General features: G+C 44.1%; 4 protein-coding genes across 10 annotated transcripts in view; 1 reads left to right on the forward strand and 3 right to left on the reverse strand.

The window, feature by feature from the left end:
- Window positions 1-24,262, reverse strand: part of LOC116503867 (peregrin) — a 31,852-nt gene extending 7,590 nt beyond the window's left edge. For 3 of the 5 annotated variants that reach the window (XM_032210552.1, XM_032210551.1, XM_032210550.1), the window contains exons 1-9: window positions 24,176-24,262; window positions 20,073-20,688; window positions 17,673-18,632; window positions 13,153-13,351; window positions 12,158-12,292; window positions 10,580-10,726; window positions 6,769-7,075; window positions 4,718-5,023; window positions 1,908-2,192 (exon numbers count right to left, since the gene is read on the reverse strand). In XM_032210552.1, the coding sequence (XP_032066443.1) occupies window positions 1,908-2,192; window positions 4,718-5,023; window positions 6,769-7,075; window positions 10,580-10,726; window positions 12,158-12,292; window positions 13,153-13,351; window positions 17,673-18,632; window positions 20,073-20,674 (2,941 nt within the window). In that variant the 5' untranslated portion in view covers window positions 20,675-20,688; window positions 24,176-24,262. The remainder of the gene's footprint in view (window positions 1-1,907; window positions 2,193-4,717; window positions 5,024-6,768; window positions 7,076-10,579; window positions 10,727-12,157; window positions 12,293-13,152; window positions 13,352-17,672; window positions 18,633-20,072; window positions 20,689-24,175) is intronic. The other 2 variants (XM_032210553.1, XM_032210554.1) reach the window with 2 other exon arrangements.
- A 15,363-nt stretch (window positions 24,263-39,625) lies between these two features.
- CPNE9 (copine family member 9) lies at window positions 39,626-112,806 on the reverse strand. Its single transcript, XM_032239128.1, is given in 22 exon segments — window positions 39,626-39,778; window positions 43,162-43,235; window positions 44,101-44,158; window positions 44,826-44,928; window positions 46,478-46,605; window positions 48,295-48,476; window positions 49,510-49,556; window positions 49,900-49,961; window positions 50,716-50,764; window positions 55,056-55,136; window positions 57,977-58,018; window positions 59,613-59,717; window positions 61,804-61,888; window positions 61,891-61,906; window positions 64,409-64,472; window positions 69,048-69,124; window positions 72,169-72,173; window positions 73,019-73,056; window positions 73,255-73,358; window positions 74,801-74,847; window positions 90,249-90,289; window positions 112,730-112,806. Coding segments are annotated over 22 exon segments (1,638 nt in total).
- Window positions 112,807-116,584: 3,778 nt separating this feature from the next.
- On the reverse strand, window positions 116,585-236,484 carry MTMR14 (myotubularin related protein 14). Of its 3 annotated transcripts, none has more exons than XM_032210239.1 (19): window positions 236,206-236,484; window positions 234,038-234,186; window positions 223,175-223,283; window positions 220,160-220,235; window positions 219,332-219,392; window positions 216,571-216,693; window positions 215,757-215,830; window positions 211,807-211,877; window positions 209,936-210,010; window positions 198,169-198,235; window positions 195,818-195,903; window positions 194,994-195,070; window positions 194,080-194,116; window positions 190,963-191,033; window positions 188,466-188,512; window positions 185,048-185,180; window positions 176,113-176,289; window positions 135,864-136,007; window positions 116,585-117,033 (listed from the first exon to the last, which is right to left on the reverse strand). In XM_032210239.1, exons 1-19 carry the CDS (start codon window positions 236,467-236,469, stop codon window positions 116,856-116,858), a joined length of 2,019 nt encoding a protein of 672 aa, XP_032066130.1. In that variant the 5' UTR covers window positions 236,470-236,484; the 3' UTR covers window positions 116,585-116,855. The 3 variants fall into 3 exon arrangements, with proteins under 3 accessions (XP_032066130.1, XP_032066129.1, XP_032066131.1); XM_032210238.1 differs by having other exon boundaries at window positions 188,466-188,515; XM_032210240.1 differs by lacking the exon at window positions 135,864-136,007 and having other exon boundaries at window positions 188,466-188,515.
- Window positions 236,485-261,668: 25,184 nt separating this feature from the next.
- LHFPL4 (LHFPL tetraspan subfamily member 4) overlaps window positions 261,669-288,358 on the forward strand; it is a 72,282-nt gene continuing 45,592 nt past the window's right edge. The window contains exon 1 of the mRNA XM_032208670.1: window positions 261,669-262,603. Within this exon, the coding sequence (XP_032064561.1) occupies window positions 262,198-262,603 (406 nt within the window). The 5' untranslated portion in view covers window positions 261,669-262,197. The remainder of the gene's footprint in view (window positions 262,604-288,358) is intronic.

Below are 288,358 nucleotides of genomic sequence, written 5' to 3' on the forward strand. Positions count from 1 at the left end.
CCCAAGCCATCATTACTCTCCGATAAACATGTTCAAGCTGCTTCCGCATGATTGACTCCTAGTGGGGCCAAGCACTGGACTTCCATTGTAGGCTCAATATGGAATCCCCACAGACTGCCTCCAACTCAGGCAGGGAAGACTTAGCATTTTTAAATATGTTTCAACACTGCATGTACATTTTTTAAAAAAAGCATTAGTGAAATCAAGGGAAGTGGGCTGCAGCCTTACATCAGAATAACATGTTTGTCCACAGACATATGAAGGTACTAGCTGGATACCCGTGCTCTGCTACGAAACTATGTGAACAGGCTTGATAAATCGACACTTACAGCTTGAAAATTAATTAGTAGTTATGATTGGCCTCTCCTTTACCCTTCTCTCCCTCAGGCTTGCCCCACAGAAGGAGAAGCCTCTCCTTTCCAATCCCACTCCTCTCCATCAGGCTGGTCCCATTGATCCTATCCTTTCCCCTTCTCTCCCATAGGCTTACCCCACAGAAGCTTCTCCTATCCTATCCCCTTCTCTCCGTCAGGAATGCTCCACAGAAGCCTCTCCTCTCGTATCCCCTTCTCTCCCTCAGGCTTACCCCTCTCCTGTCCTAACCACTTCTCTCCCTCAAAGTGTGTTAATAATAATATAAGAAATACTAATGATCTGATGGTCATTTTGAAAAATCCTTTCTTAGCGAGCACCTAGAAGCCAAGAGGAACATATGTGCCAAATATCAAGTTTGTAGGCTTTACAATTCTGGAGATTTTGTGATAGCGCATGAGTGGCATTTTGCTTATATATCTATATATCTATATTATATCTATATTATATCTATCTATATTATATCTATATTATATCTATATTATATCTATATTATATCTATATTATATCTATATTATATCTATATTATATCTATATTATATTATTATATTATATTTATATATATATATAGAGAGAGATTTTATATATATAGCTATAGATATAGATAGATGATAGATAGATAGATAGATAGATAGATAAGATTCATTAGTTCATTAAATTCCTCTCTAATTTATTGCTCAAATTATCTATAAAATGAGAGGCAAGAAAAAGGCGGCATTTAATTACTCCCATTGAGAGCTCTGGCTGAGACTAAGAGAGCTGTAGTCATCATGTCTGGAGGGGTGTCAGATTAGGGGAAGGCTTAGATTGTATAAGCATATAGAATGTATCCATAGAAGATGCTACTCCTAGGTTCCCAATATGGATTTTTTTAAAGAAAAAAAGTTTGAACTGTGACAGGGTTCATAAATCATGATGATTAGTCTGATTTAGACCTACCAAGTTGTATAAACACAGACATTTGGACTTATTCAGTAAAACACGATTCAATAAGCCATGCTAATGTGATACACAAAGTAAACATTTATCTATCGGCTGTACACTGAGCTCATTTATATGACGGCCCTTTTCCTTCACAGTGACGTTTTGAATTAAAACAATAAATATTTATCCAGTTGCCTTTATCAGTACTGCACCTTTAAAGTCAGATCCTCTGCAGATTTACTCTCATTAAGAGCCACTACATTCCCAGAGAAGGGAAGTTTTTACAGGAAACCAAACACCTCTTCCTTCATAAGAGCCGGGGTGGTGCAGTGATTAGAGTGCAGTACGGCAGGCTACTTCTGCTGACTGCCAGCTACCAGCAATTCAGCTGTTCGATTCTTACTGGCTCAAGGTTGACTCAGCCTTCCATCCTTCCATGGCTGGTAAAATGAGGACCCAGTTTGTTGGGGCAACGTGCTGATTCTGTAAACCGCTTAGAGAGGACTGTAGAGTACTGCGAAGCAGGGTATAAGCCTAAGTGCTAAGTGCTATAATGCACATAAGGTAGAACCAAGGTCCGGCACTCAAGGTTTCCCAGCAGCTTCACTCACCAATCGGAGCATCCTCCACCGATTTGTCGCTGTCGCTGTCGGAGCTGGAACTGGGGCGTGGGCTCCTCACCCGCTTACGCTGCCGCTGGGATCCCATGATCGGGAGCTGAGGCGGCCCCACGGGGCTGTTCCCGTGACCTGCAGCCAGCTGACTGTCACGATTCTTGGGGGGGCGCCCAGGACGCTTTGGGGGCACGGCGGTTTTGGGATTCTTCTTGGAGAAGAGCACCGATGTTCTCCTGCCGACTTCGTGTGCTGGGGTGGAGGAGGAATTGGGGCCAAGGCCTGGAATGAGGTGGAGGCTTTGGTTTAGAGGAACAACTTGAGCACTCTGGGGCCAGGAGCCTTCTTCCAGAGACAAGGGCAGGTGGTCCTTGGTTAACCGTAGCAATTGGGATCATTATTATTGTTGTTAAGTGAATCAACAAGGGTCATTAAGCAGGAACATCACATGGTCACCATTTACAACCACCTGCCGGCTTTCCCACTGGTCTGGCTTGTTGGAAGCCAGGAAAAAAAGTTGCAAATGATAACCACTTGACTGTGAGATGCTGCTATAACCAGAACTCTCAGGACTGGACGTAAGTACCACTCATTCAGTGCCACCACAAGTGCAAATGGTCACTGAATGAGTAGTCATTAACCAAGGACACTGTAAGTTGAACAGTTGATTTTTAAGAGGGTGTTCAACCTTTCCGCTAAGGCGCACCGGCCAGCTGGTCTTCAGGTTTCCGGCTTTCTGGTGCTCCAGTGTGCTTAAAGATCAGCTGGCCGGGGCACATGTGCGTGCTGGAAACCAAAAGAGCAGCTGTCAACGATGCATGTGCCCACAGAGAGGGCTCTGTGTGCCACCTCTGGCACGCATGTCATAGGTTCACCATCACAGCTCTAGATCCATCAAGTGCCTTCTTAACAACACTGTGATATAATTAATAGACTTGATCTGGGGAAATCTCCATTCAGCTGTGATGCACCTTGCGTAACATTAGACTAAACGTCATCTTTCAGGACTGGGCTATGGACAAATCACTTCATGCTGCTTGGGTTTTCTTAAAGGACAAGCAAAGAGCCGAGAGACAGAATTGGAAGACCTCTGGAAGATGCCATTCTAACATCAGACAAGCATGGCTGACCAGCTTCTGCTAAAGTAGTTTGCAGAAGGAAAACGTTCTGCAATTGCTGAGGCAGACTTTTCCAAGCGTTGGTTCAGTGGCCTTGCCCTAACCTAGGAATATTGTCCCATCTTCTGGAAGTGGCACAAAGCCTTCTCTGCATCCAGGAAACAACATGTTTTAAACCGTTTCCCCCCCCCCCCCCATTATATGTTCGTTATGTGTCTTTTTTTCTCTTTTTTGTAAGCCGCCCGGAGTCCTTCGGGATTGGGCGGCATATAAATTTTATAAATTAAAGAAATAATAAATGTTAGGCTTTTTTTGTGAAAACAAGGTTACTGATTCCAAAAGGTTCTCTTTCAAAAATTAGGCAAGCTTTAGTGACAGCTGTCTTCCCGTGTGTAACTCAGCAGAGTAATAAGGGCTGGATGAGAGGAGCTTCTGTATACGTTCAGGAAGATGGGCCCCAGGGACAGTGAAAAGCTAAGGAAAAAGGCAGGAGAAATACTGATTCCTCTGAAGAAAAGGGATCTCGGCATCTTCTAACCCTTCCATTTCATTGTTATCTGGGGAACGATGGGAAATGTAGTTCAACGCGTTTAAGGAAGAGAGAATCTGTAGCTCAGGGATGAACTGTGAAGTTCTTGGAGCTCTCTGATTTTGATCGTTTGCTTGCAGACATTTCACTACCCAGCTAGCTAACAGTGTCAATACGCTGATGACGTTACGCAGTTGGGTAACAAAATGCCTGGAGGGGAACAACCAAGCTCAGGGAGCTCCAAGGACTTTCACGTATGAAAGATGCCACGTTGGAGAAAACCCAGCTAGGCTAATTCCCCATGGAGATTCTCAGTCATCCAGGTCACGGTTGCTCCGAAGGCATTTTTTTCAAACGGCAACTTGGACTTCCTTTCTTTTTTTCCCCCTTGAAGGATGTTTCGCTTCTCAACCAAGAAGTTTCTTCAGCACAGGGGTGTCAAACTTGATTTCATTGAGGGCCACATCAGGGCTGTGTTGGATCTCAGGGAACCGAGGTGGGAGTGGTCAGCTCAACGTCACTCATATCGGGGACGCTGTGGTGGTCCGAGCTTTCTGCCAGCTAAAACGGCCTCCTGCAGCTCTCTGTCAGCAAAAAACAGAGCTGGGGGGGGGGGGGGCATGCATCGCACACCTAGGCCCCGTTTTGGGGCACAACGGCCTCCTGCAGCCCTCTGCCAGTGAAAAGGGAGCCCAGGGTACTCACATATGACCCTTCTGAGGTTTGTTTTTGCTGGCAGAGGGCTGCAGGAGGTTGTTGCAGCCGAAAATTGAGCCCCGGGGAGGGGGGCGCAGGCAGTCTCACAAGCTCCATTTTCACTGGCAGAGGCACTGCAAGCTGACCCTTCTCTGTTTCCAGGGCAGCCTCGCAGGCCAGATCTAAGCACTCTGTGGGCCGGAGTTTGACACCCCTGTTTCAGCAGAACTGAAGAAGCTTCTTGGGATGAAAAGTGAAACGTCTTCATGAAACAAAAACAAAACAAAACAAAAAGCAAAGGAAGTCCAAGCTGCCTTTTGAAAAAACACCTCCGGGGGAAACTAGGCTAATGTGGCAGGACTCTTGCATTCCCAAGAGATGCCCCTGCAAGCTTCCAGAGAGAAGGAATGCCCCAATTCGGCACAGGGACAAGCAGCTCCAGGCTTGCTAGCCTCACCACCAACCTTTGCTGGTTTCTTGGCTGCTGCTCTCCTCAGCGGCGCTGTCGGTTTGAGGGTCCTTCTCGCAGGGGTTATGGGTCGGCAGAATGATGTGTGGCAAGTGGCCGTGCCCATCCCTCCCTGTCTCCCGCTGGTGTGCCAGCTTGCGCCGCAAGGCGGTGATCTCCTTCTTGATCATCTTGATTTGCCGGCAGCGGCTCACGCTTTGCTTCCCGGCGCTCACCTCGGGCAGACGCTCGAGCAGGAGGTTCAGCTGGTCTTCCAGAGGCAGGTGCTTTTGGTTTTCTGACAGCAGCAGCCGCTCCTCATCTGGGGGGAAAAGGAAACATCTGCTTTTACGAAATCTTTGTTTCGTTTTGTCTTAAAAGCGCCCAAAGTCACTTGACTGTGAGATGGGCAGCATATAAATTTAATGCAGAGGTGAATTCAATTAATGTTTTTCCTTTAAATGTATTAAATGTGTAGACCGCCCAACTCACACGTGGTGGCTTTCAGATTCTTAATACAGGTAGTCCTCGACTTAACAACCATTCTATCAGTGACCGTTCAAAGTAACCAATCCAAATTCACGATCCAAATTCGGACCCTTGGCATCTGGCTAGAATTTATGATATTTGCAGTGCCCCAGGATCACGTGATCAGCTTTTGCAATCTTCTGACAAGCAAAGTCAACGGGGAAATCAGATTCATTTAACAACCCTGTAACTTATTTAATAACTGCAGTGATTCACTTAACAACTGGTGCAAGAAAGTTCATAAAATGGGGGCAAAATTCATGTAACAACCATCTCGCTTAACAACAGACATTTTGGTCTCAATTGTAGTCATAGATCGAGGACTTAAAAGATCCTGAGTTCAGCTAAAGGACAAACCATTCCTTCTCCTGGTCCTTCTCATGGCGGAACGGCCTCTCAGAACCTCCACTCTGGAGGCACAGCTAAGATGCAGAGCAATCGTGGCTGTCCAGAGATTGCTAAATCACAATTACCAGCTGTCTCAGCCAACAAGTCTAGCATCGAAGAATCCTGGAGTTGTAATTCAACCACATGTGGAAGAGGATAGTATTCTGACCTCAAGGTTTGAGTATAAAAACACTGTAGCTTTCCTTTCTAATCAAGGAGAGAAGCAACTTAGAACTAAGGAGGAATTTCCTGACAGTTAAAACAATTAATCAATGGAACAATTTGCCTCCAGAAGTTGTGAATGCTCCATTAGTGGAGGCTTTTAAGAAGATGTTGGATAACCATTTGTCTGAAGTGGTGTAGGGTTTCCTGCCTAAGCAGGGGGTTGGACTAGAAGGCCTCCAAGGTCCCATCCAACTTTTTATTCTGTATTCTGTAACTTAATTAGCTTTAGTGAGTTACCTTTTATCGGTTTATCTCATAATGGTCTTGCTTCCCACAACCTATGCTCATTCCTATTTCTTCCAGTGTTATCAAAATTTCTTAAACAGCTTCCAAACCACTTGTTTTGCTAGTGTTTCTCTTTATTTCTTAGATTTTTATATAAACGTGCAGAGGGGAGGAAAAGATCCATGATAATCTATAATAAACTAAAATAGTTTGGCCATTTATGGATTCAGAATTCAAAACAAGTCTGGACTGAGTTTGGATCGGGATCATTTGAATGATCATCATCCTAGCAAGCAAGCAAATGAACAAGCCCAGAAAACATCCATTAAGAAGAACATTATTACATTCTCCATCTTTTGCATTGATTGGCCAAGGCAGATAAGGAAGCATTGGTTTAAAATGGATTACGATGAATGCACCCACAGGGCAATAAATTGCCACACTAATTTTTTTTGCCTGGGCTAATTCTCTCCCCCAATGTTCTCTGCTCTTTCATCCCTAAATGTTTCCCTTCCGCCTGACATTTTATTGGAACTGAATTTCAGGCAGAAGGGTTCTAAGCTTCCTTTTCATATATCTCTTACTCCAATGCATGGCAGTATTACATCTACATGCTCTTCTGCTCTAATACGCTGGAGCAGGATTTTTGGCCGTACTGTTGCTCCAGAAGGGCCCTGCCCACCTGTGAGAATGAATACTAACCGTTCTCGGTGCTTCGCAGAGGAGCCTCCTCCCCAGCCATGGGGAAGTGCATGCCGGTCTCAAAGTCAATGCCCATCTTCTCAGCTTGCCGGCGTGCTTGTCGCAGCACTGCACCCCCTTGTTCCCGCAACCGAACAGCTGCCCGGTAGAAGATGGTGTCTTTGGCATTGTACTTCAAGCAGTTGCTGACTATCAGGTTGAAGTCCTCCTCAAACTCATCCAGGTTCAGGTAGCGATAGGCCTCCAGCTTCTGCTTCATTGTGTAGAAGTCCATTGGTTTCTTGATGTGGTCCAGGTAATCTGGGACCTGCAGTGGACAAAAGAGCAGGGAGGCTAAGAGGCTGGGATCCCACCTCTGGGGCAGTCCTGCTCCAAGAAAAGAAGAGGTTAGAGCAGCCTTCAAAATGGCTTCAAAGCTCTTGCCCAATCTGGAGCAATGTCCCCACGTAGAAGGGGTACTGCCGTTCCCTGTGGGCACATAAGACACGACGCAACAGGCAGTCAAGAAACACACCCAAGAGCAAGCAAAAATCATTTAAAAAAAAATATCTTGAAAGGACTGCTTGTTTTTCAGGGAATAATGCAGCACGTCAGAGAGAAATAGGCAGGCTCATTTTTGGATGTCAGTGGATTAAGACGCTGAGCTTGTTGATCAGAAAGGTCAGCAGTTTGGCAGTTTGAATCCCTAGCGTCATGTAACGGAGTGAGCTCCCGTTACTTGTCCCAGCTTCTGCCAACCTAGCAGTTCGAAAGCACATAAAAGTGCAAGTAGAAAAATAGGGACCACCTTTGGTGGGAAGGTGACAGTGTTCCATGCACCTTCGGTGTTTAGTCATGCCGGCCACATGACCACAGAGACGTCTTTGGACAGCGCTGGCTCTTTGGCTTTGAAACGGAGATGAGCACCGTCCCCTAGAGTTGAGAACGACTAGCACATATGTGCGAGGGGAACCTTTATCTTTACCTTAAAAACTAGCTACTTAGGGTTGACCATCCTTAATCCACCTGGAAACAGAAGTTCTCAATTTTTTTCCATTCTTCATAATCTAGAGGTCCGCCTATTCTGGCTCTGATTTCTCAGTCTCAACGCACAGCTCGTTCAATTACTGGGTGCTCTCCAAATCTTATGCATGCTGACTTTTTCCCCCAGCGAAAGGACAGAGAGGTAAACTGGACATTTTAAAATCAATGGTTGCTACAGCAAGGGGGGGGGGGAACCATCCTCTTTTAAAAAAAAAAAAATGATGTTACACAGTGGGTTTCCTCACTCCAACCAACAGAAGGAATGATCTAACTCTGAACCAATGGTTCATTTTGACGGATTCTGTAAAGAGATGGTGTCTTTTGAAATTCTATTGTATTTTGATTTGCGGGTTTTTAATATGTTGAAATGAGGGGGATTGCTTCATTTACTGTATTTTTAGACAAAGGAAAAAAAAAGAGTCTTCTCTTCTTAATTCTTTATCGTAAATAGCAAAACGGTCCTTCAATAAAAAATTCTCCTAAATAAAGCAGGTGAAAGGAGATTATTACCAAATCCATGGGCTGTAATTAGATTCTCAGATATTTCAGGGAAAACATTGGTATCAGCTAAAAGTTAATACTGTACAGACTTATTGCAACAAGGTGCTCAGAGATTCCCCGCCATGGGAAAAGCAATCCCCTTGACTTCGTCACCTGTAAGTTATGACCCAGCAATTAAAAAAACGAGAGAGATAATTGATCCACCTAAAGCAATTTGATGATTAGCCTACCATCACCAGCCATGCAGGAGGAGCTTGCTTACCTGAGCCTGGGGAATAGCTGTGCAAAGCCTGCTGCTTGAATGAAGCAGCCACCTCCAACTCCCATTAAATACAATAGTTGCCATGGTTAGGAATGGCAGAGGCTGAAGGCATTTGAACTAGGGAAGGCTGGAGAACAGTCTCAAGATTACAATAGCAATAGCACTAAGCTATATAACTTAGACTTATATACCCCTTCACAGTGCTTTACAGCCTTCTTTTAAAGGGTTTACAGAGTCAGCCTATTGTCCCAACAATCTGGGTCTTCATTTTACCCACCTCGGAAGGATGGAAGGCTGAGTCAACCTTGATTCTGGTGAGATTCAAACTGCCAAATTGCAGTCAGCTGGCAGTCAGCAGAAGAGCCTGTAGTGCTGCACTCTAACCACTGTGCCACCATGGGTCATAAGAATGTAATTGGAAAAGTTCTGAGAGCTGATGGCATTCCAGGGGGAGGGGGGGCTCAATCATTTATTAGCAAATTAGGCAGCCATTCATTGATTACTGCCTATGGTAGGTGGGAGACTATTGGCTGATCCCCAACACCTAAGCAGGAACAGACCTGTCTATCACTTGGATGGGAGACTAGCAGGAAATCCCCAGGCTACAGACTAGACTGGGAAGTCACATCTTGAAAGAAATCAAAGGTAAGACCCATTCTGGTAGAGAGATATACCCTGAGGATGGGCTCTAGTATGAGTCCAAAAGCTCAGAAGACTAAACCCCTGGTCCCAGTGACCAACCCCCATTGGATCCTGCAACATTATCCTGGGACAGGTATATTTGCTTTCATTCGTAAGCCACTTTTAAGCTGTTGTCAAGGAACCTGTATGGATGGGACCATATGATCTAGCAGGAGATGAATTTGGGGAAGCTTTTGCTTTTAACAGGGTCCGAAAAGGAAGCAGAATAGCCATACTAGGTCATATATAAATTCCACCTGAGGGAAATAGGAAAGTAGAAGAAAACAGCTTTTTCTGGCTGGACTATACAGCACAGATTAGCAGATTTACCCTGCTCATAAGGAAGACTGGCTTCTAGAGCAACTTGAAGGTCAACCAGGCTTGGGACAACCAATGTCAGTCTATCCAGAGTTACCCAATCTAGGGAGGCATGAATATCGGGATACTCAAGGAGGAGCCACAGTACTTCTGCTCCTTCACAGAACCTTCCCTCTCCATTCTCAGCCTTCCACTGCGATTACTGATGACCCCAGAAACATCACCTTACACCTAAACTCCAACTGAAATACCAGCTTCATAATACCATAACCAGAACCAAAGCGATATCCAAACCAGTGTCTGGGTGGCATGGTGATGGAAGTGATGGAAATGAACCCAAAAGAGCCAGGTTAAAAAAAAAAAGCCCACCTTTAGTCCAGTTAGTTCTGAGAGAGACTTCTAGGCCAATCGCTGACTCCTGGCCCAGGCTACCTAACGGGGATGTTCTTGAAGGACAAAACATGGATGAGGGAACATTGTCTACGCTGCCTTGATCTCCTGGAGAAAAGTTTTTAAAAAGTAAATAAATAAGAAACCAAGACAGGGAGCCCTGAATGGTGCTTTCGTTCTGACAACAGGGCCCAAGCTAGAATCAATGGTCATCCACTGATGCCAGGATTGAGAACGGGGGCTAAGAGGAAGAGCACTTGAGGGATCTACTGCTCATGCACATGCCATGTATGAGGTGAAACATACAACTTGGAATAGAAATGCATACTAAAAAACCACTTGAGCCCAAGCATTCTCTTCCAGGACCATGAGAAAATCCACATTATGATTGCACAATCAAACAAGGAGCAGCGATTTAACGTTTTAGGCCAACAGGCCCAATTCTCTAAGGTTTCTCACATTCCGTATTGGGACCTGGATGCTACTAGCCGGCGTGGCACGCGTAACTGCTTGGGCCTAGCCACGAGGGTGTGCGGAGTATCTTGAACAGAGAATAGGACCAGCAAGCCGCAAGTCCAGCCCCTCGGCCGGATGGGAACAGAGCAAAAGATAAATTGGGGGTGGGGGGGTTCTTACTTCGTAGAGTTCTGTTACCTCAGACAGCGGGACCGGCTGGCTGAAGATGTTGCCCGTGTCCTTCTCCTGGAGCTGCTCGAGGGTCCGGCGCAGGAGGATGAGGAACGGAGTCAGCTGCACCTCCAGGGCCACTTGCTGGATTTTAATCTGGAAGAGAAGTGGAAGGTGCTACTGAGCACGTGGCGGCCAAACCACGTTGGTTTGCCGTTGTTACCTTGGGGGCCTCTGAATCACCGTGGGGGTTAGAAAGCAGGAGGGCCCAAAAGGGAGGCCGAGCTCAAAGGGCACAAGCAGCATCTGGTCTTACGTTAGCAAATCCGTTATCGGTTTCACTCTCAGCTTCCATCCCTGAGACCTGTGCCCACAAACCTGATAAATACCCGTGTTTCCCCGAAAATAAGACTGGGTCTTATATTAATTTTTGCTCCTAAAGACGCGTTATAGGGCTCGTTTTTCAGGTGATGTCTTATTTTCAGGGAAATACGGCACTAAATGCATCTGTCTGGCTGAGGATCTTAACTGGGACTTATTTTGTGGGGGTAGGTCTTATATTACAAGCACCCTGAAAAATCATGCTGGGATTTGCTTCTCGGTTGGGTCTTGTTTTCGGGGAAAGGGTGCAATCTCTAACCCAATACAAAGCCAGGTTCAAACTTTCTAACTGCAGGGGGTGGGGGTTTTTTTGTATCAACTGGCTGCTCTCTATTTATATAGGGAGGTAACATGCCCCAAAGCCTTCTTGTCACCCTTAGTGACCTGAGTGCTTATAAGCCCCTCAGAGGTGCTCCCGAGCACCTGAGATGATGAGCTGCAAGGACATTATCAGTCTAATAAACAAGCTGGCTTTTGGGCAGCTTGCCTGATACGACTGAGCTTGTTTTTGTGAAACCCCCAAGTGAACCTGCGCTGAGCCTCAGGGACACTGGCTGAACGCCACTCCCCAAGGAAAGGCAAAGTTGTAGTATGCACAGCCCAGAGCAGGCTTTGTTTGCATCATGGAAAACAGCCCGGCAGCAGGTAGAGAACGAACACCTTCTAGGTAGCAACAGCACTCAGACTTACATAGCACCCTACAGTGCCTTTCAGCCCTCTCTAAGCGGTTTACAGAGTCAGCACGTTGCCCCCAACAATCTGGGTCCTCGTTTTACCGACCTTGGAAGGAGGGAAGGCTGAGTCAACCTTGAGCTGGTCAGGATTGAACTCCTGGCTGTGGGTAGAGTTTGCCTGCAATACTGCATTCTAACCACTGCGCCACCACGGCTCTAAATGCAAATCAGATGGCCCCCTTCTCCCCCCCAAAAGCAAACCCTTCTTTGTGGTTGAAATCATTGGCTTCTGCAGTTTCCTTTATCCTCCCAGGGACACGTCATGCCTTTCTCTGTCAGTGTCATCCTCCAATTAAAAAAGGCCTAGAGTGCAAAAAATCCGCCATCTCCTTTCCTTTAAAAGCCTCCAATCGCAGGTATTCTTGGGAGCATCCTACTACCCCTTCCCCCCCTCCCGCCATCCCCAAAGTCATTCAGAGGAGAACTCCCATGCCTTCCCCCCCACCCCAACTCCCTTCCCTGGCACAGTTACCGTCTCTCTCTTGAGCTTCTCCCGCTTGCGAATTAACTCCACCAGCAAGCGCGCTCGTTCCAGGTCGTGGCGGAGGCGCTGCCAGGACTTCAGCTGCTCTTTCAAGGCCCAGTTCTTATCCTCTGTGTTATCTCGCTGCAGGAACATCAGAGTCTATGAGAGGAAGGGGCATCCCTGCCAAATGCCAGGCTGCCGTTGCTTGTAGAACAGCAGCAAATCAGCTCCTGCCAGAGTTGCTGCCAGGAGCCAAAAGGAAGTGGAGCATGGCAAAAGCCACAGCCGTGTCGGGTGGAATGTGGCAGGCCCACTTTCGGGAAACTGTTCGCTTTCTCCCTCCCTCCCTTGTCGCAGAGGAAGGAAGGAAAGTGCAAAGGCACTAACAACTTGACATCAAGTTACCCTGCCGGGTTCACTAACTACCATTGAGCAGCAACTACCGTACGGTATTCAGGATCTCAGAGGAAGTGGGCCTCCCGTTCCATGATTCTCTAGGAGGAGATGCCAAGACTGAACATGGGGCTTCCTACCTGCAAAATACAAGTCCTTGGCAGCTAATCCCCCAGCTCACCTTGCTTTGAAAGCTGAAATTTTCCTCCCTCCATAGGAACTGGGAAGCCTTGTCAAACAAGGCTCATGACGGTTCCCAAGCCAGCCCACGTGGCTGCAACCCATCCAGCACGGAGAAACCGATGGATAAACTGAGCCGTTGGGCGAGGCTGCTGGATGGGCCACTCTTGGGAATGGCTGGAAAACTGAAAGCGAGTCGGGCCTCGGTCACGCTACGCTCTTTCCTGTGTGACTGTTTTTATCTCGTGGATACATTTTAGCTGCGGTTATGAGTTGGGGAGCCATACCAGTTGGTTAAGTCAATAAACGTAAGCCTTTGCTCTCGGCCATGTGCACCCAGTGGTAGCAAGGGCTCTTCCACAGCAGGGACATATACACCCGTGCCCTTTTCATCCACCCTTGCCCGAAAACTCAAGTGAAAGCCGTACCTGCTCAGTCTTGGCCACTGGAGGAGGAGGAGCCGGCCTTCCTTGTTCACAGTTCCTATGTGACTGCAAGTGCGTTTGGAGCCGCCGCAACAAGGGGACTCCATTGCGGGATTGCCTCTTCAGAGTCCAATAACTGTGCAACCTCTGCATGAACTGACTCTTTCGCTGAAGGGTCAAGCGGTTGGTGATCTTACTAAGCCTGCAGGGGAAGAAGAGTGGGGTCAGATAGGAGATATCACAAAAGGCCAGAATCCTACCAGACTGTTGAGAAAGGATGCTGCAGCGGCGCTGGTCAGGGGCAGTAGATAAAACAGAAGGATTCAAATTCTGCATTCAACCAGAATAATCTTAATGTCAGGTCTGCCATCTTCAGCATTCTTCGCTTCGCTGGCATCCTGCCTTAAAACGCAGGAAGGGGTAGAGGTAGGAGGGGGGAATGACAGGGTGACAGGAAGCAGAGCAGCCAATCCAGAGCAGACTGGCTGATCAAGGACAAAGCTGTGAGAGCTCCACCAAAGAGGCGGCAAACCTCAAAGCCATTCCCAAAACACCTGATTCAAATTTCCTTGGACCCTGATGGGACTGGTCAAGGGGGGAGGGAGGACCAGGGAAGAGGGGAAAATGCAGGCTTTGCGCGGGAATATTCAGATCCAGCTTTGCTTATGCTGTAACCACTTCATTTTTTTTTTAGTAAAAGTAAACCTTTCACTTCCAAAAATTGGACTCGAGAGTCTTTCTTTCATAAAAGTTCAAGTCGGGACAAGCTTAACACTTAGAACTACAAAGGCAACTTTCAGCACTCAGCTTGATGGACCGAACAAGAGCAAAAAAGGCTAATGAGTAATTCCAAAATCCGTTGGGTGAAGACTGAAGGTATTGTTGTCAACTACATCATTCCCCGGATCGTAACAGGTTTTTTTTTTTTTTTTTTTTTTAGAATTTTTATTAGAATTTGTAGGCCGCCCTTTTCCCTGAGGGGACTCAGGGCGGCTCACACAAAAACTGGGAAGGGGGAATACAGACATTAGGACAAACATGTAATAAAATAGCAAGCAACATACATTCATCATTCGGGAGGGGTAACTATCCTATCCCCAGGCCTGACGGGCGAGCCAGTTCTTCAAGGCTATGCGGAAGGCTTGGACGGTTGGGTTGGGAAAGATCGCACAGTGAAACATCTAAGCTGTTGAAATATCACTTCTGCTAAACTTTCACATGTCCTGCTTCACAATCACCCTCTTAGGTACTATTAGAGTCAAAAATCTACTGACGATTTCAGTGAAACCAAGTTTAAGCTTTTAATTGTTTTATCTTTTTTTAAAGATAAGACTACCAGTCATTTAATAGTGATATGGGCAACATACAAATACAATAACAGACAGACAGACAGACAGACAGACAGATAGATAGATAGATAGATAGATAGATAGATAGATAGATACATACATACATACATACATACATAAATACATACATACATACATACATACATACATCTATACATCTATATTCTTAAGTAAGGGTTCATCTGGAATTAGAAGACAGGACAAAACCTGTCCAACAAGTTTGTCTCACACGTACTTTTCCTAAGTAAGGTGTAACTAATACCATCCAAGGTACCAACATTAAAATTTGGTTGCAGAGACTAAGAAGGATGAGAGGAAAATAAAATAATTGGGTGCTGATGGTGGCAGCTACAGTTCAACTAACACTCAATTTGACATAGTTTCAAATATCTCCTCGGTTTCATTTCAGCAAGTTACCAACTCTCAGATTAATTCTACTTGCAGCTGCTGCTTACTTCCTGTCCTGGAACAAGTCACAAATCCCTTCCAGTGAACAATGCCAACAGCTACTAGTCACAGCAACACAACCATTTGCCCAAGGAAAAGCATTATAGCAGTATGAAATGCTGTATGTGCTGATTGCCTAATCTTTAAGCTACAGAGGAAGGAGCGCTTAGTGAAAACCTGGTTTTATTAACCCTGGAAGGATTGATTTAAACAGGGCGACAGTATATGAGTTGTGAGGAATACATTGGGGGGGGGAATTCACATGACAATGATCAGAACAAAGAGGAACAGAAATCGTAACCATTTGCTGCCACCTAGTGCTCATTTGGGTTTTTACAACTTAGCTACAGTAAGCCCTATTTTAAAGCACTTTTAAAGCAAAGCCACAAACACTGAAAAACTACAGGATCACCAGGAATCTGAAGTATAGTTAGTCCTCAACTTATGACCACAAACAGCCCAACATTTCTGTTGCTAAGTGAGACAGCTGTTAAGTGAGTCTTGCCCCATTTTACAACTTTGCTTGCCACAGTTGTTAATTGAAATCGCTGCAGTTGTTAAGTTAGTATCCCGGTTGTTAAGTGAATCTGGCTTTCCCCTTGCTTGTCAGAAAGTAGCAAAAGGAGGATCCCATGACCTTGGGACACAGCAATGGTTATAAATATGAATCGGTTGCTGAGTGGCTAAATTTTGATTACCTGATCATGGGGACGCTGCAAAGGTCATAACTGTGAAAAACGATCACGAGTCAACTTTTTCAGTGCCAACGTAACTTTGAACAGTCACTAAGCGAACTGTTGAAACTCGAGGACTACCTGTATAAAAAGTACCCTCCAAAATGTGCAGCTCATAGCATTCTCAATCTATGCAAAACAGCTCTACAAGGAAGAGGAAGCCTTCGGGAAAATGAGGTGCCATTGGTACAGGCAATGCCCATTCACCCAGGGGTGCGAGTCTTCGGTACATGCACGCGGAATTGAAAGGAGGCTACATAGGACATCTGGAGCCACAACCTGTTCAGGTGAACCGATACGAACCAGCTGAATACTACCTCTGCATTCACCTCACTTTCAGTCCTTCTCCCCAACACCAGTTAGGATGATAACAGTGGGAGGGAAGCATGTAGACAGGAGGAGAGGCCAAACCAGATACATCTGGGCTGCTTTCTTATAAGAATTTCGTGGGGAGGGAAGTGCCAAATTAAAGAACAAGGTCAAAAGATTCTAGAAAGCAACTCTGTTTAGCACTGCTGCCAAACTGATTGTGCAAGCAGCGGCTTTGGGTTCTCAGTCCATTAATACATTTCTCAAGAGATCTGAAAGCAACTCCAATTCTGCTTTAAAGAGGACGTCGGATGCGTGGAGTCCACAACGTACAACCATTTGCTTAATGACTGTTTTAAGTTACAACAGTGCTGGGGGGAAAAATGACTTATAATTGGTCCTCACATTTATGACCATTGCCGCGTCCCTATAGTCACATGATCAAAATTCAGGTGCTTGGCAAACAGCATATATTTAAAAACTTTGCACCATCCCACAGTCGCATAATTGCCGACTTTCCAAACCATCGTCTGACAACACACTCAATGAGGAAGCCAGAGTCACTTAACAGTGCAGGTAGTCCTCAATTTACAACAGTTCATTTAGTGACAGTTCAAAGTGACAACGGTGCTGAAAAAAGTGACTTATGACCATTGCAACATCCCAATGGTCAGCTGATAAAAATACAGGCTGTTGGCAACTGACTCACATTTATGACGGTTGCGGGGTCCCTGGGTCATGTGATCCCCTTTTGCAACCTTCTGATGAGCAAAATCAATGGGGAAGCCAGTTTCACTTAACAACTTCATAACTAACTTCACAACTACAGTGATTCACTTAGGAACTGTGGCAAGAAAGGTCGTAAAATGGGGCAAAACTCACTTAACGACAGCCATTTGGAGCTCAATTGTGGTTGTAAGCCGAGGACTACCTGTATATGATTCACTTAAGAATAAGAGCAAAAAAGCTTGCGAAATCAGATTGCAGAACTCATAGTCACCACCATGATGGTGATTCCAATCCCAATTGTGGTTGTAAATCAAGGACCATCTGTTTATTTCCTGCATCTGAAATGATTGCTTAGAAGAAGAATGAACAAACCCTTCCAAATGCTATTTTCCACACTAACAAAACAAAAATATGTTATCTTACTGGAAAGCCAAGCAGAGAAGAAATCCAAAATATTCTACATAATGAATTTCACCAAACACAGCCCCCAAGGAGCATAGCAGCTATACCTTCAGACAGATATACAGGTATATTCAAAGATTACAAGGGGGGAAAGGAACAGTTCAAATTCACGCTTAGCTGCAACGGTTTCCGAATGATGCTGGTCAACCTCTCTTATTGTAACTAAATATGTACAAATGTTATCACTATTTAAAATGCTACCAAATGTATCTCTACTTGGAGGGGGCTATTTTATATGTTCATAAAATGTGCATCTTACTTTATTTTAAGGAACCCTGCTGGTGTAACTGGTGCAACTGCAGACAAAGACAGTTCTTACATGCATTCCTGATTAGCTGACCAAAACGTAAGATCCCTCTGAATCTAGCTCTTCTCAGTTTCAGAAAATCCCCAATGGTAATCTCATTGTTACAAACAAGGCGGCACTCCAATGGCTCTATTTACATAGTTGACATGTGTCAAATAAAGAAGCTGAGAATGACAGCTGCCGTACCTGTGGGGAGGTATACAGGGCACTGACACCACCGGGGCAGCTGCTCTCTTTTCAGCCAGAATTTTCCTTGCCTTCTTCATTTTGATCCGGGATTTAGCCTTGGCCCTTTTCACCTTCTCTGAGCTCCAGCTTTTCCCATCCTCTTCTTCCTCCTCTTCTTCTTCCTCCCCTTCGCTATGGGAGAGGGCAGGCAAGCGTCGCATTGAGCCGGGCGGCGTGTGGATGTCACAGTAAGCTGTCTTCCGGACACTAAACGAAGTGCCATTGGCCCCCGTTTCTCGGACAGGCTCCATTTTCATGTAGAGCCCAGCCTGCTGAGCACAGGTAACGTGGAAGGCTGTGTAGCAGTTAGCTTTGTGGCACTGTATGCAGGCCCCAGAGCCTCGCTGCTTGCAGATGTAACAGGTCAGCTTCCAGCGGGCTGGTGGGATGTGTTCTATGCTGTCTATGGGCTCCAGGAACACCGTGTTCGCAAAACAGACCTCGGGGATCCAGAGGGCACACACCACATGGGCCCAACGACCATCGTCCGTCTGTTTGAAGGCGCCGCCTTTGTTTGGACACAGTGCGCAGTCCACAGCCCTGGAAGGCGACTGCAAGCAGCGGCGGCACAGCCACTGGCCTTCTGGGATGTAAGGGACCCCATAGCATTCCTGGTGCACAGCCAAGTTACACATGTCACAAAAAAGGATGACGTTGCTATTCTGACATTCCCCGTCGTTGCAAATGCAACAGACGGCATCCTCGTCTACCAAGGCATTTGGGTCACCTTTGTTGTGACTCTCAAAATAGGATTCCTTCTCTAGCCGGTCCATTAGATATTCAAAGATCTCCTGAGGAATTGGGCTGACACCTTCTGTCTTCCGACGTTCATTCATAATGTCCAACCAGATGTAATCTTCCTCATCCATGTCGTACTCAACCTCCTCATCCAGCTCTTCTGCTGACTTCTCAATGTATCTAAAAGGAGAGAGAGAGAGAAAGTGCAAGGCTGAGGAAAATGGGAGTCTTAGAAGGTTTACAGAGCTGCTATCTATTACTGAGCATCCTTACACTTACTTTAAGCGGTCTGAAAGGGTTACCATCACTTCACTGCCCTGCTCCAGTAAGTTCTAACTCGGCCTGGTTCCCTTCAGGTTTTCTGGATTTCATTTCCCAGAATCCTAATAGTTAAAAGTCCAATAGCGGTGCCAGAGAGTCTCTAGTCAAGTTGGCCAAGGGTCAGTTATTGCTTCCTCTGATTGCAGAACCATAATAATGAACCCCACATCTAGTTGTACTTTATCTCTGCCCTACACCCATCTAACCTGGAGAAGGTTCTAATGATGGGAAAGGTGGAAGGAGACAGAAGGAGAAGAAAACTAACAGCAACGTGGAGGGACTCAGTGGCAATGGACAGAAGTTAGGTTAAGTTAGGTTCAGATTATTATGGAGAAAAATCTATTTACGTGGCCACCAAGAGTCAACACCAACTTGATGACAATCCATCCATCCATCCATCCATCCATCCACACACACACACACACACACTGCCATTAGAAGTCACAGTGATATAACAAAGCACAAATGATACAAATCATGTAATTTGTGTCAGTATGTCATGGTGCAAATGCCAAAAAATGTGCCTTTTGCTTCATTTATCCCACAAAGTCACGACCTGTGTGATGTATATGTGTATCTCACTTTTTTCTTCCTTAGAAAGAAAAAGCCATGTCATAATAGGAAACCTTTAAACCTAAGATCTCCTGCTACTGAAGCTGAATGGAACAGGCTTAACAGTGTTGTTACAATTGGGGGAAGGAGACACAATGTATCAGTTTCATTCTGTACCAGATACTTTTCTAAATCAAAACAAGAGAGGGAAGGGAATGGAGAATATCTGTTTTTTGTGACCTTCAGACAACAAAGCCAACTTTGGGGAAGTCAAATTCACTTTAGCAACAGTGTTACCAACTTAACAACTGCAGGGATTCACTCAACAACTGTGATATAAGAAAGATCGTAAAACAGGGCAAAACTCCATTAAGTAACAACTATCTCACTCAGCAGCAGAAATTTTGGCCTCCACTGTTGTCTTAAGTCGAGGACTACCTGTATCGCAATGGAGTCACTTACCAAAAAGAAAGACCCTTCTTTCTGTCCCCCCTTCTGTCTTCTTACTGCCCCCCCCCCTGAAAACAGATTACCTTGGTCTCCAAACCGGAACAAAGTGCAGTGAATTCAATTCAATTCATTAGATTTATAGGCCGCCCAATCCCAGAGGCCACCTTATGAGAGGGAAACACATCCTGGAGGAGCCCTCCTCTCCCTACCTGAGGCTCCAGATTAAAGGATCCTCTGCCCCTCCCACTCAAGCTCTCTGAGCCACGGGACTCTGCTTGCGGTGAACTGACTTATTACCTGTAATAAGAAGTGGGGCGAGGTGGGGCATCGGGGGTATCCTGGTCCAGCTCTCGGTACACAGCCTCGGGAAGCTTAGGTGTGTTGCCAGCTGAGGCACTGTGGTGATGGTGGTGGTGGTTGGAATCCTTGCGTTTCTCCTTGTTCTTGTGCTTTCCGGCTTTGGGAGCCACCGAGGGCGTTTCCGTGTTCTCCTTGTTGCTGTTGTTCTCCGGGGCCTCCTCGGGAGTCTCATCATCCTCGGACACCACATCCAAGTTATCGAAAATGCTGATGCGATGCACGCGGCCATGCAGATCCACCTCTACCATGCGCTGAGCTTGCGCGTAAGTCATAACGTCCCGCCCTGGGGACTGCGAAGTCTCGGAGGGGCTGGGCGACTGCTTGTTGGTTGCGCGGCCGTGCCGGCCTTTCTTTTTGTGCTTGCGCAGAGGGGTGTTTTGGGGTGGCGGTGGATTGTCATGGTCGTAGTGGTAGAGATGGTACTCGATGCCACTGTAGCTCTTGTAGATTTTGCGGCAGGTGTCCACAGGACATTCGTAGGGTGGCTTGGTTGCCCGCAGGTTGTGGCAGAAAGTCTTCACGTCAAAGTCCACCCCCATGGTGTCCCTTGGCTCTGTAGGGAAGGAGCAGGAATGGTTAGGTTTACCATATTAGCCATTCACCAACACCCAGGTGCAAAGTGCACAGGCTTTACCAATGCTCCTGAATTCCTAGGACGGAAACTGTTTAACCCCAATTGATTAAGCAGAGCTGAAATCAGAAAGGCAAATGGAGACCTGGATGATCCAGAAGATCAACTGGTCAAACAACTGGATCAGAACAAGTATTGCAGCCATGTTGTAAATATGACGGGTATATCTTTGCATGTCTTTTAAAACAAGTATTATTTGTCACCTATTTCTTCCGAATTATTGCTAAATTTTGCACATTGATAGTAGCACTATCAGGAGACATCTTTAATTACAATCAATCCTTACCACCTGCTGTGTGTTCACCAACAAAATTCATTGTCCCGCGTACGCAGGGACCAGAAGGACCTACCTGCCAATCTGCTTCTTTTCTCCTTTAAAAAATAATCTACATTTTCAACAAAATTCTCCTTGTATCTTCTTGCCTTACTTGAATAGTTGCAGATCCTACTGTACACCAGTCTCATAGTGTCAATTTACACAGCACAGTGAAGATATGTTAATAATTGCGGTCAACACACAAGTGTGGCCTGAGATATGCAAAAGAAATGCAACAATCCCTCACATCCAAACAAGAATATCCTGCTACAGTCTGTCAAATTTCCAAGTTGAGGGTTTATATATCTTTATTAAGAAAATGTATACAACCGCCCCACTCACTGACTCTGGATGAGTCATATTGTTTTGAGTTGCTATCACACTTTATCAGTGCAATTGTGATATGTGGAAGGATTGTTTTGAACACTAAGTCCTGTGTTTTCTTTCTGCTTCAGATAAGGATGCTAATTTCTAAGCCTGGAATGTTGCTGCCGCTACATTACAGTTTATACTGGAAATAAATTCTCGGAGCTGTAGAATTCAGCACATCTTGAAAACAATACTGGGTAGAAATCTGTACTAAACAATTAGTATCAAGTGGCACCACTTTGTTAAACTGATTGTTTTGCTGATTGCAAAAAAACTAAGCAGGTCTGGACCTGGTCGGTATTTGTATGGGAGACCATAGTGGATCATAGAGCTGTAGATTGAGATGGGAAGTCAAGAAACATTTTTAGAAGGCAACGGTAAATCAGTTCTGTGTTTCCCCCCCCCCCCACAAAAAAAAACCCCAAACCCCAACCCCTTCTATCTGGACATATTTATGAGGTCGCCAGGAGTTAAACTCTACTCAAAGGAGATTTTATTTTTAACCATCAATCAAAGATGCGAAAAGGATACAAGTTTGAAAATAATCCCATTCTCAGTTGCATAAGGAAGATTATCCACATGCTATTTGTACTGAATTAAACTACATTATAGGAAATGATTCCAGGAAAGATTTCCCCAGTGCAGACCTGTTTTAGAGGAAGCATTTCATTTGCCTTTCTTTTCAAAAGTAAATTCTTCTATTTGTTTTTATGCTGAAGCTTTACTGGCTTTATTGAGACAGCTGAAGCTAACACTCTTATATTATTAACGATGTTCTTCTCTGTCTTTTTAATTCCAAGCCTCTGGGAGACTCTGGGACACTCGGATCATGTTCCCAAGTGAGGAGGAAGGAAAGAGGCTCCCAGCCCAGTCCCAAGCATACCTTGCTTTCTCACACACCTTTCTTCATCCGGCAGGGAGCCATTTGGCTAGGCAGGGAACAGGAATTAAGGAGGATGCATGGAAGGAGGATGGGGAGGATGAATCAATCACTTCACAATTCTGTTATAACTACCAATACCCAGCCTGGAGCAAACCCAATGGGCACTTAAAAGGGGACAGATAGTACCAGTGGGCATTTAAAAGGGGAGAGGTAGTACTAGTGTTATTCTGATGGTAACTTAGCACCCTTGCCATGCCACCCCATTACCTTGAGAAGAAATCCCACTAATCTCATCTTGCTGATTCCTGTCCTGTCAAGGAAGGGAACTGACTGAAGACAATCTGTCAGCATGCTAAGGAGGATTCCCCTTTACTGACACTTCTTGCTAATCCCATGTTTTCCCTCTTGCCTCTAAGAATGATGAACTCACTGTAGTGGAAATGGCTCCCCCATCGCATGGTTAACCACAGCTATGCACAAGGCAGAAAGAAAGGGAGAAGGGGGGAAAATATGGGAAGGTGAAGTGGAGGAATGCCAAAAGTTGTACTACTTCTGACAGTTCAATCTTTCTCCGCAATCTCGCTACCAGCAGGGGGAAAAATGACAGTTAAGACAGAGGATGTCGGGTATCGCTCCCGGCGGCTGGGATAAACAGGAGAAAATATTAAAGAGAGTGCAAAGAATGACAAGCACCCTCTCTGCCTATGCCAGTTCACACACCGCCTTCCTAATACCCGCAGCACCTCTCTTTTGGCACCTGAGCTCAAGTTAAAAAGAAAAACCTTCCACTGTCTTCCCATCCCCATACTCTACCTGCAGCTCTTAAGGAGGGAAGGACAACTGACAGAAAAGGGAGCTGTCAAAACTCAGGCTCAGTTTTGTTTTGGTTTTGTTTTCCAATTCAAGAGAAATCATGGGGGGGGGGGATATACCAGAGAGGAAAAAGACAGGAACAAGAGCTTGCAGGAGAAAGAGAAAGAGAAAGAGGGAGAGACCATTCCTTCTTTTAAGCGCGTTTGCAGCCACCCCTGTTGCACATCTGTGCTAAGAAGTTTTTTGGGGGGGTGTCAACAGCAGAGTTTTCCCCAACCGGCGGCCTTTCACGCGTGACTCCCCCAAAAAACGGAAGGGAGAAAGGTAAAAAGTTTCGAGGTCCGGTCCATCTTAAAACAGGCAAGCTTGGCTTGAGCGGTAAGCGGACGGCATCCATCGCGCGCACCCCTGACTTCCCAAACGGGCGGCTGATCCCACCGCCGCCCCGGAGATGCTACCTCTCCCCCCCCCGCTTATCACCTGCCACTCCCCCCAAAGGCCTGAAAGGGGGGGGGCGCAATGTGGGAGCGCAGAGGGTTTCCCCACCGCAGGCTGCTTTCCTACCAACCTCGCTCGCCCCATATTGTGAAGCGGACGAAGCTCCAGATTTTTGGGGAGGGAAGGGAGGAGAAAGACCGGGGGGAGGGGAGAGAGAGAGAGAAAGGCTGTCACGCTAACCCCGTAGCGGCCCGCCGCCTCCCCGCCTCCCGCGGGAACCCCCCCCCCCCTGCCATGCACGTGCGGCGGCCGAGCGGGGCTCCTGGGGAGGGAGACCCGCGCCAGCCTCCCCGCCACCTGCCGCCGCGACCTCTCTTAACGGGCGGCCCGCTTCATTCCACCCGCCCCGCCTCTCCCGCGCAGCCTCCGGGCGGTGGCGGGAGGGAGGAGGCCCCTGCCTGTCCCTTTCCGGGAAGGGAAGAAACTGCTGCTTTCGGGGGTCCCCTTCCCCGAGGCCGTGTCGCTCCCGCCGCCCGACGGCGCCTCGCCCAGCCAGCCTCCCAACCCCTCGGCGCGCGCGGATCTCTCACCGAGCTCGGCTCAAGCCCCGGCCCGGTTGAGGCGCGGCGGCTGCAGAGCGACTCCAGCGGCGGAGGGGCCCATCGGCCCAACCCGGCCCGGACAATGGAGGTGAAAAAGGCTCCGGCGGCGGCGGCGGCAGGAGAAGCGGCGGCGGCGGCAGCGGCGGCGGCGGCTCCTGCGCGGGGAGGCCGCTGGGTAAAGCGGCGCCCTGGCAACCGCACTTTCGCCACGAGAAACGGCTGGGCCCGACGCCCGGCTCTTCAAACACCCCCCCCCAACCCCCAATCCCACCGCCACCGCCCTAATCCCGGCCTCGGTTTGGCGGCCTCGCTTCGACAAAAGCCTCTTGGAGTCACACACACCCCGTGGGCGAGGAAGCGCCCCGCCGAGAGAGCAAAGCGGCCGGGCCGTCAGGGGCGAATCTGCCGCCGCGGATCGCCAGGCTTTGCGCGCTGGCTGGGGAGCCGGGAAAGGGGCGCTTGCCGAGTCCTCGCGGGCTGGAGTTCTGCCCGGTGCCGGGAGTCACGTTGTTGGAGTGGAAGCCTTGAGGAGGAAGAGGAGGAGGAGGAGGGTGGTAATTGGGTTCCAGAGTGGCCGGGGAGCTTCTCCCTCGAGAAGTCGTTTGTGTGTGTCTGTGTGTGTGTGTGCGCGCGCGTGTGTGTAGGTCTGTTGCCAGTTTGTCTGTGCATGTGTGTATGGAGGTCGGTTGCCAGTTTGTGTGTATGTGTAGGTCGGTTGCCAGTTTGTGTGTATGAGGTCCGTTGTCAGTTTGTGTGTATGGAGGTCCGTTGCCAGTTTGTGTGTATGTGTAGGTCGGTTGCCGGTTTGTGTGTATGAGGTCCGTTGCCAGTTTGTGTGTATGGAGGTCCGTTGTCGGTTTGTGTGTATGAGGTCCGTTGCCAGTTTGTGTGTATGGAGGTCCGTTGCCAGTTTGTGAGTATGGACGTCGGTTGCCAGTTTGTATGTGTGGAGGTCGGTTGCTAGTTTGTGTGTTTGTGTGGAGGTAGTTTATTTTTGGATCACACTCATTAAAGTGGTATTTGACTTCCAGAGAAAGAAGGAGAAAAAAGAAAAGAAAACCCGCTTTGATGCATGCCTTGAGTGCCTTCAAAGCATTTCGTATTCATTCGGCTGTCATGTATTATCCTGTCATGCATAGAAATATAAGATTTCCTCGGTCAGAACATTGAGTTTACAGAATTGTGAGAAGTCGGGGAGGGTGGTATTTACCCAAGTTGGTTCTGTTAAGTGCAGTAAAATATAATAGTAAATTTTGGGGATGGGGGCAGAATGATACAAACTAGTGTTACTAGCGTCCCTGTTCTCCAAACAGTTTAGAGATGTTTCTACTTGAATAGGTATTTACTTGGCAGAAAACCGAGATGACCTTTAAGTTGGACCACACCCTCCAACTTTAATGAAGGCCTGACTTAAAGGCATAATTAATACCTGTAGGTTACATAATATTGTGAACTTCACAAGAAATCAAAAGAGAGAATAGTGAGAAGCAGATAGTCTATGTTGCTTTCTAATATAATGCAGGTAGGTAGGAATGGTTTGTCAAGTGATTAAGTGCCCAGGCAGTTGCTTCTTTTGGATCCAGAGACAATGAACACCCCAGTAAACAAAGGGATTTTAAGCTTTATTGTTAGCTCAAGCAAAAAGATTTAAAAGCATAACAAAAAGCATACATACTAAGCAAGATAACAGCTAACTTCTCTTACAGGCTGCCAGGAGCTCCTTAATAACAATAGCAGAGGTAGCCCAACGACAGCCAATTTTCACAGTACCTAAAATGTTGGTTCCCTGCATAGGTTCTTCATTAATAACAAACCCACAGTTTTTATCAAAACCTGACACCATGACTTCCTGGTCCTGCTATGTTAAGGAGACTGCAAGCCGTGAATTTAACTGAATGGCACCTGACTGGGATGGGAATTGAGAGTCAGACTTTTTGGTGGGTGAGGGGAAGCTTTGAAGATATATGGAAATAATCCTTCCATCCATCCCTTCTCCTTTATTCAGCAAGCTCGAATGAAAAGCAAGCAGACTAGCTAGCCCAGAATGAATGCGAAACTTCTAGACTTTTCTTAATATGAAGGTAAAATCAAAATATGTCACTAAACAGGTTGGAATAACCGGGGTCTTCCATATTATCACTACAATGTAATGATCCAAGGGATAGCTTTTTGAAAGCAGTTGTGGAGTCCCCTGATCTACAAGGCACAGTTACCACATGAAATCTGGGCCACAGCTTGTAGACTTGCAGGAAGATGTGGAAAACATTGGAGGGAAAGTTAACTTGCTCATGCTTCAAAGACTGCCTTATATTTGCTGCCAAGATTAGTCCTTCCAAAGCAGTGCCTCTCAACCTTGGCAACTTGAAGATGTGTGAACTTGAGTTTGCAGAATTCCCCGGGAAACCTGACTGTGTGAAGTCCTGAAGTCTATATTTCTTCCGAGCCGCCACAGTTGAGAAAAACTGCTCCAAAATATTGCAAATAAGGTGGGTTTTTAGTTTATTCTGTTCATGCAGCAAGAGATGATACCTTCTCAAGGATACCTGTTTGTGGAGTGCCAGTCCTATGAAAGCCTTTTAAAAGTTGAAAGACAAAAAATGTTAGATCAAACAGTATTTTAGTTCCCATTATTCTGCAAGAATGAGAATGAAATCTCCAAGTGTTATAATGATGCACTTGAAATTGTAACACTAACTGGTTTTTAAGTTGCATATTTTATTTTATTAAATCAGTCAATGCATATCATTTAATTTTTGTATTGTCCTTTTTTTAAAGTATACATTGATTAGAGCAGGGGTATCAAACTCAAGGCCCTGGGGCTGGATCTGGCCCATGGGGTGCTTAGATCTGGCCGGCGGGGCCACCCTAGAAACAGGACTGGCCCACAGTGCCTCTGCCAGCAAAAATGGAGGTCATGCTTCATTTTCGGCTGTGACAGCCTCCTGCCACCCTCTGCCAATGAAAACGGAGCTCATGGGGGACCATGTGCAGCTCCCCTGAGCTCTGTTTCTACTGGCAGAAGGCGGCAGAAGGCCATCGCAGCTGAAAATGGAGTTCTGTAGCTCGTTTTCGCTGGCAGAGTGATTGGGCCACCACAGAAGCCACATGAGTGATGTCAAGCTAGCCTTGCCCACCCTGGTCACGCCCACGCTGCCCTCCCCCAAGGTCAAAGAACCCTGATGTGGCCCTGAATGAAATTGAGTTTGATACCCCTAGATTACAGGAACAAATGCTAAGAAAAATAAAAGTCACATATTAATCCTGTTATTTGAAGAAATCTAAGATATTCTAGGTTCTCCAGTGTTATTTTTCAAATTAAATCTTGGCTTATAATTTGTTGTATATTTAAAACATCAATACTACATGAATGATAACTTGACCTTCTATGAAAATTTGTTTCACATGGCTGTAGGGATGCTGTAATGGTTGGAAGCACTAAAAGTTAACTAACTTTTTTCAGCACCATTATAACTTCAAATGAATGATTGTAAGAGTATGAGGTCTTCTGTGCATCCAGACTTTGTCAAATAGATATATAATTAACCCTTTGTGCTTTTGTTAGACTTACCAAGGTTAATTCTGAGTTTGGAGGATACTGATACTGTTACAATTTGGCATGAACCAAATTGTTTCTGTGATTCTGAAATGGATAGTAGCAGTCCATATTATTTGTTGCGTAGTTTTGGTCTCATGATGAAGTTTAAGAGCATGGTGGCTCACATGGTTACAACCCCTGGGTTTGTCAATCAACAAGCCCACATTCAAGACCTGAGTGATGCTGCATGATGGGGAGAGTTTCCATCATTTGCTCCACTTCTGACACAAATATGAATGTAGTGATGAAACAGGGTCTGTCACACCTGGACCATCACATTTGTAGCTTATAGTTATTAGTTAAAGGTAAAGGTTCCCCTCGCACATATCTGCTAGTTGTTCCCGACTCTAGGGGGCAGTGCTCATCTCCGTTTCAAAGCCAACGAGCCAGCGCTGTCCGAAGACATCTCCGTGGTCATGTAACCAGCATTACTAAACACCGAAGGCGCACAGAACATTGTTACTTTCCCACCAGAGGTGGTCCCTATTTTTCTACTTGCATTTCTACATGCTTTCGAACTGCTTGTTTGGCAGAAGATGGGACAAGTAATTGGAGCTCACCCCGTTACGCTAGGGAATCAAACCGCCGAACTGGTGACCATTCTGATCAACAAGCTCAGCATCTTAGCCACTAAGCCCCTTTTATATAGTTATTATTCTGTACCAATTGTCATGTACCATGCCATTTAATTCCATGATATATACTCAGTGTACTTGTGGGTGATTACCGTGACAGGAATATGGTATGGCATTGAAGATCTTTCAGGGATAAGTATGAATTATTACATTACCCAACCGTAGTCCCATTAAAAAAGGCAGTAACTACCATCTCTTTTAAAATCCACTTTTAAATGTATTGGGAACAAAGCTTCCAAAAGATGGCACTGTGACTTTAGCCATCCCTAGTAACATTTTGCAGCTACAGCTGGGAATTGGAGAAGGCTCCCCAAAGCAAGAACAGGGCAATTGCACCTTGGTTTTCTGTTGCTGGCTTTTAATTAACACAACATCTTTGGAGACTTTTCAAGCAAAAGTCATTACACACCGGAGATTTACTGAAACAGCTACTAAGGAAACATCTCTCTGACATAAGCAGTGCAAGGAATGAAACTTGCTGGGATGACAGATCATCATTTCCACTGTGAAGTTGTTGTGAATGGAATCCAGGGTATAAATAAAGGTACCAAGAAAGGAGAATATTTGTAGCTCAGGCTTGAAATAAGGGTCCTTGGTGCTCTCTGAACTTGCTTGTTGTCTTGCAGATGTTTCATTACCCAAACTAGGTAACATCGCTAACATCTGGACCATGCTGGCTCAGGAGTTCTGGGAATTGAAGCCAACAGTTCATAAAGTTACTATAAAGTTGCCCACCCTGCTGTAGGTTGATTGCAAGCAAGCAATAGTGTCGTGCTGTGAAATTAGGCTGAAGCTGCCATAACTAAAGATGAAGCAAATTCAAATACATAGAGGACAAAAAAAATCAGGAATCTTATCTAAAAGATCCTTTGGGTGAAGTAAATAAGAAGAAAACAAGTCCTTAAGAAAAGAAAGGGGGAAAACAACCCAGAACTAATTAAGCTTCTTGAATGAGAAGCGAAACTTCTTCAAGGAAAAAAAAACAATCCAGATGATGGTATCACCACCCACCATCACCACATGCATCAGTTTACTCTTACTTGAACTGAACCACATTTGCCGTTTGGTTGACCATTCACTCCAAAGAGGTTTTTCCTCAGCTCTTCACAATCACATCATTTTTACTACTGTGAATAACATGATATTGGCCAGTCCAAGACAAGATCATTTTTGAACCAGTTAAAAAGCACCACCAGTCCCAGCACAGATCCTTAACGATCACATCTTCCTACCTTTTGTCAAGAATGCTGCCCGTTTGTTCTACTCTCTGCCCTCTGGTTTTTAATCAATTGGTGTTATGCCTTTGGAGAGCCTGTTTGGTGTTGTGATTATGGCATCGTGCCAGGAGATCGGGAGTCCTACTTTAGACATGAAGCATGCTGGGTGACCTTGGCCTAGTCTCCCTCTCTCAGCCCTAAGAGGCAGGACAAAGCACTTCCAAAAACCTTGCCAATAAAACTGCAGGGATCTGTCCAGGCAATGGCCAGGAGACAACACTGACTCGAAGGCAGGTGGGGAAAGAATACATCTTTTGGGGAACTCTTGTGTTGTCAAGGTGTAACAAGTTACCATACAAATGGTGTTTTTCTCCTCCCTCTGCCTCTGAGATTGAAACGAAGATTAGATCTTTATAGTACTGAGCAGGTGGCTTCTGAATTGAGATTATGGCATCGTTTTTTAGGGCGGATTAAGGCTCACTGGTGCCCTAAGCACTGACAAATATTGGTGCCCCCCTCCTTTGTACATACTGTACAAACCTTCATTTTTTTCTTTCTTTCTCAACTTTATGGTTCCCCCTTTGGGCCTGGTGCCCTAAACATGTGCTTAGTCTGCTTAATGGTTAATACCCCACTGTATCCAAGCTCTGATTTCGGCATTTGTGTTTTGCTACTCTATTTCTCCTATAATGTTGTCTTCGATAGGGGATTTAATGCTTCTCGGATGTGAAATGACCCATTTCAGTCCATTTCAGTTTGCTGATGCACAGTCTTGACTTCGCTGCTCCAACAATAGCAGCTTTGCCTCAGTTTGGGTCTTCTGACACGACAAGTATGCAATGTGTACATATATTGGCAGCACTGAACCTTCTAGTTGTCTCGGACACATCAGCAACATGATTTCAGTGTTAATCCCGCCATGTCACAAATATCAGTGGTACTCGTACTTGCTCCCTTCTCTTCCACTGTCCCTTCTTGGATACCTTCTGACTTGGAAGGCTCATCTTCTCCTACATGATAGTCCTTGACATCCAAGAGTTTGTTGAGTGACCGTTCGAAGCAGGGATGGGTTCCTGCCAGTTCTAATCTCTTCTATAGAAGAGGTCCCACAAATCTACAGTGCAATTTAGAACCGGTTCCAGCTCCCTCCCCCCACCCGTCCGCACATCATTAAGATGAAAAGTGAGAGGAGGAATTCTGGGAGTTGAAGTCCACAAGTCTTAAAGCTGTCAAGTTTGAACACCTGTTTTTTTTTCTAAAGGTTTAGGGGTGCAAGGGTCTTGTGACTTGACAGCTTTAAGACTTGCGTGCTTCAATGCCAGAGTTCCTGAGCCAACATTTTGGTTGCTAAGCAAGAGCGTTGTTAAGTGAGTTTCACCACATTTTACAAGCTGGCCATACCCACCCAGTCACATAACTGCCAAGCCACTCCCACCCAGTCACATGGCCAGCAAGCCACTCCTACAAAGCAGGCCACACCTACAGAAGAGGTTCTAAAAAGTTTTGAAACCCACCACTGGTTCGAAGTTACAACAGCACTGAAAAAAAGTGATTGTTTTTCACACTGTTACCCTATGGTCAGTGATCAAAATTTAGATGCTTGGCCACATATTTATGATGGTTTTAGTGTCCCAGGGTCATGGGATCATGTTTTGCGACCTTCTGACAAGCAAGGTCAATGGGAGAGCCAAGTTCACTTAACAACCGTGTCACTAATTTAACAAGTACAGTGATTCACTTAGCAACTGTGGCAAGGTAGGTCGTAAAATGGGGCAAAACTCACTTAACAAATGTCTCACATAGCAACAGAAATCGGGGGCTCAATTGTGGTCATAAGTTGAGAACTACCTGCATCATATTGACATTGCCCTGGTTCTCAATGGGCAGAATATTGGACTGGGTCACCATTCCAAAAAACAGTACAAGTAGTCCTCAACGTACGACCACAATTGAACCCAAAAGTTCTCTCGCTAAGCAAGACAGATATCAAGTGATGCGCCCCATTTTTTTTGCTTCAGTTGTTAAGCGAAACACTGTGTTAAGTAAATCGTGCAGTTGTTAATCTAGCTTCCCCGACTGACTTGGCTTGTCAGAATCCGGCTGGAAAAGTGGCAAATGGTGTTGACATGCCAGTTGCCAAGTGCCCACATTCTGATCACATGATCATGGGGATGCTGCAACGGTCGTAAGTGTGAAAAATGGTTAGGTCATTTTTTTTCCAGTGCTGTTGTAACTTGGAATGGTCATTAAACAAATGGTGGTAAGTCAAGGGGTATCTAAATAGACATAGCAATAGCAGTTAGACTTATATACCGCTTCATAGGGCTTTCAGCCCTCTCTAAGCGGTTTACAGAGTCAGCATATCACCCCCACAGTCTGGGTCCTCATTTCACCCACCTTGGAAGGATGGAAGGCTGAGTCAACCTTGAGCCGGTGAGATTTGAACCGCTGAACTGCAGATAACAGTCAGCTGAAGTGGCCTGCAGTACTGCACCCTAACCACTGCGCCACCTCGGCTCTTTACCGAGGACATGTTTTTATAAACTAGATATTTATGTTGTGGATTTTGTGAATTCTTGTACTCTGTCTCAGTATTTCTCAACCTCAGCAACTTGAAGATGTGTGAACTTCAACTCCCAGAATTCCCTCTCCTGCCGGCTGGGGAATTCTAGGAGTTGGAAGTCCACATATCTTCAAGTCACTAAAGTTGAGAAACACTGCTCTGTCTCAAAGTTGGACATATAATTTGACAAAAGAGAGCTGAGATAAAAGAGCTTCCTCTAAGTTTGGATAGATTTGTTAAATATATCTTGCAGGAAGAAATACAAGAATGCTGAGTTGAAGTAGATCACTCCTTTGTTAATTAGACCACATAATGCTTCCTGATTTTGGTAGCTGTGTGGTACACATGAGCATACAGCACAGATGGCACAGATTTTATCCTGCTATTGCAAAGACCTGTTTGTTCCTTATAAACTAGCTTGGGACACTCCATTAAGCAGCATTAGCTTACAATCACTGCAATATATACTTGGCTTAAAGTTATTTATCCATTTTCTTTAATAGTGACCTCATTCTCCCAACTATTATCTGCTTCTTTTTTTTCCTGCATTCTCCATTGTTATATAAGGCATTCACTGTTCCAACACTGATTATGATTCAGGAATTTGAGCACAGAGCAAACGTTGAACACATTTGGTTAGAGAAAAGCGGAGAAGAAATATAAAAGACATGATGGTAGATATGTTAAAAATTGGCATACAAGGCAGAAGATCTGGATAATAGCCCAAGGGACATCCTACAGAGCAGTAGGATATGTGAAAAGGATCTGAGTATACTTGTGGATCACAAGGTGAACCATAAGCCAATGGGATGAGGCTGCCCTGCCCCAAAAAAGAAAATGCAGGTAGTCCTTGACGTATGACCACAATTGAGGCTAGAACTTCTGTTGCTAAGTGAGATACTTGTTAATTTTGCCCCATTGTATGACTTTCCTTGCCACAGTTGTTAAGTGAATCACTGCAGTTGTTAACCTAGTAACATGCTTATTAAGAGGACCTGACTTCCCATTGACTTTGCTTGTCAGAAGGTCACAAAAGATGATTAGATGACCTCTCCCAGACACTACAAACTGTCATAAATATGAGTCAGTTACCAAGCATCTGAATTTTGATCAAACAAACATGGGGCTCTTGCTGTGGTCATAAGTGTGAAAAAGGATCATAAGTCACTTTTTTCAGTGCTGTTGTATCTTTGAACTGTCATTAAATGAACTTTTGTAATTTGAGGAATTTACTGGTTTTGATTCTCATTTTATTAAATATGAATTATTAATACTGGTACAACTTTAATTCCATCTCCCACCTCCAACTTGCTCTCACATTAATATTACAACAGTAAATTGTTCATCCTACAGTAGATGGATTGGAGGGCCAGGGAAATATGCCAGGGAAGACTTGAGAAACAGGGACAAGAGGTGGAGGAAAATAAATGAGAAGGCAAATAAGAGACTTAATCCCCAGATCCCCTGCCTGCCCATCAGCTGTGTGTTCTGACCGAGGCTTCCCCAAATCACGAAGCAGACTCTTTGTCCAGTCAAAAAAACCCCTTTTATTAAGTTACTGTGAATTCTGCTCATTCACATCCAGCAAAGTCTTTCAAGGGTGAATTTACAGTCACAGATCTTATCTAGCTTGGAAGCTACTAGGCCGATATCTTCAAAACTTGACAAGGAGTCTCAGATTGTCACAAACCAATTAAGTGAACTAATTGTCTCCTGCAAACTCCACTCCCCTTTTGCTCCTCTTTTATTTGCTCTGGGAGGGGCCATTCACGATCCACCTGTGGCATTACTCCCAAGTCGCCCCCTGTTCTTTAGCTGTTCCCTTCGTCTGGCACATGCGCACACTGGGAACAGGCTCCAGCTGTTTGTCTGCCTCACTGATGCCTAACTCTGAAGGTAGCTGATAACTGCATATGGCTCTGGCCCCCTCTCGGCCTCCGACACAGAGCCCTCATCAGAGCCTTCCCCAGATTCCAGGACTGGCCCATGTTCCTCCCCAACCTCCTCATCATCCGAGTCTGCTGCCAGCTCCACTGGCCACTGGTGGGCCACAACCCTGTGTGCTGCCCCGAAACCAGCAATTGCTTACCTGCTCTAAGGTAACCCAGGAACTGAGGCCCTTCCTCTACATTAACTGGAGCTCTTTGGACAAAAATGACAAAGTAGTGTTCAAGTTAAGATTGAGACAGAAGCAGAGCTTTGTCCTCCTCCTGCTCCTAGCGAATGAGCTGAGGCAAACATCCTGCCAGATGCTTCTGTGGTAGTGCCAGGAAAGCTGTGCTCTCCTTTCAGGAAAAAAAAGAACTAAAGTAGGCCACCCACCCCGCAGAAGCGAGAATTCCCCCCCCCCCAGCTGCTTGCTAGTTTCAAGCAATTGAACCTCACAGGCCATGTGCTAAATAGTTATCCCTACTGGAGTGTTCTCGGGACTGGAAAACAGGACTGGTTTGTTTTTTTTAAAGCAGCTTGTGTGTCCAAAACCTCACTGTTTCTCCCAAGCTTTTAACCAGCTGAAATTGTCATTCTGGACCTGAGCTGGAAAAGAAGGTATACACAGAGAGAGAGAGTGAGAGATAGAGATAGAGAGAGAGAGAGAGGGAGGGAGGGAGAGAGGGAGAGGGAGGGAGGGAGGGGGAGGGACGGAGGGAGAGAGGGACGGAGGGGGGAGGGGGGAGGGAGAGGGGGGAGGGGGAGGGGGAGAGAGAGAGAGAGAGGGAGAGAGAGAGAGAGAGAGAGAGAGAACGGTCCTTTTATGAATGGTGGACTTCAACTCCCAGAATTCCATGGTCCTTTTATGACTTGTAGACTTCAACTCCCAGAATTCCATGGTCCTTTTCATCTGGGAGTTGAAGTCCACAAGTCATAAAAGGACCATGGAATTCTGGGAGTTGAAGTCCACAAGTTGAAGTCCACAAGTCATAAAAGGACCGTGGTTCCCCACTGCTGACTCTGTAGCAATCTCTGAACAGATAAAAAGAAAGTATGTGGGAAGAATGGGGGGGGAGGGGGGTTTGACAGAGAATAGAGAAAAAAATAGTAGTTCTCATGATTGGCATTCCAACAGACCTTTCCCAGGGTGCTTACAAACCAGTTCTGAAGTTATGATGGCTAAATCCCTTCCTCTCGTCACGTGACCGCATGTTGGGCTTCAGCATTTATGGCCGTTTGCAGTGTCCTGCAGTCATGTGATGGTTTAAGTCAGTTTTGCCAAAAAAAATGGCCTTTAAAATGGCCAGAGGGGAACCATTGGTTTATTTTGCAACCGTGGAATTCACTTCACGACTGGTGCTCATTTGACAACTGCGTTTTTTTGCTTACTGATCTCTGCAGCAAAGGTTATAACATCCAGTCATTTGGGTGACTTGTTTTAAAATCGCTACAACTTATCATCGTGATGGGCATTACAGACGTAAGTTGAGGACTACCTTTATTCCTTGCCCACAACTCAGCAACTTAGAACTAAGGAGAAATTTCCTGACAGTTCGAACAATTAATCAGTGGAACAACTTGCCTCCATAAGTTGTGAATGCTCCAACACTGGAAGTGTTATTGACCTGGCTATTTGAGAGACCGCCTTCTGCCAATTACCTCCCTCCGTCCCATCAGATCGCATAGACTAGGCCTCCTCCGAATTCCATCCGCCAGTCAGTGCCGACTGGCGACTACGCGGAGGAGAGCCTTCTCAGTTGCAGCTCCGACGCTATGGAACAATCTCCCCGTGGAGATCCGCACCCTCACCACCGTCCAGGCCTTCCGCACAGCCCTCAAGATCTGGCTATCCCGTCAGGCCTGGGGATAAGACTTTACTCTCGCCCCTCCCGAATGTTGAGTGAATGTTGTGTTTTACCGCTAATTATTTTTACTCACATTTTCTTTTTGTGTTTTGTCCTGCACTCCCCTCCCCTATTATTGTAAGCCGCCCTGAGTCCCCTCAGGGAAAAGGGCGGCCTATAAATGTTTAATAAAAGTAAAAAAAAAAAAAAACTTTCTAAGAATATGTTGGACAACCATTTGTCTGAAGTCAAAGGTGGTATTCAGCCAGTTCTGACAGGTTCTGGAGAACCGGTAGCAAAAAATTTGAGTAGTTCGGAGAACCGGCAAATAGGCCACCCCAAATGCCTCCCAGCCTATCTTCTTTTTTTGCCCTGAACAAGAGAACGGAGCTGGAAAGCAGGTTAATTGGGTGGAGAGGGAATGGGGATTTTGCAGTAACCTTCCCCCAGGAGTGAGGAGGGAATGGGGATTTTACAATATCCTTCCCCTGCCATGCCCAAAAAGCCACACTAACAGAACCAGTAGTAAAAAAAAAAATTAACCCCACCAATGTCTAAAGTGGTGTAGAGGTTTCCTGCCTAACCGGGGTGGTGGTGGTGTTGGACTAGAAGACCTCCAAGATCCCTTCCAACTCTGTTATTCTATTTTATTCTAACTCTGATCCCAGTCTCGCTAAGCTGACCACTTCATATTAGGGTAGAAGTAGAAACCAAATGAAGATACTAGACTGAATTATAACCGCTAGAGACAAGGCGGTCAAAATGTGAAGTCTGTTTAACTCCTTTTATGGATTTTGATGAGCAATTTCAAATGTTCCTCTCCTGAACCTTTTGCTAACCTAAGAATTTATTACTTGGATTTTATTCACCCAAATTCCTGTTAACTGTGCTTGTTGGAAAATCCCAAATGTTCCCTCTCTTTTCGACCTTTCAAATAATTTCTCCTCCACGGTCTCCCTTCTATCCTATCCAAACATATTTCAGATCATAGCCTTTTTCTAAGATGTTGACATTGGATCTTCTCCAGTGGTGGGTTTCAAATTTTTTTAGAACCTCTTCTGTAGGTGTGGCCTGCTCTGTGGGAGTGGTTTGCCAGCCATGTGACTGGGTGGGCGTGGCCAACTTGTAAAATGTAGTGAAACTCACTTAACAACGCTCTTGCTTAGCAACCAAAATGTTGGCTCAGAAACTGGTCTTTGAAGCACGCAAATCTTAAAGCTGTCAAGTTACAAGACCTTTGCACCCCTAACCCTTTAGAATCTCCCCCCAGGGGTGTTCAAACTTGGCAGCTTTAAGACTTGTGGACTTCAACTCCCAGAATTCCTCCTCTCGCTCTTCATCTTGATGATGTGTGGACAGGCAGGGGGAGGGAGATGGAACCGTTTCTAAACGGCACTGTAGATTTGTGGAACCTCTTCTATAGAAGAGGTTAGAACTAGCAGGAACCCACCCCTGATCTTCTCCCTGAGGAAATGCACCCATCGATGGAAAAAGTCCCCACCTTCTGCTAAAAAAAGAAAGAAAAAAGAAAGCGTCAACCTGAGTTAAAACTGGTAAGGAAAAAAAGCAAGGAAATTTCTGTGCCAGGTACTAGTGTAAATTTATGTTAGCTTTCCCTTGTTTTAATTCCATGTTGTAACTTCTTGTCCAGAAGTATCCTCATCCCACATATTCTCAGACTCGCAATGCATGTGGCTGCAGCAGACTGGCAATTTGCAATGAATAAAATATGTCTGAAAACTTACCGCTGTGTTAAATGTAAGTAGGGTTGGGCAGAGAGATCCTCTCTCTTGAACACATCCTCCCCCCCTAGTCTGGGAAGCCTAGAGATAGTGACCGGGACTGACCAAACAGAACTGAATAACAGAGTTGGAAGGGACCTCGGAGGTCTTCTAGTCCAACCCCCCCGCCCCCGTTCGAGAAGGAGACCCTATGCCATTCCAGACAAATGGTTGTCCAGTCTCTTCTTAAAAGCCTCCACCCAGTGTGGGGAGCGCCCACCTCTTCTGGAGGCAAGGTTCTACTGTTTAATTGTACTCCCTCTTAGGAAATTTCTAGGCTTAGAAATTAGTTCTAGGCTGCTTCTCTCCTTGATTGGTTTCCATCCATTGTTTCTTGTCATGCTTTCTGGTGCTTTGGAGAATAGGTTGACACACACACACACACACACACACACACGGCTCTCTTCCTTGTGGCAAAACATTGGAACACTGCTAACGTGTCACTCTTTGTCCTTCTTTTCACTAGACTAGACCAGGCGTCTGTAACTTTAAACATTCAAAGAGCCATTGGAACCAGTTTCCCACAGGAAAAAAAAACACACTGGGAGCCACAAAACTTGGATGGGCGTGGCCAACTTGACGTCAGTCTCAATCACGTGACTCTTTCCCTCCCTCTCTCTTTCTGTCTCTTGTCTCTCTTTCCCTCCCCCCTCTCACTCTTTCCCTCTCTTTCCTTCCCTCTCTATCTCTTTCCCTCCCTCTTTCTCCCTCCCTCTTTCTCTCCCGCTGGGGCGGGAGGCAAGGAACCTCTGAACTGGTGCTGGGTATTGGGAATCTGACCTCTGGAAGCCGACGAGCGCAGTAGCAGTGCACCGAAGATCAGCTGGTCGTCGAAGAGCCGAAGGGGGAAGGGGGGCATCATACCACTGGTGGCTCTGCAGGAAAAACAACTGACATTTGGGAGGCGAGAGAGAGCCAACAACGATGCTGATGTTGCCTGTGGCAAGTGGGGCAGTGTCGCATTGTGGCTCTGCATCGTAATGGGCTCCGGGAGGAGAGGACCCTGTCTCCCCCATTGTGAAGCGTGCTAAATTTCACTTTGTTGTGCAAGACGCTGATAGCGTAGCGGGCAGGCCATGGAGGCAGCAACAGCAAATATACCACAACGGAGGTGGAATGCTGTTTCGGCAAGTGCAGGGGCGCTTCGCTCCCACACTAAGGCTCCGGCCAACACCACGACAGGGCGACAGCTCTTTCATCCCTCTGCCGCGACAGGGAGCCGCAGCAGAGGGACGAAAGAGCCACATGCGGCTCTGGAGCCGCGGGTTGCAGTCACCCGGACTAGACGTACCCAATTCCTGCAACTGTTCTTCATATGTTTTAGCCTCCAGTCCCTTAATAATGTTTATTGCGCTTTTCGGCACTCTTTCCAGAGTAAAATAGAATAAAATAGCCATATGAGAATATAAGAAAAGATAATAACATAATAATAAGATTGCCATATGAGAACCTGGGACCAAGGAATACTTTATTGTCAATAACCAGGCAGAAAGAGGGCTGCATGGCACCTTATTAAACAAACTGGTCTGGAAGCAAACACAGCTCCAGGATTCCCAGCGCGCTTCGTCTTCTTCTGAACTTCCTCTTTTGAGGCTCTTGCTGTTTTATGAACCTGGAATCATCTCCTTGAGATCCTGGGTGGAGCCAGGCTTTTTGTGCTGGTGTCTCATCTGGGGTGTGTGAAGCATGGCATTCCTATCCTGCCCACTTCCCGATTAGTGAACTTCCTGTCCCTCCCCCCCACCCGCCCTGAACTAGCCAGTTCTGAATGAAAGAAAGGGAAAGCGCCCCTCTCGCCTAGGTGGAAAGCATCTTCCCAGTCCCAGCTGGAGCAGAATGATCTGCATTGGCTTCAGGCTGTGGAGAAGACAGAGCTACTGTGGTCTAGCAGAAAGAGGCTTGATGTCCCGGGTCTTCATGTATGAAAGCAGCTGCTCTGGGATTTCGGCTAGGACATCTTTCGCCAGGCGTGCCATGCTTAAAATGTGGTTGCCGGAATGGTCTACGTAGTCTCGGAAGGGCACAAACTACAACAGCAGGAAAGACACAAAAAGGCAGCGGGTGCTGAATTAGATTCCCAAGTCCGGTGCAATCTTCTTGGCTATCGATAGCAACAGAAGAAGGAAAATTTTGTATTTCCCAACTCAGTTTACACGAGAGCTGAATCGTGACCCGACAAAAGCACTAACGTAATAAGCACGCCGACAACACCGCGGCGCTAAAACCGCGATGTCAAAAGCGCGCCGACAACAGCGTGCCGACAGAAGCGCGATTTAATTTAAGGTAAGGTTTACGGTTATGTTTAGGGTTAGGTTTAGGGTTAGGTTTAGGGTTAGGTTTAGGGGTAGGTTTAGGGTTACGTTACAGCGCGCTTCTGTCGGCGCGCTTTTGTCGGCGCGCTTTAGGGCTAATTTGTCGCTCATTCGTCGCGCGGTTTTGTCACCGCGCTTTAGTCACCGTGCTTTAGTCAGGCGCGCTTTTGTTGTGCGCGCATTTGTGGTGGAACCGAGCTGAATACCCACCCATACTGTACAGCAATATCATTTAGGTTTATATACCGCCCCATAGCACTTTATAGCAGTTTATAATGTAGGAACATTATTTACATATTGCCCCTAACAATCTGGGTCTTCATTTTACTGACCTCGGAAGGATGGATGGCTGAGTCAACCTTGAGCCAGTGAGAATTGAATTCCTGGCAGTGGGCAGAATTAGAATCGAACTCTAGACTGTGGGCAGAGTTTGCCTGCAATACCGCACTTTAACCACGGCACCACCAGTACCCATTTCTGTTGCCCTAGAAATATGTAGATCCACTCTATCCGTCATATTGCCAATATTTTAATTTTCTTTTCTTATGCCCATTAGCAATTCAGGTCTATAAAACTAACACTGAGATTGATCATAGCTCATCTGCAGGTTTATAAATTTTGCAAGAAAGCTAAGATGCTCAAATAAGTACGGTATTTTCCAGACTTAATTCTTTTTTAATTCCTAAATCGCAGCCATGAACAGCAACTAAAATCCTGCTACTTCTCTTGGAAACATGAACTTTGCACACTATCCTTTGCACTGCAAGGATAAGTTAATACTGTAAAATCATATCAAAATAAGTACCGTATTTTAGGCTGACAATCTAATCTGGATGAGAAAGTAAGGGTTGATAGCAATAGCAATGCCACTTAGACTTATATACTGCTTTACAGTCTGTACAGCTCTCTCTAAGCGGATGTCCAGTCCTCTAGGTCATGAAGGGGTACCTTGATCAGTACACAGTGTTGTATAAGGCCGCAAACACATATGACAATCATGGCAAACATTTTCATGTTAGCATGTAGAGAAGTGCTGATGGAAATGCAAGAGAAAATATGGTGTTGGTTAGGACAAGCAAAGCACACTCCTTCCAAAAACACCTTCTCATGGACTTGTGACGCAATAGACCCTGGCTGTTCAACCAATAAGACACTTAGAAGTTTAAGAAATTTTGATAACACTGGAAGAAATAGGAGTGAGCATAGGTCGTGGCACGACAAAACCGTGCTCGACTAAGCCGCGCCCGATTAAACCGCGTTGCTGACGTCATCAACAGGGCGACAACAGCGAGCGCGGAGAAAGAAGGGTGCTTTAAATAGCGCTTTGAAAGCAAGCCGATTGAACTTAAGGTAAGGGTTAGGTTTAGGGTTAGGTTTAGGATTAGGTTTAGGGGGGTTAGGTTTAGGTTTAATTTTAGGTTTAGCATTTACAGCGTGCTTCTGTCTCCGCGCTGTTGGCGCCCTGTTGATGACATCAGCTACACGGTTTCGTCGAGCGCGGTTTAGTCGAACGCGGTTTTGTGGTGGAACCAGCATAGGTTGCCGGGAGAAAGACCATTATGAGATAAACCGATAAAAGATAACTCGCTAAAAGTAATTAAGTTAAGAATACAGAATAACAGAAGGAAGGGATCTTGGAGATCTTCTAGTCCAACCCCCTGCTCAAGCAGGAGACCCTATGCCATTTCAGACAAGTGGCTGTCCAGTTTCTTCTGAAAAACCTCCAGTGGTGGAACACCCACAGCTTCTGAAGGCAAGTCTTTCCATTGATTGATTCTTCTAGCTGTCAGGAAATTTCCTCCTTATTTCCAGGTTGCTTCTCTTCTTGATTAATTTCCATCCACTGTTTCTTGTTCTGCCCTCTGGTTCTTTGGAAAATAGATTGGCTTCCTCTTTGTGGCAGCCCCCCAAATATTGCAAGACTGGTCTCATGTCATCTCAGTCCTTCTCTTTTTTTAACATCATTGTCTTGGTAATTATACCCATTACCTCATAGAAACCTCCCCCCTCCCAATATCCCACCACACTAATCAGTTATCTTGCTCTATCCAAATATGTATATATTGTAATTTATCCGCCTACCTACCCCTGCCCTATCCTGTCCTTTATTTCCTGCTTTCTAGCTCATCACAATCGTGTGGCACAGCTGATTTCCCACCCGCCTTGCTGTTTTACTAACTGTTGCCGACCTGGAAGGCGCATATACATATACACATACATGTGTGTGTGTGTGTGTTTCTGTGATTCTATAGCTTTTGTGATTATTGATTCTGTACTTCTGGATTCTGAGTTCTGATTCTGGCTTTTACTGCAATGGGTAAGTTTCTTATATAAATGAATCCTGCTGAATTACCATATTTTTGGAGTATAAGACGCACCTTTTTCCCTCAAAAAAGAGGCTGAAAATCTGGAGGTGGTATTCAGCCAGTTTGGACCGGTTTGGCTGAACCGGTAGCTCTGATGATCAGCTGGCTCCGCCTACCTACCCCTGCCCTATCCTGTCCTTTATTTCCTGCTTTCTAGCTCATCACAATCGTGTGGCACAGCTGATTTCCCACCCACCCCTCGCTGTTTTACTAACTGTTGCCGACCTGGAAGAAAAGCAGCTGAGCTTCTAAATGCTCCATTTTCAGCACTGTGCACAAGTGCTTTAGCTGCATGTGTGGGCAAAGCGCTTTCTCACCGAACCGGTTGTTAAACCGGCAGCATCCCAACCACTGTTATAGGGGTGTTTATATCTGCCCTCTTTCATTTCACTTTCACTCCCTCTGGTACCCTATGAAACCATCCATATTTCACGAGAATGATGTGCTGTTTTAAACAATTTTTTTTTTGGGGGGGGGGGAATTTCCCCTGTAAAAGTAGATCAGAGTGAACATCCTCTGTTCCTAACAAAAGGCTCCATGATCAGCATGGGGAAGGCTCTCTCAGGGGATAGTTTTTGCAAAACTCTTGATGATCATCAGTTAGAAATCCTAGCACCTCACTCCTTGCATAGATTGACGCTGTTAAGAGAAACAAGTCGGGAACAGGACAATTCATCACAGAAACCTTCCTTTGGCTCATTCTAACCAGCCAGATTCTCAAAGAAGAGTTACCTGTACAATGTCTCTCTCAGCATAACGGCCCCTGGAGGAGACCCGTACTTCATCTCCATCCAGCTCTTCCATAGCTGATGATAACAAAAAACAAACAAACACAAGATCTTAACGTTTGTTGCCATCTTCCAGGAGAACTATTACTATACTGACACTGCTTGACACAGCTGGAGAATAAATCTTAAGGTCCTTAATTCTGCATTTTGCTCTAGCTTTGCAGAGGATAGGATAGAATAATAGAGTGGAGTGGAGTGGAGTGGAGTGAAATGGAGTAGAGTAGAGAAGTTCAGAGTAGAGTAGTGTAGAGTAGAGTAGAATGGAATAGCAGAGTTGGAAGGGACCTTGGAGGTCTTCTAGTCTAACCCCCTGCTTAGGCAGGAAACCCTATACCAGTGATGGCGAACCTTTTTGGCACCGAGTGCCAAAAAGGTCACGCAGAAACATCGCGTATGCACATGAGTGCTCGTTGGGACTGTGCTCTGGGAAAAGCCAAACTTCCAGGTTCTAGCGGGCAAGCGCACACTGGTTATCGGCACTGCTGCATGCGCGAAGGACAGCTGATCATTGTGCGTGCATGTGCACCAGAAACGTGGAAGACAAACAGGTAAGGCCTGCGCGACATGGCTTCGTGTGCCACTTTGGGCACATGTGCCATAGGTTCGCCATCACGGCCCTACACCGTTTCAGACGGACAATTGTCCAACCTCTTCTTAAAGACTTCCAGTGTTGGAGCATTCACAACTTCTGGAGGCGAGCTGTTCCACTGATTAATTGTTCTATGAGGTTTTGCTTATGGATGCATCCAGCCAAGGATTGGGATGCCAGTCTTGATGTCTTGCCAACCTGCACTCCCCTCAAAACATCCAATCCACTCATTGAATTTCTCAGACTCAATTCCCCGATCACTCACAATTCATCTGAATGAGAAACGACACTTACCCCCAAACTCAGCAGGGCCCACTCCCACGATGATGACAGACATGGGCAAGGAAGAAGCCTGCAGAATAGAAGGTTTATTGTCTCAACTGCACAGGAAATAAACCACAGCTTTCCAAAGTTTTGGAACTTCTTCCCCCTTCTCGTGTGCCAAATGCTGGTAAAATCGAGGTAGGGGAAGACTCTGCTGGTAGTCTTTGACTTATGAACCCAAAATTTCCGAGGTTAAGCGAGACAGTTGTTAACCAGTTTTGCCCCGTTTTACAGCTTTTCTTGCCACCGTTGTTAAGTGAATCACCGTTAGTAACACAATTGTTAAGTGAATCCGGCTTCCCCATTGGCTTTGTTTGTCAGAAGGTCACAAAAAGAGATCACCCAACCCCAGGACACTGCAACCGTCATAAATATGAGCCGCTTGCCAAATATCCCCATTTTGATCACATGGCCATGGAGATGCTGCAATGGTCATAAGTGTGAAAATGGTTGTAAGTCGAGGACTCCTTGTACCTTAAGTCATCTATGGGCATCTTTCTTGATATCCACACACCCACACCCACCCACACACAATTGATGACAGCACACTGTCCCTTATATATTTTTCTGTGTGCGGGTGGCTCACACAGACTATTTAATGGGGATTGAGGGCTTTGGATGATGCTTTTATACCCCAAACCTTGGACTTTATTCCATTTCTTATTGCCCGGTGAGATACACCAAGGCCGACTCACACTGACAATGGCTTCTTTAGTCTGCAGCATGTCGGAAATCACTCCATCGGTGATGATGAGAAGAACATAATACTGGGAGCCATCAGTGACCTGGGCAGCCAAACTGGGAAACAGAGAGAGAGAGGGGGGAGGGAGGGAGGGAGAGAGGGGGAGAGAGAGGGGAAAGAGGGAGAGAGAGGGAGAGAGAGAGAGAGAGTGAGTGAGTGAGTGACGGAAAATTCTGATTTCAGCACTTTTGCTTCCCACGGCCTCCTTCAAAGTCCTGTCCACTGTTCCCTTGTCAAAAAAAATTGCAACCGCTACCTTGGGAGTAAGCTAAGAAAATGGGAAGCTGACTTCAGCTTTATTCAGAATCAGATTTGATACCTGTCAATCCACCTGACATCAGCTCTCTGCATTTGGACGCCTTCCACCTCTTCTTTTGCAGGTTGGATCTGGGTAATCCTGCAGGCAAGGCATAAGCTCTTCCCGCTGGGCCACCCTTCCTTCCTTCTTTCCTTGCTCTTTCTTTCACCTTCTTTACCGCTGCACATATCTTGCATGGGCCGCTGCCTTAATAGGTCAAGCAATGAAGATTGCAGTTGCCCGAGACACATACTGGATTATTTTGGCTCCCCGAAGCCTTGGCTGAGAGTGGCCTACTTGATTCTTTCATTTCATTTATTTATTTATTCATATCCCACCTTCATTATTTTTACAAACAACTCAAGGCGGCAAACACATCCAGTAATGGTATGCTATTCTCTTCACTACCGGTTTGGTAGCGGGAGCGCACCTGGTCAAAACGTGCATGCGCAGAAGGTCTGTGATGACATCACGGTGGATGGGCGGAGCCTCGTGCCGCCACCACTACCGGTTCACCCAAACTGGTGCGAACCGGCAGCATACCACTTCTGAACACATCCAACGCACGTTCCTCCTCCTATTTCCCCCCAAATAACAACCCCTCTGGGGGTGAGTTGGGCTGTGAGAGAGGGACGGGCCCAAGGATCACCCAGCTGGCTTTCATAGTTAAGGCAGAACTTGAACTCACAGTCTCCCACTTTCAAGCTTGGCGCCTTAACCACTACACCAAATCACTCTTCAAGGTTTCTGAGAGACAAGAAGACCAACAGGTGGCTTTCTGTTGTGGCCTGTCAGCCGCCGGTCCCTCCAGCAGCCCAATCAAAGGAGGAGGAAGAGGCGTGGGAGTCGGTATCAGCATCAAGGCAACCTGAGAGCTCCGAGGGGGAAGAGGGAGTGGAGTTGGCAGACAGAGGCTGAGCCTGGGCCGTCTGTCAGCCCTCAGGTGGAGAGTCAATAGCTCCCAGGTCTGGAGGTGGATGATGAGGAAGAAGAACAACAATTGGGTCCAATGCCTGACATTTGGATGCATAGAGGCAAAGGAGAGGAGAGCAGTGGAAATCTATGGGCTGGTCCTTGGGACGGAAGAGGCACTACTGCTAGCGAAGCCCCACCCTAGCTCTGGGGATATAAGGCAGAGGGCGGAGATCAATAGTAGACAACTATTTATCTTCCAGCCAGCCGGCTTGTTAGCCTGCGGTGAGAAAGAAACTTTTTGCCGGAGCTGCCGGCACTCCTAATTAAAAGAATATTTGAGTTAACTTCAGAAGGTTTGACTCCGAACACTTCCTCGTCTCCTCCCTGCTCACCAGGCCACCTGGTTGATGACAGGTGCAAAGTTGGTGGGTCCGTAGAGCTGCACGGTCCGTAGGCTTTGGAAGTAGGATTCCAATACTCCTTCGATGCCCTCGCAGTTGGGATTGTCTGGGTTATTGTTCTAGGGAGACAATGGCAGAGCTCAGCAATCTGGGCAGGGCAGACAGGAGAGACTCTTCACTGAACACGCAAAGGGCTCTAGAGCTGGGAATTCTGGGAGGGATAAAGAACACTGTGTTGGGGTAGTCAATCCTTAAGCACTGATGGCATTACCTAGTTTGGTAATGCAACGTCTGCAAGAAAACCACGGAGCTCAGAGAGTACCAAGGATCCCACACTGTCAGACTTCTCCGACGCGGGAGAATTGGAACTTTGGGTTTTCCTAGTGAAAGACTCATAGAAGTCTACCGGAGAAATGCTTTTGATTGTTTTAGCTGGTCTGCATAAGCCGAAGCATTAGTTAAATGTGTAAGCGGCTATGGGTTTGTAGACCATGATTGATTGTATAATCTAATCAGTGGTGGGATTCAAATAATTTAACAACCGGTTCTCTGCCCTAATGACCAGCTGGGTAGGCGTGGCTCGGTGGTCATGTGACTGGGTGTGGCCAACTCAACGTTACTCACATTGATGGGCATTTCACCTTAGCTGTAACAATGTAATAAGAGTTAACTGGAAAGGCAGTTTCTGTAAGCAGGGCAATAAAGATTAGGCTAGAAACAACACCAGAATGTTTCCTTCCTGCCTTCCTTACAGGATTAGCCCTGTAAAGTGGAAAAAACAAAATAAGATTTCTTCCAACAACCGGTTCTCCGAACTGCTTAGAAAGTTAACAACCAGTTCTCCCGAATAGTTGTGAACTGGCTGAATCCCACCACTGAATCTAATCCATAAACATTAAAGGGCAAGTGAGTGGGAATGTCCATGATGTGTGTGTGTGTGTGCATGTGCGGGCATAAGTTGAGGTCAGCAGTGATTGCCCAGTCAAGTGTCCAGCCCTTTGTAACACGTGCTGTGAGTATAACACGAGTAAAAAATGAGACAGGTCTTGGATTGACCTGTTTGTGTCCACCAACGTGATCTTTTTTTGACCCAACCTTGAGATGCCCCTGACGTATCCCTCACAATGATAACATTTTAGAAAAGAAATATTAAAAGATATAGAACTTTGGAACCACATTCTCTGAATTGGAAACCTTTCTTATTAACTTCTAATCAATGATGTATGGCTATGATAATTTATTCAGTGGTAAAGGAATGTTAAAAGCCCTTTCTATCTCTAGCGCTATTTCTAATGTCACCATCATGAGGTAATACAATTTAATATTATAATAGAATTTTAAATAAACTATTCAAAGATTTCCCCTGTCCAGGTGCGACTAACTTAAGAAGGTGCTCATCTCCGATTCTCAGCCGAGGGAGCCTGCGTGGTCTGAAAGATGCTTCTGTCCTCCTGGGGCCAGCATGAAAATACGGAATGCAGTAATTTCCCCACCAAAGTGGTACCTATTTATCTACTCGCATTTGCATGCTTTCGAATGGCTAGGTGGGCAGGAGCTGGGGCAAGGAACAGGAGCTCACCCTGTTGTGTAATACTTGGGTCTCAAACTCGGGTTGTCGGGGCTTTCCAGCTGACAAGCTCAGTGCCTTAACCTTTGAGCCATCACACTACCCCCCCCCCACACCCCTATTCTTTCAGATCCATTCAGATCCATTCAGATGAAGATGCCAGGGATGGGACTTGAGAGTTGCACGTGTACTGGCAGGCATTATGGTCCCTCCTGTCTTCACCCAGGAAGTTCTTTCTTACCAAAGGGAACTGATGAGACACTTTGCCGTCTGGTGGGACCTTGGCACCAAAGCCATAAGCAGGGAAAAGTTTGTCGCTGTCATAATCCTGGATGATTTCGCCAACTGCTTTCAGTGCCATGGCATAGGAGCTGAGTTGATAAGGGCTCATGTAATGAAGAGAAGTGGGCTGTGAAGGGTTCCCTATGAAAAGGCATTTTGTCAGTCTCAAAAGTCCTGCATCCACCTTTCCCCCCCAGACCAAAAGTGTCATGCCCCCATCGGAGCCTGAATCTGCAGAGGAGGTCGAGTTGGAGCTAGAACCAACAGAGATCGAGGGGGTGGGTTCATGCGAGAAATGGAGAAATGTGGCGAGGAAAAGCCAAGGCAGCCCAGGACCCCTCAGGATTGGAACGGCTTGTTAGCAGGGAGGAACGGGGGCAGGATGACCGAGGGGGGAGGGCAAGCGGTGGACAGGTGGAGTGACAGAGCTCAGGCGATGAGCAAGGACTGCCCCCTCCTGATCCCCGAGCACGGAGAGTGGAGAGAAGGCGGGAACAGCGCAGGCCGACCCAAGAACTTGGAAGGAGAGCACCCAAAAACCCTCTTCACAAGGCACACCTGGGGACTGAGATTTAAGGAGACGCTGTGGGGAGGGGCATTTGTTGGGAATAAACACTGAATTGCTGGAGTTTGGTGTGCAGGTACAGACATTAGGAGTTTGCAGGATTGCTTGCTTCTTCCTTACTTGTTGACTCAGTACCTTGTTCCTGACTTTGTGGAGTCATTGTTTATTTACTTTGCTGGACTGGGTGCAGCCAGAAGCTGCTGTGTGTGTGTGTGTGTGTGTGTGTGTGTGTCTGTGTGTGTGTGTGTGTCTGTGTGTGTCTGTGTGTGCATGTGCGTGCTTTGTTCTGGGACTTGCCAAGAAAGTGGGACCGTTTGAGGGGAAATTTGGAGCATTAAAGGGGAGTCCGGACTCTCACTGCCCATGTGATCTTTGTGCTGGATCATCACATTGGAGTCACAATACAGGTAAGTCCTACATCTTCCTCCCTGGCCATCCCTATCCAGGGGGGCCCAGGTGAATTCTCGTCCCATCTCCCCAAATGACGGGAGAAGAGACAATGCCCAGGTTGTCTCAGTGAGCATCAGAGTCAACCTGGCTGCTTTGTCTGTTACCAGCAGCAGAACTGCACTCGGTTCCCATAGTGATATGCAAGCATGCCGCACTCACCATTGGAGGCCGTGAAGTCAATGGCGACAGTAAAATTCAGTTGCGTCCTAAGGGTGGTGCGGAAAAGAGAGAGAGAGAGAGAAATGGATGCTGCCATCCTTGGAGATACCCTCTGATGTCCCAAGGGTGCTCCCTTTTGGGGTGCTAGGCAATTCATCATCTCACCAGCACCAGCAAGTCTCCCTCTTCAAGAGACCAGAGCATCCCCGCCTTCCCCAACGAGGCGTCTACTTCCTTATCACCTTAAAAGTCATCGCGCTCTGCCCCCGATGCCCTCTTATAGTTCCCCCGCAATGCCTCAGAGGCAGAGGACAGGAAGAGGGCTGAGGGCTCATGAAACCCTCAGAAACCAGGGACCTGAGAGGCATCCAGGATTTTCAACCGACGCACCCGCCTCGAATGTAATCAACAAAGGTGAATTCTGACTGCACTGTGAATGACAGAAGGGTTACCTAACAGGAACAGAGAAAAACAAACACAAGAGAAGGGGGGGGAAAGAAAGAAAGAAGAAGCATGAGATATTCTAGATGGTAAGCTCATCTGGGCAGAAAGAAAGATTTGGGGAGGGGATCAGGGGTGGGCTGCTGGGGGTTCGCAGGGGTTCGGGAGAACCTCTAGCTAAGATTCTGTGCAGTTTGGAGAACCCCCAAATCCCACTCCTGGCTGGCCTTGCCCACTCCACCCCTCCCCTCCCAGGACTGCACACGCAGCCCATTTTGGATGCAGGTAAGTGGAAGGCCCGCACGGAGGCGCCTACCGGAAGTTCGGGGAGGCCAGAAATGGGCCCGTTTTCGGCCTCCAGAGGGCCTCTGAAGCCTGGGGAGGCCATTTTCACCCTCCCAGAGACTCAAGGATAGCTCCAGAGCCCAGGGAGGGCAAAAATGCACCCACCCCCCATGGTGCAGGAGGCCGACTAGGCCACACCCACCCAACAACCAGGCAGAGAACCCCTTGCTAAGGGGATGTCTGTTCTGGATTGGCCTCAAGAGAAGTGAATCAGGAAGAGAAGGGAAATGTGATTGGCTTCGATAACACAAGCGCTTCCTTTTTTTTAATAGCAGGTAAGACGTTTGACTGGAAAAATCTGGAGTGTGCCCCAGTGAAAATATTCCCATCAGCTTCACATGACTCGATGCACTGATTTGTAAGGATGAGGGGCGGCAGGGATGTGAGCTAAGAGGGAAAAAAAAACTGTCCTACACTTACAGTCCCCGAGTTAATGTACTTCTTTTTCTTGCACTTCTTCCTAGGTTCGAAACCTGGAGAGGGGAAGAAAAGAATGAATGAATGAATGAATGAATGAATGAATGAATGAATGAGAGAGGAGCATTTTTTCCCCCTTTAACTAATAAATTAGAGAACCAGTTTTGGTCAAGCAGTTAAGGCACCAGGCTAGAAACTAGGGGACCGTGAGTTCTAGTCCCACTTTAGGCATGAAACCTGGCTGGGTGATTTTGGACCAATCGTTAGGAGACTGAGAGTTCTAGTCCCGCCTTAGAAATGAAAGCAGCTTGGATGATTTATGGATGAGCTGGTTGCTTTCGTGGTGTGGAGACAATAATTTGGTCCTTAACACCAATAAGACCAAGGGCCTTATAGAGGACTGTAGAAGGATAGATCAGACATCCAGCCCTTGCTTATCAATGGAGATGTGACTTTCCAGATGTGACTTTTATGGAGAAATTTTCCAGCCTGCAAAAGCACTTAGACTTATATACCGCTTCATAGTGTTTTACAGCCTTCTCTAAGCAGTATATAGAGTCAGCATATTGCCTGCAGCAAACTGAATCCTCGGAAGGATGGAAGGCTAAGTCAACCTTGAGCCGGCCTGGATCGAACTCCTGGCAGTGGGCAGAATTAGCTTGCAATACTGCATTCTAACCATTGCGCCAGCATGGGGCTCTTTAAATTGCAATGTATAAGGGGATCCTAAATGAAGTTGGTTTCCAAATGGAGTCCACTTGTGTTAACTCCTGGTTATTATTATTTCTTTTTATTTTACCACTGAAAACCAAAGAGGGAAAATGGGTGGGAAGTCTGAAGCCTCTCTAACAGAGGTGAAATCCACTTACTTTTGCTACCGGTTCAGTAGCAATGTGAGCATGCTCTCCATGCATGCGTGCGCACATTTGTGCATGCGCAGGACCTTCTGCGCATTCCCAGAGCGTCAAAATATACCATTAAAAAGCCTGCTACTGAGCACCCCTGGCAAGTGAGTAAGTGAACAGCGGGGGGGGGGGGGAATCCGCTGTGCCACCGATTTAGATTAGCTGAAAGCAGGAAATCGTGCTTTCTAGCTAATATAAATGGTGTGGCACAGCTGATCGTTGGAAAAACCAGTTTGCCCAAACCAGTAGGATTTTTTTACTACTGGTTCCGGTGAACAGCTGGCATCTTTGCTACTGGTTTGGGCGAACCGGTTAGAACTGGTAGCCTTTCACCCCTGCTCTCTACCAAATGCAATTGTTCTTTTTGGTTGATATTTTCAAAAAGGTACAGAGCACACACAGTTCTGGCTTAAATGAGAGAGAGTCCATTCAGAAGTAACCATCTTCTGTTCATAATCCTAAGAAAGAAGACCTGTTTTACTATTGGTACCCAAAGATACAGAACTGGTTTTCTTAGTTTTGCACTACAGTGCATCATAATCTTTTGTAAGCAAAGAAACAATACTCTGCAGATACATGGCAGCCCTTGGGGTGGTGGTGGGGAAATTTTCACTTATGGCTCTGCACAGCATATGCATATTGCAGAACATGAAATGTATTTTAGCACACAGCACTGATGTACACGCTAAAATATATATGAAATTGCTGATGGCCATATTAAAAGTATAACTATTAATGCATGACTAGGCTTCATCTTCATAGCGCTTAACTGATTCCTTTAATCACATTTTTTAAAACACCTTTCCTGAACATTTCAATCAGAATCTATCAGAATGGAGCTGGGAGGGACCTTGGAGGTCTTCTAATCCAATCCTCTGCTCAAGTAGTAAGGCTTGGAGATGATTGGTCCGTCCCATAGGACATAAAAGAGGAGTAAACGGATGTGAGCTTTTGGAGGAAGCAACTTTGTTCGTTGTGGTCAGTTTAAACTCTGAAGCTCCGTTTGACTCTCTGTTCTGTTTGGCTTTGCAAAACTAATTGGAAATTAGGTCTCTGGCAAAGTTTCAAGGGAGATAAAAGTGGGTGTTTATCAGCCTTACTCTGAAAGACTGTGGCAGACTTCTGTTGGACTCCTAATAAAAGACTGGTTGTGAATCATGGGCTGAGAAAGAACATAATTCGCAGCCATTTAAATAAAAAAGGGTTTTGGGGACTAAGCATGTGATTTTTACTGTCTCAGGAAGCCTAAGTCAGAACACAACTGTTGTTGACAAATGCCGCCTTAAACCTCTGAAGGAAATACAGACAGTCCTCAACTTATGACCACAACTGAGCCCAGAATTTATGTGGCTAAATGAAACATTTGTTAAGTGAGTTTTGCCTCACTTAACGACTTTTCTTGCCACAGTTGTTAAGTGAATCACTGCAGCTGTTAAATTAGTAACCTGGCTGTTAACTGAATCTGGCTTGAAGAGCCGAGGTGGCGCAGTGGTTAGAGTGCTGTACTGCAGGCCACTTCAGCTGACTGTTATCTGCAGTTCAGCGGTTCTAATCTCACCGGCTCAAGGTTGACTCAGCCTTCCATCCTTCCGAGGTGGGTGAAATGAGGACCCGGATTGTTGGGGGCAATATGCTGACTCTGTAAACCGCTTAGAGAGGGCTGAAAGCCCTATGAAGCGGTATATAAGTCTAACTGCTATTGCTATTGGCTTCCCCATTGGCTTTGCTGGTCAGAAGGTCGCAAAAGATAATCACATGATCAGGGGTGGGTTCCAGCTGCTGCTACTGCTGGTTCGCTCAGGGCGACCAAGGCTGCCAAGTTACTACCTTTTCGGCTGAACCGGTCCAAACCGGTAGGAACCCACCTCTGCACATCGTCCTGGGGACACTTAGAACCATCATAAATATGAGTCAGTTGCCAAGCATTCAAATGTAAGTCACGTGGTTTACATGACCCTGGGGATGCTGCAATGGTCATAAGTGTGAAAAACGGTCATAAGTCACTTTTTTCAGTGTACCTTCGAATGGTCGCTAAATGAACAGTTGTAAGTCAAGGACTACCTGTATGGGATATAAGCTAAAAAACAAACCAAATCAAAATGTTGCTGGGTTGAAATCTTGAGATTGGACTAATGCTAGCAAGCTTCATTAGAACAGTGTTTCTCAACCTTGGCGACTTTAAGTCCTGTGGACTTCAACTCCCAGAATCCCCCAGCCAGCAGAGCTGGCTGGGGGAATTCTGGGAGTTGAAGTCCACGGGACTTAAAGTCACCAAGGTTGAGAAACACTGCATTAGAACACAGGCACAAAAGGGCCAAGAAGCAGAAAGCCCAAAACAAACTCTTTCTGGATCCAGATGTTTCACCCCTTGTCAACAGATGACACTGGCTTGCTCTATATCAGGGGTGTCAAACTCAAAGCCCGGGGACTGGATCCAGCCCTCAGGGTGCTTAGATCTGGCCCACAGGGCCATCCTGGAAACAGCAAAGGACCGGCCTACAGTACTTCTGCCAGCAAAAATGGAACTTGGGAGGGCTGCGGGTGAGCCCCCTGAGCCCTGTTTTCACTGGCAGAGGGTTGCAGGAAGCCGTCGCAGCAGTGGTGGGTTTCAAAAATTGTTCGAACCTACTCTGTGGGTGTGGCCTCCATTGTGGGAGTGGCTTGCTGCCCATGTGACCGGATGGGAGTGGCTTGCCGCCCAGGTGACCGGATATGAAGATGCCGACGACACTTGTCAGAACCACCTTAAATTACCTCATACACAGCACTGGCATGCATAAGAATATGATGTCAACTTGTTTTTTAAAAGGCATCTTTGGTTTGCGTTAAAACAACTTCAACACATGCAATGTTCTGATTTTGTGATTGCACCACAAACGCAGTAGTCATCCTTACCTTTCACAGAGGCACTGAGTTTTATAAATATGAGCATGATAGTGTAGAATAATCATATCCAAGGACCATTGGTGGGTTTCAAAAATTTTTGGAACCTCTTCTGTAGGTGTGGCCTGCTTTCCGGGTCCACTGGTGGAACCTCTTCTAACCGGTTCGGTAGATTTGACGAACCGGTTCTACCGAATAGGTGCGAACTGGTAGGAACCCACCTCTGCGTCGCAGCAAAAAACGGAGCATAGGAACCCATTTTCACTGGCAGAGCACTTTGGCCTACAGGCACCTCCTGACACAAGTGACGTCGAGCTGGCCACGCCCAGCCCAGCCCAGCCCAAGGTCAAACACAACCCTGAACCCTCAATGAAATCCAGTTGGACACCCCTGCTCTACACCCATGAGGACTAGAAACATGTTGGTGTGCATTCTTTGTAAACCCATTGTGTCCAGATTTCTCAGCAGGAATGTAATTTGTTGGGTCCAATTAATGCAAGCGCTGCACAAAACCTAACATTTCTCAAGAGAATCTGTATTTTGCCAGGAGAAAGTCTTACCTCATAGACTGTGAACTGGTTCTGGGCGCGAGAGAGTTCCCGATAGCTTGTGGCAAATTCTCCAATAAAATCGTGGCTGCAACAAACCAAAAGTAATAAAAAAGTAAATAAAAAAGAAGTAATATAACGCTTCACCGTTGGGGTAGCGAGTGTATGAATAATAGGTGTTCCGAGTATCTCACATCCTGCGGTGAGGAACTGAGGATTTTTAATTACTCCACCTACCCAATTCACTTAATCCTCTTTGCCCCACAGGGTGCATCTACAAATGCAGCAGATTGAGATGTAGAAAGAATTGTACTGCTTCAAACTGCAGTTGAGGGTGGTGGGTGGGAATGGATTTTGAGTGCTTTGCATTCGAGTCCAAAAGCCCAAGTTCAGTAAGAGGGAAATAACCAAAGAACAGAGTTTGCAGAGCAAAATCCCATTTTCTCTTTCTCTGCTATCTCCGGATTTCATCCGTTATAGATTTTTCTTTGTACTTAAAAATGGCCTCTCCTGCCTGCTTCCCAAAGGACCATCACTCTTGTTATCACTGTATCAGGCAGCATTCGATGATCCAGCACCAAACAAACAGGGGTTGCTCAGATCAGGGATTGTGAGGGGGAGGACAATAAATACCATATTTTTCGGAGTATAAGATGCTCCGAAGTATAAGATGCACCTAGCTTTTGGGGAGGAAAACAAGAAAAAAAAATCTGCCTCTGCCTCCCAGCAATTTGCCTCCTTGCAGCAAACAGCCTGTTTCAGTTTCAATTTAGCCTGATTAGCACAAAGAAAAAAAATCTGCCTCCCAGCAATTTGCCTCCTTGCAGCAAATCGCGTGTTTCAGTTTCAATTTCAGCACAGCCTGATTAGCACAAGCAGCTGATTGTTGCTTGGATTGCCCCCTCCCCTGCTGTTTCAGGCTGCAGTGAATGCCATAGCCTATTGCTGCCTCCATGTGCCCTGTTTTCAGCCTTCGCATGCCCTGTTTTGGGTTTCTGTGTGCCCCATTTTCCGCTCGTTCTGGGTGGCGGGGATCAGAATGGGCAGAAAATGGGGCACCGGAGGCTGAAAATGGAGTGTGTGGAGGCAGCAATAGGCAATGGCAATCCATGAAGCCAGAAATAGCTGATGATCGGGAGGTCGATTCAACCAACTATCAGTTGCTTGCGCTAATCAAGCTGTGGTGAAGCTGAAACCGAAACAGGCTGTTTGCTATTTGCTGCAAGGAAGCAAATTGCTGGGAGGAAGAGGCTAAGGGTGGGGGCTGGCGGATGGGCGGGACTACATTTGGTGTATAAGACGCACCCAAACTTTCACCCTCTTTTAGAGGGGGGGGGAGTACATCTTATACTCCGAATTATGCGGTAAATTTAGGTTGTGTGAAGGATATGGTGTAACCTCCAGGTGAGTTCAGAGCCATGGCTATTCCATTTTTTTGATAAAAATACAGAATCATTTCCCGTTATATAGCTACCGTAGTCTTCACCTGGCAACCTCAATTAGAGTCAACAACTCTATTGTTAAGTGACTTGGTTGCTAGGTGGAAAAACCACATGATTTGGATGGGCTTCCAACAATATTTCCCATTTGGTCAGTAGACAACTGATCACCTGACCGTGACTTGAGATTTTACTTCCACAAGTTCTATTAACTCTGCTTTTCAGGAGCCAATTGTGAAGCACATGAGTGGTTATCAGATGACCACACAATTGTAAATGTGTGCCAGTTGAAAAGTGACAGAATGATAATCATTTGACCAAGGGATGCTGCCACAGTCATAAATGCAATGACTTTTTATTTATATTTATTTATATTTTTGCAACTTTGAACAGTCACTAAATGAGGCTGTTGGTAAGTGAAGACTACCTGTACCGTCTTTTGGTATGTTATTTTGTCATTCTACTGGGGTGTCGATATCCTACCCAAGTCCTGTCCAAATCTGATCTACCTTTTTTCTAATCACATGTAATTTTCTTGTCAACAGAAAGGAAACCCTTTTCCTATTGCCATCTTTTTTCTTTTTCAACTTCCTAATTGACACACAGCCTCTTGGTGGTCTCCCATTCACAAAACTATCGATCAGCCTTATAAAACCAGCCAAGGTTATGGCCATGAGCTCTCTTCTAGCTAAGAAGGCTTCAAAAAAAAAAAAATCCTGGCAATTCTTTCTACCAATCTTAGCTCCAGATTAGGAACAAACAATTTTGAAAAGAAAGGAAATCATGCTTTAAATTTGTTCTGTTAAAGCCAAGAGTTTGATCCTATACAAGCACTTATATGGGATTTACATCTAAATAAGCACAAATGGGATTGCCCTATTCAGTTAAGGTAAAACAGTCCCAAGAAAAGTATGACTTTTGGCTCCACTTCAAACAATATTGGCAAATGATCTTTAGGAAAACATTCATTGTCCTTTTACTGGCAGCTCGTAGAGGGAAAAGGATAGAGACAGAGAGAAAGGGAGCATCAGAAAGCAAAAAACCCTCACTCATTTTTAGCTTTAATGCCATATGTGATTAGCATATAATGCCCAGGTAATTGTTTCTTGAATCTCTGGAATAAGAGAAAGTATTATACCAACTTTCCCCTATCATGATGCCCTAAAAAGAATCAGGCTACATTTCCATGTTGGGTGAATTGATAAGAATTGCAATTTCACACTAAAGGAGAATATTTGTGGCTCAGGGCTGAAATAAGGGGACCTTGGTGCTCTCTGAGCTTGGTTGTATTCTTGCAGACGTTTCCTTACCCAACAAGGTAACATCATCAGGGCTAGATTAGACTAGCACAGATGAAGTTACCTAGTTTGAGTAATGAAATGTTGGCATGAAAACAACCAACTCAGGGAGCATGAAAGACCCCTAAATGAATACTTCTGGGGAATTCAGGTTGGGGAAAGGGGTCTATAAAACTGGTCTATATTCTCACCTGCCATCCCGGTCCCAGTCATAGACGTCGATTTTCACGGTCCTAGAACAGAGGTAACAAGTAACAAGAGAAGGTGAGTTCCCAAAGGAGGGTTTCAGCTTAGGAAAACAGGAGCCCAAATGAAAAAGGAGATAGGGCATATGCTGTAGAGTTTATGTCCACACTCATTAAATTCCTTTAACTGCCAGTCCATAATATATAGAACTTTATTTTCACTCCTGAGAAACATGCCAGGAAATATTAATCTCCCTTATACCATTAAAAATTTATGTTCCACCTACAGTATTTTTCGGCGTATAAGACGCACTTCCCCTCCCCTCAAAGTGGGTGAAAATTTCAGTCTTATACAGGAAATGTTGTGACGAGGGGTGGGTGGTTGGTGTGGCACCAATCAGCTGTTCTAGAATGGGTCGTGGCGACGGTGGCGAACAGTCCACAGCAGTGGTGGGTTGCAGGTGGTACGCCCCGATATGGGCGTACCGGTGCCTGCTGGGAGCACCGGGTACCACTCCGGTATGGTGCTCCGGAGGGCCCACCTGCCCGCCCACCCAAGCTCCTTACCTGTATTTGAGCTCCTCAGCGCTTCTGCGCACGCACACGGAGCGTATGATGCCTGCACAATGCTCCACCAAGCAGCTGGAGCATCGCAGAGGTGTCACGGAGGTGTCATGGAGGTAAGGACGCATGCACCCGCTGCGCACGTGTGCATCTGGGAGGTGCCGGGCCCCGGTGCACTGTACTGGTTGCACAGGGATCCGGAACTCACCACTGGTCCACGGTGGCAGCAAAAAGGCAGCGCCGAACAGGCCATGCTGAACGGGCCACAGTGGCACCAAACGGATTGCGCCAAACGGGCCATAGCAGTGGCAAATGAGCCATGCCGGTGGCAAATGGGCCACATGGTGGGGAACGGGTGGCGGCAAACAGGCCGCAGCAAATGGGCTGGATGAATACCAGATGGATGCTGGGAGGCAGAGGCAGATTTTTTTTTCTTGTTTTTCTCCCCCCCAAAAAGTAGATGCGTCTTATAGTCCAGAGCATTTTATAATCCAAAAAATACGGTATATGGATAATCCTCAACTTACAACAGTTTGTTTAGTGACGGTTCGAAATGACAACGGCACTGAAAAAAGTGACATGACCATTTTTCACATTTACAATTGTTACACTATCCCCATGGTCACATGATCAAAATTCGGGCGCTTGGCCAATTGACTCATATTTATGACAGTTGTAATGTCCCGGGGTGTCTCACATAATCCCTTTTTGTGACCTTCTGGCAAGCAAAGTCAACGGGGAATCCAGATTCATTTAACCACCATATTACTATTTTAGCAATTTATCAATTGCAGCGATTCACTTAACAAATCTGGCAAAAAAAAGGTCGCAAAACGGGGCCAAACTCAACAAATTTTCCCCTTCACAACATAAATTTGGGGTTCCATTGTGGTCGTACATCGAGGACTACTTGTAGGCCAATGGTTTTTAATAGCCTTGGGGGCAGAGAACCTCAGAGAACCTTTTGACCTGGAAACAGCATGAAAAAAAATCCAACTTAAATTTCTCCTCCTCTAATATTTTGGGTGCTCTGCCTTTTGCCAGCCTTTAGGCCCAAAGTATAAATATAAACTCTAACCTGTCGTAGTCTCCATTGCACAAGGAGCGGACAGGGATGGAAAACGGTTGCCACACCGGATTCAGATTGTTCTTCACCACCTCTGTCTTGTGGCAGATGGTGAACCTGGAAGCAGAGAGAGTCATGGCAAAAAGGGGAAAGAAACAAACACGCACGGAGAGCTCGTGGGCTTTGAGGTGGTGTGGAGTAACATATTGCAGCTTCCTGAGGGGTTGGATTGCAATGCCGTTGAGAATACAGTTTGTCATGCTAGTTCAAGAGGATGAAAACTGTAGTCTAGAACTCTACGCTTGAAGACTGGTGGACTTCAACTCCCAGAATTCCACAAGGAAACTGGCCTGAGGAATTCTGGGAATTGATGTCCACAAGTCTCAAAGTTGCCAAGGTTGGAGACCCCTGGTCTACCACATCTTCAGGCCGCCAGATTAAAGAAAGCAGATCCACCCAGAAACCAGAAGAGCTGCCCATCTCCAAGAAGAGCTCATCGGCACAGACTTCTTTGGGTTTCCGAAGCCACAAACGTTGAAGAGTGGATTTCAGCGGAAGCTCTTGAGCCGCAGCATCTCAATTTCCCCCTTTCCATCTGTACATCCCAAACCCAGGCCCTGCACACCGTGCCTGTTGGCCTCCTTCCCCAACATCCTTTATTGGAACATCCACTAGTTGGGGAAGGATGGAGATCAGCTTGATGTGACGGAGAACAAATGTGGAATGTGCTCTCCAACCACTTCTGAGCCAAGCTAGAAATGGACATTGAGTGCTACCATTGCTAGGCAACCAGGATAGCCTTCTCTGCCTCTACCAGTGAAGGACTGAAGCAAGGCCATAACCGTAGCTGATTTTTTTTTTTTTTTTTGCCAAATATGGAAAATCCGACTCTTCCACTCTAAGCATGCTGAGGAAAAGAACTCCCCGGCTGCAATCACTTGTGTAAAACCATTGCACAGCCCCATAATACATGCACTGAAAAGCAAATCCCTTCCCTCCCTCGGCATTTCTTCCTCCATCCCAAAAACAGTGGGAGGATGGTTAAAATGGGTTGAGGGGTAAAATAAACGAATCTACTTTTGGGGGCCCTGAATATACAAGCTGACCTTCAGAAAGAACAAGAAAGAAAGCTGAGATGGCATCCTATAGAGTCGCAAGGGCAAAAAACATACCTCAGCTGCTGATCAAGGGAGCCATATTAGCTCGGCTTAAGCTACACTCTATACCACCACCACCCCTGCCACCATATGACAACCGGGAATAGTCATTATATTCCTTCATGCTAGGAACATGTAAGGGACTAAGTGGCTAAGACGCTGAATTTGCCGACCAGAAAGGTCGGCAGTTCAGCGGTTTGAATCCCTAGCGCTGTGTAACGGAGTGAGCTCCCATTACTTGTCTCAGCTTCTGCCAATCTAGCAGTTCGAAAGCATGTAAAAAATGCAAGTAGAAAAATAGGAACCACTTTGGTGGGAAGGGTAAAAGCATTTAGTCATGCCAGCCACATAGCAATAGCAATAGCAGTTAGACTTATATACCGCTTCATAGGGCTTTCAGCCCTCTCTAAGCGGTTTTACAGAGTCAGCATATTGCCCCCAACAATCCGGGTCCTCATTTTACCCACCTCCACATGACCATGGAGACACCTTTCGCTGCCCTGAGTCTCTTTGAGAGTGGGCGGCATACAAATTAATTAAATAAATTAAATAAATAAATCTTCAGACAGCACTGGCCCCCCGGCTTAGAAACGGAGATGAGCACTGCCTCCTAGAGTCGGGAATGACTAGCACACATATGTGCGAGGGGAACCTTAACCTTTATCTTTGGGGACATGTAAAATAAATAGTATTTTTCCTCAAATCTTAGAATAAAAAAGGCAAGTAAAAACTGGTGCGGAAAAAAATGGGGCTATTGATGTGGGTTGGGGGGGATCACATCTGAGAATCAACATTCACCCTAGCAAACTAGCAAAAAGAATGGCCTGAGAAGAGAGGAGTAGAAAGGCAAGCTTGAGTGTCTCTTGGAAGCAGACGTGTTTGTGTGTGTGTGTGCGTGCGTGCGTATGAGTGTGTGTGTGTGTGTGTGTGTGAGTGAACAATTCAGGGCCTAATGACACTATCAAGGCAGCTACATGCCATTAAAGTAACAGCCCAGAATGGGGCCTGGGAAGTTGGTTGCCTCGAAAGGGGACACTCTTGCGTACGTGCCGTCTTCGTTGCTGCGGTAGAAAACAAGGAAGGGATCTGATTTGCCAAAGAAATCCTTCTTGTCCAGCTTGTTGGCACACACTGCATGGTGACAATGTCCTGGAAGGGAAAGGCGACATCAGAAAGGGAAGCGGAAGCCAGGAGAAGGCCATCAAAAAGTACCAACTATAGGAGTGGAATAATACCCATAAGAAACACAACAAACCCACCGTTTCAAACTTTTTTTTTTCAAACTAACGGACACTCAAATATATATGTACACACAAAAGAGTCATTTCTGATTTGATTGCATTTTCTTTAAAAAAAAAATGTTCTCATTGTATGATTCGTTCATGTTCTTTCCCCAAGGAACATGAATAGCTTACAGATGGTTTCCAGCATCTTCTGGTCTGGGCTGTTTTTAGAGCCAGTCCAGGATTTTTTTTGGTGCTATTATACCTCTGAGAATCAACTTCCATTCAAAACTGCTACTGGCAAAATTTCACAATGGCCCTTTTAAGAGAAGTAGTTCAAGTGGCTGAGTTTCAGTGCTGAAATTTGTCAGGAATGGATAAATTGAAGACATTTTCATCCATGGATGAGCTCTTCCATACTTGAAGATCATACTCTCCACTCATCCATTCCTATATCTCCCCCGTTTCTTCTCTCTCTCTCTTTCTTTTCCCTCCCCCCACCTCTCTCACACACACAGCCTAGTTGAGGCAGCAGGAAGCATAGCAGAACTGGGGGCAGGGAAGCGTGTTCCCTGCCATAATGGCATAAAATTAACTGTCCGCATATTTGATTTCTATCTTGAATCTATAACTCCGTTTTGGCTTGCTGCCAAAAAGTAGCAATGTAATTTGGCGTATACAAGGCATACTAAACAAAAGCTTTTGATGTTCTGGGGTTGCCACAAAGAAGAGGAGGTCTGTTATGGCCTGCCAGTGGCCAGCAGAGCTGGCAGCAGATTCGGACAGTGAGGAGGTTGGGGAGGAACATGGGCCAGTCCTGGAGTCTGGGGAAAGGCTGTGATGAGGGCTCTGTGTTGGAGGCAGAGAGGAGGCCAGAACCGTCTGAAAGTTATCAGCTGCCTTCAGAGCAGACATCAGTGAGTCAGATGAACAGCTGGAGCCTGTTCCCAGTGTGCGCATGTGCAGAGTTGCCAGACAAAGGGAACAGCTAAAGAACAGTGGTCGACTTGGGAGTAAGGCCATAGGTGAACGATGAATGGCCCCTCCCAGAGCAAATAAAAGAGGAGCGAAAGGGGAGTGGAGTTTTCAGGAGACAATTAGTTCACTTAATTGGTTTGTGACTCTCGGAGACTGCTTGCCACGTTTTGCAGATATCGCCCTGGCAACTCTCCAAGCCAGATAAGGTCTGTGACTGTAAATCCTCCCTTGAAAGACTTTGCTGGATGTGAATGAGCAGAATTCACAGTCAATTAATAAAAGAGGTTTTTGTCGGGACAAGGAGTTTGCTTCATGCTCTTGGGAACTAAGGAGAAATTTGCTGATAGTGAGAACAATTGATCAGTGGAACGACTTGCCTCCAGAAGTTGTGAGTGCTCTATCACTGGAGGCTTTTAAAAGACTGGACAGCCATTTGTCTGAAATGGTATAGGGTCTCTTGCTTGAGCAGGGGGGCTGGACTAGAAGACCTCCACAGTCCCTTCCATTATTCTGCATCATGGTACAAGTACATGGCACAATTAATTCAACTTTAAGTTAAAGGCTTTAAACATTGCTAAGTCTTATTAAGATTTCGCTGTTCCCACATAAAATCCTGAAGGATTCTGGCTATGAAGGTTGAAAAGTCATGAGATTTGAAAAGAGAATCCCCGCAAAATCTGGCCATTTAAAAAATAGGTAATTTTATTTTGGGTAGCTACCCCACGGATTATTGAGTGACATTGAATAGTGTGAATTATGGTTGGGTATCTTCCTCCACCTTTTTTCTGGCAATTCACACCATGCCATTCAAAAGTCAAGTATGGTCCTACCGTGTTTTCCCCAAAATAAGATAGGGTCTTATTTTCTTTTGAACCCTCCCAAATAAACACTTGGCCTTATTTTCAGGGAGGTCTTATTATTTTTGAGGTGCAGGAGGCGGCGAGCGTGGCCACCTCATGGCTGCTGCTGTGTTGCAATATTTTGGGGGGGGAGGGCTTATTTTAGTGCACGCGCTCCAAAGCCCAATTGGGCTTATTATCTGGGAAGGTCTAATTTTGGGGGGGAAAGGTAGATTCAGCAAAAATTGTTTGTCCCTGTTCTAATTGGACATTGATGTAAAAAGTGTTCACGTCGGTTGCTCTCTATAAGCTGAGTTATTTTCTTGCAGGCATTTTGTTACTCAAACTAGATAACATGATCAGTGCTAGTAGTGATGAAATGACCTTGTTTGGGAAATGAAACATCTGCAAGGAAACAACCAAGCTCAGAGAGCAACGAGGACCCGCACAGTTCAACCCTACGCTACAAATATTCTCCTTTATTGGTAGTTCATCTTAGAGCGGCAGCCCCACTCATTTTACTCATGTCCCACTATGCATGAAGTGGTGGGAGGGAAGGGGTTCCTAACTCCCCCCCCCCACCAAGATGAGAGAGAGAACAAGCCACTCACCCGACAATTGCTGAGCTCTTCAGCATACAGCACTATGGCACCACATTTCTTTCCTGGAATTCCCCTAAATGTGACAGAGAGATAAAAACCTCAAGGTTAGGGTAGGAGCGGTCCCATCTTGCTGCTGCAAAGGAGTTGCTTGTGCTGTCAGTAATGGAACCAATGTGGCAATGTAGGATAGATGTGTGGGCAGGGACACAAATGGGAAAGATGAAATACTACCACCAATACACGTCCAGGAGGAAGTCAGCAGCCATGCACGGGTACCAGTTAGGATTTCATAGTAAAACAATGTCCCCAAACCTGTACCTCTCATACGTGCTGAGCTTCAACTCCCAATAACTTCATGTGCCGTGCAAGTGGAGGATCATGGGAACTGAAACCCATCGTTTTTGGTGGCGCCCAAGGCAGAGAACACAGTGTGTGGTAGATAGCTAGATGCTACAGCTAGCTAGCTAGTTAGCTACATAGAATGATAGACACACACACACACACAGAGAGAGAGAGAGAGAGAGAGAGAGAGAGGCAGGCAGGCAGGCAGGCAGGCAGGCAGGAATGCAGGCAGATATAGATATAGACAGACAGATGATAGATAGAGACAGAGACAGAGATAGAGGTAGACATAGATGATAGATAGATAGATAGATAGATAGATAGATAGATAGATAGATAGATGCAGACAAATATATATATATATATATAGAGTGAGAGAGAGATAGTAGATAGGCAGATATATCTATCTGTCTATCTATCATCTATCTATCATCTATCTATCATCTATCTATCATCTATCTATCTATCTATCTATCTATCTATCTATCTATCTATCTATCTATCTATCTATCTAAATAGCCAGAGATAGATAGATAGACAGATAGATAAATAGATGATAGCCAAATAGCCAGATATAGATAGATACATAGATCGTTGATAGACAGACAGACAGACAGATATACATAGAGAGATACACAGAGATAGATTAGGTGATAGATAGATATGGATAGATGATAGATAGATGATAGTTAGATAGACAGATGATAGATAGAGATTAACAGTTAGTAATATACATAAACAAAGCTTGGAAATGGTTAAAAGCAAGATAAACAGAAATGATGGAGAAAACTTAATTTGTGGCTTCAACTACCAAAAATGGATTCCCGGCATTGCTTTATAAGAGGGATGGGTAACCTGCAGTCTCCTTTCTGCAGCCTCCACAGAACCCTGCCATTCTGCTGCTCAGATTGGGTGGCAAACAATAGACTCCCTATCACTTTTGATTGGAAAATGAAACAAAACAGTTAATGTGAAGCCTCTAGTAGGCTTCCTTCCTTCTCTGTGTAAAGCAGAAGAAAAGGAAGACAAGCTTGTGGCTATCCATCAACATCACCGTCGTCTTTTATATTCCCCATTTTCTTGTTAGAATGATGTGCTAATAACCATAACAGCTATATAGCAGCTCTCTTGCTTTATAGCATGCCTGTCGGAAATTACTGGACCCTGAATCCAAAGTTAGCTGAGCTGAGAAGATTAGCAATAAACAAAAATTAAATACCTAAACTGCAAGAGGCCATTGGGTGGGATAATAATATTGAAGGGAATTGCAGTCCCTTCCCCCCATTATATTAAAGCGATGTGATTCTTATTTGCCTGGCATGGATGGTTAACCTGAATAGCTTCCTTCAGTCAGAAAGCATAAATGCCAAATACACAGCATAGGAATAGATTCCCCACAGCTGGAGATCAGAGTGAAGGAGCAATCAGGGGGCCTGCTTCCTAATTCCCACCATAGCAAAGTGTCAGGTCCCAAGAAAGACTGGTGGAGTTATCTTAGTTGCTTTGATTGTTCTTCACCTACAGACGGAATCTTGCCAGACTAAAGCAACTATTTGCAGAGCTATTCTGGGATGTCAACTCTGAATCTAGCCTGACCGAGGCCATCCTGGAGGCTTCAGTGCTGCCACAATGGTGCTGAGGGATAGGAAGGGGGGAATAGAGATAGCTGGGGTTTTGTAGCCAAAACAAAATGGTTTCCCCTGTGAATCAAGGATATTCCCCGAAGGAGGGAAGGAGGGAGGGAAGCAAGGAGGGAAGGAAGGAGGGAAGGAAGGAGAGAAGGAGAGAAGAAAGGAGGGAAGGAAGGAGGGAAGGAAGAAGAGAAGGAGAGAAGAAAGGAGGGAAGGAAGGAGGGAATGTAGGAGAGAAGGAAGGGGGAAGGAAGGAGGAAAGGAAGGGGGAAAGGAAGGAGAGAAGGAGAAAAGAAAGGAGGGAAGGAAGGAAGGAGGGAAGGAAGGAGGAAAGGAGAGAAGGAGGGAAGGGGAAGGAGGGAGGGAAGGAAGGGGAGTAGGAGAGAAGAAACGAGGGAAGGAAAGAGGGAGGGAAGAAGAAGTAGGACCGTTGTAAGATAAGATGGATCTATGGGATGTTAAAAAAGCAATCTTCAAGTATATTGTTAACAGTAGGGAAAAATTGTTATAAATATATATATTATTAATAACAGTTATGAGATCATATAATTGTGAATGTATATGTGAAATTGATAAAATTAAATTAAATTATTTAAAAATTTTTTTTAAAAAAGGATATTCCCATAGGTGGCTGAGGAGAGGAGAAGTGAAGTTTCCAAGCGACTGAACAGCACCTCAATTGGACCATGTGACAGATTGTTTGGGGTAAAAGGGGAAAATTGTTATTTTTAATTACTGTATTTTTGGAGTATAAGACGCATCAAGATTTTGAAGAGGCAAATTAAAAAAACAGTTTTTGCACTCTGCACACCTCCCAAAAATGGCCTGTTTTTCATGTTTTTTGTGAAAAAAAAGGGCATGCATAGGCTTTAGGAGGCTTGTAGAGTGCTCCTGGGGGCTGCGGGGGGGGGGGGAATGAGCAAAAAACAGCACATTTTTCACTCGTTTTTGCCTTCCCCAGCCCTCAGGAGCCCTCTAGAAGCCTTCTAAAGGCTATGCACGGCCATTTTTACAAAGGGGGCGGGATTTCAGGAGGCCAAAATTGCTGTATTCAGTGTATAAGATGCACCCAGATTTTCACCCTCTTTTTTGAGGGGAAAAGGTGTATCTTATACTCCAAAAAATATGGTAGGTGAAAACTGTGGGAACCCTTAGAGTTGGTTTTCACCAGCTTGTACCAATATGATATATCCAATAAACTTATTCTTTGAGGAAACTGTTTGCCTCGGAGTTCTGTTTGCTGTGGGTGTATTACTTGGAACCCTGACATGGGAACTGCTAGGTTCAACCCTCTTCCTGCCAGCCAAACTTTCCAAGCTTTACTGCCTCTTTGCCCTTCTGGGAATCCAGACTACATTCCACCACACAAGGCGACTGCTGTATATCACAACCATTTTAAGGGGCATACTTTGTCAGAAGGAATTAGACTCTGACGGGGAAGCAGATCCCCAGGAACTCCAGCTTTGTCTTTGCTGCCAGGTGGAAAACCCCAGAAGTTCCCACAAGTTTCCCACCCCTCCCCCAAAGCTGAAGGACTGGTGGCCTTCAGCCAATAATATCTGTTCTGAAACAGCTCCAAACACAATCCTTCCCACACACAGCTCAGAATGGCCAGGCCATCCTGCTCCTTCAGTTTGCTAATGCATCTGTATCAAAGCTGGAGTATTCCAGAAAAATCCCTCCTCCCCCCACACTTGGCTGCCCTCCCACACCCGAGAGCTGAGTTCCTTTTTTATTCAGGCTGCCAACTAATGAGATATTTTAATCAGAAGAGCTGAACTGATTAAGCAATTACATGGCTGTTGTTTTTAAAGTGTTTCTCTTCCTGAGATCCTCAGATCTTTGCTGTAACTTGAATGGAACAAATAAGAGTGAAGCCATTGACCTTTGGGAAATTGGAATTGTCTTTTTTCTGATTTCTACATCCTGGGGGTTTCCAAATCCGTAGGGGCTCTGAGGAATCTTAGCCAAACCCCAGAATTTTCAGGCAGAGTTCCAACATCCTGGAAGGATAAAGACACGGCTTCATCTTTCTTTCTTTCTTTTCTTTTTCTCTTTCTTTCTTCTTCTTTCTTTTTTCTTTCTTTTTTTTCTTTTCTTTCTTTCTTTCTTTTTCTTTCTTTTTTTTCTTTTTTTTCTTCTTTTTTCTTTTCTTTTTTTTTTCTTTCTTTCCTTTTTCTTTCTTTCTTTTTCTTCTTTTTCTTTCTTCTTTTCTTTTTCTTTCTCTTTCTTCTTCTTTCTTCTTTCTTTCTTTTCTTTCTTTCTTTCCTTCTTCCTTCCTTCTTTCATTCATTCATTCATTCATTTTTTCTTTCTTTCTTTCCCCCCCTCTTACTTCTGTTAGAGAAGAAAGGGAGATGTTTGGTCTTTTTGCTGCCTTTTTGGCTTACTGGTTATCTCTTTTGCACAATATGTAGATGTTGTTTAAGGCTATGTGTCCGTTGATAGCTGATTTGTCAGAGTGACAGAACAAAAAAATTGGCGATAATTTGTGTGAGAGAGATACAATGGCCTTGTGACCTTAGTCTTCCAAAGCTCTTCTTCCCAAACTTATAATTTTGATTTTAGGTTTCTGGCCATAATGCACTCACAGCATTAGAACAGAGATGCCTCCAGATCACCATCATCCAGGTTCCCCCCACAACCTTGCCTGATCACCCCTTCCTGTGACTTACGTAAGGTTCCGTTCCAGGCGACCTCTTTGGGAGCCAATGATCTCTCCCAAGGCCACAAAGGCCTGGCCTAAGAAGTCCTGTGGATGAGACCAAGAAAAAGAAGGAGAGGTGAATCCTGAGACACGACCTAGCAGGGGGAGGGAAGAGAGGAGGGGAAGGGAGAGAGGAAAGGAAAGGAAGGAGAGAGGAGAGGAGAGGAGGGGAAGGGAAGGAGATGAGAGGAGGGGACAGCTTCCCACCAAGTCAAAGATTTGATCATCCATTATTCAGTTGGAGATGGTGGTATCTCCAGCGTGCTGCACTGACTGCAATCTGATTCTCCTGGGCAGGGTTAGGTTCTCCAAAAGTTTCAGGGACAGCATTAGCTGAAGACGTGGTGTTACCTCCCTAAACTGAGTAGACCTCCAAGATAGCAGGGAGGAAGTCATCCAATATTTCAGAAGCCAAATGCTCTGCATGGTTCAACTTCAATGGGGCTTGCTTGGGATGTCTTCAAGTACTATTTGCCCAAACTCAACAACATACGCAACTCTCCCATAATCTGGGTTAGTGCAGCACATTAAGTCACGTGAAAATCCAAACCATAGTTCAATATGGACCAAGCCTATCATGTTTTGGAAATGCATCCACCAGGGTTTCACCTGGCTAAATGGGCTGTGAAAACCTAACCTTTGAACAGACACCTCCCCACTTAGAGTGGTTTAGTCTTTGCTCTCCAGTCTGGTCGGGTCCAGAAGTGTTATTCAGCTGGTTCTCTCTGGTTCAGGCGAACTGGTAGCGGAGGCTGCGGGAGGCTCCGCCCACCCGTCCCAAAGTAATGCACGAGCACTGCGCATGTGCAGAAGGCAGTGCGCATGCTTAGATGCGGCACGTGTGCTCACATTTGAGAACCAGTAGGGAAGATAAGTGAATCCCACTGCTGGTCTGGTCCAATCAGATAGTGATCCCACATGATCCCTAGAGGGCGACACACAACTTACCTTCTATAGGTCAGGTTGGATAAAGCAGCATGTAAAAAAAAAAAAAGGACAGTGGAGTTAGTGGCTTCTCAGCCGACCTCAGCTGAGAAAGCTCTCATCTGGTTAACAGATAAGATTATAGCGCAAAGATCCATCAGTGATATCTTTATCTAGATATGTGACAATGCACAAAGGAAGAAGTGCTTTCCCCATGGGCTTTGGTCTAAAGGGAAACAACAGAGGGGATGGGGAGGCAGGGGGCCAAGAGGAGGAAAAATGTGTGATTCAGTCATTCATCCCATTCACTTTAGTTAAGTCATAGCTTGGAATTCATTCATTCATTCATTCATTCATTCATTCATTCAGTTTGCTATATCTCAGGGGTATCAAACTCCATTTCATTGAGGGCCGCATCAGGGTTGTGTTTGACTTCGGGGAGGGCAGTGGCATGGCCAGGGGGGCGTGGCCAGCTTGACATCACTTGTGTCAGGGGCGCCTGTGGTGGCGCCCTGCCTGAGTGCTCTGCCAGCGAAAACGGGCTCCCAATCTCCATTTTCGGCTGGGATGGCCTCTTGTAACCCTCTGCCAGCGAAAACGGAGCTCAATTTTTGCTGGCAGAGCCCACGCAGGCCAGTCCTTCGCTGTTTCCAGGGCAGCTCCACGGGCCAGATCTAAGCATCCCGCATGCTGGATCTGGCCTGCGGGCTTTGAGTTTGACACCCCTGCTGTAGCTTGATACTAAGGATACTAATTTTCTTAGAGAAAGGAGAACTGCGCAAGATTTGAGGGTCATGATAAAAGTGGCTTTAAAAAAATGTCAGTGGAGACAGCCATAAGAGGTAACCAGAAAAGGATGAAGTTTAGGAAGAGAAGCTGAAATGTACTGTGGAAATCCTGTCCCTTTAATTTGTATCTCCCAAGCTTTGGGTTAAGGTTCTCATGCTTGGTTCTCTAGTTATGAGATTAAAAATATAAATTCAAAAATGTAATTTAACTAAAACCATTGGTCTGATTCTTCTCCATGTATTCTTTGTATTTCTTTGTCCTGGCTCCTTCCACTGCAGGTACTGAATCTTCTGGGGAAGTGTCAGAAGGGGCACAGCATTACCAGAAAGGGCATGGCCAAAAACTGATGGCACATTTTTTGGGGAAACGTTAAGAGTGGGCATGGGAGCAGAAGGGATATGGATGAAGATGTTATGGCCCACCAGCGGAGTTGGCAACAAATTTGGACAGTGAGGAGGTTGGGGAGAAACATGGGCCAGTCCTGGAGGCTGGGGAAGGTTCGGATGAGGGCCGAGTCAGAGGCAGAGATGGGGCCGAGGCCGTCTGGCAGTGATCAGGTGCTCATGGAGCTAGACAGCAGTGAGGCAAAGGAACAGCTAGAGCCGGTTCCCAGTGTGCGCATGTGCAGAGCTGCCAGAAGAAAAGATCACCTCAGAAAACAGGGTAGACTTGGGAGTAAAGTCACAGGTGGAAGGTGATTGGCCCCTCCCATAGGAAATAAAAAAGAGCGAAAGGGGAGTGGGCTTTTGCAGGAAACAATTCGTTCGTTCAGTTGTTAAGATTCATTTCAGAAGTGTGAAAATCTGTCCGTGAATCTCGGAGACTCTGTGCCCAGTCTTTCCTTTCCAGCACCTCATTTGGAAAATATTTACATGGCGGCTTTCCAAGATAGATAAGGACTGCAGTCATAAATATTCCTTTGGAAGACTGTTTGCCTTGCCTTTGCTGAATGTGAATGAGAGGAATTCACATTCATGTAATAAAAGGGGTTTTGTTGGGACCAGGAATCTGCTTTGTGCTTTTTGGGGAAGCTTGGGTCAGAACAGAATAATTGCTCCATGTGTATCCCATGGATGAAGAACTGCATGGTTATCCTTAAAACCACATCCAACTCTTTTTTTTTTTTTAAAAAAAGGTAGATCAGAATTTGTTGAAATTTGACATCAAAATGGTTGAATTTTGTTGGTGTTGAGACACAGCCAGCTAGGCAAGAAGGTCAAGCAGGGAACTAGCCTTGAGTCTATGCACAGCTTCAAGAGACTTATGGCTGAGTACCTTTAACTTACACAGTAAGTATCTGTTTCTTCCCAAGGGAAGGCAAGCAATCTGGAGAGATTCTTGTACTTTGGGTGGAGCACAATAAAGTACACTTGTACCTTTCCTGTCCAGAACTGGTTGCTTATGCCTGACAGCTGGCAAGTTAGAAGGTAGGGGTGTGTGTGTTTGTGTGTTAGAGTTGCAATCACTGTCCTAAAAACACATGCCAGTTTTCTTTTTAAGGAATACCATACTTTTTGGACTATAAGACATACTTTTTTGTCTCCCAAAAGGGGGTGAAAATATCTGTGCGTCTTATAGACTGAATATTGCTGAAGCCCCGTCCACCTGCCAGCTATTTTGTGGCCTCCCATGGCCCTTTTTAAGGCCTTTTTTTTGCTGTTTTTGAGGATTTTTTCAGGCTGTTTTTGAGGCTTTCTTGGGCTGTTTTTGAGGCTATTTTGGCCCTTTTTTGAGGATTTTTTGGCACTTTTTCAAGGCTTTTTTCAGTCCATTTTTCCAAAACAAATGGGCCAAAAAATCCTAAAAAACAGGCTAAGAAAAGCTTCAAAAATGGGCAAGAAAAGCCTCAAAAACGGGGCAAAGAAAAGCCTCAAAATGTACCAAAAACGCCCCCCAAACAGGCCAAAAAGCCTCAAAAATGGGTAGAAAAATGGCTGGAAAAGGGCCAAAAAAGGTCCCCAAAAAGGGATGAAAATGAGGCACGTGTCTTATAATCAGGTGCATCTTATAATCCAAAAAATACGGTATGTTTTAAAAAGACAACACAATTCTTTTCTTCCTTCCTACGATTACTGTTGACTTTCTTGCCTAATTTCCACTAATCATTTAACAGAGATCCCAACTGAAGCAAAGAAAACCCCCACATGGATGTACAGTACAGGGAATTCCCCCCATGAATTTTCCCCAGTTTGAAGTGTAGGGCAAGCCACCATGACATACTCACACTCTTGGGCAGGTTGCACGTCTTGGAATCCACATTGTAACTGGAAAAACATAAGGAAAAAAATGCATTATCCTTTGGCCTTTCGGTGCTTCCCAAAATTTAGCTGCTGCCAGAGACAGGAGCAACAAGGTCTAGTATCTGTACAGGAGATGAGCCAAGAAAAAAAATAATAATAAAAGAAAACAAGGAAGGAGGGGGAAGGTATGGGAAGAAGGGGAAAAGAGCAGAAGAAACTCACACATCGAAACGCAGGTTCTGCTTTTCCTCGAAATAATAGTCAAGTACAAACTTGCGGACAAAGTCAGGGTTGAGTGTGTTATCAATCACCTCTGTGCGGCCAAACTGGGGAGTAGAAAGGCAAAGGCAGGCGGTTAAGAAGGAAGCAGCTCCTTATCTATACCCCCCCATTGGCAGGCTAGGTAAACCCCACAGTTAGACAATCGGCCACCACAGTCAGAAGAGGCTGGGAAATGGAGAGGGATAGCCAGATGCTGCTGGCCTTCAACTTGCCCATCCTCTTCAGCTCCAGTGGAGCATCCTACCCCCATCTCCTTTGCTCAAATAGGATTCAGTTGCCTTCCTTTGCCTCATGCAAGGGACCATTTCTCATTTCTGGTTGCATGAAGGTTGACCGGTTTCCTTTCCCATCCTCCTAATCTAAGGATTAAGGCCCCAAAACATTAATCACCAGAGAAGAGAGAGAGAGTGAGAGAGAGAGAGAGAGAGAGAGAGGAAGAGGACATATGTCCTGGAAGGCTCTGTATAACACAGGCAGGGATGATAAGGCTTTTGATGAGACTCCGGCCACGTGGCCCACAGAGAGCAAGGCTATGATTTGCAGAAGTGATAGCTGCTCCAGGGAACATATTTACAGTATCTGTTAGGAGCCAAAGAAATTATCTGCTAGGCAAAGCTGTTAAAAAAAAAAAAAGCATGATCTGCTCGGTGGCAAAGAAGGCACGTTGGTCTCATCTCCCACTTCAGTAGACAATTTAAAATCAGCACTTCTGTCAAAGGGATTTGGGCTCTTGTGTTTATGAGTTATAGTTTCCTACCCAGCTTCTGTCAGTAGATACCTTACATTTTGTTCTTGACTTGCTCGTTTAGATTACAGTGACTGATAGGATGGAAAATGTTCCGACACTGACTTTGTGCTTTTTTTTTAATTAATGAAACCAGATCTCCAGGTTTTAACCTTAAAAGGTAAAGGGAAAAAATTCCCCTTGCACATATGTGCTAGTCCTTCCCGACTCTAGGGGGCGGTGCCCATCTCCATTTCAAAGCCAAAGAGCCAGTGCTGTCCAAAGACGTCTCCGTGGTCATGTGGCCGGCATGACTAAATGCTGAAGGTGCATGGAACACTGTTACTTTCCCACCAAAGGTGGTCCCTATTTTTCTACTTGCATTTTTTACATGCTTTCGAACTGCTAGGTTGGCAGAAGCTGGGACAAGTAACGGGAGCTCATTCCGTTATGCAGCACTAGGGATTCAAACCACAGACCTTTCTGATTGACAAACTCAGTGTTTAGCCACTGAGCCACCACGTCCCTTTTAACCCTAGACCCTCCTAAATACTGTGGGTAACGGGCTAGAATTGCTAGCGGGGTTGGAAGGAAGATTAGTACACCATAGAGAGGTCCTGCATAGAGAGATCCTGGCAGGGATCCACCCAATCAGAACTCAGGTGTCTGTCAATAAGAAATGCCAGAAAGGTTTGGCCGACCACCGCTGGATGAAAAACATATGCATCTGTGTTGGACGGGGAGGGCAATGTAACATCTCACCTCTCGCCATTCTTTGTCTGCCGTTTCTTGAATGTAAACAATCACCACTGTAAGAACAAGGAAAACATTCAGTGAAAGTTGCATATGCTTCAAGCCCTCCTTGACGTGGTCCCTGTTGCTACTTGTTTTTAATTTTATGCATGCATATAAGCCCATTTCTTTGATATCACACTCACAATGCACCTGTGGGTGCCTCAATACCCCCCCCTTCACTGATGCTGGCTGCTATTTCTAATAAAAAAGCCATTTTGGAGAAGAGAATTTGGAATGGAAAAAGGAGGGAGGGAAATGTAATTTTTTTTCTCAGTTTTCTGTTATTCTTGCCGTGAACCATCATCCGGTCTTTTTTTCTTCTTCTTCTTTTGTAGTAGTCAAAACATGTGTTGTTTCTCTCCAGTATTAAGTGTTAATTAAGCTCACACATAATGTTTTCCTCTCTGAGTCAAGATCTCTGTATGTTTGCATCATATAGATGGGGAAAGAGTGCTATTCAGTAGTAAACAACATGAAAAGATTTGAGGCTGAATGTGAAACATTTCTAAGGCTGGAGAAACCCGTTTTTAAAAGCAAATGAGCTGCTGCCAGTCAGCCTAGATAACATCGAGCCAAAAAAACCAATGATTTAATTCAGTAATAAGTAGTGTTAAATGTTCCCTAAGTACATGGCATTGATTGGCTAGCGCAAGTGAGATTTATTTTACTTATTAGATATAGCCACTGCCACAATCTTATGACTCTCAGCTATTTACAGGGGAAACATCCATAATAAAATAGTGCAATAGAAATAATTATCCTATAATTATAGAATTGGTTATAATCATCTAACAGATGTTTGAAATTATCTTAAAACAAGACCACATAAACAGTTCTACACTGTTATCTTAAGCATTTAAAAGAACTACTGGAATAGCTCGGGTTTAGCTTGCTTCTGAAAGACCAAGGAGGTTGGAACAAGCCTGATTTCTGGTGATAGAAGTATTTTATAACAAGGGCCCATAATGGAGAGGCATCCTCTAGCCTTAATTCTATAATCTCTTGGTAGTGAGGGACCACCAAAAGTTTCCCCCTGATTGCTGTTATTGGACAGATTCTATTATGCATTTGAGCTTCCTGTTCCTGTGCAAGAACATGTGTTCTATTGGCTGTTGTCAGATTCCTATGGGGTAATGTAGGGGTTATGTAGGGGTCATAGCTGGCTCTATAGGCAAAAGATGTAATGCGAATCCTAGGTGTTTGTCTGAGCTAAGTTTGATTGAAGTTTGGACTGCTCTGAAAGGCTGTTGGGCAATTTCTACTGTGGCTTAATGGCTTTTGTCCTGTTTTGGCTCTTGGTTGAGGGTATTTGCTTATGAGCAAAAAGCTCTTTATCTCTTAAGGGCTGACATCTGCTGTGTGCTATTAAGAAAATGTGGGGGCTGCTTTCTGCCTCTAAAAATATATGCTTCTCCATTTCTCATTTAGGGAAATATAATATTCTTCCTTTTTAATATTTCCCAAAATATTTCACTCTTCTGGGAGAGGGTGTAGGTGCTACCTTTCTCCAGCAGTTATCTTACCAATTCAAAATTGATCCTGCTGGTTTTTTGAGTTGCATGCCATTCAGTGGTGGGTTTCAAAATGTTTTAGAAACTCTTCTGTAGGTGTGGCCTGCTTTGTGGGAGTGGCTTGCTGGTCATGTGACTGGGTGGGAGTGGCTTGCCAGCCATGTGACTGGGTGGGAGTGGCTTGCCAGCCATGTGACTGGGTGGGCATGGCCAACTTATAAAATGTGGTGAAACTCACTTAACAATGCTCTTGCTTAGCAACCAAAATGTTGGCTCAGAAACTCTGGCATTTGAAGCACGCAAGTCTTAAAGCTGTCAAGTTACAAGATCCTTGCATCTCTAACCTTTAGGGAAAAAAACCCAGGGTGTTCAAACTTGACAACTTTAAGACTTGTGGACCTCAACTCCCAGAATTCCTCCTTTCGCTCTTCATCTTGATGATGTGTGGACGGGCAGTGGGGAGGGAGCTGGAACTGGTTCTAAACAGCACTGTAGATTTGTGGAACCTCTTCTATAGAAGAGGTTAGAAATGGCAGGAACCCACCCCTGGGGCCATTGATTATTAACCAACACAAGGAGTGTTAGTCAATTGTCTACAGTAAACTTGCATCTTCATCACAGAGGTTTCTCACATAATGAAAAGAGAAGTTTCTTAAGTTAACCTGTGGAACCGCTTGCCTCTAGAAGTTGTGGGTGCGTCATTACTGGAGGTTTTAAAGAAGAGACTGGGCAGTCACTTGTCTGAAAGGGTATAGGGCAGTGATGGCAAACTTTTTTGGCACCGAGTGCTCAAACCGGAACGTTCGTGCATGTGCATGAAAGTGCGTGCGTGCGCATGCCGGAGCACCAGAAATTCAAAGACCAGCTGACCGGTATACATATGCCTGTTTCTTTGGCCATTTTTGACTGTTTTCAAAAATTTTGAAAATTTTGGGCCGTTTTCAGGCTGTTTTGCAGGGGCATTTTTGGCCTGAAAATAACCCCAAAACAACCTGAAAATGCCCCAGAAAACAGCCTGAAAATTGGCCTGGTTTTTGGCTGGTTTTGGCCATTTTTGAAGCTGCTTTCAGGTCATTTTCTGCTGCTCTGGCGCCCCGAAGACCACCTGGCCGGTGCACATGTGCACACCGGAAACCAGAAGAACAGGTGGTGATGTTGCACGTGCCCACAGAGAGGGCTCTGTGTGCCATTTCTGGCATGCATGCCATAGATTCGCCATCACAGGTATAGGGTCTCCTGCTTGAGCAGAGGTCTGGACTAGAAGACCTCCAAGGTCCCTTCCAGCTCTATTCTTATTGAAAGTTGTGCTTGCTTGAGCAGAACACACATTTCAAGCCATGATGACATAGTCATTTCAAACTCTATTCCACTGTTGTCTGCCAAGATGTTTTATGAGGAATGTGTCTAAATACAATCCAGCAATCTGCCTCCCTGATCTAAAAGATACTAAACGTAGCCTGGATTTGTACATCAATTGTGATGAATATCAAAGCAAAACTAAACATTTCATCCAATGCTTTCCTATGCGTTGTCAAGCAATTTGTAACTTGACTCAGTATTTCAGCAGATCAAACCAATTATTCCTGGAAAAATAACATTTCTACTTGAAAGGGATTTCTCAGTCCTATTTCCCCTAAAGCGATAGTTTTGCCTTTCCCCAAAAAATAAAATAAAATAAAATCCAGGCATCATTTCATTTCACAACTCATTTATGATATCTCAGATTCTTCCTCCCTCCGGCATAACTATTCAGGATTCTAACAGAGAGCAAATGCATTAAACTTTCCCTGACCTGAATTCACCTTTTAAAAATTGTCTGTCATAGAGTCTGGCAGAACGACAACTACCGCTGATAGCTTTAATCAGCATTCCTGGGCATCAGGATCTGGGAAGCTGCATCTCTGGGCATTCCCTCTCTATAAATACCAGGTCCCAATAAAGTCAATATTTTCAGTTCAGGGTTGAAATGTGGGGTCCTACGGGCTCTCAAAGCTGGGTGGGTTTTTTGCAGACATTTCATTACCAAACTAAGTAACACCATCAGTGCTAGAAAGGAAAGGGATTTGCTCTTATTTTTATACTGTAGTGACTTGCCTGGTCAGTGTTGGCAGGAGTTTTCTTGTTGGTTCCTTGAACAGCCTAATCAAGGAACACCATCACCAACACTAACCAAGCAAGTCACTATTGGTTGTGGCCCGTCAGCAGGGCTGCCAGCAGATTCGGACAGTGAGGAGGTTGGGGAGTAACCTGGACCAGTCCTGGAGTCTGGGGAAGGCTCTGATGAGGGCTCTGTGTTGGAGGCAGAGAGGGGGCCAGAGCTGTATGCCAGTTATCGGCTGCCTTCGGAGTCAGACATCAGTGAGTCAGATGAACAGCTGGAGCCTGTTCCCAGTGTGCGCATACGCAGAGTTGCCAGACAAAGGGAACAGCTAAAGAACAGGGGTCAACTTGGGAGTAAGGCCCCAGGTGGACGATGGTGGCCCCTCCCAGAGAAAATAAAAGAGGAGCGAAAGGGGAGTGGAGTTTGCAGGAGACAATTAGTTCGCTTAATTGGTTTGTGACTCTCCGAGACTCCTTGCCAAGTTTTGCAGATACTCCAAGCCAGATAAGGTCTGTGACTGTAAATCCTCCCTTGATGGATGTGCTAGAATTGTATTTGCATGACATTGGAAAAGTGTAGATATTCCTATTGAGGAGAAGGTGATAAGGAAAATATTAGAATGTGCAGAAGTGAACAGATTAACATTAGCAATTAAGGAGAAAGAGCAAACTGAATATTATATGATTTGGGAAGCATTTTACCAATGGTTGGAGGAAAAAAAGGAGTTTGGAAATGAAGAAAGCTAAAAAAATAAGTAGATAATATACTGAGAGATATAAATAAGATGAAAACTGTTAGTATGTGTATGAGAATAATGATGTTTAATGTTTAGGTATTTAGGTATTTATTGGGATTTATATGCCGCCCTTTTCCCTGAGGGGACTCAGGGCGGCTTACAACCACAGGGGAGGGGGAGTGCAAGGTCAAAACAAAACAATATGTGAACAACAGAAAAATAATAAAACCCAACTTTCATTCAGCAATCAAACAAACACTCGGGCGGGTAATTAGGAGCCTATCCCCAGGCCTGCTGGGAGAGCCAGATCTTGAGGGCTGCGCGGAAGGTCTGGATAGTGGTGAGGGTGCGGATCTCCATGGGGAGCTCGTTCCATAGGGTCGGGGCAGCAACAGAAAAGGCTCTCCTCCGTGTGGTCGCCAGTCGGCATTGACTGGCAGATGGAATTCGGAGGAGGCCCAGTCTGTGCGATCTAATTGGTCGATTTAGGGAGGTAATCGGCAGAAGGCGGTCTCTCAAGTACCCAGATCCACTACCATGGAGTGCTTTAAAGATGGTCATCAGTATCCTGAAGCGCACCCGGAGACCAACAGGCAGCCAGTGCAGCTCGCGGAGGACAGGTGTAACGTGGGCGAACCGCGGTGCGCCCACTATCACTCGCGCGGCTGCATTTTGGACTAGCTGTAGTCGCCGGATGCACTTCAGGGGCAACCCCATGTAGAGCCCATTGCAGTATTCCAGTCTAGAGATCACAAGGGCTCGAGCGACTGTTGTGAGAGATATGGTATTATTACTAGAAGATATTAAGAAGAAAAATTGAGAGTCAATAATGTTTAAATGTTCAATATGTCATAATACTAAACCTAGGGAAATAATAATAATAATGTTAATATGAATGTGAAAGATGTGGCAAAAGAGGAACGATGTTGCACAGAGATGTTTGTACCCAGACGACATACTGCTTAAGGAAAGATGGAATGTTTATTTTTGTAACTTAGAAATAATAAAACTGTTTAAAAAAAGAAAGAGTGTTGGATGTGAATGAGCAGAATTCACAGTAAATTAATAAATGGTTTTTTTGTGGGGACAAGGAGTTTGCTTCATGCTCTCGGGAAGCCTGGATCAGAACACTAGTGTATAAAAATAAGAGCAAACTCCATTCCCTTTCAGTATGGATGATGTTACCTAGTTTGGTAATGAAACGTCTGCAAGAAAATTGCCAAGCTCAGAGAGCACCAAAAATCCCCCATATTGGTCAAATAACAACTAATAGTTTCATTGACAAAGATATTTTCAAGCTTTCATGCCAACAATTCCCACTATGCAAAAAAAAATCTTAACACTGTTTTTCCTTGCCTGTAACAGTTCAAATCCTTATCTGATATGCAGAACTCAGAATAAGTCCCATGATTTCCAGGTAAGGAAGTATAAACCTGCACTTAATATTTAATTTCCTACACCATAACAAAAAAATAGGTGTGTCTTTACACAAATAAAAAATTCAATCCAATAACTGAAAATTAAAATCCTGATGAAAACACAGCAAAAAGACCCTTTACAAGGAACATTAACCAGATGTGATTTTGTTTTAAAGAAGAGTTACACTGCTTCTTGCACACTTTTTTCTTGCCTTGGGGAGTTTTACAGCACAATTGAGTCCTTTTGTAAAATGTAAAAAGGCGAGAGTTGGCTATAAGATGGAAGACAGCAAATGTACTATTCTTGGCAAAATGTCTGTGGAAATTCTCAGCCATCCAGATCATACTGGTAGTTGTCTCAAAGGTGCTTTTTCAAAAGGCAACTGAGAAGAAGAAGAAGAAGAAGAAGAAGAAGAAGAAGAAGAAGAAGAAGAAGAAGAAGAAGAAGAAGAAGAAGAAGAAGAAGAGGAGGAGGGGGAGGTAGAGGAGGAGGAGAAGAAGAGTAGAGGAAGAAGAAGAGGAGGAGGTGGTAGAGGAAGAAGAAAAGAAGAAGAAGAAGAAGAAGAAGTGGTAGAGGAAGAAGAAGAGGTTGAGGAGGAGGAGGAAGAAGAGGTAGAGGAAGAGGAGGAGGTGGTAGAGGAAGAAGAAGAGTAGAGGAGGAGGAGGAGGAAGTTCTTGGCAGAATTATCCTTCTGAAACTAGCATGTCTCTCTATTCCTATTTGTTTGGAACAGATTTCATTATAGTCGGGGGGAGGGGGGATCAAGTCCCCGTCTCTGATGTGCTCCCCGGGACCTTTCATAATGCCCTGCAATTATGCTAACAGACATCTCTGGAGTCTGGACACCAAATGGACAATTGGAAGAAGCCAAAAAATGTGCCCAAAAGTAACTTGTGTGGATGAACCTAGGGGCATTCTCTTCACTTGGGCATAAGAAAACATTCCTAAAGATGGATGATTTGGTCAGATAGCAGGAACTAGGTATGTGTAGTCTAATGCAGAGAAGGAGTAGGGGGTGATAAGACACCAGTCTTCCAGTCTTTGAGGGACTGTCACAGAAAAGAGGGGATCAACTTATTCTCCAAAGCACCCAGGGCAGGTCAAGAAGGAATGGGTGGAAGATCATGAAGGAGAGATCGAACTTAGAATTAAGCAGGAATTTCCTGATGGTCAGAACAATTAATCAGTGGAATGGCTTGCCTCTAGAACAGTGATGGCTAACCTTTTTGTCATCACAACCGCCCCTGTGCGCCCTGCCTCCTGCGCATGCACATACACCGTGCCCCGTTTTGGGCCTAGTAGGCCTCCTTGCAGCCTTCTAGGAGTAAAAACAGGCTGAGGGGGTTGCCCCCCCCATGCGTGTGCGTCTCCTGCATGCCCCCTGACTCCTGCTGATGTGCGGCAGAGCCTTGAAAATCAGCTGGCTAGCGGGAGGCGGAAGACATGCGTGGTGGAGCTGAGCTGGGGCGACGGCTCGCTTGCCCTTAGAGAGTGCTCCATGTACCACCTGTGGCATGCGTGCCATAAGTTCACCATCATGGCTCTAGAAGTTGTAGGTTCTCCATCGCTGGAGGTTTTCAAGAAGAGATTGGACAGTCATTTGAAAGAAATGATATAGGATCTCCTGCTTGAGCAGGGGGTTGGACTAGGGCTAGGGTCAGCAAACTGCAGCTCTGGAGCCGCATGTGGCTCTTTCCTCCCTCTGCTGCGGCTCCGTCACTGGTCAGCACCACAATTTTGAGAGGAGCTTCCAGTGGGGGGGGGGGAGAAGCACAGTGCGCCAGGAGAAGGCTCTATGGCAAGGGGAGGGTTTTCCAGTTGTCTCCACAATTGATAGGGCTTTCGGTTATGACAGGTAGAGGAAAAAGGATGCTGCGCTAGGAGGAGACTCTATGGTGGGGGAACTGAACTTCCGGTCAGCTCCAGAACTGAACAGGGGGCTTCCGGTTAGGACTTTTGTGGCTCCCGGTGTTTTCTTTTCTGTGGGAAACGGGTCCAAACAGTTCTTTGAGTGTTTAAGTTTGCCGATCCCTGGACTAGGGGGTCCAACCAAGGTCCCTTCCAACTTTGGGTATTCTATGTTCTATGTTTTAACAGTGTATAATATGGAAGAGATCCAGGGCTTTGCCACATTTTTCTATCGCAGATAGATAAATCAGGAGTCAAAGCAATGCAGCAGAGACTCATGGTCCTCAACTTCATGGAAAGAGGCATGTGTAACACAACTACGGTGCTAACGTTTGAACTAGTCCTTCATTTTAATGGGGTTTCACCCTGATGATGGCAACTTCATGCGTGGAGCATGTTTTTTTTTTTAAAAAAACATTGTTAAGGTAGCTACCAATAAACCTGAAAGAACAGCTTTTGGAAAGGAGGGAAGGCTTCAAAACTAGAGTTAGATCCTCAACCCCAGAACTGCCTCCTTCCGCTGGGCATCCTCCAGATGGGATGGCTTGCAACCTGGTCCTTGTAGTCTCACACATCTGAAAAGCTCTTGGTGGGAAAAAAGCTGCTTCGTGATCATTAAGGGCCCTTCTGTGCCCTTTCATGCTGCCCTGATCCAGAATCTATGTTGTAACTTTTAGCTTTCCATGATGCTGCTGATCTTCATCCAATTTGAGTCCCGTCTCAATTGTTCTTCCCAGGAAATGCTACAGATACAGGTTTTTTTTTTTCCCCAGGGTCATCCCACCTTTTGTGTTTGATCTCCAAAATGTGCTTCAGAGCAGAACCGCCGCCTGCAACATCTTAAACAGCAGCGGCTTTTACAATCCCATGGAAAGAGGAAGCTACTGAACTGTGGCAGAGATTTGCCACATGCTGTGAAGCAGCTGCGGAACTGGTAGTTCTGCATTCCTGTAAAGGTTTATGAGAAGGACCTTAAGAGACTGGGTGAAGAGATGCTGCCTAGGGAACGGTCAGATAAGAGAGGGCACAGCCTGCAGCTGCATAAAGGACGGGGGGGAAAAAGCCCAGAAAGGGACACCACCAGGTTTCTCAGGCTGTAAAAGAGGGGGTGAGAAATTTGTACTTGTTCTGTTAAGGTAGTCTTAAAATAGAGTAGAATTAGCTATCCCAATGGTTTTTCCTGTCTGGTCTATCTGAGAAGATTGACAATTCCTGCCTCCTTCTTTTCTCTTTCCCCTCCTGGAGCCAAGATACTCTCCTTACTCCCACACAATTGCCATTTGTTTTTCTTTTTCTTACTGAAAAACCGAGCAGGACAGTGAGAGCATGGAGATGGGAAGAGGATGACCATTGACTGGAATGTCCTTTCCTCATTCCCCAAAAGGCCACGTGGAGGGCAGCGCTGATCCATTCAGAAGAAGGACAGTTGACATGTAGAGCAAGGGTCCCCAACCTTTCGGACCTCAGGGACCACTAAATTCATAATTTTAAATCCCGCAGACCACTAATACGACCTGCCTAATGACTGGTTGGGTGGGTGTGTCCAACTCAACGTCATTCACGTCAAGGGGCACCTCTACTCGCCCCTCCCCTTCCAGCCACTCCTTGCCTCCCCACCCGAACTCCCTAGGGCCCCAACAGGAAGCAGTAATAGAAGCTAAGTAGTCACCACGAGAAAGAGTTGGTAAAATAGCTGGCTCAGTTCAAATTGGATCTGACCAAGAAGGAGGCACAAACACCTCACTGAGGACTACAAGCATAGGCTTTCCAAGCAGAGGGAAGACCTGTGGGAGTGCAAAGCCAGGTACTGGTGCCTGGAAGCTCAGCGAGCTGAGATGGTTAGCCAGTTCCAGGTGATGATGCAGTCCCACTGGCACAAGGCCCTCCGGCTCTTCACCACCAGTGGGGCTTCCCTCCAGCCTTTGCCCAAAGCCCCACACCAAGAGGCTGAAGCAGAGCCCAAGTCGGAATTTCTGCCCCCCTCCGACCCACACAAAAAGACCCAGAAGGGGGAGACTCACTGCAGCAACACAAGTGTTAATTGCACGTATCCGGCCCAGGGTCCGTAGTTTGAGGACCTCTGATTTAGTGCAATATAAAAAATGCAAATAATTTTTCTGTGGACCACCAAAAATTTTCTCACAGACCACCAGTGGTCCACGGGCCACCAGTTGGTGACCACTGATGTAGAGGATTCCAAGGATGTGAGAATAATTCCATCCTCATGAGACAATGCTCATCCTTGTTGTGTGTAACATCTGTTCACACTAATGCTGTTGGTAAATAAATAAAAATAATAATAACTTGCTCCTAGAGCTGCCACCTTTAGCATTTGACTCCAAGGTTTCTGAGGGACTGTTTTTCCCCCCGATTTTTGAGGGAATATTTGAGGGGCTGCTACCAAGGTGAGGGGGGGGGAAGTATTATCCAAAGCACCAGGACGCAAGATAGGAAATAATGGATGGAAACTAGGATAGAAGCAATGTAAGACTAAGGAAAAAATACCTAACAATGACAACAATCAACCAGTGGAATGCCTTGCCTTCAAATGTGGTGGGTGCTCCATCATTGGAGGCTTTCAAGAAGAGACTGGACAGCCATTTGGCTGAAATAGCATAGAGCAGGGGTGTCAAACTCAAGGCCTGTGGACCAAATCCGGCCCACAGGGTGCTTAGATCTGACCAATGGGGCTGCCCTGGGAACAGCGAAGGACCAGAAAAAATGGGAGGGCCATGTGCAGCCATTACAGGCTTTGCTTTGTGGGGGATATGGGAGCTTTTTTGGGTGGGAAATGGAGATGGGAGGGTCATGTGCACCACTGAACTCTGTTTTTGCTGGCAGAGGTCTGCAGGAGGCTATCGTGGCCAAAAACGGGGCCCAGAAGCCCATTTTCTCTGGCAGAGCACTTGGGCTGCCCCAGGCGCCCCCCGACGCAACTGACATCATACTGGCCACACCCCCTGGCCACACGCCTCAGTCTCCCCGAGGTCAAACACAGCCCTGATACGCCCCTCAATGAAATCGAGTTTGACACCCCTGCTATAGAATCTCCTGCTCGAGCAGAAGGTTGGACTAGATGACCTCCAAATTCCTTGCCAACACTGTTATTCTATGTTCTGTAAGATGGATGTGTCAAAGCACAGCAATGGAGCTGCGTCCCATATTCAGTCTAGCATAAACCAAGCTTAATTCTTTAATTCTGAATACAATCTCCACTGGCATGCCACCAATGCCCTTGTGAATTTCTTCAAGCTTTCCACCTTCAAGGGATTCATTCCAAAATCATCCCTTGGAGGCTCTAGTATATAAATTCCTTCGCCCTGGGGCACCGTGATTGCCCTGTGATCGCAACAATGATGGCTCTGCTAGTTGTTTTGCCATTTGGAGGAAAGCCTTTCCGACTCCCTCCTCCATTCAGATCGTTTGAATCACCTTCATTTTCTAAACGTGAATTGCCTTTGTCAAGCACCTGCCTGGCCGTTTTTTCTGCTTCTCCTGCTAGCAATCACCCGCCATTGTGCAGCTCTTTATGTCTTGCTTCCTGAACATATATTTTTAATGAAAAGAAAAATGATGGGCAAAGACAGGAAGATTGCTGACGGAGAACTTAGTTGCCTGGGTAAAGGTGAGGAGCCCTTGGAACGGAATTCAGCTTATAGTAACTGAAAGCTTTGCCAATGGGCTTCTGCAAAACTTCCAAATTAAAATTTGGTGCTAAAATTTCCTGAGGGCGATTACAATCTATAAGTGCTAAAAGTGAAGGTCACTTAGATGGGCAGTGAGGGGCTTGGACTGCTCAAAGATCCATGACTAAAAGAGGGGGAATCCCAATAAAATATTGTCACACAGTATCGTTCAAGAGCCTTGGTGAAGCTGAACGGTCAAAATGCTCTGAGACACCTTCTGATGCCCCGAAGAAAGTTTGCCCAACTGAATTTTGCGAAGACTGGGAACGCTAAATAGGAAGCTGGCACACTTTTGTGAATATGCAGTACTGTCTAATGCAGTGTTTCTCAACCTTGGCCACTTGAAGATGTCTGGACTTCAACTCCCAGAATTCCCCAGCCAGCATTCTGGGAGTTGAAGTCCAGACATCTTCAAGTGGCCAAGGTTGAGAAACACTGGTCTAATGTCTATGCATATTCACCCAGGTAGTATGGCAGTGGTATTTGCATTCTTATTTATCTTCTTTACTACCCCCTCCTATTGGTATGATGATGATGGGGGTGGTGATGAGTATTCTGATGCTTTACATGTACACTCAGCGCTTCTACATGGGAGACAAATTCCTTGTGTGTCTAATCACACTTGGCCACCTATTCTATTCTATTCTATGCTACGCCACACCTATTCTATTCTATTCTATTCTGTGGCACGACAAAACCGCGCTCCACTAAAGCGCGTCCGATTAAACCGCATCGCTGACGTCATCAGCAGGGCGACAACAGCGACCGCGGAGAAAAAAGGGCGCTTTAAATAGCGCTTTGAAAGCAAGCCGATTCACGTTAAGGTAAGGGTTAGGTTTAGGGTTAGGTTTAGGGTTAGGTTAAGGGTTAGGGTTAGGTTTAGGGTTAGGTTAAGGGTTAGGGTTAGGTTTAGGGTTAGGTTAAGGGTTAGGTTTAGGTTTAGGGTTAGGTTAAGGGTTAGCGTTAGGTTTAGGTTAAGGGTTAGGTTTAGGTTTAGGTTTAGGTTTAGGGTTAGGGTTAGGGTTAGGGTTAGGGTTAGGTTTAGGGTTAGGTTTAGGGTTAGGTTTAGGGTTAGGTTTAGGGTTAGGTTTAGGATTAGGTTTAGGGGGTTAGGTTTAGGTTTAGGGGTTAATTTTAGCTTTAGCGTTCGCAGCGTGCTTTTTTCATCGTGCTGTGATGACGTCAGCTACGCGGTTTCGTCGAGCGCACTTTAGTCGAGCGCGGTTTTGTGGTGGAACCATTCTATTCTACTCTACTCTACTCTACTCTACACAGCCATGGTGATCACATCCACCACATCTTACAAGACTCAAAATCTTGTCTATCCCAAACTGATTGGCAGCAGCTCTCATGGATTTCCATCAGCAATTTGGAACATTGAATCTGGGATCTTTTGTATGCAAAGCATATGCTCTAATATTGAGTCACAGCAACGCTATAATTTCCATTCATTCATGCATTCATTCATTCATTCATTCAGCCATTCATTCATTCTCTCTCAGACACGCAATCTGCCCTCTCAATATTCCCTATGATTTATTCCCCGCCAAAGACCTGCCAGCTGCTTTGCTTTCTTTCTAACCCTGTGATTATAAATTTAATTTAGCTTGTAATTTTCTTCCTCCTTTGGCACAACATAGATCATCATGCCTGTGCAGGACTTGGGAAGAGGTGATGACCAGAGATGATCAGTTCTGTAGACAACTCTCCAAAGAAACAGCCAAAATAAACAGCTAAAATTCAGCGAATGTATCACCTCCAACTGCTTGTGACGGGACTAAGAGGCTCTCATTATTCTCCAAATTGTGTAGGGCAGGGGTGTCAAACTCCGTGACCCGTCAAAACCGCGGTCCACAAAAGCGCGCTCGACGAAAGCGCGCATTTGACGTCATCACAGCGCAACAAAAAAAAATTAAAAATTGAAATAAAATTAAAATTAAAGCAAGCCGATTCACATAAAGGTAAGGGTTAGGGTTAGGGTTAGGGTTAGGTTAAGGGTTAGGGTTAGGTTTAGAGTGTTAGGGTTACGTTTAGCGTTAGGTTAAGGGTTAGAGTTAGGTTTAGCGTTAGGTTAAGGGTTAGGTTTAGGGTTAGGTTAAGGGTTAGGTTTAGGGTTAGGTTTAGGGTTAGGTTTGGGCGGGTTAGGGTAAGGTTTTCGCTTTATTTTTACATTTATCGATCACAGCGCGATGTTTTCGTCGTGCTGTGATGACGTCACATACGCGCTTTCGGCGAGCGCGCTTTTGTCTACCGCGGTTTTGTGGTGGAACCGTCAAACTCAAGGCCCAGGGACCAGATCCGGCCCGCGGGTTGGTTAGACCTGTCCCCCAGGGCCGCCCTAGAAGCAGCGAAGGACTGGCCCAAAGTTCCTCAGCCAGTGAAAATGGGTTCCCGAGCTCCACTTTTGGTTGCGACGGCCTCCTGCAACCCTCTGCCAGTGAAAGCAGAGCCCTCTCGAGCTCCGTTTTTGCTGAGAGGCTGTCGCAGCCAAAAACGGAACTTGGGAACCAATTTTCACTGGCGGAGTGCTCAGGCCACCAAAGGTACCCCTGACACGAATGATGTCGAGGTGGCCACACCCATCTCAGCCCACTGAGGTCAAACACAACCTTGATGCATCCCTCAATGAAATTGTGTTTGACTCCCCCTGGTGTAGGGTAACTTGGTTAATGTCCAACTCTGACAGAACACCCCCAAGAGCATTTTTCAAGCGTTTTCTGAGTGCATTGAACTACCATTCCAATTACCCCCAAATCAGTGGTGGGATTCAGGCAGTTCGCACCACTTCGGGAGAACCAGTTGTTAACTTTCTGGGCAGTTTGGTGAACTGGTTGTTGGAAGAAATCATTAGGGCAGAGAACCGGTTGTTAAACTACTTGAATCCCATCACTACCCCAAATGATGGGAGTTGTAATCCTAACATATCTCAAGGGCATTGGGTTGGGAAAGCTCTCTTGGAAATGTAGGGAGCCATAAAAAGGATCTTGGGGAAACTTTGCAGAGATGGTTACAAGAAACATATTTTAAAGTCAGGAAACAAAGAAAAAATTAGGAAGAAATTCACATTAGCTCCACCTAACTGCCAAGGTAGTCCTTGACTTGCAACCATTCATTTAATGACGGTTCGAAGTTACAACAGCACTGAAAAAAGTGAGATGACCGTTTTTCATACTTATGACCATTGAGCATCCCCATGGTCAGGTGATCCAAATTCAGACACTTGGCAACTGACTCATACTTATGACAGTTGCAGTGTCCCAGGTTCGTGCGATCCCCTTTTGCGACCTTCTGGCAAGCAAAGTCCATAGGGAAGCCAGATTCACTTAACAACCGGGTTAGTAACTTAACAGCTGCAGTGATTCATTTACCAACGGTGGCAAGAAAGGTCGTAAAGTGGAGCAAAACTCTCTTAACAACTGTCTCGCTTAGCAACAGAGATTTTGGGCTCAATTGTTGATTGTAAGTCGAGGACTACCAATAATGGGGATGGAAGGGAAAATGTAGTCAGGCTTTCACGATTCGGTTATTGTGGCTTAAGTCAGTAAAATATAGTACCAATCAAACTTGGGGAGCTCATTTTCTGGCCTATCTCAAAAGGCACCTGAGGGCAGAACAAGAAGCAATGGGTGGAAACTAATCCAGGAGAGAAGCAACTTAGAACTGAGGAGAAATTTCCTGACAGTTAGAACAATTAATCAGTGGAACAGCTTGCCTCCAGAAGTTATGAATGCCCCAACACTGGTAGTTTTTAATGTTGGACAACCATTTGTCTGAAGTGGTGTAGGGTTTCTGCCTAGGAGGTTGGACTAGAAGACCTCCAAGGTCCCTTCCAACTCTGTTATTCTATTCTAGCAGTCTATTCTGGCTGATAGGAATTAACATAACATAGCTGAATAATATTCTTGTCTCTTCATGGTAGTTGGATGGATGATGTCAAGACTCTGTCAAAGGATGCCAGCCTTTGATTCTTGGGTGGGTGGGGCTCCCACTATATCCATCCACCATTTTGTGCCAATGCCACTATTGTTCCTATTTAGCAGCTCGGGCTACTTACCAGGATCAGACTTGGAGAAAGTGTCCATATCCAGCAGATTCCTGCGAAGACGGAGGCGCCAAAGAATGGAAAGAAAGAGCAAAGATTACCAGTGTGCAAATACAGAGCGGATAGGTGTGTAAAAAGCATAGCCTTCGCTTGCTTCCAATCAAGTTCCCTATAATAAAACCGCCCAGACCCTTCGGAGTTACCTGTGTTCTCTGGCCAAAACATTCCTTCCGTTAGGATTATAACACATCTAGATTAAGAGGCCATTAAAGGAGGTAATCAAATCTACAGCCGGTGGAGAAAAGAGAACAGAGCTAATCTGTCCTGTTGGTGCTTTTAAACTGCCATCCATTTAAGTGCTGGTGAAACACTCCCATCTATTCTGGTTTACTACTTAGTGGCAGCTTCTGTTTGATGCTTGTTTCTGGCCCTGAGCTCTCCAAACGGAGCTTTATTTATTTTGAAGATCACTTCTACCTTTCCCCCTGACCGTAAGACAGCCATTTTAGTCCAGCAGTTAAATCAGCAGGCTAGAAACCAGGAGAGTGTGAGTTCTAGTCCTGACTTAAGAGATGAAAGCCAACTGTGTGACATTGGATTAAGGTGACAGGCTGAACCAAACTATGTATTATGACATCCTGTAGACATAATATTGCTGTAACTCAAGGGCAAATCTTGAGGGGTGTTTCCAAAACTAACAGATGGCTTTAGCTGAAAGCGATAAACTATATAAGGAATTTCCTGACTTTCACTCGGGGTTCAGGCCATTCATTCTGAACCTGCACAATAAACATTTCCTTCTCTGAAAAGCTGGCTTGTGTGTCCCGTCTTTTCTACAACAGGGCCAGTCATTCTCTCGCAGCCCAATTCACCTCACAGGGTTGTCGTTGTGGGGGAAACGGGAGGAGGAAGAAATATTAGATATTTTCGCCGCCTTGAGTTGTTTAATAAACAATAATAAAGATTGGATCTAAATAAAATAATACATAAATGAAATAATAACTAGGCACTTCTTTTTTTTCTATGCAAGAGACAAACACAAATGGGGAGGCCCAATAATTAGAAACACCTTTATTTATTGGGGCTTAAAACTAGAGGTCCCACAAAGAGCAAGATATTATTTTCATGTACAAGTTGCTAGGCCTCATGATCTCTAGGCCAAGAGTGTAAGAACATTTGTTCTTTTTTAAACCATTAACTGGAGCTCCCCCAGTTGGAGCCTAATGCAAAAGATGTTTGTTTGTGTGTAATTAAATTGAGCTCAGGAATTTATTTTGAGCATCAGCATTAAAATGTGGCTCACGTTCCTTACACACACACATACACAAAAATCCGTATCTGGTGACCCCCAAGCTTCTTTTTTAAAATTTAGTAGTGTAATTTAGATTCTAGGACACAATTCCTAAAATCTAACACTAGATTCTTACCTATCGTCTCTCCATTTCTGATTTGGAAAAGAAAAAAAAATCAGAAGCTCTTGCTGTACAAATAAGAAATATCACAACAGGGCCAATGGGAATCACAAAGTTGTGAGGTTGAAGGTCTTTCACCCAACTTCCCTCAACCTCTTTCTCTCTGCCGTGCTCGGTCATCTCCTTGCCATGTCCCAGGATCCTTGCCACAAAGTTTCCAGTCCTTTGAAAACTTTCATCTTAGAAGCCAAATACACAAGTGAACCACAAGTGAAATACGTTGAAACACCTTTAGAAATGATGTGAAGATGACATGGTCCAGCCTCAAATGGTCCCCAGAAGCTCAGCATGTCTATGGAGATTCTCAGTCATCCAGGACACGGACATCCCAAAGATGCTTTTTTCCTTTTCCCTTTCAAAAGGCAACTGACTTTCTTGGTGTTTTCTTTGAAGATATCTTGGTCCACCATTCTGTGAGAACTGATAAAACTTCCAAGTCAAAAATACCAAGAAAAGTCCAGTTGCCTTTTGAAGAGGGGCGGAGGGGGAAAGCATCTCTTGAGATTGGCTCAGCATCTTCTGGAGTCACCGTAGTTCAAGAGGAAAAGGTTGAATTGACAGTATTGAGGAAATCAGGTTTATTCAATGGCTTCCTGGAAAGCTCACTTCTGCTGGATTAAGAGCTGAGGTGGCACAGTGGTTCGAGTGCAGTACTGCAGGCTACTTCTGCTGACTGCCAGCTGCAGTTCAGCAGCTCAATTCTCACTGGCTCAAGGCAGGGGTGGGTGGGTTCCGGCAGTCTCTACTGCTGGCTTGCTCGTGGGCACGACATGCGCACACGCTTCGTGCACACATACGCAGTGCGATAAAAATTGTTCTGTATGTGCAGAACCCAAAAACAAGATGGAGAACCAGTTTGGGGGTGTGGCAGGAACCAGCAGCGACCCAGGCTGCCAAACCACTACGGGTTCAGCTGAACTAGTCCGAACCGGTAGAACCCACCACTGGCTCAAGGTTGGCTCAGCCTTCCATCCTTCCGAGGTGGGTAAAATGAGGACCCAGATTGTTAGGGGGCAATAGGCGGACTCTGTAAATCACTTAGAGAGGACTGTAATGCACTGTAAAGCGGAATATAAGTCTAAGTGCTATTGCTATTAATGTTTGTGAAGTACCCATGGTTCGCCCATGAGGCCAATGTTGAGAAAAGACACGGACATGAGCTTTCTTGGGATGAGGCGACCCAGATTGGGGTCTGGGAGCCCCTTTTATTGAGATAGGACAAAGGCAGGAGGAGCAATCAGCATGTGGTTTAAGACAGCCTGTCAAACTACTATTGCTAATCTACTGCTCAGGGAAGTTCTGTCTATATATGGTCAAATCCTGGGCGTCGTTGGGTAAGGCACATCTAGAGTGAACTATCAGGATGTTATGTCTTTTAGGAGTTTGTTTTTTCCTGTGTGGTTCAGCGTGGCTGTGCATGCCCTGTTATGCACTGGGCCATGGGTGACCGCCACACCTACACAAGGAGTTATATGACAATAAATGTTAGTGGGGAACTGCCCCTGCAGGGCAGGATCAGAAGTAATTTCAGGGCCTAGGGAAGTGATGGCAAACCTTTGGGGCTGGTTGTGTCAAAAAGTGGGAAACTTGACTCTGCTGGTATGTCACCTCCACTCTCTGCCCCAACAAAAGAAAAATAATTATTTACATATTTATTTATTTTTTAAACAGAACAATTGTGCAATGATTTTTTTCTTTTCTTTTTCGGAAATTTATATTGCTGCCTATTTGCCCACGGCGATTCAAGGCAGCTTAGGGGAATATAAAAACCTCATATATAAAACAATAAAACTAATATTGATACAGTTTACATATATTTTCGTAAGGCTTTTGATATAGTAGTACATGATAAACTGCTGTTGAAATTAAGCTCTTAGGGCATTTCTGGACCTTTGCACAAGTGCAAATTGCTGCTTTCTTGTCCAACTGAGCGCAGAAAGTCAAAATAGGGAACTCGCTGTCCAATCCTGGATCAGTTAACATTGGTGTTCTGCAAGGCAGCGTTTTAGGTCCCACACTCTCCCCTCCCCCATATCAATGATTTATGTCAAGGTTCAAGGTTCATTTTATTTATATGCCGCCCTATTCCTAGCGGGACTCAGGGCGGCGCACAAACCCAAAGGAGGGGAAGGGAAACACAAGAACTACAACAAAAAGTACAGGGAATTTAAAACAACCAACAGCCACACGATTCGAGAGTGGAAGGGAACTCATCGACCCCAAGCTTGCCGACACAGCCAGGTTTTAACGACTTTTCGGAAGGCTTGGAGAGAGGTGAGGGTCCGAATCTCTGCGGGGAGCTCGTTCCAAAGCCGCCACAGAGAAGGCCCTCCCCCGGGTAGTAGCCAGATGACATTGGCTAGTAGACGGAACCCGGAGGAGGCCTAATCTGTGTGATCTAATGGGTCTTTGGGAGGTAATTGGCAGCAGGCGGTCTCTCAAGTACCCAGGTCCAATACCATGAAGGGCTTTATAAGTGACGACTAGCAACTTGAAGCGTATCTGGAGACCAATCGGTAACCAGTGCAGCTTGCGGAGGATAGGTATGTGATCAACTTAAAAGCAATTGCGTTCTTTTTGCCGATGACGTAAAATTATTCAATTCTACAGATAATTCTGTTGTTTTGCAAAGAGATCTCGACTATGTGTCTGAATGGTCATTTCTTTGGCAACTTCAAATTTTGATTAATAAATGCTCTGCTTTATATATTGGCAAACGTAAACAGAATGTCAAGTATAAGCTAGGTGGCATTGATGTAACAGATGACCCTCACTAGGTGTACTTATCTCTAATGAGTGTAACAGCATTGCTAAAAAAGCATTAAGAGCTGTACACTTAATTTTGCGAAGCTTTTTTTCTGGAAACATTGCATTCCTAATGAAAAGGTAAGGGCAAAGATTACCCTCGCACATAAGTGCTAGTCGTTCTTGACTCTAGGGGGCGATGCTCATCTCCATTTCCAAACCGAAGACCCAGCGCTGTCCGAAGACATATCCGTGGTCATGTGGCCGGCATGACTAAACACCGACGGTGCATGGAACGGTATTACCTTCCCACCAAAGGTGGTCCCCATTTTTCTACTTGCATTTTTACATGCTTTCGAACTGCTTGTTTGGCAGAAGATGGGACGAGTAACAGGAGCTCACTCCGTTACGCGGCGCTAGGGATTCGAACCGCCAACATTTCTGATCGACAAGCTCAGAGTCTTAGCCACTGAGCCATCGCATCTCTCCGTATTGCTAATTAGAGCTTATAAAACTTATGCTAGACCAATTTTAGAGTATTGTTCAACTGTTTCGAATCCTCACCATATATCTGACATCAGTACAATTGAGCTGGTTCAGAAGTATTTCAGAAGAAAAGTCATGCACTCTTCTCTACACAATAGAATTCCTTATTCAACTAGGCTTGAAATACTCGGTTTGGATAACTTAGAAATATGTTGCTTATAGTCAGACCTAGGTATTGCATGCAAAATTATAGAAGTAATGTTTTACCTGTAAATGACTTTTTCTGTTTTAATCCCAATAATACGCGCACGAACAACCGCTTTAAACTCAATGTTTAATAGTCTAAACTTGACTGCAAAAAATATGATTTCTATAATAGAGTTGTCAAAGTCTGGAGTGCTCTACCTGATCCAGTTGTCTCAGCTACAAATGTTCACAGTTCCAGTCACAAATTGACTTCCGTGGACCTTAGTTCATACTTACCATATTTTTCAGAGTATAAGACGCACCTTTTTCCCTCAAAAAAGAGGATGAAAATCTGGGTGTGTCTTATACAGTGAATACAGCATTTTTGGCCTCCTGAAACCCCGCCCTCTTTGCAAAAATGGCCGTGCATAGCCTTTAGCAGGCTTCCAGAGTGCTCCTGGGGGCTGGGGAGGGCGGAAATGAGTGAAAAACTGGCCATTTTTCTCTTGTTTTTGCACCCCCCCAGCCCCCAGGAGCATTCTATACGTCTCCTAAAGGCTATGCATGCCCTTTTTTTTGACAAAAAATGGGCCTGCTTGAGTGAAAAACGGGCCGTTTTTGGGAGGTCTGCAGAGTGCAAAACCTTTTTTTAAAAAATTGCCTCTTCAAAATCTTGGTGCGTCTTATACTCCGAAAAATACAGTAGGTGGTCAGTAGAGGGGGCGTGCGTAAGTGCACTATTGTCATTGTATTTTTATTCTCTTATTCTTGTTCTTGTTTTTGTTTGGCAAATTCCAATAAATAAATAAATAAAACTAATAAAAGAGAGTAATCATATAATAAAATAATATAATCCCTAGAACCTGCTGCACACTTCTTACCTTCAGGCGGTATCCTCTTTCTTTTGACAGGTACCTGGGTCTGCCCGAAGCATGTCCAAATGGCACAAAATCTTTGTTCTTGAAGAGGCTTTGGACAATGCTTTTCCATGGTCTTAGAAGCCTTCAAGAACCACACAAAAACCCACCTTTCCTGATTTTCAGAGGCTTTTGAGGCTTTCTGTGAGCAGTCCTCTCACCTGACTTCCAAAGGCTGTGCGAAAGCTGTTCTTCTTCTTCTTCTTCTTCTTCTTCTTCTTCTTCTTCTTCTTCTTCTTCTTCTTCTTCTTCTTCTTCTTCTTCTTCCTCCTCCTCTTCTTCCTCCTCCTCTTCTTCCTCTTGTCCTCCTCCTCCTCCTCTTCTTCTCTTCCTCCTCCCCCCTTCTCCTCTTTCTCATATATTCCCGCAAGTGCAGGGTCCACTTTTTGGATCATTGAATGAATCATTGAACACTTGACTCTCATAACAGTTTCCAAAAACGTGCAAAAACGTGCCCCATTTCTGCAGGCTCTGGAGAGAGAGAGTGCAAAAGCATGGCCATCTCACACAACTGTCAAAGAGTCCGGAAGTTGTACAAGAGGACGCTCCGTTCTCACGCTGCCTCTGCAGTCTCTGAAAATTGCACAAAAAATGGGGTGTGCTTTTGGGAACAGTTGGGTGTTGGTCAATGCTGGTGGGTCACTCAAAACATTGTGGCGTGTTAACTTTGGCACGCATGTCATAGGTTCGCCATCACTGGCCTAGAGTTTGTAATCCAGGCTGAGTGAAGCACCATGGATTGCGATAGTGGCCCCATGCTCTATAGGGGCAATTGGTCTCCTGTTATATGGGCAAAATCCCTTGAGTTCTTCACCTCTGCCATGATTATTTCCCCCTACTTCAGAAAGCCTGGCTCTTACAGGTAATCCTTGACTTACAACTGTTCGTTTAGCGACCATTCAAAGTTGCAATGGTACTAAGAAAAGCAACGGATGCCCCCTTTTCACACTTATGACCGTTTTGCTCAATGACCACGTGAGGACCCGGATTGTTGGGGGCAATATGCTGACTCTGTAAACCGCTTAGAGAGGGCTGAAAGCTCTATGAAGCGGTATATAAGTCTAACTGCTATTGCTATTGCTATTCACTTAACAGCTGCCATGATTCGCTTAGCAACCCTGGCAGAAAAGTCCGTAAAATTGGGCACAACTCACTTTAACAACCCCTTTGCCCAGCAATAGAAATTCTGCTCCCAGTTTGTGGCCCCAAAGATGACGTGTAATGAGTAAAAAGCAGAAATGAAGGGGGGGGGGAAGTGGGGGTGGGGGGGAAAGCAAAAGCGCAGAAAGAAAGAATAAAAAAGAAATACAAAGAAAACGCTTCTGTTTTTCTTTGCGGCAAGTATAAGCACAATTGCAAAGTTTATCTGATTACAAAAAAAAAAAAAAAGCTCGTTCTTTTCTAGGATCCATTTTTTTCCTCCAATCTTCAAAACTGCAAATCATTCATGCGTTTTGTTCCATCTTGTGCTAACAATGTAAAAAGGCTTTTCAGTCAACCATGAATGTATTTTCCACCCCGCTCTTATCAAAGTAGTTAATGTAGTCATCTCCATAAGTTCTATCATCTCTTCACCAGCCATCCCTCCAAGGTGAATAGCATGGAACCTTTCTATTTCTGAGCAAAGAATCAGCTCGCTGCAGCTATCCTATCGTCCTATCCTGTAGCCATAGTTTTGGTGGATTAATTCCTTCAAGATTGGGATTTATTGGGAGTTTATTGGGATTTATATGCCGCCCTTTTCCCTGAGGGGACTCAGGGCGAGATCCACCAAAGAAAGACAAGGATTGAAGCAGAGCAGCTGAGAAAGCCTCGGATATGTACAGCTGCTGTTTCTCCTTTGCAAGTAGCTACCTTGCCAATTCTACCCTCCTCTTGTGGCCCGCCAGCAGAGCTGGCAGCAGATTCTGACACTGAGAAGGTTGGGGAGGAACATGGGCCAGTCCTGGAGTCTGGGGAAGGCTCTGATGAGGGCTCTGCATTGGAGGTAAAGATAGGGCCAGGGCCGTCTTACAGTTATCAGCTGCCTTCAGAGCCGGACATCAGTGGGGCAGAAGAACAGCTGGAGCCTGTTCCCAGTGTGCACATGTGCAGACCTGCCAGACGAAGGGAACAGCTAAGGAACAGGGGTCGATTCGGGAATAAAGCCATAGATGGATAGTGAATGACCCCTCCCAGAGGGAATAAAAGATGAGCGAAAGGGGAGGGGAGTTTGCAGGAGACAATTCGTTCATTCCTACATTCTTGCCAAGTGTCTGAAAGATATCGGCCTGGCCTGATATCTCCTAGCCTGATAAAAGTTGGTAATTGTGAACTATCTTGAAAGACTGTGGGAGAGGAAAGACTTTGCTGGAGAAGAACTCACTGTGAATTAAATAAAAGGGGGTTTATCAGGACGAGGACTCAGCTTTGTGCTGCCGGGGAAGCCTAGGTCAGAACACCTCCTGTTTTCGGGCGTCAGCCACAAGGAAGGCGCTTCCATCCGACAGCTTCCCTCTGAAGCACAAGGACGGCCCAAAGACGTTCCTCTCTCTGTGTTTTGCAAAGTGGATCTAAAAATCTGATTTCCATAAAATTTGCTCAGCCCAGGGGATTAAGCGAAAATGACTGTCAGGAAAACAGGCATGGTTTAGAGATACCACTACGGTATTTATCATTGGAGTGATACGTCCATGGTATGTACAATGACGCTACCCCATTCCCACCTCTGTGGGATGTGAGTGGGTGGCATTGTTTGCAGTGGTTCACCTCCTTCCTCCAGGGCTGGTATTAGTCAGTGTTGGGGTGGGGGGAGCAGAGATTCAACACTAGGCTTCTGTTTTGCCTCATATTTCTCACGTCTCCCTATTTAACATCTAGATTAAGCCTCTAGGAGAGGTCATCCACTGGCGGCTTGGAGCTTGATATCATCAGTATGCTAATGATACTCAATTAAATATGCTCTACCCCATGTAGAGCAAGTAATATTGCTCAGTTGCTGGCTCAGGGCCTGGAGACCTTGAAGGGCCGGGATAGGAATTTCAAGCCTAGCAAGATGAAGTGCTTATGGTTTTGGCCTTGCCAGAGTCCGCAGAAAGGACACCTTGGACTCGGGATGAAGTAACATTTCTTCAAACAGACCTTGTGCGTCATCAACTTGTAGCTGACGCGGTGGAACCACTGGCTGAAAGAGCAGAAGCCCCAATGAGGATGAGGGGGGATAAAACCAGGGGTGGGCTGCTGGGGGTTTGCACGGATTCGAGCGATCCTGTAGCTAGGATTCTGCACAGTTCAGTGAACCTCCAAATGCCACTCTTGGCTGGCCACGCCCGCCCGGTTTTCTACTGGTTCTCTGAGAGGCGTTTTGCACACGTGCTGTTAGCTTTGCTCGCGTGTGCGCCCGCCGCACGTTGCTGCGCATGCACAGTTGACTGAAAACTGTTCTGCGCATGCGCAGAAACATGCTGGTGACTGCAGAAGAGACCAGGGAACTGGTTTGGGGGTATGGCAGGCCTGAGGCGCTGCTGGTTCCAGTGACCCAGGCCGCCATACCACTACCGGTTTGGCCGAACTGGTAGGAACCCACCACTGAACTCCGCCCCTCCCAGGAGTCTCCACTCGGCCCGTTCATCATGCCAGGTAAGTGCAGGGCCATTGTGGAGGCTCTGGGAGGGGGAAAAACAGGCCTACTCGAGGTTCCGGAAGTCTGGAAATGGGCTTGATTCCGGCTTCTGGAGGGCCTCTGGAGCCCGGAGGAAGCAGTTTTCGCACTTCCAGAGGCTCGAGGAAAGCCTCCGGAGCCTGGTGAGGGTGAATCCCCCTGCCATGGTGCAGAAGGCTGACTAGGCCACGCCCACCATGGCCACGCCCATCCAGCAACTGGGCAGTGAACCTGTGGCTACAATTTTTGAAGCCCACCCCTGGTTAAAACTATATTCCAGCTTGTAAATGAAGGTTCAATCATCCAGGCCAAAAGTACCATATTTTTCGGAGTATAAGACGCACCGGAGCATAAGACGCACTAAGATTTTGAAGAGGTAAATTAAAAAAAAAAAGTTTTTGCACTCTGCAGACCTCCCAAACCCTCTGCATGCCTCATTTTTTGTGAAAAAAAGGGCAAGCATAGCCTTTAGGAGGTTGGTAGAGTGCTCCTGAGGGCTGCCAGTTTTTCACTCATTTTTGCCCTCCCCAGTCCCCAGCAGCACTTTGCAGGCCTCCCAAACCTTCTGAATGTCCCTTTTTGTGAAAGGGCAGGGTTTTGGGAGGTCAAAAAATGCTGTATTCAGTGTATAAGATGCACCCAGATTTTCACCCTCTTTTTGAGAGGGAAAAGGTACGTCTTATACTCTGAAAAATATGGCATCTAAAAAAAGCTTACATCATGGCAACCAGATCAAAGTTGATTAAAACTGAGACGTTTCGTTACTCTGAAGAAGTTAATTGGATGAGTAACAAAATGCCTCACTCAAGTAACTTCTTCGGTCAAAATGAATACGTGGGTAGGCAGAGAGTGGTTGGAAAGAATCAACTCTTGCCATAGGGACTGCAGGGGGTTTCTCCCCAAAATAAAAAGCCAACATGTAAATCAGTCATCCAGGCCAAAAGTATTTAAGAAGATTAAATGATGGCAACCTAGAACCAAAATGTATATTAAACCTGAGACATTTCGTTACTCGGAAGAAGTTACTTGGATGAGTAACGAAACATCTCGCTTTTATTCAACTCTGGTTCACAGCAGTGGTGGGTTCCAGATCCTGGTGCAACCGGTACGGTGCAACGGGGCCGGGCATCCACCACATGCACACGCACAGCACGCACGCACATACTTACCGCCTGCGACACTCTGCGATGCTCCAGCTGCTCGGCGGAGCGTCGCGCAGGCGGTGTACGCTCTGTGTGCGGAAGCCCCGAATGGCTCAAATACAGGTAAGGAGGGCGGGTGGGCATGTGGGCTCTCCGGAGTACTGTACCGGTACCTGGTGCTCCCAGCATGCACCGGTATGCCTGTACCAGGGCGTACCGGTCATATCCCACCACTGGTTCACGGTTTCCATCATTTAATCTTTCTAGATATATTCCAGCTTTTAGATATACTCCAGCTGTAACCTTTTTGGATATATTCCAGTTTAGAGTCTGTTATGAGGGAGAAACATTTCGGCTCAAACCCTTATTTCTAAACTCGACATTTCCTAAAGGAAGGCATACACTGGTAAGTTCCTTGTAAACTGGTGATCGACAATAAAGAAACCTATTTGACCCATTCTCAGAGCTGTTCCGCTAGCTCGTGCCTGATCCTCCTGCTGGAAGAGCAGGTGGCAGCTGTGGCCAGGAAGGTCTTTGCACAGTTCCACCTGGTGCACCACATGTGCCCATTCCTGCATCAAGAGGGCTTGATGCAGGAAGGACTCATGCCTTAGGTCCGTGATGGCAAACCTATGGCACGCGTTCCAGAAGTGGCACGCAGAGCCCTCTCTGCTGCCACCCACGCCATTGCCCCAAGTCAGATCTCCATGCTGTTTCTTTCGTGAGCTTCTGTTTCCTTGCAAACAACGAAACAGAAGCTCATGAAAGAAAAAGACCTCACCTTTTGCTGCTGGTGTTGGGATGCCCTGCCTCCTGTCGGCCAGCTGGTCTGGGTCTCTGCTGTGCATGTACACATGTCCGCACATGCATGCATGTCCACACATCAGTGGTGGGTTGCAGGCGGTACGCCCTTGTACGGGCATACAGGTGTTTGCCGGGAGCACCAAGTACCGTTCTGGTACAGTGCTCCGGAGAACCCACCCACCCACCCACCCTCCTTACCTATATTTGAGCTCTTCGCCACTTCTGCGCATGGAGCATACAGCGCCTGTGCGATGCTCCACCGAGCAGCTGGAGCATCGTGGAGGCAAGAACGCATGTGCGCACTGCACACGCACATTCATGTGGTGGACGCTGGGCCCCGTTGCGCCGTACCGGTTGCAATGGAATCCGGAACCCACCACTGCCATGCACGTGCACATTTGCACACACGTGCACCTTTCAGTTTGGGCATGCACGCACGTGCAGTTTGGGCACTCAGTGCCTAAAAGGTTCGCCATCACGGTCTTAGGTACTTCCTGATTGGACTACTGCAAAGTGCGCTACAGGGGTCTGCCCTTGAAGACCATCCAAAAGCTCCAACTGCTCCAGCATGGAATGGCACATGCTCAGCATTGGGTGCTCTGTGGTTTACCTGGGATACCATATTAGGCCCAGGGTACCTGCGAGACCACCTACTGCCACCAGTAGCCTCCCACCGTCCAGTGCGTTCCTATAGAGTTGGCCTCCTCAGGGTGCCATCAGCCAGACAGTGTCAGCTAGCAACCCCCAGGGGGAGAGCCTTCTCTGTGGGAGCGCCTCCCTCTGGAATGAGCTGCCCCCGGAGCTTCGCATAATCCCCAACCTCCGATCCTTCCGACACGCCCTAAAAAGTTGGCTTTTCCAGCAAGCCGTCCTGGCCTGAACAGAATAAAATAAATGATTAATTTAATTGTTAATTTTAATCTAATTTTTAAATTTTTTATTGTTAATATTAATTGGGTTTGTTTTTGGATACTTTATTTAATTTCCTTTTTAACTTTTGTAATATGTGTTTTTTTAAAAATGTTGTACGATGCCCTGAGTCCTTTGGGAGAAGGGCGGCATATAAAACCAATAAACAAACAAACAATATTGTTGCATGACTTGTGCTGGCCCCCAGTTGGTTTCCAGATGTAATCTCGTGCTAGTTATCCACGATTAAAGCCTTGCATGCTAAAGGTTATTTCATGGGACTGGGTCTCCCTGGAGATACTAGCTCATTCCACTAGGTCAGATAGGATGGGTGCACTTCCCTCAAATGTTGTCACCCAGTGGGACTTTGAAGGTGTGACTTCTCAGAGACTGCCAGAATCTTTTGAAAAAGCCCCCCACCTCGCCTGAGATTCATTGGTGGGATCAGGGGTGGGATTTAGCCAGTTCGGACCAATTGCTGGTTCCGGCAATCAGTCGGCCCCACCCACCCATCCCTGCACTAGCCTGTCCTATATTCCCTTTGTTTGAAGCCCAGCTGATAGGCGTGGCAGGGCATATTGCCATGCCTCAGCTGTTTTACTCACTAGGGCTGCAGTAGAAGGTAGGTTTTAGAGCTGTTTCCAAATGCTCTGTGCACGCAGTCAGTGAACCGGTTGTTACGTCGGTTGAATCCCACCACAGGATGGGGTAACTAGCCTTTTAGCCTTCCAGTAGAACACAAAAACCTGGCTCTTCCCTAAACATTAGGCTGGGATGGGAGCTGAGACAGGGCATCTCCAGTATCTATTGGTTTTTATTTTGTTGCTAAGGATTGTGAGCTGTGCAGGATCTCTATGTGATGCAGGGGCCCATGTAAATTCTCTAAATAAATAAGCAACTCGGGAGTTCCCAAGCCTTCCTTGTTTATTCCTTATTGTGGAATTTTTCCAGAAGTTCCAGCCTATCCAGAATCTTACTTGGCTAAACCCACTTCCAGGTGACCCAAAGGCAATGGTGGGTTCCCGAACCCGTTGCAACCGGTATGTGGCAATGGGGCCGGGCGTCCACCACGTGCATGTGTGCAGCGCCCACGACGCTCCAGCTGCTCGGCGGAGCATCGTGCAGGAGCCGTATGCTCTGTCCGCGTGCGCGAATGCCCTGATCAGCTCAAATAGCGGTAAAGAGAGCGGGAGGGAGGGGTCTCCGGAGCACCGTACCAGAATGGTACCTGGTGCTCCCAGCAGGCGCCGGACGTATCCCACCACTGCCCAAAGGTGCTTTTTTTCAAAGGGCAACTGGACTTTCTGTTTTTCCTTTGAAGACATTTCGCTTCTCATCTAAGAAGCTTCTTCAGCTCTCACCCACCTCCAGGGGAGTGAGAACTGGTGATTTTTAAAAATTATTTTAGCCGAGCTACCTTGTTCATCAGTGTTTTTCAATTTTACCTTAACTGTAAAAATTAAAGGAAAAGATGATTCAGATTATTTTACAACATGGGAACTATTTTACAATTGATTAAATGACAGATATTGAGGTTGGAGGAGTGGAATTAGGTGAAATATGGTTTACATGAGAAAGAAAACCAGCTGAGTAAATATCTTGATGGTGGTATAATCGATACTATAATGGAAGATAGTAGACGTTGTAAAGATATTATCACATATTTGTGTGTATGTGTGTGTGTGCATATATATATGTGACTTTAAATATATATATATACACACACACACACACACACACACACACACACACACACACACACACACACACACACACATATATATATATATATATATATATATATATATATATATATATATATATAAGATTTTTACAACCCCTGGTAAGCCCCAATTATGGGAGGAAGCTAACTGCTTCCATCATCTGTCAATCGGCTCGTCACAAGAGTCCATCACGACAGAAACCCAATATTTTTACTGTTGCCTTTGTTATATTTGTGTTTTTTTTAATTTTATTTGTGCTGATAAATAATTTATTTATTTATTTATCAGCACAAATTAATATATTAATATATATATATATGGTATGTATGTATGTATGTATGTATGTATGTATGTATGTATGTATGTAGGGAGGGAGAGAGAGAGAGAGAGAGAGAGAGAGGAAGGAGGATGTTTTTATCTTAATATCTTGGACACACTGCTCAACCACCATCTAAACCAGTGTTTCTCAAAGTTGGTCATTTTAAGATATGTGGACTTCAGCTCCCAGAATTACTCAGCCAGTTATTTTGATGTTTCTAATTCTATACATGTTACTCACTAGTAATGCACAATTCTTCCCAATACAGCGTAGGAGAGTACTTGGTTTTGCTACTTTTTCACCTTTCCTTTAACCAAGTTTAATAAACAGGAAATCCTCATTTAGCAACTGCCTCATTTAGCGACCATTCAGAGTGACAACAGTGATGAAAAAAGTAACTTTGAGACTGGTCCTTGCTTTTATGACCTTTGCAGATCTGGAAAGCAAAGGAAAGATGAAGTAAGATCATAAGCACAGTCTTGGTTCACTTAGTGGCCACTTCACTTAACCAACTCGCCAGTTCCAATTGTGGTTGCTAAACAAGGACTTTCTATATTATGGGAAATTGTTATCTATTGCTAATTTCATTGCTATTTTTACCACTCCGGGAGGCTTTGCTGCTATTCTTTCAGAGCAATTGATTAAACTTGTTCTTCCTGAGGAGAGGGTTGAGTTCCTTACATGTTTCTGCTAATGTAGCTGCTTATGTTTTTATTTATTTATTTGATTTGTCAATCATTTACAAGATAATAGGTATAAGAATAAAAATGAGTATGAACGAAATGGGTACGAATAAATGGGGACCGTAGGACAGGGATGGTAGGCACGCTGGTGCGCTTATGCACTTCCCCTTTACGGACCTCTTAGGAATGCGGTGAGGTCAACAGTAGACAGTTTAAGGTTAAAGTTATGGGGGTTTGAGGATGTAACAACGGAGTCAGGTAGAGCATTCTAGGTGTTGACCATTCTGTTGCTGAAGTCGTATTTTCTGCAATCGAGTTTGGAGCGGTTTACATTGAGTTTGTATCTGGTGTGTGTTCTTGTATTATTGCGGTTGAAGCTGAAGTAGTCATTGACTGGTTGGATGCTGAAGCGGATAATTTTGTCTACACTGCTTAAGTCCAACCATAGGCGTATAAGTGCATACTTATAAGTGTATCATGTACATAATTATTACAGCATATTTCTTTTGAGTATAACTGTCATGATGACACCAAGACATTTTCGTATGCAAACATCCACCTTTGTTTTAAGAGGGCTAAGAACAAAAACTATAGCCAAAAGCAGAGTAGCCATTCCAAAAGCAAAAAAATCTTGGATGGTATGAAGCTGCAACCATCCTCTCGGGAAAACCATGTTGATTGACAGTAATAAGTGGGGTAATTGATAACATTCAAGAATCCAGGCTGGAAAAGACAACTCACTATTGCATATGTAATATACATAGGTGCTGTGGCCCAGCAGGAGCCGTTGGAGCTGCCACCAGACTCCGACAGCCAGGGGCCCTATGAGTCGGCCCTGGAGGATGTGGAGGACCCTGGACAGGGTTCCGACTCCGAGCAGGGCGCAGAGAGACTGATTGACCACCAGGTGGCGCCTGAGCATTGGATCATTGGGGAGGAGACAAAGGAGAGTGATCCAGAAACCAACAGTGAGTTGTTCCGGGATGCAAGCCGTCGAAAAGCTACTCGGAGTCAAGAACAACTACGTAATTACAGGAGGTAATTATGCTCAGCTGATGGGCATTAGGCTCGTCTCCAGACTATAAAAAAGACTGCTTGTGTCACGCCCTTCTTGCAGAAGTCAACGCTTTGACTAAAGAGAAACTAACTTGGCAGGCAGGATTGTTGCCAGAGTTAGTCTGAATTGCTGCCAAGGTTTGTCGGACTTGCTGACAAGGTCCTTATCTGTTTGTTTACTTGGCTTTCAGCCAACGAGATTCTGGTCTTGTTATTACAGGACATTCCATTTAAGTGTGTCTTGGCTTTCGTTACTGGATGGAGGAGGGAGTCAGAACACATAGGTATGTCTGTCAGTGACAAATTAAGGCTCACTGGTGCCCTAAGCACTGACAAATTTTGGTGTCCCCTTCCTTTGTACAAACTGTACAAATCTTCATTGGGTTTTTTCTTTCTTTCTCAACTTTGTGGTGCCCCCTTTGGGCCTGGTGCCCTAAGCATGTGTTTAGACTGCTTAATGGTTAATACACCACTGATGTGAGTGGCACAATGACCCATGATGCATGTTATAAGACAAGAGGTGTTGTAAGTCCATCTTTTTCTTTAACAAATGTTAAAACATGTGGTAAATTAAATCTACTTCTATACACTAACTGGGTTTGTACAACACACTTAATATAGGTGTGCACCAACAAGCTTGTGGTTAGAATGCAGTATTGCAGGCTAATTCTGCCCACTGCCAGGAGTTCGATCCTGACCGGTTCAAGGTTGACTCAGCCTTCCATCCTTCCCGAGGTGGGTAAAATGAGGACCCAGATTGTTGGGGGCAATAGGCTGATTCTGTAAACCACTTAGGGAGGGCTGTAAAAGCACTGTGTCATGGTATATAAGTCTGTGGTACGTATTGCTATTGCTAGTATGTCCAGTTAAAGATGTCTCTAGCTGACTTCACATGACAAGAACGTTACTGTAAAGGATTTGGCATGTGGGACAAATGACTGTTCAATGTAGTGTGTGAAACAGAAAATGGATTAATTCAGCAGTTGCACTAATCATGTAAGAACCTAAATACATTACGAACCCAGGATGTAAAATACTGCATTTTTCAGAGTATAAGATGCACCTTTTCCTCCAAAAAAGAGGGTGAAAATCTGGGTGCGTCTTATACAGCATTTTTTTTTGCCTCTTGAAACCCTGCCCCCATGCATCCCATTTTTTGCAAAAATGGATGGGCAGAGGGTTTGGGAAGCCTGCAAAGTGCCCTTGGGGGCTGGAGAGGGCAAAAAGATGCAAAAAAGGGGGCATTTGTCTTCTCTTTAACAACATTCAGGACAGGAGCTGTGGTCTATTCATGTTGATCTTCACTCCAGAGATAGCAACTGGACTGGACCAAGGTTGCCACAAGGCTTCCTAGTTAAGGAGGATTTCTGAATTTTCCCTCCCTTCCAGCCTAATTTCACCCACTTCTGCTGTGAGGGTTTGTCTGAGGGCCACTGGCTCTGCTGCTACAACAACAGCAATTGCGGATTAACCCAGGCGTCTCTAACCTTGGCAACTTTAAGACTTGTGGACTTCAACTCCCAGAATTCCTCAGCTGAGGAATTCTGGGAGTTGAAGTCCACAAGCCTTAAAGTTGCCAAGGTTGGAGACCCCTGGCATTAACCTGTCTAAAAAAAAACACCAGGTTAGAGAAGACTAACCTTAGCTTAGCCAAATCTAAACATGAATTTGAATATGACTTCATGGGTGGCTCTATTGTACAAAACAGGTCCTCAATGTACCACCACAATTGGGGCCAGAATTTTCATTGCTAAGCAAGGCAGTTGTTAGGTGAGGTGTGCCCGACTTCACAACATTTTTTAAAATTGCCATTGTTGTTGAGTTGTTACAGTTGTTGTTTGGTGAATCCAGCTTCCCCCATTAAGTTTGCATGTCAGAAACTGGCTAGGAAGGAGATGACCGCAGGATACTGCACCATCATACAGTTAATAAAATGTCAGTTGCCAAGCACCTGAATTTTGATGATGTGACAATGGGGATGTGCGACAGTTGTAAGTTGGAGAGCTGGTTGTAAGTTACTTTTTCAGTGCCATCGTAACCTCAAACAGTTGCTAAACGGATGGTTGTCCCACAGGTGCTTTTTTTCAAGAAGCAGCTGGACTTTCTGGTTTTTCTTGGAAAACCTTTTCGCTTCTCATCCAAGGAGCTTCTTCAGCTCTGACTGGATGGTGGGGAATGGAAGGATTCAGAATCCAGTCAAAGTTTTATACCCTGTTTCCCTAATAATAAGACCTCCCTGGATAATAAGCCCAATCGGGCTTTTGAGCTCATGTGCTAAAATAAGCCCTCCCCCCAAAATAAGCCCTCCCTGAAAATATTGCAACACAGCACCAGCCATGAGATGACCATGCTCACCACCTCCTGCACCTCAAAAATAATAAGACCTCCCTGAAAATAAGGCCAAGTGTTTATTGGGGGGGGGTGTCAAAAGAAAATAAGACCCTGTCTTATTTTGGGGAAAACACGGTAGGACCATACTTGACTTTTGAATGGCATGGTGTGAATTGCCAGAAAACAGTGGAAGAAGATACCCAACCATAATTCACACTATTCAATGTCACTCAATAATCTGTGGGGTAGCTACCAAAAATAAAATTACCTATTTTTTAAATGGCCAGATTTTAGGGGGATTCTCTCTTCAAATCTCATGATTTTTCAACCTTCATAGCTAAAATCCTTCCTGTCTTATTTTTGGGAAAACACGGTAGAAACTATACATTTTAACATCTTTATCATATCTTGATTGTATTTGCATGGGCAGCCACCATGCTAAATCAATCCCTTGAGTTTTCAATTCTTGCTTAGTTTTAAGTTCCCCTTTTTCATTCAAAATGTCTTTATCTCTTGTAATTTTTTCCCATGTTAACAACATTCGGATGTATCAACGACTCCGTCGTGGGGAGCCAGGCTGGTATTTTCATATAATGCTTTTCTTTGATTTTTCCCCAAATGAACAACAAAGCCTTTCTAACATAATGTCTGTGAAAATATCTACGTGTTTTATTTTCCCCATACCATAAAAATGCGTGCCACCCCAGCTGAAGATCATGTTAATAATCGTCTATGCCTCAAATTTATCCATTCTTTCACCCTTGTGAGAACAGAAGCCTGGTAATATAGCTCCCGATCTGGCAACCCAAAATCTTTTGTTTTTAGAATCTTGTAACATTTTCAAAGGTATGAGAAAGATGTTAAAACGTATGGTTTCTATAAAGAACCAACAGAATTAGAACTGATATTAACAGGGACAGATGAAAAATTAATTCAAAAGAATCCAGTCAGAGCTGAAGAAGCTTCTTGGATGAGAAGCGAAACGTCTTCAGAGAAAAACCCAGAAGTCCAGTTGCCTCTTGAAAAAGCACCTTTAGGAGAACCATGACCTGGGTGACTGAGAATCCCCATGGACATGAAATGAATGGATGTGAATTGAGGACTACCCGTACTATTGTACAGTAGGCCCACCTTTGAAGTTCATTGGAGTCCTCAGTAAGTTTCCTTCTCTGTTTGCCATCCTTAAATCTCCCTTTGCCATCTGGGTGGCCCAAATGATGCATAAGTCCAGATAGTCCTAGACTTACAACCATAATTGAGTCCAACATTTGTGTTCTTCAGGGAGACATTTGTTAAGTGAATTTTGCCCCATTTTTCTTGCCCCAGTTGTTAAGTGAATCACTGCAGTTGTTAAGTTAGTAACCCGGTTGTTAAGTGAATCTGCCTTTCCCCATTGACTTTGCTTGTCAGAAGGTTGCAGAAGGGGATCCTTTTTGATGACCCTGCTGTGACCTTGGGACACAGCAACGGTCATAAATATGGAACCCGTTGGCTGAATTTTGATCCTGTGATCATGGGGACGCTGCAAAGGTCGTAACTGTGAAAAACAGTCATGAGGCACGTTTTTTAGCCCTGTTGCAACTTTGAACGGTCACTAAACAAACTGTTGTAAGTTGAGGACTACCTGTATAAGAAGTACCATGGAAAGTATGGTGCTCACAGCATTCTCAATCTCTGCAACGGCTTCTCATTTGACTTTTGCTTGTCGGAGGCTTGTAAAAGGGGATTGCATGATCCCCGGCACACTGCAACCTTCATATATATGAACCAGTGGCTCAGCGTCTGAATTTTGATCAGATGACCATGGGGATGCTGCAACGGTCGTAAGTGTGAAAAGCGGTCAGAAGCCACTTTTTTTCAGTGCCGATGTGACTTTGAATGGTCACTCTACGAACTGTTGTAAGTCGAGGACTCGCTGCATTTTCCTAAAAACATCCTTCCCCACCTGAGAAACTCAGGAACCCCCAAACATCACAGCTGAAACATAAAAACATAGTTGTGCCTGAACTGATCCCTTTGAATTCAGCCTACAATGGCAAGGGGCAAGCAAAAATGCCTTTGGGATAGTCAAGAGTAGAAGGGCAGGCATCCCCGTCACTCCTCCCCAGCACAGAGCTGCTAAATATGAAGCCAACTTTTACCTCCCTTGACTAAACAGATGTCCTGTGCACTTACCTTCCTCCTCGGCACCCTACTCTCTGCTTTATGCAGACTTGCCATAGGTGACAATGACACCCCTTGGCCTTGTGGCACCAAGGGTCACCCATGCTTTACCATTCCTCATGGGAAAGAGGTCCCTGCTCTTTTCCTACCAAAACGGAGGGATGCTTATCGTTGGTGGGATCTCCTCTTCTCTCCCTGACTGAAGGCTTCTGTTCTCTATCCATTCAGATCTATTTTTAAACCCAGCCTCCAGGGGCCAGGAACGATTCACTTACAGCACCGCTGCGGTACAGGCCTTCTCTCCCTGCAGCTAGGCTCCCCCATCAGCCTTCCCAATCGACTTATATACCTGGCTTCCTAACCATTCGGAGCCTGCAAGGGCCAAAAAGGCACAACTCTTGCCTGTCTTCTCAAATACGGGGCACAACACCCTGCGGGAGAAAATACCCAACATGCATCCAACCGGGGAGCCTATGGGATAGTATAAAGATTTTTGCTATCTTCTATTAAGCTGTTGGAATAACTAGTCCGAGTTGGGTAGATTGGCCAAATGAACACACCACAAATGCCAGAGATCATTGTCCCTGCTTAATTTCTGACAAACGTCCAAGCTGACATTCATAGGTTGTATTCATGGGTACTGAAACATGGATTCAAAGGCAACAGCATTTAAACATGAATATTGGGAGGCAACAGCATTGACACATGAAGCCAAAAAAAAGTGAAGGGGAACAACTGTATGGGTGTTTTGAAGTTTTGACTACTGGAAATTCTTTTTGTCTCCAATTTCTGGGCTTCTCACAAAAGCTAATATATGCTTTAAAACTTTTAATCATGACGAGTAGAAAGATTTTTTTTTTCTATGAAGGGATTTCAGGATTTTGCCAAATTTATTGGACATGCCTTGCAGAGTCAAGTTTAGAACTTTACATGGAACTCTGTGTAGGTCACATTCTTTTTTTTAAAAGAATGTATATATTAACATATCAGACTGAACTTAAAACAAAATAGGCTTGAAATTTGCAAAGAAGCCCTGATTGTAGTTAGATCTTCATTAGTAAAGAACAATTCTTCTTGTTAGGGATAAGATGGAAACTGTGATATTTGATTTATCCCCAGCCTTATAATTCAAGTGCATGATATTTTGCCTGTAGTACAAGATGGAAAATATGAGTGAAATATGAGTGCCTGCGATGATATTCATAAAAGGCAACTAGTGTGGGGGGAAAACCCACCTAATTCCCAAATAATGAGAGAACATAAATATGCACAAACTAGCCACTGCCAACACAACACAAAATGGGTAGCTGCTTGTTCACTCTACTCTATACATGGAAGATGAACAATGGGTTGAAAAAGTACACGGAACCAAACAAATGCAGAATAGGTGAAGAAGAGAGTTGACAGTACATGCCCACAGAAATGCCAAGAGTAAAAGACGCCAAGCATTACACATATACAGAAAAGAAACTCTGGTTTATGTGCAAGCACTCACAACCCTGGTTGTACCCCACTGGACATAAAGCAGCCTATATAAGAGTGTCACACCTCAACTGGACGCATTCCCCAATCACGAAATGTATTGAGTGTTTAAACGACCTACTTGCACACTGTGTTCCACATCCCACACACACCCAGCAGGGATATTCACCATACACTTTTGTACAAAAAACCCCACCAACAACCACCACCACGCCGGGCTGCTCCTGATCGCAGTTTGCACAGTCTTCATGCAGGTTCCCCAGCTAAGAAGCATAGCTCTCCATCCCATTGCCCTCCCCCCGCTCCCACATATCCAAGGAAGGTGAGTTGAGATCCAGCCAAGCTTCCCGCGGTGGGGCTAGCAGATCAGGGGTCGTCGGGGTTGGGAGCTTCTCTTTCCTTCCTCCCTTCCCGCGGGCCACTTCCGCACTCACCTGCAGGATACGGTGAGCTCCACCTTGGTGGCTGGCACTCGGGAGGGAGCGGACTCCAGGTCTCCCGGAGACGCCATCTCCGCCGCCAGCCTCCAGAAGCGCTAGGGGGAACGCGGGGCGCTCTCCATGGGGCGGGAAGGCGCAGGAGGCTCCGTCGATCGCTCCGGCTCCGGCTTCTTGCTCCGTCTAGCCGCGCCAGGTGGCAGCACGTGTTGCGTATTGGGGGAGGAGGACCCAGAGCCGGGTAGGGCCACGACTCTCCCGCCCTTTCTTTCCGCCGCGCCCCCGCCCACCGCCGCGCCTAGGAACTGTCCGAGGTGCTGAACCCATCGGCGGCTGCCGCTTGTCGGAGAGTCCTTCTTGCCTGGAGAAAGGGCGGCCCCTCCCTCAAAGCCCTCGCAGCTCCGCCTCCACGAGAACGGAGAGAGAGAGAGGGAGGTTGCGGGGGGGGGGGCGGAAGGTATCAGGCAGGGCAGGAGATCGAGGCTCGTCCTTCCTTTCCCCTTACCGTTTCTTTCTTGCCCACCCACCCCGCTTCCAATTTGAAAGGTCCGCCGTTGTTCATCAGATGCCTGGCAGGGGCTACTTGGAGGAAGCCGGAGGAGTTAGCCCAGCGCTCGCTCTGAACGCTCGCTCAAAGCCATCCAAGCGGGAGGTGAAGAGTAAGAGAAGGGATCTGGGGATCGGAAGTCCGTCCTAGCTGGGACTTTTTGGGCGATTGTGATAAACTTGGGGAAGAAGAGAGACGTTGTAGCTGCCTCACGGGTGTCTTAAAGATAGAGGCAGAGCGCGGCTGAGTTTTGGGAACGGAGTCTCTGCCTGGGAACGGCAATTCTCTTTTATTCGGGAGGGCAGGCTACCCGCTCAGCCAGGGTGCTGGAACACGTTAGGATTACTGTCTGATTTATTGCAATTGGTCCGAGGCCACGAGGGGCCAGGGAGCTTATTCTCAATTATGCTGAGGACGGCATCCTTGAAGAACGCCATGGCATGCATGCAAGGCTCTGGGCTCGCCCAGAGACAGAAGTTCAGTTTCATAACTAACATGTTCGAATTGACTGTTGGTCCTGGATTCCCTCAGTGTCACAGCGGTACATCAACCAAGTGAAAAATAACGCGCTTGATACAGAATCAGCATTCTGCCCCAGCCCCTTTTATGAACCCCTGTCAAGTTTCTTTTTCTTCTTTCCTTTTCCAAGGTCCCAATTCTGCGGTGGGTAATAATTACCCTCCATTAAAGGTGGGGAAAATGAGTGTGATTCTCCTGCAATAAAATACACGCAGTTCTGGCAAAGGAAGCAATTCCAGCTTCAGTGTGAGGTTTGATTTTTTTTTTCTTTTTAACAGCTTAACATCATGGTGCTTTTGCTCAATCACCTCATATCAAAGTTTAGGGGGGGGGGGACATAGCGTAGAAAATTCCTGCCATTAATAGGCTTCATTACCGAGGCTATATAAATCAAGAGGAAGGAATAGACTGATTGGGTTCATCAGGAAAGAATGTGACCTGATTTCATCAGTGGCTCCATCTTAGGAATAACACGGCAGCAGCTTTATCAGCCTACACCTGGTGCTCTCCCATGAATCTCACTCTGCGTGATCTATGGCAACCGACTTTGGGAATTGGGCTTAAGATACAGGAGGATCTTGACAAACTTGAACATTGGGCGCTATCTAACAAAATGAAATTCAATGGTGAAAAGAGTAAGGTTCTGCATTTAGGCAAGAAAAACGAAATGCACAGGTACAGTATAGGTGGTACTTTGCTCAATAGTAATAACTGTGAGAAGGATCTTGGAATCCTAGTGACAACCATTTAAATATGAGCCAGCAGTGTGCAGCAGCTGCCAAAAAGGCCAACCCAGTTCTAGGCTGCATAAACAGAGGGATAGAATCAAGATCACGTGAAGTGTTAATACCACTTTATAATGCCTTGGTAAGGCCACACTTGGAATACTGCATTCAGTTTTGGTCAGCACGATGTAGAAAAGATGTGGAGACTCTAGAAAGAGTGCAGAGAAGAGCAACAAAGATGATTAGGGGACTGGAGGCTAAAACATATGAAGAACGGTTGCAGGAACTGGGTATGCCTAGTCTAATGAAAAGAAGGACTAGGGGAGACATGATAGGAATGTTCCAATATCTCAGGGGTTGCCACAAAGAAGAGGGAGTCAAACTATTCTCCGAGGCACCTGAGGGTAGAACAAGAAGCAATTGGTGGAAACTAATCAAGGAGAGAAGCAACTTAGAATTAATGAGAAATTTCCTGACAGAACAATTAATCAACTGAACAACTTGCCTCCAGAAGTTGTGAATGCTCCAACACCGGACGTTTTTAAGAAGATGTTGGATATCCATTTTTCTGAAGTGGTGTGGGGTTTCCTGCCTAAGCAGGGGGGTGGACTAGAAGACCTTCAAGATCCCGTCCAACTCTGTTATTCTAATTTAAAAATTAAAATTGCAGTCTGAAACCTCTTGAGGGCCATACACCTATCTATGGATAGAGATATCTATAAGTCATCTACTCCAGCTATCTCAGAGGCTTTGGACTGCAAACTTGAGAGACCGCCTGCTGCCAATTACTTCCAACAGACCGATCAGATCCCACAGATTAGGCCTCCTCCGAATTCCATCCGCCGGCCAATGTCGACTGGCGACTATCCGGAGGAGAGCCTTCTCTGTGGCTGCTCCGACCCTCTGAAACGAACTCCCCGTGGAGATTCGAACCCTCACCACCCTCCAGGCCTTCCGCAAAGCCCTTAAAACCTGGCTATTCCGACAGGCCTGGGGCTAAAGAGCTTCTGCCCCCCTTCTCGAATGGTATGGTTGTTGTGTGTTTTTAAATTGTGTACTGTTATGTTCGTTTTTTACCCCCTGTTTGTACCCCTTCCCTGATTGAACTGTGAGCCGCCCTGAGTCCCCTTCGGGGAAAAGGGCGGCATATAAATGAAATAAATCAATCAATAAAATCAATCAAACTCCATAATTCCCCGCCCAGCACTGGCAAGGGAACTGCAATCTTGCACCTCTGAAAAATAGCAAATAAAGAGAGCTATTCCAATTAAAAAGCGCTGCTTTACATATTAATACATCATACTATTACAGCAAGTTTCTTCTCCGAAGTTCCAATCAAATGGCAGGGCAGTTCAATGCTCAGAAGCAAAAAGAGAAAAAAGAGAGAGAGAGCATTTATATTTTACTCCCCCCCCTTTTAAATGTGAGACCTTATACTCAAGGTGGAAAAAGCACTCTTATCTAGGCTAGCATTAAAATATAATTGATTTCTTCAGTGCTACAGAAAAGGCACTAGAGAACATGCTTCCTGAAAAAATCTCAGCTTTCATGTGAAGCAAAAAAGAAAAAAAGAAAGCATTATTTAAAAGCAAATGGGTATTGCCTGCCGAGATTTCGGCAGCCGCAATAACAGCTAAATCAGATTTTCAGTGAGTGGGATGACATAGGAAGAGTTCCATTGCTACATGATTAGCAATCCCAAAATAAATTATGCCAAATAATGAAATTGTACAGTTAAACAAAATCGGCAAGCTTGACTCACAGGTACGGAACTATGAACGATCAAACTAATGTGGGGTTTTTTTTTGGGGGGGGGGGATGCGATCTAGATTTCTTGGGGCCAGAACTCCTAGGTTGCCTAGAATTGGAGAGAATTCTCCAGCTGGTCTGAAGAGCCCAAATGAACCCCTGAACCTCCATTAGCAGCTTCTTTGTTCACCCCAAAGAACTCACATTCTAAGTAGCATTTTTTTAAAAATCTTCAGAGCCATTCCAGGCCAAACTCAGAACAGGACGTAGGTAAAGGGGAAGCAAACATACACACACACACAGAGTCAGAAGGAGGAGGTTTTGACACATTTTACTGGTGATTTGTCAGTGCTTGCCAAGTCCTAAAAGACTGAGGAGAGGACCCCTTGTTTCCAGTGGAAATCAGCCCAGCTTGAAATAACACAGACTGCAAACCAGTCAGTCAGATGGACCCAGAAGAGCTGGATGTCTGGCAGCCAAGGGCTCTGACACAAACCAGGAGCTGGCACTTGGGGGGGTCACATGGCTTTGAGGTTCCTTCACCTGTGGGATTAGACAGTGTGGTAGGCAGGCAGATGAAATGTCAAAGGACACTGCTTCCTCTGAGTCCTACGCCCCGAACAAATTGCTCCAGAAGACCCCCGATGGCTCCCGATGAGCTTGGCGACACCAACTTCAGCCCCACGGTGCTGTTGTAGGTAGACAAGAACGTTGAGCGCACTTCCTTAAGCCGGGATTCCCTCTCGGTCAGAGTCACCAGCCTGTAAGAATAACAATAATGATAATAATGTTTAAGAGGGTCACATAAAATCCATACGCTGATCATACACCACTGTGCCACTATCCTATATTATTTCACAGGGGAGGTGGATATGGGGGTGGGTGGGTGAGACATATTGGGTTTCTAAAGCTGCCTAAACGGGGTCTCAACCCTTGAAATGGGGGGGGTAGGTGGGCTTCTGGTTCACAGCTCCGTCTCAAAACATGAGCTGACAAAATAACAGCTGCAATATAGAGATACTGATGTAGCTCAGAAGATGATTAACTATTCATAGTTGTTTCCTAGACCTCTTATGGGGAAGAAGAGGCACAGAATTGTCATGATGCAGGTGGTTTGTCCATCTTTTGTTTTATGCACTTTGATGCATAATTAAATGGAGTTTATGATCAGGAGATGGTCCAAAAGCAGAAGCTGAAATTCCCCAGGAAAACGGTCCTGTTTCTGGGTTTGTTTGGTTTAGCCTGCGATGCCAGGGGTTCGAAGAGAAGATAATCCGTGTCTGCCTATGACTTGCGCTATTCCCCCCTCTCCCCCCCTCTAAAGACCCTTGGATTTTACACGTTGGGTTAGGAAGAAGCTGCAAGCAAAAGGCAACACAGGAAGTGGAAAATGAAAGCTGCTTTGGGTGGGCATGGGTTAAGCCTGTTTTGGAAAAGTCCTTCTTTAAAAAAAAAGAAAGAAATGCACAGATACACGAGGAGTCGGGGAGAATATGACAGCCAACAAGTTGAACCCAGAAATTGCACGTCCTTGACCAATTACTGCTCAGTAGGAAAAGCCTCCTTCCCCCAACCTTTCCTCTTGCTTGCAATTTGCCACGCCAGCCCCACAGGATTCGCATTCCACCTGCCCTCACCTGCTGCTGAATAAAAAGAGGAAGCAGTGGGGGGAAAGGCAGTTCCCCCCTCCTCCAAACAAATCTGTTGCCTCCTTCCTCCACCCTCTAAGGGAACGCTCTTCAGGAGGCAGGAAGAGCGACTCGTGCTCCGTCCTGCTGGCTGAGCTTTCATCCAAGAACTTTTGGGATGAAACCTGCTGGCCCGTAGCTCCAATATTTGCCACGCGCAACTCTTCTTCCCTCCACCAGGCTCAAGTTGGGAGCATCCTTTCCAGAGTGGGAGGACGGAGGAGGAGGAGGAGGGGAGAAAAGCCCAAGGATTTCCAATTGCACCTCAGAGCATAAATCTATTCCCTCCTCCCTGCCATTCTGTGAAAAGCCAGGAACCACAGGAGAGGTTCTGCTTTATGTGCAGTAAGGCCACGGTTTCCCCTCGGTGGCCTGCCTCCTCCCCACCTGATCTATGTACTAATGGGGGGGGGGGAGGTGGGAAGGGGGAGGAAGAAAAGCAAGCAACTCATTCCAGATGAGAGAAACGCTAAGGGAGATTACAGTTCAAAGGCATCTGTTCTAAATGTCTTAAGAAGGGGAGGAAAAAAAACATCTTTACTGTGTTTGAAGATGCAGCTCTCCCTTCTTTCTCTCAAAGAGAGAACCAGGCCTTCCTCCCAAGAGGTCATCCCAAGGGTATAGCACCAACCTGCCCATCAAAAATTCCCTTTCATCTCCCCAGTGTTTCGCAGGCTAGAAACCGGCACTGTTAATTTGAATGGAAGCAGTAGAAAACCACCCACTGCCACCAGCTTCGAGTCCGGAAAGAGCAGCCAGAGGATACGGTGGAAGGCTTGGATTAAAAAACAACAAAACAGAAGTCCAAACAGAATGGCAGCCAACTGGGTTTGCTATTTATCCTGTCAGCTTCACAAACACAGGAGTCAGGAGAGGGAGAAAGAGAGAGAGAGAGAGAATGCGAGAAAAGGAATTTATTCTCCAGCGTCCCCATCGTGACTGCAGGGTTAGCAGATGGAACTCCTTGTTACAAGATGAACCATTTCAAAACAGAGATGGTATATCTCTCACGTCACCAAATCCACTATTCCAATTCAAGGGCCTACTCAGCAGGTACAACCGAGAAGCCCAAATTCTTTGCATTGTCTTCCACTAAAACCAGGCGACAGTGTCCATAAATAATACCTCCTTTGCCTATCCCAAACCCTTGGGGGTATTTTTTTGGATTCATAGCCTCTGTTAGGGGGATGCTGTGGCCAAGAAGATCTTGCTCCAGTTTCAGCTCATACCCCACACGATATGGGGTAAACAGGATGGATGGAAGACAATCCATTCTTGACTTGTCATCTTCTAGCTACACCCAGCCACCCTTCAAAAATAGTGTGGCCCACATGCTTATTGGCCAGTCTCAAAATAACATGCTACATCACTGCTGCATTGGTTACCAGTATGTCCCCAAAAGGAATATGCATGCTTGGTTGCTATATAGCAGTGATGGTGAACCTATGGCACGCATGCCACAGGTGGCAAGCGGAGCCATATTTGCCGGCATGGCACTCCTCAGCTCCGGCACGCTGGCCAGCTGATTTTCAGCCTTCCGGAGGGCTTCAGGAAAGCCTCCAGAGCCTGGGGAGGGCGAAAACTCCCCCCCCCCCAAGTGGGGGGGATCACAAGTGCATGAGTGCTATAGCACACACACACAATTTTGGCACACCTTTGGAAAAAGGTTAGCCACCACTGCTATATAGCCTGGAGTTTGGGTAGATACACCAGACCACCTTGACTAATAAATTCGGCCCACCCAACCCTAGATGGCCAGAGAGAGCTTACTCAAGGTTTCAAGGAATATGATGGAACAGGAGGAGATTCCTGTAGAGGTTTCCTTCCTAAGTAACAGCCTATCTCCCTCAAGCTGAGAATGGCCGATTCTAGAAAATTGTTAAGGCCTTCTGAGACCTTTGAGTCATATGCCCGGCAAAGTTTTATTATACGTATTATTTTATATGCAATTAATCGATCAGAATAGAGCTGGAAGGAACCTTGGAGGTCTTGTAGTCCAACTCCCTGCTCAAGCAGGAGAACCTATACCAGTAATGGCGAACCTTTTTTGGCTCGCGTGCCAAAAGGGGGGGAGTGCAGGAGGGGTCATACATGGCCGTGGCACACTCATAATGCAATGTGTGACCCCAGTGTGCATGCGCGCATGACCAGCGCTCCCCCCATTGTTGGCATGCTTTTTTTGCCCTCCAGAGGCTTTATGTCACTTCCGATTTGTCCGTAGGGCCGTTTTTAGTCCTCCAGAGCCTTCAGGGAAGCCTCCTGAGGGTCTCTGAGGGCTCTGGAGGACTAAAAACGGCCCTACGGACAAATCAGAAGTCTGTTCCTGAACTTCCGGTTTGCCCGTAGGGCTAGTTTTTGCGCTCGGAAGGCTTCATGTGCACTGGCCAGCTGACAGGGCAATGCCTTGCGTGCCCTGACAAATGGCTCCGTGTGCAGTCTGTGGCATATGTGCCATAGGTTCGCCATCTCAGATAAATGGCTCTTCAGTCTCTTCTTAAAAACCTCTAGTGATGAAGCATTCACAATTTCTGGAGGCAAGCTGTTCCACTGGTTAATTGTTCTGACTGTTAGGAAGTTTCTCCTTAATTCAGGTTGTTTCTCTCCTTGATTAGTTTCCATCCATTGCTTTTTGTCCTGCCCTCAGGTGCCTTGGAAAATAGTTTGACTCCCTCTTCTTTGTGGCAATCCCTGAGATATTGGAACACTGGTATCATGTCTTCCCTAGTCCTTCTTTTCTCTACATTAGCCATACCCAGTTCCTGCAATTGTTCTTCATACGTTTTAGTCTCCAGGCCTTTAATCATCCTAGTTGCTCTTCTCTGCACTTTTCCCAAAGTCTCAACTTTATAACACATCATAAAATACATAACACATTAAAAAGTATCATATAATGAATCACCTCCAACACAAACATTAATGTTATTGTGTATGACTATAAATTATTAACTGTCTAGAATCCAATCAGATAGAGGCAGGGTATCAATTTAATAAATCGATAGAAATAAAGATCTACCTGCCCCCAGAAGTTTCCCCCCCCCCCTACCACAGAAGAAAACCATTTCTCTTATTCACACTAAATACAGCATCTGGTTTCCAAGCACATTTCTTCCTTCTGGGCTTCTCAAAACCTCTAATGAAACTGATTTGTAATCGGACATTCAACACAAAACTTCGAATGCTACAGAATCTGCTTCTCTCTTTCACTATCATGGCTTTCATAAGAGCCCATCTTTTCCTTTCAAGATGTGCCTGGAGATACACCTGTCCACCAACTAACCAAAACGATTGAACATAGGATGGTGGGTTCGAAAAACGTTTTGTCAAAATGGTCTTCTTAGGGGCCACAAGATGGTTTTTCGCCCAGGCAAAACTACACCTCTAATTCCTAAACTGAATCCATCACTCCAGATAGGGGCTGGCCTACAGGTAAGGTACATTGTAAGGCAATTAGGAAGGATTCCTAACTTACCAAGAGTACTAATGGATCTTCCTGAACTAAATCTCTATGGAGCAAATATGGAAGTAAAAGCAAAAATCCCAAAGAGGTAAATTTACAGACAATCCTTCACCTAGGACCGGGATGGCGAACCTATGGCATGCCTGCCACAGGTGGCACGCTGAGCCATTTGTCAGGGAATGCATGCACCCCCTGGCCAGCTGAGTTCAACCTTTCTTTGAGGCCATTTTTCGCCCTCCCCAGGCTCCAGAGGCTTTAGAGGAGCCTGGGGAAAGCGAAAAGAGCCCCCCCGCCTCCCCCAGAGACCCTCCAGAGGCTTCAGGAGCTTCCATGAAGTCTTTGGAGCCCAAAAAAACGACGCTATGGGCAAACTGGAAGTTCGGGAACGGACTTCCGGTTTGCTCGTATGGTTGGTTTTTGCCCTCTGGAGCCTTCCCTGAAGTCTCCCGAGGGCTTAAACCGGCCCTAGGAGCAAACCAGAAGTGACTTCCAGTTTGCCCACAGGACCGTTTTTTCGCACTCCGGAGACTTCAGGGAAGCCTTCTGAAGGTCCCTGAAGCCTCCAGGTGTGTGTGTGTTGTCGCTCTCCCCAGACTCCTATAAAGCCTCTGGAGCTTGAGGTGGGCCAAAAAAGCATGCAAAAAATGGGGGGGTCGCACCTCTCATGCACGCAAGCGCACTGGGGGGGTTGCGTGTTGCATTATGGGTGTGGCACGCCCGTGCACGACCTCCCCTGCGCTCCCCCACTTTATGACATGCAAGCCAAAAAAGGTTCGCCATCGCTGACCTAGGACCACAATTGAGCCCAAAACCTCAGTTGCTAAGCAGGATAATTGTTAAGTGAGCTTTGCCCCCTTTTACGACCCCACTTGCCACAGCTGTTAAGTGAATCACTACAGTTGGTCAGTTAGCAACATGGTTGTTCAGTGAATCTGGCTTCCCCAGATTCCCCAAGCCGACACTTGTCAGAAAGTCTCAAAAGGTGGTCACGTGACCCCAGGATACTGCAACCATCATAAATACGAGTCAGTTGCCAAGCGGCTGAATTTTGAACATGTAACAGTGGGGATGCTGCAACCGTCGTAAGTGTGAAAAGCAGTCATCCGTCACTTTTTACAGGGCTACTGTGACTTTGGACTGTCACTAAACTAATGGCTGTTAAGACAAGGACTCTCAGGAGCATTTGGATCAACAGTGATGGGAAGCCTTTTGGGCTCAGGCTGTCAAAAATTCAGAAAATGCCTAACTTGACACTCCTGTTGTGTCACTGCCCCAACAAAAGAGAAGCAACTCTTTGCATATTCATTTACTTAAAAAAAACCAGTCCAATCAGGTGTGATCTGTGGATTATAGAAAGAAATATAAAATGATTGCAAAAATCTATCTGCTATCATGTCTCCCCTGGTCCTTCTTTTCATTAAACTAGACATACTCAGTTCCTGCAACCGTTCTTCATATGTTTTAGTCTCCAGTCCCCCAATCCTCTTTGATGATTTTCTCTTCACTCTTTCTAGACTCTCCACATCATTTTTACATCGTGGCGACTAAAACTGAATGCAGTATTCCAAGTGTGGCCTTACCAAGGCATTATAAAGTGGTATTAACACTTCACGTGATCTTGATTCTATCCCTCTGTTTATGCAGCCTAGAACTGTGTTGGCTTTTTTGGCATCTGCTGCACATGCTGGCTCATATTTAAATGGTTATCCACTAGAATTGCAAGATCCCTTTCACAGTTACTACTATTAAGTAAGGTACCACCTATACTGTACCTGTGCGTTTCGTTTTTGTTGCCTAAATGTAGAACCTTACTCTTTTCACCATTGAATTTCATTTTATTAGATAGTGCCCAGTGTTCAAGTTTGTCAAGATTCTTCTGTATGTTAAGCCTGTCTTCTGGAGTGTTGGCTATTACTGCCAGCTTGGTGTCATTTGCAAATTTGATGAGTTCCCCATTCATTCCCTCATCCAAATCACTGATGAAGATGTTGAAGAGTACTGGGCCTAAAACAGAGCCTTGGGGTACTCCACTGCATAGTTCCCTCCATGTAGATGCAGTTCCATTAAGGACTACACGTTGAGTGCGGTTGGTCAGCCAGTTACAAATCCATCTGGTGGTGATGCTGTCTAACCCACATTCTTCTACTTTATCTAGTAGTAGGTTATGGTCTACCTTATCAAGTGCCTTGCTGAAGTCCAAGTAAACTGTATCGATGGTATTCCTCTGGTCAACTAATATCATGTGAGAACAGGGTGTCTTTCAAGTATAGTTGTTGTTGAGTGTTGGTGAACGCTGCCATGTCACCCAAAACGTCACAACATGTCAGTTTTGGCACGTGTGTCATAGGTTCACCATCACTGACCTACCGTACCCTGCTGGATTGGGATTGCAGACGATAAGAAGTCTAGGAATTTAGTTCCAGCTCAGTTAAAAGGCACCAGTTCAGGAAGACGGACAATGAACGTTATCAACTATTCTTTAAGGCAGGTCTCGGCACATTCTCTGATTTCAACCTCGGCACAAACTGACCTACATCATCTCAGTTAAAAGGCTTTTCAGGAACAGAACGTTTTTTCCAAGCTCCATGTTGTTGCTTTAAGGACAACTGAGCTGCTACTCTTGCATTTCCCACATCTGTCTTTCCAGTACTGGGTCCTTGAAAAAGACTTGCCATTCAGAACATAACAGCTGCTTTCCTCCATGCAAGGCCTAGTATTGTAAGAGAATTACAATACTGTCAGCTTAAAAAGATTGGGTGGGGGGGGAGTATTTTTTTTTTTAAAAAGAGAGAGAGAAAAGGCAGAATGATGCCTTTCGGCACACTTTTTTTTTTTTAATGGAAAGACATAAAGTGGCTTATGAATCAGCTATGTGGGACTTCGGAATATGGTTCTGAATAAGGACACCATGTCCTGATAGCATTTTGTTTACACCAGAGGCATCTCTTCTCCTGAAAACAGAGGCTAAAAAGAAAGGAGTGCCAACTACGTACTCAGTGCGCACATGCTCTCCAACCTGCAAGCACCAAGGGGGACTAATGAACCCTCTAATGGACTTAAACCTTTCCCACCCATTCCAGATGAACGTAGCCTGCAAGAATGTTTAAGGGGAGAATCCTGCAGGCATGAAAATCTTTAGGTTTTATAAAACCTCAATAAGATCACACTGCATCCAGTTTTCACATTACCCCAAAAAAAGATGTTGCATCCGCATTAGGAAAAAAAGATTTTGAGGCTTTGGGAAAAATGCAGAGAAGAGCAACTAGGATGATTAAAGGCCTGGAAATGAAAACATATGAAGAATGGTTGCAGGAACTGGATATGGCTAATCTAGAGAAAAGTAGGACGGGGGGTGGGGGAGATGGTAGCAGTATTCCAGTATTTCAGGGTCTGCCACAAAGAAGAGGAGGGGGTCAACTTATTTTCCAAAGCACAAGAAACAAGGGATGGAAACTAATCAAGGAGAGAAGCAATCTGGAACTTCCTAACAGTGAGGACAATTAACCAGTGGAACAGCTTCAAAAGTTGTAGGTTTTTTAAAGGCGGTTTTAAAGGTTTCAGGTTTTTTAAAGGAGGTTTTAAAGAAAAGACTGGACAGCTACTTGTCTCAAATTGTATAGGGTCTTCTGCTTGGGAAGGGGGTTGGACTAGAGGACCTCCAGGTCCCTTCCAGCTCTATTCTGATTGAATGGTTAACCATCACCTCCTCTTTGACTGCTGTTTGCCCCAAAGAGTCCCTTGGGAATTCTAAGTTTCTTCTATCTTAGCTTATTTCTATCAACAGCTGTCTCAGAATGCAATGAAAATAATGGTTTCTTTGTTTGACATCTTAGTCAATAAATAGAAGCAGGCTCACTAGCAGCTCTTCAGTTTGCTTGCCTATTTAACGTAGGACAGTGGAAACTGCACATGGGCTCCTGATCCCTAGCAGTTTTTCCAAATCTTTCCGGAATTTCAAAGGACTGAAAGAAGACCTTCTGTATGTAGCTTGATTAGATCCATACTTTCCTTCAGGAGCCCAAGGTGGTGGACATATAACATGCGCTCCTAACATTTTCCTCTCACAACTGTCAGTGAGATTGATTAGATAGCAAGACAGACTAACCTAGTCGTCCATAGCTGTGGGTGGACTCCAACTAGGATTAAGGACTTGAAGGCTCATACTTTAACGGCTGCATTTCGTTAGTTCTCTGGGATCAGCTATTCGAATCATATCTGTGCTCTACAGAGTGACCAGAATATCAACAGAAATGCCAACCCTGTCAAACTAAAGGCTTCAAAGGGGCTTTCTGGAACCTTGTAAGGTCCATACATTCCCTAGGAAGGAATACTACATTTAATTCTCTATCTTCTATATGTATAAAAATAGCTGTGTGTTGTATATGTTCCAGCATAACTCTGGAACGCCTTGAGCAATTTCACCCAAACTTGGTACACAGATGACTTACTCTCTGGAAACAAATACTGTGGGGGTAAGACACCCCTAACATTCCTTGGGTGTGTATGTTATGATACAGCCTGTTGTGCCTTCAAATGGATTCTACTGTACTGCAATAAAATGGCTTCTACTGTACAGCACAGTGGAGTTGCCATGGTAATGGCTTCACAGTACTCCACAAGGGGGCTCCCTCTGGTAAGGGGGAAAATCCAACATTAGAAATTACATTTGGTCTGGATATTTTCCCCTTATATAAAAAAACCCGAAGAATGTTGGGTTATCAGCTAGTTCTCTATACAGAAAATTAAAGATGAAAAAAAAATATTCTTATTTATTTCACTCACTTTTTTCTCCTACCCTAACATCTGGCTCACTGTAATCCTAGTATCTTTGGTAGAAATATTTTAAACCCAAAACAAAACTCATGGATTCCAAGACTTTCATTTTGAGATCAGAACCTAATATTATTTTTGATTTCACATTGGAGCAAAAAGGTAGATATTTTGAGTGGTGGTGTTTCGAGCGATGTCATAGAAAGATTTTAAAAGGGGATTCCAACTTCAACATGTGCCATTTTGAATATTCTGCCTGATATTAAGTTTTGGAACAAAACACTGAAGCCATTTTAAGTTTTGTTTTAATGGAACTCAGCAAACTCAACCAGCAGAAGGTTTTGAGTTGCATTTTGTTCTGTGCTCAAACAAAAACCTTGTTTTTCAATATCATGCACCTCCTTAGCCTGATCCTATGTCAATCTGCACATTATTTCCTTTCTTCTTATTTGCTTGAGTTTGTGGATTGTTTTAATCTACGCAGTTAATAATTCCTCAATTCCTCAGATTTCCTACATGAAATCTGTGTGCATTTTCCCCCAGCCTTTTTAGTGCGTATTTCACAGGATGTAATTTTTTTCACAAGTATTTTTTTCTCCTGCATGTTTACACACACTTTCCTCAACACATTTTTGTGCCTATCTTTTTTTAAAAATTGTGAACAGCATAAAAATACTCAAAAGGGTGGATTTGGGTCTGTAAGTTTGCACACAGATTCAAAGGTGTGAATTGGGGACATTCACATGAAAAAAAATGGAAACCAAACTCAGTTCTCTATCAATGCTAAAGCAGGATAATTAACAAGAGTCTGAATAGGGTTCAACCTGACTAGGAGAAGGATGCTGAAGCAGAATCTTGCACTCCTAGACCATCATCTTCTTTCCAGGTAAATAATCCAATGCTAAATTGTTGGGTTAATGATATACTGGAGCACCTTATGGTAATCCAGAGCTTCATTGTTTTAGTATGAATGCTGCCTTCCATAAATCAAGCTTTCCTAGAAGTGATTATCCTAAGGCCACCTCTGCAGAATGACAGAATAACAAAGTAGCCTTGGAATTTAATCAATTCCAATTTTACAACAGAACACAAACATCAAAACTTGAAGCCCTTCAAGGAGGCAGTGAGTAGAGAGAGATGCAATTATCTGAAGCAAGAACAATGCCACTCTTCCCATCTCTCAAATTTGTAAGACACAGCGGAGAGAGGTCAATGCCACCCAGATAGATACTGAAGATACCACTCAGCTTATCCTAGCTGTGCTGAAGGTAGCGTATCTTCTGTTCACATTATAGACCAAGGCGATTTTTTAAAATTAGCTTCTTCAAGAGTATTATGGTCTGTTAATTTCTTCTCGAAAGACTTTCCTAACTCAGATTCATCAATTCTTCATCACAACGAAGCACTTCAGCATGGCAAGCCTCTCAAGAGGATAGCAACTGGAACTATCTACTATCCAGACCATCCGTTCTATTCGTAGGGTACAATATGCTTGGGTACCAAAGCTACAATGGCATGCGTGTGTTTTGATCCCCCTTGGTCCTACGTTTCAATGAATCCCTTAGGCGAACAGAAACTGAAATAATATCTATATGGTTAAAAATTAAACCTAACATCTTTCTGCAAAATTGAATGCATACTTAATATCATTTAGATGCAATAGTTAAGCTACATTGAGACACTTCCTTCGGAACAAATAATAAGTTCCAAGCATTTCCTGTCACCATCTAACAATCCTATTGCTCTTTTTGGGGGAAATTTCTCCTCTGCTCTTCCTTGCAGAATTCTTCTAGATCAATAAATTTTCTTAGGTCACTTTGCATTCAATGCACGATTAGGACCTTTCAGTCCTGTTCATGTCTGGGAACTGTGAAGGCCATTCGAATCTTCATATTTGGAGATATATTTCAGGTCATTCTTTTGCTGAAATACCCAAAGTCTTTTCAGCTTTAATGTCTACACTGGCCATAGGGATAGGAGTTTCTTAAGATATGCTGATATTTAGATGAGTCTATTCATCCTTTCACCCACATAGTATTTCCTGGGCCACTGGCTGCCATTGTTGTGGCCCGCCAGAGGAGCTGGCATCAGAGTTGGACAGTGAGGAGGTTGGGGAGGAACATGGGCTAGTCCTGGAGCCTGGGGAAGGCTCTGATGAGGGCCCTGCATTGGAGGCAGAAATGGTGCCAAGACAGTTCTCAGCTGCCTTCGGAGCTAGACAGCAGTGAAGTAGAGGAACAGCTGGAGCCTGTTCCCAGTGTGTGCATGTGCAGAGCTGCCAGAAAAAAAGAACAGCTAAGAAATCAGGGTCGACTTGTGAGTAAAGCCAAAAGTGGACGGTGAATGGCCCTCCCATAGGAAATAAAAGAGGAGCAAAGGGGGAGTGGGCTTTTTCAGGAAACAATTTGTTCGTTCGTTCATTCATTCATTTCAGGAGTGTGAAGATCTGTCCATGAATCTCAGAGACTCTGTGCCAAGTCTTTCCTTGCATAGCACTGCATTTGGAAAATATTAACATGGCAGCTTTCCAAGCTAGATAAGATCTGTGGCCATAAATTCACATTCGAAAGACTGTTTACCAGGCCTTTGCTGAATGTGAATGGGAGGAATTCACATTCGTTTAATAAAAGGGGTTTTGTGGGGACCAGGAATCTGCTTCGTGCTTTTTGGGGAAGCCTGGGTCAGAACACAGCCACACAACCTCAAAGTATAATACAACTAACTCCATGCCCAACAACTGACAAATTCTTCATCCTTTTCTTCCTGCAAGAATATTGAGCATGGCTAAGGGCAATACTATTGTTTCATCAATCCAATCATTTTATTCTAAAACATTTCAGGCTTATCAAAGTTTGGATCGAGAAGGTTAATTGTAGGTCAGGGTTGGATTGTGGGGTCCTTGCTGCTCTCTGAGCTCGGTTGGTTGCTGCAGACATTTCATTATCAAAAGGGTAATGAAAGGGCATTATAGCAGCATTCCAGTATTTGAGAGACTGTCAATTTATTTTCCAAAGCACCAGAGGGCAGGACAAGAAACAATGAATGGAAACTAATCAAGGAGAGAAGCAACCTGGAATTAAAGAGAAACTTCCTAACCGCGAGGACAATTAACAAGTGGAATGGCTTGCTTTCAGAAATTGTGGGTGCTTTATCACTGGAGGTTTTTAAAAAGAAACTGGACATCCACTGTATCAGTCTGATTTGGTACAGGGCCTCCTGCTTGAGCTGGGTGTGGAATAGAAGACCTGCAAGGTCCCTTCCAGCTCTATTCTGATCGATGGTAACTTCATTGGTACAAGGTTTTATCAAGATTGTCTTCTGCATGCTTTAGGCGACTCTGTTTATGATGAAGTTGGAGAGGAAGTTTCCTTCTCAAACCTGTCCTATGTAGATCATTGTACTGTATAGGTAATGCTGTAAAATGTGGACTTGTTGACATCTATTCCGGCGTCAGCTGGCTTTTTGGAGTCACTTGTGTGGGTTCGGTTTTGCAGATATGGCCAGTTTGGGAGAAGTTCTAGCCGACATTTTTCTTGATGTTCTACGTATTGCCTTGATTTCAGCAGTTCCACACAACCCGGGGGAGGGCCTTCTCTGTGGCAGCTCTGGCCCTTTGGAACGAACTCCCCGCGGAGATTCGGACCCTCACCTCGCTCCAGGCCTTCCGGAAAGCTGTCAAAACCTGGCTGTGCCGGCAGGCCTGGGGTTGATGAGTTCCCCTCCCCTCTCGACTTGTATGGCTGTATGACTCTTGTGTATTTTAATTACGTGTATTGTGTTTTATGTTCCCTTTTTTCCCCCCTTTGAGTTGTTCGCCGCCCTGAGTCCCTCCCGGAGAAGGGCGGCATACAAATAAACTAAATCGTAATCTTAATCTTAACTCCCGTTTCCTAAACACACTTCTCTCCCTAGGACTGCTAGCTGAAACATTTAGATATTTTTCTTATAACCACCCCCTATTTTGTAAGAGTGAGTTCCTTCATTTTCAAATGCTCAAACAGCTACTTTAGGAAACTCGTAGTAGTAGATAATAGACAGAACAGCCATTGCAAACTGAGGAGTCAGAAATTTTGGAGAATTTGTGGCTCTCCTATGGAACTGTCATTGTTTTTGGCTAATAACAGGCTTAATAAATCAGTCACCTTTTTGGGACTTCTCAAGAAGTTTAAAAAGTAGCACCGAATCAACTGGAAGGGTGTCCAACAATTGTAGTTCTCATAGTCACCATTTTCTTATTTTGAATCTACAGGTGAAACTCGAAAAATTAGAATATCGCGCAAAAGTTCATTTATTTCACTAATGCAACTTAAAAGGTGAAACTAATATATAAGACTCATTACATGCAAAGCAAGATAGTTCAAGCTGTGATTTGTCATAATTGTGATGATTATGGAGTACAGCTCATCAAAACCCCAAATCCATCGTCTCAGAAAATTAGATTACTACATGCAATCAATAAAACAAGGATTGTACATAGAACAATATCGGACCTCTGAAAAGTATAAGCATGCATATGTACTCAGTACTTGGTTTGGGCCCCTTTTGCAGCAATTACTGCCTCAATGCGGCATGGCATGGAAGCTATCAGCCTGTGGCACTGCTGAGGTGTTATGGAAGACCAGGATGCTTCAATAGCAGCTTCCAGCTCTTCTGCATTGTTCGGTCTCATGTCTTTCATCTTTCTCTTGGCAATGCCCCATAGATTCTCTATGGGGTTCAGGTCAAGCGAGTTTGCTGGCCAATCAAGCACAGTAATCCCACGGTCATTGAACCAGGTTTTGGTGCTTTTGGCAGTGTGGGCAGGTGCTAAAAAATGAAGTCAGCATCCCCATAAAGCTCGTTTGCGGAAGGAAGCATGAAGTGCTCCAAAATCTCCTGGTAGACGGCTGCGTTGACACTGGTCTTAATGAAGCATAGTGGTCCAAAGTCCTGTTGCTCCTTGTTCCAAAGTCCTCTTTTCTGATGAGAGCAACTTTTGCCAAAAGCACCAAAAACTGGTTCAATGACCATGGGATTACTGTGCTTGATGGGCATCTCCATTCTTCCTCCATACTCTGGGTCCTTGGTTTCCAAATGAGATGCAAACGTTGCTCTCATCAGAAAAGAGGACTTTGGACCACTGTGCTTCATTAAGACCAGGGTCAACGCAGCCGTCTACCAGGAGATTTTGGAGCATTCATGCTTACTTCCGCAAACGAGCTTTATGGGGATGCTGACTTCATTTTCCAGCTGCCCACACAGGGGCCCAAACCAAGTACTGAGTACATATGCATGCTTTTACTTTTCAGAGGTCTGATATTGTTCTATGTACAATCCTTGTTTTATTGATTGCATGTAATATTCTAATTTTCTGAGATGGTGGATTTGGGGTTTTCATGAGCTGTACGCCATAATCATCACAATTATGACAAATCACGGCTTGAACTATCTTGCTTTGCATGTAATGAGTCTTATCTCATATATTAGTTTCACCTTTTAAGTTGCATTACTGAAATAAATGAACTTTTGCACGATATTCTAATTTTTCGAGTTTCACCTGTATAAATGGCACACAAATAGTGGGTATGCATGTAGATTTGCAGAAAGATGCTATGTTTTTCTTTGTTCTACCTATAGATTATGTTAGCTTCTACTTACCCAGGGTAAGTTTGTCGTGAAAGTGACTGCCTGTGAAGGCTCCTGGATTGGGACAGAAAGGCAAAAGTGGAAGCAGGATGCTTCATCCCATATTTGGGTAGACTAGGTTGCCCTGATAGACTGGTCCCACTGAAAAAACACTTACTTACCTAGGGATTTTAGGTGATTCTCAATTTACAACCATCCGTTTAGTGATTGTCAGAAGTTACAATGCACTGAAAAAAATAACTTATGACCGTTTTGCACACTTACAACCACTTGCAGCATCCCCATGGTCAGGTGATCATAATTCAGATGCTTGGCAACTGACTCATATTTATGACAGTTGCTGCATCCCAAGGTCACACCTCACCTTTTGCGATCTTCTGTCAAGCAAAGTCAATGGGGAATGGTATAGATTCACTTGACAACCAGGTTACGGACTTCACAACTGCAGAGGTAAACTTAACAACTGTGGCAAGAAAGGTCGTGAAATGGGGCAAAGCTTCACTTCACGCTGGTCTCGTTTAGCAAGAGAGATTTTGGGCTCCTCAATTGTGGTCCTAAGTCGAGGACTCCCTGTGACTGAAAGATAACACTTGAGAATGAGGCCCAAGTTTTTGCATGCGGTTGTAGAATGACGGATCAAGGACGATAGGGCATACGTAAGAGGTTCTGCAGCAGTTTCAAATTGGATCTTTGCACAATTCCATGGAGGGGACAGGAATTGCAGTATGAGGAAAAAAGGCCTGTGATTAAACTAATGCTGGTGAGATGCTGCAAATGTGGACGGTGAGCAACAGTCAAAAGAGGCTTAAAGATGGAAGGCGGGGCTTGATGTCGCAATGACACAACATGCAATCTTGGGGCTCCAGGATTGCTATCGATATCTCTGTTGCTGGACGATCCTTTTGGAACTAAACCATTCTGAAGGAACGGTGATAGAGAGCTGTTGGTCTCAGGGACATCGCAAAGTCCCTGATCGATCCAGGAGAAAGCTCTTTTTGCCGGCTACAAGAGAAGCAGTCAAAATGGCTGCAGAAGGTTGGGACAGTCTCCTGAAATGGAAGCAGAACAGGAGAGACAGTGTGTCGAAATGGTGAGAAAAATCCTTATTATTAGAGAAGAGAAAACCCAAAAGACTTAGTTAAAATAAAATTGAAGACAGAAGGAAGCAAGCGGCGAATTAACCCTGGTTTAAAATTGTTGTGTTATCTTTTTCACTTTAATTTTGTTTGTTTTGTATGGATGGACTTTTTACAAATGCCTCTTACTTTTAAACTGGACTGGTCTTTTTTTTTTCCTTCTTCCTCTATACTTCTTTCATTTTTTGTATTTGTGGATTAAAAGTTTCTTTACTCGCAAGGCTCAGCCGGATCGTAATCTTTAAATATTTTTTTCTTCTGTTACGGAGATCGGAGTTTAGAAAGAGAGGCAAAAAAAGAGGGCAAGAATGTAACACTGCTATCTAGAGGCTAGGGGCTTGGTGACATCTGATAATACAAAGCTATTGGCTTTGTTTACTGAAAGGGTCAGTGGATATAGAGGTGTTTCTTTGAAGAGAAAGAAAGCTTTGACCTGAAAAACTTTACTGAATTTGTTTGAAACCTAGCAAAAGCCTTGGATGTTTTAGTGGCAGTGTTTATAACCTAGAAAAATGGCCCAATATGAAGAAGAAAAGGGACTAACATTGCAAAGAATTATGCTAGAAATTCAAAAAGTCTTAATAATCACAGAGAGAATTGAAAAGAGACTCGAAATTATAGATCAAAATACAGAAAGTACAGAGGGAAGTTGAGAATACTTATAAAACAACGATGAAATTTGAGGACAGAGTTCAAAAAACCACAGAGACATATGTAAGTGATAAGAAAATTATTGACACTGACAGCAAATTGAGAGTGGAGGGAAATGATAAGTGCGAAATACGGAAAGGAGAGATCGATAAACTGGAACTCTATCTCCGATGTCAAAATATAGATGAAGAAAGGGGAGAAAATTTGGCAGAAACAATGAGTAATTTCGGCAGAAACACCAGCGATAACAAAAGTCAAGCTGATGGAAAAGAACAGATAGAGGGTTTTGAATCTTTATAAGATATGCAATGAATAATAAGTTGTCAAGAGAAGTCCACACGACTTATCAAGAAAACACTTAGAATACAGATTCTACAAATGGCAAGAGATATTGGACTGCACTATTTCTGGAGGGATACAGGATGATGAAATGAAATGTCACAATAAAATTTAGTTAAATGTACTTAAATTTTGACTACTATGTATAAGACAAAGTAATAATAGCTATAGCCAAATAAATGATTAATAATGATAATAAAGCATTTACATATACTAGCTTGATAATATGAAATTTTATACAAACTGTGAGGATGATGGAGATGATGTTGAAAAACGTTTTTATAAAAGATAAATGATTCTATATAGAATAGAATATAAAGATGTAATATCATTGGATGATTTCAGGATGATGTAATGAAATGTCATAATATAAATTTACTTCAAATTTAACATGTTTCATATAAAAAGGATGTAATAATAGCTATGTTTAATGGATGTTTAACAATTATAACAATTTGTATGTATGTATATTGAATTGATGATACTAATAATGGAAAGAACATGGAATTGAAAATTATTAGAGAATATTATCAATGCTCAAATAATAGAATGATTTAGAGTAGGATATAAAAATTCTTTATTATTGGATATATTGAAGATGATATAATGAATCATTATAATATAAATGGATACATATTTATCCAGATGGATACATATTTATCCAGATGGAGAAATAGTGATAAGCAAACAAATGAAGTATAAGAAGAATGTATACAAAGATATTTGATTGACAATATGTGAATTTTGATAGAGCTCATGTGATGACTATGGAAAGGACGCAGAAAGACCTTGTAACCAATCAACACAATGTATGCAGTTGAAGAGGTTTTTATGTTATATGTCTTGTGTGTTTGTTTGTAAATAAAATTTTTGTTTTTAAAACAAGAGGCTTAATGATGATGGGCAGGTAAAGCACAAAGCCTAGCCTTTGATTGGTGTTACAGATGGTTTTTCTCAAATGCATTTTCCAAGCATCTATTAGCACATGGATGGCTATTTGCAAAGGGGGATGAGTGGCTATGTTGCCCTCTAAAGAGGCAAGAACAGGTCATCTCATAACACCCATCCTGACCACTTAGAACATTACCTTTTAAAATGAGATGCATTTAGTATGGATATGTGTATTTCCCCCCCCCCTTCCTTTTGGAGCACAATGGCTGCAACAATTCTTGGCCAAAATACATAGGATTGGATTGTAAGAATAGGTGAAGGAAAGATGATTCAACTGACTGCTTATTTCTTTTGCTGACTTTGTGAAGGGCACTGGACAGAGAAGAGAATCCCTATGCCTAAGAAGAGATACCTTAGAAAATAATCCAAGGGAATACTTTGGCTTGAAGATGCAGCTTTAAACAAATTAAATCCTGAAATGAGGCTCGCAATCTCAAGGGCTACACAGAAGATGTTAATAACGCGGAAGGCTAGGTTAAATAAAAAGCCCACGCTGAAAACAAATGGGTAAGAGCAGTTGGTTGTGTGCCCCTAATGGGGCTTGGGGGAAGGGGGCACAGAATTTGAATTGGACAGGTGTGATCCAAGCATCCAAGGTCCACTACTTACGGAACTCTTTGCACACACAAACACACACCCAAAGTATTTTGATGGATGTAAAAGTCCACAGGTATCTGAGGGTCATGTGAGCTACGCATATTTGGCCCCGGGAATTCAGGAAAAGCCAATCTGATTGCCAGCCAAGCTATCACTTTCCTAGGCATGGATTTGTAAGAAACCCTTACCCTATGACCAACGAGCCAGCAAGCCTAGATCGACTGTATCAGTCTTGACCGGCAAGTGGCTCCTGAGGATCTTAGGAAGATGCCTTACTCTGGACCGGTTCTTTTAATTCTAGGATGCCGTGAGCTGAACCAGAGACCTCCAAACATGCAAAGTGGGGTCCTTCCATTTCACAGATCTCAAGCACTTACAAGGAACTGTTAGGGAGCTCATCTGGGAAGCTGCAAAGAGAGGAGGAGTCAGTCTGCTCCTGTACACTGCCGCTCCCTGTTACCATCTGCCAGCTGCCAAAGTCGGTGGAGATGGAGGATCCGGGAAGGGAAGGGTCAGTTGATCTGAAGCAGAGAGAGAGGAGATGATGCAAATCAGTGGCTTCGTTCAGGTCTTCTGCTAAGAAAAGGTTCCCCGGTGGTTTTTTTTTTAAGCACCTTAAAAAGTTACACGGCAATGCAAATGGTCAACAGGGGCATTTAAAAAAAAAGAAGAAGAAGAAGATACGGAGGACCACAGAGCCCATGAAGCTTCCCTCTAAGAGTGAAAGACATGCCAAAGTACAAGTGCTCTTTAGTTCAAAGCAGGTGAATTGAGCCAAACCAGGCAGTGGTTATCTTGGAGCTGCAAGATCCAATAGCCATCATGCTTAAGAGCCCCAGAAACGGATGCTGTGTCTCTACAAGTGTATACGTCACATCGGGTCCTCCCATCACTCAAGTTCTGTAGGGCACAAACTGAGCTTTTTCCAGCCCTTCCCAGCCAGAGGAGAGCTCCCCAACCTGAAGCAACATTCCCAATTTTCTGGGAAACAACAGCCCTTTCCCAGACAGGATTTGGATTGCAAAAGCAGGCATCCCGGTAGGTGGAAGACAAAAAAAAAAAGAATTTAAGGGTAAGAAGGTGATTTGGTGGCAGCAAAGTGGAAAATTCTTCAGAGTGTGTGGATCTTCATCTTCTTCTTTCAACAAGATACTTTTCAAATCTGTCACCTACGTTCTTCCTGTTGTTCCAGAAGGCAGAGCTGGTTGGTATATGTGTTAGTATTAAATCATAATACAAGCCGGGCAATTTGGATGAAGGAAAGCCAAAAGAAACACAGAAGCATTGATTCTGCAATAGCAAGCTCACAAGGAGAGCATTAAAAAAAAAAAACACCTTCAGAATATTTATTTCAATTGGAGCCCACAAACCTGATTTATAGTAATATTGGATGCCTTACCTGAAGGGTCATTTATATGTACAAGGAAAAATCCAGATGAATAATTTGAAAAGGCAACTATAGTACAGATAAACTATTGGTCTTCAATTATTAACAGGTGCCGCCTTCACACATCTCTCCTTGCTATCCTACAATATTGCCATAAAGGTAAAGGTTCCCTTTGCACATATGTGCTAGTCATTCCCAACTCTAGGGGGCGGTGCTCATCTTCATTTCAAAGCCGAAGAGCCAGCGCTGTCCAAAGACGTCTCCATGGCCAAGTGGCCAGCATGACTAAATGCCAAAGGCGCACGGAACGCTGTTACCTTCCCACCAAAGGTGGTTCCTATTTTTCTACTTGCATTTTTTACGTCCTTTTGAACTGCTAGGTTGGCAGAAGCTGGGACAGGTAACAGGAACTCATTCTGCTACGCGGTGCATAGGGATTCGAACCGCTGAACTGCCGACCTTTGTGATTGACAAGCTCAGCGTCTTAGCCACAGAGCCTCTGCATCTCTTTTATATTATATACACTATGGCTAAAATGTTACTGTAAAACAGGCAGGAATTACTGTAAAGGGAGTTGAGGAAATACCTTCGGACTCTGACTTGTAAACTGTGGGAAATGCTCTGTAAAACCAACTGGTGGACATGGGTGGGATAAACAGGCTTTGAGAGAGATCTTAGTGCACCATTTTTTCTGCAGGATAAAGCTTTTACGTGCAATCTCTGCCTCAATGTGTTCAATTTGAGGCACGAGCATGTCCGGTAACGTGACTGGAGCAGGAAAGGTAACGAAAAATGAAAGTAAGTTTGAGTTCAGAAGGATCTCTTGCTTCTTTCAACTACCGTGATCGCATGATCACATGTCACAACTATGAACCAGTTGTCAAGCATCCGAGTTATGATCATGTGATCCTGGGGATGCGACAATGGTCGTAAAAGTGTGAAAAATGATTGTGTCACTTTTTTCATTGCCGCCATAACTTTGAAAGGTCCTAAAATGAGTTGAGAAATAACAGTATTTATTGACTCGTGGACTTTTCAAAGTTATAGCTTACAAATGAGCATAAAAAGCTTTTCAATCCCCCCCCCCTCCGATGACTTATCCAAAAACATAACTGATGGGGCTTAGGTAACAGATCACATGCAATTTGTCATAACGGCTAATGGGATATTTCCCTGAAATTCTCCATCCCTGAATCTCCCGAGTCTCTGAATCCAGAACACTGAATCTCCACATAGGTACTGTGACTAATAGTAACAAAGATCAGTTATCAGGTGGCATCCATTCTGACTTCATACATGCTAAGACCAGGAATCTGTTGGCAGCCTTTTCCCTTGGATTTTTCCAAGGATAATTCCAGAGGAGAAGTGGATTTGCCTATAAAGGAAAAAATAACCTATGCCCAGAGGGAAAAAGGGGCCTTAATACAATACAATACAATAGCAGAGTTGGAAGGGACCTTGGAGGTCTTCTAGTCCAACCCCCTTCCTAGGCAGGAAACCCTATACCATTTCAGACAAATGGATATCCAACATAAAAACTTCCAGTGTTGGGGCATTCACAACTCCTGGAGACAAGCTGTTCCACTGATTAATTGTTTTAACTGTCAGCAAATTCCTCCTTAGTTCTAAGTTGCTTCTCTCCTTGATTAGTTTCCACCCATTGCTTCTTGTTCTACCCTCAGATGCCTTGGAGAATAGTTTGACTCCCTCTTCTTTGTGGCAACCCCTGAGACATTGGAAGACTGCTATCATGTCTCCCCTAGTCCTTCTTTTTATTAAACTACACACAACCAATTCCTGCAACTGTTCTTCATGTTTTAGTCTCCAGTCCCTTAATCATCTTTGTTGATTTTCTCTTCACTCTTTCTAGACTCTCCACAACTTTTTTACATCGTGGCGACCAAAACTGAATGCAGTATTCCAAGTGTATTCACAGTCAACTTCGGCTAATTTACAAGAGAATTTGTTCGTCTTAATTTTTATTGTCTGTAATTATAAACTTTAATCAAACTACTATTACAAAAACAAGAAAACATGAAAATACAATTGCAAAGATTGTGCTCTATCTAATGAAAAAATGCTTCTTGGAAGAATGGAACTTGGCTGTGTATAAGAGCCTATTCCTGCCCACTATGCTACATGGAAGTGAGAGAACAGTAATATAAGGAGAACAGTATCGATTGGCAATTGCTATTAGAAAGAACAGGAAGTTCCTGTCCGTATCGTATTGTGTAAATGTGGTGTACATCTAAGTTTTGTGTGTGTGTGTTTTGCATGTTTGTAAATAAATAAAAATTTATTTTAAAAAAACTTAGCTGCAGTGATTCACTTAACAACTGAGGCAAGAAAGGTCATAAAATGGGGCAAAACTCACTTAACAAACATCTCACTGAATGACAGAAATTGTAGGGCTCAATTGCAGTAGTAAGTCAAAAACTATCTGTATATTTCTTTTTCTTTTTTCTGTGTTTTCCTTCTTTTCTTGACTATTTTTTTATTCTATTTTTCCCCCAGTTTGTCTTAATTTTTATTGTCTGTAATTACAAACTTTAATCAAACTATACTATTAAAAAAAAAACAAGAAAACATGCAAATGCAAACTCTGTGGTCTATCTAATGAAGAAATGCTTTTTGGAAGAATGGAAACTGGCTGTGTATAAGAGCCTAATCCTGCCCACTATGCTACATGGAAGTGAGAGAACAGTAGGAGAAATATACTAGTTAATTGAATGTACTAGGCATGGGGTATTTGAGAAGTGAATGTTGAAAAACAAGAGGAGACAGGTTCAAGAATGCAGAGTTGCTGAATTAAGATAGAGCCAATTTAAAAATAAGTGGCCAATATAAAAGATTTGTGCACACGTGTTCGCTATTGCTTTATTTGTAGCGTTAATAAAATTTTGAGGGAAGGAGGGAAGAAAAGGCATGTGTCAGGCCTGGAAGCCATCTTGGGCATTGGATCTTCAGGCCTGCCACATTTAGTCTGTGGGAAACTGGGAGGGGGGATTGTATGGAGTTGGGGAGATATATATGATCATAACAACATTCCTTTCTTGAGTCAAGGACATTATGCCCTGCACCTGGAGGGGCGTGACTAGGAGGCATCTCCGGTTGGGACGGTGCTTTTGATGCAGCAGGGGTTGCACAGGTAAACCCACCAGTGGCTGGCCAGATTAGGTGGTCTTAATAGAATGGACCTTATAAATTCATATTAGTTTGGCTTTTCATTCTAGTGCCCTGGAGTCCCAAAGTTGACTTTTAGCTGGGGTGAACTTTTCTCTCCAACTTCCTCATAAGTATTAAAAATAGAGCTGAACAGTGTGGCAAGACTCTGTAAAGGAGGGGCACAGGAAGCCAGACGTGGGGGAGAGATAGAACAGAGGTAAAAAAACTGCTGACAGCTTAAGACATTATCTTTTTTATATTTCTCCTATGTACTTTGCTGTAACATTCCAAATGAACTTCTACTTTTTGAAATGTCATGCTTGTCTCGTGTATGGAAACGCCTTGAGAATGCACAGTATGAAACACAGCATAAAAATAGCAACCTGGGCAGAGCTCAGGCAGTTCAGATTTTGGTGTGTGAACACGCTGAACTCGATGCATCCAATAAACCTGTTTCTCTCACCTTCGTGGTATCAAGTCCTGGTCTTTCGTAAGTAGATTACAAACCTCAACTTGCTGCAACACTTTGATTGGACCATGTTGGCAAGGACTTGGGCTTTCAATTGGGTGGGGAAAACCTGGAAGCTTTCAGATTCGGGTTTTCCCAGATGTGCCAACATGGCATCTCTAATAAAACGGAGTTTTGAGGAACTTCAAGCCTTGGAGTCTTCTTTCGTTGGGGGTGTTACTTGGAACCCTGACATTATATCTGGAAGCCCACTTCCCTCTGCTTTGAAGAGGTTTACCCAAGAGCTCTGAAATCTGGACTTCCCTTGAAGAGAAGGAAAGCTGGCAGAATCTTGCTTACAAGGAGCTGCTTAACAGAACTGAAAAGCATGTAAAAGAATGTGGGTCTGACAGAGAAAGTGGAGGGAAACATTAAGCAGCTATAAAAAGGACGTTTTTGGGAAAACAGAAAGCTCAAGGAAGAAACTTAAAACGCAACCCAATCCGCCTAGATTGTGTTGGGTATAAAATGAAATAAAGCATGGGGGCTCTGCCAGGCTTTCAAGAGTCTATTACTATCCCAGCTGCATTAAAGTACATTGCAAGACTCCTAATGATTCCGCTTTCCTGGCCTTGTCCAACTCAAATGGTTGACAGCGGGGCAGCATTGTGAGAGAATCGGCTGAACAAGGAAACCTGCGTGTTGGGGGAAACTGATGGACTAGATGGGGGTCAGGCGTTAATGGCTCCCGGAAGCAACCAACACACCAGCGCAAGACTGCTTTCATTGAAGTCATAGCAACCGTCTCCTCCTCGTGCAAGGGTAGAGGGCCTTGCCGATTGTTACAACAAGATCATTTTGGGAGCAGAGGAGAGAGCAGTAGCAAATGGCCGAACCCAAAGCAGAGAAGAATTATTCAATGACTGGGGGACAGCACTCATGTCCTGGAACTGAGATAAGAGAAATGGAGGTTGGGAGGGAGGATTAGTTAGGAAGGTTGCAGGCAGCCAAGAGGTCTTCTGCAATAGGCATGGTAGAAAAGACTGTTTCATCTGAGAGGAATTACCTCAGAAGGAGTTTGCCACAGGTATATAGTTCCCTTGACTGTCAGAGGTCTAGATCAGTGTTTCCCAACCGTGCCTATTTTAAGATGTGTGGACTTCAACTCCCAGAATTCCTCAGCCAACGTGGCAGGCATGTGGCAGGGGAATTCTGGGAGATGAAATCCACACATTTTAAAGGAGGCAAGGTTGGGAAAAATTAAATCTGGACTGTCCACCTTATAGCAAAATAACAAGAACAAAATAATGGGGCAGGGATAAAGGGACAGAACGGGACTGAAGAGCTGTATATAAGAGTAATGTCATTCTTCATCATATATATAAATGTATATTGTTCCAGACATAATCAAACTTTCCCAAAAATCTGGTGCTTCCCCTTGTTTTACATTCTGACAGAGTTCACACCAGAGAGCTTTGCAATCAAGGAGTCCAATTAAGAACTATAATTTGTAAAGTCAAAGGAAAGCCAGTGGAATGCAAGAAATGGAAAGCAAAGAGGATAATGCTGGTTTCTTGATCAGCAAATCAAAAGGAAGAGAAATGCCAAAAATCTGGCACGTGCACTGGAGACAGTCAAAGATGAAAAACGAAAGGCCTTAGCCAAAATAGATTCACTTGCAAGATTTTACTACTGTCATACCTTGCTGTATTTCGTTTCAGCTGAGGTGCTCAGACTATGGAATCTAATATCTGAGTAAGTGCCCTGGGATGTTCTACTTCCATGAAAAAGGAAGGTTACAACAAGTTTCTAGTCCATAAGATTTTACAGAAGAATTGAAGAAATAACATTGAGAAAAGGAGAAATTGAGAAGATTGTCCATGAGACAAGCTTGAAGTGCCCAGTTCATCTTCCTAGAATTAGATTGTCTCGTTTTCTTGCCCATGCACAAATTACTGTAAGGGCTCATCTTAATGGTATAAGAAATCAGCATTCTGGTTCTCAGAATACTTGTTCAAATGCTTCTGGGAAGCCACATGTAATATGTGTGAGCAACAGCATTTTCCATTCATGTACCACAACAATGGGCATTAAGAGATAATAAGTATTCTTAATGACTAGCAGCCATTGATTATTCACAGTACACTTTGTCTAACTTCCTTTTTCAAGATATCCAAGTTGAACTCAAACTATAATAACAGAGAGCAGCAAATCTCTAGTAATAGGATTGAGAGGGATATGTCAGAGTGGAACTGAAATAAAGGTTGATGAAAAGGAAATCACAAATCCTGTGAAAATGGGGGAAAATGGTAAAGCTCTAGAAATAGAGGATATAATTGGTGGAAATGTTTAAATATGGATGTGGTATGCGTATGGAGTGACTGTAAGACTTATGTGTGTGTGTGTAAGAGATGGGAGAGAGGTGGGAGATTAGAAAAAGGTGGTGCAAAGATCACATAATTCATAATTGCCAAAACAACAGGAGCATTACAGGTAGTTCTCATTTAGTGACCACAACTGAGATTGGCAATTCTGTCACTAAGCAGGGAAGGAGATTAAGTGAGGTACAGGAGAGAACGCCTACAGAAATCACTTCCCTGTGGGATAATGTTTTATTTTGATTTTTTTTAAAAAATAATCTTTTAAAATTTGGATACAAGCGGAAACCAAAAATTAAACTAAACTAAGGAAAAGACCACATATATTCATCCTGCAATTATAAAATGAAGCAAACTTATTTTAATATTGGGCACACTAACGAATATTTTTGAACAATGCACTGGGAAATTAATCTGATAGGATCTATGCTTATTGATAGACTGTGTCTAAAACATTTTATGCAATAACTTTTACCAGACAAGGCTACGGCTGATTTGAAAGTGGATTTAGAAAAATTAGTTAGTGGAATATAGAAAAAGATGATATATTGGATATATAAATGAAAGCATAGGTCTTATTAATGAAAAAGGATATACCATACAAATAACAAACCGAAAGAGTAACTTGAATAATCTCCCTATATTAGATTTACAAAAGAGGCTTGTTAAAGTTTTGAAGACTTTTGTGAGAAGGCACAAAGGAAAAAATGAAAAGGAATCAATTTTCTGTAACAATTCTTGAACGGATTAAAGATTATGATTGCTAGAAGTAAAAGGAAGAAATATAATGTTTGATCAAGGTTAAAATACATATGTTCTCTCTGGCAACTCTGAACAGATTTTTATTGACACCAGGATTGAAATGAAATTGCTTTATGGATTTGTTTATAGTTAAGAAGAGATGGTATATATAAGGAAAAAATGAGTGATGGTTGTATTTTAAAAGAAGGAGGTAAATTTCTAAAAAAATTTATACTTGCTGTGATGAAGGTGGGAAGTCACTTCTTTATACAGGTAGTTGTTGACATACAACACTTCACTTAGTGACTGCTCAAAATTACAACGGCACTGAAAAAAGTGAGTTATGACAATTTTTCACATTTACTTTGAAGCATCTCCATGGTCACGTGATCAAAATTCACACTTGGCAACTGGTTCATACTTATGACCGTTGCTGTGTCCCAAGGTCATTTGATCATCTTTCACAACCTTTTGACAAGTAAAGTCAATGGGGAATACAGATTCATTGAACAACCGGGTTACTAACTTATCAGCTGCAGCTTCATTTAGCTAAAATCTCAGCAAATACCACCCCAAAATGTTGGAAATGTGAATCAATACACGGAACATATTACCACTTATGGTGGACTTGTGAGAAGGCTAAAAAAATTGGGAAAAGGATCAAAAATTGGCTAGAGGCAATAACAGGAGTCAAAATAGATTGGAAACTCGAAGTTTTTTCACTAAGAATAATGACTGAAAAATATAAAAAAGAAATCCAGTATTTAATTTTACATATAATTATGGCAGCGAGGATTGCCTTCACTCAAAAATGGAAAAACAAATTAATTCCAAGCGAAGATGAAATAATAAGAAAGGTGATGGACTGTGCCAAAATGGATAAATTAACAAAAGAAATCCAGGGAAAAGAAAAAACAGAATACTACCAGATATGGGATAAATGGTATAGGTGGATGGAGGAAAGAAACAAGGATCAATGAAGGAAGCCAATAAAGCCCAAAAATAGTAGTTAAGGACAATTAAGATATATATATGCTCTCAAGGAAGTTTAAATTTACTAGAGGTAATCAGCCAATATAGCAGACAGAAGAATAAAATAAGAGGGTTAAGAATAGTGAAATGCAAATGAAATATACTAGAAGGGGAAATAATATAAGGAGAACAGTATCGATTGGCAATTGCTATTAGAAAGAACAGGAAGTTCCTGTTCGTATCGTATTGTGTAAATGTGATGTATGTCTAAGTTTTGTGCGTGTGTATTTAGCATGTTTGTAAATAAATAAAAAAATATTTAAAAAAAACTTAGCTGCAGTGATTCACTTAACAACTGAGGCAAGAAAGGTCATAAAAAGGGGCAAAACTCACTTAACAAACATCTCACTGAACGACAGAAATTGTAGGGCTCAATTGCAGTAGTAAGTCAAAAACTATCTGTATATTTCTTTTTCTTTTTTCTGTGTTTTCCTTCCTTTTCTGCACTATTTTTTTATTCTATTTCCCCCCCAGTTTGTCTTAATTTTTATTGTCTGTAATTATAAACTTTAATCAAACTATACTATTAAAAAAAACAAGAAAACATGCAAATGCAAACTCTGTGGTCTATCTAATGAAGAAATGCTTTTTGGAAGAATGGAAACTGGCTGTGTATAAGAGCCTAATCCTGCCCACTATGCTACATGGAAGTGAGAGAACAGTAGGAGAAATATACTAGTTCATTGAATGAACTAGCCATGGGGTATTTGAGAAGTGAATGTTGTAAAACAAGAGGAGACAGGTTCAAGAATGCAGAGTTGCTGAATTAACATAGATCCAATTTAAAAATAAGTGGCCAATACAAAAGAAGTTATGATAACATGGGTGGATTATTTTTGAGAATGAAGTGGCGTTTGTTTGTTTTTTAAATGACTGGGTCAATAGAATGGAAATTTGTGAATGTAATGGTTGGATGAAGATGATGATATGCTCCAAAAGTACAAAGACAATTTGTATGATGTGATGGTTGAAGGTAGTACAGCAAGGGTGTAGAAAGGCACAGCCATTCCCATTCTAAAACATGTGGTTACACCCTGTCAGCACCTCCTTAATTTATAAGCATATTTTCCTGCATCACACAGCTACTATAAAATGCTGATAGACAAGAATATCTGTAGCACAGGGTTGAACTGTGAGGTCCTTGGTGCTCTCTAAGCTTTCTTGTAGAAGTTTCATTACCTAACTAGGTAAAGGTAAAGGTTCCCCTGGACATATGTGCTAGTCATTCCTGACTCTAGGGGGCGGTGCTCATCTCCGTTTCAAAGCGGAAGAGCCAGCACTGTCCGAAGACGTCTCTGTGATCATGTGGCTGGCATGACTAAACGCCGAAGGCGCACGGAACACTGTTACCTTCCCACCAAAGGTGGTCCCTATTTTTCTACTTGCATTATCACATGCTTTCGAACTGCTAGGTTGGCAAAAGCTGGGACAAGTAATGGGACCTCACTCTATTACGTGGCGCTAGGGATTCGAACTGCCGACCTTTCTGATCGACAAGCTCAGAGTCTTAGCCACTGTGTCCCATTACCCAACTCGTTAACGCCTTAAAGCCACTAACATATAAACAGGAGAGCAAATCCCACCCACCTCCTCTAACACTGATGATGTTAAGCGATTGGGTAAAAAAAAATGTCTGCAAGGGAAAAAAAACCAAGCCCAAAGAAAACCAAGGGCTCCACCATAAAATCCCAGGAAAAGACTTTTTAAAGGAAGTATTGAAAGGTGCTCAGACTTTTTTCACCTTTGTGATACTGGATCCCCCAAAGCATTGCATATTTGTAGGAAGTAGGTGAAAGAAAAGACAAATTTCACTTGAGTGATCTGAAGCTGAAAGTTTTCAATTCATTAATAAAAAGTCAGGACCCTCTTTTAGCAGCAGGTATGGGTATGATACCAGGCAAAATTCATTGGTTTTCTTCAAAGCATTTCCATCTGAACTTGAAGGCATTAAATTGTTAATAAATCTTAGAATAAGCTTTTTCCATCGTTAGTTGCTTCATCTCCTCAGATTCCTTTCCTAGTTTTCTATATCAGCTCAAGCACAGGTAGCTGACCTACATCTTCTGTAACGAAGACATCTGTTGTCTGATTAATCAAAGGATTAATTCAGTTTTCTACTGCCTTCCATTAGTATTCCCATGTCATTCAGCTGCTCAACCATCTCCCAAGCCAGCTCCCTGCTCTGATTTAAGGATTTTGTGTGCTGGATTTAGCTTCATTAGCAATATGTTCTTTTATAAAATCTCTCTGTATCCCTTATTTGTTTATTTATTATTATTAAAGAAAGTTGCATTTCTTTTGCTTGTACTTGTTCTTCTTCTTGTCCTTTGGGCATGCTTTAAAGGCCATTTACTATAGAGCAATTTTTTTCTTCTTCTCAAACTCAATAACTTCAAGATGTGTAGACTTCAAGTAGCCCTAGTCAGCAAACGAGTTCCAGCCACGAAAACCGACACCGGTTTATATATGATTATAAGGGATGTGGTGGCGCAGTGGCTAAGACGCTGAGCTTGTCGATCAGAAAGGTCAGCAGTTTGAATCCCTAGTGCAACATAACAGAGTGAGAGCTCTTGTTACTTGTCTCAGCTTCTCTCAACCTAGCAGTTCGATAGCATGTAAAAATGCAAGTAGAAAAAATAGGAACCACCTTTGGTGGGAAAGTAACAGCATTCCGTGCACCTTCAGCATTTAGTCATGCCGGTCACATGACCACAGAGACGTCTTCGGACAGCACTGGCTCTTCAACTTTGAAACAAGAGATGATTACCACCCCCTAGAGTCGGGAAGAACTAGCACATGTGTGCGAGGGGAACCTTTACCTTTACATATATATGATGTTAGGACCTCCTTGATATCATCAGAATAATAGGATTTGGAAGGGACCTTGGAGGCCTTCTAGTCCAACCCTCTTCTCAGGCAGGAAACCCTATACCACTTCAGACAAATCGATATCCAACATCTTAAAAACTTCCAGTGTTGGGGCATTCACAACTTCTGGAGGCAAATTGTTCCACTCATTAATTATTCTAAGTGTCAGGAAGCTTCTCTTCAGTTCTAAGTTGCTTCTCTCCTTGATTAGTTTCCATCTATGGTGTCTTGGATGGAAACATGTATTTTACCAGTCTGTGGAACCACAACCACAACTTTAACTTGAGATTTCATCTTAAACATTTCCAGGAGCCTTCAAGAAATCTCCCATATTAGTTGTAGGATTGTGCAATGCTTTAGATTCCATATGCAAAAACTGCTTCAAGTATCTGAGTCTCACCTTGAGATCATGCAACAATTGCAGAAGGCAGCCATGTAATCCAAGAAAGAAGGACCTGCTTTGAGATGTTGCAGGCAGCTATGTAGTTAAATCATATTTATGTAAGTGTTTAAGATGCTTTCTTTGAACACAGCGCTGCAACAATCCCAGCAAGACTGAACTTTACAAAAAAAAAAGACTTTTTTTTTAGAATAGAATAGAATTCTTTACTGGCCAAGTGTGATTAGCACACACAAAGAATTTGTCTTTGGTGCATATGTTCTCAGTGTTCATAAGGAGAATAAAATACATTCATCAAGAATAAAAAGATAACAAAATTTAAGTGATAGTCAAGGTATCAAATCGTATTTCCACTCTCAATAAATTTTAAAGAACAAAATACAAGCACTGATCTGTTTTAGCTTTATTTAAAAGATGGCTGGCCATCTTTTAGAGCACAAATCCGGGCAGCTCACCACCAAAATAAAACCACAAAAATGATAAAAAAAACAGAAACTAACGTCCTTGTTGTGACATCTTAGTCCTAGGCTGTCTTCCCTACAATGAATCCACTCTGGATGCAAGAAACATTCCCAGCCCTCTTTCCCAATTTCATGCTCTCAGCACTTTTCCTTTGGGAGCTGGTCCACTTTCCATTTCCTATGTTTCTTTCTTTCTTTCTCTTTTCTTTCTTTCTTTTTTTTTTGCTTTCAGATCCTCACTAAGCTTATTGTGTAACTACATTTCTTCTGCTGTTCTCTATTTTTTTTTCCTCATTGAAATTCCTTGCAAGTTTGCTTTTAGTTATATCTTGTTTTCAGGCTGTCCCATGCCGTCTGGAGCATTGTTTTTCCAATCTATTTCTCCTATTATAGAATCCAACTTATAAATTGCCCCACATTGATGATTTTTTTTAAAAGACCACAATTCACTTCTGAACACATAGGGCGTGAGTTTCTTTTAAAAACAAGATCTCCAGCATTATATGAACACTTTCCTCCAATGCTTGTGCTATTTTCACTTCCTTAATAAAGAATTGCATACAGGTTACAGGTAGTCCTCGATTTACCTACAGTTCATTAAGTGACCGTTCAAGGTTACAACGGCCCTGAAAACAGTGACTTAGGACCATTTTTCACACTTTTGACCATTGGTCTCGTGATCAAAATTCAGGCGCTTGGCAACTGACTGGTATTTATGACGGTTGCAGTGTCCGGGGGTCAAGTGATCACCATTTGCAACCTTCTGACAAGCCAAGTCAATGGGAAAGCCAGATTCATTTAACAACCAGGTTACTAACTTAACTACTGCAGTGATTCACTTAACAACTGTGACAAGAAGGGTCGCAATACGCAGCAAAACTCACTTAACAAATATCCCACTTAGCAACATAAACTTTAGGCGTAAGTCAAGGACTATGTGTATATAATTAGGTTAGAAGGTTATAGCTTAAGTCTCACAGGTTTCTAACTACTAGGTGTGTAGGTAAATGAAGAACTGGACTTGAATAAACTTCACTGTGTTGTCTTTGGACTTGGGCCTGGCAACTGGCGAGAAAAATCATAAGACCACCAATATTGCTTTAATTCATGTTCTTCATTTAATAAAGATGCAGTCAACATTATTGCCTAATTAATTCGCTCGGATTTCTAAGCAGATGTGAATCATTTGGGCACAAAACACAATTCCTCCCTTTCTTTTGCTTCTATTCTTTTTGAACCTATGGTATCCTTTCATTGTTATATTTCCATCATGGCAGACAGCTCTCCAAACCTGTTTCACACTGTAAAATCAACAATGTTTGGAAGCTAAGCTTGTTTAGGCCTGCTGAGTATTTTAGACGGGACATCATGAGGGAGAATCGAGGCTGCATTTTAAGCCTGTGATGATGAACCTATGGCCTGTGTGCCACAGGTGGCACTCAGAGCCTTCTCTGTGGGCACACGAGCCATCGTCCCACTCAGCCCCGCCATGCATGCACGCATGCCTCCTGCCAGCCAGCTGATTTTCGAGTCTCTGCTGCACATGCACAAGCGTGGGGCCCATGCAGGAGACACACAGGTATGCATGGAGGGCTGTGCATGCATACGTGGGGGAATGGGGGTGCGGCACACACCCACATGAACCATTTTTGCTGCAGAGAGGCCTACTAGGCCCAAAATGCAGTGTATGTGTGGGGGTACGGCGCTTCCCACACAGCAGAACATTTTTGCCCTCAGGAGGCTGAATGTAGGCCTACTTGGCCCAAAATGAGGCGTGGAGTAGATCGCCCCCCCCTCGCGCAGCCTGTTTTTGCTCCCAGGAGGCTGCAGGGAGGCCTACTAGGCCCAAAACGGACTGCGTGGCGCATTGCATTATGGCTGCTGTTGCGCATGTGTGCACACACTTAAGACATGTGACAACAAAAAGGTTAGCAATCACTGTTTTAGGCTGTGTGTGTGCGCGCGCACGCACATCTTAGACTTAAGAGTGTGGGCTGTTGGCGACTGCCTGGACTAATCCCTGCATTTTACATTGCAAGCTTGTTTTGGAAGTGGTTTGCCATTAACCTTCTTCCAAGGCAATTGCGGTTACACGAAGGAAGTCCAAGAAGGCACAACCAGTCAAATTTAGTTCAAACTAAATTTTGCCTTTGGTTTATGCTCATTTTGTTCCCGAAACTCTGAGTGCTAGGTCATAGACCAGTATTTTTCAACCGTGGCCACTTTAAAGTTGTATGAACTTCAACTCTCAGAATTCCTCAGGCAGCATGCAGGCTGGGGAATTCTGGGAGTTGAAGTCCATACAGCTTAAAAGCTACCAAAGTTGAGAAAGACTGACCTGGACAATGGAGACCGTGAACTTTATAAGCCTGTGATTTTCCAAATTTTTCGAAGTCAGTAACGATAAGTTGTTGCTCGTCTTTGCAGTGTCATTTGTCCCCCCACGTGGATTAATGAGAAGGGTACACTGTCAGAGGATTTATCGGGAGGTGTTTTGGAACAACGCTGAGCCTTGCTCCCTGTTTTCCATGTCTCCTGAAGCCTGCCCATTAAAGCTAATTACAGAGCTGTAAATACCTTTCAGTCCTGCAGCAAAGGCAATCAAGCTTGTGTTAAGGCACCTCAGGCAATCAAATGCTGCCCAGGAAGCCTCAGCAAAGCTGAACAAAAACTAGAGAGGGATTAGGGAGCACAGTGAAACAACAGACCAAAGGAGGGTCTGACAAGAATGTAGCAGCTAGCAGCAGATACTGCGGAAGAGGTACTGTATTTTTCGGAGTATAAGATGCATCGTTTTCCCTTAAAACCCCCTGCCGCTTTTGCAAAAATGGCCGTGCATAGCCTTTAGGAGGCTTCTAGAGTGCTCCTGGGGGCTGGGGAGGGCAGAAATGAGTGAAAAACGGGCCACTTTTTGCTCATTTTTGCCCCACCCAGCCCCGGGGAGCACTCTGGAAGCCTCCTAAAGGCTATGCATGTCCTTTATTTGACAAAATACAGGCCCATTTTCATGAAGAACAAGCCGTTTTTGGGAGGTCTGCAGAGGGCAAAAACCTTTTTAAAAAATTTGCTTCTTAAAAATTTTGGTACGTCTTATACTCCGGTGCGTCTTATACTCGGTATTTCCAACAACTTGTAAAGGAAGACTAAAATACTTCTCCATAAATCTACTACCAGCACATAGCTGTGAATCATCAGTTTTCCTGCAGCAGCTCAACTGCTTCCCTGCCAAAATTTATGGTCTCTGAGCCAGCGTGACAGTTTTGGACTGTGCAGTTAGCGGAATAGTCGGATTTTCAGATCAGAGTCAGAGTTACTAGTCCTGATTGAAGAATCCCAAGTCTTTGGCCAGGCAGGATTTGTTTCCCTGATATAAGGATTGCTGCAGCTTAGGGTTTTGGGAAGCTTGCCTCCTGTTCATCTCCAAGACACATCTGACGATGTACCTCACATTTCATTATTTGATGGACCTGGTCAACTTTATTTCAACCACTGTTAGCAGTGAGTCACCAAGTACTACCTTTTTCCCCCCAAAGCAAATCCGTTTCTTTTCTGGTGTGCGTGTGTTAAGGTTTCAGAAATTAACTGTGCCAGTAAGTTACATTACCCTGTGTTCCATATTCTTTGCACCCAAATGCCTTGGGAGTTCGAATCTTTTCTTCAGACTAGAGAAAAACCCAAACTGGAAAAAAAAACTTCTTACTTGAGACAGTGAAAGTCAAGCACAAAAAAAAAGTAGATAAAACATGTAAATAGCCAGCATCTCAGAAAAGAGATTCACATTCCTTTCATACTTTATACTGAACTCATATGACCAATCTCCCTACAGATGCTTAAAACAGATATCCAGCTCGGATGAAAGGGAATTTCAGAACGAGCGATAGGTAAGATTCTGCTGCAGTGATTTGCCAAAACACTTGAGTGAGCATCAAAAAAAAAAAAAAAGCTTCTACTTTCAGATGAAAAATTAAACAGCTTGGCTCCATGCTACATTTCTATTGATGGTAAATCTAGCTGCACATATTGCTGGTACTGTATCTCAGAACTGAGATCCGTGAAAAAATTAATGGTATTCGTCCCAATACTGTACAAAAAAAAGGTGACTAAATTAGTGCATCAGGAAAATGCGGTGGGCAAAGTATATTTGGACTTCAGGAAGGCATTTGACAAAGTAGATCACAGCCTATTTCTTTTTTTTTTTTATAAATATATTTTATTCATTTTTCAGATTCCATTTGCAATCACTTATATACAGGGTATTTACTATAAGAAAAGAAAAAAAGAAAAAGGAAATAAAACGAACAAATAAAAAGGAAACACAACTCATCATTCATAACCCCACCTAACCCTTCCATCCTCCATACACCCCATCTACCCCCTCCAACTTTCCTTTCTCCCTCTAACACTCCCCTCCTACTTCCCTTTCCCCACAAACCTTTCTCCCCTTACTCCCCAGACACCCTCCTTACATTCCCCTTACTCCTTCCTTACTCCTCCCTCTTCTTTCCCTCTACCTCCCTCCTTGGTGTATGCCTTTATTCGAGTGTTGTTTGATCTGATAAAAGTAAAATGAACCAAGAAAAAAAAATAAATAAACGAAAGAAAAAACCACCGTATATAAGTACATTCTTATTCTTATTAAGACTATTTTAACACCCCCCCACCCCCCCCACAAATCCCCATCCCCAATCCTCCCGACTTCCCAGGGCCCACACCTGGCACTACCTTCTGTCTAAAATATCTTGTATACATATGGATTAAAAAATAAAAGTAATATGTCAAAAGAAAGAAAAACAGAAAAAAAAGAAGAGAGAAAAAAAAGAGAAAAGAAAAAAGAAGAAAAAGAGAAAAAGAAACCACTCTTTGTGTTGATCTCAGCCCCCCATCTTTATCTATGCTTAAATAGTATAAATCATTCTATCTATATTTTATTCTCGTCTCTTACTTCTTTGCTATTTACCCCAACCTTCTGTAGACTCTCCCGTTCCTCTTCCTAAACCTCATGATCCCTTCCGATAAGATTTAAGCTACGTGGTTCATGCCACATATTCAAATATGACTTTACAGAAGAGTAATCAAACTTTCCCTTCTAGTAAAATTTAAACAGCGTAAGTGATCTTTCTTAACCTCCTTTTCAAACAGTAATTCAAAATAGTCTAGCCAAGCTTCCCCTTCTTAGTAAAATTAAGCAGCGTAGATCAAATATTACTTTACACAGAAATCAATTTCTATCTTAAGATAATTCCAACCGACTTTCTCTTCTGATAGGATTTAAATAACGTAGTTCATTCCACATGCATTTTACCCTCATCCCTTACTTGTCTGATATTTACCACTATCAAATTTATACTAGCATTTGTTTAAAATCTAACTCAAAGCAATTTCAACCAACTTTCCCTTCTAATAAAAGTTAAATAGCATGGACCATTCCACATATTCAAACAATACTTTCAGCAAGAGTCAGTTAACCTTCTGTTTTAAAATAATCCCTTCTAACAAAATTTAAACAACATAAATCATTCCGCATTCTTTTTACACTTATCTTAAGATAATCCCAACCGGCTTTCTGTTCTAATAAGCCTTAAACAACGTAAATCATTCCACATATATTTTACCATCATCCCTTGCTTGTCTGATGTTTACCACTATCAAATTTATGCTAATGTTAATTTAAAATCTAGCTCAAAGTAGTTTCACCCAGCTTTCCCTTCTAATAAGAATTAGTCCGCTTTTTCTACCGGAGAGAGGTCTCAAACCCCCATTCAGTCCTCAACTTTGGCGAGTATTTTAAAATGTCTAAATTCTCGATCTCCGTTTTTCTGCTTCTCCGAGGGAGGAAGGGCTACCCCCTCCATCTTGCAACCACATGGCCTGCCGTTTGCCTTCTCCTTCCGCTTGTCTCTCCTCTCTTCCAAGCGAGTCAGGAAGTCCCGCCTTCAGAATCCTGCAATAGAAATCTTGAGCCTCCGAAACAGAGTTAAGACGAAATCTTTGATTCTCAAATGTAACCGTGATGCCGGCAGGGGCCTCCCATCTGTATCGAATCTGTTGACTCCTAAGCTCCTTAGTTAAAAAGGTGTAATCCCTTCTTGCCTTTAACATCTGGAAAGGTATTTCTTTGAAGACAATCAAGTTCTGGCCATCAACTCGGAGACTGTTATTATAAAACTTTTGCACAATCGCATTTCTAGATTCTTTTGTAGAAAAATATATAATTATGTCCCTCGGGAGCTGTCGCTGTTCCGCTATCAATGAGTTCTGGCGATAGATTTTCCGAATCTGCCAATCAAAGTTAAGTCCCGGGCTTCCCACCGCATCGCTGAAGGCTTCAGCAAAGGTCTGTTTCAAATTCTCTTGCTCCTTTTCACGGAATCCTCTGACTCTTATTGCAAATGCCTTCCTATTAAAATTTATCATCATGAGCTCTTCTTCATTGTCTCTAATTTTTTGTTGTAAAATTTGAATATTGGTAGTCAAATTAAAATTAGCCTTCTCCAAACTTTCCAATTTGTTCTCTATTTCAGCAGAGTAATCTGACAGGGCAGACACGGCTGCAAACGTATTCGCCTTCATTTGATTAACTTTAGACTTTTTCTTGATAAGATAGAAAAATGACTTATAGACCGTAATATCATCAGATGGATTCGCAGTTGGCTGACCAGCCGCACTTAACATGCAGTCCTCAAAGGAACTATATCTACATCAGGGGTGGGTTCCTGCCAGTTCTAACCTCTTCTATAGAAGAGGTCCGACAAATCTACAGAGCCGTTTAGAACTGGTTCCAGCTCCCTCCCCCTGCCCATCCGCACATCATCAAGATGAAGAGCGAGAGGAGGAATTCTGGGAGTTGAAGTCCACAAGTCTTAAAGCTGTCAAGTTTGAACACCCCTGGGTTTTTTTTTTCTAAAGGGCTAGGGGTGCAAGAGTCTTGTAACTTGACAGCTTTAAGACTTGCGTGCTTCAGAGTTTCTGAGCCAACATTTTGGTTGCTAAGCAAGAGCGTTGTTAAGTGAATTTCACCACATTTTACAAGTTGGCTATGCCCACCCAGTCACATGACTGCCAAGCCACTCCCACTCGGTCACATGGCTGGCAAGCCACTCCCACCCAGTCACATGGCCGGCAAGGCACTCCCACAAAGCAGGCGACATCTACAGAAGAGGTTCTAAAAATATTTGAAACCCACCACTGATCTACATGGGGGAAAGCAAGCACTCCAAGGTTCTGTACTGGGGTCAATTCTTTTCAACATATTCTGACTGATCTAGATTTAGATAATTAGATTTAGGGGACTAGAGGCTAAAACAGATAAAGAATGGTTGCTGGAATTGGATATGTTAGTTTAATGAAAAGAAGGACTAGGGGTGACATGATAGCAGTGTTCTAAAGAATATATCTATAGAATTGCCACAAAGAAGAGAGATTCAACCTATCCTCCAAAGCACCTGAAGCAATGCATGGAAACTAATCAAGGAAAGAAGCAATCTAGAACTAAGGAGAAATTTCCTGACAGTTAGAACAATTAATCAGAGGAACAACTTGCTTCCAGAAGATGTGAATGCTTCAACACTGGAAGTTCTTTTTAGAAGAGATTGGACAACTATTGGTCTGAAATGGTATAGGGTCTAGTCAAACCATGAAAATATAAAACCATGTGCCTATAAACCATGAAAATATAAAATCCATTAAGATTACAATAAGTAATGTTTATTTATTCTTACATGGCTAAATACTGTAGGAGTTTAAGCAAAACTTGGTACTTGAGAGACCGCCTGCTGCCAATTACCTCCCACAGACCCATTAGATCACACAGGGTTGGCCTCCTCCGGGTTCCATCTACTAGCCAATGCCATCTGGCTACTACCCGGGGGAGGGCCTTCTCTGTGGCAGCTCCGGCCCTCTGGAACGAACTCCCCGCAGGGATTCGGACCCTCACCTCTCTCCAGGCCTTCCGAAAAGCCGTCAAAACCTGGCTTTGCCGGCAGGCCTGGGGTTGATGAGTTCCCTCCCCACTTGACTTGTATGGTTGCGTGACTCTTGCTTATTTTACTTATCTGTATTTCGTTTTATGTTCCCCTTTTTCCCTTTTGAATTGTTCGCCGCCCTGAGTCCTTCCGGGAGAAGGGCGGCATACAAATAATAAAATTCAATTCAATTCAATTCAAAAACATTTTAGTAGTCTTACCATCTTTACATTACTAAGATTCTCATTGTTCTTATCTGTTCATACCCTCAGGTTAGCCCAAACAGTGCAATATCCTGCAATAAAAACAAGGTACTAAGATTTGCTAACTTGAATGATCAAAATTGATCTTGATAATTAACCCATAAGACAGCTTATATCACTTATTTAGAGTTGCTGCCAATCAATCATCAGTGATAGATTGTTGTAGGAGAGAAGGAGTGTTTATACAATTAGCCACTAATGAAAAGACAGACTTCAGATTTCCACATAATGTCCTGTCAGGTCCTTGTCCATCTCCTGTGATTTGATCTAATTATTCTAATCATCTTTGTCCCCAAATATAATACCATGTTTCTCCAAACATGGTATTATAAAACCACCTCTTTGAGCGCATGCAATCAAATTAAGCCCCACCCACAAAATCAGTCCTAATTAAGACCCTGCCCACTCTGGAGTGCAGGGCGTGGGGCGAGGCACAAAGGTAAAAAATAAGCTAGGGTGGGCATGGAGGGGTGGAGCTGCCCTACTTACTTACACCCCGACACCTGTCTCACCTTCTTCTGCGGCCGCTTGCCGCCACTCGCATGCATCGCCCTGGCCTGCGTTTTGCCTTCAGATTCCTGCAGGAAGATATCTGCAGCCAATAACAGAGCTGTTATCAGCTGCAGATGCCTTCCAGCAGGCATCTGAAGGTGAAACGGAGGCTGGAGCGATGTGTGTGAGAGGCAGCAAGTGGCCGCAGAAGAAGTGAGCTAGCAGCGGGCTCCGCTGAGGGAGGGTGTCGGTGCCACCGCCGCAAGGTGAGTCAATAATTAGAACCCTCCAAAAATAAGACCTAGCCATTTTTTCAGGGGTCAAAAGAAAATAAGACCTGGCCTTCTTTTTGGAGAAACGTGGTAGAATCATAGATTTTGAAGGGTCCACTAATCTAGTAACATTTGAGATTTCAATCTTGTCTTCTAAGATCTCAGTTACCCTCATCAATTTGGTGTCATCTGCAAATCTGATTACATAATATTCCTTCTATCTCTAATATTCTCTTGAATTTCATACCTAGTACATGGAAAGCGACAACTGGACAACGAAAATAATTCTTTGTGCATTTACTGTAGCTAAAATACTGGTAGTCCTCGACTTAACAATTCATTTAGTGACCATTCAAAGTTACAATGGCACTGAAAAAAAGTGACCTTTGACCACTTTTCACACTTATGACTATTGCAGCATCCCCATGATTTTTATTTAGCTGCTTTGACAACTGGTTCATATTTATAATAGTTGCAGTATCCCAAATCCACGCAATCACCTTGTGCAACCTTCTGACAGGCAAAGACAATGGGGAAGCCAGATTCACTTAGCAACCATGTTTATTAATTTAAGATCTGCAGTGATTCACTTAACAAATGAGGCAAGAAAAGTTGCAAAATGGGGCAAAACTCACGTAACAAATGTTTCACTTAACAACATAAATTTTGAGCTCAGTTCTGTTGAGGACTACCTGTACTGATGCTCTAACCCTGAAAAAAAATATGGCTCCATTTACTCTATGGATTAAAGACTACCGTACCTATGAGCGGATGGCCTAAAGACATAGATTTTGTAGGCTAAATATAAGGAAATATGGAACTCGTTTATACAAAGTGTAGTAGATTTTAAAAATTCGCTATAATTACCTGCATGAAACTAGCGATCAAACTTCATTTTAGATGAGGCGAGAGGACTTATAATCCTTGCCTCTTCAAGCAAGGAAAGGGAAAGAGAACCAGGTTGTCCTCAGCAGAGGAAAATATGCAAATGTAACAAAGGTTAGAAGGGAGGGAGGGAGGACAGTAGGGAAGTCAGGATGGAGAGGAGAAAGGAGAGGAATAGGAAAGGCAGAAGAAGGGGGGAAGGATAAAGAGGAGGAAGAGAAAGCAGAGAAGGGAAAGAAGGTGGGAAGAAAGAAGGAGAGAAGAAAGAGAAAAAACTGGGGAAGGAAGGAGGGAGGGAAGAGAAGAGGGTAGTAAAGAGGGAAAGAGGGAGGGAAAGAAAGAGAGAAGGAGAGTTGAAAGGAAGGAAGGAAGGAGGGAGGAAAGGAGGGAGATTAAGAGAAAAGGAAGGAGGAGGGAAAGAGGCAGGGAAGGAGGAAAGGTATGTGAGAAGGAGGGAGGGACCGAGGGAGAGAAAGGAGGGGGAAGGAAAGGAGGAAAGGAGAAAAGAAAGGAGGGAAGGCAGGGGAGAAGGAAGTAAGGGGGGGAGGGAAGAAAAGAGGGAGGGAAAGATACCTAACCTTTGATGTTTATAATGATTTGATAGTATGGGAATATCTCGAAATGTAGTTGTATTGTTTGTTACAAGTTATGGATGTTGTATTTTCTTTTTACCAATAAAATCTTTAAAAAAAAAAAAGCATGATAATCATATAAGTGTAATGGAAATAAATAAATTTGAATAATGTTTGTATTAAATAACTATAGAATTGTATCATTTTAACAACATATACTTTGCATCTTATTTTTTACTTATTTAAGCACTTGTATTTTTGATAATGTATATATTTTTGTGTTCTTTTTCCATACCTTTTTCTGTTGTTATTTTAAAATCAACACAATTTATTTTTAAAAATGTCATATCTTCATCCAAATCATTAACAAAACTATTAAAAGGCGGGGGATCCAACCCTGATCCGTGTAGCATCCCACTTGATAATTCTCTCCAATTTGATGAGGAATCACTAATTAGCACTTCTTGAGCATAATTTTTGAGCCAGATATATTTCTATTTAATTGTTATGCCATTTAGCCCACACAGCTAACTAGCTAATCTGCATGAAATGGGGTACTTAATTAAATGTTTTGGAAAAGTTAAGAGCTATTACAGTATTTCCACATCCTATTAAGGAAACTACTTGATCAAAAATGAAGTAAGATAAATCTGGTAAGATTTGTTCTTGACAAATCCATGCTGCCTTCTGATAGCTACCAAGCTATTTTTCCAAGATGTTTACTGATCTCTTTATGGTCTTCTTTAGAATCTTCCTAGCTGTTGATGTTAAACAGACAGATGTCATTTGTTGCATCTTCCTTTTACCCCTTTACCACAGGTGGGCGTGGCCAGCTCAACAGCACTCGTGTCAGGGGCACCTATGGCCTGGGTGGGGCTGGAGGGATCCATTGTCTCCACTGAAGGAAGCCAAGACCAGGGAAAGCAGTAAAACCTATCCTCCAGAGGAGCCTCACTGTCCCTTCTCCCCTCTCCTGCAGCTGCGTGTGACCCTTCCGGACTCCGTTTCCACTGGCAGAGGCACCCAGCAGGCCGGATCCGGTCCACAGGTCTTAAGTTTGATACCCTTGAGTTAGTTCATCTGACGTTTTACCATTTCTCCAGGATTTCGCCAAAGTAATAAATAAATAAGGTTTGGCCAAACTATCAGATAGTTCCTTCGGTAACTAGAATCCAATTAACCTAGTCCTGGAGATTTAAAACCATTTAAAGTCAAGAAGTATTCTCTGACACGCTTCTTTTCATTTCAAGCTTCAATCGTGTTCCTTAATCTTATTCTTCACAGTGGCCTGGTAGGGAAAAAATGATTTTCTCTTAGAGAAGACTAAATTATCAGTGATAACTCTGCTTTCTTTTTGTTATATTTTGCCTTTTTCAACAAGCAGCAGATATACTGATTCTTTATTTTTAGCCTCCTGCACATAGCTCCTTCTGAGGTTTCACTTTTCTGATCCCCAAATCTAAAGTTATAGGTTACTTGTGTGTACTCTGACCTAGCCCCTTTTTCTATTCTCTGTAGTGTCTTCTTCACTAAGCTTTTTGTGTAGTCATCCGGTCTTCCCTTAGTGAAATTGTTCGCAATTCTATTTTTTAATAATTTTCTCTTTAGGAATTCCCATCCAACCTGAGCAACTTTTCTCATTAGCTTCTTCTGTCCTGGTATCCTATTTAGAACTGTCCCCAAGTTAATTAAATGTTGCTTTCTTTAAGTCTAATATACACGGTCACAGTCAGTTTTAATTTTCTTTAAAATCAAGACCTCCAGCCTGACACGTTCACATTCCCTGATGTCCTTCCACTTTTACAACTGCGTCTCCCATGTCGATTAGCATCAAGCCCAAGATAGCTCATCCTCCTTTGTCAACCCTCTGAAGAAGAAAGTTGATTACAAGACATGAATTTTGTGGAAGAATCATGCTCAGCAGTTTGTTTCCAACAAATATTTCAGCAATCCCTTTTCTCCTTTCAGCTACAGCACAAACAAGAGAAGAAAATCCAGCTTTGCAATGTTTGCTTTTAGAAATGTGCCTACTTTCTTAAGAGTTCCATCCTGTTGCCACTGTCTCAATTCTCCATCAAGATAAATGAGAACATAAGGTAGAGCCCAATGGATCAGGCCAAGGCCCATCACAACCTTTTTCTTACTCTGGATAACCTTTTCCCCAGGTGTTGCCAAGTGGAAGATGGAAACATACATCTCTTTTGCTTCCTATTTCCCTGCAGCTCATATTAGGCAGAAAAGATGGCTGCCGGGTCTGCCGCTCGGCTTTTGCATGGACAAAACTTCAGCAAAGAGGAGGATTTGGCACTCTAGACCTGACCTAAGACGAGGCGAGTCTGCCGGAACATCCAGCGGTCCCGGGGCTGGCAGCAGTAGCGGAGAATTTGGTCTCCCTGAGCTGCCAGCTCGGAAAGACGCTGAGCCTTAGAAACGCCAAGAGACATCGGCATTGCTGGCCGCAGACACAATAAGAAGCCGCCGAAGCTGCTGGTTGCCGACATCGCCCGTCTCTTTCCATCTGAGCCGCCTAACATCGCGGCTCGAACGAACGAGCGTAGCGGACGGTGGAGACTGGAATTGACTTAAACGAGAGAGCTGGTGAGAGGGGAGTTTGGGAAGCGTCAGGGACGCCGAGGGACGCTGCTTGTTGCTGGCCACCGACATTGCCGGCTGTGGTTGCCATCTGACGCCGCCTAACATCGCGGCTTGAACAGAAGGAACTGGTGGAGACCGCGGAGATTAAAGGAGAACTAAGGGAGAGTTGGTGGGGGGGAAATTGGCCCCTGGGACAGAGTTGAGGGAGTGCGGAGTGTCCTGTGATTCGGAGCTGGCAGCGGACCGGTAAACTTTAATTCTCCGAGCTGCCAGCCTCCATGGACGCCAACATTATTGGCTAATGAAATTGACCACCTTGGACTTGTTTTTGACGCGCTGGGCCCTAAGAACGTCGGGCCCGATTATTGAATGGAGCGTCCCCCCCCTCCCCTTCTATCGGAGATAAGCTTCCCTCCCTCCCTCTTTGGACTCTTTGGATTCTTTTGATCCTGGAAATGACACCAAGAGAAGCTGTTGAAATGAACACACTTACCAGACTTCTTTCTATTATGGTTAACTCCCCGGTTCTTATCATTGCAGCTGACTCCCGAACTCACTTTACCCCCCAGCCCCTCCCCCCCCTGGACTACACTGAACTTTTCAGAAGAGCCCCCCCTCAAGGTAGGCCCTCCCTTAGGAGAGGGCAGAAGACACCTTTGGACTACCATAAACTGAACATTGTGTCTGTGAGCCCGCGCAATTTTTAAATTTTATTTTAATATGGTATGTTGAGTGCATGGGACTGCTTGGGATGATATGAATGATCTCACTTTTATTACTATTACTGTTGTAACTTTGTGTTTTAATTATTTCGTGAGGATTGCTTGAGTGAGAGTTTGGGTATGACTGATTCGGAGGACCTGCCGGGGTATGCGGGGGTCATCGGGGTGGTTGGGGGGACCACAACCACGGGTGAGGGTCGGAGCATTGCGGTCATGACAGGGAGAGGCAGATATGGCGGGGACTTTAGGGCAGGCCATCATCGGGGAAGGAGGGCTCGCTGTGTCATAGAGATCCCTCCTTCCGGCCCTAGGAGTCCCACTCCAAGGTCAGATGGCGCGGGTGCTCAGGACCCTGGTCTCAGGCTGCTGTCGCTAAATGCCAGGTCTGTTGTTCATAAGGCCCCCCTCATCCGGGACTTGATAACTGATGAGGGCGCAGACCTGGCATGTATTACTGAAACATGGCTGGGCCCTGAGGGAGGAGTCCCCCTCGTTGAGATGTGCCCAGCCGGATTTCAGGTGCTACACCAGCCGAGAGCCCAGGGAAGGGGTGGCGGCGTGGCTATTGTAGTCCGGGAGTCTTTAGTTCCTCGTAGGATCCCTGCTCCGGAGCTTGTCGGGTGTGAGTCCCTGCTAGTGAAGCTGGACCTCAAGGGTCAAGTGGGTCTGCTGCTTACGTACCTGCCTCCCAACTACGTTGCAGCAGCCCTCCCCTCGCTCCTCGAGTCAGTAGCCGAGCTAGCGGTTGAGTTCCCTAGACTTATAGTTCTGGGGGACTTTAACTTGCCTTCTCTCGGTGAACACTCTGATGGAGCGCAGGAGTTCATGGCTTCCATGACAGCCATGGGCTTGACTCAAGTAATTCGAGGCCCAACTCACTCAGCGGGTCACACGCTTGACCTCGTATTCCTCTCGGAGCAGTGGAGTTACGATCTTGGTCTGAGGGGTAATGAGATCATACCCCTGTCGTGGTCAGACCACTACCTACTGAGGCTAGACTTCCGGAGGCCAAACCCCCACCGTAGGGAGGAGGAACCGACCAGCTGGTTCCGCCCCAAGCGACTGATGGACCCTGTTAGGTTCCAGACGGCGCTTGGGGTTATTCCTGATACCCTCGCCCACAGTTCGGCGGAGACCCTCGTCGCTGCCTGGCACTCGGCAGCTTCGGAGTCTCTAGACCGGATTGCGCCGCTACGGCCCCTCCGGGTCAGCGGCCCCCGGAGGCCTCCTTGGTTCACTGAGGAGCTCCGGGAGGTAAAGCGCCGGAGGAGACGCCTAGAGCACTCGTGGAGGTCCGATAGGTCCGAGTCGAAACCGGCACTTTTAACAGCATGCACCAAGGAGTATATTCGGACCTTAAGAACAACAAAAAGAACATACATTGCCTCCTTGGTAGCGTCCGCCGAGTCCCGCCCAGCCGCCCTGTTTAGGATAACCCGCTCCCTCCTAAATAGGAGGGAGATGGGGGACTCCTTACAGGGTAAGGCTGAGGAGTATGTCCAGTTCTTGGCGGACAAAGTTGCCCGGTTTCGAGCGGACCTGGACTCCACCCCAGTAGATCCAGCCGAGACACAAGGAGAAAACTTGGCAAACCATCTCTGGGTTGAGTTTCAGGAAGTTGCCTCTGGGGATGTGGACAAGGCTATGCAAGCTGTGAGTGCCCCCACCTGCATACTGGACCCGTGTCCCTCCTGGCTGGTTGCCAACAGCAGTGAGGTGACACGAGGCTGGATCCAGGCGGTTGTTACCGCTTCTCTTCGGGAGGGGTACTTTCCCACCGCGCTTAAGACAGCGGTGGTAAGACCCCTCCTGAAGAAGCCGTCTCTGGATCCAGCTGTTCTTAATAACTATCGTCCAGTCTCCAACCTCCCCTTTGTAGGGAAGGTTGTTGAGAAGGTGGTGGCTCTCCAGCTTCAGCGTACCTTGGAGGACGCTAACTATCTTGACCCCTTCCAGTCTGGCTTCAGACCCGGTTACAGCACAGAAACCGCTTTGGTCGCATTGACTGATGATCTCTGGAGAGCTAGGGATGGAGGCCATGCTTCCATCCTAGTTCTCCTGGACCTCTCAGCGGCTTTCGATACCATCGACCATGGTATCCTTCTGCGACGACTGCGGGAGATAGGGGTGGGCGGCACTGTCTTGCAGTGGTTCTCCTCCTATCTCTCGGACAGGTCGCAGTCGGTGTTGGTGGGGGGGCAGAGATCGTCCCTGAGGCCCCTAACTTATGGGGTGCCGCAGGGGTTGGTCTTATCCCCCCTACTATTTAACATTTACATGAAACCGCTGGGCGAGATCATCCGAAGGCACGGGATAAAATACCACCAATATGCGGACGATACACAGTTGTATCTGTCCGCCCCGTGCCAACTCAATGAAGCGGTCCACCGTGATGAACCGGGGTCTGGAAGCCGTTAAAGACTGGATGAGAGCAAACAAGCTGATACTCAACCCAGACAAGACCGAGTGGCTGTTGTGTTTCCCTCCCAAAAATTTGACCAACATACCATCACTCAGGCTGGGGGGACAAAATTTACACCCCTCAGAAAGGGCCCGCAACTTGGGAGTCCTCCTGGATTCACAGCTAACTTTTGACCACCATCTCTCAGCTGTGACCAGGGGGGCATTTGCCCAGGTTCGCCTGGTGCGCCAGTTGCGGCCCTACCTGAATCGGGAGGCCCTCACAACAGTCACTCGAGCCCTTGTGATCTCCAGGCTGGAATACTGTAATGTGCTCTACATGGGGCTGCCCTTGAAGAGCATCCGAAGACTTCAGCTAGTCCAGAATGCGGCCGCGCGAGTGATCGTGGGCGCACCACGGTTCGCCCACATAACACCGATCCTCCGTGAGCTGCACTGGCTACCTGTTGATCTCCGGGTGCACTTCAAGGTCCTACTCACCACCTATAAAGCGCTCCATGGTAGTGGATCTGGCTATTTGAGAGACCGCCTTCTGCCAATCACCTCCCTGCGTCCCATCAGATCGCATAGAGTTGGCCTCCTCCGTATTCCATCCGCCAGTCAGTGCCGACTGGCGACTACTCGGAGGAGAGCCTTCTCTGTTGCGGCTCCGACACTATGGAACAATCTCCCCGTGGAGATTCGTACCCTCACCACCGTCCAGGCCTTCCGCACAGCCCTCAAGAACTGGCTAGCCCGTCAGGCCTGGGGATAATCTTATTTTTGCCCCTCCCGAATGTTGAGTGAATGTTGAGTTTTACTGTCTAATTTACTTTGTGCACATTTCTTTTTGGTATTGTCCTACACCCCCCTTCCTTTTTTGATTGTAAGCCGCCCTGAGTCCCCTCAGGGAAAAGGGCGGCCTATAAATAAATAAATCTACAAATCTACAAATTAGGAATAATGCTGTAGGTTGACATTAAAACTTAAGATTAAATAGAACCTGACTGGCCTGTCCAACTCCCCAATTCTTAAAAAAAAAACATTAAAAGTGAAGCTCATCATTATGCAGTAATGAATCCCACATTGATTATTCCCTGTTTAAAGAAGTACTTTCTTTGGTCCATGCTAACACTTTTTCCAATCAGCACCATTGAATCGCTTATGATCATAGTGTTTTGAGAAAGGAAGGGGGGGGGATTCCCTTTCCACTTTCTTCACACTATGCATCTTTTATGCATCTCAATCACTTGTCTTTTTCTAAACTAAAGATTCCAAACATTCTAGCCATTTCTCATAACAAAATCATTTGAACTCTCTGATTATTTTTGGTTGCCTGCTTCTATGCAATCCTAGGCTGCATTGACAAGAGGGATAGCATCAAGATCACACAAAAAAACAATAAAACAATTTTTTAATGCACTAGTGAGGCCACATTTAGAATACTGCATCCAGTTCTGGTCACATAGATATAAAAAAAGGAGCTGAGACCCTTAAAAAAGTGCAGAGAAGAAGCAACAAAGATTATAAGGGATCTGGAGGCTAAACCCTACAATGAATAGTTGAGGGAGCTGGATATGTCTAGCCTATGAAAGAGAAGGATTAGGGGTAATATGGTTATTTGAGGGGCTCTTACAGAGGAGATCAACGTATTCACAAAGGCACCAGAGGGCAGGACAAGAAGCAATGGGTGGAAGCTTATCAAAGAGAGATGCAACTTAAAACTAAGGAGAACATTCCTAACAATTAATCAATGCAATAGCTTGATGGTAAAGGTAGCTCCTGAAGTTGTGAGTGCTCTATCGCTGGAGGTTTTCAAGAATATACAGCGTAACTATTTGACTGGGATAGTAAGGGCTTTTGCCTTGATCAGGGCGTTGAATTAGAAGACCTCCAAAATCCCTACCAGCCCTATGAGAACACAGTGTGTTCTATGTTTAAACAAAGAAATGTGTTCTATGTGCTACACATTTTCAACTCTATTATATCCTTTTCTCAAACACGAATATCAAAACTATATACAAGTTTCCGGATATGGACATGCTACAGATTTGCATATCAACATTACAAACTTAGCAGCTTGATTTTCTAATTACCTAATTGTTCATGGCATAGAACTTGCTTTTTTTTTTAACCAGATGTTATTTTCATTGATAATTATAATCCCAAGTATTTTTCTTGTTTATTTACAGAGAGCTTGGACCCCATCAATATATAGCTGAAATTAAAAAAAATATATGTCCCAATATATTGTTACAATGAACCTCAATTTAACAGGCCCTTGTTTAGTGGGCTTCAGAAACAGATAACACTTTTCCAGATATCCAGCCAGAGTGGACCTGTCCCTTTCATCCAAAATAACTTTAAAAAAATTTACCGTATTTTTCAGCGTATAAGACACACCTTTTTCCCTCAAAAAAGCGGCTGAAAATCTGGGTGCATCTTATACACTGAATACAGCAGTTTTTGCCTCCTGAAGTCCCGCCCCCTTCACTAAAATGGCCATGCAGAGCCTATAGAAGGTTTCAGAGAGCTCCTGGGGGCTGGGAAGGGCAGAAATGAGTGAAGAACGGACCAGTTTTTGCTCGTTTTTGGAGGGCCCCTACCCTGCAGGAGCACTCTGCAAGCCCCCTAAAGGCTATTCATGCCTTTTGGGGGGGGCATTTTTGCGAGGTCTGCAGAATGCAAAAACTTTTTTAAAAATTTGCCTCTTCAAAACCTTGATGCGTCTTATACTCTGGTGCATCTTATACTCCGAAAATACGGCAAAAGCCCTATTCAAGGACATTATTTGCATTTAAATCATTTGTGTGAAGACATTACTACACTAGGGAAGAACAAATACCTCCCCCCCACTAAGGATTCATTAGCCTTTTCAATGTATTTAATTTAAGTCACAATCCCCACTTGGCCCACCTTCACCCAGGTTAAAGAGTCCTTGTCCAAAGTTCTCCACAACCACTTTTTCTATTCAGCAGCCTTAATAGTTTGGTATGATTCACAAATCTGGCCGGGTCACAGCTTCCCCATCCGTCAAGATAATTTGTAAGCACTGGTCTCAACACAGTAACCCCTGAGGGACTTTTCTTACTTCCTTCCATTGAGAAAAAAACGTATCCTCATTCTTTGCTTTCTGCTTTTGAGCCAGCTAGCAGTTCATACAGGGCAGCCTTCTCTTCTGATCCTTAAGCTTACTCAAAATGAAGTGAGAGCAGAAACGCTGCACGTCCTATAGAGCAGTCAACCAGCCCCTCTGAAAGGAAAACCGGCTAATGAGGGCAAGACAGGCGGTGATAGGGCTGTCCTTCTCTGTAGCAGGTAAACCATTAAGATCCTTTGGGTTTCCAAGCAGATCCGGTTTAAGCTGTAGTTCTGGAGAAAGGACTTCGTTTAATTAGGTCATATCTTTCCACTGCACCAACTTTCTCTGCCAAGAAGAAATATACCGGGGGTTCTGAGAACTGCGTTTTCCTTCCTCCCACTGCCAGATTAGACAAGCTAAGTTAGCTAGTAAGGGAATGAGAGAGAAACTTGAACAGACGCTAAACTTTGGAGCAGCGCAGGAAGGAGAGTTCAAGACTTGGGCAAGGATTTCGTCTGATAGGAGGTTCCGCTTTGGAAGCAATCTCTCTGCCGGTGAGGATATAAAACTGCCTTAAAGATAAGGTAAAGGTTCCCCTCGTACATATGTGCTAGTCGTTCCCGACTCTAGGGGGCAGTGCTCATCTCTGTTTCAAAGATGGAGAGCCAACGCTGTCCGAAGATGTCTCCGTGGTATGTGGCCGGCATGACTAAACGTCAAAGGTGCACGGAACACTGTTTCCTTCCCACCATTTTTCTACTTGCATTTTTTATGAACTGCTAGGTTGGCAGAAGCTGGAACAAGTAACAGGAGCTCACTCCGTTATGTGGCGCTAGGGATTCGAAACGTTGAACTGCCAATGTAGCTCAGGGTTGAACTCTGGGATCTTTGCTGCTGAGCTTGGTTGATTTCTTGCAGACGTTTCATTACCCAATTAGGTAATATCATCAGTGCTAGGAGGGAAGAGCACCAAGGACCCATAGCTTGATTTTTTTTTGCAAATTTTGCAGTAAAATCCAGGTCCCAGGGAAAATCTTTTATATCACTCGTTATCGGCTCCTTCCAACTCCAGATACTGGGTTTCTGGAAGCTGGGAGTCTTCCGCATGCTATATTTTCGACCTATTGGCAAAGGCTTTAGTTACAAAGGATATCAATTTGGGAGTTTGTTAAGAGGACACAAGCAGTACAAAATTAGAAGATGTGGCCCATAGAATTGCCAAAGGTTGAACACAACTGATGATGAATGGATAACATTATCATCATCATAAGAGGACAGAGAGTTCTGTGATTGCAGGTTCCTTTCATTTAATATCCCATTTCAGATATTAAATCTTAAAACCAAAGATTCCAAAAGTATCAGAGAACATGGGAGTTGTGGAGGTGGTCAGACAAATCTTTCCTTCTGAACACATGAAGAAAATCCATCAGGTGTTCTTGGTGCTGTCTGAGCTTGGTTGTTTACTGTATGATTTTTTTTTTTGAACAGGTGTAAGGATACAATATGATAAGAAAAAGGAATCATGGTTGCACTGAGTTTCTTGAAATAAAAGCTAGACATTGATACAATGTGGCAGACTACAGCCACCTTAGGAAGTCCAATTTTGAAATATAAATACAGAATAAAATTAGTACCATATATAGACAATCGCCTCAAGGCGAGATGGGTGGCAAAGAAATCTAATAAATAGCAATAGCACTTAGACTTATATACTGCTTTACAGTGCTTTACAGCCCTCTGTAAGCGATTTACAGAGTCAGCCTATTGCCCCCAACAATCTGGGTCCTCATTTTATCAACCTCAGAAGGATGGAAGGCTGATCTAACGTTGAGCGGGTAAGAATCAAATTGCCAACCTGCAGGCAGATGGCAGTCAGCAGAAGCAGCCTGCAGTACTGCATTCTAAGCACTGTGCCACCAATGGCTCAAACAAACAAACATAAATATAGTACATGCCCCAAACAAAATTAAATGCAGCCTTAGATCATGAGGGATCTCATAGTGCTCTCTGATCTTGCTTGTTTTTATGCAGACATTTCATTACTCAAACTAGATAACATCATCAATGCTAGTAAGGAGTAGAGTTTGCTCTCAATTTATATTCTAGTGGCTTGCCTTTACAGGGCAAACTTTACTCCTTACTATCACTGATGATGTCACCTAGTTTGAGTAATGAAACTTCTGCATAAAAACAACCAAATTCAGGGAACACCAAGGACCCCTCATGTCAACCCTGAGCTACAAATACTCTCCTTTGTTGGTAGCCTGAGATGATATCAATGGAACTGCAGTTTCCAATCTACGAGAAAATATCATTATACTTAATTTTGCATTCATTAGCTCAAATCTCAGGAACTGAATCTAGGCAGCACCGTTTATGAAAAATTCAGAGAAACGGATATAATTTAAAAGAAGGGCCAGTGGTTATGATTAAAGAGCTAAAAATTTAAGATCTGTTGAAAAGATTTAATTTAAGATAAGGAAAGGCAAATTCCAAATGAATGTCAGAAATGCCATCCTAACATTAAAAGTGGTTCAACAACTGAACTAATTAGAGAAAGGATAGAATTCTCATCCCTGAATACGTTCAAGTGAAGGTTAGATGGCTATTGTGGGTCCCATCCCGGAGGGAGATACACCTGGTGGGACCAAGAAGAAGGGCCTTCTCCATGGTGGCTCCCTCTCTCTGGAACATCATTTTCCCGGAGATTAGAATGGCCCCTATTCTAACCCTCTTCTGGAAGGTGCTGAAGACCTGCTTCTGCTATTGAGCCTGGGGAACGCAGTGCGGGATGGAGCCCATTAAATGGCTCATGTGATGTGTTGTCGCTGGGGTGGGGGTGGTGGTATTTTATATTATTTTATTAATTTATTATATGATTCTTTCTTTTATTATTTTTATTATTTTTATATGAGGTTTTCATATTCTTATAAGCTACCTTGAGTCACCATGTGCAAATAGGTGGCAATATAAATTTCATAAATGGATGGATGGATAGATATGCTAGCTAGCTAGCTAGCTAGCTAGCTAGCTAGGTAGGTAGGTAGGTAGGTAGGTAGGTAGGTAGGTAGGTAGGTAGGTAGGTAGGTAGATAGATAGATAGATAGATAGATAGATAGATAGATAGATAGATAGATAGATAGATAGATAGATAAGATAGATAGAGGATTCCTGTACCCAGTGGGAGATTAGAATTGAAAGGCCCAAATCAGCGTTTTTCACACGTGGCAACTTTAAGATGTATGGCCTTCAAATCCCAGAATTCCCCAGCCAGCCAGCCAACATATCCAGCAGTCTCATTTGAGGGCCCATATTAAATATACTGAACTTTTGCACAAAGATGGAAGTGGTGAAAAAAGTGTGCCCTTTGGGAACAAAAATATAATTTCCTAGGACTCTCAGCCTTCCAGAAAAATGTTTTATATCCTACAAATCCACACAAGCAACTCCACAATACATTTCTGACATTGTGGAGAGAAGTGAACCGGAATTTCAGCATTTGTGCCACGGGTGCTTGCGAGCTTTTCTGTCAAACCAAAAAAGCTGAAATAAATTGTAGGAACATATTTGAAGAACAGCTTTTCCTTTTCTCCTCCTCTGCACCTTTGTTCATCTCCATTAGTTTATACATGCAGCAGGATTCAGCCTGTCTTGGGAGCTTTGCGTGCCTGTCACAATTTGGATTTTAGTTTTATTATTAATGGTTAGATTCTACATCAGTGCCTAGTGTCTAAAACCGATAATTGTCCATAGCTGCCTGATGTAAGCAGCAAATATGGTAATCAACAGACATGCTAAGGGCTCCCTATGTGCAAATATTTAACTAGAAACAGCAGAGACCTAATAATTACTCTATTAACAGTGACTGAATGGCAGACGGATCTTTCTACAGACCCTAAAAATACAACCTGCAATCAAACACCACTTGGGGCAGTCAGTAGAAATGTTCAAGCAAATCACTTTGCTGACATGTTACAGCATGTATTACCTGACTCAGGGCATAATTGTAAGCTCACAATAGCTCAGATCCAAGAGTCGTGCACCCCAAACCACAAAGAAGGTCTCGCCTACAGTAGTAGCCATTAGCGTGATGTGATGTGATAGATTTTCCCAGGTTATGGCATTTCTCAGATACTCTTTTAACGTTCTGACGGATGAACCCAACTTGACAGGTAGATCGATTAAGATGTTGCCTCCAGAAAGATCCAGATTCAAATGCACATTGATTTGCAGGTCTTAACTGGGTGCCATAATAAGTCATTCACTCTCCCTCAGTCCAGCCCCTCATAGAACTAGAGACAAAATCAAAGGAAATCCTGGAGTAAGGTATAAATGCGATATATAAAAACAATGGGTGTCTTCAGAATAGCTGCAGGTAAACATAGGAACAAAAATCAATGGCCAGAAGCTTAAAAATTACAGCTGCTGCAGGGATTGAGATGGGCAAGAAGAAAGTATACAGGTAGTCTGTTTTTAGTGACCGCCTCACTTAGCCACCATTCACGGTTACAATGGTGATGAAAATAATTTTGCAACCAGAATGGAAAACTGAAGATAAGCTCATATAGCCCTTGACTTACAACAATTCATTTAGTGACGCTTGAAGTTACAACACCACTAAAAAAAAGTGACTTATGAAATTACAGAGTTGTAATTCTTTTTCACCAAGCGAAAGTTTCAATTTCTTTCAGATTGGAATGAATTCATTTAAAGAACAGACAAATATAAGAAGCATAAAAGACAACACTGTGAAATTCTGGAGAAGATACCAGCACTCCATCCAACAGTCCATTCCAAACTTCTGCAACAGTACAGATAATCCTCAACTTAGATAAAGGTTCCTCTTGCACATATGTGCTAGTCGTTCCCGACTCTAGGGGGCGGTGCTCACCTCCGTTTCAAAGCCGAAGAGCCAGTACTATCGGAAGACATCTCCGTGGTCCTGTGGCTGGCATGATTAAACGCCGAAGGCGCAAGGAATACTGTTGCCTTCCCACCAAAGGTTGTCTCTATTTTTCTACTTGCATTTTTAAATGGTTTTGAACTGCTAGGTTGGCAGAAGCTGGGACAAGTAACGGGAGCTCCCTCCGTTACGCGGTCCTTGGGATTCGAACCGCCGACCTTTCTGACAAGCTCAGCGTCTTCGCCACTTAACCATTAAACCTCGACTTACAGCAGTTCATTTAGTGACCATTTGAAGTTACAACAGCAGTGAAAAAAGTGACCTATGACTATTTTTCACAGTTATGACTGTTGCAGCATTCCCAATAGTCCCGTGATCAAAATTCGAGTGCTTGGCAACTGGTTCATATTTATGACAGTTGCAGCTTCATCTTTTTCGATCGTTTGACAAACAAAGTCAGTGGGGAAGCAAGATTCACTTTACAACTGTTTTATTCACATAACGACTGTAGTGAGTCATTTAACAACTGCAGCAAAAAAGATTGTAAAATGAAGCAAAGGCAAAACTCATTTAAGTGTCTCGTTTAGTAATAGAAATTTTGGGCTCATTTGTGGTCATAAGCCAAGGACTACCTGTATTCTCAAAATTATCACAAAACTTCCAGTGAATTTTTTTTTTGAAAAAACGCTTCTAGATGCAGCATGAACAATTTGCTACCTGCTTGTGTGAGTCTTAAACATTATTTATTCTGCTGATTGCAAATCCCCTCCTGAGTATCATCTTTGCTCTTTGAAAAATATTACTAGTATAGAATTTAAGCTGGCTTTAGAGTCAAGCAGCTTGTACAGCATTGTGAACAACACACGAAATAAAAAAAAAAGCATCCAGATTGGCCACGAGGTGCAAGATCACTTTAGAACCTTACTTAAAAACAAAAAAAAATCCACAAAGGGCATCTCAATGCAGGGGGGGGGGGGGAATACCATGGACAGCTCCTCACAGTTAAAAAATTCTTCATGCCACCAAGACACAAATTAATTTATTGTATGTTTGTGGATACAATAAGCTATTACGCCTCGTTTTATTTTTCTACTAGGGGCCACGTTGATTAGGTAGGACAAATCGTTACAGGGGATCCTCAACTTACGACTGGTCACTTAATGACCATTTGAAGTTATGACATTCCCTTCTCCCAAAAATGGTACTTATAAACTGGTTCTGAAGTTATGACAACCCGATTGCATCACATGATTGCATTTCAAATTCTTGGCAACCAGTCCACATTTATGGCTCTTTGCAGCATCCTGTAGCCACATAACTGTGATTTTATGACAATTTGCCCCAAACCAGCATTTTTTCAATGGGTTTGCTTATCAAACGCCACCAAAAGATCATAAAATCGGATGGGTTACATGATCGACCCACCTTATGACCGTCAAGACACAACTGTAACTGGCAGGCTCAATTATGGTGGTAAGTTGAGGACTAACTGCATTTATTTATTTTTAAGCATTTCTTTTCACCGCAGTTGACCCAGAAGTCTTGCTGCAATTACTGTAGGAAACCAGACAACTCCCAACAGGGCAGTACTGAGTGATGCCTTTTAATTTCACTCATTCATGGCTTCAGGCAACTGGAGCGCAGGAATGCATATGCCTGCCAGCTTAACTACCAATATGTTTCTTTGGCTTCAATTAAACATCACTGTAGCCTCTTCAGAAACAGACAGCCATGTCTAGTCTGCCACTCTGCCCATGTAACAGGCTTCTTCTCGTGGAAGATGGGATCAAAGCCAGCCAGTCCCCCCCCTTTTTTTTTCCACAGCTGTCTTCAACTCCCAAAATTCCCCAGCCTCCCAGAATTCTGGGAGTTGAAGTCCACACATCTTCAAATGGCCAAGGTTGATTTATACCAGGGGCGTCCAACCTTGGCAACTAGGCTTGTGGACTTCAACTCCCAGAATTCCTCATGCTGGCTGGGGAGTTCTGGGAGTTGGAAGTTCCCAAGTTTGGACACCCCTGATTTATACTTTAGAAACATGCTTATCTCTCAAGCAGACTCCCACCCCCCCCGCCGCTCCCGCATCCTATTAAACAGTTACTAGTGGAATACAAGCACCCAGGTTTTAGTTTTTCTTCTTGGACAGCAGAATAAAGGGTTTTTTTTAAAATACAGGATCTGAGAGCATTCAATGTTTACTTATTACACCTAATATTACACTAGGTTTCTAGGCAATAAGCAAGTCAAGCTAGAGTAAAAACCTTAATACCAAACTGTGACACATGAAACAGGAGACAACATTTGAATCCAAACCAGCCAAATGCGTAACCAAAATTGGGAGGAGGGGGGAATCTGGGACACATTTCTGTAGTTCAATAGACCCCTAGATGGAGAACTAGTTTCAAGAAGAAAATCCTGCATGGGATCTCCCCCAAAATCTTTCTTTTCCAATGAAAACAACCTGAGCACCTGTTCATTTTGGCTTGCCCCACTGTGATTTTTTGCCTATGGTCAAGGTCTATTACAAATACAGCAAATACTGTGTAATTTTGGCTTCCCCTTGACGAAACTGAACTCCGCTCTGGTATCTTAAATACATCTTTGATAGGTTGAAGACTTTGACCAACAAGAATTATAGCAGAAGACTTACCTGGTCAAAAAGGCAAAACCCTCATCAAATTTGCATTTCAATTTTACCTGTATTATAGTCGAACTAGGCTTGTGCTGTTGAACTGCATCCGCCCAGATGGGTGGGGCATTCTTTCCCTTCCCATCAGCCTTTAAATTGCAATTCTATTGACTCATTTCCACTTGTTCGTGTCCTCTCCCAATTACATAAATCCACTAAGTGCATTCTTCTTAGGGGTCTTGGAAGGACCTCATATATACGCATGCTACCTTTCTACAAGCGCCTTAAGATTTCTGTGTTTACATTAATGCCCCATAAACATTTTCCCCATGTCCCTTTAAATCTGGATATAGAACTCTGCATCCTAAAAAAACTCAGCGTTGTTTCATCTTGATGACTATATTTTTTTCAACCAGAAAGCCATGGACACAAGCCTATAAATTGCAGACATGAAATCATCGGAACCGGAAAAGAACTGAGCTGAATCTTCTAGCTGTCCCAAATTCAGTTCATTACGGCTCTTTGTTCCTCCGATATGGTGACAACTCTCTAAACCTCCAGACTCTGGATGCCAACCATTAAATTTAGAGCCTTATCTCCACTTTCCCTGTGTCAGCCAAGTCCCTATTTATGGCAGCAAAAACAAGCCTCTCAGGTGGCAGAAGCCAGGTGTAGCTGAAAAGCACTAAATTGCTGCTGTAAATATTATTCTACTGCAGGAGGCAAAAAAGCTCATGCTGCTTTTTCTAGGAAGTTATTGGAGACGCTTCCAGAAGATTCTCAGCAACCGCTTGCATGCGTCTGCCTGACCAGGCTTCCTCCAAACACAGAAAAAAAAATGTTTCCCCAATAAGGATCAGGGATTTCCTCTGTTCCCAGGAGGAGCCCTGCTCAAACCTATGCTTGCTAGCAACGCCCGAGCCCCGTCCCTCCCTTCCCAAGAAGCTGACAGGAACGAACGGCCTCTCACCTGGTCTTAGGGACTTCGAGGGGACTGCTGCCTAGTCTCGAGAAGTTCTCCGAATGATTGGAAGAAGAGGAGCTGGAGGATCTTGCGTCAAGCGTGCCCTGGACGGGCAGCCTGTCTTCAGGTTGCTGCGTCCGATTCCACAGGACAGCCTGAGGGGACGATGCACAGTTTTTCCTCCTGCGAAGGCATAACATTATTTATTTGATGTCTGATCCATTGGGGGAATTTTTACTTAGCCTTTATACCAGTGGAGTTCCTAGGCATGCCTTATACATTTGATAAACTTATAAAGGTAAGAGCTGTTGTGGTGCAGTGGTTAGGGTGCAGTACTGCAGGCTACTTCTGATCACCAGCTGCCAGCAGTTTGGCAGTTCGAATCTCACCACGCTCAAGGTTGACTCAGCCTTCCATCCTTCCCAGGTGGGTGAAATGAGGACCCAGATGTTGGGGGGCAATTGGCTGACTCTATAAACCTTTTAGAGAGGGCTGTAAAAGCACCGTGAAGCAGTATATAACTCTAAGTGTTATTGCTGTTGCTATTCCTCCGGACTTTGGAATTATTTCCAAATGACTCTGTGTTAAGGGAATTTTTTCTTGACATTTAGTAATAGACTAGAACAGTGTTTTTCAACCTTTTTTGTGCAAAGGCACACTTTTTTCATGAAAAAAATCACGAGGCACACCACCATTAGAAAATGTTAAAAAAATTAACTCTGTGCCTATATTGACTATATATAAAGTAATTTTCCCACGGCACACCTTACACTATGTCACGGCACACTAGTGTGCCGCGGCACAGTGGTTGAAAAACACTGGACTAGAAGCAATGAAGTTAAAGTTACTAACCTGTTTTAAACAGGCAGCATAGAAAAACAGGCAGCCAACATAATTAAGGTCTGCCAGCAATAGAAAAACTCAAAGGAGGATCTTAACGTACAAATCACAATTAGGAATTTAAAAACTATTCATAGTCAGAATAGCCTCCAAAATAAAGATGTCTGACATCTTTATGTATTCCTACCATCCTTTTGTTCAATATCCAGAGGTTTCATATTGGGACAGCCTCCATATTATAAATGGGAAAGTCAAGTCTCAGATAATTATTTCTCTGTCACCTCACACAAATGGGGCAACAGCAGACTTCATCATTCACAGTATTACTTTGATGCTCCACCAATGCTTTAAGAGACCTGCACAGGTCTTCAAACACTTGCACACTGAATAGGCTCCCAAGATAACTAGCTTCTTCCATTATTGGAATTCATAGTTCATACTTCTTGGTGAAGTCTAGCAAGTTTTGCAAGTTGATTCACTAACCCAGTTCTTGACAGAGTTGAGTTTCCTGAATATCCACAAGAAACATCTCCATACCCTCTACATACAATACAATACAATAGCAGAGTTGGAAGGGACCTTGGAGGTCTTCTAGTCCAACCTCCTGTCTAGACAGGAAACCTTATACTATTTCAGACAAATGGCTATCCAACATCTTCTTAAAGACTTCCAGTGTTGGGGCATTCACAACTTCTGGAGGCAAGCTGCTCCACTGATTAATTGTTGTAACTGTCAGGAAATTCCTGACAGTTCTAAGTTGCTTCTCTTCTTGATTAGTTTCCACCCATTGCTTCTTGTTCTGCCCTCAGGTGCTTGGGAGAATAGCTTGACTCCCTCGTCTTTGTGGCAACCCCTGAGATATTGGAACACTACTATCATGTCTCCCCTAGTCCTTCTTTCTATTAAACTAGACATACCCAGTTCCTGCAACTGTTCTTCATATGTTTTAGCCTCCAGTCCCCTAATCATCTTTGTTGCTCTTCTCTGCACTCTTTCTAGAGTCTCCACATCTTTTCTACATTGTGGCAACCAAAACTGAATGCAGTATTCCAAGTGGTAAGCCACAGCCTTACTAAGGCATTATAAAGTGGTATTAACACTTCACGTGATCTTGATTCTATCCCTTTGTTTGTGTAGCCAAGAACTGTGTTGTTGGTTTTTGGCAGCTGCTGCACACTGCTGGCTCATAGTTAAATGGTTGTCCAGTGGGACTCCAAGATCCCTTTCACAGTTACTACTATTGAGCAAGGTACCACCTATTCTGTATCTGTGCATTTTGTTTTTCTTGCCTAAATGTAGAACCTTATTCTTTTCACCACTGAATTTCATTTTATTAGATAGTTCAAGTTTGTCAATTGCATGGCCTCTTCTGTAATTTGTCACTTTCATGATTTAAACTCCTCGGCGCTGTACATGAACAAATTTGATAAATCAACACAGGTAGTCCTCCACTTACTACCACAATTGAGCCCAAAATGTTTTGTTGCTCAGTGAGAAATTTGCTAAATGAGGTTTGCTCCATTTTACGACTTTTCTTGCCACATTCATTAAGTGAATCACTCCAGCTGTTAAATTGGTAGCACGGTTGTTAAGTGAATCTGGTTTCCCCATTGACTTTGCCTGTCAGGAGGTTGTAAAAGGATATCGCATGACCCTGGGATACTGCAACCGTCATAAAAGTGAGTCAAGTTGTCAAGCATCCAAATGTAAAACATGAGACCATGGGGATGCTGCAATGGTCATAGGTGTGAGCTTATGAACGTAAGTCACTTGTTTTGGTGCCGTTGTAACTTTGAATGGTCACTAAGTGAATTCTTGTAAGTCAAGGACTACCTGTATGTGTTTTTAGAAACACCTGTTTAGATATTCATTAGCATGAGAGACAGATAAAAGGGAACACTGCCCGAAGTTACAGTAGCACTATTTTCCAAGGCAACCGATGGCCAGACAAGGAATAATGGATGGAAGGTGATCAAGGAGAGATTCAACCTGGAAATAAGAAGATTTTTTCTGACAGTGAGAACAGTCAACCCATGGAACAGAGAAGTTGCCTTCAGAAGTCATGGGAGCTTCATCCCTGAAAGCTTTCAAGAAGAGACTGGACTGCTATGTGTCAGAAATGATGTAGGGCCTCCTGCTTGGCCAGGGGGTTGAACTAGATGACCTACAAAGATCCCTTGCAACTGTTATTCTGTTAGTCAGAAATTGTGGGAACAGCCTTTATATGGCTTAGACTAGGGGTCTCCAACCTTGGCAACTTTAAGCCTGCAGGACTTCAACTCCCAGAATTCTGGGAGCTGAAGTCCACCAGGCTTAAAGTTGCTAAGGTTGGAGACCCCTTGGCTTAGACCAGTAGTTCTCAACCTGTGGGCCGGGACCCCTTTGGGGGTCAAACAACCCTTTCACAGGGGTCGCCCAAGACCATCGGAAAACACATATTTTCAATGGTCTTAGGAACCGAGACACCAATTTTATGATTGGGGGTTACCACAACATGAGGACCTGTATTAAAGGGTCGCGGCATTGGGAAGGTTGAGAACCATTGGCTTAGACCAACCTGGAAATGGGCTGTATCCATTCCACAGAGGCACAACATCCTTCCACAATTCCACACACAATTTCACTAGACTTGCAATCAAGGAAGTACTGTGGCTTTTCAACTGTACTCATCAGCTTTTGACGTTCAAGGCATCTGAACCTGCCACAGACTCCCTACCAAATCCACACTTGTTTGCCTTTCCTTTCTCCTCTGCTCTCTGTCCACCCATCTCTGAATCCCCGGATGCTCACTAAGCAATGATCAGAAGTCTGGCTTATTTACTACCCGTGGCTGTGTATGTTAATAAGGACTCTCCTCAATCCCCAGGATTTCCTTGGAAAACCCTCAGCCATTCTTTCTCTGACACATGACAGCAGCCCCAAGCTTTCAAAAATCTCCCCCCCCCCTCCCCACCCAAGTTGGCAGGTACAAGGCTGAGATTTAATGAAGTACTTAGTAGCTCAGCTAGCGGCACTCAAGCAAGCAAGGAAGCCGCCAGAGATGAGATGCAATTAAATGGAAAAAGGCTGTTTCAAACTGAACAGGGCCTGTCTCCGATTTGTGCATCCATCCGAGTTCTGGTTAGAAGGGACACTGAGGGGGAAAGACCTAGAATATCTCTTTAAAATGGGTCTCCTTGCATATAGGCGATTTCCTTTTCTTCCCAACAGTTTCTGTCACCTCACTCAAGTCGACATCATCATTGGAGCCCAACCTTAAGACATTTCCCCCCCCCCCCCTAATTTCATGACATCTCGCAATGCAAGATAGACAGCACAAGTACTTAAATCACTGTGAATTGACAGCTTCATTTTGAATTGGGGACTATGACCTTTACCTCAGTTGGCTAGTTTCCACTCTCAAAAAAACTGTTCTGCTTTCATTTTAAGCATTTGATTCCAACACTCTTGTTTTAAAGGGGGAAACATACAAAATAAAAATAATTCTATTCAAAAATGCCCTTTTGGTTGACAATTAATACAATACAAAACAATACAATAGCAGAGTTGGAAGGCACCTTGGAGGTCTTCTAGTCCAACCCCCTGCCTAGGCAGGAAACCCTATACTGTTCCAGACAAATGGCTATCCAACATCTTCTTAAAGATTTCCAGTGTTGGGGCATTCACAACTAATTAAGGATAGAATAGAATAGAATAAGAGTTGGAAGGGACCTTGGAGGTCTTCTAGTCCAACCTCCTGCTTAGCCAGGAAACCCTACATCACTTGAGACAAATGGTTATCCAATCTCTTCTTAAAAACTTCCAGTGTTGGAGCATTCACAACTTCTGGAGGCAAGTTGTTCCACTGATTAATTGTTCTAACTGTCAGGAAATTTCTCCTTAGTTCTAAGTTGCTTCTCTCCTTGATTAGTTTCCACGCATTGCTTCCTGTTCTACCCTCGGGTGCTTTGGAGAATAGTTTGACTCCCTCTTCTCTGTGGCAACCCCTGAGATATTGGAACACTGCTATCATGTCTCCCCCAATCCTTCTTTTCATTAAACTAGACATACCCAGTTCCTGCAATCTTTCTTCATATGTTTTAGTCTCCAGTCCCCTAATCATCTTTGTTGCTCTTCTCTGCACTCTTTCTAGAGTCTTCACATCTTTTCTACATTGTGACCACCAAAACTGAATGCAGTATTCCAAGTGTGGCCTTACCAAGGCATTATAAAGTGGTGTTAACACTTCACGTGATCTTGATTCTATCCCTGTTTAAGCAGCCTAGACTGTGTTGGCTTTTTTGGTAGCTGCTGCACACTGCTGGCTCATATTTAAATGGTTGTCCACTAGAATTGCAAGATCCCTCTCACAGTTACTACTATTAAGCAAGGAGCCACATATACTGTACCTGTGCATTTTGTTTTTCTTGCCAAAATGCAAAACTTTACTTTTTTCATCACTGAATTTCATTTTGTTAGATAGCACCCAATGTTCAAGTTTGTCAAGATTCTTCTGTATCTTAAGCCTATCTTCTGGAGTGTTGGCTATTCCTGCCAGCTTGGCATCATCTGCAAATTTGATGAGTTCCCCATTTATCCCCTTGTCCAAATCATTGATGAAGATGTTGAAGAGTACGGGGCCAAAAACAGAGCCTTGGGGTACTCCACTGCATACTTCCCTCCATGTAGATGCAGTTCCATTGAGGACTACATGTTGAGTGTGGTTGGTCAGCCAGTTACGAATCCATCTGGTGGTAATGCTGTCTAACCCACATTTTTTTACTTTAGCTGGTTATGGTCTACTTTATCAAGTGCCTTACTGAAGTACAAGTAATATCAACAGCATTCCTCTTGTCCATTAATTTTGTCACTTGTCAAAAAATGCAATAAGATTAATCTGGCATTAACTGTTTTTGACAAACCCATGTTGGCTTTTGGTTATTACTTTGTTTGCTTCTAGATATTTGCTGATTTATTGCTTGATTATCTTTTCCAGAATCTTCCCTGGACTTGAGGTCAGGTCTGTTGGATCTATTTTTTTCCCCTTTTTTGAAGATGGGAACTACAGTACATCAGCTCTTTTCCAGTCCTCTGGCAGTTCCCCGGTGCTCCAGGATCTTTGAAAGATATAGTTCAGTGGTTCTGATGTTTTTATTGATTTTAAACCTTAGGCTTATCTCATGATAATCCCTAAGCTTTGTCACATTTTAAACTTGTTTCTTAGGAAACTGACTTCTTATTTCAGCTCGCCAGCAAATCCTTCCTTTACTGGACACTGTGCCTATACTAGAAATACGATAAAATAAACAAGGAGCCCATGGAAAAATTAAGGCATGGCACCGAAGAGTATTGCAGACATCCTCTCTAGAGTAATTTAAACAGTATTTGAATGACAATCTAAAATAAGGATTTCTGTGTTGACCTGTGTATCTGAACCAGGTGCTCCAAGATTCAAAGGCTTAAATAATGTAAATAGAACAGCCACTTTAGACAAGCTTATCTCACTATGTATTTTGGTTAAAATCATTTGTTCTCCCAGTTATGGAATGTCCATTCCTAATCCCCACAACACTGTCAAATCATCCACTAAAGTGTATTACTATTATTATTCTCTTCCTTCCTCGTACCTATCTCTCTTTCCACTTATGACTATAACTATGTTGCTTGTATCTTTACAATTTATATTGTTTTATTTGTTTCCTAGTATGATTTCATTGCTTATTAGTAACCTATGACTATCACTAAGTGTTGTATCTTATGATTCTTGATGAATGTTTTTTGTTTTTCTTTATGTACACTGAGAGCATATACACCAAAGACAAATTCCTTGTGTGTCCAATCACACTTGGTCAATAAAGAATTCTATTCTATTCTAATTCTGATTCTGATCTATTCTTTTGCTCAGTCCTGCAGTCCACCACAGAACAACCACATTCAGCTTTGAGCGGTTTGCCTGTCTTCCTGTTGGTTCAGTTTTTATCAACAGCTCTTACTTCTATGTGCATAGAGCATCTATAGGGTACAGGACAGACAAGGGCAGCCCTTTCTAGAACACCCCTGCCAGGAGCAGATTTAGATTTCTCCCCCACAGACACATACTTTATGTGCTTCAAGAGGCAAAGCGTGACAACAGCAAGCTGAGAATTTACGGGTTACCCAGAGGACTTTCACTGGCTTCTCAGCGCAGCCCAGATTTAGCTCAGAATAATTGCACGGTAAAATATCATTAGCACACATGCTTGGGGAGAAGAAAGAAAAATTAAACGGAACAGGGAAAGCCTGCAGGCAAGGCTCTGGAATCCCCAGCCTCTCTGCTCCTGCCTATCATGTGGGAGAGGACTAGCAAGCTCCTCGGATCCTCTCTAGGTCTCCAAAGTCAAGCCAAAGATTTGTTGGGGGGGCAGAGAACCCAAATGGACTGGCAAATACATATTTCAGCCAGGTATACTATGCAACATTGTGCTGTATATCGGGGTCACTAACCTTTTGGACTTCAGGGACCACTAATTTCCTAATTTTAAATCCTGGGGACCACTAATATGACTCCAGTGCGCTGCTGGCTGAAGTGCCTGGACTTCCAGTGACAGGATGGGGTCCTTCAGGCACTTAGCTCGGCCACCTGTTTCTACAACCTTAAACACTCAGAGTCATTTGGAACTGTTACCCACAGAAAACAAAACACCAGTATCTCTCCTCTCTCTCTTTCATCTCTTTATCTCTCTCTTGCCGACATCCGTTGCTTCAACCGCCTGTGCCGCCACCCTCTTCCTTGCCACAACAGCACCATTACCTCATTCCGGCCGGTGAGCGCTGCGCAACTCCTTGAACGTTGCACCTCCTGCAAAGTTGCAAGTTTCACGTACCTCCCTCTATGGCGGAGATTTCCAGCCCACCACGAACTGCCTGGCCATATTTCAGAGCTCTAGTCACAGGACTGGCCCATTGGTCATCCTGGAGCAGCTCCTCCACCTGGGTGCGCTGCGGACCACCAACATTTTCTCATGGACCACCTGTTGGTGACTTCTGCTATGTATTATGCCCAGCCAAAATTTTTGCAGATTGAAGAAATATTTCTGCACAGAACTGTTGGGAAGGTGCTTCACCATGGCTGTGAGAACTTCACCTCAGCACTGACGACCCTCACTGGCATCCATTCTGCAAGGACAGTGAGGAGTCTCTGCCTGGCCATGCCACAGACCTGATTGCAAGACTAATCAAATGAACTTGGAGGGAGGGGGGGGTTTCAGGAGAATCATTTTCAGACTCAAAGGTCTCCCCAGCCTCGAAGGAAGGTTCGGGATCATACAAAATAGCAACCTCCTTTTGGTGAAAACCAAAAGGTGCCTCGGAGCACTGAATGATCGACTAGATTGTGAATGGGCTTTCTTTTGGTGGCCGACAGCCATGCCTAATATTTTGGAAGAGCCCACGGGGCACAATAAACAAAGCAATGATGCAAATGAGCCGAGCCTGAAGATGGTTTTGAAAGATTATTTCACCAACTTGCTCTCACGAAGTAGCACAAAACCATGCTAGAAATTTCCATCCATTCTGCCTGGATCAGAGACTGTAAGAAGAGATGCTTGAAAGCTGTACCTGGCCTGCCCTTCACTACGTTGGAACAACTTAACCATAGCACTTAGGCTTATATACTGGTCCCTAATATTTACAGCACTCTGAGCGCTTCAGTTTTGGCATGTAGTTGCCCCCAGTCTGGGTCCTATTTTTACGGACCTCAGAAGGATGGAAGGCGGAGTCAACCTCGAGCCCTGTCAGGATCAAACTCCAGACTAAGGGCAGAGTTAACCTGCAACACTGCAAAACCCTAACCACTGCACCACCAAGAGCTCATGCCACTAAATTAATAATTCACCTATGCATAATGAAAAGTGATCATTATAAAGAGATGTAATAACGTAGAAATTTGTACAATGTTATTATTTAGCAGCCACACCCACACAGGGGAAGCAGCTGAAGGTATTCTCTCTTTCCACCTCCCTTTGCTAATTAGATTGCTGAAAAATTCCCCAGTTGTTCGTCATTCTGCTTTCCTGGTATAGAGCCATTCATCTTCAGGACATGCAGATTTGCTACAGTAGAAAGTTTGTATATGGGTGCTGACCAAGAAGCTTGAGGTCCTGTTAGCATCAACTCCACAGCGTCGTAAGTGAAACTCCCTGCAGCTCCAGGTGAATTCTCCATCATAAGAGAAAAGTCACTGCTCAGACTGGTGGTGCTGCCCCGGTCCCTCTGCTCTGTAACAAGAAAAGATATCCAGATTAGGAGTGACTTGATATGATCTCCATACTATCCTGGAGAATGATGATGTCTTAAGGCAGGGGTCTGGAGCCGCATGTGGCTCTTTCCCCCCTCTGCTGCAGCTCCGTCACCGGTCAATGCCACAATTTTGAGAGGAGCTTCCGGGGGGGGGGGGGGGAAGAGAAGCACAGTGCGCCAGGAGAAGACTCTATGGCAAGGGGAGGGTTTTCCAGTTTTCTCCACAATTGATAGGACTTTCAGTTAGGACAGGTAGAGAAAAAAGTACGCCCCACTAGGAGAAGACTCTATGGTGGGGGAACTGAACTTCCAGTCAGCTCCAGAATTGAACAGGGGGCTTCTGGATAGAACCTTTGTGGCTCCCAATGTTTTCTTTTCTGTGGGAAACGGGTCCAAATGGCTCTTTGAGTGTTTAAGTTTGCCAACTCCTGTCTTAAGATCCTCATTAACACATTTCCAAAGAGAAAAAGCCGAGCATGAATTCATAGAACACAGACAGAAACTGCTCATACTGCAGACTAGAGATGGTTCAGTTTCTGCAGGTGGATATCTGGAAATAGCTCATCAAGATATTCTGGCTCTAATTTTTCTCAATAGTACCAGCAGCAAAATAATTCTTTTACAAGATCACAGTAAATCATGTGTTGTTTAAGGATGTTTACTGGAATAAAATGAAACTTGCTGGAATCATACAACCTGCTAAATCGAAAACAAGCAGTTGTTAAATCCCACTCATTCAACACTATCGTAACTTGGAGTGGTCACTGAACAAATGGTTGTTAAGCAAGAAATACCTGTATAGTCTTACACTAGACATTGAGTGTTAAGTGTATTGTTTTTGCACACAGTACATCTATAATTGTCTGTCTTCACTTACAGACAATTCACAAAGGTTCCACAAAGGTTCTAACCAGAAGCCCCCTGTTCTATCCCCTCTATACAATAGTTATTTTACTAGATTTCACATGAAAGTACATAAGATAAAGGTAAAGGTTCCCCTCGGACATATGTGCTAGTTGTTTCCAACTCTAGGGCGCAGTGCTCATCTCCATTTCAAAGCTGAAGAGCCAGTGCTGTCCGAAGATGTCTCCGTGCTCAGGTGGCCAGCATGACTAAATGCCAAAGGCTCACGCAACACTGTTACCTTCCCACCAAAGGTGGTTCCTATTTTTTCTACTTGGAATTTTACATGCTTTCGAACTGCTAGGTTGGCAGAAGCTGGGACAAGTAATGGGAGCTCACTCCATTACGCGGCGCTAGGGATTTGAACCCCTGAACTGTTGACCTTTCTGATTGACAAGCTCAGCATCTTAGCCACTGAACCATCGCATCCCATATGACTGTACATAAGTCAGTACAAAAATGTAATCCTCCATTGTATATTTTTTTAAAAAGGAAAACAAACCCGGATTTAAACTTCAGAGGCAATCTTGAAGACTGGGTGGTCAATTACCCTAAAAAAATCAGAGTTGTGGGGGTGGTTTGGCAAGGGGGTAGGAGGAAAGATAGATGTAAGATTTCAACAGCATAAATGAAAATGAATGTGTTTTGCATAACTTGTGTCCCTGTATCAAATAGAATATTCATGACCAAGTTATGGCTATTTTGTGTGTATAGAAATTGGCTTTTCTTGCCAGAATATACAATATCCTAAATTTGGATTGTCCAGAAATAGACTCTTTTTTAGAAGTGGTTAAAGAAAGCAAGCAGAATTAAAAGGACTCCTACGCTATTTATTTTAATTGCTGGTTGGGAGATAGTCAAGATGACAGCTAAGTGATGTGTTTCAAAATTGAGCAGTGCCATCTGCGGAACTGAGCACAAGGCTTCTCCAGAAAAGGGATCATGTCATGTTCGGTGGACACGATTTGCCAACTGGTGCTGGCTGGAGATGGCAAGACCAAGGTGGGTGGCTGGGAAGAATCTATGCAGCCTTCTGCCTCTTGCCCATCCTCTCCCCCTTCCAGAGACAGCCAGAAATAGAAGCAGGAGTTGAGAAAGCTAGTGGCCAGAAGGCAGCCATAAGTCTCCGTCCTGCACAACAAAAATTGTTCAAGAAATACATTTTGGACAGAAGAGGCACACTGACATTACTGTTCTTATTTTGTATCACTGTTTCTGAGATACTGGAAGGCACACTGACTCATTATCGAAGGTGGTATTCAGCCGGTTCGGACCGGTTTTGGCGAACTGGTAGTAGAAACTTTTGAGTAGTTTGGCGAACCGGCAAATATGATCTCTGGTTGGCCCCGCCCTCCCGTCCCATTGTTCCCTGCCCTATATTCCCTGTTTATTTTAGCTCAGCTGATTCGCACGGCACAGCGGATTGCCATGGCTCAGCTGAGCTAAGCAACAGCTAAGCTCAACAGTGCCGAAACCGAGGGTGGTTTTTTGAGTGCTGCGTGCACTCTCATAGAACCGGTAGGAAAAGATTTGGAATCCCCCCCCCCCCCGCTGCTCATTATCTCATTCCCCTCTCATTGGAAGTCATCTTGCAGTTTTCCAGAGTCATTATCTTCACAGGTCTCCAAAGGGATGGATATGGGACAATGGTGTATGTGGTGAATGACGGTAGTTTTGGGAACTCAAACTGAGTGTTTGTCACATTTAGTAGCAATGTAACACCTTCCAGACAAAGTAATAAGAGACTGGGGATTTAAAAGCTCACTATTCCTCAGAGAATCAACAAACCCGTTAATCCTTCAAGGCATAAACGTGACCCTCCATTGAAACAAGACCATCATTGAAATCCCTATTGAAAATGCAACTGTGTTATCTTTCTGGCATTTTCTGATGTTCAGAGAAATGTATCAGTATTATCTAGTCAGAATCGCACATCCATGTACAGGAGGATCAACAGTGGAAGCCTCCACAAAACTATGTCCCATAGAGCACACTTCAGGCTGAGTATGCTCAGAGGTGACAGAAGACCTGCTGTTGGGAGGAACAGAACATCTGGAAAGACACAAATTCCTGGAAGGACACAGGAAGGAAGGAGAGGTCTGTGGGGACATCAAAGAGGTGCTTTCCTTATTGGGACATTGTGTGGTATGTTCTGCTTTTCATCTTTAAATTCTGTACTATCTGCTAGATTTTGATGGACCAAAATGTGCTCAGCTGACTTTACCAACCCCATGTGTCCTTCATGGCTTAAATCCTAAATCCTTCCGAAGAATCAAGAGTTACCATCTCAAAAGCCTGAGAAAAATGAGAGTCCTAGCTCAGATTAAGGACCTTGTGTAAAAATAGAGAGAGAAACTCACTTAGCATACAGATTTCTTCCAGAGTGAATCCAGGTGGCAGACTCTTCCTTCTGGGACAGAAAGAAAGAGGTCAGGAAATGGGAAGGGTACACTCAAACGGCTCCACATTCTGTAGCAGAGAACATATATAGTGCAGGGTTGAACCGATGGGTTCTTGGGGTTCTCAGCACTTGCTTTATATCTTACAGATGTTTTTTATTACTCAGCTAAATAACATCAGTGTAAGGAAGATGGAATTTTTTTGTTGGGTAATGAAGGTTGCATTGATGTTGTTAGTTAGCTGAGTAATGAAGCGTTTGCTTCATCAAAAACAACCAAGCTCAGAAAGCACCAAGAACACACCAGATCCATATCCTGAAATAGCAGAACAAATCCAGCTTAGAATAGTTGCAGTCACATGATCTTCTGAACCAACCTTCTCTCCATCATGCAAGTAATTTCATGGATGGGTTTACACAACATGCCAAATCTTGGTTTCTGTGTTCTATCCTAACAAACAAGCAAGCAAGCAACCACGTTATGGTTTAATAATAGGATGGGCCAGCTTGCCCAATGCATTAAAACAAGACTGGATTTGCAGAAGACACTGAACCACAAATTACCTAACCCCACTTGAACTTAATCAACTGCAGATTGAAGCAACAATGTTCTTCCTATTTTGATTAAGTACAAGATTTGGCTGTTAACAAGCACCAAAAGAAGTGAAGCGAGGGCATATGAGCGATGGGTTCTTTCCCAGTTCTTCAAATTTTAAAGAGACCAGAGTCAATGTGTAATATGTGTGTGGGGGGGATGACCTTGGAAGACAGTGGGGGGGGGGGGAGTGCTACAGCCAGGGAAACTGAGGTATAAAAAGCAGCTTGGCCCACAGAGGAATGTGTGGATAGCAAAATTCTAAGGACCCACCCTACTTTCTTGGGCATTAAAGGTGATGGGGAGAAATATACTTTTGAGACTGGCATGATGGCTTTCAATCTTGAGAGGTAACCCAGACAGGAAACACACCCAGATGAACTAATCCTTACTTTACTGTTAGGTTACATTAACAGAATCTTGCAAGTCTATCTCTGCCCCATCTCCTTTACAGCCTAAGAAACTAAGCAGGTCCTTTCTGAGACATTTGCCATCCCCACAATCCTGGCCAAGCTGTCTTTTATATACCATATTTTTGGGACTATAAGATGTACTCCCCCACCTGCCCCAAAAGTGGGGGAAATGTCTCTGTGTCTTATAGACCGAATACGGCCCTGTTTTTTGGCCTTCTGAAACCCCTCCCCTCCAGACATCCCGTTTCCACCAAAAACGGGCTCGTTTTTGGCTAAAACAGGCTGCATGAAGGGTTTGGGAGGTCTGCAGAGTATTCCTGGGGGCTGGGGAGGACAAAAGCGGGATCATGGGGGGTTCGGGAGGCCACAAACGGGCCCATTTGGGAGACCTGCACAGTACTCCTGTGGGCCAGGAAGGGCAAAAACTGGACATGCAGAGGCCAAAAACAATGCTTTTTTCTTGTTTTCCTCTTTGAAATCTAGGTGCATCTTATATGCTGAAAAATATGGTAATCATCTTGCTAGCTGCGGCACTTTCTCATCTCCCAAGGCCATTCTCACATACCATTACATAATGAGAGAACTTTCATCCCAAAGACCAAGTCATCTCCTGAAACTGCTAACACTTTTTAGATTTTTTAAAAGAATCCTGCCTTTAGTATTTTTATAAATAACTTAGAGCAGCAGATATACTAATAATTCTTTCTCCTCCTATTTCCCCCAACAACAACCCTGTGAGGTAAGTAGGGCTGAAAGAGAACGAGTGGCCCAAGCTCACCAAGCTGCCTAAGGTGGGACTAGAATTTGCAGTATCCTGGTTTCTAGCCTGCTGCTAAACCACTAGACCAAACTGGGGCACACAACCTACTATTTCGAAACACCTTCAACTATAACTCCCACCCCCTCCAAGCAAGGACTGTGCTAGTTGGGGATTATGGCATGAATGGTCTAAAAACGTGTATCTCCTCTTGCATTGTAGGCCAATAGCATAAAAACCCATACCAGCTCAAGATAGAACCTCAGGGGTCAAGGGACTGGGTTCTGGAAACGAGAGGCTATCTTGCTTATGAGCTATGTGAAAGTTGGAATCCTGAATTAAATAGGCCCTTGGTGGGATCCATGAATAATTCTTCAGCTTCGAGATCAGATTGCCTAACTGCAGGCAGTGTCATTGAAAAGGGATTGCTATGCTAAACTCAGCCGATAGATTAACTGAACTCAAGTCATGCTCCCCACCCCCTACCCCCAATGTAGGGCTTCTAGAAATAGCTCTAGACCAAATGGTATGGCCCCATTTGTGCGGGTTTCTGAATGCAAAATCAATTAAAATGAACTGGGCCAGGACACCAGGGTTTCTATCTTCCAGCAAAAAGGAAACGTGCACAATAATAATATTCTCAGTTCTTCTTGCCTACCTCTGAGGGTGGCAATTGCAAAACACAACCACTTACCTCAGCTGCTTAGCGGCAGAAAACTCCTCAGAGGTTATGTGCTTCAGAAAATCGAAGCAGAAAAAGAAAATCTAGAGGCAAAAAAAAATAATAAGACAAATAAAAGAGAGGTCAATTGCCATATGCAGGTAATCCTCAACTTATGACCACAATTGAGCCCATAATTTCTGTTGCTAAGCGAGACAGATGTTGAGTTTTCTCGCATTTTACGACCTTTCCTGCCACAGGTAGTCTTTGTTTCCCCATTGATTTTGCTTGTCAGACCCCGAGACACTGCAACCATCATAAATACACGCCAGTTGCCAAGCGGCTGGATTTTGATCACGTGACCATGAGGAGGCTGCAACAGTCATAAGTGTGAAAAACAATCATAAGTCACTTTTTTCGGTGCCTTTCTAACTTTGAACGGTCACTAAACGAACTGTTGTAAGTCAAGCACTACCTGTAGTCAAACAAGGGCTTCCTTCATTTTGGCAAGGCTCTGATGCTGGGATCTGTCAGCCACTCCCACCAAACCCAATGAATGTGGCTCGCCATTCATCCCTTCAAGAACTTAAGACTTCCACTGCCCAGCCCTCGGTACTGCATGCAAGATGGATCAACAAGGGGACTGATTATTTAAGAAGATGGCAGACTGCCATTTGATGGAGGTGTGGAAATTGCTCTTTCCAGCTCTCTAACTTTAGGTAAAGGCAAAGGTTCCCCTCACACATATCTGCTAGTCAATCCCGACACTAGGGGGCGGTGCTCATCTCTGTTTCAAAGCCGAGGAGCCAGCGCTGCCCGAAGACGTCTCAGTGGTCATGTGGCCGGCATGACTAAACACCGAAGGCGCATGGAACGCTGTTACCTTCCCACCAAAGGTGGTTCCTATTTTTCTATTTGCATTTTTACGTGTTTTCGAACTGTTAGGTTGGAAGAAGCTGGGACAAGTAACGGGAGCACACTCCATTACGCAGCGCTAGGGATTTGAACTAACAAACTGCCGACCTTTCTGATCGACAAGCTCAGCGTCTTAGCCACCATGTCCCATATAACTCTCTAACTTTATGATTTCCCAAATCATTGGCTAAAAGTTGTGAGGATCAGGAGAGGTGGGTTAAGAAAACCCATGATTAAACAATCCCCAAATCTCTATGGCTAAACATTACATTGGCTCAGGGTATCCACTGGATTCCTTGGGAGCCATGCTGATAGTGGGTGGCCAAATTCTGACCTATGAAAAACAAAGAGTTATAGAAATATAATTCTTCCACGCTTTCCCAATTTCTCCAACTTGGAGAAAGTTTAAGCCACTTTCCTCAACGTGGTGCCCTTCTAAATTAAACTATGAATCCCTTGGGGCATCCTAGCTGGTACTTACGAGGGCCGTATTCTAAATGCAGGTCAGAGAAGGCTGCATTAGAACATTCACTTGCTCAATCCTGTGTATCTCAGTATTAATCACAGCAAAGAAGGGAGGGGAGGGAAGTAAGTGTTAAATGTCTCTCCCCCAAAAAGCCACCACAGCATGACTGTAGCAGAAGGCAAAATTAGAGAGGGCACAGATGGGCAAGCCAAGTCTACTGTGACACTTGTGCCAGAGGAAGTTTGTTTTTCTCTCTCCCCTAATCCCACTTGCAAGACTGGAACAGAAGGGACCACAAGCCTGGCTGTGGCATGAAATCACACAGACACTCTTTGTGTCTGCCCTGTTTAGTAAGCTGAGATGTAATCACGTGCAAGGGGAAGGGTAGTGTGTGTGTGTGTGGTCTAATAATCTGGTTTGGGGTATTATAAGCATGATATAACATGAGATATTGCTTGCTGGAGACCATAATGTTATGGGTGCATCAAAGCCCAGAGTTCAAAATGGTCCTTTAGGCCAGTGGTCTCCAATCTTGGCAACTTTAAGACCTGTGGACTTCCCAGAGTTCCTCAGCCAGCAAAGAGACCACTGCTTTAGGCCATCAAGACCAATTGTTTGCTCAAGTTCAGGAATCCAAAGCAAAACATTTTTAACACGTGGATGCTTAAATCTTCCCTGAAGGGGAGCAGAACTATTGCTGCTGAGATCTGCTTGGGAGCTTCCTAAAAGGTATTAGGTTGGCTACAATGGTAGATTTTTTATAAGATCTAATGAGGTTCTTGGATTCAGTTTTCCTCAGTCCAGGATCTAGATATTGTGTACTCTTGTTAAGTTCAGGTGTAGAATCAGATTCAGAATAACAAAGTTGGAAGGAACTTTGGAGATCTTCAAGTCCAACCATCTGCTCAAGCAGGAGACCCTACACCATCTGTCTGTCTGTCTGTCTGTCTGTCTGTCTGTCTGTCTGTCTGTCTGTCCGTCCGTCTGTCTGTGTATGTGTGTTCCAGCATAACTCTGGAATGCCTCAAGCAATTTCAACCAAACTTGGTACACAGATGACTTGCTCTCTGGAAACAAATACTGTGAGGGTAAGACACCTCTTAAAACCCTTCGGTGTGTGTGTTTTGTTAAGATACAGCCTGTTATGCCTTAAAATGGCTTCTATTGTACTGCTGTAAAATGGCTTCTACTGTACAGTGCAGTGGAGTTGCCATGGTAATGGCTCCACAGTACTCCACAAGGGTAAGGGGGGAAATCCAACATTACAAATTACATTTGGTCCAGACATTTCCCCCCCTATAAATAAATACCCTGGCAACACCAGGTTATCGACTGGTTTCAGATAAATTGCTGTCCAATCTCTTAAAAACCTTCAATGTTGGAGCACCCATACCTTTTGAAGGCAAGCTGTTCCACTGATTAATTGTTCTCACTGCCAGGAAATTTCTCTTTCGTTCTAGGCGTTCTAGAAATTTATCTGGGATCTCTCCTTGATAAATTTCCATCTGTTACTTCTTGTTCAACCTTCGGGTGCTTTGGAGAAAAGGTTGATCCCCTCTTCTCTGTGGCAGCTCCTTAGATATTGGAACATGCTATCATGTCACCCCTAGTCTTTCTTTTCACTAGGCTAGACATACACAGTTCCACTTCAGATGAAGCTTATATATATTTGAGCTCCTCTCTATTTTTGCTGCCTGGGAAGTGCTAAAAAAGCATCTTTAGTGTGACATGGACAGTCGTTACATGGCATAATTTCTAGAGACACTTACTTCCTCTCCTTTGCTGAGCCGATCCACTAACATGTGCCTGTAGGAGGAAGAAGAGAGTTTGGTATTGACCAAGCACGTTCCAAACGGCTGTGAAGACAGGTCCACTACATCTATGCAGACAAACCAGGATGTCTAAAATTCAGGTAGGGATCTAGATCAACCTCAAGAACTGTGAGTCAAGCTCCCACCCCAAAGGACCGCAGGACAGATGGAGAAACCCCCTGGGGGTAGTGGTTTTGAAAAGGAATAATCTGTTGTGGCATGCCAGAGCAGATTCAGACAGTGAGGAGGAAGTTGGGGAGGAACATGGGCCAGTCCTGGAGTCTGGGAAAGGCTCTCATAAGGGCTCTGTGTCGGAGGCAGAAAGGGGGCCAGAGTTGTATCAGCTGCCTTCGGAGTCAGACATCAGTGAGGCAGACATACAGCTGGAGCCTGTTCCCAATGTGTGCATGAGCAGAGTTGCCAGACAAAGAGAACAGCTAAAGAACAGGGGTCGACTTGGAAGTAAGGCCACAGATGGACGATGAATGACCCCTCCCAGAAGAAATAAAAAGCAGAATGAAAGGGGAGTGGAGTTTGCAGGAGACAATTAGTTTGCTTAATTGGTTCGTGACTCCTTGCCAAGCCTTGAAATATTGGCTTGGCAGCTTTCCAAGCCAGATAAGGTCCGTGACTGTAAATCCTCCCTTGAAAGACTTGGCTGGATGCAAATGAGCAGAATTCACAATAAATTAATAAAAGGGTTTTTTTTTTGGACCAGGAGTTTGCTTCATGCCCTTGGGAAGCCTAGGTCAGGACAGAATCAAGAGGAATGGAGCAAGCAAGTTAAACCAACTAAACATGCTACATAAATCAGGCTTATCAATGCCTGTGCTCTTCCCGCCACCATGACGGCCTAAGCCCAGCATGCCTACCCAAAGAGGAACCAATCATAAGCCACTGTCAGGTAAAGGATCTCTGCAGGTTCCAGGGATGTGTGGATCAGCCCATCCTAAAGAAAGAAAGACTGAGAATACAGTAAACATTATAACGATTCCCTGCTCTGCACTTCCCTCCTTTGTATACATCAAAATGACTTAGGATCAGGAAAGTTTCTTAAACAGACAGGCAAACAAATAAACAAGCCCCATTTAAGAAGCCATCTCTTCTACAATATTCTTTCTAATGCTGTGCATTCTGCAAGAAACTGCACAGCAGCATACAATCTCAACCCTGGGATTTCCTGAGCTTAATGCTTTATTTCAAAAAGAAGCTTAAAGTTTGTTATAGAAGCAAAGTGGTAGCGTTAAGCTCTTTTCCTACATCCTTTTCCCCGGTCCTTTTTCTTTCTTCCCACCACACAAAAGTTGAATTATGCAAATGGAAAAAGATCCATGCAAATTTGATGCATGTGAGCCCAATTGGTTCATTGGTATTGCAGAATGCAAATAAAATAGCAAACTTCTCTTCAGAGATATTGTGATGGACAGGGATGGAATTCCAACTCTTGAGTTCCCAAATTAACCCCAAGTTACCATAAAGCGCCGATCTTTTAAAGAACCACCCTTTGTTTTCTTCCAGCAGAGTCAGGCACTTTTAAAAGGCACCCCACAAAACCGTAGGGGCCTTGAACTCACCAATCATGTTACAGGTTAAATAAACCTCCACTTTCAACACCACCACCACCACCATCTTGCCAAATCTTGGCTACACCACCCGTGCCAGCTACAGATACAGGAATGTGCTTATTGGTACTCACAGCCCACAGGGAGAGACGCAGGAGAGAGATGAAAAGCGGCGTCCTGTCCCATCCGGATATACAATGAACCAGGAGCCCACCATCATCTGTGCAAAGCCGGCAGGAAGGGAAAGCAACAGCGGAGGGAAAAAGCTGAGTTACTTGTATGGCATTCTGGATGAAAAGCCTCCCACTGTCCCTGGGCCTCCAGCAGTCTCCAGGGGATAATGTGGCATATGCTAGGCCAGCTGCAAAAGACAGAGCCTTCTCCACACCCTGCCAGACAAAGGAGGTAAGAGCTACAGCAGGCTGGAGGACAGCAGATAAGGGGGATATTAGAAATCACCCACGAGGAAAGCTACCTATTGTATAAAAATGTGCAAAGTGGGGCTCATTTAAGCAGAATAGCATAGAATGGCATAGCATAGTATAGAATAGCAGAGTTGGAAGGGACTTCGAAAGTCTTTTAGTCCAACTCCCTGCTCAGGCAGGAAACCCTGTAATATCATTTCAGACAAATGGTTGTCCATCTCTTCTTATAAACTTCCAGTGTTGGGGCATTCACAACTTCTGGAGGCAAGCTGTTCCACTGATCGTTCTCACTGTCACGAAATTTCTTCTTAGTTCTAGGTTGCTTCTCTCCTTGATTAGTTTCCAACCATTGCTTCTTGTCCTGCCTTCAGGTGCTTTGGAGGATAGCTTGACTCCCTCTTCTTTGTGGCAACCCCTGAGATATTGGAACACTGCTCCTTCTTCTCATTAAATTAGATATACCCAATTCCAGCAACCATTCGTATGTTTCAGCCTCCAGTCCCCTAAAACCTTTGTTGCTCTTCTCTGCATTCTTTCTAGAGACTCAACATCTTTTTTACTTTGTGGTGACCAAAACTGGATGCAGTATTCCAAGTGTGGCCTCACCAAGGCATTATAAAGTGGTATTTTCGTGTCTTCTTCCCACGTGGAAGTGAATAAGGAATAGCAAAGGCCTGTAGTGGATCTTCCAGTGCATCACAGGGAAACCCACTGCCATGTGTTCTCCACCTTGGGTTCAGCTGTAACACCTCCTATAGTTTTTCGGAATTCCTTTCTACTCTTCCCTTCTATCAAAACCAGAATCTACGAGATTCTCCAGAAGAATTAAGCTTTTCTGCATTTCAATAAGCTACGCAAGCTTTTTAAAGTACTGTTTTAAAGATTTTAAGATACTATGCCCAAGTGCCATACTCATTCCTGGAGTTTTTTTTTTTAATGAGCTTATCAATCAATTAATTCTTGAGGCCCAAGGACTGACTCAATCAATCAATCAATCACTGAATGAAGTGATCGATGCAGGGATGTCCATCCTTGGCAACTTTAAGACTTGTGGACTTCAACTCCCAGAATTCCTCAGCCAGCCAAATATCTCTTTCACACATATAGTTCTCGACTTACAACCATTCATTTAGCCACCACTCAAAGTTATAAGGGCGCTGAAAAAAGTTACTTACAACCGATCTTCACACTCATGAGCACGGCAGTGTCATGTAATCAAAATTCAGGCATTTGACACCTGGCATGTATTTCCAACGGCTGCAGCATCCTGAATGACACACCTGGCATGATCTCCATTTGTGAACTTCCCACCCACCTTCCAAAAAGCAGTCAGTGGGAAAAGCTGGATTTCCTTAACGCCCACGGTGGCCCACTTGATGATGGTGGCCAAAAAGGGTCACAAAATCAGGCACAACTCACTTAATGACCACACTGCTTGGTCCCAATTGTAGCTGTAAGTCAAGGACTTCCTATAAGACAAATATTAATTCTTTTTTCTAATAGAATAGTTACTGCCCTGATCCAGAGGTCTCCAACCTGGGCAACCTTAAGACTTGTGGACTTCAATCTCTGTGTGTGCGTGCGCGTGTGTGTGTTTTGGCTCTGCTGGGTGAGGAATTCTGGGAGTTGAACTGCACAAGTATTAAAGTTGCCAAGGTCGGAGACCCCCTAGCATAGATAGTAAGTAAAGGATCTCTCTTGCACTTATTTTTAGACATCTCAAACAAAAACAACAAAGTCAGAGTTTTCCTGCAGGTTCAGTTAACCATGAAGAATCCTAGGACTGTAGAAAATTGATCAAGATCGTAAGAGTTTTTTTAGAATGACAGAAACAAAGAGAAAGGGTCATCTCCCCCAGGTACCAGTACACTGGTCAAATCATGTGGCAAAAAAACCCTCTATTAAATCAAATCTATTGGTTTCATGGTTGGCTTCCCAATTTTTGCCTAACTATATTTCCTTGGTTATTATTTTTTTAATGATCACTAAAAATTACAAGTTAATTATGAAAATCTCCCAAATCACGAATTCACTAGTAGGGGGGGAAAAAAACACCTCACCGTCACTATTGATAATGGAGATCAGTAGCTTCAGGTAGTTCTGTGTCTGCTGTACAAGGTCCCAGTTCTGGGTGGGGAAGGGAGAATGGGAGAGGAAGAGAGAAAGAAGGCAGAAAACATGAAGCAACAGGAGTCCATTGGGAGACACGTCCAACCCTGTTCAAGATTTGGTTTCAAAAACATTTAATCTAAACCCATCACCTGCTAACCTAAATTTGTTTCTTTGTACACCTTGGCTTCGGTAGCAACATCTCAACTTCCACAAAACCAAATTCTCAAGAGAACTTTCACTGATTCTATCTTTTCCTTTTCAGAGGTATTAATATTTAGTGTCTAGGGATGCGGTGGCACAGTGGCTAAGATGCTGAGCTTGTCGATCAGAAAAGTTGGCAGTTTGGCAGTTTGAATCCCTAGTGCCGCGTAACAGAGTGAGCTCCCGTTATTTGTCCCATCTTCTGCCAACCTAGCAGTTCGAAAAGATGTAAAAATGCAAGTAGAAAAATAGGGACCATCTTTGGTGGGAAGGTAACAGCATTCCGTGCGCCTTTGGCGTTTAGTCATGCCGGCCACATGACCACAGAGACATCTTCGGCTTTGAAATGGAGATGAGCACCGCCCCCCTAGAGTTGGGAACGACTAGCACATATGTGCGAGGGGAACCTTTACCTTTTTAGTATTTAGTGACATTTAATCTTTTCATTTGGCATGGGTTCCTAAGTGCAAGACCTATTTTTCTCAACAGCATCCATGAGAGGTAGATTGGTCTGAGAGAGAGAGTGACTAGCCCAAAGTCTTCAAGAGAGAACTTCGAGTCCACCCTCTTTACCACAAAACCACGCTGGCTTCCTTCCTCCTGTGCTTCTAGATTTTAAGAGCATCCTTTCTCTTTGTAAGTATCCAGGAGATACTTGCCAAAAACTTCATCCATAATCAATAAGGACGGCCCACTCATTAGGTCCTAATGCAAATTATGAGAGAAAAGTTGATAAAGGGTAGCAGGATCTGTATGGGTTGAATTATCCACAAAGGTTGAAGTTCAAAAGACATCGGTTCTGCTGTTTGCAAACATCTCACAAAATACTCCTTAGCATAAAGCAAGCCCACTTTTACTGAAGTCTTAGAAACTGAAATAATTTGGGGAGGATCTGCTGGCCATAAATATCTTCCTAGTCTTCCCTATACCCTTTTTTCATCAATCTCACTCTCTATTTGAATTTCTGGCCTACTCTTTCCCTTATTTAAGATGATCTAGACCAGGGGTGTCAAACTTGCATTGTCACGTTGTCGTAATGTGATGTATCGTGACTTTTTCCTCCTTCGCTAAACCGGGCGTGGGCGTGGCCAGCATGTGACGCATCTGGCCTGCAGGCCGCAAGTTTGACCATCCTGATCTAGACTCCTAGCTGGAATATGTCTGTCACGTTTGCAGCTTAAATACCTGTCACTTGTGCATGGTGCTTCTCTTATCACTCCCTCCGCAATATAGCCAACTGGGTGGCTTTAAGTCAGCCGCTCCCTTGCAGCCTCACAGGGCTGTTGTTGTGAGGAAAATAGGAGGAAGTTCAATGCCACGAGTCATTTGTAAAAATAATGAAGGTGGGATAATAAACAAACAAACAAAAGCAAAGGTGAATGTACTACAGATCCACTAGAAGATGGCGGTGTGTCCTGTCTGATAGGGAACTACAGCTAGCGGGACCCAAGATTTGGGCTATTTCGGTTGCGGTGCACAGCCGTTCTTCGGAGGGAACATCATTCCTTCTGAGGTAAAACTGATCCCATCCTTGGCATCCTTCCAGAAGTACAGTACCTTGGTACTCAACAGTTTTGAAATTCATCAAATGTGGTACTCAATACACAAAAATTTTGTCCCAGTACTCATCATTTGTTTGGTACTCAATACACAAGCTAGAACTTGTTGGCATCAGCTGCCTTGTGACTCACTATATTATTCCTTATGGGAAAAATGTGTTTGGTAACACATTGTTTTTGCTACTCATTGCTCTTGGAACTAATTAACGATGAGTACTGAAGTACCACTGTACCTCAAAACATGGCTGTGTCAACAGACTTGAGGATCTGGAAAATTGTTGCAGTGGGATACGCTACACACTCTTTTAGTCGCGCTTAACAATATGGGTGTTTTTGTTAGGGAATGTTTTCATATCTGTTTCTTTATGGTTATTTTCTATTGTACAGTATGCCACTCAGAGTCACATCTGTGAGATGGACAGTTCTATAAATATGGCAAATACGAAAAATATAATTCCTAAAATTACTTTTGAGATAATGGAGGATAGTTTGAAATATATAATAGACACTTGCTATATTAACAGTTGTCAAAATACCAGGGAAATTCTTTTATATCTCAGCAGGACCCAAATTCAAATATCTTCACTCCAGTTTCATTTTGCACTACAGCTCTTTATTCTAAAGATAATATCTGAACTGAAATTTATTGACTATGGGTTATTTGGGACAAGGAGTAATGGTGGTAGAAGCACAGAATCTTCCTAAAAACGTATAACACCTTCCCCCCCTCCATAACTGCGGAAAAAATGGAGAAGACGGAAAGGAGCAGACTTTCCGTATCTGAGTCATTACTCAATTGTTCAGGAGAATTAGGTCCCAGAGAATTATAGAGCACATGCAAGACTCCTAAAGCTGAGGAAAATCACTCCACGGCTCAATAACAAAGCACTTTCTGAAAGATTGATTAGAGTCTGAGAATTTCCCTGCTGGGTCCTGACCCACTTCAACAAAAAACCCAAAATGGGAAAGCTGCACGGCAAAAATAGGACACGTATGCAAGTAAAAAGGGGGCTCGGTAAAAGAAGACAAAAGGATGAGTTCTTCCTCTTTGCATCAGGAACAGCTTCTTTTACATGCGCTGCAACTAAAGGGATATAACACAATGCGCTTTATTTTGGAATGACCCCAAGTCCTCACCCTTTCCCTGCTACTACCCGCTCACAATTCTAGCACCATAAAGTTGGAAATAGCAAGATGAGATCGTCAGGCTACAAGGGCCAGGAAATGAACAATGGGATGTGCTTTCGGTAAGTGAATAAAGTATCAAGAAAGGGTTACAGGTAGTCCCTGACTTACGACCCAGAATTGATGTTGCTAAATGAGAAATTTGTTAGGTGAGTTTTACCCAATTTTATGAATTGTCCTGCTGCATGTGTTAAGTGAATCACTGCAGTTGCAGGGGGGGTGGGTTGCTGCCGGCATTGCTGCTGGTTTGCTTTGCATACGCTTCATCCAAGAAGTTTCTTCAGCTATGGCTGGATGGTGAGGATAAAGGCTGCCTGCAAGTTTCTCAGCAGCCTGCTCTTCTGCGAGGTCTTTACTTCCATCCCGCTGGTCGAAAGTTCCCAGTACAGGTAGTCCTCGACTTACAACATTAAGTTTAGTGACTGTTCGAATTTACAACAGCACTGAAAAAAAGTGACTTATGACCGTTTTTCACACTTGCGACCGTTGCCCCATTCCCCATGATTTACCTTCGGATGCTTGACAACCAGTTCACATTAATGACGGTTGCAGTGTCCTGGGATCGTGTGATCCCCTTTTGCAACCTTCTGACAAGCAAAGCCAATAGGGAAGCCAGGTTCACTTAATTTATTTATTTATTTATAGCCATCTTAGCAACTGAACAACTGCAGTGATTCACTTAACAACTGTGGCAAGAAAGGTCGCAAAATGGGGCCAAACTCACTTAGCTACATAAATTCTGGGCTCAATTGTGATCGTAGGTCGAGAATTACCTGAATCTTTCCAGTGTCATTAATCATAATGACCAAGGCTGCTGGGAGTTGTAGTTCATTGGATGGTTTCCAGTTTCCTGTTCCAGAACTGACTGCAAAAGCTGCTCTGTTTGGACTAGAGAGGCCCTTTACTCCAATGTAATCCCCAGTCCTGTAATAACTTGGCTACTTATTTTCATGTGGCATCAATGCTCATTTACAGGGACAGCTTCAATTTTTGTTGGGGGTCTTTGTACCTTGCTCTTCTCCCCTCACGATCTTGTCAGTTAGTAGTATCCTGGCCTGCATTAGGCAAACCTTCTACTGTTATGATAGCTATTTAAAATGTTCCAAATATGTGCCCTCAAAAGGACACTACAGGGTTGGAAATGTGAGGTCTGGCAATTGCTCACCACTGACTAGAATACTAGCAGGTTTATTTTGTTTTTATAATTATCTATCTATCTATCTATCGATCTATCGATATCTATCTATCTATCTATCTATCTATCTATCTATCTATCTATCTACTATCTATCTATCTATCTATCTATCTATCATCTATCTATCTATCTATCTATCTATCTATCTATCTATCTATCTATCTATCTATCTATTTTACGAGCATATCAATGTATGAACAGTGTGGAACCTGGGTGTCATACATTCTAATACAAATAAAACTAATAAAATTAATCACAATTGTTATATTCAACCAACTTATATATTTCTAACAGTAATTCCTAATTATATTAACTTGCAATCTGTCACTATTCAATTATTCCATGTTTTCTCGTTACTGCTCTTATTTTATTGTATAAAAATATAAACATTGATATTTTCCCTTTCTCTTATTTCTATCTCTTATTCTAACTTTTAATTATATCACCCTTTATTAAAAGACATATTTTTTTCTATCCTACCTAACTTCTAATCATGACACCTACCTAAAAAAGGAAAGGAGAGAGAGAGAGAGAGAGAGAAAAGCAAAAGAGAACAATAACCGTAAAAAGAAATCATCCATCCCTCGTCTCTTGCCCGCTTCAATACTTTGATTGCTATGCTTTTTTTTTTACTTGCCTCCCATATTCCTCTCTTGGATCTTGTCTCTGTCTGCATCTACTTTTTGGCTGTTCAATTTAAGTATTTCTCCCATCTCTACCCTCTTCCACTGCCTTGTTTCCAAAATTATCAGGCAAACCTTCTACTGTTATGATAGCTATTTAAATTTTTTCCAAATATGTGCCCTCAAAGGACACTATAGGGTTGGAAATGGGAGGTCTGACAATTGCTTGCCACCGACTATAATACTAGCAGGTTTTGTTTTTTTTAAGGGCTGGGATGCAGACATCTCTCCGAGAATGCTCTGGACTAAACCCAAGTTTGCTTCTGGCCTTTAATTTCCCATCCATTCTATCCTGTCTTTGCTTCTACAATTCAAGTAAAATATCTGTACATTCAAGTAAAGAATATTTCATCCCAATTTAGCCCCAACCGCAGCTATTTGTTGGTTTTCAAAACAGATATATCACAGGCAGATTAACTCTCTCCACCCCCCACTCCTCTTCCTACAACTGTGTTAGCACCACCTGGCTGCTGAGGAACTGAAAGAAAATGACTGACATGCGACCACAACATTCTCATTGGCAAGGATGAATTTAAAAAACACATATACACAAACAATGGCAAGCTATATGCTTAGGAGAATGGAGATGAAAGTGCAGGGCATCAGCATAATGTTAAAGGCTATTGGCTTTCTCATCTCAGCGTTCTCAGTGCTACAACAGAGAGCATCCTACAAATGTTGGGCGTTATAGCGTAAGTAATTTTTAAAATACAGGTAGTTCATTTAGTGACTGTTCAAAGTTACTATGACAGTGAAAAAAGTGGCTTATGGTGGTTTTTTACACTTACAACCATTGCAGTATCCCCATGGTCACACGATCAAAATTCAGACATTTGGCAACTGCCTCACATTTGATCAGCTTTTGCGACCTTCTGACAAGCAAAGCCAAAGGGGGGATGTCAGATTCACTTAACGACCACATTACTAACTTAACAAAAGAAATGATTCATTTTCTGGGGCAAGAAAAGCCATAAAATGGGGCAAACTCACTTAACAAATGTTTCACTAGGCAAACATAAAATTTGGGCTCAGTTGTGGTCGTAGCTCGAGGACTACCTGTATTTATTTAACATTATTTTTAAATAATGTTAAATAAACACAACCGACTAAACGTTGCTACCAAAGGCACTGATTTTAAGCGCCACATCTTCCTCCTCTCTTTTTCAAAAATGGGCAGGTGATTTTGAGAAACTATCAGGACTTTTATTTATTCATTCATTCATTCGTTCAATTAATTAATTTACCAATTGAAGAGAATATCTGTACCTCAGGGGTGAACTCTGAGGTCCTTAGTGTTTTCTGAGCTTGGTTGTTAGCTTGAAGATGTTTCATTACCCAACAAGGTAACCCCATCAGTGCTGGAAGGGAGCCGAGTTTGCTCTCTCTGAGCAAGAAAACAACCAAGCTCAGAGATCACCAAGGACCTAAAAATTAATTAATTTATACAGCTGCTCATCTCAGAAAAAGTGACTCTGGGCAGTGTACAATAAGCCATAAAATAGTAAATGCATAAAAACAGACATTATAGGAAAGAACCAATGTTAACAGCAAAAATGGAGCCACCTCAAGATCTCAACAGTTCCTTGGGACCTCAAGGCCTGCTGACACAGCCAGGTTCTGAGAGACTTCTGGAAAATCAACAGAGAGCAAACTAACCTCGCTTCTGACGGGATGAATGTTCCATAAGGCAGGTGCCAAGGCAGAAAAGACATGTCTCCTGGGACCTGCCAAATGTAGTTCCCTAGCAGGACATGCCTATTCTAGTGGACCTGATGGGACAGGCAGATACTGAGGGAGAAGTGGTCCCTCCAATAGCCTGGCTCCATGCCATGAAGTGCTTCCAAGGTCAAAATCAGCACCTTGAATTGGACCTGGGAGCAGACTGGCAATCAGTGGAGTTCATGGAGTAGAGGTATAATGTCCTGTTCTAGGGGCACACATTCTGCACCAAGGGAAAGCCCCATGTAGAGCTCTGACTCCCTTTAGAAAATATTACGCCAACAGATCCTTAAGTAAACCCAGTTAAGGGACTTCAGAGAAAAGGCAGCTAAAGTGGTAAAATAACTTTTAGAAAAGCACCTGAATCTAACCATTCATTGCCTCCTTAACAACAGAACCTGAATGTCTATGGAGATTCTTAGTCATCCAGGTCATGGTTGTCCCAACAGTGCCTTTTCAAGAGACAACTGGACTTCCTGGTTTTTCTTTGAAGATGTTTCGTTTCTCATCCAAGAAGCTCCTTCAGCTCTGTTGATACGTTTGGTGAACACTTCCAATTCCTGTATTTCGATCTCGATGCAATTATCGCCCACATACCTATACCAGTGAGTGGATGGAATTCCTGTGAAGAAGTTTAGGGCTTCGGTTTCTACCTCTCCCACGTAGAGATTGGGCCCACTGGGGGACACAGGTGAAGAAGCTTCTTGGATGAGAAGTGAGGCATCTTCGAAGAAAAACCAGAAAGTCCCATTGCCTCTCGAAAAAGCATCTTTGGGACATGAGAACGTGAAAAACCACCAGTTTTGCACAGCGCAAGATTGCTGCTCCATCCAAAAGACAAGCCTAGCTGCTAAAAATCTAGCTAGTTATCACTTCCCCCTCTGACTTTCCTGCAGTAGATTCCTATTGTAATTTTCAGAACATGAGAAAGATACATTGATATGGGATCCTTTGGTCTACAAATCAATAATGCAGCATTTGCTGCTGAAGCCCAATTGCTACTGTCTCTAGAGTTGGACCCAACAGGCACTGATGATAATTTACTCACGTGACAAATTATATAAGTTTTAAGGGAAGGCTTTCCCTGTAAGGGTGGTTTTTTCTTTTCATCACAACACACTTCCCACAAAGTCTGGAAGTTATCTATAAGCACGATTATCTCACTTTTCAAGCCAAGTTAAGCATTTTGACACGGTGACAATAAAAAGGAACTAGGATAAAAATAAAGCTTGCATCGCTTGGAGAGCTCTAGCTGTAAAGCTTTATGTGTCTAGGGAGATGGCAGGGAAGGATGGTAAAAATACCTCATTTTTGGACGGAGGCATGGAAATCGTAAGAGAAAATGCAGAATGAGAAGTTCCAGCAAAGGTGAGAGGGAATGAGAGAGAATGAAAAGCCTTGTTATTTTAGTTGAAATGCAGAGAAAGTGAGATTAGACAGAACTCTGAGAGGATTTCTAATTCCACAGATGGCTAGGAAAAAAATAATACAAATTTGCAAGGATAGATTCTTCTGTTTAAGTCATGACTTACCGTTACAGCTTCAACCCTGAGCAAGGCTTTCTGAATATAGTATAGAAAACTCAAAAGTATGACCTGGCCTAAAGTTTTTTGTCCAATTTCCAGGGAGAAGATAATGGGTGGGGAACTGCTCTCCTTCCAGATATGGATTAACTATAGATCTCTCTGCAACCCTCACTATTCAGATAGTCCTCGACCTACAGCTGGTCACTTAACAACTGTTCAGATTTACAACAGCCTATAAAGAACCCCTGGTCATCGTAAATGGTTGCCCCTCAGTCACATGACCACACCTGGTTGCTTGGCAACCTGCCACCTTTATGACTACTCATGGCAGTCTGCGGTCACATGACTGTGATTCTCAATGATATTTTTGTTCTGGTTTCTGGCAAAAAAGATCCACTTGAATGGATTCATACTTATGACTGTTGCATTCACTTAACAACTGTGGATTCAGCTAATGGCCCTAGCATTCACTTAATAATTACCACAAAACTGGTCATAAAATAACTTCTGGTTATGTGGTGTCTCGAGTTACAACCATAAAGGCTTATGACCTGATTTTGGTTGTAAACTCAAGCACTATCTATATTTACTGATCCTCTTAGGAACTGCAATTAAGCAACTCATGGACTTGTCACACTCTCCATCTCTCGGTTAGACAAGCAATTGTTCCCATTCTTCCCAAACTAGGTACTGTATTTTTTGAAATATAAGACACACCTTTTTCCCTCAAAAAAGAGGCTGAAAATCTGGGTGCATCTTATACACTGAATACAGCATTTTCTGCCTCCCGAAACCCCGCCTCCTTCACCAAAATGGCCATGAAGAGCCTTTAGGAGGCTTTCAGAGTGCTCCTGGGGGCTGGGGAGGGCAGAAATGAGCAAAAAATGGGCCGTTTTCTGCCCAATACCCCCCACCTTGCCCCCAGGAGCACTCTTTAAGCCTCATAAAGGCTATCAATGCTTTTTTTTTGACAAAAAACTGGACCATTTTCATGAAAAACGGGCGGTTCTTTTCTCGTTTTTGGGGAGGTTTGCAGAGTGCAAAAATGTTTTTTTTTAATTTGCCTCTTTAAAATCTTGGTGCGTCTTACACTCCAGTATGTCTTATATTCCGAAAAATATGGTATCCCCCCCCCCCCCCAGTGTATTTCTCATTTTACAGGCAGTGTTTTCACCTCAATCCAGACAGGAACCAAAATGAACTGTAAATTCACAAGCCTGCTTAATTTTGCTATGGTTATGTTTTCTAGTATTTTGTATCACTGATGGAATTTTCTTTTAGTTTGTGTGTTTTAATGATCAATATTTTTTGTAAAATAAACCTTGCAGGCTACTTGTGGATATATTTCCCCAAAACACAAAATGCAACTGCAATAATAAATTGCCACCCTCATCTAAGAAAAACGTATAAGTACATTTGACATATACCACTGACTAACAGTATAGGTGATATGATGAATAGAATAATAATAGCCCCATGTAATTAAGAAGGGACGTGGTTGCTCAGTGGCTAAGATGCTAAGCTTGTCGATCAGAAAGCTCCCGTTACTTATCCCATCTTCTGCCAACCTAGCAGTTCGAAAGCATGTAAAAATGCAAGTAGAAAAATAGGAACCACCTTTGGTGGGAAGGTAACAGCGTTCTGTGCACCTTCGGTGTTGAGTCATGCCAGCCACATGACCATGGAGATGTCTTCGGACAGCACTGGCTCTTAGGCTTTCAAACAGAGATGAGCACCCCCCCCTAGAGTTGGGAACGACTAGCACACATGTGCGGGGGAACCTTTACCTTACTTATGTAATTAAGGGTTTTATAGGTGGTAATCTTTTGTAAGCTATCCAGAGTAACTGGGTAAGTGGGCAGCCATGTTTATTTTACCAATCAATCAATCACCACTCAGAATTACACCTAGAAGCCCACAGGCAGTCAATGCAGCTCATGGAAGAGTGATGTAGCATGGGCATACCAAGGTTTGCCCATAACTACCCACGCCATCACATTCTTCAAGGGTAGCTCCATGTAGCCCACATTGCAATAATCCATGTGGGAGCTGACCAAAGCAGGAGTGACCAAGAGCAAGGCCTCCTCGATCTAGGAAAGGGCACAACTGGCAAATAAGATGAAGCTCTGCAAAAGCCCTGCTGGGTATAACTGTCACCTGCTGTTCCTCATACAGGAGTTATAAGATCAGGAGGCCCCTCAGATTATGGGCCAGTCTTGTCTGGAGCAGTGAGAGAAGGAAAATATTTCGATAGGGATGGGCTGGCTGCTAAAGCAAGGTCATGGCACACACTTGAAAGTAAATCAGGAAGACTGGAATTGTGGGGGTCTGTCTGGCAAGAATGCTTATCCACAGGAAATATTCATGTGTAAAGCTTGTAGCAATTATGCGTAGTTAGGCAACTTGCAGACCTCAGCTAAAAGTTAGGGATGGCCTGGAGCAAATGAAATGTGTATTAGATAACTCCTGGGGCATTCATTAGCCAAAGTTTAGGAATAGGGACAGTTAGAGACCAATAGAACAAATTGTAGAATTTATTAGATGACATTTCTTATTATCTCACCTCATCCTGCCTTCTCCTTTAGTGAAAATGTATAAAACTTACTTAATCCTTTGTTCTTGGCCTTTTGACCAGGAACCCTTTTCCTTGGAGTACTCCAACAAAAAGCAATCAGAAAACCTGCGCCTCATGTCTGGTGTCCATCATTGGCTTCAGTACCAGGCTCAGACCCAAATTGGGGACAACAATAGCAATAGCATTTAGACTGATATACTGCTTCACAGTGCTTTACAGCCCTCTCTTAAACCTGGTTTACAGAGTCAGTTTATTGCCCCCAACAATCTGGGTCCTCATTTTACCGGCCTTGGAAGGATGGAAGGCTGAGTCAATCTTGAGCCTGGTGAGATTCGAACTGCCAAACTGCAGGCCTATTTCCCTGGCTTAGCTGATAAAGGAGGAGAGCCTGTGGCTTAGTGGCTAATATAACTGCCTAATATGTAGTACAGCCCAGGTTCGATTCCCAGTAAGGGTATGGCTAGCTGATGAGAACTAAATAGCTTGAAATAGATCTATACTAGTCTCCCTTTATCAGCACAAATGCAACATACGCACATGCACACACACACACACACACACACACGCACGCATGCCTTGTAGATAAACCACTGTTTGAACGACAAACCTCTGTGTACTGTATATTGCTCCTGGGTTGTCTCAAAATAGTAGTCACACTGTGCACATTCTGACACATTTAGACTAAGCTTCTCCACTAAGAAACTACTGGAGAACCCCCACAATAAATTGTTCTCAGATTCAGAGAGAGCAAGAAAGGCATAACAAAATAAATGGCTAAGGCTTTACAAAGCTGTCAGGAAAACCTAAGAAGGATAAAGGATGAACTCATACATTTGATTTATTTATTATACTTATATGCCACTCATGTTGCTATCTAGTGACTCAAATTTCGGACACTGCGACTCAAGCATTAATCCAGGCAATCCCTCCAATACTTTCACATACAACAAATCTTGGATCAAATGACGGGAAGGCAGAAGTCCTTGCAAACCCCAACCCAAGAAACAGCCCTACCATTTGTCACTTCCAAGAAAGCCAGTTTCATAAAGGTGCCCCCCTTTTTCCTTCTTACCTGATATTCACTCCAATCGATGTTCAAAGGCTTGGTAAGGGAGAGGGGAATACTTAAGGGGGCATCTACATAATCCTGCAAACAAATGGGAATATTCATTCATCGGGTGGTGTGACAAAACTAGCTTTAGAAAATATCAGAAACAGGAGAGTATAATTTGCTTTTGTATTACCCTTGCAATACAAAATTATATACCAGTCAGGGAAATCCAATCACATCTATGCATACTTTATGGCAAGGGATACTGCCACAAAACTTCCTCCCAAGTCCTTGGAATCTTAGTTCTGCCTTAGCATAGCATTGGTGTGCCAATACTCATGTTCCTCAGTGGCTAAGTTATCTCCCATTCTCCCCAGGGGTCCTTCTTGGCACCAATTGTTCTGGTCACCTAAACAAGGGACAGCCATCCGACAATGTCTTGCATGCCTGCTGGTTTTGACAGAAATAATGCTTTGCCTGTGCTATGATTCTTACTTGCAAGCAATGATATGGCCCACTCGTCTCCTTCATAGGCAACGAGGAGAAATCCTATGGGGTTATGGTTTCAAAAGAGTTCCTCAATGGGAAAGGCCTGATGATGATGATGATGGAGGAGGAGAACAAAGCAGCAGGAAAAGACTGAAAGCATCTAGTCTTCTGCTGGCAGCAAACACAGGACCGGGGTGGGGAGCAACCTGATAGGCACTTTCTTAGCAATGAGGCTAAACGGAATTCCATTTTGTGTATTTTTTGAGAGGTTGAGGATTGTATGGGAGGGATCATGGTGCAAAACTACTGGTACCGCATGAGAGTCTGGACAATCACTTGTCTGAAATGGTATAGGACCGGGATGGCGAACCTATGGCACGCGTGCCAAAGGTGGCATGCGGAGAGCCCTCTCTGTGGACACGTGCACTGCCGCCAGCTGCTCTTCCAGGTTTTGTCACATGCATGCGCACCGGCCAGCTGTTCTCGTCTGGGTTCCAGAGGGCCCATGTGTGCCGGCCAGCAGAACCTGGAAGAGCATGCGCACCAGTCAGCTGCTCCGACGCACGTACAAGCGCTCCAGTTTCGGCCCTCAGTCCCGAAAAGGTTAGCCATCACTGGTAGAGGGTCTCCTGCTTCAGCAGGGGGCTGGACTAAAAGACCTCCAAGCTGCCTTCCAGCTCTATTGTGATTGAGAATGAGATCGCAGGGTTATTTCATGCTTGGGAGGGATGGGGTCTAAACTCTGTTTAAAGTCTGTTCTAAACATTCTGTTTGATTCTTATTACCCTGTTTCCCTGAAAAATAATAAGATAATAAGCCCAATCGGCTTTTGAGCGCATGCACTAAAATAAGCCCTCCCCTAAAATATTGCAACGTAGCAGCAGCCATGAGGTGACCACGCTCTCCGCCTCCTGCACCTCAAAAATGATAAGACCTCCCCGAAAATAAGGCCAAGTGTTTATTTCGGGGGTCAAAAGAAAATAAGACCCTGCCTTATTTTCGGGGAAACATGGTACATATTTCAAAACTGTGGGAATGGATGCTATTTTAGCAGTTGTATCAAAAACAGCCAACATCTCAAAAGAGATGTCCAGACGTAGCTCAGAGGCGCAGGTGAAAGAAAGCCTTCTAGAGGCCTCTTGGGTTCACGTGGAGCTAGCCTTATATTAGGCAGAGCAACTGGGTCAATTCAGGTGACAAAGGTAGAGTTTTCCTGTCCACCTAAGCTAATATCTGCATGTCGCTGGCCTGGTCACGGTTCCTTGGCTGGTTGTTCTTTTCCAACAAGGCAGGGATGTTGATGACAAGCTGAGGCAAGCCAAAGTGTTCTTATGGAGTCCTAGTTTAGATACATCCCATTCAAACAGCATTCGGGCGAGTCTGTTTTGCTGCCTGGCCCGTACCTGCTTCCAGTTGAAAACCAGTCCTTCTGCTGCGTAATCCCTGTCCTTGTACTCCTTGAAAAATTCACAGCCTGTGCAAGAAGAAGAAAAAAAGGGGGGGATGGGGAGAAAGAAAAATGGAAGAAATGTAAGCTGAGGTAAAGAAGCTCCTCCGAAGGAATCACAGATCCCAGAATAAACAGTGTTAGAGCCACAGCTTGACTCTCATTAGGTATTTAGAGCAGTGCTTTTCAAACTTGGCAACTTTTAAGATGTGCGGACTGCGACTCCCAGAATTCCTCTGCCAGTACGCTGAGACTGTGGAATTCTGGGAGTTGGGATCCACCTAACTTAAAACTGCCAAGTTTGAAAGACGCTGCATTAGAACAACAATCAGCTCGACCTCTTGCAGCAAGTCAGGAAAGCGGGATGTGTTGAACAATTCTCAGCTGGAATCCAACCCCGCTGCTAAGCAGGAGCCTGAGCTAGCCAAAAGCTTCAGGAGCTTATTTTCAACTTTGCCTCCATAGCTTATGCCAGAGATCAACCGGCCGTTCTCCAGCTATTAATCCCCCTCTGAAGTTGGCACTCTGAAATTCTGACATAGAGTTGATTGCCCAGAGAGGCATTCTGGGGAAATCCTCAACACTCCGCAGGCTAAGGATTGTGGCTACAACCAATAGCAGAAGATGACCACTTAGCTGGGAATTAATTTATAGAGGTTCTGGGGATATGGCAGATTCTGTACCCCTGCTCTAAATCATATGCTCCTGGACTGTTTTATTAAATTGCTAGATAGGATTCAAGGTACAATATAGGTAGTCCTCAATTTATGATCACCACCACCACCCCTAATCTACTTCCAGAGTGCCGACATTTGCACACATCCCTGTGATCACGTGACTGCATTTCAGGCACACGTTATGGCTGGCTGCAGCGTTCCACAGTCACCTGACCATAGGCTATGACTTTTTCCCCCCGTTTCCACCTTAAAAATATCCATAGGAACACACAGATTCTTTTTAACAACCATGGTGTTTGCTTAACAATAGTCGTAAAATCAGGCCTGGTCACATGGGTGCCTCAACTTATGGCCATCATGACTTACAATGGAAATTCTAGATCCCGTTATGAAGTTGAGGACTATCTGTAATGCTTCTGAACAGAGAAGCACAAGCATAGGATGTGTGTGTGTATTGGTTTTCTGCCCCAATTCTGAGCAGGTTTTAGGTTACATTGCAACATAGTTGTATATGTTATATAGGTGAATAGAAATATAAAGTCAGACACGACAAGAGATAGGTGGACCTAGGAAGAAACAGGCTTGGATTATATAAAATGCAAAAGTTTACAGAATTGTGCCATTCTGATTCTCTCTCTCTCTCTCTTTTAAAGTTGTTTGTACAAACTTCTAATTCTTTCTCATTACATGCAAAGACCGAGGTAGTGCCTAAATGGATTCAGAGAGAGAGAGAGAGAGAGAGAGAAAATTATCATTTTTTTAAAAAAAAACCTTCCAACCTAGTTACTTGGTAATTTCAAAACCATGCTCTGGAAGGCAACTTCATCCACGGCTTGATGTAACTTTAATTGGAATATTCCCTCTGTGGGCTCTCATCCATTAAAAGACAACGAGTGTTTATGTGCTCATTTTTCCCATGTGACACCTCCCAAGGAACATCTCATAAATGCATAAGGACTTTCCAGGTCAGTATTTCTTAGCCAGAATTTCCTGGCAGCGTTTAGCTCCTTGGACTGTGATTCACTGCAGTGAGATCAGCTTCGGGAAGAGCCAAGAGGAAAGGGGAAACCCATTTTCAGCATTGCGTTGAGAAGCCAAACCAAATCCTCCGGTTGTATATTACCCTTGCCCGCTACACTAATTTTCAACCTCATTTACTTTCTAATGAGGCTTCCAAAAGCGCCGAGGCGGAAAAGGCAAACCACACCCCACATCTGAGATAAATATTGTTCAGACACAATGATCCATCTTATCTTTTGATGGAGGAATCTATTAATTGGGGAGAGCCCATTTCAGAAATAAACAAAATAAGAGTCCTTTAACCAGGTGAAAAGTTGCAACTAATGTTCCCGATGAACAGTGGATAAGTGGCAGTTGTTAAGTTATATGAAAGCTGGCTTGGGGACTTACAGCTGGTCACTCTATCTCAGTCAGGCTAACCTCAAAGGGTTGTTGTGGGTAAAATAGGAGGAGAAAGAAAGAGTATGTCTGCTGCCTTAAACCAACGACCCTCAATTCGAAGTGGGCACCAGGGAGGTTTTTCCATGGTTTTCCGGAGAAAGCGTGGTTTCACGTGCTGTGTGCATACCGGAGAGGGCGCTCGCTTGTTTGCATGGCCCGGTTTCTGGAACCCTGGTCTAGGTGGCATCTGGCTCAACAGTAGTAACTGCAAGAGGGATCTTGGAGTCTTAGGGGACAACCATTTAAATATGAGCCAGAAGTGTGCAGCAGCAGCTAAAAAAAGCCAATGCAATCCTAGGCTGCATTAACAGAGGGATAGAATAAGAGCCGCAGGGGTGCAGTGATTAGAGTGCAGTATTGCAGGCTATGTCTGCTGATCACTGGCTGCCAGCAGTTTGGCAAATCGAATCTCACCAGGCTCAAGGTTGACTCAGCCTTCCATCCTTCCGAGGTGGGTAAAATGAGGACCCAGATTGTTGGGGGGCAATAGGCTGACTCTGTAAACTGCTTAGAGAAGGCTGTAAAAGCACTATGAAGCAGTATATAACTCTAAGTGCTATTGCTATCAAGATCACATGAAGTGTTTGAGAGGTGGGGCAGGCATTGCGATGGTACAATGCACGATCTTGAAGTTCCAAGATCGGCGTCGATATCTCTGCTGCTGGATGGTCCTTTTGGACCTAAACCATCCCATAGAGATGGTGATAGAAAAGGGCACATCCTGCTGATCCCAGGGACACTGCAAAGTCCCTGGGATCTGCTAAACTTGGTTACAACCACACTTGGAATACTGCAACAGGTTTTGGTCACCACAATGTAAAAAAAAAAAAGATGTTGAGACTCTGGAAAGAGCACAAAGCAGAGCAACAAACATGATTAGGGGGCAGGCAGCTAAACATGTGAAGAATGCTTGGAGGAATTGAGTATGTCTAATCTGGTGAAAAGAAGGAATACGAAGTGACATGATAGCAGTCTTCCAATATCTAAGGCAGTAGCCCCCAAACATTGAGGCATCAGGAACCGGTTCTGTGGAGAGAGGTTTTTCTGCAGACCGGAGGGGGCGTGGTTTCGTGTTCTGCCTGCATCCCGCGGATGGGGCTTCGCTTGTTTGTGTGGCCCGGTTTCTGGCATGCTGCAGACTGGTGTTGATCCACAGACCGGGGATTTAACAATAAAGGTGGGACTAAAAAAAACTTATTTAAAGCCTGAAATATAGTTTCACATGAAGATTAAAAACTATATAGGTAGTATTTGACTTACAACAGTTTGTTTAGTGACCGTTCAAAGTTACAGCGGCACTGAAAAAAGTGACGTATGATCGTTTTTCAGAGTTATGACTTTTGCAGCATCCCCACAGTTGTGTGATCGATATTCAGATGTTTGGCAGCTTGTTCATATTTATGACTGTGGCTGGGTCCCAAGGTCATGTGATCCCCTTTGGTGGCCTTCTGACAAGCAAAGCCAATGGGGAAGCCAGATTCACTTAACAAACGATATACTAACTCATCAACTGCAGTGATTCACTTAACAACTGTGGCAAGGAAGGTCATAAAATGGGGGTGAAACTCACTTAACAGATGTCTCACTGAACAAGATAAATTTTGGACTCAATTGTGGTCGTAAGTCAAGGACTACCTGTACAATACTTAGCATCTTCTAGTCTTTTGCCTTGAGTCTCTGAAATATCTTCTATTCCCAATTTATCTAAAAAGTACCAAAATCAATTATTTTGCTATTGCCCAAATTTTAATATATTGCTCCAACCTACCTGGGTAGGGGATGGAAAGGAGAGTGAAGTCAGCATACCGCTGTGCTTTATCCACTTTCTCAGAAGATGTCACACTGAAAGAGAAAAGGATATGCACTGTGTGGGGGTGAAATTCTTTCGCAATATCTGGCAAAAGCGCATTAATATTATGGAGCCACTACACCTAGAAATTCTGGGTCTATTTTCTTTTATACATTTGCGAAGCTTAACTACATTTTCTGGCTGTCAACAATTAAGGCTGTAAGACAGTGTCTGTAGTCAGTTCTCTCTCGCAACCCTCTAAATAAATGGGGCCTTTATTTCTGTGAGATGTGGACAACAACAATATATCATCATCTAGGAACCTTACATTATTTTATTTTTCCCCCACCCCTCTCCATAGATTTTTAGCGCAGCAATCAAGATGACTTCCTGCCTTTTATCCTCACAAATGAGATGGGCAACAGCACTTTGCCCGCAGTCAACAAATGAGGACAGTTTGTGGTAGAATAGGAATTTAACAGAATAACAGAATTGGAGGCGACCTTCTAGTCCAACCCCCTGCTCAAGCGGGAAACCCGATACCATTTCAGACAAATGACTGTCCAATCTCTTTGAATCTAGTTATCATTGAGGCCGAAGCCCAGCTCTAAGTTGTGAGTGAAGAGATTGGACAACCATTTGTCTGAAATGGTACAGGGTTTCCTGCTTGAGCAGGGGGTTGGACTAGAAGACCGCCCAAATCCCTTCCAATTCTGTTAGCATTCTTCAGCTGGAGGAATGTGGCTCAAAATTTCCCTGATGCATCTGGAGTACATCATGCACAGGTGCTTACTTCAATCCAAACTTCACTTTTTTGTTCTCCACCATCAGGTCACAGATGTACGCAACTGACAGATACCGCAAGAGCTTGATGTCATGACCTCGGACTTTGTCGAAGAGTTGTGAGTCTGCATTTCTGAAATGAAGGCAAAATGAGGCTTAATGGGAGATCAAGGGATTCTAGGAACCTCACATCCCCGAACTTCTATGAAGTATTAGCATCGCATTATAAAGCCTTGGTAAGATCACATCTGGAATACTGCATTCAGTTTTAGTCACCACATTACAAAAAAGATGTTGAGACTTTGGAAAAAGTGTGAAGAAGAGCAACTAGGATGATTAAAGGCCTGGAGGCTAAAATGTATGAAGAAGGGTTGCAGAATTTGGGTATGGCCAGTCTAGAGAAAAGAAGAACTTAGGGGGGACATGATAGCATTATTCCAGTATTTGAGAGGCTGCCACAAAGAAGAGGAGGGGGTCAACTTATTTTCCAAAGCACTAGAGGGCAGGACAAGAAACAATGGATGGAAACTGATCAAGGAGAGAAGCAACTTGGAATTGAGGAGAACCTTCCTAATAGTGAGGACAATTAACCAGTGGAATAGCTTGCCTTCAGATGTTGTGGGTGCTTCATCACTGGTGGTTTTTAAGAAGAAACTGGACAGCCACTTGTCTGAAATGGTACAGAATCCCCCGGTTGAGCAGGGGGGCTGGACTGGAAGACCTCCACATCTCTATTCTGATTGAGTCCTGAAAATCCCATTCATTTCAAGATGTTTTTTTGCAAGGGAGGTGGCTCAAGAGATGGCATCCAGCTCAGGACTAAGGCATTTGAAGTTCTCTATATAAATGGGTTAAAATAAGGGGTAAAGAACTAGGGAGAAAGACATGCTAATAAACATAATAAATCTGGACAATTTGATGGTTTGGATACATACAACAGCTCCCCAATTCACCTCTCAAACTGGAGCATTATTGTCCCAGTAGTTGGAAAGTCCAAAAAAAAAGCTCTTCAACCGCTTCAAAAAAATCACTCTCTACAGAATCAGATTGGAAGGAAAGCCAAGCAAGATAAACTATTAAGTGACATTAATCACCTCAACCATGCTGGCTGGAGAATTTTGGGAATTGAAGTCCACAATTATTGAAGTTGCCAAGGTTGGACACCCCTGGTATACAGAGAAGAATTTTAAGTGCTTAATCTACATTTATGACCTAACATAACAATACTTTATGGATTGTGTAAAACACTTTATTCTTGACTGAGAAATTTTAGGTTTTTTTGAGATCTCAGTGCAAATTCAAATTTATCATTTTTTTAAAAAAGAAATCTGCCACAAACTACCTTGAGTATCTTCAAGAACTTCTTTTGAAGTTAAAATAAAATAGAAATTTTAAAAATCTGCCATAAACTACTTTGAGCATCTTCAAGAACACCTTTTGAAGTTAAAATAAAATAGACATTAAATAAAATTCACAGCAATGCTGTAAGAATTTTATCCTATGGTCTACAGAGTCTTGGCTCTACTTATCTCTCCTGATAGCCCCTAATTTTATTTATTTATCACATTTTTTTGAACTGCTCATCCCCCTCACAGAGGGAGGCCCAATAAAATACTTATATAACTAGTTATATAACAGGACAATGGCTATTGCTTCAACTACCATCTTCTGAAGTTCTAGGAATCTTTTTAATTGTTTTGCACTGGCACAACAGAGATTCAGGAGATATAACCATTAATTACTGCCCCTGCAATTCCAGGCTATCAAAAGAAACTTTTTGATGAGTTTGAGTTGGAGAGAGAGAGGGAGGGAGGGAGGGAGGGAGGAAGGGACGGAGGGAGATAGGGAGGGAAAGAGGGAGGGAGGGAGAGAGAGACAGAGAGACAGAGAGTGACAGAGAGAGAGGACAAAGAGAGAGACAGAGAGAGACAGAGAGAGTGACAGAGAGCACGACAGAGACAGAGACAGAAAGAGAGAGAGAGAGACAGAAAGAGAGAGAGAGAGAGAGGTGGAGAGAGAACGACAGAGAGAGACAGAGAGACAGAGACAGAAAGAGAGAGACAGAGACAAAGAGAGACAGAAAGACAGAGACAGAGACAGGGAGAGACAGAGAGACAGAGACACAGAAAGAGAGAGAGACAGACAGAGAGAAACAGAAAGAGAGAGACAGAGAGACAGAGACACAGAAAGAGAGACAGAAAGAGAGAGAGAGAGACGGAGAGAGCGTGACAGAGAGCGTGACAGAGACAGAGACAGAAACAGAAAGAGACGGAGAGACATACATAGAGAAAGCAGAAAGAGACAGAGAGACAGAAAGAGAGAGAGACAGACACAGAGAGACAGAAAGAGAGACTCAGAGAGAGAGACAGAGAGAGAAAGCGAGAGAGACAGAAAGAGACAGAGAGAGACAGACGGAGAGACAGAGAGACAGAAAGAGAGAGAGACAGACACAGAGACAGAAAAGGAGAGAGAGGGGGGAGAGAAAGAGACAGAGAGACGGAGACACAGAAAGAGACAGAGGCAGAGACACAGAGAGACAGAAAGAGACAGAGAGAAAGAGGGTGACACAGAGTGACAGAGACAGAGAGAAAGAGAGAGACACAGAGAGAGAGAGAAAGGGAGAGAGAGAGAAAGAGAGAGACAGAGACACAGAGAGAGACAGAAAGAGAGACTGAAGGAGAGAGACAGAGACACAGAGAGAGAGAGACAGAGCACTGAGGAAAGAAGTCAGAATCTGATATACAACATATCAGCACAGAAAACAAACAGACCTTAAAGCAGAGTCCTCTTCTGACAAGTCTTCTGTATCTGCCCAGGGATCATCTGAACCACCTATAGCCATAAAAAAGGAAGACAAAAGCAAGTTAGCAGTCACAGCAATGCTTGCGATGAATTATAGCAACTATGGTTTGGGACTGAGAAAGTTCTTTTTATGATGTAGTATTTTTCCTAGATAGTTTCAGACTTCCCATCAGTTAAGCATAATAAACAGTCCAAATGGACTTGCTATGGTGAATGAGTCAAGTGAGATCGTCAGGGCTATCCCAACGAGCAGTTTTTTTCAACCTTAGCGACTTTAAAAAGTCTGGACTTCAACTTCCAGAATTCCCCAGCCGGCATGGTTGGCTGAGGAGTTCTGGGAGTTGAAGTTCATAAAGAGGCCACATTTAGAGACCCCTGCCGTAGAAGAGTCTTATTGGGCCATCCCATGAAGCCAATGAAATAAACTTGGTTGGGTTTTGTTTTTGATGCAAAAGATCACCAAATGGCTAAATCCTGGAGTCTCTTTATGCATTCCAGGAATTTGGTTTTCATCTTGAACTAACCAGTGACTATTTACATATAAACATTGCGTGCATTAACCTATGATTTGTTTTAACTTAATGAATGCACAACAGTAAACATTAAACCATATTTACAAGCCAGAGGGCCTGGATTTATACATAACACTAACTCAAACCTAGCAACCCATATTATTATGACTTCTTCCTCCAAGCTTAAAGGAGCAACCCCTACTAATTTCCACAGATGCTCCATTTCTCTTCAAAGTGCATCATCACCAGTAAAACTACATCTCCCACAAACCTCCCTTCCCTTACCTGAGAAAATGTAGTTGTATCCTGTTCGCCCATAAAGTTCTCCCCACCCTGCCAGTGTGGCTGATCGGCATATATGCTGGGGAGACAAAGACCAATAACAGTACAAAGATACAGCAATGGACTCTATTCCCTCAGGCTTATTGAACTATCCCAAATCAAAATGGAGCTGCGAATACAGTTTTACAGAGGAATTATTGAGTCTGTCATCTGCACCTCTATAACTGTCTGGTTTGGTTCTGCAACCCAACAAGACAGACACAGACTTCAGAGGATAATCAGAACTGCAGAAAAAACAATTATTGCCAACCTGCCTTCCATTGAGAACCTGTGAAAATATTTACAGACCCCTCACATCCTGGACAAAAATTGTTTCAACTCCTACCCTCAAAACTATACTCTAGAGCACTGCACACCAAGACAACTAGACATAAGAACATTTTTTTCCCAAACGCCATCACTCTGCTAAACAAATAATTCCCTCATCTCTGTCAAACCATTCACTTACTATTACTATTAGTCTGCTCATCATTCCTATCACTCATCTCCTCCCACTTATGACTGCAGGACTGTAACTTTGTTGCTTGTATACTTATGATTTATATTGATATCGATTGTTTCCTGATTGCTTATTTGTACCCTATTACTATCATTAAGTGCTGTACCTTATGATTCTTGATGAATGTATCTTTTCTTTTATGTATACTGAGAGCATATGCACCAAAGATAAATTCCTTGTGTGTCCAATCACACTTGGCCAATTTGTCTGAAATGGTATAGTTTCCTGCTTGAGCATGGGGTTGGACTAGAAGACCTCCATGGTCCCTTCCAACTCTGCTATTCTATTCCATTCCATTCTAATTTTGCTCTGGGGCCTTCTTGCTAGATGGTTGCAGAGTTTACAAGACGGGTTTCATTCCTTACTGCAGTAACCCCAGTGCAGAGTTCCCGCACTTCCTTCCCATTCTCCCACACAATCGCTCTTAACAGCGCTCTCTTAATGCTTATCAACTCATTATCTTTAATGAAGATTATCTCATTTAAGAAACAGTGGGAATGTTGGGAAAAAGTAGTACTAAAGTTCTTAGTTTTGTAAGAAGAAGCTACCCTAAAACTACGGTAACTATATTCAGACAAGTCTCTTGCACTTTAGAAGGATTTTAACCAACTCTGGAGCAATGATAAATAAGATCTCAAGTCTATGGAGATTCTCAATCATCTAGGCCATGGTTGTCCCAAAGGTGCTTTTTTTTACATGAGGCAACAACTGGACTTTCTGATTTTTTTTCTTTGAAGACAACTTCAAAGAAAAAGCAGAAAGTCCAGGTGCCTCTTATAAAAAGCACCTGTGGGAAAAGATATCAAGGCATGAAAAGCTAATGGGAAAAGGAGTTGAAGCTGAGTGGAAGTTTCTAAAGAAGAAGATATAGGTGATCCTTAACTCATGGTCAGTCGCTTAAGGATTGTTCACATTTACGACGGTCACGAAACTGGTGCTTTATAAAGCACCCCCTGGCCATTTTAAATGGACACGTTGCACTGTTCCCCCCCTGGTCACATGATTGCATGTGAGTCCCTCAATTTACAACCATAACAGCTTATTTCTGAGCCCAATGGTGTACGTAAGTCGAAGACTATCTTCATTATAATTACACCAGCAAACAATTCTAGCAAGGAACAAAATGGAACACCAGCTTTGGGGGGGGGGGGGGAGGCGGGGAGCCCCAATGTGGCTACACCACCAAAAGCTTATATTTAAAATCTGAGCGGAGAAAATAAGATCCCTGGAGGAGAAATGGGAAACAGGCCAGGTCACAGAGGTATAGAGTATAGAGCGGAAGCCCAAAACTGCAAGGAGAATGCCAGGGAAAGGTCCAAGCTCAGAATGAGATGAGGTTAATTAAGGAAATGATAAATAAATATGAAAGGCTTCTTGACAAGAAAAGTGGAAGAGAGAGAACCATCTCTTCAGTAAAGGCAGCAAATGTTAACAAGTAAGGAAAAACTCTGAGCCACCTGATGTAGGTCTTCTAAAACAAAACACCCAAAAAACACCCTGACCGATCCATCCCCAATAAAACCCCTCCATGTGCCCCACCACCAAATTATGACAAGCTGAAGGCTTAAAATGAGAGAAGGGCAGGTTTCCTCTCCTGCCTCTCTGAGGGCATCTTCAGGTGGTGAGAATAAGCAGGAAGGTCTCTCTCTCTCACACACAGAAGGTCCTGGCTAATTTTCAGCCCTCCTCATAGTCAGTCCAGCAAAGGCTGCCATGACCCAACTCTTCAAAGGCAGAAGCAATCAGGGTGGATTCGATTTAAATCAAGTCGGTTTAAATCATCATTTTGAAAGAGCAACTGTCATCTCTGTCCCACAGCGGCTCTTCCTCTGACCCACTGCTGACTCACCGACAGCCCCAATATTGCAGAATATACAGCTCCATAACTAAGGTCCCTTTCATTCTGAATAAACTAAATTATTAATGTATCTTAAATAGAAAATGATCTTTGAATAGATTTTTACTCCAAAAGTATTTTATTAAAATAAATTTGATAAAAATAAAAAATGACTTAAATCAAAAAATATGATTTAAATCAAAAAATATGATTTAAATCAAAAAATCCAATTTAAATAAAAAATCCAATTTAAATAAAAAAAATCCGATTTAAATTTTTAAAATCGAATTTAAATAAAAAAGGTGTTTTAAATAAAAAATCCGATTTAAATTAAAAAATCTGATTTAAATTTTAAAAATCCGATTTAAATTTTAAAAATCGAATTTAAATAAAAAATCTGATTTAAATAAAAAATCCAACTTAAATAAAAAAATCCAATTTAAATAAAAAATCTGATTTAAATAAAAAAATCCAATTTAAATAAAAAAATCCAATTTAAATTTAAAAAATCCGTTTTGAATCAAAAGACTTTTTTTTTAAAAAAATTAAATTTAAACCTCATTGATTTTTATGCACCCTGGAGGTGATCTAGGGAAGGCGTACAGGATACGCACAGCTTTACCTTGCCCTTGTAGAGGATAACGGGGCAGACAAACCGGCCTCTACATCGGGCCATTTTACTGCGGTGGATCAGGTCTTGCAGCTTGCTAATCTGGACGGTGCTTTCAAACCTGTGGGGAGCAAAGCAGTTCATTAGTTGTACGGGCATCCTTTGGAATGAGGAGGGATGCGTCATGTGAAGGCATGCAAATTCCTACCTGGGCATTTGGCATCATCAGCCTTCCATAGCTTGGCTGCTTTGGTTTGTCCCTTCTGAAGCCAATAGTTTGAGAGAAGGGAGAGAAGGACTCGCTTTGTGAAACAACCTCCTGCTTTTGCAAACTTTGTGGCCATAAGAGAGGCACCCGTACGAAGTGTAGGTTGTGTTATAGAAGTGTACAAGCATATTCTGGCCTCCAAAGGGAAAGACAATGTTTTAAAGTTTGGTTTCACATAGCTTTTTGGACCTAGGCTTCCCAAGAGCATGAAGCAAACCCCTTGTTTCGACAAAAAACCCTTTTATTAATTTACTGTGAATTCTGCTCATTCACATCTAGCAAAGTCTTTCAAGGGAGGATTTACAGTCACAGACCTTATCTGGCTTGGAGAGCTGCCAGGCTGATATCTGCAAAACTTAGCAAGGAGTCTCTGAGGATCACAAACCAATTAAGCAAACTAATTGTCTCCTGCAAACTCCACTCCCCTTTCGCTCCTTTTTTATTTCCTCTGGGAGGGGCCATTCATCGTCCACCTATGGCCTTACTCCCAAGATGACTCCTGTTCTTTAGCTGTTCCCTTCGTCTGGCAACTCTGCACATGCACACACTGGGAACAGGCTCCAGCTGTTCCTCTGCCTCTCTGATGTCTGACTCCAAAGGCAGCTGATAACTGGCATACTGCTCTGGCCCCCTCTCTGCCTCCAAGACAGAGCCCTCATCAGAGCCTTCTCCAGACTCCATGTTCCTCCCCCATCTCCTCACTGTCCGAATCTACTGCCAGCTCCACTGGCGGGCCACAACACTAACTAGTTTTATTCTCCCCCCCCCCAGCTGAAATCCATTTAAAAATGAAAATATGTGTACACATTCCTCTGAAAAGATTCCCTTTTTACACAGGCTCTCTTCTGACATGTCTATTTTTGGAACTGCAAACCACATTACAAAAAAAATGGAGAAAAGTAGATTTGGTGATACAAGGATGTTGCTTTTATACTTCTCCAGGTCTTGTCAGAGGGCAGGATAAAAATGGAAAATGACATAAATAATTCTGCTCATCAGGTTCAACAGAGGAGGTCGAAATATTCAGGGCTGTGAATGTTCAAGAGACAAGGCAGCAAGGCTCCCAAAATCACTTTTAGCCACTTTTAAACCATGCTGTCTTTAGAAATCACGTTCTTTTCCCTGCACAAAGGACTGGGGGCCCCAAAGGCTGACATTGAGGAAAACGTTTGCATCTTCTTCAGCATGGAAGTTTAATCAAGGAAACATGATGTCGGAATGAGTTGCTTGGTGTCACCCCTTCCATGTTTCAGAAATAAAAGACGGTGCTTCAAATGGAGTCCTAGTGGACAACCATTTAAATATGAGCCAGCAGTGTGCACCAGGCACAGAAACAAAACCAGAGGAAACCCACACTACACGGTTAATCTCACATATAGCCTCCGAAACAGCCAAAACCTTAGAATAAACAAAGATGTTACTTACTCTGGTTAATCTGGATAACACAGAGGGAATCCTGGACACCTGACAAACTCTCAATGAAATCAGATTTAAGGCTGTGCAATAACTGTATGCTATATATTCCGTGATGGTGAACCCACAGCACATGTGCCACAGGTGGCATGTGGAGCCATTTCTGAAGGCATGCAAGGCATTGTCCTATCAGCTCCAGCATGCCAGCTAATTTTCGGCCTTGATTTTTGGCTGTTTTTCACCCTTCGGAGGCTTTCACCCTTCGGAGGCTTCTCCAGCCTCTGGAGGGACAAAAACGGCTCAACAGGCAACCCGGAAGTCCGTTCCCGAACTTCCGGTTTGCGTATTGGGCCGTTTTTGCTGTCCACAGGCTCCTAGAAAGCCTCTGGAGGCTGGGGAGGGTGAAAAATGGACCTACCGGACTCACCAGAAGTCGGAAAATGGGCCGTTTCCGGTCTCCAGAGGGGCCGTTTCACCCTCTCCAGGTTCCAAGAAAGCCATGCGTCCATATGCAGGGGGTCATGCTTGCATGCAATAGCGCGCACTTGTGTGCTTTTGGCACCCAAGCCAAAAAAGGTTCTCCATCACTGCTATACAATCCTAATCTGACTCTGGACTAAATCCAACTCAGAAATGAAAATTTCCTTCTTCCTCTGTCACTTTTTTTGCAGTCTTCAATTCTCCCAAATTCAGATATGAGGGAACTTGATTCACCAACAGAGTATTTACCATCATCAGAATTTTGAATTCAACCCTTTGTCTTGAAATTGGCCTGCACAACTGGCTGAAATGAATGTTTCCTTCTACTGACCGCACAGAAGCAACACAGAAATTTGTGCAACTGTTACAAAAGGCCGAAGAACTGATGGATTGCTCCCCATGGGGCATAAGAACGTACTCAATCATTTATTCTTATTCAAGGGAAATAAATATTTTTAATGTTTTATTCAAGTTATGGGATCAATTTATAGGGCCACTCTGGGCAGCCAGCATCACATTAAAAGTACATTCGGCCCTTTTTCTGTTTTAGATAAGATATTGGAGTGGAAGCAAAGTACAGATTGACTATGACAGCTTGCCGGGTGATTATTTATATGCTACATGTTGCTACGATTTGGGTCAGGAAGAACCCTCTTCTTTAGCCTTCGGCGGAAGTACTTTCGTCTGTGGGATTATTTAAAAAAATTAAAGTACATTCTAGAACAGTGGTTTTTTAACCTCAGCAACTTTGAGGTGTGTGGACTTCAACTTTCCCAGGAATTTCCCAGGATTAGGGAAACCTGGGAGTTGAAATCCACACACTTTAAAAAGGATAGGAAACACTGTTCTAGTGTTGTAATGCATTCTAGTGCCAAGCCATTAGGTTTACAAAAAGTTGCAACTTAGCACTCTAAATTACACTTGGAAATGCACCAGCCATTCCTGGAGGGCCATTAAAGTGGCTTCAGAGAAATATCTGGCCAGTTCCTCTTTCACTTCTCTTCAGGCTAGATATACAAATTTGGCTTCAAAGCAAGGAACAAACAGCAATTGGGGAACTGAGAAAATTTGGTGTGTGTTTTCTTTTCATCGTGTTGCAGCTATTTCTACATGGTTTAAAATTTCAAAAACTTGCCTCCTCTTTTGTGAAATGTTGGATAGACTCTAAGAAAAAGGATTGGCTACTACCATATGGTTTTTTTCCCCCTTCATCGGGCAACATGGTTCTTTTTTTAAAAAAATAATAATTTTATTTTAATTGCATATTTTTAGATGCCTCCACAGAAAGGCAATATATGCATGTATAAATCAACATCTGTTAGGTGAAGTTCAACCTTCAACCCTGAAATAAGTGTACAGATCTAGTGTTTTCCTGCAAAAACTAACATCAATATTTGAAAAAAAATATTAGTTGTGGAGCGTTTCATACAGCACAGCTGCAATTTTTCACCCGGCTGTGGTAAAAGAGGCAGACAAGCCACCTGCAAGGCCTAGAGATGCCAAGAATACCAATCCTTTTGAACTTGCGGTTTCTAGAGGCACAAAGAAGTCTACCATTTTTCAACCTAAAGTGGCGTTTCTCAATCTTAGTATCCTGAAGATGTCTGGACCAACTCCCAAAATTCCTCTGCCAGCATTCTGACTGGTGAGTTCTGGGACTTGAAGTCCATACATCTTCAAGTTTCTAAGATTGAGAAATACTGGCCTCTCATGGACTGTTCCTCCAACATAGTTTGTTGTGACTTGTAAGTGACAACTCTGAAAAAAGGGCACATTTTGCACTGCAAAGTATTAGGAAAGAAGTGGAAAAATGAACCTCATACTGTTTAGAGTGCTGTGCGTTTTTCTAGTCACTACACATCGAATATTATACAAAGGCCCTAGTGAGTAACATCACATTTACAACTTAGGTTTTTTTTATTCAGATAAGGTAGAATATGATAGAGGTGTCAAAGACAGGAAGAAAAATTTTCCCTCTTTTCTGAAAACACTAGATGTGGGATTCATCTGACATGAAGATGAATCATATCAGGTAGAGGTTTGGGACAGAAAGAAAGTGGTTTACTGACGGAAGAGTGTAGCTCAGGATTGAACTGTGGGGTCCTTGGTGTTTTCTGGGCTCACCCATGCTCAGAAACACACCTTTCTATGGGGTCCTTAATGCTCTCTGAGCTTGGTGGTTTTCTTGCAGATGTTTTGTTACCAAACGAGATATCATTCGCACTTGTGACATCAGTGCACTGATGTGACCTAGTTTGGTAACGGAAATATCTGCAAGAAAACCATCGAGCTCAGAGAGCATTAAGGACCCCAATAAAAAGGTGTGCTTCTGAGCATGGTGCATTATCTTACTCTGGAATTTACTGTCACAACATACGGTTATTGTTTTGGATGATTTCCCAAGAGGATAAAGGTTTTGCATTCATTCACCTCTCAAGGCCTTTTGTTATGACTGCTCTATAGTTTCTCTAGTGTTGGAGGTAATATGCTTCCTGATCCTAGTTGCTTGGGAACATGAGCTGAAGTGACTTCTGATTTGCTTGTACGTTTCAGGTTGGCCACAGGGAGAAGAGAATTCTAAACTATGTACACTGAACTCTGAGATGATCCAAAGTTATTCTTCTTAGGTTTTTTTTATGGTTTAATGCCAACTCCATTAAGCTTCCCAGTCAATTTTAAAAGGCCTCTACAAGCCATGACATTTCTATGATGACCCAAGCCTTTGGTAGTGAAAGATACATAAATTATAGTATTACAAGTATTAAAAAGCATGAGCGCAGAGCAAGCATTGCCAATTAAGTTTGAATATCCCAAAGAGTATTCTATGACTGTACAGTTCATATATCCATCCAACCAGCAGTAAATTTGTGTGATACAACTACTCCATTGCCAGCCTCTGCCAAGGGTTGGCCGGGGGGGGGGGGGGGAGAACAATCTAAAAACACAGAAGAAAATGACTAAGCTTGCTCTCTCAACCTATAACCCTGTGTTCAATTAATATATCAAGACTCTCAACGAGCAAGAAGGAAGCTATGATTCCTTCAACACAAGAAGATGCTTAATAATCCCATCTCAGGTGTCGTAAAAGAGTTACCAGAATTCTGAAGCCAAGACACTAAAAATCAAGGTACAGAACGAACTCCTCCAACCTGGTGAACTCCAGGTATGCTGGATTACAACTTTTATCATTTCCAGGAGCCCAGCCATTACGGATCGATAACTTTTATTGCCATTTTTTTTACTGTTGGCATGCTGGCACACATTAAAAATGAAATGATTTTATTTTATTTTATTTTATTGCACTTATATGCCGCCCTATTCCCGGAGGGACTCAGGGTGGCTAACAAATCAAAGGGAGGGAATACAGACAAGAGGAAAAACAACAAACAAGCAACTACAAAAGAATTTAAAAACAATCAACAGCCACACAGTTTGAGCGGGGACGGGAACTTGTCAGCCCCAGGCCTGTCGGAACAGCCAGGTTTTAAGGGCTTTGCGGAAGGCCTGAAGGGTGGTGAGGGACCGAATCTCCACGTGGAGCTCGTTCCAGAGGGCTGGAGCAGCCACAGAGAAGGCCCTCCTCCAGGTGGTAGACAATCGGCATTGGCCGGTAGATGGGATTCGGAGGAGGCCTAGTCTGTGGGATCGAATAGGTCTGTTGGAGGTAATCGGCAGCAGGCGGTCTCTCAAATTCTGTTGCCTTCTCTTAAAAGTGTACACATACATCACATATCCCCCCCCCCCACACACAGTCAACTCAAAGTTGCCATGATGAGAAAAGGGGCAGAGCGCATTCCACGCATACCTTCAGCTAGAGTCGGATCTCAGATTACTACAGCAGGCTTGTGAGGGGTGCACTGCATTGGAGAATGTGATTTATGACACAGACTGAGGGAAGGGAAGGAACAGGGGTAAAGTTCAGCTGTAATTCAAATGAGGCTTAGATCTGACTGCGATATGGTATTGCCAAAATGCTGCTAATAAATAAATTTTCTTTTGAAATTTGGCTGGATGCTCATGAATCAATTAGGGAAACTTTCGGAAACCTGACATACATACATACATACATACATACATACATACATGCATACATACATACAACACACACACACACATATATATATGCACACACACACACACACAAATAACTTGAGAGTTCACAAGGTTGATGCTATATGCAATTGCCATCCTTACCACTCTCCCCACGCCTTCCTGTCTGAAGCAGTAATGCTTCCAAACGAGACGGTAATGCAATATGATAGAATGCTCCCGATTGTCCCTCTATAGAAAGTGATAAGGACAGGGGGAGGAAGATGTACTTTTGTCATGTGACACAGAAAATGCAGGCGCTGCTGTCCCTGCTTCACCAGTGTCTTTCTGTTGAGAGACCAAGCGTGATGGATGGTGGATGATATGCTCCAGGCTTCAGAAAAATGCACTATTCCGATGTCTTGTGTAATTGCCTCTGCCCTGTTTAGGCATTTATCAGCCAGATGTCATCTCATCCACAAGAAGCTGGGACAATCCAGTTCTCTTATTCAGATATATGCAAATAGAATGGGATGCAGCATAGTGTGAGGCAATACTGTGTGGATAATCTACTTCACAGAATCACAGAATCCTAGGGCTAGAAGGGACCTTGAAGGTCATCTAGTCCACCCCCACCCAAGGCAGGAGTCCTTATGCCTTCCCAGACAAATAGCTGTCCAATCTTTTCTTTAAGACCTCCAGTGATGGAGCACCCACAACTTAGGGAGACAAGCTGTTCCATTGATTAAAACCGTTCAGGAAATTCCTCATTTCCAATTGTCCAAATAAATAAATGTAGGTTGGCGCAGAAGTCTTTTATACAAGGAAGGATAATTATGGATTTTAATTGGCAGAGTGGGTTTGCAGTAATGGGTAGGGCACAATTGGGACTGCAACTTACGTTACTAAGTGATGCGGTTGTTGAGTTTAAAGAAAGTGTAGCTGTTGTTCATGAGAGACCACATTATCAGCGGATCCACTATGGAAGGTTTTTGTTTTTTTTTAATATTAATTTAAGTAACTTGTGAATATGAAATCTTTCCCTCATTCTTGCCTTCAGCCAGAAATATCTGGGGTGTGTGTGTGTGTGTATGACAGTCATAAAGCAGGTCACCATGTAACCGGACCCGTTTTTATGACCTTTTTTGCTTCAGTTGTTAAGCGATCATGATGATTTTTAAGCAAAACCACTGCCCACTATTGGGGGGGGGGGGTGTTTTTGCTAAAAACTCAAAGTAAATGCCGGTTTTCAACAAAAAAGACATAAGTTGCAATCTACAAATGGCCGAAGTGTGAACCGGCTGCCGAGCATTCGAATCGTGGTTATGTGACCATGGGAGGAAGGGGAGCAGCTGTCAGAACTGGGTCAACCAAACTTTTGGGTACTCTGTTGTAAAACAAGGACTATCTGTACCCCATTTCCTGCGGAAGGTCAAACTAGTCGGTATATCCCATCGCCATGCACTATAACCCACATAAAATTGGCTTCTGAAAACCTGCTTTTGCTTCAGGGAAACTGCCTGAGATATTGCAAGAAAGCACATTTAGGGGCCAGTCATAAAGTAATCCTAATCCTCAAACTGATTATGAAGATGGTGCATAGGTGGAACCAATTACAGTTCTGCCTCATCCCTAATCTGACTCAATATTCTGGTTTTGTTCTTCCCAACCACACAAGGAACATCTTTCAAGACGAAAATGTGCTCATTCTTATGATAACAGTGAGCAGAAAGGCTGTGAAGCTTTTTCTTTTTTTACAAGAAACCTATTCATGTGCTGGCATACATTCGCCATCATGGCACTAGCTCTTCTCTAGGCCCAGCCATTCTACTTTGGAGGGAAAAGGATACGGGGGTTGATCTGGAAAGCTAAACAGGGTCAAACCTGTTCAGTATTTGGATGTAAGACAGACTGGATATCCTAGACTGGGACTTTAAGAAGGCAGTGACAAACCACCTGTCACTGGATGAAGCCATCAGTGGAACTTGACTCAAGGGCCTCTTTCCAAGCCACTAGGAGTCGATACTCACGACACACCCAGGTTTGGCTTATGCTAATTAGGGGTATAAGAGGTAAGCATATAAATAACTGCTGACAGCAATCAGCCCATTTCCTTCTACTGCAACTAAAGTCTTGGCTACTATTGAGTGAGCAGCTTGCTGGCAAGCCTCTTAAAAAAATACTGCCACTGTACATGGCAGAGGGGGAAGGCCATCTTAAGTTATCTGCAGGTGGGGGAGATGCAATCAAACCAGAAACCACAGAGTTGCTGGAGAATCAGTTCTGGTTTGTTCTGCTAGTGTTACCACTCAGCTCAGTGTCCAGATGCTAGGAATTAATCATTGTTTGTTTATTCTCTGGGACTGGGCAGTATCCAGAGTCATGACTGAAGCAAGTTACTTTAATACAAACCATGGCACTGGATTGCCTTGAAGCAGATTTATGCAAATGTTCCCTGTGATTTGTTCTAGGAAACTCCATACATTATCCTTCTCCTTCAGGATTAGCTGTTAGGACTGAGGCAGGGCAGCAAAATATGTAATCCAAAAGAAAGAGAAGTGAAGGAGAAAGAAATATAGCCTTTAAGTTGTAAACTTGTGCTTGAAGGATGCTTCATTTTTCTGTAAGCATAAAATAAAAATGATTGATTTCATTGTATCACTTGATTCTCGTCCCAATTTCCTCTTATTGCAGAACAGAGATCTAATATCTGGAAAAGCTAATTCTTTGGCCAAAGAATTACCAACTGCTGAACTTTTGTTTTATCAAATAAATCTAATTGGGCATTTTATCTAAGTCACTACTTCTTTTGGCTCTAAATTAACATGCAAAAACAGTACCAAAAGATACTCAGGCACAGAAAGCATTCACAGGGAACAAGGGAAATACCCTGCCGCTGATGGATATATTTTTAAAAACCACAATAAACCACTGCTGCATTTGAGGAAAATCTGTAGCAGTGGTGGGTTCCGGATCCTGTTCCAACCAGTACGGTTGGAACGGGCCCGGTGTCACCCACATGAGCGTGCACAGCGCGCACAAGCATCGCACCTGCCTGCGACATCTCCCCAAGCCTCTGCGATGCTCCAGCTGCTCAGCGGAGCGTTACACAGGCGCATTATGCGCCATGCAGGTAAGCGCCGAAGGCTTAAGGTAAGGAGCTCAGGCGGGCGGGCCTTTCGGAGCACCATTCCGGAACGGTATCCGGTGCTCCAGGCAGCCTCCAGTACCGGGTGTATCGCCTGCAACCCACCACTGATCTATAGGTATTTTGTACTTTCACAGAAGATTAAAAAAGAGAAATTTGCAGTTCCAAATAGAAGAATGAAGAAAGATAGAAAAGAATGAAGTATTACTGAATGTGTTTAGTACAGAGACTACATACTGATGTAGCACCTAGGAAAGAAAAGTATATGAAGCTATAAACAAAACCTTTGTCAGTAATATTGCCCTCATCTTGATACTCAACCATAAAAGGAAGAATTCAGGTAATCTTCGACTTATGGCCAGATGGTTAGTGATTATTCAAATTTGTGATTTACCTGCAAAAAAGGGAATTAAAGCATAAAGCTGATGTGTTTCAGAGTAGAGTGAAGTTATCAGAAAGGAGAACTGGGTGGAACATAATCAGGCCTACTCTTTTTAGCATGCAACTCTGGACATAAATCACCTAACAGATTTTCTACGTAGCTGCCGCTATCACATGAAATGTCATGCGCTTTATGACTTGTGACCTATGAATGAACAGCCTGAATTAGAGTTGTAAACAACAACTTGCTTGGTCACCTATAGCAATAAATCAGAAGTTCCATATTCACTATGGCACTTCAGTGCCCACTATTGAGTTTCAAGAGATTTTCAAAATAACATCATACACAACATGAATGTAATCAGCCACACTAAAACCTATTAAATAAAAATGCAGTCTTTTTTAGTGTGTAAAAGTTTGCGTGAACAGTTTGCTAGTAAGATTCATGGTCTATTGTATGGGATTATCCCATTCTTTCTGATATAGCCCAGCATTTATACACACTCACTGGTATTTCTGACAAGATACAATACAAAGCATTTTTATTTCCTATGATTCAAGATTTGCAGTTTCCAACAGGAAAACAGCATTACTATATAGGATGTTTCACAGAATCCTAGGGCTGGAAGGGACCTTGAAGGTCTTCTAGTCCAACCCCCTCGCCCAAGGCAGGAGTCCTTATACCTTTCAAGACAAATAGCTGTCCAATCTTTTCTTGAGACCTCCAGTGAATCAAGAGAGCCACAATATTAACTGTTTAGCTGATTAATAAAAATTAATCCTACTAAGTTCAGGATTGGTTCTGGTACACCAGCCTCTTCCTTAATGCTGTCTCAACCTTCTCCGTTTACTCTGCTAGCCAAGTGAACTATTTAATCACCAAATCAAAGGGATTCCAATCACAAGAAGAAATACAATAGCTGTGCAGAAGATTTCCGCAGAAGTTTGTGAAGCTGAGTTAAGGAAAGCACCCTCATAATAAAGACACTAACAGCACAAAATAATCTTGACCACAGTCAATCAATACAACTGTTAACACTGTTCAGATTTATGTCCACATATTTATTTCTACTTGGTGATTGGCAAGCACATTTTGCACAAAAATATTTAACGTAGGTATTAAATACACAGTCTTCCCAGGGCATTCACAACTTACGTATGTCTTTCTCGGTCACTGCTCTCATATTCCAAAATGACCATCAGACGTGGGTAATGACTGCAGATTTCACCATTCACATTGTGGATCAGGCTATAGCAATAATCCTTACTGAACAATTCAAGGCAGCATTTTTCAATGTGTTCTACCTATATGAGTGAGAAGCAAACAAATGTAATGTTGCACACCTCATAAAAGTATTTATATATTCAAATACAATAGCCTCAACTTTAGAAGCTCAATAACCCAAAAAAGAAGTAACATTGATATTTAATACCAAATTAAAATACCCCCAAAAAATCCAAACAAGAAATATTCTAAGCAGCTAGCATTTATCCCATGGATTTGCAAGGTAGTAGCCATATTTGTACATAGAGTAGCATTCATTTGAAATGCTTATCATTCAAAAAGCTAAACTTTATTGGCAAGTTTGGCAAGGGAACTTTTAAATAGAAGTAGTCATTACGTTAGTAACATGGTTAAGTGACTCTGGCTTGCCCATTGACTTTGCCACTGAAAAAGTTGATTTATGATCATTTTTCACACTTAAGACCATTGCAAGCATCCCCACTGTCACATGATCAAAATTCAGATGCTTGACAACTGGCATGTATTTATTGCAGTGGAGTGTCCCAGGGCCATGTAATCACCTTTTGCAATCTCCTGACAATCAAAGTCAATGGGCAAGCCAGATTCACTTAACCATGTTACTAACTTGACAACTGCAAGGGTTCAGCTTAACGACTGGCCTTAAAATCGGGCAAAATTCACTTCATAAATGTTTCACTTAGCAACATAAATGTTGGGCTCATTTGCAATTGCAATTCTAGGACTCCCTGTATAGGGAACATGTGATACAAATAAGAGGCCACTTCTTTAATAGACATGCAAACATGCAGACCCCCAGGATGGGCTTCACACTGTGCAAACCATGCTTAAATGCTCAAACTTAAAAATGCTCCATATATTTCTTTGACCTTAAAAGGCTGTCTCACAGCTCCAGTTTCAACTCCTACCCTCAAAACGACACTATAGAGCACTGCACACCCAGACAACTAGACACAAGAACAGTTTTTCCCCAAACACCATCACTCTGCTAAACAAATAATTCCCTAACCACTGTCAAACCATCCACTAAGGCTGCATTACTATTATTATTAATCTTCTCAGCCTTCCTATCACCCATCTCCTCCAGCTTATGACTACGACTGTAACTTTGTTGCTTGTATCCTTACTATTTATATTGATATTGTTTCCTGATTACTTATTTGTATCCTATGACTTTCATTAAGTGTTGTACTTTATAATTCTTGACGAATGTATCTTGTCTTTTTATATATACTGAGAGCATATGTGCCAAAGACAAATTCCTTGTGTGTCCAATCACACTTGGCCAATAAAGAATTAAATTCTATTCCTATTCTATTCCTTATTCTATTCTATTCCTTATTCTATTCTATTCCATTCCATTCCCATCCCCATTCCATTCCTTATTCTATTCTATTCCTTATTCTATTCTATTCCATTCCATTCCCATCCACATTCCATTCTATTCCTTATTCTATTCTATTCCATTCCCATCCACATTCCATTCTATTCCTTATTCTAGTCTACTCTATTCTATTCCTTATTCTATTCCTATTCTATTCCTTATTCTATACCATTCCATTCCTTATTCTATTCTATTCCTATTCTAGTCTATTGCATTCCTTATTCTATTCCTCATTCTATTCCTTATTCTATTATTCCTATTCTATTCCTATTCTATTCCTATTCTATTCCTTATTCTATTCCTCATTCTATTCTATTCTATTCCTTATTCTATTCTAGTCCTATTCTAGTCTATTCCATTCCTTATTCTATTCCTCATTCTATTCCTTATTCTATTATTCCTATTCTATTCCTATTCTATTCCTTATTCTATTCCTCATTCTATTCTATTCCTTATTCTATTCTATTCCTATTCTATTCTATTCCGGCTGCAACACACTCTCCCTCCTGTGATGACAGGAGTTAAAAGTCCCGCGCAAGAGGCTTCCCAGGCGGGTCTCTGCATGCAGGCGTGGTGCCACCCGAACCCTCCTCCATATCTTAAAAGAGGCCAATCCACGGCCATGCTGGGAAGGCGGGTGCCATGTAGTAAGTCCCACGAAAGCTTCTTCCCTTACCTTATTATTGCCGCTGCTCGCAGCGCTGCCTCCAGCTGCTCCCCCACTTTCCCGGGCCCGGTACTGCGCCCTCGAAAACTCCAGCAGCAGCTCGCCCAAGGCGCGCTCTCCGGAGCCAGCGGCCTGCAAACAGGCGGAGCCGCTCCGGACACTTGCCATCCGCACCCCCGCAGTCACGGGCCGACCAAGCCCCGGACTCTCTTCCCCAGCGCCTTCGCCATCCCCAGGCTCCTTCCGCTTCCGGAAAGACGGCGGTGACGCCATTGGAAGGCGACGGAATCTTCCCCCTCCCGCGAGCCCGCCTGGAGGGGGACTCGGAAGAGCCCTCCCGCCGCCTCCGCCGCCCCTCCTCTTACAGATGACTGAAGGGGGAGGGTGTGGCTTTGTCTCTGGTGGGCGTGGCTGAAATGTTGTGGGAGACAAGGCCTGTGTCGTAGCAGAGCATAAGACTCTTTTGCTGGGCTGAGGAATTAGAATAAAATAGCAGAGTTGGAAGGGACCTTGGAGGTCTTCTAATCCAACCCCTGCTTAGGCAGGAAACCCTACACTACTTGAGACAAATGGTTTTCCAACATCTTCTTAAAAACGTCCAGTGTTGGAGGTTTCACAACTTCTGGAGGCAAGCTGTTCCACTATTTAATTGTTCTAACTGTCAGGAAATTTCTCATTAATTCTAAGTTGCTTCTCTCCTTGATTGGTTTCCACCCATTGCTTCTTGTTCCATCCTCAGGTGCCTTGGAGAATAGTTTGACTCCCTCTTCTTTGTGGCAACCCCTGAGATATTGGAACACTGCTATCATGTCTCCCCTAGTCCTTCTTTCTCTTAAACTAGACATACCCAGTTCCAGCAACCATTCTTCATATGTTTTAGCCTCCAATCCCCTAATCATCTTTGTTGCTCTTCTCTGCACTCTTCCTAGAGTCTCCACATCTTTTCTACATCGTGGTGACCAAAACTGAATGCAGTATTCCAAGTGTGGCCTTACCAAGGCATTATAAAGTGGTATTAACACTTCACGTGATCTTGATTCTATCCCTCTGTTTATGCAGCCTAGAACTGTTGGCTTTTCTGGCAGCTTCTGCACACTGCTGGCTCATCCTGAATTCTGGGATATCCACACATTTTAAAGCTGCCAAAATTGAGAAATGTTGATGCCATTACTAGCTATTATATACTATATTAACCTGAAAGCTGCACTTAAAAAAAAAAAGTCATTACATTTTATTAGATTTTAGAATAAAATACAAAAGCAAATAGAAGATCACTGAGGGGAAGGGCAGGGGAAAGAAAAGTGGGGAGGGGAGAAAGAAAAGAGGGGGGGAAGTGTTGACTTCTGACACTGTTGCAAGTAGAATAAAGCATTAACATTGAACCTCAATTTTTTACTTTTCCATAATAGTATAAAGTAGCCATTTCTATAAGAACAAATCAATATACCGTATTTTTCGGAGTGTAAGATGCACCTTTTTCCCTCAAAAAAGAGGCTGAAAATCTGGGTGTGTCTTATACATTGAATACAGCATTTTTTGCTTCCCGAAGCCCCGTCCCCTCCACCCAAATGGCCGTGCTTAGGCTGTAGGAGGCTTTCAGAGTGCTCCTGGGGGCTGGGAGGGAAGAATTGAGCAACAAATGGGCCGTTTTTGCCCCCCCCCACCCCCAGCAGCACTCTATAAGCTTATGCGTGCTCGTTTTTGGCCCTCCATGCCCCCAGGAACACTTTGCAAGCCCCCCCCCCCATGGCTATTCGTGCCTTTAAAAAAAACAAAGCAGTTTTTGTGAAAAACGGGCCATTTTGGGGAGGTTTGCAGAATACCAAAACTTTTTTTTTCCTTTTGAAAAGCTCTTTAACTGATTGATGAGAATTAGATTGATCAAGTGCTGTGCCAGCAGAAAACAAAGTCTTAGGTGCTGCAAATTATCAGTGATTTCCTTCTCCAGCACATGGATAAATACACCTGTAAACATCTACCTACTTACCTACTCTCTCTCTCCCCTACCTATCTACTGTATTTCTCTCTCTCTCTCTCTCTCTCTCTCTCCCTCTCCCTCCCTTCCTCCCTCTACCTCCCAATTCTCTCTTTTCCTACTTATCTACTATATTTCTCTCTCTATCTCTCTACCTACCAACTAACCGTCTCTCTCCCTTCCCATCTACTATATTTCTCTCTATCCCTCTACCTACCTACCTATCTTCCTACACACTCTCTCTCCCCCTACCTACCTACTGTGTTTCTCTCTCTTTCTCTCCCTCTCTAACCCTCTATCTACCTACCTACTTTAAAAAAAAAATAGGCCTCTTCAAAACCTTAGTGTGTCTTATACTCTGAAAAATATGGGTAATCAGTAAAACCCAAAATCAAGTTTTCATATTTTTTTCCACCCTAAGCACGAAGTCCAGAAGTGGTTTCCATGTAGAAACAAAACTACTTATAGCTATGAGAAGTTAGCACCCATCCCTCTCCTAGAAAAATGAGATATTTTAGGAAATATTGAAAGGGCAGAATATTTCCCCTTAAAAGGGACGCAGAAACTCAACCCCCCCCCCCACCTTTGTCAATGGGCCATTAAGGCCTGGGCCAGTCTATTCTACATAACAAAGATCTACCTCCTTCAGGCAGAGCCACAGTAGGAATTGCCCAAAGCCTCTTCATGACATCACCACCCAGCAAGGCTCAACCAAACGTGGGACTCAGGACAGCCTACAGAGTTGCCCCTGCATGGCCCCAGGGGAGTCTGACAACCAATCAGAATACAAGCTCAAATTCAGATGCCAACAGAAGGTGTGTATATATATATATATATATATATATATATATATATATATATATATATATATATATATATATATATATATATATATATATGATATATATATATCACCCATGTGCCTTTTTGCCCAGGACCTCAAACCACGTGATCCTGTTCATCATTAAACCATCTTTCCAAACAGCCACCATGTTTCCAGTGTCTTTCTCCCCACTTGGAACTGAACCCAGATGGTCATTTCTTCCAACATAGTCAATGGAACAACTTGCCTTCAAAAGTTGTGGGAGCTTTATCATTCCTGGCAACTTTCAAGAAGAGACTGGACTGCCAGCTGTCAGAAATGGTGTAGGATCTCCAGCTTGGGGGATTGGACTAGATGACCTACAAGATCCCTTCCAACTCTTGTTATTTTTTTCTTTAATCAAAACAGTCAATTTAGCCATCTCTGCCAACTCCGTCAGCTTCTGTAGCTATTCGTCCATGGTGGAAATTGAAAAGTTCTTCCATTCCCACCCCCCCAAAGTCTTTTTCCATTAAACCAAAAAGAAAAAATTCTGGAAGAGTTTCTATAATGATTTGATGCCTAATCTTACTTGCCCATTGTAGCTTAATCTAACATAGGGCTGCCCGCAGCCAAAGAGAAGTCAAATAGAGGATTTTTTTAAAAAGAGATGCAAAGGAATTGGATGCAGGTTATTTTAATGCAAGTTATAACTCTTTGAGATGTTGCTATCCTAACATCTCTCTTAATGGGTTCACAGTCAGTGTAACCAATGGTGCAAAATACAGAGAGGTGAAATTCAGCTATGTGTGGAAGGTCATAAATGCCTCTGCATCCTTTGGGGGCCATTTCTTCATCTCTTATTGTTGCTTCATTCTGTTACTTCAGTTGGTGACTACGATAGCAGAGGCACCCAATTCCAAGGCTATTCAACAATGATCGTGTAGTAGGTTACAGCAATGTTGTACGGTATTAATGGAGAGATGAATGGTTGGAAGATTAGCTTGGTTTGCTTTGTTATCCCTAACTTTGTGGGTGTGCCTTCAAGTCACTTTTATCTCCTTATCAACTGCCTGGACCAGTCCCTGCAGTTTTCCTGGCAACATTTACCATTACTGCCAGTTCCATGCAAGTGCATGCACATTTGACCATAAATGCAATAAAAATTGTTCTGCCCATGTGCAGAAGCAAAAAACAAGATGGCGCCACCTATGGTGCCACTGGGAGAACCAGTTCGGGGGCGTGGCAGGCCTGGGTCACTGCCAGTTCCAGTGACCCAGCCACCAAACTACTACCGGTTCGGCTGAACTGGCCCAAACCGGTAGGAACCCACCACTGATTGTCTCCTTCCTTGGGCTGAGAGAGAGGGACTGGCCCACATCACCCAGCTGACATTGTGCTTAAGGTGGGACTAGAGCTCACTATCTCCTGAGTTTCTAGCCTGGTGTTTTAACTATTACTACTGGTAGACCAAAATGGCTCTACCTGCAAACTAGTTAAAATGCAAAGCGTTGGTGAACATCCCATCTGGTCTGTTTGCTTTGTAACCACTAGATGGCGCCCAAGCACCACTCTGTTCTCTTTCCATTCCTTGAATCTTGGTGACCAGCCCTCCTCTAATGGGTTTCTATTGAATCTCTGCTACCCTTCCCTGGGAGAGCTGATGCAGCTTACCTTGTAAGCTGGAAAGTCCCTGGATCATATATCATCAGTAATGCCAGGGTACCACTGTTAGCTGCTTAGCTTCTTGGTTTGCCATCCTCTGCACCATCCAGAAAGGACTCTTGGAATGATCTAGCCAAGGGGTGTCACACTTGATTTCATTGAGGGTTGCATCAGGGTTGTATTTGACCTCAAGAGGGGGGGGGCAGGGAAGCATGGCCAGGGTGGACGTGGCCAGCTCAATGGCACTCATGTTGGGAGCACCTGTGGTGGCCCAAGCACTCTGCCAGAGAAAACGGACTCCCAAGCACCATTTTCAGCTGCGACAGCCTCCTGCAATCCTCTGCCAGGGAAAACAGAGCTCCGTTTTCACTGGCAGAGGGACCACAAGCCAATCCTTTGCTCTTTCCAGGACAGCCCTGTGGGCCGAATCTAAGCTCTCTGCGGGCCAGAACCGGCCACCGGGTCTTAAGTTTGATACCCCTGATCTACCTTGAGTGATCTGAGCCCTTGTGATCTAAATGCTTAGGATCTTAATGATATAAAACTGCATTGCAAATTGAAAAATGCTATGTCCTCTCATTATCTGCACACTGTGAGATATGAAAGAGGCACTCTCAGCGTGCCCATATCGTAGATCACTCAGTGACCTGAATAATGCCGTGATGCTCTTCAGCGGAAAATGAGTGTATAAAATACAATTGCTAAGAAAATGATAGTGTGTCATATGAGCTTTAGGGGCCTGGCTTAGCTGCTTTGGTGCCGGCATGAGTCAGTAGGCAAGAAAAGGGGAGAAGAAGCTCAGGTGTAGCCTTGGAGTGCTAACCAGGTCAATTGTGGGACAGAGGTAGGCAGCATTCTTATGGGTCAGGCCTTGTATATGGTGGTGGTGGGGTGGAACTGTGTCTTAGTTCCTAGGGGAGATGCTCATGGGCTGGCCTGTGAAGAAGAAAGAGTTGGTGCCACATTTTAGCAAATGTAGAACATAACTATTGGAGAGGCTCTGTTAGAGGTTTTGGAGAGAGAGAGAGAGAGAGAGAGAGAGAGAGAGAGAGATGGAAGCACGTTTCTTCACACCATGCCTTCCCTTTTCCCTTCTTCCTGTCATTAATCATTCCAAATACTTGCAAAGAGGGAGATCCGACCTGAATCAGAACACCATCTCAACAGATTAGAAAAAAATATCAATACACATAGCATATGTGTACACATACAGAGAGAGAGAAAGATACACAGAGATAGAGAAGAAAGAGAGAGAGATGAGAGAGAGAAAGAGAGAAAGAGACATACAGAGAGAGAGCGAAAGAGAGATGAGCGAAAAAGAGAAAGTGACATACAGAGGGAGAGAGAAAGATGAGAGAGAAAAAGAAAGTAAGATACCGAAAGCAAGTGAGAGAAAGATATACAGAGAAAGAGAGAGGAAAGAGAGAGAGATGAGAGAGAAAGTGAGATACAGAGAAAGACAGACAAACAGAGACAGACAAGAGACAGAGAGTAGTTGCAATTTCCTGGCCCTGGAAGGGTAAAGAGGATGCAGAAATGGAGCAGAGGCTTCTCCTTGGCAGAAGAGAAAGAAAACCTCAGGTGGAAGGATGAACTGCACTTCCAGCCTGAGGGAGGCAGCTGGTTGCAGGCTGACGCTTGGAATCTTTGGGGAAGCCCCAGACCAGGAATGGCTGAGTAGAAAACCCAGAGGGAGGTGCGTCATGCAGTCACGATGCAGAGGGCTGACTGACGAGATCCAGGAAGACAAGACACACTAAGCACACACTCGGCAGTGATACACAGCCAATAATTCCCTTTCTATCTCTCTCGGTGAAAAACTGAAAGGAGGGTGGGGTGGGGGGGAGATGGTAGTTTAGCAACGGAGGGGTGGTTATTTGTGAATAGCCCTAAAAAAAAGGCTTGGAGAAAGTGACGTCTTTGTGCATAGAGGCTCCTACTTGTAAATAGTTGCATGTAGTAAAAATAATAAAGCCTCCACAATCTCTGTAATGTTGCAGTGTCTCCCCAGCTGTCAAAGAACCCAGGGTCCCATTTGTTACAGTGCATATTTTGCTGTCCATGACTGAGGTCTCAATACCATTTTTTTCCTGCTTTAACAAAAGGTGATTGAGATACAGGAGAGCTCTTTGCCTCACGTTCTAGCATTTTCCAGCAGCTTCCAGACTCTTCTTTTGTTACCTATCTTGTTTGCGGCTCTAGGGATCATCATGGGTAGCAAGAAGGCGAATTCCTTGGAATCTGTAGCTCAAGCTTCATTTGAGGGTTGGTTACAGAATCTGTAGCAATGTGTCTCCATTCTTAATATGTTGGGGATGAGCTAACTCTTGTCACCAGGGTGTTGTTGGAAGAAATGTCCTTCTGGGTTCAGTTTTAAGTGGGGAGAAAGACACTGGAAACATGGTGGCTGTTTGGAAAGATGGTTTAATGATTAATAGGATCTCATGGTTTGAGGTCCTGGGCAAAAAAGGCACATGGGAGGAAGGTCACTACTTCCATTCTCTGTCCATCAGCTCGTCACAAGAGACCATCCAGACAGAAACCCAATATTTTTACTGTTGCCTTTTGTTACATTTGTGTTGTATTTTGTGCTGATAGTCTCCCTTTATTTATTTATCAGCACAAAATACAACACACACACACACACACACACACACACACACACACACACACATCCTCTGTTGGGCTTTGAATTTGAGCTTGTATTCTGATTGGTTGTCAGACTCCCCTGGGGCCATGCAGGGGCAACTCTGTAGGCTGTCCTGAGTTCCAAGTTTGGTTGACTCTTGCTGGGTGATGATGTAGTGGAAGGGTTTGGGGCAATTCCTACTACGGCTCTGCCTGAAGGAGGTAGAGCTTTGCTATGTAGAATAGACTGGCTCAGGTCTTAATGGCCCATTTACAAAGGTGGGGGGGGGGGTTGAGTTTCTGCCTCCCTTTTAAGGGGAAATATTCTGCCCTTTTAATATTTCCTAAAATATCTCATTTTCCTAGGAGGGGGGTGGGTGCTGACTTCCTACAGTGTCTTTATAGAGGTACTCTTTTGTATTAGAATTGTACATATAGCTTCTCAGCCTAAATAGCACTACCTCCAGGAGTAACAAAAAGCCAGGCCATTTCTCACTTTGGCTCCTGCTAGAGCTAGCCACAAATGTTCAGGGGCAGCCCTCGTATTCAACGCCTGGGCTTGCAAGGAGGATTTTCCAACTAACCAACATGCACAATAGGATCCTTGGAATGCATTAAATCTCTCCTAATGGCACAAAGAACACATCACAGTTTTGAAAGTCTGGAACAATTAGACCATGATCTGATTTGTGTATCACACTAAGCCATTATTTGTTAGTGGGTGGGGTTCACACATTACATTGTCATCAACTTTAATTTAAAAGATTAGGGAATTGATTTACAGTAGTTAGCTGTAGACTAAGCAAGTGGGGGACTCACACAGTTTCCAGTCTGTTTTTATTTGTTTGAATGCAAACTCCTTGCATAATCAAAAGTAATCACATGATCCATTACATACACTATATTGTCAAAAGTATTCGCTCACCTGCCTTTATTCCCATATGAACGTACTATAAGTGACATCCCATTCCTAATCCATAGGGTTCAATATGACGTCGGTCCACCCTTTGCAGCTATAGCAGCTTCAACTCTTCTGGGAAGGCTGTCCACAAGGTTCAGGAGTGTGTTTATGGGAATTTTTGACCATTCTTCCAGAAGCGCATTTGTGAGGTCACACACTGATGTTGGACGAGTTTACGTGGCCTACCACTTCGTGGCTGAGTTGCTGTCGTTCCCAAACACTTCCACGTTCTTATAATACAGCTGACAGTTGGCTGTGGAATATTTAGGAGCGAGGAAATGTCACAACTGGATTTGTTGCACAGGTGGCATCCTATCACAGTCCCATACTGGAATTCACTGAGCTCCTGAGAGCGACCTGTTTTTTCACAAATGTTTGTAAAAACAGTCTGTATGCCTAAGTACTTGATTTTATACACCTGTGGCCATGGAAGTGATCGGAACACCTGATTCTGATTATTTGGATGGGTGAGCGAATACTTTTGGCAATATAGTGTATCAGTGTGGCGCTTGCAGGCCACACGGCATGCAAGATCCCACTCTCAATAGCGTCTACATGATCCTAAAATGAAATAAAATGAATGGAACAAAGTATTTTTTTAAAAAATAATAATAATTAAATGGCCAAACCCGTTTTCAACCAAGAATGCTAAAATTTTGTGAGATTTGGTAATCATTTCAAGATTTGTGCCATGAAAAAGATACTTTAGGTTGTGTGTGTGTGTATGTATGTGTGTGTGTGTGTGAGAGAGAGAGAGAGAGAGAGAGAGGAAGAGAGAGAGAGAGAGAGAGTCGAGCAGGGACTGCTTTTAGGACTCCTGCGTATCCCATTTTCTCAGTGCATCTTTGATCTCAGTGTTTCAAAAATCCATTTCCAAATCGCCAGAGAAGTGCCATCATTCCGAATGGCAATCATAGTGAATTGGCTCAGGTCAGAAAAGACCAGCCTCTGAGTCCTTATGCGGCCCCCTGGAGAAATATCGATGTGGTACTAAATTTCACTTAACACAGCATCTTCCGTCATCTCAATTCTGAGGATCATCTTTTCATCCAGATCATGGCTGTACCAACGGTGCTTTTTTTCAAAAGGCAACTGGTCTTTTTTTTGTTTTCCCTTGAAGACATTTCACTTCTCATCTAAGAAGCTTCTTCAGTTCTGAACTGAATGATGAGAAATGAAATATCTTCAAGGAAAAACTAAGGGTTGTCTTTTGAAAAAAAAGTACCCTTGGGAGCTTTCTTTGTTCTTTCAGAAATGTCTAAATACACAGATTAACTGGATGATCCCAGGGTCTATTAATATAAGAAAGGGGGAAGATATATTATATTATCTCCGGGCAGTCTGTACATCATTTGTATAAATCTTAATCATGCCCTCTTTTCCTCCAGTCAGCTCATCAAAATTCTCTCAATTGGCCAATATATATGCTATGCAATAAATGAAAGAATCAATCAATCAAAATTATGCATCAGCACAATCCAAATTCTAAAAGAACCTGAGCTGAATTCTGTGAAGAATATTAATTATTTTATACAATTTATTCTGCTTCTGTTACCCTGTTTCACCGAAAATAAGACCTCCCCGGATAATAAGCCCAAACGGGCCTTTGAGCGCATGTGCTAAAATAAACTCTCCCCAAAAATATTGCAACACGACAGCAGCCATGAGGTGACCATGGTCACCATCTTCTGCACCTCAAAAATAATAAGACCTCCCAAAAAAATAAGGCCAAGGGCTTATTTCAGGGGTCAAAAGAAAATAAGACGCTATGTTATTTTCAGGGATACATGGTAGTTATGAGAAAGGATAGCGACTCAAAACCTATACTCTCTACTTCTGACCATCTATTCCAATCCTTCTGCATTAGGTGTTTTGCATGTTGCAATTTTGCATTGTTTACGTGGAAAAAAGCTCTTTACACTTTTCCATATTGCATTTCTGTTTATAGGGGTAGTCCTCAACTGGCCACCACAATTGAACCCAAACTTTCTGTTGCTAAGTGGGACATCTGTTGAGTGATTTTTTTTGCCCCGTTTTACAACTTTTCTTGCCACAGTTCTTAAGTGACATGGTTGTTAAGTGAATCGGGCTTCCCTATTGACTTTGCTTTTCACAAAAGTCACAAAAAGGTAATCCCATGACCCTTGAGACCATCGTAAATATGAATCAGTTGCCAAGGATTGAATTTTGATACCCGTTGAGTCTGAGTTTTGATCACGTGACTGTGCTGCAACGGTCATCATTGTCAAAAGCAATTGTACGTTACTTTTTCCCATGTCATTGTAACATTGAACAGTTACTAAACAAACTGTTGTCATTTGAAGATGACCTACACTAGGTCTGGAGATCAGGGCCTGTGACTCAACCTTCTGTGCTTATTAGTCAAGATCTCAAGTGGAAAAACAACATGTCCCTGGTGATTGGAAAGGCCCAACAGAGACTTCATTTCCTTAAAGTCCTGCGAAAAAAATCAGGTGGAACAACGGCTGATGACCTCTTTCTATCGGTCCACCATAGAAAGTGTCCTCACATATTGTATTACAGTACGGTATGCTGGTTTAACAGCTGCGGACAGGAAGGCCCTACAGAGAGTGATCAATCTGGCACCACTGGTTGCCCTTTAACCCAACTGGATGACATCGCCAGATCTCTCTGCTTTAGCAGAGTAAGGAAGATACTCAGAGATGATTCACACCCTGGTCAGTGTTTTTTCACACTTCTACCATCAGGCAGCAGACATCAAAGCATAACCAGCCAAACAAATAGGTTTAAAAATAGTTTCTATCCTTGGGCTGTCAGACCCTTTAAACACAAACACAATCATTCCATGCACACGGGGAAACATATGACTAGTTTTTCTTTTTCTTCCTTTTTTTCCCTAATTCCTTGCATAGGGATTATTCTTTATTCTATTTATATTGTTTGTATCTGTTGTCATGGATTGCACCAGTGAGGCTAAAACAGGGCTGAAATGCAGCAGGTTCTGACAGGTTCTAGAGAACCGGTAGCGGAAATTTTGAGTAGTTCAGAGAACTGGCAAATACCACCTCTGGCTGGCCCCAGAGTGGAGTGGGAATGCAGATTTTGCAACATCTTCCCCCAGGAGTGGGGAGGGTTTTGCATCTTGGAGCGAAGGGAGTGGACGCGACAAGAGGTGTAGCAAAGCAGTAACCTTTATTCAAAGCATAGTAACTACGATTCAACGTGGCGTGGTTCGCGCCAAACATTTATACCCCCAAGTTTGAACAATGAGCCAATAGGGCGTCGAGTAGCTCGACCAATCGGAGAGAGGATTAAACCGGCTCCGCCCAAGAACCAATCAGAAAGGGAGACCTTACCTCCCGCGCTAGTATTCAACACCCCTCCCCCCCTAGTCAAGGCACCCTTAGGAAGGGCAGACATAGTCTTGTAAATAGGTGGGACGGTGACGCTCTCGTCCCGACCTTCGTAATTCCCCAGCGGTTTTCGTCGAGGGGGAAACCGCCGGCGGAGGCGTGTCCGTGGCGGGGCGGTGAGTCTGCGGTGCAGCCCCAAGAGATGGTGCTGGCCCGGGGCCCCGTGCCCAGTGTCCATTTGTCCAAGGTGGCGTCTCCGTGGCAACAGGAGTGTCCGACAATGGCCCCCTGCAATCTGGTTGGGATGTAGATTCAGAGTCTCGATAAGGGCTTCGCGGGAAGGAATAGCCGGATGAGGCACGTCTGTCCGAGAAGTCGGCTTGTCCCCCGTTCCCCGAATGGAGACAGTCCGTTGGGGAAAAGGTCATCAAGGGTAGCTCACGCTGAGAGCGAGTGTCTGAGGGGCTCGGGCCGTCTGCTTCCGCGGGGAGGCGTCGCCTTAACTGGTCCAGGTGGCGCCTCCATTGTGTTCCGTCGGCCAAACCGGCCCTGAAGGAGCAGGGGCCAGTCAGAGCTGTGATGGTCGCGGGAACCCACCGTGGATCCCCGGAAAAGGAACGGGCCCAAACGGGATCCCCTAACTTAAACGTATGGGAAGGAAGGGCCCCTAGGTTGCTCGGCAGATCCCCTGCGTAAAGTGGATGTAGCCTATCTAGGGGGGTTCGCAATCTCCTTCCCATCAAGAGCTCCGCAGGACTTTTATTAGTCGTTGGGCAGGGTGTAGAGTGCTGGCTCAAGAGATATGCCGCCACTCTTTCCTGCCAGTCGCCCTGGTCCATGCGGCCCAAGGCTTCTTTGGCTGAGCGAACTGCACGCTCCGCCCGGCCGTTACTAGCTGGATGATAAGGGGCTGTGGCTGCGTGTCTGATTCCTTGTTCGGCCAGGAATTCTTGGAACGTGGTGGAGGTAAACTGGGGCCCATTATCTGAGACTATCACATCCGGTAGCCCATGTGTGGCGAACATCTTACGAAGGGCCCTCACTGTACTCTCTGCTGTAGTGGAGGTCATGATTACCAGCTCCACCCACTTGGAGTAAGCATCGACTACTATCATAAAAGTTCGGCCATGGAAGGGGCCAGCGAAGTCAATGTGTAAACGGGACCATGGGCCTCTAGGAATTTCCCACTCCCGGGGGGGGGCTGTGGGAGGATTCGGCCTAGAGTTTTGACATATCCTGCATCGACCTACATAATCTGCAATTTCCGAATCTAGCAAGGGCCACCATACATAGCTGCGGGCTAAAGCTTTCATTCGCGCTATGCCTGGATGGTTTTTATGAAGTGCAGGCAGGATTCGTGCCCGCAGGGCTGTGGGGATCACTACCCTATCCCCCCAGACAAGACAACCCCCATGAAGGGCAAGTTCGGCTTGTCGTGCTTTAAACAGTCGGAATCCTTCCGCTACCTTTTCCGCGGGCCAACCCCTCAAAACCCATGAAGCTACTTGGGATAAGACCGGGTCAGCCTTTGTACAAGCTGCGACATCCGCAGCAGAGACGGGGAGGTCAGATTCAGCAATGGACAAAATAGAGAGAGAAGGCACGTGGGCTGTGTCCGTCTGTGGCAAAGGGCAACGGCTCAGGGCGTCTGCGTGCCCTAGCTGCTTACCCGGACGGTATAACAGCGTATACGAATACGCCGTTAAAAACTCAGTCCAGCGTGTCATGCGGGGAGACAAAATGGGGGGAGTTGGCTTGTCGCCTGCTAGTAGCCCCAGGAGCGGCTTGTGATCCGTGACAAGGGTGAAATTCCTACCATAAAGGTAGTCATGGAATCGCTTAATGCCGGACACTGCAGCCAGGGCTTTTTTATCGATTTGGCTGTAGTTCCGCTCCGTTGAAGAAAGTGTCCGGGAGTAGAAAGCTATGGGGGCCTCTGAGCCATTCGGGAGGGCATGGCTCAGGACCGCCCCTATACCATAGGGAGAGGCGTCGCATGTCAAGACTAGGGGCATCTTATCGCTATATTGAATTAAGACTGCCGATGAAGTTAAAACATCTTTTATAGCCGCGAACGCATGCGCTTCACGGCTACCCCATTTCCAGGCCGCTGACCGGTCAAGCAGTCGATGTAGCGGTTCAGCTAGCGAGGCCTTGTGGGGAATAAAAGGGGCATAAAAATTTAACAGCCCCAGGAACGCCTGCAATTCCGCCCTAGAGGTGGGTGCAGGTGCGTTTTTAATGGCGGCAACTTTGGAGGGAGTGGGGTGAATGCCTTGTGCATCGATGAGAAATCCCAAAAATTCTACTTGGGGAACAGCAATTTCGCATTTGCTGCGCTTTAGTTTCAGTCCTGCCTCCCTAAAACGTGTGAGAACCTCCCGCAGTATTTTCAGGAGTTCCGAGTGGCTAGGGGCTGCGACCAGGACGTCGTCAAAGTAAGGAACGACGCCGGGGAGCCCGTGGAGCAACCGCTCCATAAGGCTCTGAAATATCCCCGGGGCAACCGAAACGCCGAATTGGAGACGGCGGCAACGGAAAGCCCCGCGGTGGGTGACGATGGTCTGGGCTGTAGCCGCGTCATCGTCTACGGGGAGCTGCTGGTAGGCCTGTGCCATATCTAGCTTGGCGAAAATACGGCCTTGCCCTAAGGAGTGGAGTAGATGTTGCACTACGGGAACGGGATATGGATTTGCCTGCAGGGCCAAATTGATGGTCGACTTATAGTCGGCGCATATCCTCACCGATCCGTCGGGTTTGACCGGGAGTACTATGGGAGTTTCCCAACGGGCATGATCTACGGGCTCGATTACCCCCTGCTCTATAAGCTTATCAAGTTCAGCATCTACCTTTGCTCTCAATGCGAGGGGAACCCTGCGTGCCTTCAGCCTAATGGGCGCGACCTGGGGATCGAGGCAAAGGGAAATGGGGGTGCCCTTATAACAGCCCAATCTCCCATCGAACACATCTGCAAACTCGTCTAACACACTATCTACGGTGCGGGGAACTACCCTGTGCACCCCTTCTATAGTGAGACCCAAAGCGGGGAACCAATCCAACCCAAGGAGAGCGGGCAGGTCGTTCCTAACAATTAAAACTGGAAGTTTTCCTTTAAAATCTCCATATTCCACCCGGATGTGGAATATTCCTGCCGTGGGAATCCCATTTCCCTGGTAATCTAGAAGGGAAACCCCAGCGGGGCGCAATTTACTCTGGGGAACCCTGGGGCAAAGGCGGGAAAACAAAGCCCACGATAGAAGGGAACGGGAAGACCCAGAGTCCACCTCCATTCGGCAAGGCTGACCTTCGAGACGGACGACGGTGCTAATTTTGCGATGGCCGGCGGAAACGTGAGAAGCCTGGTAGACCACGCAGTCGGCGCTGGAGGGCTGATAGGTTGAATGGCAGTCCTCAGCTCGCCTCGCAGAACGTGGTTGTTGGCGGCCTTTCAGTGCCTGGCGCTGGTCGCTGGGCTGCATAAACGACGGGGCTGGCACAAGAGCCCGGCAGACCCTGGCGAGGTGTCCTTCTCCTCGGCAACGGCGGCAGACGGCAGAACGAAACGGGCAGGATGCGCGGCTATGGCGACCGCCGCATCCGCGACAAGGGGCGTTTGAGACTGGCTGAACGGGCGTCGATGGTTGCTGATGTGGCCTCCGCTTTGATTGCGTCCTCATTTGTCCGACGGTTTCCTCCTCCTCATCTTCCGAAGGAGAGGGGTCGTCGACGAGGTTCGTCTGGGTGGAAGGCGATGCAGCGGTTTGCGCGGGGGTTTTCAGCTGGAGGCGTTCGATGTCGGCCATGGATTGTTCAGAGAGCTCTGCTGCTCGTGCGGTCTCCACGGCTTGCACCAAGGTAATTTTATGGTTCCGGAGCATACGGCTGCGCAACTGCACGTCGCGGACCCCGCATACAAACTGCTCCACGAGGTTCTCCTCCAGGTCTGCAAAATCGCACTGAGCGGCCACTGTGCGCAAAGCCTCTAGAAACTGGCTGATGGATTCGTTGGGCTTCTGCACTCGGCGGCGAAAAGTAAAACGACGTGCGATCAGAGAAGGTGAGGGGGCGTAGTGGTCCCTCAGCCTGGACATCAGCTCGTCCCACCCAAGTTTGTAAGCTGGCCTCGGGGCGGCCAGAGCTCTCGCAGAGGCAAACATGGAAGGCTCACAGCAGGACAAAAAGAAACTGCATTTCTCCTCATCGGTCTGCGCCCGGTTCTTCGATGCGATTAGGTAACACTCAAAACGCTCCATGAAACCGTCCCATGATTCTCCGGCAGACCCAAACGGCGCGAAGGGAGGAAGCGATGATGCCATTATGGTATGAAGCCAGGGAGGGAAGAAGGACGGCAAAGAAAATTTTGCATTCGCTGCTGGAATTCTCAGCCTGAGGAGCGGATTTGTGCTACTTCAAACGCGGTGGCAAGCTGGCTTGTTCTCCTCCGTGGTCGCGGGAATCTCATCCCACCTTCGTCGCCAGTTTTGCATCTTGGAGCGAAGGGAGTGGACGCGACAAGAGGTGTAGCAAAGCAGTAACCTTTATTCAAAGCATAGTAACTACGATTCAACGTGGCGTGGTTCGCGCCAAACATTTATACCCCCAAGTTTGAACAATGAGCCAATAGGGCGTCGAGTAGCTCGACCAATCGGAGAGAGGATTAAACCGGCTCCGCCCAAGAACCAATCAGAAAGGGAGACCTTACCTCCCGCGCTAGTATTCAACAGAGGGAATGGGGATTTTGCAGTATCCTTCCCCTGCCAGGCCCACCAAGCCACTCCCACAGAACCGGTATTAAAAAAAATTGGAATTTCACCACTGGGCTAAAACCAATTTCATTGTATATACTGTATAATGTATAATGACAATAAAGGCTATACTATACTACTGGCATCTGGCATTTGCTCCTGAGAATCGCTGCTCTCAGAAAATGAAGTATTTAAAGACCAGAAACTTCATGTTCTGTGAGCAGAGATTTTTCAGGAGCAGATGCCAGATGCCAACAGGATGTGACTGAGAGGCCCTGGTCTCCAGACTTAGCATAGGCAGAAATGCAATATTGATGAAAGAAATGTCCTTCTGGGTTTAGCTCCAAGTGGGGAAAAAGACACTGGAGACATGGAGGCTGCTTGGAAAGATGGTTTTAATGGTGGACAGGACCACACGGCTTGAGTCCTGAACAGAAAAGGTGATCACATGCCTCAATGTTGGTGGAGAAGAAGAGAAGGGCTGAGGGAGGAGCTTGCTAGGCTTTTTATAACCTGTTCAGTCCCACCTCTCTGTTTCCTGTTCCTGTGTAAGAAATGTATTCTGATTGGTTGTCAGACTCCCATGGGGCCATGCAGGGGAAACTCTCTGGGCTGTGTTTTGAATCCAGGTTTGGTTGAGTTCTCAGATGCCAAGTGGTCAGTTGGGGCCAATATTATCATGCTTTAATCCCATCCCCCTGTAGCTGCAGTGGAGAAGCCTTTATTATGTAGACTAGCTTGGCCTTCTTAATGGCCCATTAACAAAGTGGGGATGGACAGGAAGCTACAGGGGGCTATTCTGTCTTTTAAAACATGTTTCTTTCTTTTCACATCCAGAGAAATATTCTGCCTTTTCAATATTTCCTAGGATATTTCATGTTTCTGGGAGAGGGCTGGGAGAGATAACTTCCCACAATACGGAAAGGTGCAAAGAGAGATTTTCACCATCTAAAACAAGCAGCCTCCAGCACTGTTTGCAGAGCAGGGTCTTCTGTGGTTTCTCCCAGCGAAGACAGGGTGAGTTAGACTCATCACAGTCCTTTTCTACCCCCAGATATATGAAAGTCTTTTTCAGAAGCTTCTGCCTGGAAAAGAAGCAATTCTGCTTTCTGCTAAATTAATTCAGCAGCTTTAAAACTGCGCTCTGAAATTGATTCTGAGATTCGTGAGGGGCTGCTGCTGCTGTTTGGATTTTCTCTTGTTTTTTCTCTGTCCTCAATACATACTGTATTAGCAGTCACACCTATGGATCCCAGCACTAAACATTTAAGGCACACAGAACGCTGTTACCTTCCCACCAAAGATGGTTCCTATTTTTCTATTTGCATTTTTTACATGCTTTCGAACTGTAGTTTGTAGTTTGTAGTTTTATTAGAATTTGTAGGCCGCCCTTTTCCCTGAGGGGACTCAGGGCGGCTCACATAAAACTAGGGAAGGGGGAATACAGACAACAAAATAGAGACATATACTAAAAGTAGTAGGCAACATCCATACAACATTCGGGAGGGGCAACTATCCTTATCCCCAGGCCTGACGGGCGAGCCAGTTCTTCAGGGCTGTGCGGAAGGTTTGGACGGTGGAGAGGGTACGAATCTCCACAGGGAGCTCGTTCCAAAGGGCCGGGGCTACTGCTGAGAAGGCCCTCCTCCTTGAACTGCTAGGTTGGCAGCAGCTGGGACAATAATGCAGAGATGGTGGCAGTGGGAGGCTTCGCCCATCTGCCCAGATGTTATCATGGATGCTCTGTGCGGGCACTCCCAGTTCCAAAACAGTAGCAAAAGCAGGCATTTCATGCCTTGAAGTAACGGGAGCTCACACCATTACACAGCGCTAGGGATTCGAACTGCAGAACCTCTGATCTTTCTCATCGACAAACTCAGCATCTTAGCCACTGAGCCACCATGTAGTGGACTTCATAAACCAGAATTCCCAGCTAGTGTTGCCAATTCCTCAAACTTTTTTGGTTTTGCAGCTTTCCACCATTGGAACAGTAAAAGGCACAAGGCTCACTACATTGCACAACCCCCTGGAGCATCTCAATCACCAAAGCCCATAACCCTATAAAAATCCATCCATTCACTCAGCCGTTTTGTCAGCCACCTCAGAAACATGATGCTGCCACTAAAGTTTCCGGAAAACCAAATAAACAGAGACCTTCTTTCCTTGTAGCCAATTATCTCCGGGCAATCTGTAGTTATTGACGGCTGCATTTGTTTAATGTTTAATGACTGTAATGTTTACTTAATTGCTGCCACAAAGAAGGTCATAAAATCAGTCATGGTCATGTGAAGACCCACTTAATGACTGCCCTGACTTATGACCATCATTTCAGGCTTATTTATGGTGGTAAGCTGAGGACTACTTATAGTTCCTTATTATAGAGTAAGGAAGACGACCTTGGTGGAAATATGCAGAAGTTATTACCTAGGCAAAAAAGCCTGAAATATTTTTTTAAATGCAGACGAGCAGAATATTCAGAAGTGTTTCATGCAGGGCACCTCCTTAATTGACTGAAATGTAAGAAGGAACAGGAATACAGACCAATTGGACCTGCAAGATTTTAATATACGGTAACCAACCTCAATAAAAGTACAGGTAGTCCTCAAGTGACGGCCACAATTTAGCTCAGAATTTATGTTGCAATGTGAGAAATGTGTTAAGTGAGTTTCACACACACCCCACCATTGGATGACTTTTCTTGCCACATTTGTTAACTGAGTCTCTGCAGTTGTTAAATTAGTAATAGGGTTGTTAAGTGAAACTAGTTTCCCCATTGACTTTGCTTCTCAGAAGGTCGCAAAAGGGGATCACATGACCCCAGGACACTGCAATGGTCATAAATGTGAGTCCATTGTGAAGCATCCAAATGTGACCGTGCAGATGCTGCAATGGTCATAAGTGTGAAAATGGTCATAAGTCAGTGTTTTTTTCCAATGCCGTTGTAACTTTGAAGAGTCCCTAAGTGAACTGTTGTAAGTCAAGGACTATCTGTAGTTTTAGGCTTCCTGTGGAGTTGATTTCCTGGTCTGGTCTACTTAGTGGGGCTGACATTGTAATGTAAACCCCTCGTTTTGTGTTCTGCCTTCTGCAGCCTTCTTCTTCTTGTGCCATATCCATCATCGGACATTGGTGATCATGTTGGTGACACTATTTTTATCAACAGCCGCATGAAAAAGTGCTGCTGAATTTTGTCCAAACCAGCCCCTTAGAGGTTGAAGCCATGATGTTCTTCTTCTGCCTGGACCTTGTTTTGGTCACCACACTATAAAAAAGATGTGGAGACTCTAGAAAGAATGCAGAGAAGAGCAACCAAGATGATTAGGGGCCTGGAGGCTGAAACATATGATGAACGATTACAGGAACTGGGCATGACTAGTTTAGTGAAGAGAAGGACCAGGGGAGACATGATAGCAATGTCCCAATATTTGAGGGGCTGCCACACAGAGGAGGGAGGTCAAAGCACCCGAAGGCCTGAGCTCCATTTTCACTGGCAGAGGGACCACAGGCTGGTCTTTTGCTGTTTCCAGGCTGGTCCCGCCGGTGAGATCTAAACACCCCACGGGCTGAATCCAGGCCTTGAGTTTGACATCCCTGATCTAGCTGGTTTCTGCCTGTTCTTCCAGTTTGTCAAGATGATCTTGCACCAGGGGTGGGTTCCTGCCAGTTCTAACCTCTTCTATAGAAGAGGTTCCACAAATCTACAGTGCTGTTTAGAACCAGTTCCAGCTCCCTCACCTGCCCATCTGCACATCACCAAGATGAAGAGCGAGAGGAGGAATTCTGGGAGTTGAAGTCCACAAGTCTTAAAGCTGTCAAGTTTGAACACCCCTGGGGTTTTTTTTCTAAAGGGTTAGGGGTGCAAGGGTCTTGTAACTTGACAGCTTTAAGACTTGCGTGCTTCAAATGCCAGAGTTCCTGAGCCAATATGACTGGAGGAGGAATTCTGGGAGTTGAAGTTGACCACGCCCACCCAGTCACATGGCCCGCAAGCCACTCCCACAAACCAGGCCACACCTACAGAAGAGGTTCTAAAAATTTTGAAACCCACCTCTGTCTTGCACCCTTAGATTGTCCTGTAAAATTTTTGTGGTTCCCCTCGCTTTGGGTCACCCACCAATCTATAATTTGTTGCACCCTCATCCAAGTAACATATGATATCGGGCAACACCAGTTCCTAAAACAAAGTCACGCAGCATGTCACGTCAGCCTCCTCTTCAACTTAATGTGGGATCATTGATGTATACTAGCTGAATACAGCTATTCAACCAGTTTTATATCCTTAGTTCAGCCAATTTTTTTGTCATCTCCTCTCACAGGAGATTTTGTGGAATGCTTGGCTGCCTTGACTAACATTCTGCAAATTTATGAGCACAAGATACTTCTTTATGTGAACATATGACTCCAAAACTATAATCTGTTTGCCTAATTTTGTTGTCTGAACTCAGCCAGTGTGTTTCGTAAACCATGGCTTATAGCAGTGATGGGCACTGAGTGCCCAAACCAGAACGCATGTGCATGTGTGCGTGTTGGAGCGCTGAAAACACGAAGACCAGTTGGCCCGTGTGTGCATGTTTTTTGGGCTGTTTTTCAAGCCATTTTGGGGCCCAGAAAACAGCCCAAAAACAGCCTGGAAAGCAGCCATTTTTGGAGCCGTTTTCAAGCCATAAAGCCCAGCTAGCTGGTGCGCATGAAGAGCAGCTGGCAATGGCACGCATGCCCATAGAGAGGGCTCTGCGTGGCACCTCTGGTACACATGCCATAGGTTCGCCATCACAGGCTTATAGTATACATTGTGTGAAGTGAACCCATAAACTGTGGCTTGTTCATGTTCAAACCAACTTTTCTGTTGAGCCAAAGATTGTCTACTCTGAGTGGCAGATTTCCAATGCATCAAGCTAGAACTTTCCCTGACTGACACAAGAAACCTTTCAATTTGAAATGGCAGAGTTGGGCCAGGTTTTAATCCGTTAGAATTCATGAATTATAGGACTATATTGAAAGAAGACTATAGAAAAAGGGCAGAGGAGAGCAACCAGGATGGTTAGGGGACTGGAGACTAAAACATATGAAGAACAGTTACAGGAACTGGGCATGGCTAGTCTAGTGAGGAGAAGGACCAGGGGAGACATGATAGCAGTCTTCCAATATTTGAGGGGCTGCCACGGAGAGGAGGGGGTCAAGCTATTCTCCAAAGCACCTGAAGGCCAGACAAGGAATAATGGATGGAAAGTGATCAAGGAGAGATTCAACCTAGAAATAAGGAGGAACTTTCTGACAGTGAGAACAATCAACCCATTGAACAGCTTTGCCTTCAGAAGTCATGGGAGCTTCATCACTTGAGACTTTCAAGAAGAGACTGGGCTGCCATTTGTCACAAATGGTGTAGGGTCTCCTGCTTGAGCGGGGGGTTGGACTAGATGACCTATAAGGTCCCTTCCAACTCTGTTAATCTGTTAAAGAATTGATCTCATCAATCCGCATGGCTGACATAAGTACAGAAGCAATTCTGAAACAAGGGGCATTTTTTTTTAGTTTTAGATGAGGTATGTGTGTCCTATAGAGAGAGCATCAGGAGTATAAAAGGCATTTCCTGTTCTGTGAGAGAAAACAAGTACAGGTAGTCCTTCACTTACAACCATAATTGAGCCCAACATTTATGTTGTTAAGTGAGTTTTGCCCCATTTTATGACCTTTCTTGCCGTAGTTGTTAAGAGAATCACTGCAGTTGATGTTAGCAACTCGGTTGTTAACCAAATCTGGCTTCCCCACTGACTTTGCTTGTCAAAAGGTTGCAAAAGATGCTCACATGACCTTGGGCCAGAGGTGGTATTCAGCCGGTTCTGACCGGTTCTGGAGAACCGGTAGTGGAAATTTTGAGTAGTTTGGAGAACTGGCAAATACCACCTCTGGCTAGCCCTGCTCTCATCTATTCTCTGCCTCCCGACTTCCAGCTGATCGGCTGGATCTCCTTTTGTTGCCCTGCACAGGAGAACGGAGCTGGAAAGCAGGTTAGTGTGGAGTGGAGGGAATGGGGATTTTACAGTATCCTTCCTACCAAGCCACACCCACAGAACCGGTAGTAAAAAAATTTGAATCCCACCACTGCCTTGGGACACAACAATGGTCATAAGTTGAACCAGTTGCCAAGCATCTGAATTTTGATCATATGATCATGGGGATGTTACAAAAGTTGTGTGAACAATGGTCATGTCACTTTTTTTCAGTAGCATTGTAACTTTGAATGTCACTAAATGAATTGTTTTAAGTTGAGGACTACCTGTAAAGTTTTCCTCTTCACGATTACTGCTTGCTGCTCCCAATTTATAATTCATTACTTTTCCATTAATTGAATAAACATGACAAGCTTAGCTTTCACCGACTTGGAAAACAACGTTATTAACTATTATTTTTTTAAATCAGCATAATATTCTCTGTCACACGGTTCGAGAGGCAGAAGGAACCCTGGATCAGGAACAGAGTTCGGTCTGACTTGGCCGAATAGGTAGTAACGTGGCCTGCCATGCCCCCGAACCAGTTCTCTCGGTGGCACCATAGGCACTGCCATCTTGTTTTTGGCTTCTGTACATGCACAGCAGCATTTTTTTTAATACTGTGCATGCGCGCATCAAGGGTGTGCACATGCAAAGTGCACACATGCACACAATGCATCCCTGAGCGAACCAGCAGTAGCAGCAGCCAGAAACCCACCCCTGATCAGGAAGAATGTCAGAAGAATAACAGCTGTCAATCGTTGAGTAGTTATCATGTGGAGTGGTTTCTTCCCCTTCACGGGAGGCTTTCAAACTGAGGATGATGTAGTGAATCCTGCAGTGAGCATGGAGTTGAACTTGATGACCTCTTAGGTCCCTTTCAACTCTACAATTCTAACCAGCGTTCAGTTCAAAGGAGGTCACTATTTCCAATTCAATCTTAGAACATATAAAAAGTATGTATGTATATTTGAGAGGGGTGGCATTCAGAAATCCACAAATCACATTTCTGGTCATTTATATGGTGAGTGTTTGAAGTTATCTTTATGTTTGTATTTTTCATAAATGATTAATCACACTGCCACTGTATTGTATGTACTGAACTGTATTCATTATACAGTCAAAATCTTGACACTATTTTTAAACTGTAGATTCATTGCTGGTTTGATGTTTAGACTTTATTTTCCTCGATTCTTTAATCTTTAATTTTTTAAAAAAATCTAACAAAGGGCTCTGTAAAACAAAGAGGTTTATTAGCGAAGATGCAGAAGTGTGACATGATAATTATCCAGGACCTATTGAAAGGTTTAATACCAGTCAGATTGAATGCATTTCTTGAGTGCAGATGTCCTGGTACATCCATAATCTCCAACACTGGAAGTTTTTAAGAAGAGGTTGGATAACCATTTGTCTGAAATGGTACAGTTTCCTGCCCGAGCATGGGGTTGGACTAGAGGACCTCAACGGTCCCTTCCAATTCTATTATTTTATGCTGTGCTGTGCTGTGCTATTCTATTCTATTCTATTCTGTCTCTCCTGAATGGAGATGAGAAATGTGTGTCCCTCCTGATGTTCTTGGACTGCAGTAACTGTTGCCCCTCACCATTGACCATGCCAACTGAGGTTGCTGTGTTGAAAATTCAACAATATTTAGAGAGCCAGAAGATGCTCCTCCATGCACCAGAGGGAATCACATTCCTGAGAGATCAGATATACTCCAACTTCAGAAACCGCTATGACCTTCATCATCCCATTTCAATTCCTACAGATCAGACTCCCCCCCACCCCCCCGCCGCTTCATCGTTGATGGTGCTCTTGAATTTAGCTCACCCTTCCTGCCTTTTCCCTGGACTGATCAGGGAAAGATATTTACCTTTGAAACCTGATCTTAAAAATTATTTAAGAAAGGAAAAATTGACTTCTGAATAGAGACGGTTGAGACTCCCGGGTCTCTGGAGTTTAACCTTGTTTCTGTCACATTGGGATGAGTCCTTAAAGCAGCACAGCTAATCCTTGACGTACGGCCACAATTGAGCCCAAATTTACATCGTTGAGTGAGAAATTTGTTAAGTGAAGTTTGGCTCCCATTTCCTTGCCACTTTTGTTAAGTGAATCCCTGCCATTATTAAATTATTAACATGGTTGCTAAGTGAATCTGGCTTCTCCATTGACTTCGCTTGTCCGAAGGTTGCAAAAGGGGATCCTATGACCCCGGGGCACTGCGGCTATCCTAAGTAAGTACGAGTCGGAGCCAAGCATCCGAATTTTATTCACGTGACTGTGAGGGTTGCTGCAACGGTCATAAGGGTGGGAAATGGTCACAAGTCACTTTTTTCAGTGCCGCTGGGACTTCGAATGGTCTCTAAAGAAACTGTTGTAAATCAAGGGCTACCTGTAATCCCCATCTGATGCAGGACTGCAGTTCCCATTAGGCTGGCATTGGGTTATAGCCCAAGAACAGTGGCGGATTAAGACTCAGTGGTGCCCTAACCATTGACAAATCTCGATACCCCTTTTTTGTACATACTGTACAAATCTTCATTGGTTTTTTTTTCTTTCTCAACTTTGTGGTTCCCCCTTTGGGCCTGGTGCCCCAAGCAGATGCTTAGCTTGCTTAATGGTTAATACACCACTGCCCAAGGGGCATCACTTCCATCAGGGTCAGCTTGGAGAATGGGGGAACTCAAAGGGCTGAAGGATCCCCCACCTTCCTTCCAAAGCTGGAAGAAGAGGGGGGAGATGAAAAGAACAACCAGCAGGATCCCCTCTCCTCACCAGAAGCCCCACGGTCCCGTCCCCCGTCCCCCTTGCCTCCCCGAGGAAATTCCTCTTCCAGTGCCTATTGCTGGATGAACAAGCTGGCTAGGAACAGCTGCGGAGGTGCGTGTGTGTGTGTGGGGGGGGGGTCTCCCCCTCCGTCCCTCCTTCCTTTTCTTCCGCCTTCCTTCTGCGCCTCTCTCCGCCGCGGCTTCTTTTTTTTGGTGGTGCCGGTGGGAATCCTCCGCGTGGGGAAATCTCTCGCCTGGGCTGCAAAGACCCAACCGTTCAACCGAGGGCAAACGTTCTGACAACCGAAGAGAAAACAAGGATAGTTTGCTGGCCTCTAGCGGCCGTCCGTATTTTCGCAAAGCCACAAAAAATCGGCAAAGGGGAAGCCGGCTCGCGTTGCCCTCCGCCCTCGCCTCCCCCGTCCGCCGCCACAGCCTCAGTCGCCCGGGGGGAGAGAGGGGGGGGGGGAGAGAAACAGAAACCGGCCGGTGGCCTCCGGCTCCCTCGACCTGCGTGCTGGGCGCATGTGCGTGGAGCTGCCTCTCCTCCTCCTCCTTCTGCTCCTCCTCCCACATCCCCTTCCTTTGGGAAGCTGCCCCGGCGCTCGCTCGCTCGCTCGCTTCCTTCTCCACCTTCATTTTCCTACCGCTCCAAGATTTCCTCCTCCCGGGGGAGGGGGGTGTCCCGGCGCGCGCGCGCGCGAGCTCTCGCTCGCTCGTTCGCTTTTTTGCACCGCGGGCGCGAGCCTCGGCTAGGTGAGCGAAGAGACAAGCGAGCGAGCGACCGAGCGGGGCGGGCGGGAGATCCAGCGATCCAGCGAGCAGGAGCCGAGGCAGCGGGAGCGGCGGCGGCGGCGGCGGCGGCCAAGATGGAGTCGCGGCTGAACCTGCAGAGAGCGAGCCAGCGCCTCTAAAAGGGCTCCCGGCCCGCCGCCGCCTTAACAGGCCCGGGGCCCCATGGCCTGGCCCCTCGCAGGGCCCCCTTGGGTTCTCCCTCGGCCGGTGCCGCGGGGCTCCCGCGACTAAAGCCGCCCTTCCGCCAAGGGGGTAAAGAAAGCGCCGGGACGGCCGCCGGTGTGCGCCCGCCTTCTCCGTTTCAGCGCCCGCCGGGGCTCCCGGCGCTGCCGGCACAATGCTGCCGTCGCAGGAGGCCTCCAAGCTGTACCATGACAACTACATGCGGAACTCGCGGGCCATCGGCGTCCTCTGGGCCATCTTCACCATCTGCTTCGCCATCATCAACGTGGTGGTCTTCATCCAGCCTTACTGGATCGGCGACAGCGTCAGCACGCCCAAGCCGGGCTATTTCGGCCTCTTCCACTACTGTGTGGGCAACGAAGGCAACAACCGGGAACTCACCTGCCAGGGCTCCTTCGCCGACTTCCGCAGCATCCCCTCCGGCGCCTTCAAGGCCGCCTCCTTCTTCGTGCTGCTCTCCATGGTGCTGATCTTGGGCTGCATCACTTGCTTCGCCCTCTTCTTCTTCTGCAACACGGCCACGGTCTACAAGATCTGTGCTTGGATGCAGCTACTGGCAGGTACGGCAACGGGGGGACCGTTTCCTTCCCTCCACCCCCCTCCCTCCCCAACTTGGCAAAAAAGGGGGGGAAGATCTTTCCACCGAACCTTGTACCCACTCTTCCCCCCAATAACAACAGGAACCGAAATAGAAAAGGAGAAAGCAGAGGCTAAAGAGAATGAGTGGGAGGACGTCCCTGCTTAGAAGGGAGAACTGAAAAAAAAAGGGGGGGAGAGACACAAGAATTGAGCTGAACAGCCAATGTAATGGGATGTAATGATTTTTTTTTAAAGGTGGAAGACCTTCAATGAATAACTATTTGGCTGCATTGGGGGCAGAAAGAAAAGCCCATACATTGTATTTTCAAAGTAGGAGGCTTGATAATAGAATAGATACCATAAACTCTTGTGCGGTGTCTCTTAACCATTTGTGAAAAATTTGAGAAGGCCCCTTAAAATAAACATAAACTATGAATGAGATTCTGTAGCCAACTGGTAGACAATTTCATTCTCTTTTAGGTAAGTTGCACTTCATTTACCATGAAGCCATCCAACATGATCAATGGCAAGGGGATGTGGGGAACTGAGGTTCAAAACATCTGGGAGGGAATCAAACTCTTCTGAGCCTATAAAATTCCTGTCCTGTTAAATCAAATGAGTGACAGCTCCAAATAGCCTTGGCCTGTTGGAATAGACTTGTTTAGTTTAGTTTGTGTAATGTTTGTGACAGTTCTAGGAGTCACAGAGATGTGTGTTTTAGGGGTGTGGGGGGTTGCGCAGCATATGAATGGTTTGTATGTGACTCCCATCAAAGTATTTTTTGATGTTGGTGTATCTGGGATTGGTTTGGTGACAAATGAAACTCTGATATATCCAAATCTTTTTGCAAATAGGTTGCAGAAACAGTTTTTAGCTCAAATAGTAAATAAATTGTATTTATTTATTCAATTAAAAGTTAACATAAATAAAAAGTAAAACCTCATCATCATTAGTTTTAACCAGATTAAAAATCAGATTTTTAAAAAGTTAAAAGACCAAAGTCTTGTTACAGGGAGTCAGGTACAGGAACTGATAGATTGGTCAAGCATTTAGCTTCTGTCCATGGTACTGAAAGCCCAAGAGATTGACATGTGCTTAACCAGAACACTTAAAGACCCAGTACCTTCATTTATACAAGATACTAAACTTGGTTAACTTTAACCTTGGTCAGTTGTCTGTGGCATAGTGTGTTATGCGAGTCCAGTAAATTTCTTTATATTTCAACCTATTGTGCAAACCCAGGTAATGGAAGAATTATATTGCCAAATTAAGTACATTGTGTGAACTCTCCTGAAGAATGTGAATGCTCAAGAAAACTATGGAAGGTAGAAAAATAATAAAGGACAAGGATTCAGTTTTTCAACTTTAAAGGAAGTAAGACAGACAAAAGTTACGGTATAAAGATGCATACAGTATTGGAATAAAGCTGTTGTCTGAAACTGTGGGAGATTTTAGCAGATATATGATGAAAATAAGGACTAACAAGATATATCTCCAATAAAATGAACATGGAAAGTTTACCTTCTCGTTATAAAGGCATTTTTAAATCTATGCAGTGGGCTCAAATCCAACCGCTGGAGTTGCTTAAGGAAGAAAGACTTGAATCCCAAATGAGCTAAGCTGCCAAGCTCAGCATAGAGGCATAAAGTGGTGAATTAATGTCTGATCAGCAGAAAGCAGACGATCTAAAAGGAACTAATGGATCAATAAAAAGGCTTTCTGGGGTCTGAATTAAACTTCATTAAGTCTGGGAAAGGGGCCATGATGACTAGGACTTCTCTTCGGACTGGCTATTTTGTAAGTGATGGAAAAATGCAGGTACTAATGCTAGTTGCAGTTCTTCCAAGTTGATTTTCTCTGATTTGATGTCTTCCAGATGCTAGCTAAGATTCTAGGCGTTGAGGTCTACCACATTTGAAGAGCATCAAGTTGAGAAAGACTAGGAAAGACTAAGTGCTAGGAAAAAAACCTAATGACAGATATTATGTAAAGCCAGAGAATTAAATGGGGCCATAGGGGCATCACAGGGATACTGTGGTAGATGTAGTCTGGATTCCCAGGAGGGAGGGAGGGGCTGCACTCCAGAGGACCAAGCGATAATGAAGTGAAGATAGTTTAGTTAGACGAAAGAAAGTTAAGATGGCTCCCCATAGTAGTTCTCAGGGTATCTCTCCATTGATGCAAGTAGTTGCTTTAATTTGGCAATGTTTCTGTCTATAGGTGAGTAACAATAAAGAAAAATGGAAATAACTCTATTTGTCAGGCTCTTGGGGGACTCGTGGAGCCTGACAAATATAGAAATTATAGTCCTCTAAATGTTGCTGACTTGCAATTTCAGAAATTCTTGTTGTTTGTTTGTTGTTAGTTGCAAGGTCGTGTCTGACCCATCGCGCTCCCATGGACAATGTTCTTCCAGGCTTTCCTGTCCTCTACCATCCTCTGGAGTCCATTTAAGCTCATGCCTACTGCTTCAGTGACTCCATCCAGCCACCTCATTCTGTTGTCCCCTTCTTCTTTTGCCCACAGTCTTCCCCAGCATGAGGCTCTTCTCCAGTGAGTCCTTCCTTCTCATTAAGTGGTCAAAGTATTTGAGTTTCCTCTTCAGGATCTGGCCTTCTAAAGAGCAATCAGGGCTGATCTCCTCTAGGACTGACTGGTTTGATCGCCTTGCAGTCCAAGGGACTCACAGGAGTCTTCTCCAGCACCATAGTTCAAAGATCTCAATTTTTTGGCGCTCAGCCTTTCTTATAGTCCAGCTTTCACAGAATACATTGCAACTGGGAAAACCATAGCCTTGACTGTACTCACTTTTGTTGGCAGGGTGATATCTCTGTTTTTTAGTATGCTGTCTAGATTTGCCATGTCTGGATGTCAGAATTTCTTAACCCCTGGCTATCGTGGCTGATCATAATTCAGCAAAATTTTGAATGGAACAGATTCCTTGCTCCTGGCAAAACCACATTTAGATCCTAGTGCTTGAGCTTTTGAGGAATTTGCATAACTATGACTGAACTTGCTGATGTGAACAAGCAATACTTCCCTTCCATGACAGATATAATTTAATAGAAGCGCAAATAATTGTTTACACAAAAGGAGGGAATGTAGCACAGCCTTCCCGAAACTTGATGCTTTCCAGATGTGAGAACTTCAATTTCCAGAATTCTACAGTTAGCACGGCTGTTGTTGAGAATCCCAAAAGTTGAAGTCTTTATAGCTGGAGGAAATACCATAAAATAATACAATGGCCCTTTCTATCTATATTCCACTCAGAATTATAAGTTGTATTGCTACATGTGGCAGAAATTCCATACTACAAATTTCTTGTTCAATTAAAAAAAAATGATCTGAGGATTTTGTAGTCCTAAGAAGATAGTCTGTATTAGTACTTTTTTTACATTGTACTGCTGTTCTCATTATCTGGAAATTGATATGGCTAGAATTTGAACATGGAAGCTTTCCAGAGTATTAATTCTACTTAGAATTTCACCTAACATGTTAGATGGCATATGATGTCTTTATGATTTTTTGCCAGATTTTTCCAATATTTTTTTTCTGCAATCCAGCAGCATTCTGTCCATTCCAGAGTAAAACACCACAATGAAAACTATTGATTTTAGTTGCCAAAGACATAGAGGAGCAAAACATTAGAATGTGGCAAAGAAAGAGATTGTAGAACCATTAAAAGCATAATGATGGCACACCAAACAGTATAAAGGCTTTTTTAGCCTATCAACTCTATAGTTAATGAATAGTTATTGAACTAAAGAGGGTTGATAAAATAGTTGCCAAAGAGATGACATTTTCAAAATATTTACTGAAGGCAGAATTTTCTCTTGGCTAAATAAATGGACAAGATTTTTTTTAAAAAAAGAAGGAAGATGTTATATTGAACCCATGATTCTAGGAGACAATTCACCCAAATAAATTGCAATATTATCTCCCTTACCAAATAGCTGATTCACAAAAGTTTGTCTTGGTCAGATAAAGTTACTTATTTAAATGGTTTGCAAGTTAGTTAACCATATAATCAGGCAACATGTTGAATGTTCACTAGCTGACATCCGTTTAGTCTTGGTATTATAAACATACAGAACGACATGGTCTGACTAGGCTAAGATGCCAATCAAGATGGCAGCACAAAATAAACATTTGGGAACAGGGGTGTCAAAAGCGATTTCATTGAGGGCCGCATCAGAGTTGTGTTTGATCTCAGGGGACCAGAGTGGGCGTGGCCAGAGTGGGCATGGCCAGCTCGACGTCACTCATGTCGGGGACTCCTGTGGTGGACTGAGCACTCTGCCAGTGAAAACGGGCTCCTGAACTCCATTTTTGGTTGTGACGGCCCCCTGCAACCCTCTGCCAGTGAAAATGTGTGGCCCTCCCGAACTCTGTTTTCAATGGCAGAAGGACCATGGGTCAGTCCTTCACAGTTTCCAGGGTAGCCCCTCAGGCCAGATCTAAGCACCCTGTGAGCCGGATCCGGCCCCCGGGCCTTGAGTTTGACACCCCTGGTTTAGATTAAGACTGGAACGATACTTTACTCAGGAGGGCAACGGAAGACAAATGATCTCCTTTTTCATTTGCTGCATCCAACATCAATCTTTCCCAAACTTTTCAAATGCCCTCAAAGCTCAAGATAAAAATACAGGAAAGGCAAAGGAAATAGTTTCTCCATTTAAAGTGGTGTATCTGTTCTGAAAAGGGACATCCAATTTTCTGCCGCCTTGAGTTATCTAAAGGTATTAATTTAGAATTAATTTAGGAGGACAACACAATTTAAATTCTAAATGTTAGAGGACTCTTAGCTGGCCACTGCTCCTCCCCCACCCACTTTTTTCTCGAAAAGTGGCCAATCAAAAGAGCGAATTCATCAGTGATGGGTGCTATTGTTTTCTGAGCTAGGTTTGTGGAGTTGTGCAGAATTTAAAACAATATTTTCCATTCGCATAATGTGAGGTTAGAATAAAGGGGGTGTTATGTCATCCTTTGGTCCACCCAGATGCCCATGTGAGTAGTGTAAGTAAGTAGCAGAAGCATAAAGAACAATGCTTCAAGCTAAAGTAGAATACAAGTTCTCCATCTGCGCAATTCACAACGACGAGAAAGAAAGGGTTCTTGAAGCAACTTTAAAAAGAAAAAAAGAGAGCGAGAGAGAGCAAAAACAAACTAAACACCATAAACAAACAAAAGTTCACACATAGAAACATACACACATAGACACACATAGGCAAAGAGAAACATACACACAGAGAGAAACATAGACCCAGAAGCACACAATTTTTTTAATATGGAGAATATAAACTGTTTAGACATCCATATTCAATATTTTTACCCAAAACATTTAAGCAGACATAACTAAAATATTTTTACTTACATTTACAGTTAATCAGTTCAGGAAAAACATAGCTGATATAACCACATAACAACAATCCAAATTAAAGAACTGTATTCCAAATTGCTCACTGATGTATTCTGAGAATGAGCTAGCCTTAAGGTCATTTCACATTACTGCCTAGAAAAAGGATTCCAGGCATAAATGCAATTTCAAACCTAGACAATGTCTCTGTTTGAAAACACTTTAAATCTTTGAGATCTAATTAGTGGCTCACAAATCATGGAAGGCTCTAATTAGTGCTTCCTAGGAAACTCTACTTTCAGACAATGCCGTCTCCCCCTCCCCAAAAGGAAGTAGAATCTAATTAAGAAGGGAAAAAAGAAACTCCTGGATTCCAAATGTTAAAAAAACAAAACAAGACAAAAAAAATTCAACCATCTGCCCTCTTCAAAACACCAGTCAGTCCGAACTGGAGATCTTCCTTCACCACACTGTCGGTCTGACTTAATCGGTGATCATAACTGCTTCCAGGAGGAAAGCAGTAGGGAAATCCACAGGTAGAGAAGAGTGTCCAGAACTCATTCCAAAAAACCCAAATGAGTAAGATGGGGAAACTCGTGTTTTGGAAGACAGCGCATTTTCCAGAGATCCTCCTGCCCTTCTGCATACGTTCTCTTCCTCTGCAGATGCTTCTTGTCATCTTTAATTGTGAGGCTTTAGAGAGGACAAGCGTAAGAGATGCAATAGATTATGACAGAGGAAGCCCCAAGAGAATGAGAAAGATTACACTACTGGCATATGTACATACAATTCCTCCTACCTTGGCATGGTTGCGCTAAAGCAAAAAGACAATACATTTGCATTTGTCTCTAGATAGTTGAAAAAGTTACTGTTTAAACACCGAAAGTCTAGCTTGCTTGTAAATTGTGTTCTCTGGTCATTGTTTGGAAGTTGTGCTCTTTGGTGTTGGCTATTTTCATTAATAATGTGGAAATACAGGGATAGGAATATTAATTACTATATACAATTTATTCTTCCTCTGCTAGTTATGAGAAAAGATAGTGACTCAAAATCTACCTACTTCTTCTTTTTTAATATATATAAATATTTTATTTTATTTTAACTCTAACATCATCTTCCAGTAAGCAGTGTGTAATTTGGGAACATATATATTTGTGCAAATATTTTATACAATAACAATTACAATTTACTAAAATTGTATAATTTCATTTTTTATTAAATAATAAAACACATTTATTATTTTATCTATTCTTAACTTAATACTAATATATCATACCTAATGCTATAACAATTATCTTCTTAACTTATTTAACTTGGTTAAAACATTTTCTCAATTTCACTCTTCTGCTTTTTTCTACTTTTCATATTTATTCTCTAACCAATGATAAAATAATTCCCATATATTATAATAATCAGATTGTTCCTTCTCTTTAATTTCAAGTGTTAACCTATTCATTTCTGCACATTCTAATATTTTCCTACTCACATTCTCATCCATATACTGCCTACTTTGGATCATCTATATTCCAATCCTTCCACACTGGGTGTTTTGCAGCATATTGCAAAGTTGCACTGTTTACATCGAGAGAAGCTCTTTACACTTTTCCATATTGCTAATTTCTGTTTATATAGGTAGTCCTCATCTTGCCACCACAATTGAACCCAACATTTCCATTGCTAATTAGGCGAGACAGTTGTGAAGTGGGTTTTGCCCCATGTTATGACTTTTCTTGCCACAGTTGTTAAGTGAATCACCACAGTGGTGACATTAGTTGTCAGCATTCCAAGTGTCTTGCAGAGTTAAATCAGAGTCCAAGGCAAAACTATCCTTAAAGTTCCAATTTAATAAGTCAGACATCTTGGTACATCTGTGGAATCCCAAATCTGAAAAACTTCCTGGGATTCCACCCAGTTGAAAGTTCATGATCTTATCCCCACACCCAAAAATTCATCACATGGTCCAATCTTCTTCTTCCATGCTGGCACTCCACCCAGCTGGTTCCGGTCAGGTGCAGAGGTGCAGAGACAAAAAATGACCTTGGGCTTCTAGAAAAGAATGACAACAACACATTCCACTATTCTACTCCTTTCTATTCCCCCCTCCCAACTACTACACTAATGAAACAGCATAATGAAATAATAGAGAGTGTGGCAGGCCAAAGATCCTAAAAAGGATATAACTGCAGGCCTGACATTTGTAACATGGTTATTAAGTGAATCTGGCTTCCCTATTGATTTTGCTTGTCTCAAAAGGTGATTTATCTTATCCCGGGACAATGCAACATCATAAATACATGCCAGCTTTCAAGCATCCAAATTTTGATCACATGACCACCGGGGATGCTGCAACGGTCGTAAGTGTGAAGAATGATCCTAAGTCACTTTTTTCAGTGCCGTTGTAACTTTGGTAACTAAACAAATGGTTGTAAGTCGTGGATTACTTCTATAGTTCACAAATGTCTGTTGGAAGAAATGTCCTTCTGAGTTCGGCTCCAAGTGGGGAAGAAGACACTGGAACCATGGAGGCTGCTTGGAAAGATGGTTTAATGGTGGATTGGATGGATCCCATGGTTTGAGCTCCTGAACAGAAAAGGGGGATCACATGCCTCCAGATGTTGGGTGAAGAAGAGAAGAGAGAGAAGAAGGGGCTTGCCGGGTTTTTTTATACTCTCTGTTTGGCCCCACCTCTCTGTTTCCTGTTCCTGTGTAAGAAATATATTCTGATTGGTTGTCACACTCCTATAGGGCCATGCAGGGACAAGTCTCTAGGCTGTGTTTTGAGTCCAGGTTTGGTTGAGTTCCCAGATGCTCTGTGGTGAGTTTCTGTAGAAAGCTAATTCTACCTTTGTTATATAAATTAGCCTAGCTCAAGCTTTAATGGTTCATTTACAAAGGTGGAAGTGGGGGGCAGGAAGCTGCAGGGAGCTACTTTGTCTTTAAAAACATGTTTCTCCCTTTTCGCATCCAGGGAAATATAATATTCTGCCTTCTTAATATTTCCCAGGATATTTCAGTTTTCTAGCAGAGGGGTGGGTTTTAACTTCCTACACTTTGATGGTATTTCCCTTTGCTGTTGTATTGCATCTTTCAAATCTAATCTCTACTACCAAGAACTAACTTGGAAACTGGGACCATTTAAGATTAAGTCTTAAATGTCTCCTATTTACTGGTTGGAGGGACTAAAAACTGAATCCACCGTAACCGTAGTGCAGCCTTCTCCAGTTCAGTCCTCCCAAATGTGTTGGAAGACAGCATGGTTAGTGGTTGACTAGGAAGTCTGACTTACTGCATTACATATGCAGGACATCTGATTGAAATAGGTTGCACAGTATAACATATTATTGCCAGGACACTAGTTAATTGGTAAGGTTAAATCATGCAACTAAGTTCTCCAAAAAGAAACTGGATAGAAACATACTCTGTGTTAGTGTTCCAAATAGCATCCAAAATTAAATCAGAGTCCAAGGCACAGCTTTCCTCAAAGTTCCAATTTATTATGAGAGCCATGTTGGCACATCTGGGAAAACCCGAATCTGAAAGCTTCCTGGTTTTCCCACCTAGTTCAAAGTTCAAGATCTTGCCCCCACCCCCACAAGTCCATCATGTGGCTCAATCTTCCACTACCATGCTGGCAGTTCCACCCATCCAGTTCCGGTCAGGTGCAGAGGTGCAAAGACAAAGGATGACCTTGGCTTTCAAGAAAGAATTTTGTTATGGCTACATAGCATCTCACTCCTACAATCCCCCCTCCCATTTTCCCACAATAGAAAATGCATAGTAGAATAATAGAAACTGTGGCAGGCCAAAGATCCAAAGGAAAAAATGGCTATGGGCCTGACACCCTGTTTCCCTGAAAATAAGACCTCCCCAGATAATAAGCCCAATTGGGCTTTTGAGCGCATGCGCTAAAATAAGCCCTCTCCCAAAAACAAGCCCTCCAAAAAATATTGCAACACAGCAGCAGCCATGAGGTGACCACGCTCGCTGCCTCCTACACCCCAAAAAGAATAAGACCTTTCCGAAAATAAGGCCAAATGCTTATTTTGGGGGTCAAATGAAAATAAGACCATGTCTTGTTTTCGGGGAACAGTAGTCAAATGAAACCAGAAGTCTTCTGGAAAAGGAAGTTGTGGACTTCTAGTCTTCATCTACACATGCTTTCCACAAGGAAACGGGGCAGAAACATATTCTAATAACACTGGCTTTATCCGGGTTAGGCAACGTGTTCTATCTAGGAGCATCCTTGAAAATGGGTTGCAAATCTGAACTGGTATACTGTATAGAACAGTTGAATGTGATCAGTGGGAGATAGATGATTAGGTCATGTGACACTAAGTTTTGGAATTTGCTGGCATATTCCTGGGCCTTATTGAAAATACTGATTCTGACTCGTAGTTCTAAATGCTTAAGGATTGGTTGCGACAGTGGTATCTGTAATGGTAGTCTCCTGCTTGAGGAAGGGGGGTTGGACTAGAAGACCTCTAGGGCCCCTTCCATCTCTTTTTTCTATCATTTTTTTTTCCATTTTTCTCACCATGTACGGGTATACATCCGAACTAGACTGCGTTGTTTCTCTGTGTCATATAATATATGTGGGTGTATGCATAATTTTGTATTTATTTATTTATGTATTTATTTATTTGTTTTGTCATGTTTATGTAGTGTGCATTGGAGGTGGTGATCCGTTGAGACCTGCGTGCAACGAAATTTCATTTTAATGCATGCCGATTAGTGTACATTCAAAGCAACAACAAAGTTATTCTCTCTGTCTTTTGCTATAAGCTGTGATGATGCCCCAATGACAACATGCATGTAACAATGTCATCGTGCAATTGGCGTGCTTGCATCAAAATGCCTGATGCTGGTAAGTACATGAAGTCACAACATACAGGTTGTGACATTTCCCCCTTTGTCTCTTTTGTGAATCCCTACAGACTGGCCAATCTTTGAATGAAGTGTCCCCAGTGTGAGCTAGACACACTGTGCAGCTCTTCTCCTTTCATCCGTAGTGGGTTTATTTTTTTGGAAAGAGAAACAAGATGGCTGCCCACAAATCGGGCCTTTGAAATGTTGCGTCTGAGGCAGGTGATTGCTGTTTGGTTGTTCAGTTCCTTCTGATATTTCATCAAGTGATGGACATCATTTCACGACTGCTTCTTACAGTTCCTGTTAATTCACGCTGGTGTCATCATTAATAATATCTGGCCCCCTCATTATCAGCTTTTTTTAATTTTGTTTAATTACCCCTTGATTTTACAAGCATCAAGATATTCTCCACTGACTCTTGCCTTCCCATTATGTGTCCAAAATGTTTAAGCCTTAATTTTTTATTACAGCCTTTCTAGTTTGGCTTTGGTTCAAGTAGTACTGAATTATTATTTTTCTTTTTGCAGTCCATGATATCCCCAAAAGTTTCTCCAGCATCACCGTACAAAGGCAGCATATTTCTATTTGTTTGTTTTGCCTTCAGCCTTTCTGATTATCCAGTTTTTTTCAGGGCTATGTTGTCACTTGATAGCAATACCACGTAGACTTATACAGCCCTCTCTAAATGGTTTATAGAGTCAGCATAATTGCCCCCAACAATCTGGGTCCTCATTTTACCCACCTTGGAAGGATGGAAGGTTGAGTCAACCTGGTGAGATTCGAACTGCTGAACTGCAGCTAGCAGTCAGCTGAAGTAGCCTGCCGTGCTGCACTCTAAGCACTGCGCCACCTCGGCTCTGATAATACACACCTTCATAAATCTACTTTATTATTGAGCGGTTGCAGTGACTCGTGCCCTCATCCCTACTCAACTGGATTACTGCAGTGCATAAATATTGTCCCAGCCCATGAGTGGATATTTTTTCCTAGTAAAATTGGGAAATAGGAACTTATCCATATTACCTATAACTTATTGCCAGATTGTTAAGAGCACTGGACAGCTATTGCTCTTCAAATTGTCTAGTTATGCCGGAATGCTGGAAAAAGGAAGATGGTGGTAATTTAGGGAGAAAAGAAAAAGGCACCATTGAACAACTGGGAAACAAAATATGGAGCAAGTTCTCTCTTACAGATCCTTGGGGCCTCCTTTTTACTGCTCCAGATAACTGGGGATCTCATTAGCAGACCCCAAAATAAAAACGGGGATCACTGGTAGGAATAATAAAGTTTTGGTGCATGAATGGTGGCCAGCAAATTTTCTAATCCTAACTCTCCAAAAACCAAGTGAAATCCCTTACCTTTCCTATACAGTAATGAGGAATTTCTTTCAAAATAGGGTCCTCAGAACAATTTTTGGGGTACCCAATGGTGCTCCCGTTCCTTTTGTCTATGCCAGGGTTAGGCAACTGAACGACAACTGGAGAACATGTAGACTTCAATTCCCAGAAATCCTGAGCTCCCAATTCTGGGAGTTGATGTCCATAGGTCATAAAGTTACCATAGTAGGTCCTTTCTGCAAGAATGAGTGGGGTGGGTTATCTTACATGTGGGATGAGAGCAATTGTTCAGGAATGTGAGGATTCTCTAGCTTCTAGCCTTTTGATGCCACTGTTAACTTTTTCCATAGAGTTGAGACTCTAGAAAGAGTGCAGAGAAGAGCAACCAAGATGATTAGGGGACTAGAGGCTAAAACATATAAAGAATGGTTGCAGGGACTGGATATGTCTAGTTTAATGAAAAGAAAGACTAGGGGAGACATGATAGCAGTGTTCCAATATCTCAGGGGCTGCCACAAAGAAGAGGGAGTCAAGCTATTCTCCAACTCACCTGAGAGTAGGACAAGAAGCAATAGGTGGAAACTAATCAAGGAGAGAAGCAACCTAGAACAAATTTCCTGACAGTTAGAACAATTAATTAGTGGAAGAACTTGTCTCCAGAAGTTGTGAATGCTCCAACACTGGAATAGCAATAGCAGTTAGACTTATATACCGCTTCATAGGGCTTTCAGCCCTCTCTAAGCGGTTTACAGAGTCAGCATATTGCCCCCCCAGTCTGGGTCCTCATTTCACCCACCTCGGAAGGATGGAAGGCTGAGTCAACCTTGAGCCGGTGAGATTAGAACTGCAGATAACAGTCAGCTGAAGTGACCTGCAGTACTGCACCCTAACCACTGCGCCACCTCGAAGTCTTAAAGATGTTGGATAACGATTTGTCTGAAGTAGTGTAGGGTTTCCTTCCTAAGAAGCGGGTTGGACTAGAACATCTCCAAGGTCCCTTCCAACTCTGCTATTCTATTCTATTCTATTCTATTCTATTCTATTCTATTCTATTCCTATTCCTATTCCTATTCCTATTCCTATTCCTATTCCTATTCCTATTCCTATTCCTATTCCTATTCCTATTCCTATTCCTATTCCTATTCCTATTCCTATTCCTATTCCTATTCCTATTCCTATTCCTATTCCTATTCCTACTCTACTCTACTCTACTCTACTCTACTCAATTCATACCTGGCTACAAACTGCACCTACCACATCTTCAACAATCCTGCTGATATTTTATCATCTCCTGCAGTTTTAGCAAAATGCTTCACACCCCATTTAACTTTACTTTCCAAGAAACCTGATTCTAATTCAGAATCCAGATTTTCATTAGTGATTATCCATTTTGCGGTGTTCTTGCTACGGTTCTTCTGTATCTTAGGGTCATCTCTTATTCATGTCTTCTTTCTCTGCCTGAACTTTGATCTCCCAGAGTTTTTTTCTGACCACATCCAAATTTACCCCCAAAATTAATAATTTATCTTGATTTCCATAGGCTTCTTGCATGTCTTATCCTTCCTATTCAATTGTCATCTTCAATTTCTTTCTGCTGCTTATTTAAGTCTAATTCTTCTTGCTTTTGGCTGGAACTCAAATTTATTTGAGCAAATATTCCTCTATCTTTGTGGCTTTTTACTTTTTGCTTTCTTTCAGGTATTTTCAGCCATTTCACTTTCTTTGGCTTTCAAGGATATTTTTCTTCGCTTTATTTTGGGTGATGTCACGAATTTCAGTCCCAAGTACTTCTGAGACTCTATCAGATCTAGTCCTTTATCTTCTAATAGGCTTAAGCCCTATTAGAAAGCATTCGAGTTATTCCTAGATTATAATCAAAACATGTTCTGTGACATCCAGTTCATAGGCTTGCCTTTTAGTCAATCTGGTTGAGGCTGATGGACATGGGAAACAATCTTGGTGGTTGCCTTGAAACTGTAGATCTCCCTGGTCTCCAAGCTGCCTCTGCATTCAACTACACTTAGTCCTTGACTTACAATCATTCATTTAGTGAATTGTTGAAGTTGCAGTGTCACTGAAAAAACTTCCTTCCTTCCTTCCTTCCTTCCTTCCTTCCTTCCTTCCTTCCTTCCTTCCTTCCTTCCTTCCTTCCTTCCTTCCTTCCTGAGCAGAATAACAGAATAATGGAGTTCTTGTGAAGAGAAGGACCAGGGGAGACATGATAACAGAATTTCAATATTTGAGGGCCTGCCACAGAGAGGAAGGGGTTAAGCTATTTTCCAAAGCACCTGAACTCCAGACAAGGAATAATGGATGAAAACTGACCAATGAGAGATTCAACCTGGAAATAAGGAGGAATTTCTTCACAGTGAGAACAATCAACCAATGGAACAGCTTTGCCTCTGAAAATTGTGGGAGCTTCATCACTGGAAGCTTTCAAGAAGAGACATCTGTCACGAATGGTGTAGGGTCTCCTGCTTGGGCAGGGGGTTGGACTAGATGATCTACAAGTTCCCTTCCAACTCTTCCTTCCTTCTTTCCTTCCTTCCTCATCCCTCTCATCCCTGCCTGGAATCATTTCTAAAGTTATAAAATGGCCTTTTAAGTTGGAGGCAGGCATGGTCTCTCAGAGGTGTCTTGCTCCTGTGTCACCCACTTCCATCCTTAACTTTCCCAAACAGGAAAAAAAATGATTGGAAATTTTCAGCCTCATCCTTTCGTTGAGGTCACTGGGTGGTCCTAAGCATTTTCTGGAAAATCGGGAAGTTGATAGGCAGCCCCGATCCTTGGATCTCCTGGCCCACCAATGGCGCCTGCAGGAGGGCAGCAACAGAGGTAGAACCACTGTTAGGAACAGATGTCTCTCCCCCCACCTCATTTTTGTGTGTTTGGTAAATCTGCGAATTGCTTTATGCAGCCAGCAGGCTACAGTTTGTTGAATAAACCGCAATTAGAAGGTTCACACAGAGCCATGCTTTTTAAATTATAGTGCCTGGGCTGTCAGGCCTGCAGCCATCTTTTCTTTTGGATCTTTGGCCTGCCACACTTTCTATTATTCTACTATGCGTTTTTCTATTGTGGGAAAATGGGAGGGGGGATTCTATGGAGTCAGATGGTATGTAGCCATAACAAAATTCTTTCTAGAAAGCCAAGGGCATCCTTTGTCTCTGCTCCTGACTGGAACTGGATGGGTGGAACTGCCAGCATGGTAGTGGAAGATTGGACCATGTGATGGACTTGTGGGTGTGGGGGGCAAGATTTTGAACTTTCAACTGGGTGGGGAAGCTTTCAGATTCGGGTTTTCCCAGATGTGCCAACATGGCTCTCTTAATAAATTGGAACTTTGAGGAATCCTTTGCCTTGGACTCTGATTTATTTTGGGGTGCTATTTGGAACCCTGGCATGGCCTTCCACAGCACTTCCACATGAAGACTTCAGCATAATTTTCCGTCAGTGTTTCTGATCCCTTTTTCTTGTTTCCTTGTTTGGAGCCAAGCATGCCCTGAATAAATATTCCTGCAGCACTTTTATATGGAAGGCCGGGCGATCTCCTCCCTGCAGCATTGAATGGGAGCAAGAAAGGAGACAAGACAACAGAGTGTGAAGCTTCAGTGCTCTGGTGGAAATGTCCGTCTGATTTAAGCAAGGAGAGGGAGACAAGGGGAAAGGCTGGGTGGGTGTATTTGCTTGTAAGGCCCGCTTCTAATGTTGAGATTTGTGTTCGGATGACAGCACAGGCCACTGATAGTGAGTGTGCTCTGTGTGTAGTGAAGGGAGGGCACTGTCAAAACCACCACTGCTATTTACACTGTTACACTAGGCAAAATGTCTCATCATTTTGCCTTTCAATATCTTCTGCCTGTGACATATTCCTTCCTTCCTTTTCCCCTTTCCCCTTCCTCCCTTCTCCCCTTCCTTCCTTCCTTCCTTCCTGCCCTCTCTCCACTCACACCTCCCTTCCCCCTTCTCCTCGTGCCTGCGTTCTTTCCTTCCCTCCTTCCTCCCTTCCTTCCTTTCCTTTCTCTTCCCCTTTCTCCTTGCTTGCTTCCTTGCTTCCTTCCCTTCTTCTTTCTCCTTCCTTCCTTCCCCCTTTTCTTCTCCCCTTCCTTCTCTCTCTCCCCTCCTTCCTTCCTTCCCCCTTCCTCCTCCTGCCTGCCTTCTTTTCTTCCTTCCTTCCCTTCCTTCCTTCTCTCTCGCTTCTTCCCTCCACCCTTCCTCCCTTTCCCCTCCTTCTCTTGCCTGCCTTCTTTCCTTCCCTCCCTCCTTCCCTCCCTTTCTTCCTTTCTCTTCCTTTCCTTTCTCCTTCCTCCCTCCCTCCCTCCCTCCCTTCCCCCTCCTCCTGCCTTCTTTCTTTCTTTCTTTCTTTCTTTCTTTCTTTCCTTCCTTCCTTCCTCCCTCCCTCCCTCCCTTCCTTCCTTCCTTCCTTCCTCCCTTTCTTCCTTCTTTCCTGATAAAATAAAAGCAGCTTCCTGGTCCCAAAACAGATGATTGTTCCCTCTTATCAACTGGGATCTCCAGTAGCTTTTCTAACCAGTGGTCCTCCAAAAGGTGGGTGCTGGCAGGAGAGGAGTTTAGTCCCACTGTCCCAGCAGACATCAGGGTGGGGAACTCTCATCTATATTGAAGAAGTGAAACTCTTTGGAGAGGGGTTTCAATAACAACAGCACTTAGACTTATATACTGCTTCACAGTGCTTTACAGTGTTCTCTAAGCAGTTTACAATATCATAATATTGCCCCCAACAATCTGGTCCTCATTTTACCTGCGAGTGGCAAAGATGCTCACACCAGTGAGTCCCGAGCGCCTGTGATGCTTGTGTGAATGCAGTTGTGAGCCCCACGATGCCTGTGTAAGTGGGGCTGTTTGCCTGCATGCAGGTTTGTGCACCAGCCAGCCACTCACACACGGCCCGATTGTGAATAGGCTGGGGACCCCTGAAGTAGAGGATGATGGCCCAGCCTTGCTCTTCTTCCCAGCATGGAGCGATTGGAGGTACCTGCCGCCTCTAAGGATATTTGGAGCGGTAGATGAAAAAAAAATTAAGTGGTGTCTTCCCTCTTCTCTTCGCTGGAGTTTCTGCCTTGCAGCCTGTAGGGAGGTCAGGCTGCTTCTTCTGCAGGGGAAGCACAAAAGATTTAGAACGGAGGCAAATGCCAACCAGACCTTAAAGAGGGAAGCAGGAAGGCGGAGGAGAGCCCGAAAGAGTGCTGTTTTCGTGGAAATGTCTAACCAGGCTGGCTTGGCTTCTAACAAGGGTCTCCCATGCTGTGAAAGATGCTGAAGTTGTGTGTGTGTGTGTGTTGGGGGGGAACCTTTGTTCAGGTCGGCCAGAGTTAAGAGTGCATAGATACCCAATAGAGAGCAGGGTGGTAGAATTTTAGCAAGGGGTTCTCTGCCCGGTTGCTGGGTGGGCGTGGCCATGGTGGGCGTGGCCTAGTTGGCCTCAGGCACCATGACAGGGGAGGGGTGTTTTTGCCCTCTCCGGGCTCCGGAGGCTTTCCTCGAGCCTCTGGGAGGGCGAAAACAGGCTCCACAGGCCCTCTGGAGGCCGAACGTCCGGTAGGCCCATTTTTCACTCTCCCCAAGCCTCCGCACATGCCCTGCACTTATCTGCATCCAAAAGGGGCCACTTGGGGACTCCTGAGAGGGGCCGGGTGGGGTGGGCGGGGCCAGCCAGGAGTGGGATTTGGGGGTTCTCCAAACTGCACAAAATCTTAGCTAGAGGTTCTCCCGAACCCCTGCAAATCCCCAGCAGCCCACTCCTGCACCCAAGCCAGTAACGATGGATGGGGGAAAACTCCCCTTGCTTGCTCTTTTCATGTCTTTGTCTCAGCAAAGAGATGCTGGGAGGGGGGGGGGAGTGTTTATTGTGGGAGGGGGGAAGGCAAAATAGATGCACAAACTCTTTGGGGATCCAGGGAATTGCTGGCAGAGCAAAGGAACTGCAGTCAGAGAAAGAGAAGGAAGAAGGAACTAGTATATTTATGCGAGAGATAACCAATGCCCAGATTTGCTGAACTGTGCATTTCTATCTCAGATTTCAAAGGGATTATTTATGATCTGTTCTCAAAAATTAATGTCCGGGGGAGAGTAAGGTGAGGGCCTGCCTGAGCTGCCTTTGTCATTCAGAAGGGACTGTACAGGTAGTCCTCGACTTATGACCACAATGGAGACCAAAATTACGTGGGACATTTGTTAAGTGAGTTCTGCCCCATTTTATGACATTTCTTGCCCCAGTTGTTAAGTGAATCCCTGCAAATGATAGATTAGTAACCCAATTGTTAAGTGAATCTGGCTTTCCCATTGACTTACCTTCTCAGAAGGTCAGAAAAGGTGGATCCCATGACCTTAGGACACAGTCACGGTCATAAGTACGAACTAGTTGCCAAGGGTCTGAATTTGGATCCCATGACCATGGGGATGCTGCAAAGGTCGTAACTGGGTAAAACAGTTGTCAAGTCACTTTTCTCAGTGCTGTTGTAACTTTGAATGGTCGCTAAATGAACTGTTGTAAGTCGAGGACTACCTGTATGGTATGACCTTTTTGGCCACAGCTGTTAAGTGAATCACTATAGTTGTTAAATTAGTAACATGGTTGTTAAGTGAATCTGAATTGGACTTCCAGTTATGAGGCTACTGCTACTGCTAAAAGCTTTACTTATAATTACCTAGACCGTGTATATATGTTTAGTTTTCTTCTGCCATGTTCTCATCATACGCTAATAAATAATAGCAATAATAATATGAATTGACTTTGCTTGTCAGAAGGTCCAAAAATGTGATCAGTTGGACACCGCAAAAGTCTTAAAAATACATGCCAATTGACAAGCGTCCGAACTCTGATAGTGTGACCACAACAGGAATGCTGCAATGGTCATAAGTGTGAAAAATGGTCATGTCACTTTTTTTCAGTAACTTTGAATGGTCACTAAATGAATGGTTGTAACTGTAAGTCGGGGACTACCTGAATCGATGATGATGTTCTTATATCCGCAGAGGGCAGAGACGAGCAACAAAGAGGATTAGGGGACTGGAGGCTGAAACATATGAAGAACGGTTGCAGGAACTGGCTATGACTAGTTTAATAGAAAGAAGGACCAGGGAAGACATGATAGCAGTCTTCCAATATCTCAGGGGTTGCCACAAAGAAGAGGGAGTCAAACTAGCCTCCAAGGCACCTGAGAGTAGAACAAAAAGCAATGGGTGGAAACTAATCAAGGAGAGAAGCAACTTAGAACTGAGGAGAAATTTCCTGACAGTTAGAACAGTTAATCAGTGGAACAGCTTGCCTCCAGAAGTTGTGAATGCCCCAACACTGGAAGTCTTTAAGAAGATGTTGTATAGCCATTTGTCTGAAATGGTATAGGGTTTCCTGACTAGGCAGTGGGTTGGACTAGAAGACCTCAAAGGTCCCTTCCAACTCTTCTCTTCTATTTTATTCTATTCTTTTCTATCTGTTTAGCATTCTCACAGATGATAGCATTGTGTTTCATGGCTCTCTTTCACACCATTTATTTCTACCAAAGTGTCTATTTTGCAATGTGTCTCATCCTTGGAATAACCAAGAGCGCATAATGCATCCAGGGCATTGTGAGATTTAAAATGGATGTAAAGGCAATAAAAGGCTGATTTCTTAGTGAAGAAGAAGTGGAATATCTCATGTTTGGGAGTGGCGCATAAATTGTATTGATTTAGAGATGAGCAGTGAGTGGGCCACGTTTACAAGTTTTACCCAATTATTCAAGAGTGGTGCAGTCCAAAGTGATTGTAAAGCATTCCGGAAGGATGTTTTTAAACTGGAGAATTATCCATCGAGTGACATCCTGCTCAATTTGAATAAGTTCAAAGTTATACACAAGTAGGCAAAACAATTCACTTGTATACTGATGAGGTCAATTGGAAAAAGATACAACAAAGCTGGAAAAGGTGTTGAAGAGGGCAATCAGAATGATTAGAGAAGGAGAGAAGAATGCCCTTTTGATACGTTGGAGGCATTTCTTATGTTTTAATGTTCTACGTTTGTTCTTTTAAAATTCACATCAGGCTCAGATCCGGTGAACTGTATTAATTTGTCGGCATGTTGTTATTTCAAGTCTCCCTCAAGCTTGATTCCTGATTATTTCATGCGTATGTTCATTATATTTTCTTGGAAACATTGCAGATGTTCTTCTGAGATGTTTTTTTTTTAACTTATTAGTTTAATCAAGAGCCCTTGCATTTGTTAGTCGTCTCCCATCCAAGTGCCAACCAGGTCTGATCCTGCTTATCTTCCAGGCCCAGATTAGGGTGGGCAATATGCAGCTGCCTGCTGAACCTGTTGGAATATATAAGAGTTTATATATACGGTAGGTACTATATCTGTGATGGGGAACCTATGCAGTGGTGGGTTCTGGATCCCGTTGCAACCGGTAAGGAGCCCGCCATCCTCCACATAAATGCATGCAGTGCACACATGCGTCCTACCATTTCCCGGTGCGCACATGCATGCTGGGGAACTTCTTCCAGTTTCTGGCACTCCTGTGCATGCACACCGGGGAGCTGTTCTCCAGGTTTCCAGGCAGTTGGTTGTCGAAAAGTTTTGCCAACACTATACCATATGATTATGATGTTACCCATTCAATCATGTCCGATTCTTTGCAATTCTGTGTGCCAGATTTCGCCACATCTGATCGTGCATTATTTCTTTGAGTTTTTTTTAATGCTCTAGCTGGTAAGCTTTGAGAGACGTTCACACAAGAAAATAAGGCACCTATACATTAGAGATTACTACAATGTAAACATGTTCACAAAATAACTTAGACTTTGTAAAGAGCTGGTGGTGGCACAATGGTTAGAATGCAGTTTTGCAGGCTACGTCTGCAGGCTGCCAGCAGTTTGGCAGTTTGATTCTCACTGGCTCAAGGTTAACTCAGCCTTCCATCCTTCCGAGGTGGGTAAAATGAAGACCCAGATTGTTGGGGGGGCAACAGGCTGACTCTGTAAACTGCTTAAAGAGGGCTGTAAAAGCTCTATGAAGCGGTATATGAGCCTAAGTGCTATTGCGATTGTCAAGGCAGCCTTAAATGTTTGCATTCCTCAGTTATACTCCTTGATCTGGCTATAGGGATAGTGGATCTGAGCTGGTGACAAAAACAAAAACGGCAGAGTTCTCACGATTTAGGCGTCTTCAGTTAAACAGAGTTATTGATTGAGATCCAGGAAGGGTAACTTCTCTGTCATGGCACCTGCCTCTGGAATGAGGTTTCCTCCAAGATCCATGTGGCTCCCACCATGATGGTATTCTGGAAAGCTGTAAATGCATTCTCAATCGTGGCACGACAAAACCGCGCTCGTCAAAATAACGGTGATAAAATCGCGTCGCTAAAGCCGCGACGACGTCATCACCGCGCGTCATCACCGCCGCGACAACAGCGCGGCGACAGAAGGGCACTTTAAAACAGCGCGGCGGCAGAAAGCGGATTTAAATTAAGGTAAGGGTTAGGATTAGGTTTAGGGATTTGTTTTAGGGTTAGGTTTAGGGTTAGGGTTAGGTTTAGGATGCTGAGTGCTTGGGAATGCACGGATTTGCCCTCCGCGATTATGTCATCGCGGTAGGGTCGCGTTTTTCCTTAGCGCTTCGAACGGTACGAATTAGTCTTCGTGCTTACCGTATATACTCGAGTATAGGCCGACCCGAATATAAGCCGAGGCACCTAATTTTACCACAAAAAACTGGAAAAGTTATTGACTCGAGTATAAGCCTAGGGTGGGAAATGCAGCAGCTACCGGTAAATTTCAAAAATAAAAATAGATACCAATAATGTTTTTGAATATTTATTTCAAAGAAAAACAGTAAACTAGTGGTGTATTCAATGAAATACTTCACTCACCTCATGATGCTGATGTCCCGCTGTGATGATGATGTCCCGTGCAGCTGCGGGAGCGATGTCCCGCCTCCTATGACACACGGCACAGTGATTCCTATCATTGGATCACTGTACCAGAGGAGGTGGGACATCGCTATGTGGCTGCTTGCCATAACAAGGAGGAGGTGGGACATCGTTGCAGAGCGGCAGGAGGGGGAGGAAGGGGAATCGTAAGACAGCCCTGCATTACATTAGAACGTGAGGAGGGGGGATGGTGCGGTGCGCGCTGCGCGGCAAACTGACACAGAGGGAGGGGAAACTCACAGGGGCACTGGGCCATTCACGAGTGTCACCCAGCGGCATGGCCCCGCCCCTTTTTCTCCTCCATTTCGGGCAAATTTTTCACTGACTCGAGTATAAGCCGAGGCGGCTTTTTTTCAGCCCAAAAAGTGGGCTGAAAAACTAGGCTTATACTCGAGTATATACAGTATGTCTCCGTGGATAAGGGCTTCGTGGATTTGTGGTGGAACCATTCTCAATATGTATGTTGTTGTTGGCTGGATTTGTTATCCTGTTTATCTGCTTTTATTTAGCTGTTGTTTTTGGTTTGGTTTTGCTTTCTATCTTCTTTGTTACCCTGTGAGCCGCCCAGTATTGTTTGGAATAGGGTGGTACATAAACCAGTGGAATGGAATGAAAAGGAACAGAAGAATATACTGTAATAGAATGAAAAGAACAGAATAGAATGAAATGGAATTAAACCTTAAACCAGTGTTGGCAAACCTTTTTGGCACGGAGTGCTGAAATGGGAGGACACGTGCACGCGTGTGGAAGCGCCAGAAACCAGAAGAGCAGCTTCCTGGCATGTTGGGAAGCTGAGCTTCCGGTTTCCGGCATGCATATGCACTGGTCTTCCAGTTTCTGGGACACATGTGCACGCAAAGACCAGCTGGCTGGCACACCCCAGGAAGCTGCTCTTCTGGTTTTCGGCACTCTCGTCCAGGTGAAGACCGACTGGCTGGCACGCACATGTGCACACCGGAATCCGGAAGAGCAATGGGCGATGGCTGGTGTGCCCAGAGAGATGGCTCTGTGTGCCACTTCCTGCACACGTGCCATAGGTTTGCCACAAAGGTGGGTTCTGGCCTTCACTACTGCTGGTTTGCTCGTGGGTGCGCCGTGCCCATGCGCAGTGCAATAAAATTTGAAGCAAAAAACAAGATGGCGCCACCTAAGGCGCTACCCGGAGAACCGGTTTTTGGGGCGTGGCAGGCCTGGGTTGCTGCCAGTTATAGTGACCCAGGCCGCCAAACTACTGCCGGTTCATCCGAACTGGTCCGACTCCGAACTGGTAGAAACCCACCACTGGTTCACCAACACGGCCCTAAACCCTGAAGCTAAACTGTAAACAAAATTAAATTACATGCTGTGCATGTTCCATTTAGTTTGTTAGCCATTTTGTGGCCAAGCACGGTATGTGAATGAGATCGATTTGCTTTACTCAATAAACTGTGATTAAACCACACACGGTTCACTTTAATTTTTTTAAAAAAAAGGAATCAGAAAGTCAGATTGCGGTTTGGAATAGTCTGGGAAGATGCAAGCAGATTATTCTTTTTTCTTTTCTTTTCTGGAAGTGCTATATGGTTGGACAATCCCAAGGACTCACTGAACCAAATATTATGGATGAGGGAGAAATCCCCTGATTGGCTCCTGCTTCTCCTGTCTTTGTTTCCTTCCATAAAATGAACAGGGAGGCTGTCCAGTGTCTCTTGATGGATCGCATTCGGCACGGTTAGTTTGGAAGGAGTCCTCTCTGAAGTGGTTCCAAGTTGTTACTCATTGCTATTGTCCCTGCTACATGGCATTGAGGGATGGGGTGAATGGAAACGTCAAATTCTTGCAGGCTGGGAAAGCTTAAGGTCTCCATTTAGAATGCACAAAGAGACAAATGTTTAATTGTTTAATTTCTCCTGCCAGGACTTTGTACTTTTGGTGCCTTCTATTATTCCAAAAGGTTTGAGAATGTATTGAGAGAGATATCAGGCTGGTGTGGTGCCATTTATTAGGACTATCTTATCCTCCAAAAATCTAGTGCTGGGAGAAATATCCACCTGGTGCCAGGGTTCCAAATAGCATCCAAAAGTATATCAGATCCTGCCCCTTACTTAACCACTGGAGTAAATTGAGGACTATCTATAATGGAATGCAAATGAACAGATCGCCCAGGTCCTTTCTGGTAGCTTGAGAGCTGAGAATGGATATAAAAATTAATCTGTCTACTTACATTTCATCATGTAGCTGTGTATACAAGTAGTTCATTCAGTGACCATTCAAAATTACAAGGGCATCGAATACAGTGGCTTATGATCATTTTTCACAGTTACGACCTTTCCAGCATCTCCCTGATCAAAATTCAGACACTCGGCAACGAGTTCATACTTATGACCGTGGCTGTGCCCCAAGGTCATCGGATCCCCCTTTTGTGACTTTCTGACAAGCAAAATCATTGTGGGAGTCAGATTCAACAACCCAGGTTACCCACTTATCAACTGCAGGGATTCACTTAACAACGGAGGCAAGAAAGGTCGTAAAAATGGTGCAAAATTCACCTAATAAATGCCCCACTTAACAGTATGAATTTGGGACTCAATTGTGGTCGTAAATCGAGGACTACCTCGACATACATCTCGAAGACGTATGACGATCACCATTCCAGGTATCATGGGCAACAATGGCTGTGCAAGTGGATATCTGGGAATTGTATTCCTAGCTCACAGTCTAATATAGTGGCTGTCAGGAGCTTAAAACTGTACTTTTCAAGGATCATCACAACTAGTTCCAGGGGTGGGCTGCTACAGGTTTGCCCGGGTTCAGATTAACAGATTAACATAGCTGGAAGGGACCTTATAGGTCATCTAGTCCAGCCCCCTGCTCAAGCAGGAGACCCTACACTATTTCTGACAAATGGCAGCCCAATCTCTTCTTCAAAGCCTCCAGCGATGAAGCCCCCATATGGGGGAACCCTTAGCTAACGTTATGGCCAGTTCGGGGAACCTCCAAATCCCACCCCTGGCTGGCCCCTCCCCTCCCACACCGCCCCTCTCCTCCTAGCCCACCCTGCCCCTCCCAGGAGTCTCCACATGGCCCATTCATCATGCCACGTAAGTGCAGGGCCCATGCAGAGCTCGGGGAGGGGGGGAAACAGGCCTTCCAGAAGTTCCGGAAGGCCAGAAACGGGCCAGGTTTTGGCCTCCGGAGCCTGGGGAAGGTGAAAACACTGCCCTCCCCATAGTGCAGGATGTCGACTAGGCCACGGCCACCATGGCCACACCCACCCAGCCACCAGGCAGAGAATCCGCTGCTGAAATTTTGGAACCCCACCCCTGACTAGTTCTATTCTATGAAAGAAACCAATGTCAGTTCAAGGGTCACTTTTTGGGGCACTTTTGTTTTTCAATTGCCACTGTGAGAGGACCTGATGGAGATTATGAGCATGGGCGGAATGACAGCTCAGGGAAAGGAGGATTGGACTGCCTAGAGATCTCCTTCTTCCTAGCGTATTCCCGCAGATGCAAGTCCACTTTTCAGATCATTGGACGCCACTTTGTGCGGTCAGCTATGTCTCTGGGGCGCAGACCTGCAGCTTTCGGGACTTTGTTGATGGTGTCTCACTATCTCTGTTTTGGATGCCCTCGAGGTCACCAGCCATTGACTTCTAGTAGGTAGGCTGTTTTGACCACAGTGGAAGGTGCTGTTCCCTGGACATGTCCATACTAGCGGAGCCAGCCTTCTCTGTAGTTGGTGCCACCACCAAAATGCTATTGAATGGTGTCATTTGTGATTTGGTCAAGAAGGGAGATGCCTGATATCCAGTGGTGGGTTTCAAAATTTTTTAGAACCTCTTCTGTAAGTGTGGCCTGCTTTGTGGGAGTGGCTTGCTGGCCATGTGACCTGGTGGGAGTGCCTTTGCTGGCCATGTGACTGGGTGGGCATGGCCAACTTGTAAAATGTGGTGAAACTCACTTAACAACGCTCTTGCTTAGCAACCAAAATGTTGGCTCAGAAACTCTGGCATTTGAAGCACGCAAGTCTTAAAGCTGTCAAATTACAAGACCCTTGAACCCCTAAACCCTTTAGAAAAAAAAACCCAGCAGTGTTCAAACTTGACAGTTTTAGGACTTGTGGACTTCAACTCCCAGAATTCCTCCTCTCGATCTTCATCTTGATGATGTGTGGACAGGCGGGGAAAGGGAGCTGGAACCGGTTCTAAACGGCTCTGTAGATTTGTGGAACCTCTTCTAAGAGATTAGAACTGGCAGGAACCCATCC

This window comes from Thamnophis elegans, chromosome 2, assembly GCF_009769535.1.
Source record: "Thamnophis elegans isolate rThaEle1 chromosome 2, rThaEle1.pri, whole genome shotgun sequence".
Taxonomy (NCBI): Eukaryota; Metazoa; Chordata; class Lepidosauria; order Squamata; family Colubridae; genus Thamnophis; species Thamnophis elegans.

Coding starts and splice junctions, on each gene's coding strand:
- MTMR14 (XM_032210238.1), bottom strand. CDS start 236,469: ATGGCGTCACCGCCGTCTTTCCGGAAGCGGAAGGAGCCTGGGGATGGC. Junction 219,393..220,159: donor ATACAACTACATTTTCTCAG/GTAAGGGAAGGG, acceptor TTATGGCTATAG/GTGGTTCAGATGATCCCTGG. Junction 136,008..176,112: donor CTCGAAGTCCCTAAGACCAG/GTGAGAGGCCGT, acceptor TCTCTGCTTCAG/ATCAACTGACCCTTCCCTTC.